Source organism: Hypanus sabinus, chromosome 14, assembly GCF_030144855.1.
Source record: "Hypanus sabinus isolate sHypSab1 chromosome 14, sHypSab1.hap1, whole genome shotgun sequence".
NCBI lineage: Eukaryota > Metazoa > Chordata > Chondrichthyes > Myliobatiformes > Dasyatidae > Hypanus > Hypanus sabinus.
The window spans coordinates 69,459,949-69,665,803 of NC_082719.1; the positions used below are offsets into that span (position 1 = coordinate 69,459,949).

At 40.3% G+C, this 205,855-nt stretch overlaps 6 protein-coding genes across 6 annotated transcripts; 2 read left to right on the forward strand and 4 right to left on the reverse strand.

Moving 5' to 3' along the window:
* Positions 1 to 24,478: 24,478 nt before the first annotated feature.
* Positions 24,479 to 35,574, reverse strand: gpx8 (glutathione peroxidase 8 (putative)). Its single transcript, XM_059989415.1, has 3 exons — positions 35,256 to 35,574; positions 34,660 to 34,921; positions 24,479 to 29,090 (listed from the first exon to the last, which is right to left on the reverse strand). Exons 1-3 carry the CDS (start codon positions 35,457 to 35,459, stop codon positions 28,927 to 28,929), a joined length of 630 nt encoding a protein of 209 aa, XP_059845398.1. The 5' UTR covers positions 35,460 to 35,574; the 3' UTR covers positions 24,479 to 28,926.
* A 964-nt stretch (positions 35,575 to 36,538) lies between these two features.
* Positions 36,539 to 73,690, forward strand: LOC132404489 (cell division cycle protein 20 homolog). The gene is made up of 7 exons (XM_059988645.1): positions 36,539 to 37,046; positions 54,781 to 54,903; positions 57,491 to 57,678; positions 59,963 to 60,057; positions 62,195 to 62,426; positions 66,942 to 67,059; positions 73,539 to 73,690. Exons 1-7 carry the CDS (start codon positions 36,539 to 36,541, stop codon positions 73,688 to 73,690), a joined length of 1,416 nt encoding a protein of 471 aa, XP_059844628.1.
* Positions 73,691 to 91,783: 18,093 nt separating this feature from the next.
* Positions 91,784 to 108,731, reverse strand: LOC132404490 (granzyme K-like). The gene is made up of 5 exons (XM_059988646.1): positions 108,471 to 108,731; positions 98,781 to 98,937; positions 97,265 to 97,412; positions 92,631 to 92,906; positions 91,784 to 91,970 (listed from the first exon to the last, which is right to left on the reverse strand). The coding sequence occupies exons 2-5, from the start codon at positions 98,927 to 98,929 to the stop codon at positions 91,788 to 91,790; spliced, it is 756 nt and encodes a 251-aa protein (XP_059844629.1). The 5' UTR covers positions 98,930 to 98,937; positions 108,471 to 108,731; the 3' UTR covers positions 91,784 to 91,787.
* Positions 108,732 to 110,241: 1,510 nt separating this feature from the next.
* LOC132404491 (kallikrein-11-like) lies at positions 110,242 to 143,090 on the reverse strand. Its single transcript, XM_059988647.1, has 9 exons — positions 143,009 to 143,090; positions 135,501 to 135,645; positions 130,482 to 130,632; positions 126,940 to 127,212; positions 124,039 to 124,183; positions 118,169 to 118,313; positions 115,039 to 115,189; positions 111,097 to 111,369; positions 110,242 to 110,612 (listed from the first exon to the last, which is right to left on the reverse strand). Exons 1-9 carry the CDS (start codon positions 143,067 to 143,069, stop codon positions 110,460 to 110,462), a joined length of 1,497 nt encoding a protein of 498 aa, XP_059844630.1. The 5' UTR covers positions 143,070 to 143,090; the 3' UTR covers positions 110,242 to 110,459.
* Positions 143,091 to 147,231: 4,141 nt separating this feature from the next.
* On the reverse strand, positions 147,232 to 160,547 carry LOC132404856 (granzyme K-like). The gene is made up of 5 exons (XM_059989416.1): positions 160,417 to 160,547; positions 156,120 to 156,279; positions 154,326 to 154,488; positions 151,777 to 152,043; positions 147,232 to 150,348 (listed from the first exon to the last, which is right to left on the reverse strand). Exons 1-5 carry the CDS (start codon positions 160,478 to 160,480, stop codon positions 150,199 to 150,201), a joined length of 804 nt encoding a protein of 267 aa, XP_059845399.1. The 5' UTR covers positions 160,481 to 160,547; the 3' UTR covers positions 147,232 to 150,198.
* An 18,123-nt stretch (positions 160,548 to 178,670) lies between these two features.
* LOC132404492 (granzyme K-like) lies at positions 178,671 to 184,862 on the forward strand. Its single transcript, XM_059988648.1, has 5 exons — positions 178,671 to 178,722; positions 180,722 to 180,881; positions 181,918 to 182,071; positions 183,083 to 183,352; positions 184,716 to 184,862. Exons 1-5 carry the CDS (start codon positions 178,671 to 178,673, stop codon positions 184,860 to 184,862), a joined length of 783 nt encoding a protein of 260 aa, XP_059844631.1.
* Positions 184,863 to 205,855: the final 20,993 nt, after the last annotated feature.

The window sequence follows — 205,855 nt, forward strand, 5'->3', positions numbered from 1 at the left end:
GATACCATAATGGCGGTATCATCTGCAAATTTAGGTGGAATTAGAACAGAATCTGACCGCTTAGTCGCGAATGATCAGGAATAGAGGTCTGAGGATGCAGTCTTGTGAGGCACCACTGCTGAGGATAATCATGGTGGAAGTGTTCCTTAATACAGCCTGTTGGTCAATGATCCCGTTACAAATTCTCCAGGTTTTGTTCCAGGTGTAGGAGTCTTGAGGTGGGTTAGTTTGGAATTATAGTACAGTATTGAATACAGAGCTGTAGTCAAATGTAGGTGTCTTAACTATTTGGTGTTCTTACTGTCCAAATGCGCCAGAACCAGGAAAATGTTGCCAGCTGAGGACCTGTTTTAGCTGGATTTTGCCATGACCAGCCTCACTAAGCACTTCATGCATCCCAGTATTAAAAACAAAGTAGTGTGTAAAAACTATATATTCTGATATTTGGCCTGTAGCAGAGATGGTTGTAAACACTAATCCATTTAGTTATTTCAAATGTCCTTGTTGTTTGTTCCTGGTTTTGAAGCAAAGGCTTCAATTATACCTCCACGGGCCAACTATTAATAACAATGGACAGGACAACTGAAGAGTTCAGTTTCTTTCCTCATACCTGAAATAAATACAAGGCAATTCTCCAAAATTAAATTTACCTCTGGAAAAAGAATGCATTTTGGAAAATAAGAAAAGCCGTTGGAAGTAATACAATATGATTACGTTTAAAGTGTGCGTTTAACGGCAATTCAATTACCAGTCCAGGAAGTTGTGTGACACCACTGATAAACCCGAGAGGAGTGTTAAATCGATTGTTCAGGTTGGCATCGGGTATTGTGAACTCCCAGTTTCTTGTTACTGGATCATGGTAATGAGATTGTTAGGCTCCCTATTCATTGTTGTGTGTGTGTGTGTGTGTGTGGTTGGCTCGGCGAAGCACTGGCATTTTCGGCTTTCCCAGCCGGCAGTCAGATTCTGCGAGCGGCGCGCAGCGCGCGGCGTCCCGGCGGCGGTCTCCAGGGAAACGGCACGCGCCAAGTCCAGCTCGCGTCTCGGCTGCAGGCGCGAAAAGCGCTGAAGGAAGGCGGACAGCAGGCGGGGCCGGGGCCGGGGCCGACTCATCAAATTTCAATAGAAAAGGTTGAGCTCCTTTCGTAACGTAACCGTTTGTGGTTGCAGGCAACAAATGGTCACTTGTGCCGTTGCAAATACCAGTTAAATGCAGCCCAATTCTCAACCAACATGCATTATTCTTCCAAAAATATTCCTCGTCTATTCAGATTCACTGGTGTGTCTCTAGAAACAATTTCTTATTACACTTACTCTAAATAATTCAAACGCGGTGTGAATGAGTTTGTACTTGCAACCCACAATGAATTACAATTGCTCATTCAAAGTTAAATATATGATTTATTGTTCGGAATTCTGAACCGATTGCTGTGCACGAAATTATAATTTTTTCCTGCTTCCCCTCGACTAAGCAAACAACTGAACTTATAAGTTTTATGTGTAATCAATCTATCGATCTATACTACATTTCATTTTTAATTATGTTCTTATTAAAATTTGAGATTGACATCATGGTCGGCAGTCATCTTTGACAGAAATGGCCTGTTCCCGTGCTCTTCTATATTAAAATCATTCTGGCTATATTGGGATAAATGGCTTTTGAGAGAAAACGTTATTTTATAAATCTCCTATAAATGTATTGCAAAATTCTGCGTCTCACCTCAAATCTCTTTTGTCCTGGATGTTGTTACATTTCTTGAGTACTGTTTCACTTAAAAGCAAAAGCAGGAAGTCTGTGAAAATAGGAGCACAAGTAGACATAGGTATTAAATTTTTAAGTTGTTTTGTTGAATACAGGACTAAAGATGTAATGTTGATTTCATGCAACTCATCCGTGCCCTCTTTATGTCCCATTACTCAAAAGTTATTGAATGCAGAGTAGATATACTAGAGATATGAGAATTAAGCTATAAAGAAAGAATTAGCATATTAGTGTCTGTTTCTGCTGTAACAGAGACAACTGAGGAAACATAGTCATAGAGTCATAGATCATAGAAACAGGACAAAAACAAGCCCTTCAGCCCATCTAGTCCATACCAAACCATAGTCCTCTGTACCCCTCGCATTCATGCAGCTATCCAAATTTCTCCAAAATGTTGAAATCAACTTCACATCCACCATTTGCATTGGCAGCTCATTCCACTCTCACCACCATATGAATGAAGTTATTGAATTGACTTACATTATTCATATACATGAGGAGTAAAAATCTTTATGCTACATTTTAGTCTAACTGTGCAATGTGCAATTTATAGTAATTTATAATATATAGTATATACAACAGGATAGTCCATATAACATAGAAATACAGTTGTGTCAGCATGAGTTAATCAGTCTGATGGCCTGGTGGAAGAAGCTGTCCTGGAGCCTGTTGGTTCTGACATTTAGCTGTGGTAATGTTTCCCAGATGGTAGCAGTTGGAACAGTTTGTGGTTGGGGTGACTCAGTCCCTAATGACCCTTCGGGCCCTTTTTACACATCTGTCTTTGTAAATGTCCTGAATAGTGCGGAGTTCACATCTACAGATACACTGGGCTGTCCATACCACTCTCTGCTGAGTCCTGTGATTGAGTGGAGTACAATTCCTATACCAGGCAGTGATGCAGCCAGAAAGGATGCTCTCAGTTGTGCCCCTATAGAAAATTCTTGGGTTTTGGGGGCCCACACCAAGTTTCTTCAACCATCTGAGGTGAAGAGGAGCTGATGTGCCTTTTTCACCACACAAAAGGTGTGCACAGACCACGTGAGATCTTCGGTGATGATTATGCCGAGGAACTTAAAGCTGTTCACCCTCTCAACCCCAGATCCATTGATGTCAGTATGGTCTAGCCTGTCTCCATTTTCCTGTAGTCCACAACCAGTTCCTTTGTTTTCGCCACATTGAAGACGAGGTTGTTTTCTTGACACCACTGTGTCAGGGTGATGACTTCTCTGTAGGCTGCCTCATTCTTATTTGAGATTAGGCCAATCAGTGTAGTATCATCAGCAAATTTAATTAGCAGGTTGGAACTGTGGGTGGTAACACAGTCATGGGTATACAGAGAATAAAAGAGGGGACTTAGTACACAGCCCTGAGGGGCACTTGTGTTGAGGGTCATAGGGGCAGAGGTGAGGGAGCCCACTCTTACCACCTGCTGGTGATCTGACAGGAAGTCCAGGATCCAGCTACACAAGGCAGGGTGAAGGCTGAGGTCTCTGAGCTTCTTATCAGGTTTGGAGGGAATTATGGTGTTGAATACTGAACTGCAGTCCAAGAACAGCATTCTCATATAAGCATCCCTCTTCTCCAGATATGTAAGGAAGGTGTGTAGAGCTGTGGCTATTCCCTCACCTGTCGATCGGTTGTGTCGGTAGGCGAATTGTAGTGGGTCCAGTGTGGACGGTAGCATGCTGCAGTCCTTGACCAGCCTCTCAAAGCATTTGCTTATTATTGAGTTGTGTGTGACAGGATGCCAGTCGTACAGACATGTTACCTTGGTCTTTTTAGCTACCGGAACAATGGTGGATGTTTTGAAGCAGAAGGGCACTCCACATTGGGAGAGGGAGAGATTAAAAATCCCCCTCATGTTCCCTTTAAACATTTCACCTTTAACCCATGGTTTCCAGTTCTATACCTCTATCAAATGTCCCCTCAGTCCTCCAAGGAATAAAATTCAACCTTTCCCTATAACTGTCCTGGCAAAATCCTTGTAAATTTTTTCTGCACTCTTTCAATCTTATGTACATATTTCCTGAAGGTAAATAACCAAAACTGGACACAATGCTCCAAATTGGGCCTCTCCTATGTCCTATATAATTTCAACATTACATCCCAACTCCTGTACTTAGTACTTTTATTTATGAAAGCCATTTTCCAAAAGCTTTCTTTACAATCCTATCTACCCATGATGCCACTTTCAAGGAATTATCTTCCCATGTTGGACCTTGTCAAAGGCCTTGCTAAAGTCTATGTAGGCAACATCCACTGCCCTGCCTTCATCAACTTTCCTGATAACTTCTTCAAAAAACTCTGTAAAATTGGTTAGACAGGACTTACCATGCACAAAGCCATGTTGACTATTCCTAATCAATCCCTGATTTTGATTTAAGAGAATAAAGAATTTTTTTATACATCAAAAAGAAACTTGTCAGAGTGGAAAAGAACATTTTCTTTCAGCTAGGATTACGTAAATGGCAAGGTTTCAATATTTCTTTTTACTTTGTATGGATAGTTGGACTGCTTTGGATTTTTTGAGATAGTCGTACAGCAATGCAGCATGTATAAAGGCCTTTCAGCCCAACAAGTCCATGCCAAACCTGTGCCCACTTATTTAGTCCCATTTTTCTATGTTCTGCCCATATCCCTCTAAGCCCAAGTGCTTCTTAAATGATGGTATTGTACCTGTTCAAACACTTCCTCTGGCAGCTCATTTCATAATCTCCCCTCTCTCTATGTGGGAAAGTTGCCCCTCAGATCCCTTTCAAACTTTTCTTTCTCACCCTAAATCTCTGCCCCCTAGGTTTAGACTCTGCTACCAGGGGAAAAAGACTGCTACCATCTACCTTATCTATACCCTCATGATTTTATATACCTCTAATACTTATTCTCCTATGTTCCAATGAATAAAGTATGAAAACACCAGTGTCCAGGAATGGAGAAGACTACACAAAGTGATGGATGTAGCCCAGTCCATCACAGGCAAAATCCTCTCCAGTTTTGAATATATTTACATGGAGCACTGCCACAAGAAAGCAGAATCCATGATCAATGACTTTCATTCAGGCTATGTTCTGTTCTCGTTATCACAGTCAGGCAGGAGGTACTGAAGAATCAGGTCTCACACCACCAGGGTCAAGAAAAGTTATTACCCTACAACTATCAGGTTCCTGAACCATTCTGGATAACTTCAATAATCATTACTCCAAACTGATTCTATGACCTACAGACTCATGTTCAAGAACTCTTTGTAACTCTTGTTCTCAGTATTATTTTTGTTTGCACTTTGACTTTGTTTGTAAGTCTTGCTTATGTATAGTTTTTTTGTAAAATTCTGTTGTTCTTTTTATTGTAAATGCCTGAATCTCAGGGTAATATACAGTAATATATACATTGATACTTCGATAATCTATTTACTCTGACCTTTGAACTTTGATAAAGACCTAGTCTGGCCAACCTTTCCCCTAGGCCCTCTAGTTCTGGGAATATCATTATAAATCTTTTCTCTGCTCTTTCTAGTTCATCCACATCTTTCCTCTAACAGGGTGATCAAAACTGTACATAGTACCTCAAGTGTGGCCTCACCAATAACTTATACAATTACAACATAATGTTCCAACTCCTATACTCAGTGCCTTGACTGATGAAGGCCTGCATGCTAAATACCTATTTCACCACCTTGTCTACCTGTGACGCTGCCTTCAATAAACTATGAACTATTGTAACCCCTATGTCTCTTTGTCCCATTACATTCCTTATCGCCCTACCATACAGTCCACTACTGGTTTGACTTTCCAAAATGCATCACCTCAAACATTATCTTTACTCTTGAAGAAGGCTTTAGGACTGAAATATCGCCTGTTTATTCATTTCCATAGAGGTTGCCTCACCTGCTGAGTTCCCCTAGCATTTTGTGTGTGTTGCTTTGAAATTCATTTGCCACTGCTTGGCCCACTTCGCTAACTGATCAGGATCCCCCCTGTACTCTACAGTGACTTTCTTCACCATCAACAAAAATAATAATCGCCAACAACAAAAAAAAACAAACACCAAGCTAATTTTGTGTCATCTGCAACCTTACTGATCAAGCCTTGTGCATTCTGCATCTAAATAACTTATAAATAACGAATAACTAATGAGTAACATCACCGATCTCTGTGGAACACACCAGTGACTGGCCTCCATTTGGAATAACACCACACTGTGCTTCCTACTTCTGAGTCAATTTTTAATCCACCTAAATTGCTCTCCCTGGTTTCCATGGGATCAAACCTTCTAGACCAGCCGTCTGGCCATTATTAAAGTCCAAATATTCAACATCCTCTGACCTACCTTCATCTACCTTTCTAGTTACCTCATAAAAAACTCTAAAAGTTTCATCAAGCATGATTTTAGTTTGACTTGGTCTATCCAAATGATGGTAGATCTTGTGATTTAGGGTAGATTTAGAGTGGAGAGGCAGGTAGTGTTGAGGAAGCAGGGAGTCTGCAGAAGGTCTTAGACAGCTTGGGAAAATGGACAGAGATCTGGCAGATGGAATATAGTGTAGAGAAGTGTATGGTCATGAACTTTAGTAGAAGGAATAAAATCATAGACTATTTCCTAAATGAGGAGAAAATTCAAAAATCAGAGGTGCAAAGGGACATGCAAGATTCCCTAAAGTTTAACTTTAAGAAAGGCAAATGCAATCTTAGCATTCATTTTGAGAGGATTAGAATATAAAAGCAGAGGCCTTATAAGGCATTAGTCAGACTGAATCTGTAGAATTGTGAGCAGTTCTGGGTCCCTCATCTATGAAAAGATGTGCTGGCATTGGACTGAATAGTCTAATTCTGATTCTGTGTATTATAGTCTTATGGATTATGTGAGTTTAGATTTTCACTACAACATAAAATCAATGGAACAGTCCACCTACACTACAAAGTCTGTATTATGTGCTGTTTAAGAAGAAGAGATATTTTTATCATATCGTCAATGAAGTGGAGAATCACTGGGCTGGTTTCAAGGATAATGAGATTGTCATGTGAGGAGAGACTGAGTAACTGTGATTACATATTCTCTAGATTCAAAGATTAAGTGATCTCATTGAAACTTACAAAAATTATTATAGGGCTTTGTTAAAACAATATTCCATAATGTGTTTTAAAATATCAGATTTTAAAATAAGATTTATTATCACTAACATACAGTATGTTGTTTACTAACATACTGAAGTTGTTTTGCACCAGCAGTACAGTGCAAGACATAAAAATTACTATAAGTTACAAAAATACATAGTCAAAAGACGAATGAAGTAGTGTTCATTGGTTCATGGATGGTTCAAAAATCTGATGGTAGAGGGAAAGAGGGTGTTCCTAAAAAATTGAGAATGCGTTGTCAGGCTCTTGTATCCCCTCCCTAATGGTAGTAATGAGAAGAGGGCATGTCCTGGATAGTGAGGGTCCTAAATGATGGATGACACCTTCTTGTGGTACCACCTTTTGAAGATGTCCTTGATGGTTGGAAGGGTGTTCCCGTGATGGAGCAGGCTGCATCTACAACCTTCTGCAGCCTCTTTCAATCCTGCATATTGGAGACTCTATATGAGGTAGTAATGCAACCAGTCAGAATACTCTCCACTATACTTATATCTCTAGAAAGAGCAAGCAAGAGCCTTGTTAAACTCCTAAGGAAGTAAAGCAGTTGGTGTACCTCCTTTGTGATGATGTCAATATGTTGGGCCTACAATGGATTTTGATGCCAGGAACTTCAAACTGCTTACATTTTCCACTGCTGACCCTTCAAAGAGTATTGGTTTGTGTTTTACCGACTTCCCCTTCCTGAAGTCCACAATCAATTCTGTGGTCTTGCTGACGTTGAGTGCGAGGTTGTTGTGACACGTACTTAACCAACTGATCTTCCTCACTGTTTGTGATCTGAGATGCTGCCAACAACAGTGGTGTCATTGGCAAATTTATAGATGGCATTTGAAATGTGTCACCACACAGTCATGAGTACAGAAAGGGTAGAACAGTGGGCTTGTGTTGATTGTCAACAAGGTGAAGTTGTTATTACCAATCTGCACTGATTGTGGTTTCTCAATAAAGAAGTTGAGGACCATTTGCAGAAAGAGGTACAGAGACCAGGTAAGAAGTTTATTGATTAGTACTGAGGGGATAATGGTTTTGAACACTGAGGTGTAATCAACAAACAACAGCCTGAAGTATGCTGTCTGGGTGCTTCAAGGTCAGGTGGAGAGCTGTCTGCTGTAGACCTGTTGTGGCAGTAGGCAATTTAAACTGATAATTAGTATTTTATTGTTCGAAAAATATGTTTAAACTACTGATTGTAACATTGAATTACATTCAATAACTACAGTTATTTGTTGCCTTTATGGTTTTCAGCTATTCAATTTTGTTTGATATTCCATGATTCTGATTTGAATGACTAAAACTGTTTTCCAATGTTAGTTTAACAGCCTTTTCAAATGATATTATTTTATTTAAGAAACATCTGTCTGGAAGGGAAATGGAATAGTTAATTGCCATGTTAAGTAGACAGTGTAATTACTAAATGATAAGGCTGTACTAGATATTATACCATATGGCAGTGGCATCTGCTGTATAAAATAAGGAAAGCACCAATGGGGTTTTATGATACACTCTTTATATCAGTTACTGGAAGTGAATGGTTTTGTCTTTAATTTTCAACAATAACATTTGAACTCTATATAATCAGAATATTCAGTAATTTTCAAATATTACAGAAAGCTTATGGAGTACTGTATACTGAGCAAGCACTTCATTGAATAGATAGAAGATCTTAAACTGTGTTCTAGGGAAAAATAATTGGCATTGAATGGAACAGTTTTAAATTACAGCTCCCTGACATATAAACTTAAGCATGGGATTTGCATTTAAAGGCCTTATTAAACTTACATAAAATCTGGAGCTTAATTATATGGAGGATCATTTGCTTGATGGCTTCTTTAGGGTCATTTAGAAAACTTTTGAATAGGATTAAAATCCATGGTATTAAATTTTATAAAAAGGCATTACATTATTTACACACCATCCCCTATACACTAATACACATGGATTACAAACCATTTAAAATGATATATTTTTAAAAATTTTGGCCAATGAAGAGCTAAGGGTAGACATTTATTATGAGTGTATATATTAATTAATGGCTGAACACACCCGCTAATTTGAGTTTTGGGTCTGATTTTAACAAGAATATTGTTAATATTGTAATATTGTTAATCCTGTGTATATCGTGCTTCCAATATAGCTAGATGATGTAACTATTAATTGTATCATAGTCATCATTCCTAACATAAACTTCAAAAAATAAAAACCCTAGGGGTCATCATGGGCAGGCAGAAATTTTAAAATTCTAGTACTGTGAACAACACTCTTTCTATCAGCACTCATTATTTGAAAATTGTGTTATCCCTTTTGGATGCCTGAAGATTACCTGCGGCTAATAAAACATTAGCCATCCTTTTTTTAAATTTTCACCTAGAAAGTATTTCATGAAGAACTAACTTTCATCCATGATGGTGATAGTTGTAAAATCATGAGATTTGATGGAAAAAAAGCTTTCTGTCCTACATTACTAATAAACAGGTTACAAGAAAGGCTAATATCTTAAATATCGCCCTTTCAAAGATTCAAAAGATTTAAACATTCAAATATTTAAAGTGCATTTATTATCAAAATACATGCAGTATATAACCATGAGATTCATCTTCCCACTGACAGCCATTAAACAAAGAAATCCCTAAAACCCGTTCAAAGAAAAACATAAACCCCCAACGTGCAAAAAAAATCAAATCACGCAAAAGGCAAAAAAGAAAAAAAATTAGTGAAAAACCTAGAACATAAAACGTAAAATCAAAAGAGTCCAGATATATTCAGTTCAGCTTAGCTCAGTTAAATCTAGCGCTGTGTTGATAGTTATCTGCATGCTACTTCAATCAAAATTGCCCAAGGTAGCAACAAAACTGTGGATATAGTATATTTAGCCTTTGACAAGGTGCCACACATAAGGCTGCTTACCAAGTTAACAGCCTATGGCATTACAGGAAAGTTACTGACATGCTTAGAGCATTGGCTGATTGGTAGGAGGCAGTGAGTGGGAATAAAAAGATCCTTTTCTGATTGGATTCCAGTGACTAGCGGTTTTCCGCAGGGGTCGGTGCTGGGGCAGCTTCTTTTTATGCTGTATAGCAATGACTTAGATGATGGGATTGATGGCTATGTTGCCAAGTTTGCAGATAATACGAAGGTTGGTGGAGGAGCAGGTAGTGTTGAGGAAACAGGTAGGCTGCAGAAGGACTTAGATTATGAGAATGGGCAAGAGAGCGGCAAATGAAATACAGTGTTGGAAAATGCATGATCATGCACTCTGGTGGTAGAAATAAATGTGCGGACTATTTTCTAAATAGGCAGAAAATCCAAAAATCTGAGATGCAGAGGGACTTGGGAGTCCTTGTGCAGAACACACTACAGGTTAACTTGCAGTTAAGAGTCAGTGGATGAAGAAAGCAAGTGCAATGTTAGCATTCATTTCAAGAGGTCTACAATGCAAGAGCAAGGATGTGATGCAGAGGCTTATTAAGGCACTGGTGAGGCCTCACCTTGAGTATTGTGAACAGTTTTGGGCTCCTCATCTAAGGAAATATGTGCTGTCATTGGAGAGGGTTCAGAAAGGGTTATCATATGAGAAACATTTGATAGCTCTGGGTCTGTACTTGCTGGAATTTAGAAGGATGAGGGGGATCTCATTGAAACCTTTTGAATCTTGAAAGGCCTAGACAGAGTAGATGTGGAAAGGATGTTTCTTTCCCATAGTGGGGGAGTCTAGGGCAAGAGGACACAGCTTCAGGATAGAGAAGTGTTCATTTAAAACAGAGATATGGAAATTTTTTTTTGCCAGAGGGTGGTGGATTTGTGGAATTTATTTCCACATGCAGCTGTGGAGGCTAGGTCATTGAGTCTATTTAAGGCAGAGTTTGATCAGTTCTTGATTGGACATGGTAGCAAAGGTTATGGGGAGAAGGCTGGGGAGTGGGGCTGAGGAGGGGAAAAAAGGATCAGCCATGATTGAATGGCAGAGCAGACTTGATGGGCCAAATAGTCTAATTTTGGTCCTATGTCTTATGGTTTTGTGATCTAAAAGAAAGAATGACCAGAAACCAGAAACACATCATAACATGTACTATAGTCTAATCCACAAACTGCATCAATTGAACTTTGCCCAAGACCCAATACTCCAGCATAATCCTCCAGCAACATTGAATGAGAAGGAGACAGAGAGACCAAATACAGGGAACTTCTTCCAGGAGCAGTGAGGATGAGGGAGTGAGAGACCATCACACACAGATACCTTCCTCCAGCAGCAGTGAGTGAGATGCTGGTCGATAATGCTAAATATCCACTCGTCTTCTGCTCTTGCCTAGATGATTTCAATCTTCCTTGATGCTTTAATCAGTGGGATTGGTGAGAAACTGAGTTGATCAAAGGCTCACACCCCCTATCAAGGCTTCTTGGCCTTGAGACCACATGTTCAAAACCTCACCAAACACCCTTGGAGACAGCAAAGTGCTAGATTGCTCAATTGGCCTGAAACCACACTATCAAAATATACGTTTGTAAATCACAGGCTCCATCAGCAGTAGAACCACATTTGAAAGAAAAAGAAAATGTAAAAGAAGTAAAAGAAGAAGTTTCTTGAGCCGTCTGGAGGATGTTGCCCTTGGTCGTGTTGTTTGCTGGTGCCATTTTCTTCCATTTTCCAAAGCAGATAGTTCAGCATTCCATTGGATAAAGGAAAAATACTTAAGTATATGACTTACTAATACAAACATGTCAGATTGAAATTTAGACTATGATTGGAGCTTTTTATATTTTGATTATTGTATTACAGGAAATTTACCATATTATTGAACTGAATTCAGATTTGGACACAAAGACAATCCCTTGGCTTAATGATCTGAACAGAAATTCTTTAAACTATTTCTTTCTTGGGATGGGAGCTTCCTGCCCTAAGGTATATTTGTCTTGAGATTAATTTTATTCTAAGGCTTCATTTTATTCTTTCAAGTAATAATCTAATCCTTTATTTAGTGTAACTATTGTATCTGCTTCCACCACTCTATCAAGCAGTGCATTCCAAGTCCAAACAACTCCATTAGAAATGTTTTTTCTTACATCGCATTTGCTTCTTTTTCTCATCATGATATGGACTTTGTGATTTCCTGTAATTGCTTCCAGGACAGTATTTCTGCCTGGAGTGTGATTCAAGGTTTAAAAGTTTAAATTATGAAGGAAATATATTATTAAAGTATGTTTATGTCACCATATATGCCATTATCTTGCAGGTATTCACAGTATAACAAAGAAATACAACATAATAATTGAAAAACTGCACATATAGACTAACACATTGACAATCAATGTGCAGAAGAAGAGAAACTGCAAATAAAAAAACCCCAAAATAATAATTAATAAGCACATAATAAATAAATAGATAAACATATTGATAGTATGAGTCATAAAGTCCTTGAAAGTGAACCCATGGGTTGTGGACTCAGTTGAGGTGAGCGAAGTTATCCACCCTGGCTCAGAAGATCAATGGTTGAAGGGGATTAATTGTTCCTGAACCTGGTTGTGTGGTGCCTAAGGATCCTTACCTCATTCCCAATGGCAGCATTGGTGCCATCAGTGGCAGCATAGGTGTGATTCAAAATTAGCAGTATGATTCAGGATTAGTTGTGCTAAAATAATGCAGGCAATTAAATAATTCAGGAAATAATTTTAGAAAATTCATAATGAAATTATGAAAAGAAAATACCAGTCAGGTTGGAGCAACAGGAAAATAGTGATACAGCACAAGAGTGGCACAGTAGCGTAGAAGTTAACACAATGCTTTACAGTACTAGTGACCCTGGTTCAATTCCTGCTGCTGTTTGTAAGGAGTTTGTACGTACTCTTCATGACCACGTGTGTTTTCTCCAGTTGCTGCAGTTTCCTCCCATAGTCCAGCCGGTTGGTAAGTTAATTGGGCATTGTAAATTGTCCAGTAACTAGGCTAGGGTTAAATCAGGGGTTGCTAGGCATTATGGCTTGAAGGGTCAAAAGGGTCTACTTCGTGCTGTACTTCAATAAATAAATAAAAATAATAAATAAATGGAGAAATGGGACTGGTGGAATTGCTCAGAGAGCTGTCATAGATTTAATGAATTGACTGGCATCAGTCTATGTCATAAGATTCATATATACAGTGAATTATAAAGCCAAAACATTAGAAGGTTAGAGAATGTTATAGGTCAATCTTCTCTGGTCAGATTACAATTTGAGGGTTTTGTCCAATTTTGTTGATTAGACCAGCATTTACATCAGAGTCTTTGATTCAGGAGATCAACCAAGTTTAGTCACCGAAATTTTGACTACCTTGTGTTTTTAAAAAAAATCCAAATCATTGATGAGCAGCAATACTATTTGCTATACAGAGTTCTAAAGAACATGAAGTTCTTTCACCTATTCACACAAAATTTCATTCATAATTCCTCTTTTTTTTAGCTAAGTAATTTGCTGTTTACTTCTAGAGTTTAACTTAAAATGGTATAGATATGAACTGATCAGGAAAAGACCCTGAAGGCTGCTTTGATACTTTTCACATAGTTCAAGTCATAAAAAATCTGCTTTAGGATAAACAAGACAATGCCATTGTTCATATTCAACAACAAAGACTTGAATTATTAGGAAGGATAGGAGAAAGCATGCGTTTTCATTCCTGAAAAAAGCATCTGAAGAGTAATGTTGCAGGGATAAACAAGTTGGTTAAATGAGTGGATACCGTAGTTTAAATTAAATGCAAGTTAACTTCTAGTTGCAGGAGAGAGAATATATGTTCAAGTCAATCAAAAATATAGTTGCAATTAGAATATTCTTATTACATAAACAGTGATCAACGAACGGAATAAACTTTCAGAGTAACGATGAGTTTTGCATAAACAATTAATTGAATGAAATTGGAAATATCCAAAATTTCACTGGATGCTCCATTTGATAGCATCGATATCGGACTTTCTTGGTTTTTAACTATCTTGTGGAACAAAGGCAAAAGGATTTAATCTCTTGAAATACCACAGCGCCATCAAGCGATACCAACCTGTTCATGGGCCAGACTTGGCGGAATTCCTGCTGTTATATTTAACGGCAACAGACTTTTGATAGTCCACGTCTTGTAAACAGTAACTAAGAATTTATGTCAATTGCTTTCTAAAATTACGACTTCATTCCACAAGAATGACACTTGGTAACGTATGATAAAAACATATCATTTATCTTAATCGTTTATTAAATAACATAAAAACTTTTAAAACTATTTTACTTAATTGTGAGATAAACTCATGCCAGATTAGATGTTTAAGAATACATGACAATGGTAAACAGCCGATCTAGTATACAAGGAAGGAAGATTTCCACAAAAAACATGATTTCCCATTCCGGCTGTTCACTCTAAAAATTTGTCCGCAATAATCTATTCGGCGGAAATGGAAAAAAAATATACTTAGCAATTGTTTTACATTGAATTATTCTCTAGCCTAACTCTTGCACTTGGTGTTGCGATGTTAATATCAATTTAATTCATATATTATTATTGCGACATTAATTATTATATATCATTAATATATATATCGCAGTTAATTGTGTACGTATTGTTTCCTGTATTTCATGATTATCCGTGTGAGGTTTTCGTGTGCTGTTATGTTCAGTTGGTGTCCACTAAAATGCAGACCTGTATTTTAAAGAAATAAAACCTTGAGCAGAACAGATGCACTCACTCGGTTTTTTGAGTTGTGTAAAAACGGATGGCACTCCTGCACAGTCTAAAATAATTATGCTATGATTGTTGAAAAAACGTATTATTATAGCCCAATAATCAATGCTTCATTTAGGCGATCGGTAGGTCAATAAGTGCAGAATGTAGCCAAGGTGGCAGAGAAAAATAATGACCGCGAGCCACTCCTTGTCATTGAGTTGGGATCGGAGGACCTTGACCGAGCGCAGCAAAGAAAATGACCAACAAGGCAATTTAAGTACTTCATTTTAAAACAATGATATTGATGTAATTAACGAAGTACAGAAATCACAGAAACATCAGAATTGGAGAAGGGGGACTGGAATATATTCCAGAGAGAATAACACTCCACTAGAAGAACTTAGCAGGTCAAGCAGCAACTGTGAGAGAAAAAGATCTGTTGACATTTCGGGTCGAAACTTTGCATCGGGACTACAGTCCCGATGATGCAGATTGACCCGCCGAGTTCTCCCCAATGCATTATTCATTGATCCAGATTCAAGCATCTGCAATCTCTGTATCTACATTCCAGAGTTATTATCGATATTTTATTGATTTGCTCAAAATCCTGTAAGTTTTGAGTATCTCTATAGGGTCAGCTTCTATTCGTCTATAGCCAAAAGAGAGATAAAAAAAAATCAACATCTTTTGTATCTTAAAGTAAGAGAACGTTTCTTCATTCGTTCGAGGTCTTGCTATTTTTTATTAAATGTTGTGCGCAGCAATCAAGCTGAGGGACTCGCTAATGAATTTCAATTGACTTTCTTGTTTTTTGTATTCAGCACCGTTGTTTAGAAATTGAAGTATGACATGCACCTCCTCAAATATCTTAAGCAGGCTGCTGCAGGTAGATATTAATCGAGTGAAACTCCTCTCTACTTGCTTTAAAGAACGTTTCGAAAATAAGCCTTACTGAGTAAGTTAGGGGAGAAATACAATATGTACACCTTTAAAATGGCGATAGGGATAGATGGAGTTAAAAAACAGGAAGTTTTGACTGTTACATTTTGTTTAATTACACGTCCAGAAGCCTTCTGAAGACTATACTGCAGTCGTCTCATACACAACACATTTCCACAACTTCGATAAATTATTAACCTTTGTTCCAACTGTTATTCTTTAAGAAGAAACGTTACCATACCGATAGAACACAGATAGGAGCCGTGCACTACATATTTGTACTTGGTATGTTTGTATATATCCTCGCATGAAGAGTTCAAAATATTACCTGGACATTTTAGACAGGCAAAAATACTCCTGCCACCGCCCTTTATAGCATTGTTCTTCAACAGATACAATCGCTTGTAACTTTTTATATATTGTCCAGAATTTGCATTTGTCTGTTTTAGTTATCATTGTCCTAATATCTTTTAAATAGTATTATCGGAGTACTATATTAGGCTACTTCGGAGATCGGTTTTCCGGAAATTAATAATAGTTGCAGTAGAGTTTTATTTGCAACTATTAAGAAATGGAGTGTGAAAGAAGTGAGTCGATATTTTCTAAACAAAGAACGAAAAAGCGCTGCGTCTTTGCGCTTTAGTAGATTGTAAATAGTACAGTCCAGTTTGTCATGAACAGCATTATAACGTTAGCGAGTCACCACAAACAACTCTGGCTATATACTAACGTTGGCAGCTTGTGTACGGGGAAAAATCTACCGCCTATGAAACTCAGCTTCGCGCTCATTCCCAACTCCATTGGAGCAATCCTATAGTAATTCAAACTGCATTATATATCTAAAATTGCTGTGAACGCATACACTAAGAAACTGCAGCGCAGTATATAAACGTATCGAGCATTAATAGGAAAGCGGCAAAACATCGCAATACTTTTATTAATACGACTAAAATATGTTGTTGATATTCAGTGTGTTATAACATCGGAATATTACGCATTATTTGAATTATTTAAACAATATTCGTTACCTTGAAAAAAGTAACAAAAACGTTTTATTAATATATTTGTTCTTTCCCCACGTTTTAAGCATACTTTATGAGCACTATAAACCAAAAATGCAATCCAACATTAATTCATCAAGCATTTATCCTTTCCGGTCCTGAGGAATGTTTCCCTGGCTTTCATCTTAGCTATTACAGCTAAGAAGACAGGCGACTTTGAATGGAAAGTACTGTCAAGTTTTAGTTTTACAGTGTTCGGCTGTTATAACAGTTCACCTGTGGCCCGTGCTTTAGGAAGCACGCTAAAGCTAATAACAAGCGCACATTTTCATTCTAAAGCTATAATATTATCGTGATTATTTGCGCAGGGAATATCCAATGTTTCTCTTTGTGTGTGTATTAAGATTTAGTTATCGCATAAGTTTAGACTTGAACGAGTTTGAGTGACTATTTTGAGGTTTGTCTCCGTTTCAATCACTATTTCCTCGAGTCTGATTATTGATTATTTAATCAAAATCGCCTTATGTGTGTAAGTTTTCTTTTACTTATTTTCCTCTCATTCCATCTATCTTCCCGCCTTACACTGCCCCCTGTTCCTATCAATTTATTTCTTTTCCCCGCGATTTCAGTTTCGTGTGGCGGACCCGCAACTTTTCGCTGGTTCAGACAGCGCGCATTTTCTCGCCGGATCCCGCGGGTTTCAGCCGGGGAATCCCTCTGGCTGACGTCACGGGATAGAGGGCGGTCTCTATTTCCACCTATCAGTGAGAGGCGAGGTGTTTCCCGCTCACTCCGGCGCTCGAAATAGCTTTAAAAGCAATTGAAGGTAGGGAGATTCAGAGAAGAAAGAACTACAGTAGTTTGTAGTTCAGTGTAGAACAGTTAATTTGATGAAAGCATGGTACTGGGTTTCACTGGAAATTTAAGTACATAGAAAGGGATAAATTTGAGATAAATTTAGTGGAAAGCTTTTCGTTGATCAGTTGCAAAAATTAATTTAATATTATAGAATGGAGTGGAAGTTAGAACGATTTTCTTCCCGTAAAACTAAGACGGGAGAGCAGATGCAATGGGTAAGTGCCATTTAGCTTAACCTATCTTGACACATGGCTATCAGTAGAGAGCCTACTCTGAAGTAAGCAATTATAGCAACAAAATTGAGGTAGGTGCCAACGAAATTACAGGCTGGCGTTAATATATCTATCGTCAGATTTACTTTCTAATTATAGGTCAGAACGCAGAATCGTATTTACTATTTGAAGAAAAATTTGACGTAAACCTGCATACATAATCAGGCAATTGTGCGTTTATGCTGCACAATTATAGCACAAATAGTTCTTGTGAAAATTATTACGATTTTATTTTGCAGGAGAGGGTAATGAAGCAACTTGCCAGTGAAACAAAATGGAGTTCACAGCAATATGTACACCGACTTTTTGAGGTATCTCTTTTTTTAATATCATACATCTCCAGATTTTCTAAACCCGTGCTGAAACGGTTGACAGTAACAAATGCGGCAGCTTCGCTCAGTATAAGTCAGACCGTGAATGACATTCTGACTTGTTGTCTTTCCTTATCATGGTCATTTTCTATTAAGAAGACAACAGGATGCGAATGAACTGACAATTTAAAATTGAATTCTGGAAGGAGAATGGTGAAAAGTACAGACATTGGCGAGAGTTCAAACCCATTCAAAAGAACAAGTAAAAGTATACAATGGTAAATTTGTAAGGGAAGTAATAGAAGGTTGTGGCGGTTAGGCAGTGTACTGCTAGCTGGCTGTTGTGTCTGACAGGTCAACAGCTGCTACCTACACTCCACACTGCTGCATCTGAGAGCACTTCATCAACAGTAATCTTCAAGGGCACATTAGCTGCTGGATCTTTGTGTTAAAACATTTAGATAATTATTCAGAGATAGGGTAGCTTTTTGACTGTGGCACAATTGAAAATAGTCCTTTGTATGATTTGTCATACAAGATGCCAGTTACTGGTCACTGCAGTATGATAGAATTTCTGAAATCAAATCATCATCTGGATTTGATTATAAGTAGGTTGTTCTGGTGTGCACCTGTTGAATAAAAATAATTACATAAATTTGAATAAGTGAATATCATGCCAGTCACTACATCTGAGGCAGTTGACAAAAGAGATTAAAACGTATACCTGTAATTATTTTACTTCTAACCAAGAATTCAATTTATGTTGAATATAATTCTATCAACCTAAGTACTGTAACATAAATCAAAAGGAAAGGAGCAATTTTGCTCAATCAGTTGATGTTGAAAAAAGGTGAGGTTGTATGCAGAGGGTTATTTATACTCCTGTCATTTATAAATTGTTTCCTAAAACTACATTTTAGTAGAACACCTCTGGTTTAATTGATCAATTCACTATCTCAGTCACTGATATGGTGAATTCAAAGCTTAGTTAGTTCATCATCATGGATAGTTTTAAACCCTAGAGTTTAATTGAGATTTCTGTGCCCCATTTCCTTTGAAGTAACATTACATTATATTACCACGTTTTTTTTTGCTTTAACTTAGTGGCTCAAACAAAATGTAACCTTAAGTGATGGCATTGAGACCATGTATTCCAGATTATTTCATCTATAAGGCATTTATTTGCACTTTACCTTGTAAGAACTGACAGTTGTAGCCAATAGTCTTTACATAAAATGACAGAGCTCCTGTTGTTAACACAAAAAAGTAAGAAAACTACAGATTTTGTGGATGTAGAGTTAAGATTAAATCCTTTAGCAGTGAATATATGTAATAATAAACACCCAAGTCAGTTTTGTCATGCAGAAAAAACACATTTTTGATCACTTGGCTACTCTGTGTTAACATTTCCATTAAAAATCAGAACAAAATATTATTTAATTTGTGTAAAGCCAGAAATTACTGATGAAGTATGATGGATCAGTTGCAATCAATATGGTGTCCATGGACTTGTAGAAGACTTTTGATCAGATGCCACACACTAGACTTATGAGCAAAATTGAACACATGACATAAATATGAATTTGGCTGTAATAAATAACAAAATCATTGGATTTTTTGACTTTTGGGTTGGAGCAGGCAAATAGTAGTTCTCCCCAGATTTGATAACAGTGCCTTTTTTTTTGGATTTATGTTAATTACCTGGAATTAGAGATGCAAGCCACAGTTTCTAAATTTGGAGATGACTCAAACCTGGCAAAATTGTGAACCATGAAGAGAAAAATGATAGATTGCAGCAGGTCATAAACAAATGTTAGGCATATGAAGTTTCAGGGATAATTCTGAGGTGTCACATTTTGGTAGGAGAAAATGAGAGGCAAAAGAAAATAAAAGACACTGGCCCATACAGGAGGAGAGGGACCAAGGGATATTGGTACACAAGTTATTGAAAATAGCAGGGCAGGTGGTGAAATCAGTTTTAAAAACAGCTGTACACAATTTTGGACAATCAGTGGAGGCACAGATATAAAAGTAGGGAAGTCTTGCTGAATCTTTATGAAACACTGGACCAGCATCAACTGGAGTATTGTGCTCAATCCTGGTCATTAGTAGGAAGAATGGGACGGCATTAGAGAAGGTCCAGAAAAGATCTACCAGTACTTCTAAGTTACGAGAGAGGAAGGGACTGTCTTTTTTTTGGAGAAAGCTGGGAGGAACTTTGCTTAAATTATGTACAATAATGGGAGGTCTGGACAAAGTGGATAGCAGAAAGCTATTTTGTTTTGGTGGAGGGTTGAAGACTAGAGAGATGGTGAGAAATAGAAGTGACATAGAAAAACTTACTTGCAGAAGTATAAAATATACTGCCTTCAGATATGGTGGAGGCAGGTTTCATTTTGTCTTCAAGAGGGAATTGTTTGGATATAATAGAACATGAGTTGCAAGGCTACAGAGAAAGGGATAGTGGTGGGAATGAATGAGTTGCTCTGCTACAGAGCCAGTTAAATTTGATAGGCCAAAAAGACCCCTTCTGTATTGTAGCTATTCTTAGAACATAGCTCTAAAGTTTCCTGCAATGCTTCAGGGAGAAAAGCCAAGTTCACTCAAGCTTTTCTCATGGGGCATGCTCTCCAATCCAGGCGACATCCTTGTAAATCTTCTTTGCACTCTCTCTATAGTCACCACATCCTTCCTGTAGTGAAGTGACCAGAACTGAATACAGTGCTCCAAGTGAGGTGTAACTAAGGTCTTATATAGTTTTAACATTACCTCACTGCTCTTGAACTCAATCCCGCGGTTCATGAAGACCATCACACCATACCCCTTCTTAACAACACCGTCAACCTGTGCAGCAGCTTTGGATTATCCCATAGACACGGACCCCAAGACCTCACTGATCCTCCAAACTGCCAAGAGTCTTACCATTGATTGATAATATTTGATTTGATAGTATTTGATAAAACTTCATTGTTCTATTTAAATTACTTCAAAGTTACATTTGTTTATAATCAGATTTTAATGTTTGCCCGTCAAAGATCAACAAACATCTCAAAGTTATATCAGGAATAAAAAAAATCAATGTTTCATGTCAAGTATTTTTTTTTACAAGTTTAAGTTAACCATCCTCTCTCAAGTTATTTTCCATGAACCCATCCTGTATTCACTGGAAGGTAGAATCCCATTAGTAAATATCTGCACAGATACAATGAAATCCCATCCTTGGGCTTTCTAAGTACCGTAAAAGTCCCATTTGGATTTCGGGTGATTTTCTTCCCCAAGGTGCACTAATGCTACAAATCATGTACCTAGTGCAACCCCTTTCAAATACTTGTTGAGGCTAGTGTTTCCCTAAAGTAGATTGGTATAAATCATTTACCCAATGCATTGTAAATTTGCTTTTATTTGTAACTGCAGAAGATTCAAAAGAAGCATATTTGTTTCAAATAATTTGGGAGTTAGGTAAGTACAACACATTGTATTTCAGCCCTACTGTTGGAAAATTAATGTTGTCCAGCATTGGTCTCTGTACTACTTAGAAGATGTTGATGCAACATTTTTCTTGCAAATCTCTCAATTACAGTACTGTATAATCGAAGGTGGTGCATGAGTCAAGTAGGCAGTGTACTGTTAGCTGGCTGCATGCTGTTTTGATAGCAGCTGCTAAGTACCCTGCCACTTGCCCTTTTGCCAGAGCTTCTTTTGTTTCAGGATAAGACTAAAACAAAGATATCACTGGATGATCAAATGGTGTTTTAATGTTTTTGTGCATGGTGGTAAGGCAGTGTAATGTTAGCTGGTTGTATATATCTGTGACACCAGTTAACTTGCTACTGCCCTCCTTCCGTGCATACTTAATCTATTGTCATTCCTGGGAGACATCGATAATTTATGGAATGAAAATCTTCAGGTTAGTATGAATGAAAAAGATTTGTATGAAATTCTACTATTAGCTAATAAAGAACTAATCCATTTATCTTAAATGAGTTGGTAGCTTCATTAACACAATAAATGAAATAGTTCATAGCATGCCTCAATATCACAATTCAATTTCAACTCAAATTATATTTTGGGTTAAAATCTTTATTTATGGTAAGACACATTAAGAACAAAAATAATTGCCTGATAGTTTAATTAAAATGTTCAGTCAAGAATCTTCCAATGATTTCGGAATAACCATTTCCCTCTTTATTCTTTGTTTTTGTGTAAAGTTCTTGTGCTGCTTGTTACTGGTTGTCTGCAAATGACAGATATCCAACCGAAGAGCAAACCTTTTGCAATACTGAACAAGTGTGTGCTTGAGCTTTACCAGAAATAATGAATGAAAGTTAATTAGGAGTATGTGTGTTGATTAGGCAGTGTAATGTTAGCTGGCTGTCAAACAGGAATCAACAGCTACATGCACTACCACATCAGCTCATGACCTCACAGCAACCAGAACAATTATTCTTTGTAGCACCTGTCACATTGTAAAAATAGACCAAGGTACTGAATAAGTTGCTGTTGTGTTACTCTTTGGCACCATGAATGAATCATTCTCCTATTCATGAAGGTGTTTGAGCAATTTGCTAGCAGCAGGCACAATATTCAAGACATGTACTTCCGGTGACCAGTGGCGTCCCACAGGGGTTGGTATTGAGTCGGCTACTTTTCATGTTATGTATGAATAATATGTTTGATGGAATTAATGGCTTTGTAGCCAAGTTTGTGCATGATACAAAGATAGGTGGAGGGGCAGGTAGTATTGAGTAAGAGGGAACTCTGCAGAAGGACTTGGGCAGAGTAGGAAAATGGGCAAGGAAGTGATAGATGGAGTACAGTGTAGGGAAGTGTATGGTCATACATTTTGGTAGAAGGAATAAAGGTGTAAACTATTTTGTAGCCAGGGAATCCAGAAATCAGAGGTGTAAAGGGACTTGTGTGTCTTTGTGCAGGGTTCCCTAAAGGTTAACTTGCAGGTTGAGTTGGTAATAGGAAGGCAAATGCAATGTTAGAACTCATTCCCAGTGGACTAGAATACACAAGCAAGGATGTAATGCTGAGGCATTGTAAAGCATTGGTTAGAATACATTTGGAGTATTGAGAGCAGTTTTTGGCCCCATATCTAAAAAAAGTATGTGCTGGCACTGGAAGGGGTCCAACAATCTGAAGTGTTAATATATGAGGAATGGTTGATGGGTCTGAACCTATACTCACTGGAGTTAAGAAGTATGAGGAGAATTCTCAATGAAACCTATCAAACAGTGAAAAGCCTGGATAAAGTGGAGATGGAGATGTTTCTATCAGCAGTAAAGTCTGTCCAGATGGCACATTCTCAAAATACAAAGTCATCCCTTTAGAACAGATGAGGAAGGATTTCTTAAAGAAGAGGGTGGTGGATCTATGGAATTTATTGTCCCAGATGGCTGCAGAGGCTAAGTCATTGAATATATTTAAGGCAAAGGCTGATAGGTTCTTAAGGGTGTCAAAGATTATGGGGAGAAGGCAAGAGAATGAGGTTGAGAGAGAATGTACATCAGCTATGATTGAATAGCCTAATTTTGCTCCCCTATCTGATGGTCTTGTACGCATAAGGATGGACGTCAGATTTTCCTGTAGGCCATGTGTATAACTCTGGGAAAACTATTTTGTGTCTTGATCTCACCACAATGACTGAATTTTGTTTCAGTGATAGGATCATTGCCAAATCCTTTGTTGTTTTGCATCATCATATTCCGTGGGTTCAGCAAGGGAATGCCAGCCAAAGAGGGCAAATGTATTATGACACTGTTCTGAACTGGCTAGTTTACTGTATGTTGATATGGCTTAACGCTGCAGGAGACCTGAAGGACAAATGATCAGCAAGACCTAAATAAGAGAAGAAGGGGCAGGTGACAGAAAAGGATTAAAACACATTTAGTAGAGTGCAGTATGGCAAAATAGGAATGCACCCAATGAGGGAGATGGTTAGCATGTTGGCAGAGACGGCAGAAATCTGTTGAACACGGTTAAAGGGACAATGATATTTTTGAACAGGAAATTATTCAGGCAGTGGCAAGGTTCCCAATCTTTTTAAATGCCATGGACCAATACCATTAAGCAAAGGGTCCAAAAACCCCTGTACTAAATGAAATCCAAGTAGCCATTGTTGTGGATAAGTGCTTCAGTGAGAGCTGGATTGAGAAAAGTGGAAGAATGGGTTGCATTTTTCTGGTAGAACCAATTTTGATGATGGACTAAATTGTAACCCAAGGAAGACTAGGTTACAATTTAGGTAAAAGTTGAACTGAATGCTAAGTTTACAAGATTATGTGAACTAAACATTGAGTTTCAGCTGCAGTCATTGCCCTTGCTAGAGGTTATTATGAAAGTCTGACTCATCCAGAAGTTGATGACAATTAGACAATCTGACTGCACAACAACATTTGTGGATTAACTTTTTTTGTGGAAAAGTAACAAATAGAAAAAACATCCCATTACTGTTTAGTAATGTAAACAGGAACATAGCAAATGAAAGAAATTAATTTATAACTTAAAGCATAAAAACCCATCCAAAATAAAGTATGTTTATTGATGTTTTGAAGAGATTATACAAAAAAGATGAAGGAATGTAATCACTTTGATATACATTGAAATATACCAAATCTCTATAAACAAAATTATACATAGTGGGGCTGCCCAAGTTTTTCTCAGATCAAACATTTAAATCTTTCATTTACTTATGATTTTCTCTTCTCTTGAATCCTGTTGTTTTTTGTATCGTTGGTTATTATAATGCAAACATATGGAAGAGTGAAATGCCATTCAAATCTATTGACAGTGAACAGAGCAGTGAAAAGTCCCAGCACATCCAGATTTCTTATATTTCAAAAACTTTTTAATAAATTGCTCAAACTTCAATATGGTAAAGCATACACAGCATAACTATGTTAATTTCTGAAGTGACTAAATCAGAGAACAGTTTTTAATAATATAGTACCTTTAACATATGGAAAGTTCCCAAGATGTTTTACAAATACTTAAAAATATTAGGCATTATGACTGAAAAAACATTTAAGGAGGTAGATTTTAAGAATTGTCTCAAAAGAGGAAAGAGAGTATGGTGATAAGAAGGCCAGAGCCACAGAACTCAATGCATAGTTGTCACTGATGCTTTGGCTTTGAGAGAAGATTAGCTGCAACTACAAATTCTGTGTAGTAGTTACTCAAAAATTTACACACCCAAAGAATTCACTCCAGACACTAACAGACAGAAATGCCGCACAAAACTGTAATAACCTTGAATAAAAATATTGCATTCTTATCTAGGACTTCCTAGGAAAGTGGGACTTCATCTTGGAAAAGTGAGCTTGTACCTCTGCAATCCAAAATTAACATGAACAATACAAGTGCAACAGATAAATGGCCAGCATGTAACCTTTGTCTCCATAGTTAACAGTAATCTGATGTTAGTTCACATATTGACATACCTATTGTATAAAAGAGAATAAGTAGACTGTGTTTGAGCTTAGAAGAATGTTAGTTGACAAAATTCTTACAAACACAAGAGATTGTGCAGATGCAGGAAATTGTGCAAAGCATACAAAATGTTGGAGGAACCCAGCAAGTCAGGCAGCATCTATGGACTGGAATAAATAGCTGATGTTTTGGGCTGAACCTTTGGAACCTTCAGGAACCTTCCTTGATGAAGGGTCTCAGCCCGAAATATCATCTGCTTATTCTCTTCCATAGATGCTGCTTGATCTACTGAGTTCTTCCAGATTTTTGTGTGTGTTGTTCTAAAATTCGCAAAGGGTCAATGCAGAGTTGTGTTTCCCCTGACCTCAGTGTCTGGAAACCAGGGTCATAATTTCAAATGAAAGAGTCAGCCATTCAAGATAGAGGTGACAAGAAATTTCTTCACCTAGACATTAATGAACCTTTGGACTTCCCTAATCAAGATGGGTGTGGTATTCCAGTCATTAAGTCTATTCAAGGTAGAGTCTGATTGATTTTTAGACATTCAAGCAATCAAAGGCTTGGGTGAGATCAGCTATTGAGCAGGCCTCAAAGACTGAATAGATGACTTCTTCTATTTCTAATGGTAAAACTCTGTCTATTTGGAGATTTTCCTGCTTTCATTGTTCTGGTTTTGTAATAGAGTCCAATACAAGAGAAAGCACAGAGACAAAATGCATTAAACAATGAAAATAATCACAGTGGTGGATTAATAGAAAAAGTATAAAGAAAAAAACATAAAGTGAATTATGGAAGAAATGGTTGAAGTAAGAGGAGTGTTATATATCCGAGCAGCTCCTGCAGTAATGCATGTGAGGGAGACATGAAAACCTTTTTATAGCTCAAGCTGAACACGTGATATCTTGGCCTTTGCACGCCCACATATATTCGCTGTTCAGCTAATTCAAAAAGCATCATAGCAACCAAAAGACATCATCATGTCAGATATAGACAATAGACAATAGGTGCAGAAGTAGACCATTCGGCCCCTCGAGTCTGCACCGCCATTCTGAGATCATTCACTATCAATACCCAGTCCCTGCCTTGTCCCCATATCCCTTGATTCCCCTATCCATCAGATATCTATCCAGCTCCTTCTTGAAAGCATCCAGAGAATTGGCCTCCACCGTCTTCCGAGGCAGTGCATTCCACACCTCCACAACTCTCTGGGAGAAGAAGCTCTTCCTCAACTCTGTTTTAAATAACTGACCTCTTATTCTCAATCCATGCCCTCTGGTACTGGACTCTCCCAACATCTGGAACATATTTCCTGCCTCAATCCTATCAAATCCTTTAATTATCTTAAACGTTTCAATCAGATCCCCTCTCAATCTCCTCAATTCCAGGGTGTACAAGCCCAATCTCTCCAATCTCTCTGCGTAAGACAGCCCTGCCATCCCAGAAATCAACGTAGTGAATCTACGCTGCACTTCCTCAATTGCCAGAATGTCCTTCCTTAAACCTGGAGACCAAAACTGTACACAATATTCCAGGTGTGGTCTCACCAGGGCCCTATACAAATGCAAAAGAACATCCTTGCTCTTGTATTCAATTCCCCTTGTAACAAAGGCCAACATTCCATTTGCCCTCTTCACTGCCTGTTGCACTTGCTCATTCACCTTCATTGACTGGTGAACTAGGACTCCTAGGTCTCTTTGCATTTCTCCCTTACCTAACTCGACACCGTTCAGACAATACTCTGCCCTCTTGTTCCAGCTTCCAAAGTGGATAACTTCACATTTATTCACATTGAATGACATCTGCCAAGTATCTGCCCACTCACTCAGACTATCCAAGTCTCCCTGTATTCTCCTAACGCCCTCTTCGCATGTCACACTGCCACCCAGTTTAGTATCGTCAGCAAACTTGCTGATATAGTTTTCAATGCCCTCATCTAAATCATTGACATAAATCGTAAAGATTTATGCTGTTCTATCATGAGTACAGGTGATCCCTGCATTATAGCCATTAGTTTATGGAGATTTGTCCTTACAGAATTTTCAAATCTCTACTCAAAAAGTTGGATGAGGAATAACATTTGCTCCCAGAGAATTAATGTGTAAAGCAATTAATACATTTCCACAAAATTTATTATTTTCAATTTGCATTCTTGATATACACATACAGATAATGTGGCTTGGCATTATGGAATATGGCCTGTTTTTTTTTCAAGCAACATGTGGGGTTCACCTCTAATATGGTCCAGTTACAAATTGAGTATTGTTCTTAGGCCACATTAAAGAAACACCTGCAAAACAGTAATATTTTGTTCATGGCAGAGTGCTACTGATAACTCGTTTGGCAGTCACAGATTAAGGCTTTGTTATTATAAATTACAAAAGTAACATGAATAGTTTATGAGAATTAAAAGAACTTTAAGAATATGTATTAATCTTGTCAAATATACTTGACCAGCAGCTATTCTTTGTGATGGGAAACACAACTAAATTATTTTTTGGCTGACTGCATCCATGGGAGAAAGTATGTTGTATACATAACAACCAAAATATAGGTAACATTGAAAGAGACTCTTTGTACAAGGAAAGCATTATATAGATTTGTTTCATTGAATCAAATTTTCACTATCCAATATATATTTGTTTGAATGCTGCAGGCAATCCTATCTAAAAATATAGATTTTCTACAGGCTTATATAATGTTAGTTTAAGAACTGAAATTAAAAAGCAAATAAGAAACAAGAAATAGGAATTTAACTGGTTATAGTGCAAAAAAAATGAATGAACCAGATCTCTGGGATTAAAATTTTAAATATGACATAAAAGTTAATGTTGTAATTGTACAGATATGAACATCAACAAGAATAAGGTCAAACAAGAACTTCAGGCTAATCTCCTTGTAGTTAGTACAATCTTTTATCCTGGTGAAACTATATCCAATAGGTAATGGTATCTTGAAATCTATTCTATGACATTGAGTTGGTCTGATCCATGATACGAACAAAACATGTCAATCATGTTTTAAATTTAAAAAAACTGAGACCAGAAAAAATAGATCCCAATTTATATTAGGAATACTTAAATCAATGGCAATTGGAAAAGATAATCTGTTCATTCTTAGTGGTTGCTTTAATTTGCATCTATAAATATTGTGAATTGATTTCAGGATTACCTCCCAAGTGTATAGAAATTTGCTGTTGCAGTCTGCAATGCACTGTAATGTAATTTTCAAAATATCATGTGTTGTGTACCCTTTTAACAAAATAGCTCATGTAAACATCAATAGAGGTTTGTCTACCACAAAAAAATAATAATTCTGTTGTAACAATACTGCAAAAGAATTTTGCAATTGTATGACATGGTAATCACATATCACAATAGATTTAGATTTTAGCATCAGGACTCAAAACACTTCCATGTGGCTGGAAATTTCAGATGCAAGGAAATTCACCATCTAGTGAAACTGCAACAGCTTGTATAAGCTTCAGGTGTGCAGACTATTTTCAGAATTCAAAGAAGAAAACTGTCTGACACAGCTGCTCTACTTTAAAACTCTTCTCGTCTTTTCAGTATAATTTTTGCCACTAATTCTGACACTTCTTTCTTGATAGCAGCCATAGAGTCTTCAGTTCGCCAGACCTTTACTACTTGACCCTTGGGGTTGACCAGATATTTCCAAAAATTCCATCGGGGTTCCATCTTGGTTGTGTCTAAAGTTTTAAAATCAGATAAGAAAGTAAATAAAGTTAATGCATAGACTTACAGTATTTTTTAAGGTTGCAAATGGACTGAATAGGAGATAAACTTCTGAAGACCAATTATATTTGCCAAATGACAAACACTAAAGATTCCTGTTCAAAAGCCAAAGGTCATTAACAGAGCACAAGTCCACAATCCCTTATCCAAGATGTTTGGGGCCAGTTGTATTTCGGAATTCAGAATTTTTCAGATTTCAGAATTCCTCCTTATTGGTTCTGGGGACCCCCCCCCCCCCCCCCCCCCGTGGATAACAAAAAACACGTATGCTCAAGTCCCTTATTTAACCTTCTCAGTGCTGGTGGACTTCAGGACCCTGCGGAGCACCAGACCTATGCACATCCTCCTGTATACTTTGAATCATCTCTAGATTACTTATAATACCTAATACAATGTAAATGCTATGTAAGTAGTTGTTTTACTGTATTGTTTAAGGAATAATAAACAAGAAAAAAATTTATTTCTAACAAAAACATTCAATAAAACATAAAAATATACAGCAAACGAACTGAATCAAACACATGGTAAATGACTTATTGGAATAAATGTAGAACGTCACTGTCAATATAAAAAACTTAAGGAACGTCTTTCTTTTAAAAAAAATCATATACAGTGGTAGTTCTGACACCATATTCTTCAGTAAGACACCCCACAATCAAGCTTCTGCAATAACTCCACTTTCTGCATTATTGATCATGATAGATGCTTCCTTCTCTTTTTCTCATTGTTACCCATAGGGGTATCTGCAGCTCTTTTTGACATTTTCACAGTGAAATTAAACACAAAGTCAACAGTGAACACAAAATATCAGCGAACAGCAAATGCACGTGTAACCAGTACGAGTGCTGAACCATAACTGACGTCTGGCGGTCTCTGCTAGTGCTGCCATGTCACACCTGAGTGACGTCAGCTGTTGGTGAAAAAACTTTGGTTTTCAGAGCTTTTTGGATTTCAGAATTTTGGATAAGGGATTGCGGACCTGTACCTCTGAGACCAATACTGTAATTAGTTTGCTTGCACTATAACCAAATCATCAGAAGCCGGCCTTTTCTAGTTGGCTGCCGGTGACCAGTGGTGTCCAGCAGGGGCCTTCTTTTCATGTTATATGCCAATAATGTAGATGATGGAATTGACACCTTTTGTGGCCAAGTATGAGGACAATGAGGTGGAGGGACAGGTAATGATGAGGAACCAGGAAGTCTGCAGAAGTGTATAGATAGATTAGGGGAATGAGCAAGAAAGTGGCAGATGCAATACAGTGTGGGGAAGTGTATGGTCATGCACTTTAGTAGAAGGAATAAAGGAGCAGACCATTTTCAAATGGGGAACTAATTCAGAAATCGGAGGTGCAAAGATTCTTGGGCATCTTATTGCAGGATTTAAAAAAGATTAGTTTGCAGATTACATCAGTAGTAAGGAAGACAAATGCAAGTTAGCATTCATTTCGAGAGGTCTAGAATATAAAAGCAAGGATGTGATGCTGAGGCTTTGTAAGGCTTTGGTCAGACCATACTTGGGAGTATTTTGAGCAGTTTTGAGCCCAATATCTGAGAAAGGGTATTATGGCATTGGAAAGGGTCGAGAGAAGGTTCATGAGAATGATGTCGGGAATGAAAGGGCTGACGTTTGAGGAGCATTTGAAGGCCCTGAACCTGTACTCACTGGAGTTTCAAAGAATGAGGGAGGATCTTATTGAAAACTACTGAGTACTGAAAAGCCTAGATAGAGTGGACATGGAGTGGATGTTTCCAATAGTGGTGTAATTTAGGACCAGGGCACAGCCTCAAAATATAAGGACACCCCTTCAGAATGGAGATGATGATGAATTTCTTTAGCCAGAAGGTGGTGAATCTGTGGAATTCATTGTCACAGATGGCTGTGCCGGCCAAGTCATTGTGCATATTTAAAGTGGAAATTGCTAGGTTCTTAATTAGTAAGGGTATCAAAGGTTACAGGGAGAAGGCAGGGGAATGAAGTTGAGAGGAAACATAAATTGGTGATGATTGAACGGCACAGTAGACATAATGGGCTGAATAGCCTAATTCTGTTCCTAAGTCTTATGGTCTTAAGGTCCCCAAATCACAATCAGGTTTAATATCACCGGCATATATCATGAAATTTGTGAGCAATATTGCCCCATGGGGATGGTGGAGGAGTGCTTGGTAGCAAAAGGGGAAGCTAGGGGATTGCAGGCTTAATTCAAGAAATGAATTACTTATTATAACCATTTTCACCTCAGTGCCTCATAATTGATCACAATGATCATGTAATTACCTCATCTCTTGTGAACTCACCGTTCTCTTATACTTTACTCAAAGTGCAAATTTGTTGTTAAAAAGCAGTGTGACACTCCTGTATTTGGCACATAATGTAAAATCTGGACTGAAGAAACTGTATGATTTCCAGGCCCAGCCCGTGCATTATTGCCATTCACTACTGTAGTACAATATTAGCTAGTATGACTCCAGTACACAGTGATGCAGTTCCTGTGAATTAGGGGATGGTGTTCAATAGGTTAATGTTCAGAATTTTCCCTTTTCAATGATTTTGACTGCATTTCTCCAGTCCACAGCCCAATTGAGATATCGCTGCCCCACTTACAGCATGTATCTTCAGGCAGAGAGCAGATTTTGCCCGAGTTATGATGACATCATAACTTTCCCTTTTATTGATTGCAGCACTTGAGATTGAAACAATAGGCGATTGACCATGGTCATTAATCCTTAATGATAATGGCGGAAGCAGATAAAAAAGTGTACATAGTATAGTGCGTAGTGCTGACAGTACAGTATATCTGAAATATGGATTTATACCAGCACCAAGTAACCAACAGCAGCCAACGTGTCTGTTGTGTGAAGTAGTGTTTTTCAAAGGAGGCAATGAAGCTGTCCAGGCTCCTTGAGCATTTGAAGAGAATACACTCTGATAAAGCAAATATTGGCTTATTTTCATTTTGTGAAAACTTTCAGAAACAGAAAGGTCTTCAAAACATTTTTGCCAGCACCTCACAACAAGAAAGTGATGGATTGTGTGCTTCATACAATATTTTATTGCTCATGACTAAATCTGGAAAGCCCCATACAATTGGAGAAGAACTGATTCTGCCATTAGTGGGGTGTTGGGGGAAAATCTAAGTACAGTTTTGCAAAAATCAACTAAAGCAATAAAATTGTACCTTTAAATTGATTGTGACTAATTTTTGCAATTATTTGTCACTGCTTTAAATTTGCAGTTCCTATTTTCTTTCACTGTACATCATAAATCAAAATTCTTTGTAGCCTTTATGTAATGGCTCAAAAGGAAGTGGGGTCACTGGGGATGTGGTCTGGCAGCCCAAAAGAAGTTTGTAAAGTACTGGTCCAAATTTAAAATTAAAATTGAGAAGTTAATTTAGGATAATAGAGGAAGTAAAGAAAAGTAAACAAATTGTGTGCAGTTTTGTGTTCAAGCCTTTGTATTAGGATCCTCAGTTGAGTACAATTTTCCTGCATTACTGGACTCGATGGCAAATCCATCAGTGGTGTGGGACCATAGCTGTGCTTACAGTTGACCTGCTTGTCTCATTTCCACATCACAGGCAGAGGGGTCAGAGCCATGCTGCACATTAGATGCAGGCACTGAATGGTGAGTGGCAGTTAAAACAAATACAGTCAGCTAATTTTTGAAGAGACAAACCAAATACATGAGATGAGAGTCAGTCAAAAACCAAATTTATAAATATCAAGTGAATAGAATTTTGGAAAATGGATGAATCAAAGTTATGGAGATAGGAAAACAAAGTAGGGATACAGGGAAATGACAATAGCCATGATTTTATTTACTGGTAAACAGGCATGAAGTGCCTTATAATTTATACCTGCTTCAGTTTCTTATTTTCTTTTGATAGTTATTATTCATAAAGAGTGAGGCGATGGAAGAGAATTAAGTATTGCAATTTTGATCTAAATGGTTCTATGATATAAAACACAATATAGTAGCAAAATCTGTGAGTATCCATGAAAATATTATTTAAATAATAATGTGCCAGTTGTCTAATTTTCTGCTGTCAGAGAAGCAAAGGTCATAGCATCATGTGGCATGGAAACAGGTCAACTAAATCTATGCCAAACAGTGGGTACCCATCTGTATCAATCCCATATTCCAGCATTTGGTCCATGGCCTTCTTTTCCTACGGATTTCAAGTGCTCGTCTAGACACATTTTAATACTATCAGAGGGCACCACTCAGGCCATGCTCTTTTTTTCACTGCTGCCATCAGGACAGTTAACATTCACTGAGGCTCTTGAACCAGAGGGGATGGCTTCACTAAACTTCAAATACCCCATCAGTAAACTGATTCCTCAACCTATGGACTCACTTTCAAGGACTTTTCATGTTCTAAATAACCTTGCATGCCCAATCCCAGTTGATTAGTCAAGCAGAATTTTCTTTCCATACTTCTATGCTGACTCTTGTCAAGGTGGTCTGCAAATAAATCAATACATAGAAAACAGCACTTCCACACTTAAAAATACACAGCTGCATAAATATTGGAAATACCAGGCAGTATCTACTGAGGAAGAAATTATGTTTCAGGTTGTTAATCTCTCACCAGAACTACTGAGGAAAGTTCTGAGACTAGAGTCTTGACTAGAAGGAATCATTTACTTTCTCACTCCACCCCTCACCTCGCACAGAACAGTTTCATTTACAGTCCAACTCATTTCCCTTTCTTCTCCTCCAGCGCAATAGATTCAGCAAAGGCACAAGGGTCTACACAGCTGTCACCTGGAGTAGAAAGTAATCTGTTGGAGGAACTCAACAGTCAGGCAGTAACTGAGGAGTCAGCATTTGCTTCTGCGGGGCCTTGACCTAACAACTCAACTATCCCTTTGCATCTAAAGGGGCTGTCTGATCCACTGAGTTTCTCCAGTATTTTCTTTTGCAACAGAATCAGCTACAGCTTCTCAACTGAAATCTTGGACCCTAACCATGTGCAGGCAGGTCAGGAACACTGGTTGGGTTTTCAGATTTGTTTGATATTGAAGGAATGAGAGACAAGTTACATATGTGGGCAGATGAACAGTTTGTTATGTAGCCCTGTCTATTTATGCTGGATCTCAGAGTGCTCTCCAAGCCTGACTTGCAAGTTTTCAATACAATCCTAATAGTTTCTTCCCCACTCGAAATGGAGAAGAATAGCAAGAGGAAAGTTCAGAGCAAAATATGGTGGGGATTTTGGTTGGGGAGTGAATTATGATGGCTGTGGAAATTTTATCTTGAGTGGTGGTTGGGGTGTTATGTAAAAGAACCAGGAACAGGATTTGCACTGGCTCCCCAGAAAAGATACCCAAGTGAGAATGGTTGAACTTCTGATTAAAATTATAAAAAACTATTAATTAATTGAACCATTTATTTCACATTATTGATGAAGAAAATGTATAATTAAAGAACGGCTTTCTTTAAATCTGTCGTAGGCAACATAGTTATAGGTTAAGACAAGTTTTATTAACAGTAAATAAGAGCGGCAATGATCTTACTTACCCATGAGATACTGGAAAGCAGGCTCAGTCTCGTTCCCTAACACTTTGATCTTGCCGAAAATGGGGAAAGTGGCTCCGTAAGTTGTTCTGGAGAATCTATCGATTTGGGAGTTGGTGCCGGGCTCGGATTTTCCGAACTGGTTACAAGGGAACGCAAGGACGTTGAAGTGCATGGGCCCGAGTTCTCTCTGTAACTCCTGCAGGCCCTGGTAATTCTTCTCCGTGTGTTCGCAGTTACTCGCCACGTTTACAACCAGGGATGCCTGCAGCGACAGAGCACGAGAATCACCTTTCACTGCTGATGCAAAAATCAACCCGGCTAATTCGTACACACCAAGACTTGCTGCCAAGCCACGGCAATTAATACTGAGGGAGAGTGGGAGCATCTTACTTTTCTAACAACAAAAAGTTGTTTTTGGGCGGGTATAAAATGGACTGTTAGACATTAATACGGACTGGTTATAATAACCGAACAAACACAACAATGAAATATATGCAAGAATCTGCAGATTACATATTGTCACATGAAAGAAAAACGATTAATGTCTGTTATTATGCTCAAAAATGCAAAACAGCCAAGATTTTAATGTAACTCACTTTGCCTCTATATTTCTCTAGCGAGACCAGCTTCCCCTTGGAATTCAGAACTTCAAAAGAATAGAAGTCTTTGTTTTTACGATTAATCCTTTTGAACTGCAGGACCCATAATCCAGCCAAGCAAACGAGCATGCAGGCAAAAACGGCGAATATACGGGCTTTAGGCGTCCACGATTTCAGTAGGAAAGCAGGCAGTGGCTCCATTGTGCTGGGAGAGGAGAAAGGGATGTGAGATGTACTGTAAATGGAATTGTCGTACTGGCAGGAGAGGGGAGGGGAAGGGAGAGGAAGGAATAGCTGAAATGGAACGTTGGGATATTGAATCCAGTCCTCTCTCAGCTCTCCGATGTTGTCCACCGCTGCAGAAACTCCGAATAACGCTGGCTGTTCGAGTTAAGGAAAATTCAGGCGAAATATATATCCGGAATTGGTCATAACATAGTCGTCAAATACGATAAAATTTATTGCATTTGTTGAAAATGCCAACTTTTATGGAAGTAAAAATTAGTCAACAACTTTCTGGATATATTTAGTCAGTTCTGTTCAAATACCGGATGGGAAAAGGGAGAACAAATCTGGTATGACAGAAGAGTACGGGGGGGGGGGGGGGGGGGGGGGGCTACAGATTACCTGGAATTGGACAATTCACTGTGGATACTATTGAGCTGTAAGCTGCCCAAGCAAAACATAAGATGCTATTCTTCCAATTTTAATTTGGCCCTTCAGTGCCAATAGAGAAGGCCAAGGACGACAGGTTGATGTAGTTTTGAGGACATGCAACTAGAAGAATGAGATGGCCATTATGGACTGTATGCAGGTGCTCCACTAAATGGTTATCTAGTCTAGCCCTGGTTTACCAGTGTAGAGGAGGCCCCATCACAAGCATCAAATGCATTAGAGCAGGAAGAAAGAGGTGCAAGTGAAGCCCCTTCTTACGTGAAGGGCTATTTAGGTTCCTGAGTGGTGGTGAGGGGTAACTGAAGGGATGGGAATTACACCTCCAAAAGTTGCATGGGGCATTTAGGGGTTCTTCACTGCACTCTCAGTTCCAGCTATTTTAAAGTAACACTTACAGGGGTTCTGCTTATTAGATTACTAATATATTACTGGTATATTACTGCCAGAATATTTCTTGAACCCTCTTGCTGTTGTAGTCTTTCACTTTACTAAGGAATGTTTGTATTCATGTTTGATGCACAGTTGCTCTTTCTGCTGGTTTACAGGTAGCAGAAAGGGGAGAGCAGATAACTTCTCGATTCAAAACCAGAACCACTGGCAGTAGAATGAAATGGGAGCTGCCGAGTCCCATTGCCAGCAGCAGCCCAGTTGTTGCACGGTGGCACCATTTGTGTAGAAGAGAAGGCAGAAGTACAGACACTTTAACTGGAGCTCCATTAGTGACTGTAATAGAAGCAGGAGAGCAAACCTGGACTGAGACACTGCTGGGGGCTGGCCCATCACCATTAACTAAAGAACTGGGAGGAGCAGAAACACCACCAAGAAATGACCAATGGGCTAGAGTGGAAATGGTGACAATGAAGCAGGCAGAAGAAGAGACATCGTTAATGGTGGAGGGTGGAACCCGAGCAGGGACGGAGAATGAAACTAGATCTGTAACCTTTGTCGGGAATGTGGTCAGGCCAATAACTTGGCCAGGAACAAATAGTGGACCAGCAACAGAGGCTGCAACAGACACAAACATGGGTTCTCGAGGCTTAGCCAATGTGGAACTCCCTACATCTGGGAAAGCAGACTCTCAGCCAGTTTGTGCAGGGCACTCTACAACTTCAGGTGTGTGTGCTTTCTAATACTCTAAATAAAATTAACAAAGATTTAAGTCTCACTGATAGAGATGGATGAAAAGTGCTTGTCATTTGCCTGAAGGATAGTTGTGCACAGAACATTTGTGGACATCTTAGCAAAGATTTTACCTAATCAAAGACCTCCTTTAGCACATAACCTCAACCAGTGAATTTCTGTCATGTATAAATAGGAAATTACAGTGTGATAATCAAGCAAAAATGTACTGCATCATCCTTACTGAGATGTGCAGTAACTACATACATTTCATATTTTCTTGTGTCAGAGTTGGAAGTCTTTCAGCTCTTCAAACCTATTCTTGTTCTCAAAGCATTCCCTTCAGTCCCATTCCTTCATTTATTTACCTGTAACATATTCCCTCCCATATACCCATCAACTCTTTCTAGTATCATTCACCCTATACTAGGTGTCATTTATTGTGCGTAATTAATTACTTGGAACATCCTTGGGACATGGAAGGGAACTGGATAACAGATTCAGAGGGAGAAAGTTCAAATTCCACTCTAATTTACTAATGGGTTGTAAACTCGGCATATTTAGGTTCAGTGTTATTTCTAATTCATCAGGCCATCAGAATTACTCCATTTTGGAACAATTTAATCTACAGAGTTTCTCTCTCGATTGCTTTCTCTTTCACATTATCAGGAAGTTTAGAACCAAAATTTTAGTGAAATCCTCGTAGACCAAAAGAAAGGAAGTTTAATAGTTTCACTTAATACAGAGAAATGTGTGCAATATACATCTTGAAGTTCTTGTTCTTCACAGACATCCACAAAAACAGAAGAGTGCCCCAAAGAGTGAGTGACAGTTAAAATGTTAGAACATCTGAGTCCCCCTCCCCCCTCCCACGCACAAGCAGCAGCAGAGCAACGACCCCCCTGCACCCTCCCCCACTTCCGCAAAAATGCGTCAAAATCCACCCGCCAGGCAAACACTAGCAAAGACCCCAAGAAAGACCATGATCTGTAGTACAACAGTAACTAATCGTTCACCTGACGATTCAACATATTTAGGATTTAGGGGTCTAAGAATTTGCACTGAATTGTGATTTTAGACAATATCACCCACTGTTTATGAGAATAACAGGTACTTGAAAGTGTTACAGGTTGAATGCCCAAAGAATTGTATTTACCCAGGATGTAAAGAGATCAGGAAAGAATGCAAGAAAATGAGAAATAAGAGAGTCAGGAGGCAGAGTAGCAGTGTGAAGCTTTAAAAGAGGGCCGTTACACTGCTCATTTTGAGGTCCCGAGAGGCAGTAGTTGGAGTAGCAGCAGGAGGCTTAAAAAAGAGCCTTTCTGATCACCTAACAGAGCTTTTCAGAAAAGCATTGTAAGTCACACCAGCCAATAAAAGTAAAGTGGGCTCTAGCAGAGTGGCCATTGAGAGAGCGGGCCAGTGTCTGAGTGGTAAGGTAAAAGGCTTTGGTGAACAGAGGGGCAGGTAAAGTTCCTTGGATTTTCTTTTCAGTTTTAGAGCATTCAGATGGCAGTTAGGTCAGTGGCATGCTTGTCCGGTGAGATGTGGGAGATCTGGAAGAATTCCAGAATGTCTGAAGACCTCACAAATGAGAGGTATATCTAGCTGCAGCTCCTGACTGAGCTCACCAAGGAGCTAGAGTTGGATCTGAATGGACTTGGGGTCATCTGGGGTGCTGACAGTTTGATAGATATGGGTTTTAGTGAGATGGTTTAGGAGTTGGTTGACCAGCAGGAAAGGAAAAGTGAGTAGGCAGGTAGTGCAATATTCCCCTGTGGCCATTCCCCTCAGAAACAATTGTATCAGTTTGGATCGAGTTAGGGTGAGGGTGGTTGTTCAGGTGAAAGCAGCCCTAGTGACACCAGGACGGCTCTGAGGCTCAGCAGACAAGGGTGAAGACGGAAAGAACAATCGTGATAGGGCTCTCAGTAGCTAGGGGCCACCCTGGAGATTGCTGGCTGCAAAAGGTACCGTGGAGTGTTGTTTTGCCTCCACGTGCTAGGATCCAGGATTTTACAGAGTGGCTGCAGAATATTCTCAAAGGGTAGGGTGAACAGGTAGAAGTTGTGTATATTGGCACAAATAGCATAGATAGATAAATGGATTCAGTACTGCGGACTGAGTTTAGGGAGACAGGAAACATATTTTAAAAAGCAGGATTTCAAGGCTGATGATCTCTGGATTATATCCAGTGCCATGTGGTAGTGAGGGTAAGAACAGAAGAAAATGGCAAATGAATGCATAGCTGAAAAATTGGTATAGGGGGCAGGGATTCAGCTTTTTGAACTATTGAGATCTCTCCTAAGGTAGAGGTGACCTATATATTATCTCCTTCATTCCCAGGATCATTTTCATAAGTCTCCTCTGGACCCTCTCCATGCAGATTACATGGACCCTTGAACGTACAGGTGGAGCATAAGGTGAATAAAGGACATTTGTGACAAGTGTAATCAGCATCCCAGAGAGAATGGAGGAGTATTGAATGCACAGTGAATTAGAAAGGCAAAGGGGGTGGATAAAATAAAGGGAAATCCTGATATTTTATATGAAAACACAAAGGGAAGATGGAAAATAAAGGAACAAGTGAGGATGTACTAGAGATAAAAAAAATACAGTTCTAAATCAGCACTGAGCACTAGAATAGGGGGAAGATACAGCATGCATATTAATTTTACCGGGGAGAATAAGAAAGCTTGAATATTATGATCAGATGGGGAGCCAGTGTTAAGGGGCCTGGCTTCTTTAAAAAATGGATACATTACCAGGCCCTTAGAAGTAAGAGAGTGAATAGGACAGACATGGATCATTATTTTCTAAAGATCTTTTGCTGTAAGTGTTGTGTTGTAAGATGGAGGAGGTTTACAAATGGAAAAAAAATGAATAGGCCAACCATAGCTTAGTCTGCTTAACCTTGGTAGCAGGTAAATTCTTATAAAAAATCTCTTTTTTCTATATACATAATAGACATATATCTGTATACATCAAGGTTAATCATAGGCAGAGAGCATGGAATTCCTAAGGAAAGGTTGAATCTGAATCATTTGATTGAATTGTTAGATGGAATGTCTCATTTAAGGCAGTGAATTATGAAAACTCTTAGAGAGATACAGCATGGAAACAGGCTCTTTGCCCCACTGAGTTCATGTCAACCATCGAACACTCATTGTTATTTTATCCATTCATCTATTTTATCCTCTCCATATTTCCATCAATTCCCACCTTTGGTACAGCCTAGATGTTTAACAGTTATTTGACAAAGTTCCATATGCTGACAATATGATGTCATCTGCCATCCTCATAACAGACTTCAGCAGCAAAGATCAGTTAGTTTCTATTTCCAGCCCCCAGTAGACTGATATAGTAACTGCAGTCATGATAATTGAGAGACTCATTCCACTTACTATGTTGTTAACTGTTTTAAGATTACAGTTTAAACTAATAGGTACAGTAAGCTATAACTTTGCTTAAAGTTGCCTTACAATTAAAGAAATTGTACATGTAGGCAAGCATATGCTGTTTGAAAGCTTGCTTTGAAATTCATTATTATGCCATATAATTTTAAAGACAAGTGGTATGCACAATTGATTTAAAAGTTCCAGTATTTCTGGTCTGTAGTATTTACTTAAAACATCTAATCAAAAACATACAATAAAGTTTATGAGGCACATTAATGGTGCACATTTATATGTCAGGTAGTTAGACTCAGCATCATGCTCTTTTATTTTTAAGTAATTTTCTTTAACTCATTATTAACCTGCATTTTACAGTGAATACATAAATTCCTAAATCGAGCTTTTAACCCATCTTCACCAAGAGCAATTAAGAGATTAGCTTTATTTGTTTCATGTGTATCAAAACATTGAAAGATTTAGTGAAATGCCTCATTTATGTCAAATCAAATCTGTGAGGATTCTGCCGAGTAAGTGTCACCACTCTTTTTCTGCCAACATAGCGTATGCACAACTCACTAACCCTAACCATATATGTTTGGAAATGTGGGAGGGAACTGGAGCACTCAGAGTGAATCCATGTGGTCACAGGTAGGATGTACAAACTTCTTACAGTGGTGGGAATTGAACCCCAATTGGTGATTGGTGGCATTGTAATATGATGCACTAACCACTACGCTGCTGTGTCACCCCATTTAGAACTGGTAGCATTCTACTGATGGACTTTCACCCCTTTTATGCCACCTGGATTTAGTTGAATTCCCAGAGATAATTGCGCGATTCACTGTGGTGTTTTGGCTTTGCTAAGCTTAATTTTCAGATAATTTTTATGTTAAAAAATGACACATGGAACATTAGGCGACATTTTAAAATTAATTAATGCAAGAAATTCAGTCACCAGATATCAAATCCTGCTTTATTTATGTGTAAATTATCAAAACTATGCTTGTTAATATTTTGCTTTTTTTAAAATCAAAATAACAGAGAATGCAAATCGGGACAGAATATCTGCAAAAGCTTTCAGTGGTTACTGCTTCCCTAATCATAAGCTATCACATCGAAACAATACCTACCACTTCTTAAACCATTTTAAAGAAAGATATTTTATAACAAAACAGGTAGGCAAAATGGCTGTTACAAAAAGTAGTATTGCTTGATTAATAGTGACATATTTTAGCAAATGCCTATATTCTGCTTTTATTATACAATGTGTTTTGCTTTGGGACTACATTTAATGACATAACATTGGAACACAAGCGGGACGGAGTGAGAGTTCTGATGCTGAAGTTGGTGCTTTTAAATCAGTACAGAATGAAACTTTAAGTAGAATTTGAAATAGGGGAAATCTTTTATGCTGGCATAATGTTTCTATTGCTCTGGTCTAAAACTTTCATGGCTATTGTGCATGCACTAGAGCTTTTTATTGCTAAATATGGTACTTGCTGTCATTGTTAAACATATTTTTAAATAGAAATCTCAGAGAGTGATACCTTCCTGCCTGAACAAAACCAGAATTGTGACTATCAATGGAAAATGCAGTCAGACTTATGAAGGTAAAGTGATGACACTATCCTTTCACTTTCACAGTGCTAATTTTGTACTTTAACATATTGTTCAGGTGTGATCATCAGTCCACAGGTATTTAGTGCAACTTATTGGTGTGGCAGAAAATAATATTAGGCAATTATTATATGTAAAGTGTATCACCATGAATATGCAGCTAGCAGATTATTAATTTTTTAAATCTTTTTATGTTTTATTACTTAACGCAGGAATGTTTCAGATGTGAAAGAGAGGGATGTAAAAGAGGTAGGGGAGTTGCGTTGTTGATTAGGGAAAGTGTCACAGCTGCTCCTTGAGAGGACATCTTTGAGCACTCACCCAGTGAGGCCATTTTAAACTCTGGAATAAGAGAAGTACAAACAATATGACGGGGTTAAAATATAGGCCTCCCAATAGTCAGTGCAAGCAAGGCAGATGTCAAAGCAACAGGGTTGTTGTAGTAGGTGATGTTAACTTGCCATATATTGACTGAAAATCCTTTAGTGCTGGAGGCTTCGATGGTGCAGGATTTATTTGGTGCATCTAGGAGGTTAATGTGAAACAATATTGAGATACTCCACAAGGACACATACAAAGCTGCAGATGCTGAAACACATTCAAAATTCTGGAAGAACTCAGTGGTCAGGCAGTATCTATGGAAGAATGTGAACAGTCAATGTTCCTGGTTGAGACTCGTAATCAGAATTGGAAAGGAAGAAGGAAGAGTGAGGGCAGGGGCGGTGTGTGATAGGCAAGAAATGTTGACAGAGTCCATGGAGAGGAGGCTGGTTTCAGTAATGTGCTGAGCTGTGCCCACATCTCTCTGCAGCTTCTTGTAGTTATGGGCAGAACATTTGCCATACCAAGCTGCAATACATTCAAGTGAGGTGCTTCCTGTGGTGAATCAATAAAAATTAGTGAATGTTGAATATCAATCCATCATCAATTTCTTCTAACCTTAAACCTATGCTTTTCTATTTCCTTTTCCCTAGAAAAAGAGTGTGTGTATTTATCTTGTCTATGCCCCATATGGCCTAATACACCTCTAGTCCACCACAATCCAAGAAATGATTTCCTAGCCTACCCAACTTCTATCTCAAGCCCTTGAGTCCTGGCATCATTTTCATAAATCTTGCCTTTGACCTCCCAAGATGCAACGCCTCACGCTTTCTGCATTAAACTCCATCTACTATTTCTCAGCCCAAATTTCAAACTGGGGTCTACATTTAGTGGACAATAGACCCAACCAGTTCCCCTCCAGCACCGCTCTATTCACTCTAGCAGAACTGGTCCTCAACCTCAATAATTTCTCTTTTGGCTGCTCCTCTTCCTTCAAACCAAAGGCGTAGCCATGGGCACTTGCATGGGTCCCAGCTATGCCTGTCTTTTTATCAGCTACATAGAACAGTCCGTGTTCCAAGCCTACACCAGCATTGCTCCACAACTTTTCCTATGCTACATTGACAACTGTATTGATGCTGCTTCCTGCACCCATACTGAGCTCATCGACTTCATCAGCTTTGCCTCCAGTTTCCACCCTGCCCTCAGATTTACTTGGTCCATTTCTGACACCTCCCTCCCCTTTCTCATTCTCGCTGCCTCCATCTCTGGAGACAGATACCTACTGACATCTTTTATAAACCAAATCACTCTCACAGCTATATGACTGATACCTCTTCCTACCCTGTCACTTGTAAAAATGCCATCCCTTCTCTAAGTTCCTCTGTCCCCACTGCATCTACTCTCAGGATGAAGCTTTTCATTCCAAACTTCTGAGATGTTCTCCTTCTTCAAAGACCTGATGTAGTTTGGGAGACTGCTTCGCTGAGTACCTTTCCACTGTCCATCACAAAAAAGAGGGATCTCGCGGTGGCCACCCACTGTGACTTCCCATTCCCATTCCAATATATTAATCCATGGCCCCCTCTACAAGGCCATGCTCGGGTTGGAGGAGCATTCCATCTGTATTCCATGATATTCCTTTTATTCCATCTGGGAACCCTCCAACCTGGTGGCATGGACATCAATTTCGCCAGCTTCCGGTAATTGCCCACCCCTTCTTCTCCTTCACCATTCCCTATTCCTATTTTCCTTTCTCTCTTATCTCCTCAATTGCCCATCACCTCCCTCTGGAGTTCCTCCCTCTTCCCTTCCTTCCATAGTCTTCTGTCCTCTCCTATCAGCTGTCTATAGCTTTCACCAGTCGACTTCCCAGCACTTTACTTCGCTCATTCCAGCATTTGCAGATTTTCTCGTGTTTGAGTTACATCTAGTGGTACTTTTTGACCATTCCCCACTATCCACAGCACCATTTTGGTGTTGTCTGAATGCTTGCTAATCAGACTACTACCTACATTTTCATTAATAGCATTTGTATACTGTACTGGAACACCCGGCCTTATTTATGGCCAGGAGCCACTTAAAAGAGATATGATGTAGTGAAGGATCTTAGGCTGGTGAAAAAGTCATGTTGTAGCTGTGTAAATTTTTATTGAAACCACATATGGGGTATTGTGGGCATTTCTGGATTCTACACTATAGGAGGGATGTGGAAACATTTGAGAATGTGCAGAAGAGGTTCACCAGGATGTTGCTTGGATTAGAATGCATTAGGCATAAGGAAAGGTTGGACAAGCTGATTGTTTTCAAGAGGTTCAGAGATCAAGTGCAACCTGATAGACTATAAAATTATGAGAGGGATAGATAGGGTAGATAGTAGGATCTTTTACCAGGGGTGGAACTGCCAAGGACTGGAGGGCATAGATACAATGTGAGTGGGGGAAAGTTCAAAGGAGATGTGCTATGCATGCTCTTTACACAAGTGCCTGGAATGCACTGAAGGGGAGGTGGTAGTAACAGATACCTAAGCAGTTTTCAAGAGGCAGCTTGACAGACAAATGAACAGACAGTGAATAGAGGGTTATAAACCATATTGAGGCACATGGATTAGAGTCAGTGTTGGTGTAGACATGGTGGTCTGAAGGGCCTGTTCCTGTTCTGTACTGTTCTATTGGCAGAAATGATCTGTGCAATAAGGAAGATGGTGGTGTGGGAGATGAGAACATGAGAACATTATCCTCATTTTTGCTGGGAAGAAGGTAAGTGTGAGAAGAAGGGTGAGATATGAAGGAGGCCTGTTCAGCTGTGCTAAAGGGGACGCCACGGTTAAGGAAAAACAAGTTCACCTCCGAAGGATTGATATGGATGGTCTTAACATCTGAAGAGAGATGGAGAAGCTGCCAGAGTAAAATGGAGTCCTTTCAGGAAGTAAGCTAGGAGGAGTAGTAATTGAAGTGTATGTCTCATATCTTCCTTTGTTCTCAGCCAACGCAATTATTCATGAGGAAGCAAGCAGGCAGCTGAAACAAGCTGATGCACAAAAGTGTAATCAAAATTACATTAGATTGGGGAGAATGCTTTTTAAAATCCCTATCCCAGTTGAGCTTACAAATTGGCAATGATGGCTATCCCATACTCAGAAATCTGATTTATTCAAGTTACAGGGGCAACCAGCTTCAATGGTGAGCAGGAGTTCTGTTGAGTCACCTGCTGCATAAAAAGTGTGTATGGAAAGAAGAGCAATAATAATACTAAATTCCATTTGAAATATTTCAGTGTTCAACTGCCATTCACATATTTAATATACTATCGTTAAGTCATCATGTCTTTGACACAGAAGGAGGACATTGGGCTATCACATATATGCTGGTTGGAAAAGAAAAAAAATCTTAGCCTAAATGTACTTCACAGACCTTAGTCTGTTGCTTTGTTGTTATGGCATATCAAGTATTTATTGAAGAACATTAAGGATAATAAGGGTTCTAAATCTCTCGCACATCCTTTAAGTGAAATAAAAATCATTGGTGCCCTTTAAACCTACTGGTAATTACCTCAAATTTATTTAGGTAGTTTACAAAAAAATCTAGATGAACTCAGTAGGTCCAAAAGACCAGAAGACACAGGAGCAGAATTTGCCTATCGAGTTTGCTTCCCCCATTCAATCATGGCTGATCCTTTTTTCCCCTCCTCAGCCCCACTCCCTAGCCTTCTCCCTTTAACCTTTGATGCCATGTCCAATCACATAGACAGTGATGAAATGCTTTGAGAGGTTTTTCATGACTGGACTGAACTCCTGCCTCAGCAAGGGCCTGGACCCATTGCAATTTGCTTATCTCCACAATAGGTCAACGGCAGATGCAATCTCAATGGCTCTCCACCTGGCTTTAGACCACCTGGACAACACAAACACCTACGTCAGGATGCCGTTCACTGACTATAGCTCAGCATCTAATACAATCATTCCCACAATCCTGATTGAGAAGTTACAGAACCTGGGCCTCTGTACATCCCTCTGCAATTGGATCCTCACCTTCCTAACTGGAAGATCGCAATCTGTGTGGTTTGGTGATAATATCTCCTCAACACTGACAATCAACACTAGTGCACCTCAGGGGTGTGTGCTTAGCCCACAGCTCTACTCTCTGTAGACACAGGACTGTGTGGCTAGGTATAACTCAAATACCATCTATAAATTTGCTGATGATACAACCATTGTTGGTAGAATCTCAGATGGTGATGGGAGGGCGTACAGGAGTGAGATATGCCAACTAGTGGAGTGGTGTTGCAGCAACAACCTGGCACTCAGTGTCAGTAAGACGAAAGAGCTGATTGTGGACTTAAGGAATGGTAAGATGAATGAACTCATACAAATCCGAATTGGATAGAGGGAGTAGTTTCAAGTTCCTGGGTGTCAAGATCTCTGAGGATCTAACCTGGTCCCAACATATCGATGCAGTTATAAAGGCAAGACAGTGACTATACTTCATTAGGAGTTCGAAGAAATTTGCTATGTCAACAAATACACTCTAAAACTTCTATAGATATACTGTGGAGAGCATTCTGACAGGCTGCATCACTGTCTGGTATGGGGGGTGGGCTATTACACAGGACTGAAAGTAACTGCAGAGGGTCATAACTTTAGTTGGCTCCATCTTGGGTACTAGCCTACAAAGTACCCAGGACATCTTCAAGGAGTGGTATTTCAGAAAAGCAGCATTCATTATTGAGGACCTCCAGCACCCTGGGCATGCCCTTTTCTCTCTGTTACCATCAGGTAGGAAGTACAGAAGCCTGAAGGTAAACACTCAGCAATTCATGAACAGTTTCTTCCCCTCTGCCATCTGATTCATAAATGGACATTGAACCCATAAACACTTTTAAAATATTTATTAATTGTTTTATGTGCAATTTTTAATCTATTCACTATACATGTACTGTAATTTACTTAATAATTATTATTATTATTATTTTCTTCTAGATTATGTTTTGCATTGAACTGCTGCTGCTAAGTTAACAAATTTCATGACACATGCCGGTGATAATAAGCCTGATTCTCATTCTGAACCTATCAAGCTCTGCCTTAATACACCCAACAAGCTGGCCTCCACAGCTGCCTGTGGTAATAAATTACACAAATTCCCCAACCTCTGGTGAAACAAATTTCTCCACATCTCCGTTTTAAGTGGATGCCTCTTTATTGTGAAGCTGTGCCCTCTTGTCTTAGACTCCCCCACCATGGGGAAACATCTTTTCCACATCTATTCTGTCTAGGCCTTTCAACATTCGAAAGGTTTCAATGAGATCCTCCCTCATCCTTCTAAGTTCCAGCAAGTACATAGAGCTATCAAATGTTCCTCATATGGTAACTTTTTTATTTCTGGAATTATCTCTGTGAACTCCCTCTGAATCCTCTCCAATGACAGCACATATTTTCTTAGATGAGAAGCCCAAGACTGTTCACAATACTCAAGGTGAGGTCTCACCAGTGCCTTAATAAGCCTCTGCATCACATCCCTGCTCTTGTATTCTAGACCTCCTGAAATGAATGCTAATTTGTCTTCCTCACCACTGACTCTACCTGCTAGTTAACCTTTACAGTTTTCTTCACAAGGACTTCTAGGTCTCTTTGCTTCTCAGATTTTTGGATTTTCTCCCTGTTTAGAAAATAGTTTGCACATTTATTTCTACTACCAAAGTGCATGATCATGCATTTTCCAACACTGTATTTCATTTGCCACTCTCTTGCCCATTCTCCTCATCTATCTAAGTCTTTCTGCAGCTTTCCTGTTTCATCAACACTACCTGCCCCTCCATCAATCATCATATCATCTGCAAACTTGGCAACAAAGCCATCTATTCTATCATCTAAATCATTGCTATACAGCATAAGAAGAAGTCCCAACACCAACCCCTGCTAGTTACTGAAGGATCCTTTTATTCCCACTTGCTGCCTCCTACCAATCATCCAATGTTCTAATCATGTTAGTAACTTTCCTGTGATATGGACTCATAACTTGGTAAGCAGCCTCATGTGTGGCACCTTGTCAAAGACCTTTTGTAAGTCCAAATATACAGCATCCACTGCATCCCCTTTATCTATCATACACGTAATCTCCTCTAAGAATTCCAACAGATTCATCAAGCAAGATTTTCCCTTAAGTACACTATGCTGACTTTGTCCTATCTTGTCCTGTGTCTCCAAGTAGTCCATAACCTCATCCTTAACAATTGACTCTAATATCTTCCCAACCACTGAGGTCAGGTTAACTGGTCTATAATTTTCTTTCTGCTGTCTTCCTCCTTTCTCAAAGAGTGGAGTGGCATTCGCGATTTTCCAGTCCTCTGACATGATTCCAGAGTACAATGTTTTTTTAAAGATCGTTACTACTTCCTCCACAAATGCTGTTTCTGCCGCTTTCTGAACCCTAGTGTGCAGTTCATGTGGTCTGGGTGATTTATGTACGCTTAGGTCTTTCAACTTTTTGAGCACCTTTTCCCTTGAAGTAGTAGCTGCACTCACTTCTCTTCCCTCACACCCTTCAATGTCTGGCACACTGCTAGTGTCTTCCACAGTGAAGAATGATGCAGGCAACATCTGAATAAAGAAATGGACAGTTGACCTCTTGGGTCAAGACCATTCATCTGGACTGAAGCAGAGGGGAGAAGGATAAAGAATTGAGGGGAAGAGACGAGGTAAAAGCTAGCAAGCAATGTGTGGATCCAGGTGAGGTGGAGTGTTTAGCAGATTGAGGAGTGAAGGGTGGAAACCAACAGAAATTGGGAAGTGATAGATAGAGGCACCAAAGGGCTTCATTTAATATAATTTGATAGGAGAGGAAGGTGGAGCATAGAACTAGATAAGAGAAGTGGTTTTGGCAGATGTCAACTGTGGTGGCAGGAGATTAAGTGTTGGGTGATGGGCAGATAGAGTAAATGGAGGACAGTAGAGAAATGGGTGATAGAGTGCCTAGAGGAGCGGGTCAAATGTGTGTAGGTGAATGGGGTAAATCAGGAGGAGGGAGAAAGGGACGTGTAGTTATTGATGATCTTTTTTGAGGGAAAAGGGTTCTTGCTATCCACTTTATTCAGACCTCTTATTTATCTCAGTTAAATATTCCCTCACACTTCCCGTGTTTCAGTTTGGCACTTATACCTAAATTCACAAGATGTAATTTCTTCTATGTGTATTAGGGATGTATCTTACGAGTTATGCAGGTGCTTTGGAAACAAACTTTCTTTTTTCAATCTTTTTATTGATTTAAAAATAGTGCGTATACAAACAAGAGGAGAATATCGCTGGTATATATGTCAATAATAGTACATACAGAAGGTAAAATAAACAATATCAGAATTACACATAGTGTTAATCTACGAAGTATGAATTTGATATAGAATGTATAATTCTCCTCTTATCAATTTATGAAGAACGGAAGGACTATTAGAAATTTTTATATAGAAGAAAAAAGAAAAAAAACACTATTCTAAACAGAAAAAAAGGACTAGGCAGTCCATCCTGAGAGAAAAACCAAAAGAAGAGAGACTCTCTGACCAAATCCAATGTTCTGAAAAAATAGCTGAAAGGGAATCAGTACAAAAATCAGGTCATATGAAAGTATTGAATAAAAGGTCACCAGATTTCTTCAAATTTAAAGGATATAGCCAATGTCCGACTTCTTATTTTCTCTGAACTTAAACAGGAGGAAACAAACTATGATTCCCTGAGCAGGGCCAAGGGGAAGCAGAAGGAAAGTTGCAGTTCTTCCACTAGAGGGCAGGGCTAAAGCATAAATGCCTGAAGTGAGAGTCAACTATTCAAACTCTGAGAAAAATACGTTCAAATTTGATCTAATTGCCACTAGGTGGCAAAATCATATAATGACAGTCTGATGAGTTTGTGCAAACACATAACATATTAAATGTAGATATAAGAAATATAATTGAGAAAAATAATTGGCACAAAAGTTGGAACATTAAAATTTCAATTGATCTACAAGGTTTCATTGTCTTTTTGAAATCAGCAGATATAAAATTGTTTTTGTGTCAAATACTAGGCTATAGGGCAGTTCAAAATGTGAAAAATGTATCTAGGTGTTAAAAATTCTTGGGGAAGCATGTTCGGAATTTTTTAGGACCTACATTTAGCATCAATGTGATCCTTTTTTGGTCAAGTGTCATCAGTGAAGCCTTTGTTTTCCAGCTTCCATTGAAAAGGTATTTTAACAAGTACATGGGTGGGAAAGACTTGGAGGGGCATGGGCCAAATACAGGCAAATGAATGATATTAGCTTTGATGGGAACCTAGTTTGGGATAGATCGGTTGCGACAAAGAGCCTGTTTCCATACTGTGTCACTCTATGACTCTGAAAAACAGCTTGGTTATCCTGCAGCATTAACTAAAACACCTTAATTACAGCTTATTGAAAAATATTTAAACTACTAATTTTCTGCTATAGTGCCATAGAGTGTTTGGCAATAAAGGAACCGTACATCCTAGTATAGCAGCACACACAAAATGCTGGAGGAACTCAGCAGGTCAGGCAGCATCTATGGAAAAGGGTAAACAGCTGACATTTTGGGCTGGGACCCTTCATCAAAGCTTTATTAAACTGCAGAACAATATTGGCTATCCTCCAATCCTCTACATCACCTGTCACTAAGGATGATTTAAATATCTCTGCTAAGGCCATGGCAATTTCTGCACTTCCCTCCTACTTGGCATGAGAAGACACCTTGTTAGGCCCTGGGGATTTACCTAGCTTAATTTGCCTCAAGACACAAACACCTCCTACTCTGTAACCTGTATAAGATCCATGACCTCACTGTCACTTTGTGTCACTTCTATAGACTCTGTGTCTGTTTCCTAAGTAAATAGAGATACAAAAAAAAAATCCATTTAAGATCTTCTCCATCTCCTTAACCAGGACCTCAAAGTCTCTTGAAAACCAAGGTTCCCTAAACCTGCCATCTTTACCTTTTATTCTGACAGGCACATACAAGATTTGTACTTTCAAAATTTCACTTTTCAAGGCCTCCCATTTACCAACTGCACTTTTGCCAGAAAACAGTCTGACCCAGTCAACATTTGCCAGATCCAATTTGATATCATCAAAATCGGTCTTTCTCTAATTTAGAATCCCAACTCACAGACCAGAGCTGCCATCTTCCATATTCACTTTGAAACTAATGGCATTATGATCACTAGATGCAAACTGTTCCCCGGCCTACACAAACTTAAGAATGCTGAAGACTTGATCTGAGATGTCCTGCCCTGTCTCATTCCCTAATAGCAGATCAAATATCACATATTCTCTCGTTGGGACTTCTCCATACTGATTAAGGAAACTCCTGAACATATTTGACAAACTCTAACCCATTTTGACCTTTTACATTATGGGAGTCCCAGTCAATATGTGGATAGTTAACATCAACATTTATAACAACCTTATGTTTCTTGCAATAGTCTGTGTTCTCTCTACAAATGTGTTCCTGTAAATCCCTCAGACTATTCAGTGGCCTGTAATATAGCTCCATTAACACGGTCACACCTTTCTTATTCCTCAATTCCACACATGACACTTTACGAGATGAGTTCTGCAGTCTGTCCTGATGGAGCACTGTCATGACATTTTCCCTGACTAGTAACACCACCCCTCCTCCTTTCATCCCTCCTGCTCCCTCACATCTAAAACAATGGAACCCTGGAATATTGAACTGCCAGTCCTGCCCCTCTGCAACCAAGTATCTCTAATGGCTACAATATCTTAATTCCAGGTGTTGAGCTATGTTCTGAGCTCTTTTACCTTTCCTACAATACTTCTTGCATTGAAATATATATATCTCAGAACACTAGTAGCACCATGCTCAACCTTTTGATTCCTAACTTTGTCGGAGATCTTAACAACCTCTCCACTATCTGTTCCAGCAGTCTGGTTCTCATACCCCTGCAACACTTGTTTAAACTCGTCCCCCTGTGTAGCACCAGCAAACCTTTCTAGTAGGATATTAGACTCTCTCCAGTTCAAGTGCAAACTGTCTTTTCCTTACAGGTCCCACCTTCGGTGGTAGAGAGTCCAATGATCCAAAACTCTAATACCCTTCCTCCTACTTCAACCCCCTAGCCATGTATTAAACTGTATAATCCTGTTTCTGGTCTTACAAGCATGTGGCACATCCTGAGATCACAATCCTGGAGGTCCTGCTTTTTTACTTAGTGCCTTACTCCCTGAACTCACTTTGCAGAACCTCATCGCTCTTCCTACCTAACTCATTGGCACCTATATGGACCACAACCTCTGGCTATTCACCCTCCCATTTAAGAATGCTGAATACTCAATCCGAGATGTCCCAGATCCTGGCATCCGAGAGGCAACATACCATCTGGGAATCTCATTTTCTTGTACAGAACCACCTTTCTGTTTTCCTAACTAGCAAATCCTCTATCACCACAGCTCACCTCTTCTTCCCCTTTCCTTCTGAGACTCAGTGCCAGAGACTTGACCCCTGTGACATTCCTCTTCTAGGTAATCCCCACCAAGGGCATCCCAGAGTGGTGTACCTGTTGTTGAGGGGATTGTCCACAGGGGTACTCTGCACTGGTTGTTTAACCGCTTTCCCCTTCGTGACTGCCCCCCCCCCCCGTTTTCTGTGTCCTGCACCTTGTGGGTAACTACCCCTCTTTATGTCCTATCTATTGTCCTCTCAGCCTGAATGATCCGGTGTTCATCCAGTTCCAGCTCCAACTCCTTACCACAGAGTGTTAGAAACTGCAGCTGGATGCACTTCTTGCAGTTGTAGTCATCAGGGAGAATGGAGCTTCCTCTGCCTTCCCACAATCCGCAAGAGGAGCATTCAACTATCCTGCCTGGCAGCCATATTGTTCTAACTGAGCAAATATAAAGAAAGAAAAACCAATAAATAAATTGTAGGAAAATAACGCACCAATAGCTTTTTCGCTTTCTCTCACTCAAGCCACTCCTCACTGAATCCTTGAAGATCTAAAGTTTCAAAATCCCCACTCTGTTATTGTCTACTCCAGTAAAGGCAGCTCTAACAATGGCCGCTCTGCTTGTCCTTACCTTATTTTCATTTGTTCTGGCCAATCAATCCCATTTGCTGATTGGCCACTGAGTGAGCTATGTCTTCTCGTGCTTCTGATCTCTGACTGGCCGCGGCTCAAAAAACCAAACTGCCATGTATCAATGCCATATGTACTGAACTGACGAACCTGAGTAAGCTACGTCTTCTCACGCTTTTGATCTCTGATTGGCCGTTGTTGAAAAACATTTTTATTATTTTATTAAGACAGTTCATGAATTGAAAAAATCAGAATATTTCACTTATTCATACATACACACGTTTTGTGGTTTTCCTTTTCTTGCACATGCTCCTCTTTTGACATAATTATCTATATCACATGCACTTATCTACCCCGGAACTCATCTGTTTTTCTTAAACCCTGTCATAGTCATTTGCAGCCTGTGCCAATTCTCAGAAAAAAATGAGATGCTAGCTGATAGTTGAGATGATATTTGGATCCATGGTATATAAGAGTTATGGGATTAAGAGTAGTGATTCAGATATGACAAGTGCACAAGTACATATGTGTGGCATGAATCCTTTGTAGACAAGTTATTAGCAATATCTTTACGGGTTATTGCTGTCTAGTGAGGGAAGGGCTGTTGCATAGAAGAATCAAAGCATAATAGAATGGAAAGTGTTCTCTGTATGGTCTTATGCATGATGTTTAACATGATCGTTAAGGCTACTAAACAAAAAATGTTTCTGTTCTTGTTAAGTATTTATGTGCTTGATTTATATCTGCTTTGTGGTTATTTCTGCTCTTTTCTATAAATACTTACTGAGTCAAAGCGATTCTATTCGTCACATGATTAAAAACCCTTTTTTATATCAGGTTAATAAAATAATCCTAGAAATATTTTCAACTTTAAAAAGTTTATGGAAAGTTAAACTTTATTGATCAGATTGTTCTATTTTTATTTCTTTGTTGAAATGCACAACACCTGCATTTGCTAAATCATATGTTAAAAAGCAAATTCTCAATATTTATATGCTTCAAGTATTGAAATTACTTGAAGTTTCATGTATTTGTTTGTTAGTGCAAACACATATGAAATTATTGTCCACTAGTTGTATGCACATTTTGAAATTTAGTTCTGTGAATCTAAGACCTTAGTGCCCAAAAATCTATTAATCTGAGTCTTTGATGTACATAATTACTGTGTTCACAGGACTTTGCTTCAAAATTTAGACAGCATATGTACTGTTGTGATTTTTTGGACAATTATTGATCAATAATTATGACTAGACTAGTTCTCTGTTTAGAATAGATTTGCAGGCTTGTCTAACAATGTTGAAGCACCTGTTCTTTGTTTTAGCACGCAAGAACTATCTAGCTGATGTTTCTTTGCATGTAAAACAGGATCACACAATAAAAAATCGGTGCATATCTTTAATTCCTTTGAAAGTCTTAGATGCTCCAGGATTGAAGGATGATTACTGTAAGTATCATTTTCCATTGCAGGATTGTATAATCTGTTTTATTTAACTTGTATTTAAACATAGAGTGCCTTCCTGAGCTTGCCCCATTCGCCTGTATTAGGCCCGTTTCCTTATAAACCAGTCCTATCCATGAACCGGTTCAAATGTTATTTATACATCCTGGCTGTACCACTTCATCTGGCAACTTGGTCCATATGCCCATCACCCTCTATTTGAGAAACCTGTCCCTCCGTTTCCCTTTAAATCTTTCCCTCCTTATCTTAAAGCTATGCTTAAAGCTTATCTTAAAACTAAAGCTAGTTATAGATTTCCGTACCTTGAAAAGGGATTGACTATCCATCTGACTATGCCCTTCATGATTTTATGTCCCTCTCTAAACTGAGCCTTGAGCCTCCTTTGCTTCAGGGAAAAAAAGCCGCTGCCTATCTAGCGTCTCCTTATAATTCAAGCCCTCCAGTCTCAGCAATATCCTTGTGTGTTGTATTTCTGCACCCTCTCTACCCTAATCACATTCTCACTATGGCATGATAACCAGAACTTCACCCAATGTTCCAAGAGTAGCCTCACCATATACTGTACAGCTGTTATATAATGTGATATATACTCAGTGATATACATATATAAACGTGTTACAGACTCAATGCTCCATCCGATGAAGGCAAGAATGCCATATGATTTCTTCATCACCCTGTGTTGCCATTTTCAGGGAACTACTTATTTGTAATGCTAGGTTTCTTTTTTTTTACAATATTCCCCAGGACCCTATCATTCATTGTGTATGTTATACACTGTATCAATTAAATGCATAATTTCAGACTTGCCTATATTAAATTCTATCTGCCAGTCCTTTGCCCACTTTCCAAGTTGATCAGGACCCTGTTGTATCTTAGACAACCTTCTTTACTGTACACCATGCTACAAATTTGGTGTTTTCTTCAAACTTAATGATCACTTCATCTATATTCTTACTAAAATCATTGATATACAATATGTATGACAAACACCAGGGATTCAGCACCGGTCCCTATGTTCACCAATCTGAAAATTGACCTTCCACTCCACCCTCTAACTGATTTCAACAAACCAATTTTGTATCCAATTGGCTAGCTCACCTTAGATCCCATGTGATCTTACCTTACAGGCCTTGTCAAACACTATAGACAACATCTACCGTCCTGATCTCTTAGTCACCTCTTAATCAATTTCATGGGACTTAATTTCTCATGCACAAAGCTATGTTGGCTATCTCTAATCACACCTTGCTTTTCCAAATGCCAAATGATCTTAGAAACATAGAAAACCTACAGCACAATACAGGCCCTTTGGCCCACAAAGTTGTGCTGAACATGTCCCTACCTATCTGAAAATTAATTTTGATTATTAATCTTTATTTTTTGGTTAGTTGACTCCAGGTTTAAAATTTAACTTTAATTATTTAATTGATTTCTGGTACCAATGTCATTTCTAGTACCAGTATTCAAATTAACTTTTCTTTGGGTCACGCAAGTGTAAGCTGATTAGTTTTCTTGCTTCTGATTTCTGTTTAAGCATCGTTGTAGCAGAATATGAGTTCAAACCAGCAGGGAAACACCATTCTACCACATATTATTGTAAAACTTGTGGCTCTGGTTTGACAACCCTGAATTTGAGTTGAAAATCGGAATCATTGAAGTGGAAGCCACAGTGTAATAAATGTCTAATTCTGGTCACTGATGAGGAAGCACCTCTGTAATGAGTGAAATGGGCTGCATTGCTCTGCCAAGTTGCTATTATAAGCAAGTATAAGCCCTACAGCAGTTCAGAGGATTTAGACACAACTGTTGGACTGAAGGAATAACTGAGAGGAAGTTTTATTTAATACTCTGTGTTTGTACATGGTAATAGAAAGCATTACTTTGGATTTTATGAACAAGCGTTGTTGGATGTCATTTATGGTGTGTTAACTGACACCACTTCCAATGGATTTCCAATGTAGTTCTCCAAATTTCTTTAAAAAATCTTAGCGAGGACCTTATCCACGTGGGTTGAATCTGACTCTTCCTTATTTCTATGGAAATTCTGCTTGTCTCCCGCAGTAGGAATTCCTTGTACAACTTTGGGGGCTATTGATCGCAGATGCATCAGCTCTAGGCACGTTCATGTTAATTCAGGAAGTGTCATACTTAAGTACTTCTTACACTCAAAATATGTTCATTGCTCACCTTTATTTTGTAAAAAAAATTGTGTTTCTCTCAGCATCTGAAATTTTAAAGTTTCTATTCTTGAGTTCAATTCCTTCTATGTCTTACTTTCCTTCTCCACCTAATTGTCAAAGTCCCATCCTGCCACCCCCCAATTCCCAATCCCTATTATTGAGAGTTGGAACTTGTAGTACCTGTCTTTCATTTTCTAGAATTCCCTACTAAAGTCATTCCACTTCCCTATCTCAGAGACATTGCTAAAGTACAATTTTGCAATTTCTCTCAATTTCTCTTCGTTTGGCTCTGTGTTTTTTTTTATCAGACCTCTGTAAAGTATCTCATAGTATTTAGCTATGTAAAACTGCACTACAAAAATGCAGCTTGTTATTGTTACAATATTTTCTAGATCTTAATTTGGTCGACTGGAATGCTGCAAATATAGTAGCTATTGCCCTTTCCAATGCAGCTTATCTTTGGCACCCAGAGAAGGGAGTCCATAAGGCCTTAAATGTGGAATCTGGATACATTTCGTCTCTGGCCTGGATTAAGGATAGAAACAGCCTCGCAATTGGAACTAGTGCTTCCCAGGTACAGGTAGGTGGATATTGATAATTGTTTTTCACATTTGATTTTATTGATGGGAAAGATAGGAAAGGAGTTTTGTTTATTTTCTTTAAAATTCAAAAATCTTCAAGTGTCAAAAATTATGATTACCAATAATTTGGAAGATGTGTAGTGAAGGTGGTTGATGGTTGGGTTGATTTATTCTCCAATCTTGGCAATTTACTTGCAAACAATTGTGGAATCAACAGCGCATTGACGATGTCTCCTTGCTCGGTGACAAAACGTTTGTAAGTAAATTGCCAAGATTGGAGAACAGCTCAGTCCAATCATTATTTTTATGTTTGTTCTTGATAAAAGAAAAACTTTGCATGGTTTTCAGCACATTTATTAACATTCAGGGCTTCAGCTCCATGCTTTAGCGTGCGCTGTCTAGTTCACCAATGTCACTTCCGGTTCCTGGTGAACCACTGCATTGCACACTGGGAACTGAAGTTCTTCATTATGTACACACGTAACACAATTATGATTACCAGTTGAAGAGATAAACTTCAGATATTAACAATGACTGTATACAAAATTCTGGATACATGTGCCAGAGTTGCCAGGGTGCGTGGGGAGGGGGCCAGATCTTGTCCTCAGGTCTGGATCCTTATGCCAGTTTCACTTCTGTTGGTTGAGGGACTATCTTACATTAATTACTCCTGTCATAGTGGAAACAATCAAACATTAGATAGTTACATTCAGACATTCTTGAGAGCAGGCTCTTTAGCTTTCATTCTGGTGTGAAGATCATTAGGTTACATGACCAAAAGTGCCATTACAAAGAAGGCAGGCAGTGTTTCTACTTTGCTAGAAGCTTGTGAAGATTTGGCGTTACAAACTTTTATAGATGCGTGGTGGAGTTGCATCACAGCCTGGTATGGAAACACCAATGTCCTTGAATAGAAAAGCCTTTAAAAAGTAGTGGATGCAGCCCAATTCATCACAGTTAAAGCCCTCACCACCCCTGAGTACACCTACAAGGAGTGATGTTGCTGGAAAGCAGCAACCATCCTCAAGCAAATCCACCATCCTGTCAGTTTGTTTGGATATGGCCCAAGTGTGGATTGAGAGATGCTGAAGTGAGCCGATAGTTCACAGACTTTAATGTGAACAGTATTTTAAGGGAAAAGAAAACAATCAACACTAGGCCAAACAGGGCCATTAACTAAAACTCTCAAATGGAAAATTAGATGCCAACACCGCAGCTGAAAGGACTATCTAATTATAAAACAAATACTGCTAGTCCTCAGCATCTGCCGACTCAACAGTCCAGTGTTCTCAGGCAAGGCTGAATGCAAGCATACAGCGTAACTTTGCTGTGCTTTGCTCATGTCTTGACAGGTGCTACAATGAAAAGAAAGAAGTTAAGTACAGTCATAATGAAAGAATAATTATCTGACCTGTGCATATTCACAAGCGCAATTGCTGAGTCTGCTGGGCAGCCGTGTCTGTGGTTGTGACACATCCAGACCATGCTTTCTTCTCACTCCTGCCATTAGGAAGGAGGTGCAAGAGTCTCAGGTCCCACACCACCAGGTTCAGGAACAGTTAATACCCCTCAACCATCAGGCTCTTGAACAGGAGAGGATAACTTCACTCACTCCATGGACTCACTTTCAAGTACTCTACAACTCATATTTACACAATGTTATTTTTTGCATGTTGGTTATTTGTCCATCTTTGTTGTCTGCAGTTTTTCATTGATTCTCTTGTGTTTCTTCATATTTACTGTGAATGCCCTATTGAAAATGAATCTTAAGGTAGTATATGGTGACATATATCTACTTTGATAATATATTTACTTTAAACTTTGAACATGTTCAATCCTCACTCCTGAAGTTTATTCACAAAAATTTGAAGTGGCACTGTTGGACATAGTCTTTTGGATGAAAAGATACACAGATGTGACAATTTTTTTATTCTGTGAATGCAAACAAATCCACACCACTATCCTGAAGAGCAGTGGAGTTACCCTAGAGTCACAGCCAATAGTTATCTATGATAATATCACTAAGATACTGATAATCTGGACGTAATTACAGCCCTTTGTTTTTGTGGAATTGTGACAGCCACTAAATGGCTGCTTCATTTGAGAGGTGTAGGAATGTTTTTTATACTGTATATGCATAGAAGATAGTACAGGTAAAAGCCAACAGCTATAGAAAATGCAGAAAGAAAATTTCTATAGATTGCATGTAAATACTTCAAAGCATTATAGAAAGAAAAATACTTTTGCAAGTTTCTCTTATAATAATTTTATTTACAATCCAAGCTGTGGGATGTTGAGACGAAGAAGAAATTGCGAAATATGCAAAGTCATTGCTCAATGGTTGGAGCTCTTAGTTGGAATGACCACATTCTTACCAGGTACGTCTGTAGTAAGCAGGTTGAATGTTTACATTATATAATCATTTTAAAACTGATTGGGTTTTTACTCATTGTATATGATTAAGACATATGACTGCTTGAACGCTATTGGTAAGTAAAATAGACCAAAGTATCTGCTGGGTCAAATAGCCAGTAACCTAAGTAATGGTAGGAAAATTGTCTACAATTTATACTCATATTACATAAGTGCTGACAATACACATTTTGACTATTTACCATCTTCTGCAGCTCCTCCACTGCCTTTGTGTTGACTGAGCATGTCTAACATTAGCCAATGGATAAGCCTTTTGCTATTGGAAAAGGTGTTACTTTCATTTAGTTCCCAAAAAATTTCTTTTTCCAAAACTTATATTACTAGTCTTGTATTCTCCATATGTTTTCCATCACTAATATTCAGTATATTATCTGCTGTATTTCACATAGCTGTATTCTTATCTAAAATCCATGGTGAGTAACTTTATGGTCCAAGACACACTAATGATCCAAGGGGAACAAATGGCAGACTCCAGGCTGTTCAGATTTATTTATCTAGCACTAAGCACAGAAGTATGGAGTGAATGGAAGGTCCGATGTGGACACATCAACACCACATCCAGGGTTAGTACTGAATTGTGTTAGACTGAGAGATAAATTACATTTCATGAAGTAATTTACTTTTTCCCTTTTGTTTCATTTACTTCTTCTCCTTTTAGTTAACTTACATAAGTTGAAAGTTTTAAAAATTTGGTTTTGTTTAATAAGTTCTATCTTATCTTTTTTAACCGTTTCTGAATGTCAAAAGGCCCTTTAGGTGGCCCAGCAGTGATTAGGCCTCAGGGACTACTGCTTGAGGTCTGGTCATTACTTGTAGAATGGAAGTGGTACTTACCACCTCCAGGATAATGGAAGCATGCAATTCTCATAGGATTGTGCAACTGCAGGACTAATACAGGCTGGATTAAGGGGTTGGGTGATGATCAGTTGCATTGTCAAGTCATGGGCTATGTCAAGTACTGTTTAGACTGTCAGGCATTCCACAGTTATTTGAATATTTTGCCTGACCAGTGGTTTTCTTCCAGGTCTTTGGCATTCCACCCTAAATCGACTAGAGCAGACTGCACGGGGCTACATCCTATTGTTCATTGGATCTTGCTTGCTGGCCTTGTTGACTTCTGTCTACTTATCTACAACGATGACATCTTATTTTCTTATAACTTTCCTGTCAATCAGCCTTACCTGGGTATCTGTTGAGCATCCACTCTCCATTTCCTCTTTTATAACTTCAGTGCCTAAGTGTGCTTCCTAAATTTTCCTACTATGCTACTTCTCTAACCCTTACCATAGCACAGTTGTTTGGCTCAGTAGTGCTATTTAACGTTAGTTTTTCTCAACTGATTCCAGGAAACTAGGAATTAAAGTTATAGCCTCTTTCGTATTTTGTAGCTAAGGATTTCACAGAAACTTCTACTTGCTTGATTGTAGTGTTATTACATAACACAATCAGTTAGCATTGATATGTTGGCAAGTACTTTAAGGAATTACTTTAAACTTTAAATCCCTAAATTAAAAAGTAACTCCATAGGGATAATTTTAGTCAAACCTTCTCCATTGACTTCTAGCAGGAGAGTGACGCTAGTGTGTTCCAATTAAGGGCCAACTGAAATTCATACTCTATCTATTAACCATTTAAAGTATATTACCAAAGCCAGAGAAGATTATTATCAGCTATATTAATGACTCTGGGTTGAATGTAGAGCATTAGCATTGGCTTTAATTAACTAGGTTGAATTGCCTTTAGATGTGCTGTAATCACCATGTATTTTGACATAATATGCTGAGCTACTGATCAAATTCATAGTTATTTCAAATGGAACAAAAATAGTGATTTTAAACCTGAAGATTAAGATGTGTTGCCAAATGTAATTCTAAAAATTGCCATCGAAACTAAAGGATATAGAGTGACCTATTATGAACAAAGTTAATTTATACACTTACATTATGTTCTTTATTTGGAACATGGAAGAATTTTTGGGATATTATTCATGGAACTTCATATATTAAATAGCTACTGGGTTCTGCTGAAGTGGGTATGAATATGTTGGTGTTCCTTTCTTACATATATTTTTATCTGTTGTAGTGGTTCTCGGTTTGGATCCATTCATCATCACGATGTACGAATTGCACGACACCATGTTGGCACTCTCTGTGGTCATGATTCACAAGTATGTAGCCTTAAATGGTCACTGGATGGTGCATTCCTTGCTAGTGGTGGAAATGATGGTCTGCTGAATATCTGGCACAATGATCCTGGAGTCAACACCAGTAGTAAACCGGATCTGACCATTAATAATCTAGAGTCAGCTGTAAAGGTGAATCCTGATGAATTAAGTGTAGTATTGTAGCATATGTTTCCTTTCTATTGCTAACAGATTGGTTCAAAATATTGATTAGCATTGTAGTGTTACAGACATATCATCATACAACACAGCTTGCTAACCGTCCCATTTGCCAACAATAGGTCTGTAGCCTTCCATACTCAGTAATTCAAAAGTTCAAAGTATGTGTGCTCTATAAATCTTGAGATTCATCTCCTTATAGGCAGTCACACAACAAAGAAACCCAATAGGTTTCATTAAAAAAAGACCGTCAAACACTCAATGTGCAGAAAAAAAAACGAAACTTGCAAACAATAAAAGTAAGCAAATAACATTCAGAACTGAAGTTCACAAAAGTGAGTCATCTATGAAGCCAGTCATCACTGTAGCCGATCCAGGAGCCCGTTAGTTGAAGGCCACGGCCTCAGTTCAGTGAAGCAAACCTCGCAGAGCAGCGAGCTGTAATCGTCCTGTGGTTTGCCTCCAGCCTGACCTTTCAATCTGGCTTAAATTGGCAAACCTTAGATCGTTCCTCGCTGTCTGACCTGGGCCAAAGCCCAGCCCCACTGCCTTGCCTCTGCTTGCCTCACCTCAGTCCTGCAGTATTGAATTATTTCCAAGTCTACTGCAGCAATGTCCATACTTTGGCTTATTCCCCCTCTCTGGCCCAGACCCTGCCATGCGGCAACAGTCCTGCACCTTTCAGACTTCAGTTCACACATGCAAAAACGCCAGGTCATATAGGCAGTTCAAAAGCTCAACTCCAAAAGTGAAGTTATAGACTTTTGATTGCAGTGATCATATCCAAGAAAATGTGTGCTTAATTTGCTGCTGTGCTTCACCAGTGTCACCAGTCACACATTTCAGCTGTGTGTTTTGACGATTCTTAAATGATGAGAGAATACTTGCCTTCAATACCCCTTTAGACAGATTCCAGCTATCCTTTGGGTCCAAAAAAATCTTTAACAGATTCTCTTTGAACCTCTTTTCCCTTACCTTCTAGTTTTAGGTACTTCTGTTTTGAGGAAAAATTCCCTTCAGGAATACACCTATAAGTTTCCTTCTCAGTTTTCTGTGTTCCCTGAAAAACACTGTCTTTGCAGTCTATGCAGAATCCAAGTAATTTATCCTGAGCAAGATCCTGGTGAATCTCCTCTGTACTTATTCCAGTTCAATGGTATCCTTTCTGTACTGTATTGACTAGAAGTGCACATAGTGTTCTAGCTGTGGCCTTACCAATGTCTTAGAAATTTGTGCAGTAACCTCCAATTATTGTATTCTATGTCTGGTAAGATGTTATCTATCTACGCCCCCCCACTTCAGGATTCCCAAGATTTGTACAGGAGTGTTCCTCTGTTCCTCAACATCAGCCATTCATAGCTCTCATTTGTCCTCACAAAGTACATCAACTTGCACTTTCAGGATTAACATCCATCAGCCATTGCTTAGCTCAACTTATCTCCTACACTTATATCCATATCATAATTATTTAACAAACAACAGTGGTCCCAGCACCAGATCCCAATGGTATAACACTTGTTGTAGTCTTCAAATCACAAAAATAATCTGGTGCCATCACTCTCTGCTTACTATAACCAAGCTTTGTACTTAGCTTCAAGGAGGCAGTTGTGGTTGAGAAAATGAGTCAAATTGCACTTCACTTAGCTGCGGTTCAGTAAGCATTGCCGATTAGCATTACTCTGCTTATCAATGTGTTCCAGACTTCAGATGACTGTATAGAACAGAGTAAGCCAGACACACAGAATGCTGGAGCAACTCAGCAGGCCAGGCAGCATCTATGGAAATGAGTAAACGGTTGACGTTTTGGCCTGAGATGATGTCTGTTTACTACTTTCCATAGAGGTTGCCTGGCCTGCTGAGTTCCTCCAGTATTTTGTGCGTGTTGCTTGGATTTCCAACATCTGCAGATTTTCTTGTCTAGAGTAAGCCACTTTACCATCATAACTTGAGGGGCCACTTGGCTTTATGGCAGCCTTTAATGTTAAAATAACATTTTTGCACTTTATTTTAATTAATGTTTATGCGATTATTAATTAATTATTTACAGTATTGTGCAAAAGTCTCTCACACATGAGACACCAGGCATTTAATTCCAAACAAGTGGTTTATTGATCATTATAGAATGTCTGTTAGGTGCTTCCTGCTCCCTCCTCCTCCCTTCCCTTTCTCACTCTCAATCCACAATAGAGACCTGTATCAGAATCAGGTTTATCATCACTCAAATATTTCATGAAATTTGGTTTTTTTGAGGCAGCAGTACAATGCAGTACATAAAATTATTGTAGTACTGTACAAAAGTTTTAGACACCCTAGCTATATATATGTGCCTTAGACTTCTGCACGGAACTGTAAGATTCCTACTTATGCCTTGTTAGTGGGGAATCAGAAGATGAATAACTTCCTGTGGCTGACACACCTCCTTGCTTTGAGGATATGTACAAGATAACTATCATCCTAGAATTGCAGTAGTTAGTGAGCTGGTTCTCTTAAGCTCCTGGTTAACAGTGGTACCAAGCGTGTTAAACTCTGGTTTGCAATGATATAGATGAATTTCAAAGGCAGGTTGTTAGACTTGCAGCTTATTAGTCTATATTTAAAAGTTGTCTATTTTCAGATGTTTGCTAAGTAACAAAGCAGAACACAATAGACACAGTCAAACAGTTCTACAACAATCAAATTAAATTCTTTCAATCAAATTATTTTCCAGTACTGATATATTCAGTTGTGAATGGTCAATTGTTCCTGTCCTACTCTTTACAGAACTGAAGATTGCCTATTCCACCCATTCACACAGAACATTATAAAAAGATTCATTACCTGTTGAATGTCACAGTTAATGTATTGCAAAATGACATGGTTCAAATGAACTATTGATATTAAGGACACAATTTGAAAATTTAAATCTGTATTTGCACTTTCTGCAATAATAGAATGAAACAATAGAGGTGGCAAGAAAATAAATCTAAAATTTAACAATAATTGAGTACACTTTTCAACAGGCCATGAACTGGTGCCCATGGCAATCTCAAATTCTTGCTGTTGGGGGAGGAATGAAAGATGGACATTTGCGTATATGGGACACAAAAAGTGGGACCTGCATTCAAGATATAGATACAAGTTCACAAGTAAGAAAGGATTGAAATTTATAATATGAAGTTGGCATTACTGCATTTAACTTTGCAGTTAGGTTTTGTTGTTAGGAGAATTTTATATATTGATTTTGATCCAATGGTGAAATAGCTTGAATATACTGTATTGTGGCATTTACAATTATTTATGGGCAAAGTAGAGGCCATGGTTTCTTTATGCTTTTCTTTAGTGGCATCCATGCTTTCTGAGGTATGTTATGATCAGAAAAGTTTTGGCTTCTATTAGGTCACAACCATGAAATGCTCATGCCTGGTGTTTTTAAACAGTGATTTAATGTGTTCGTCAAATGTGTAAAATGCACCTTTTCTTTAATTTCCATGCATATCAATAATATTACCCCACTTAACACAGAATTTATTGCAATCGTTCTCCCAGGTAATATGGAGCACTTCTTTTATAAGGGGTGCCATGGTAGTGTGGTGGTTAGGGTGACACTACTACAGCTTGGGGCATCGGAGCTTGGAGTTCAATTCCAGCGCCGTCTGTAAGGAGTTTGTACGTTCTTCCTGTGAACATGTGGGTTTCCTCCGGGTGCTCTGGTTTTCTCCCACAGTCTGGAGAAATACCAGTTAGTAGGTTAATTGGTCATTGTAAATTGTCCTGTGATTGGGCTAGGATTAACTCGGAGGATTGTAGGGTGGGGCAGCTTGGTGGGCCTGAAGGGCCTAATCAAAATGTATCTCTACATAAATTAAAGAAATAAATACTCTCTGACTTCTTCTGCACACCAGTTTTGTTGCACTGAAGTAAGAGCAGCTGCCCAATGAATTTCCTGTTTGTTTTCAAATTCCACAGGAAAATGTGCAGGTCTGGTTCTGAATTTGAGAACCATTGAAATATTTTGACGGGTGATAAAGGCTGTCAAAGGCTTCCAGAGGGCTTTTGGGGGGCAGGGCTTGTTCAGACTTGATTATGTGACGTGATTATGGAAGCACTGTTGCTAACAAGCACTTCACTGCTTGGATTGTTTAAGCCAATGGAATCACTTTTCCAGATCAGAAGCATCAAGAAGGTGGACAGCGAGTTTGGGCAATGGACCCCAACCCAGGATAAATAAAGCTTTCTTTTCAACAGATTTGAATCTCAATTTGTGTAATGCCCATCCACCAGTAGAAACTATGCAGTTTTCAAATGAACTGTACATTAGTAATACAAGCAGAATGCGTGAAAATTATTCCTCCCACCTCTCTGCCAAACACCATCTACTTGGAAGTGTGATCCCATGATGAAGTTACTTTAACGCTATAAAATCCCATGACAAAAGGTTGAAACGATCAATTTCTCGTATGAAATAAATGACATATTGTGGTAATAAAAATCATTTGTTTTCCTTTCCAGATTTGTTCATTGCTCTGGTTACCAAAGTACAAAGAGCTAGTAACTGGTCATGGTTTTCCCAAACATCAGGTCTCAGTCTGGAACTACCCATCCCTTACAAAATCAGCTGATCTCAAAGGTATGATATGGGCACCTTACGGACTGAGTGAAAATGTAAATATACCAAGAACTGTTCTAAGAGTTGTGAGTGGTGGGACTAGATTTATCATATCTTGCTTCTCTAGGAGTACATTTCGAAATGCCATAAGTGATTCATTGAAATATGATATGATCACTAAATGAAATATTGAAGTTGGATTCTTCTTTGCTGTGAATTGATTTAAAATTCTTAAAATGTACTAAATAATTTTTATTTTACCATAAATATAGGTATGTGCTTTAATGATTTGAAATACTTTGTGCTGAAAACACATGGGTTTTCCCAATCTTCATTGCAGTAATCTGGGCCCTATCTCTAGTGTGAATTAATAGAAATCCAAGGACGTCATCTAGAGCCCACGCTTATATATATTGCAAGTGCAACCTTCACCCCTTCTGCGTTTTTTCCGTCATACTGTTGTCTAGAATACTTACTTTGGTGCTTACAACATTTGCCTTGTACCACTGGCCGGTGAGATGCAGTACCTGCCATAGAGATTTAATGAAACGTGTCAGTGTTGCATGATTATTAATTAATATTTCTAAACACTTTATCAATGTTATTTACTTTGACAACTACCTGAAAGTTGGCCTTTGGACTTCATAAAAGAGGATAGGAAGAGTTCAATTATCTAAAAGTCAGTCATAGAATTTTAGATCAATACAGCATGGATATAGTCTCATTGGTCCAATGTGTCCATGCCAACCATTTTGTTTACCTAGCTGGTCTCACTTTTACCCATATCCCTCCAGGCCCCTCATATTCACGTACCTATTAGAAACGCTTCTTAATGATCCTATTGTACCGCCTCATACACTTCCTCAGGCAGCTCATTCCATATACTCACCATCCTTTGTTAAGAAAGTTACCCCCCAGCTCTCAGTTGCAGTCCTTGTTCACCCATTGAACCAGCCAGCCTCAACCAGTGGCTCCTAGCCTTCAGTTACCTTGTCATATAAGTATCTGCTCTATCTTGTTCTGAAGCTCATTATTTTGTAGTTTATTATTAAAGTGATTGCTCCTGCTAAATTGTTTTTGCTGCTCTGTGTTTGGAGCATATCTCCTTTCCATTTCCTGACTCCAAAGTATATGCCTCCCAGTTGTGGACCCTGCTTCCCTGGGGAAAAGGCTATTATTGTCCCTCTTATCTACACTGGAAAAAAACTATTATCTTCCATTTTGCCTATGCCTCTCACAATATTAATCACCTTTTTAAGTGTGCCTCTCATTCTCTTATGTTCTAAGGAATAAAGACCTGGCCTGACCACCCTCTCCCTATAAACTCATGCTCACTAGTCCGGGCATATCATTGCAAACCTTTTCTGTGTCCTTTGTAATTTAAACATGTATTTCCTGTAACAGGGTCCCAAAATTATACATAGTACTATACGTGTGCCCTTACCAACAATTTAAGCAACTGCAATATAATGTCCCTACTCCTATGCACAATGCCCTGACTGATGCATGCTACCTGTCTTTTTTCACCACCCTGTCTGCTTGTGACACCACTTACAAAGAACCATGCATTTGTCCTCCTAGATTCTTTTGTTCCTTACACTCACTAGTACGCTATCATTCATAGTATAAATTGTATGTTGGTTTGACTTTCCAAAATGCATAATCTCATACTTAACTGGATTGTAATCCATTTGCTAACCCTTGATTCACTTCCCTAACTGATCAAGATTCCCCTGTAATCCATGATAACCTTCACTATCAACAACACTTAATTTAGTGTCATCTACAAACTTGCTGATTAGCCCTTTTGCATTCACATCCAAATCATTTATATGAATAATGAACATCAAGGGTCCTTACACTGACCCCTGTGGCACACCACTAATCACCATTCTCCATTCCAAGAACAGCCTTCAACCACCACCCTCTGTTTCCTTCCTCCGACAATTTTGAATCTGCTGAACTAGCTCTCTCTGGATTCTGTGGGACTAATCTTCCAGGCTACCACATGAGGCCTTGTCTATGCTCTTGCTGAAGTTCAAATAGATAAGATCTATTGCCCTATCCTCAAAGAGCTTTTTGTTTATCTCTTCAAAGAACTCTGAAAGGTTTATCAAACACAGCTTCTCCTGCACAAACCCATGTTGACTGCTCCTAATCAGACTCCATCTATTCAAATGCTGGAGGATCTTCTCCCTCAGAATGCCATCCAGTGAAGGCCAATTTATACTTCTGCATCAAATCTATGCCGTAGGTACGATGTAGCCGTGCATACCCTGCACTGTAGCCTGACACGCACCTCCCCAAAAATGTAACTACGCGTCGCGGTGACGCAGACTGCAACAACTGTGATTGGTCCACTTTTCCTCCTACGCATTTCCGGTTGCTGCTTCTTCTTTGCCAATATTTGAAATGCACTTCCTTGTCCATGTCTCTCAGAGGCCGGACAAGCACAGAAAATTCACCCTCCTTCTGCCTCAATCCATTCAATGGTCGTACATACCATCTCCTCCGACGTCTCCTCTCTTTTCTGCATTGCAGTAATTTCAATAAAGGTAACTCTTGTTATTAGCTCCAACTCCAACATGATGCGCTCAGTTTAAAGTTGCCATTGTTTGAAGTACACAAAGGAACTCAACACAGTGGCATAGAAACCCCACCGCCAACTAGCGTTTTGGCGGTGAATTGCAGAGTGACACAGACGCACCAATGCACAAGTATAAATGCTCACAAAGGCGTAGGCTACAGCATAGAGCCTACTCAGAAGTATAAATCAGCCTTAAAAATTCCTCCCATGATGTCAGGCTGATCAATCTGTAGTTCCCTGGCTTGTCCTTGCTACCCTTCTTAAACAATGGAATAGCATTAGCCAGCGTCCATGAAAGGTGGAGCTTGTGATTCATAGCGATTCATGAGGTAGCTGAAGTGAATAACAAGTGTCGACAAAGGAACATTGCCATAAGAAATGTTTTTAAAGAAATACGTGATTGAAATTTTGACAAATATTTCTGCAAGATTTATAGATAAAAAAGTTAGCAATCCATGCAAGGTTTTTTGTATGTTGATAACTTCCCTAGTTTACACCCATTTGAGGTGCATAATTTATTCATTTGGGGTTAGAACTCCATATTTCATTTTTTTGTGTTGATATTTCATGGAAAGTGAGGGCAGTGTCTTTTGATCTGCATGCCTGTGTGTGTGGATTAAGCTCATTATCTGGTTTGTTGCTGCAGTACAGTATCAAAGACGTTGCAACATTTCCAAATTTTCAGTAAAATTGAAAATGCAGAAATGATTCAGCCGGTTGGAAAGTATCTATAGAAAGAAGCTAAAATCTCAACTATGTTTATCTCTCCATATGTGCTATCTAATCACTTGAGTATTTTCATTATTTTCTGTTTTATTTTAGGTTTCCTTGTAGCTACAGTTTTTTTTTTGCATTTAGACCAGGGGTTCCCAATTTGGGATCCACTGTCCCCTTGGTCAATGTTAGGGGTCCATGGCATAGAAAAGGTTGGGAACCCCTGATTTAGATTGTCATTGGAAGTAGAATATTTTGGGATGAGTTATTAAAGTGAGAACAGTTTCTGGATCAAGTGTTGACCACAAATTTCATGCTATCAGTTGAAAGCAACAGTTTTCTAAAAATTTCAATTCTGCAGATGCTAGAAATCTTCAGTAACATATACAAAATGCTGGAGGAACTCAGCAGGTCAGGCAGCATCTATGGAGAGGAATAAACAGTCAACATTTCTGTTTGAGACCCTTCATCAGGACTGGAATGGAAGGAGACAGAAACCAGAATATGAGTTTGGGGGGTGGGGTGGAGAGGAAGGATTACAAGCTGGCTGGTCATAGATGAGACAAGGTAAGGGGAAGGTGGGTAGATGAGGGAGATGAATGAAGTAAGTGGGTGGTAGGACTTAGGTGGAAGTGGTAAAGGGCTGAAGAAGAAGGAATCTAATAGCAAAGGACAGTGGATCATGGAATTAGGAGGGGAACTAGAGGGAGGAGATGGGTAGCAGAGGAGATGAGAAAGGGTGAAAGTATGGAAAAATAGAGAAGGAAGAGGGGGAGAAATTACCTGAAGTTGGAGAAATTAATGTTATCAGGTTGGAGGCTACACAGGCGGAATATGAGTTGTTGCTTCTCCAACCTGAGTTTGACCTCATGGCAGTAGAGGAGGCCAGGGGCAGCCAGATCAAAATGGGATTGAGAAGTCAAATTGAAATGGGTGGCACTGGGAGGTTCTGCCTTTTGTGGCAGACAGAACAAAGATGCTTGACAAAGCTGCCCTCATGTGTATTGGGTCTCACTGATCTGGTGGAAGCCACAGATGGGGCACCAGATATAATAGATGACCCCGACAGACTCACAGGTGAAGTGTTGCTTCACCTGGAAGGACTGTTTAGAGGCATGAATGGAGGTGAAGGGACAGGTGTAGTATTTGTCACACTTGCAGGGATAAGTGGGCTTCTCAGTCTTGTGATTTGTGTTAACTTGTTTGATGTGCAGTTGATAACCATCTTGGAACTTGTTTTTGTTTTCTTCACCAATAAATCTTAATTTGTTGATCAGTGAACTTGTCTAACATAATGGACTTCAACAATTTCTCTTCCTCTTTTGGAGGATTGGTTTACAGGTGATCCAAGGAAAGGCACAGGAGGTAATCCTTGTAGAGAGAGTCAAAATAAATTTTAATGCCCCAGAAGCATTGTCCCTTGCATAACCATATTTCTCAGAACATGAAGCGATATCAGCTGAGAATGCAATACATTTCAGGATTTACTTCATATGGATTAAATATATGACCCTTTGTTGATGTAAATAGTCAGAACACAAGAACTCAGAGCAGACTGAGAGACTGGTTGGCACAAAAGATGCATGGAACCTGTGTGAAAATCAAATAGAAAACTCATTAAGGAAATCAAAATTATTTAAAACAAGGTGATTTGTTCAATGTGTGATTGAATTCCTGAGAAATACTCAAAACACAAGATCATTATGGAATAAGTACAGAAGAGAATCCCTTGGCTCTTCCCCATTTTTTCTGTTGGGCTATATTTTGCCTTTACACCCCTTATCTAATGTCTTGGCAATTTGCAGCTGCTAATAGCCAGCCTTCTACACTATTCATGCAACACTCTTAATATACACCACATTAATATTTCATGGGTTATCATCAGGACTGACAGGGGTAAATTTATTTGGTATAATATTACTTATTATTAACACAGCTAAGACAATTAATGCTTCTACTAGATAGAAAGTGGACATTTAAAAAAAAGCTCAAAGATCCTGACTATTGCTTTATTGCCAAGGAGTGATCTAAGAAAAATAATATGTCACTGGATAAAAGTCAAATGAGTAATAAAAAAAAGAACATTTGAAGGTTTTAGGAAACCCACAGCACATACTTTAATCGCTCTTTCTGCTTTCAAGTCTGTGGTCTTTTATCTGTAGTAAATATTGTGGTGCTAAGCCTGTGCAGCGGTGTCAATAGCCTCTATTGTATCTCAGCTATCGGAAAGATCAATGTGTGGGTAAGAAGAAGTAAACTAAAGGTGAAAGATTTGTTCTATTTGCTATGTGTACACCAAAAATTATTGTGAAATGCATCTTCTCGTCAACTCATAACAGGGAGGATTGCGCTAGGTAGCCTATATGCAACATAGTGTGCCCAGAACCCACTAACCCTAACCATATGTCTTTTTTTGAGCAGACTGGAGCACTTGGAGAAAGCATACATAGTCATGGAGAGGATGTACAAACTGCTTAAAGACAGCAAAATAAATTGAACCCCAGTCTTACAGCTGACATTATAAAGCTTTGCATGAATCATTACTCTACCATGGTACCTTCTACACTACCATGCAGGCAATGGAAAGAAATGCAGAAAACAGCACACAACAAGCTGGAGCAACTCAGTGTATCAGGCAGCATGTACGCAGGGAAGCAGGCAGCTGACATTTTGGGTTGAGACCTTTAATCTGGGCTCAGATGCAGTTAACAAGATTTTACCATCCCCTTGTAGCCGGCACCATTATCACTGTGTTACTTTGTCCATATTAGAAACATTTCCTTGGTTCTCTCCACTTCATTGCTTTCTTGCAACTTACAAAATGCTTGATTTCTAATTTCTTTTATGTCTGATGAACGGCTCAACATGCTGTATGTACTGTTTATATCACCACAGATGACCTGAGTATTTCCAGTATTTTCTGCTTTTATTTTAGATTTCCAGTAGTTTTAGTTTCTTTTGCTTTTTAGTATTTGTCTAATATATGATCTTCCATTCAGATATATCCTGAAATACCAGTGTTTTTAGCGTAACTCTAGAACTTATTGTTGTTTGTTCTTAAGAATGCTAGTAAATGGAGGCTAATATGCACATCATATGAGTAACTGTGGTAAAACTGGTTGTCTGTGCCATATCCTGCTTGATCTCTCACACTCGTCCTCAAATAAAGATCTTTTAATGTCATGTTCTTCCTTTGCAGGTCACAGAGGGAGAGTTCTGCACATGGCATCGAGTCCTGATTGCAATGTGGTGTTTTCAGCAGCAGCCGATGAAACGGTCTGTTTGTGGAATTGCCTGACTGTCAAAGAACAGACAGCAGATAGTTTCATGGAAGGGACAGTGACTTTTTAATGTACATTATCTGATTTGTGGGCTCATAATATTTATTGTAGAAGATCAAGCAGTTAGTGAATATGATAATAGAAAACATATTATTGTTAAAAAATATAATAGAATATTATGTAAACCACCATTCGTGACAGTGAGATTCCACCCATCAGGTGGAACATTTATATAAGCAGATTATGTGGTCAATTAGAATTGAATTTTGCATCATGGTGCACAAGATGAAAGAACACACACCAACAAAACAGCAAAGGTTTGAATCTATATGCTGTAGTACATTCAGTATAGTAAGGCGCTTCACAGAAAATTAGTAAACAACACTGAGCTCTGTGCAACTTCTGGGGGACGTTAGGGTAAATAATCAAAACTTTATTATCGTCTCAGGTTTAGGAGTAAATGATTAGGGTAAAGACAAGGAGGCGTTCCTTTATACAGGATGCTGTGTAGACTCAGTCATTACTTAAATTCAAGACAGAGACTACAAGGCTTACATTAAATTGAAGAATAAAACAATAGCAAGGTTGAGATTCAGGCTCAGCTATGGTCTTATTGAATGAGTGTATAAGCTAAAAGCCCATGCATCTAACACCTGTTCCGTTTTCTAATGTCTTTATGATCAAGGTGATGGCTGTTAAGAAGAATGTCAATACATAATTCATTGCATCATTAGAAAGATGCAGCGTGGCCCTACAGCCCACTGAGTCAGTGTTGACACTCCAGAATGTGATTTTGCACTAATCCTACTTTAACACATTATATTTCCCCCCCTCCCCCCACCTTCCTATTTACTTCCTAAAGATTCCACCACCACACTAGGGACAATTTTTAGTAGCCAATTAACCTATCAGCTTGTACACCATTGAGATGTGGGATGAAACTGGAGGAGTCACAGGAATCCCATGCCATCTAAGGAAGAACGTGCAGACTCCACATGGACAGCGCCGGAAATCAGGATCAAAGCTGGGTCACTGAAACTGTGAAGTAACAATTCTAATAGATGTGCCGCTGTGCCATCTAAAACTGAGAAAGAAGGGTACAGAAATGGAGAGGCTTAGGGAGTGAATTGCAGAACCATGGCCTTGGCAGCTGAAGCTCAGCTGTCAGTAGCAGACTGAAACAACTATGGATAAAGATCCCAGGACTGATTGAGTGGGAAGATGTCAAAAGATTTGGCATTAGAGAGGGTCCAGAGGAGTTTTATGAGAATGATCCCAGGAATGAAAGGGTTAATGTATAAAGAGCGTTCTATGGCTCTGATCCTATACTTACTGGAGTTTAGAAAAATGAAGGAGAATCTCATTGAAACCCATCAAATATTGAAAGACCTAGAGGATGTGGAGAGGATGTTTCCTATATTGGGAGAGACCAGGCCCAGAGGGCTCAGCCTTCGATTAGAAGGATGTCCCTTTAGAACAGGGGTTCCCATCCTGGGGTCCATGGACACCTTGTTTAATGGTATGAGTCCATGGCATAAAAAAGGTTGGGAACCTTTGTTTTAGAACAAAGATAAGGAAGAATTTTTTCAGTCAGAGGGTGGTAAATCTGTGAAATTCATTGCCACAGACTGCTATGGAGGCCAGTTCATTGAATATATTTCAAGTGGAAGTTGATAGGTTCTTTGAGTTAGAACATCAATGGTTACAGGGAGAAGGCAGGAGAATGGGGCTGAGCAATTTCATAAATCAGCCAATGGTGGAGCAGACTTGATGGGCCAAATGGCCCACCTCTGCTCCTATGTGTTATAGTCTTATGGTTTTAGTGCTGAAGGAAATTATGAAAATAGGAAAGGACAGAATGATTAAAATACGGATCCTTAAATCTAATATCCAGTAAATAAAGGTCTTTACATTTTTTTACACTAGATCAGGGATTCCCAACCTTTTTTATGCCATGGACCAATACCATTAAGCAATGGTCTGTGGACCGTTGGTTGGGAACCCCTGATCTAGATCAACTTGCTGCTGGCAATGCAGCTGGTTCAGGATTTCAGACTCTGTGTCTCTCTGTCTGTCTCTCCCTTGACTGTTTTAGTGTTTTCCCAGGTTGTGTCTATCTCGCCCACAATTCCATATTGGAATCTCTTCAGTCAGGTTTTCCAGCTGCTACTGCTCTGAATTGTCTCTGAACAAAACCAACGTCTACCCACCCTCCATATGCCTTACATACCTGCTCACATCTGATCTATGGTCTCTTCCAGTTCAATATTATAAAGAATTAAGCCATTTCCTTTATTCTGACAACAGCCTCTGCTTTGCTTACAGCTCCCTCCATTACATCATTTCAATGTGAACCAGACAGCTTGGATCCTGGGATTATATCTGTCCTCAAATTAAGCTTTTCAGTTGGATAGTGCTGAGATAGGGCTCGGGGATGGAGTTAGATGAAGACAATGTTTTTGATAAAGACAATAGATTCTGCTCAACTGAGGAATGTTTGATTTATCCAAATTGGGATATTTGACCACAGGGTGAGTTTAGGGTTGAGGGAGATAATGGAGAAGTAAAGCTAAATTCACCACTGTACATTAGATATTTGTGAATCCTGACCCAGTTACAGGTAGTACCAAGAATGCACCTATCAGAAGCTTGTCACCCCAGAGTGTAGATGTCCAGAATTTGAATGGCTTGGAGTAAGAAAAGTTGGCAGTCCCTGATTTGGTTCGAAGTTAATTTAGAATACATTATCTTAGCAAAACAAGACTTTGGTCATGATCCATGATGGTGGGTCTGGTATTGTACTGGTGTCAGATTCACGTTTAATGTAGCCATGCTTTAACAATTGCTTAAATGCACCCTTGCCAATATTAACTGAAGATCAAAGCTCCAAAATATGATAATCTTGGAATAGGTCCACTCTGGTGTAAGTTTATGGCTTTTCTAATTTAATCATTCATTGTCACATCACTGTACTCATTGAATGAAGCTTTGTTATAGACATGATTGGCCACTTAGTGTGTATCATGGATATTGAGGCAGTAGGCAAAGACCTTTCATCTGTAATGTACTAGTCTCAGTTTACAGGAGCACCTTAACCTACCTGCATCTCTCTAATGAACAATATATTTTCAGGCTCAAAATTTCCAAGGCAGTATTCATTAAGATATGTAGCTATATGCCCACCACAGAAGCTGGTGAGTATATGGAGCATGCTTTCAGAGGAGTAGCAGAGGCATGATAATACTATGTAAGAAGCATGTGCATAGGTGCCTAGATGGGTTTCGCTTAGACTCTAGGATATGGGCCAATGGGTGACTATGAACTGGCAACTTGGTCAGCATAGAAGACTTGAGCTGAAGTTTCCTTTTTCCATGCCATGTAACACGTTGAGTGATTGTGAAATACTACGGGAAAATCTTTGGCAACATTATTTATATACTTATTTTGAGATACAGCATGGAACAGGCCCTTTCCAGCCCAAAGAGCCATGCTGCCCAGTAACCAACTTATTTATCCCAGGTCTAATCACAGGACAATTTACAATGACCAATTAACCTAGTAACTTGTCCATCTTTGGACTTTGGGAGGAGACTGGAGCGGCTGGAGGAAACCCAGACAGTCACGGAAGAATGCCATGTTTCTAAGAAGAATACATAACTTGTTCACCCCAATGGACTCCACACAAATTTGGTATTGTCCAGAGCACAGATTCGGGGGGGGGGGGAGGAATACTTAATTCTGACTCTGTGGCTCCTCACAGCAACATACTTTCCACCTATGCAATTGAAAGGGAACACAATGAAAGCCGTAGAATACTAGAACAGTAGTGAAAATTAGCAAAGTTCTCTCAAGACTCCTTGCATGTATTGGCCTGGAGGTACACACCATGCAGATGTGAAGACTTCATTGTCATGCAGTGCAGGTATCCCCTGGTACCAGAAGCTGATCTGCAAGGAGATGCAGAGGCTGAGGACCATGTGGCGGGGTCTGAAGAGCAGTGGGAAATTTTCATGATTGAGCAGTGATATTAATGGGGAAAAGCTCAGTTTTTGATCTGAACATCTTTATTCATTTAATTGGGCAGAACATCATGAGCAGACATAACTTAAAAGTAATCAGACTTAAATGTATGCTACATTTTGAAGGGTTTGTGAAATTCATCACCATTTAGTGCATAACTGGAATGTGCCTGGGATGATTCAGTTCCTCTTTGTTTTCCACCCAGATTTCCCTGCATTTTGGCAATAATTGGCTCATGAGCAATCAAACCAAATCCTGTTTAATCTGAATTGAAACAACATGCTAACTCAAGTTAATGATAGACTTTGTTCAGCAGGCAGCGACTACTCAGTGAATGCAACATACTTTTAGTGACTACTTTTAAAAGAAACAAAAAGAAAACCACTAAGTATACTGCAGGTCTGTTTCCAGATGAACAAGAAAGATGAGTCATCCTTCTAGATGTAAAACCTCAACAGATCAATTTGCAGAGTTTTTTATCGTGTGAAATATACTTTGGTTAAATTGTCACACGTTCCTTAATAGCAAGTGGTTTGTGAATTCATCTATAGATATATGTATCTTTAATGATGAAAACCCACGAGTACCACCAAACTGGTCTACACATCTGAGCCTTATAACGTCTGGCTAAAGATCCGGCTTCCCACAACGTTCTTCACAAGTGTAATGACGTTCTAGTATTTCCATCATAGTACGAAACTTTTCGTAACTACATGCTCATATTTCCTGTGCAGTAATCTCCTCCAAGCCTAAACAAAACCCATAAACCATAAGCTATTCACAAGAAAATGTATTCATGTTTCATATGCAGTATGAAATGCAGTAATCTAAGCACGAATGAAGTTAATCTAATAATAGAAGTATTTGTTGTAGATGCGGAAGTGGATCATTTGAACTTTTGAACCCACTGCACCATTCACTGAATCATAGTTGTTCTTCCACCCCACTCTCCCCATTTTTCTTAAACTCCTGCACTATCCCTTCAACCCCTTTCTGTTCAGAAACTGTCAATTTCTGCTTTGAATATGCTCAAGTTCATTGAATGTCTTGGGCTAGAGAATTCTGGAGATACATTACCTTCTGATTGCAAATTGTTTCCAATTAGCTGGTCACATTCAGAAATGGTGACTCTTGTGTAGATTACATGTGGGAATCACCCTAATTTGTTTATTCTACCAACACGCTGAAGATCGCCTTATTTAAGACTAAGCAGTAGAGTTCAGATTTTGTTACATTGAAACCTGATTTGCATATTTCCAGTTTTAATGATAAATAGTGTAGTTCGTTAAACATTGGATTTTCCACTTGCAACACCCACACAAATAGAAATCTGCCCTTGATTTAACTGATTTTCACCTGTGAAATAATATGCAGAGATGGAACAATATCAAAGAGAATTAGATGGTTTACAGGGCATCTTTCTACCATCACTTGTGCATACTGGATGTGATGAATGCAAAACCAATGCCAGGAGTTTGAGGAGATTAGGTTTGTTACCTAAAACACTCAAACGTCTACAGATGTACTGTGGGGAGCATTCTGACTGGCAGCATCGTCTAGTTTCAGTGTGTGGGGGAGGGGTGTATACAGCACAGCATTGTAGTAAGCTGCGAAGAGTTATAAAATTACTCAGCACCATCATGAGTACTAGGCTCCACAGTATCAAAGACATCTTCAAGGAGCGGTGCCTCAGAAAATGGCTTCCATCATCAAGGATCCCCAACTCCCAGGACATGCCCTCTTTGCATCAGGAAGGAGGTATATAAGCCTGTAGGCACACACTCAGCAATTCAGGAATGGCTTCTTCCACTCTGCCATCCAATTTCTAAATGGATATTGAACCCATGAACACTACCTCACTACTTTTTTAAAATTTCTGTTTTTGCACTGATTATCTTAAGTTAACTATTTAACATGTGTACATTTATATACTTACCTGTAATTCAGTTTTTTCCATATTTATCATGTAATGCATTGTACTGCTGCAGCAAAGTTAACAAATTTCATGACATACGCTGGTGATATTAAACCTGGTTCTGATTCCGATTCTCAACTGAGTCAGCAAATTTGTGGATAATACCAAGATTGGGGAGTATAGTGGACAGTGAGGAAGGCTATCAATACTTGCAGCATTATTTTAATTGGCTGGGAAAATGGGCTGGAAAAAAAAACAGATGGAATTCAATGCAGTTAAGTGTGAGGAGTTGTACTTTGGAAGGGCAAACCAGGGTAAGACTTGCACAGTGAATTGTAGGGCTCTGAGGTGTATGGTAGAACAAAGGGACCTGAGAATACTGCTGTTGGGATGTTATGTTGTTAAGATGTTGATGAGGCTGCATTTGGAGTATTGTGTGCAATTCCAGTCACCTAGCTACAGGAAAGATAACAAAAAGAATCAGAAGCGCAAAGAAAATTTACATGTTGGTGGGACATGAGGATCTGAGTTAGAGAGAATGGGTCTTGCAGTGCAGGAGAACAATGGTAGATCAAATAGAGCAGTGTTTCCCAACCTGGGGTCCACAGACCCCTTGGTTAATGGTAGGGGTCCATGGCATAGAAAAGGTTGAGATCCACTGATAAATAGGTGCAGTATACAAAATGATGAGGAGTAAAGACAGAGTTAATGCCTACAGGTGATCGTTGTGATGCATCTTGTGTGGTAGCGTAATGGGTAGTGCTTGTTGTTTTCACTTTTAGCTTCCACTGCTGGCTAGCAGTCTTGCAAAAAAGGAGAGCTGAATGTGTAACTCTCTCTCTGCCAGTACACAGCCTCACCAACAGCAAACCTCATGTAGTGCGTCTTCGCTGACGACACATGGAAACTGAACTCATTTTGGACTCAGGCTGAACTACAGAAGACGGAGAGGAGGTCTGGCCCCTGCACACATAGCACACAGGCCCACTGGTGTGTGGACATGACCCGGTGCTCATGAACCAAATGCCCAGCTATGGGTAAATAGCCCCACTGCTTTGTGAGCAGCTTCGGGAGAGACAAAGTTTACAGGAGTAAACACAGACAGCCTAAGGCAGCTGAACATCATTGAACATCCTTTTGGCAGACAAATACGTTTGTAATACGTTTGGCATCCTGCAGCCAAACTGGTGCCAAACGTATTGCTTCACAAGCTTTCCTTTGAACTACACTGGTGAGGCTGAGAGGGGGATCTTGACATTTCGGCATCTCAGGAGCTCCAGACCTTCTGCTCAGGCTTGTGATGATGGTCATCATCATCCATTGTCCTTTGAGACAGACAGATGCCAACCAAACAATGCATACAGGCTTTTTCCTTTTTCCTTTGAGGATGGGTGAGACTAGAACTAGAGGTCAAAGGTTTAATAAACAGAAATACTAAAGGGGAATCTGAGGGGGAAATTTTTTACTCAGAGGTTGGTATGAGTATAGAATGAATGCAAGTGGTAGATGTGCATTCAAGTGTAATATTTAAGCGAAGTTTGGATAGATGCATGGATGGAAGTTGTATAGAGTGCTATGGTCCATGTGCATGTAGATGGGACTGGCACAGCTTGGATTAAATGGGCCAAAAGGCTACTTATGTGCTGGAGTACCCTGTGCTTCTATCCATCTAGAGTTGCCATAGGCCAGAGCTTCTTTGGAATAATAAGGAATATTGCATTTTGTCAAGGAATTTTGAAGCTCATTCTTGAGTCTTTCCATATTGTAATTTCTTCCATGACAGAATGTGGAAAAGAAATGAATAAATAGTTGATATTTCAAGCTGAAACTCTTCTTCAGGACATGAAAGGAAAGGTGGGGGAGAGAGGAAGGAGGACTAGCTAAAAGGTGATAGGTGAAGCCAGGTGTGTGGGAAAGGTAAAGGATAGAGAAGAGAAGGAATCTGATAGGAGAGGAGCTATGGGAGAAAGGGAAGAAGGAGTGACACCAGTGGGAGGTGATAGGCAGATGAGGAGAATAGGTAAGAGATTAGAGGGGGAATAGAGGAAGAGAGACGGGGGAAAGGACAAAAAGTTACCGGAAGGAGAAATTGATGTTTATGCCATCAGTTGGAGGCAACCTGCTCGTCCACCCTGAGAGTGGCCTCATTGTGGACTGACATATTGGAAAGGGAATGGGGATTCTGCTACCACCCTATGAGCCTCTGCATCCAACACATCATTCTCTGCAAACTCCACCATCTTCAGTGGGATTCTGCCACTTGTTTACCTCCTCTCCACCCTCTGATTTCCACAGGAATTCCTCCTTCATGGTTCCCTTGTTCATTTGGTCCCCACTAATCTCCCACCTGGTACATATCTCTGCAAGCAACAGAAATTCTACACTTGCTCTTTTACCTCCTCCCTCACCTCCACAGTCCTTCGAGGTAAGGGTTGCCAATTGTATCCATTTTTCCTAATGTGGCCTCGTCTACACTGGTGAGACCTGACGTAAAGTGGGGGGCCACTTTCTTGATTACCTCTGCTCCGTCTGCCACAAGCGGAATTTCCCAGTGAGTTTGATTCAACATTGGGTTTAGCAAAAGAAGAATGATTCACATATTTAAAATTTTTGGCATTAACATTTCAGAGGATCTGCCCTGGGTCCAGCATGGAACTGCCATTACAAAGAAGGTCTGGCAGCGCCTCTACTTTCTTAGAAGTTTGCAAAGATTTGGCATGTCATCTAAAACCTTGACAAACCTTGATAGATGCGTGGTTGAGAGTGTACCTGTCTGGTTGAATCATAAATGCAAACATCAATGCCCCTGGATTGAAAGACCTACAAAAGGTAATGGATAGAGCCTAGTCCATCACAGGTAAAGCACCCCACCACCACTTAGACCATACTCAAGGAACACTGTTGCACAAAATTTCAACAATCATCATAGACCCCCACCATCCAGGCCATGCTCACTTCTTGCTGCTGCCATCAGGAAGGAGCTACAGGAGCCTCTGAGCCCACACCACCAGGTTCAAGAGCAATTATTTACCCTCAACCATCAGGCTCTTGAACTAGAGGGAATAACTTCACTCACACCACCCCCCCCCAAACTCTGGAATGATTCCATAAGCTATGCACTCACTTTTGAGACTCTACAACTCATGTTCTTGGTATTTATTTATTATTGTTATTTTATTGTTCTTTTTGTATTTGTACAAAGTGTTGTCTTTTGCACATTGGTTGTTTGCCCATCTTTGTTGTATACTTTTTTTTCATTGATTCTATTAGTGTTTCTTTGATTGCCAGCACAAAAATTTCAGAGTAGTACATAGTGACATACATGTAGTTTGATAATAAATTTGAACTTTGTACTTTGAAAAAAATTTCTAAATTAAGGTTAAGCAGACTTTAAAGAGATGAGTCAGAAATCGAAACAAACTCTTAACGGAGAAACCACAGATGATTAATTCAAAGAAGCCCTTGTACAATATGAGGCAGGAGCCCACCCTAAAGGGTAAGGATCTCCCTGTATAAAAGAGATCTCCCTCTTCTTAAATAGTGATAGTAAATACGCTATTTTTGAAACAACTGGGGATAACTCTAGAACCCAGGAAATTTTGGAAGATGATGAACAGAGATTTCACCACCAGGTTCAAGAACAGTTACTACCCCTCAACCATCAGGCCACTGCATTCCTTCTGTTTCTGGTGTTCCCACAACTGATGGTCTCATTTTAAGGACCTTCTATCACGTCATTTCATGCTCTCATTATTTATTGCTATTTATTTATATTTGTATTTGCAGGTTGTTGTTCATTGATCCTGTTCTATAGATTTACTAAGTATGCCTACAGGAAACAGAATCTCAAGGTTGTATATGGTAACATGTATGTACTCTGATAATAAATTTTACTTTGAACTTTATAATAATCAAAAGAGAATTCCTCAGTACAATTTGGGTTTGTTAAAGACATTCAGAGATGATATTGTAATTGAAATTAAGGAATTATTGTATATCCACAGTAGAGAGAAGAAATAAAATGCGAAGGAAAGGTAAGGAATTTATTACATAGTAATGGAGAAATTAATAACAATTATTAATTTCTATAACTTATATATTGTATTGAGGCAGCAGAAAGTTTAAAAAGAGTCTGAAGCCCCTTGGTGAGTTGCATTGAGCTTCTCAGAGACCGTGTTGTGTTATGCCTGTGCCCCAACACTGAGGGGCTGAAGGGTACAAAGTAGCCCTCTCCTTTTTGAGAATCGCAAGATCGCTATTAATTCAGGTCAGGAGACCCAGGAAATGAGGGAAAGACACGCAGAATCCACAAGGGGTTTGGAATGTCCTGGCCCCTCAGCAATACAAAGCCATGGGAAACAGCCATTGTCTCTTGGAGACAGAATTGTGTATTGAGTACTGTCCCATTTATTTGAAGCCCTCAGGGAATGACCAAAGTGGGCTGGGTTGAGGGATGGCACCATCCCAACCTGATTGACATCTGAGACCCCGTGAGTAAGGATAAAAGAGGGATCTGGGGAACAACCCCTTTAGATGCACCAGGAGAAACGCAAGAAATCCCGTGACAGCATTTAGTAGTGACAGCCGGTGGGGCCCGCGTGCGTCCTTTCCCGTTGCCTGGGATTGGCGGAAGAAGTCTGCTGGGTTGGCAGATGAGGTTGTTTCAGCCCGCGGGGTTGAGTTTACTCCGGAAGGGAGTTGCCCAAAGAGTAGCTGGGAGGATCAGGGGAATTTAGAATTTGAACAGGGTATGGGTGTTGAAAGCCTGGAAGAGGCAAATGTCCCGTTTGAGTGTGTCCAAGATGTGGATGCACATGGTACTGAACCTAGTAATGGAGCTCAGAAAAAGTCTGAGGTATTTTATTCAGTTGAAAAGGAATGCAGTCCTTGTGGGTCAGATGGACTTGGTTCAGTGAAGAAAGGGTTAACCTTGGTAATAGTGGGAAGTGAGAGTTCCCAGGTGTTTGTGCTCGAAGGTGTGTTAAAAGTTAGTGAGGAGATAACAGGTGGTGAGGTGAATATTATTATTGAAGGAAAAGGGAAAAGTGTAGTTTCCAAATCGAATGAAGAAAATTTAAAGTCTGGATTGATATCAGACGCAGCAACCAGGCTACAGAGACAATGGCTTGGTACCACAAAGCCTGTGAATCAATTACAGGTTGAGTTGGAAGGTAAAAGGGCCCCACACGCTATTGTTATTCCAGAGTGTGGTGTGAAACCGCAGAATTCGAAATGCTGTTTGAACAAAGAGGGATCGCTGGCATTGAAAACTATTCGGCTGAAGGGTCCTGAAGAGAAGACTAGCAACTTGCGTAAAATTAAAGAATGTGTGGAAATTCAGAAAATGGTCTAAGTTTGGAACACATTGTTGATAAAATAGCTCCTATGAAAGGAGCTCCTATTTAGCTCCTAAAATAGCTCCTATTTCGCCAGGGTGCACAAGCTCACCACATGGGAATTAACTGGAAAAGATGGGTGGGTTAATGGGACGCCATTTTTAAATAGCAGAAGCCGGTCTTAAGGGATTTCAACAAAGCGTGTGAATAATAAAGACAACGCCCCCATGGAAGCTTGACTGTTAAGTTTGAAAGTAACATAAAGATTAGTATTTTGCATGAACTTTTGTAGTATACATGTAAGCTAAGGTCACAACTCTTTAGTTTTTGTTTGCTGAAGGAAAGAAAATAAAAAAAAATAGGTGGTTATTAAATTGGAGTCTGATGCTACAAGACTTTAGTAAAGTACAAGATGTTAAGATATTGAAGGAAGTGACAATGTAATCGTTAACTGTTTAGATGCTGAATTGAATGTATAACTGTATTGCTCTGTAGTGAAAAAAAACTTTTGTATTGTGTTAGATTCTAAAATCTTGTAAGACTCTGTATTACTTCGTTTTTACCAATGGTAAAAACGCGTTGAAGAAAGGGGGTGTTACACCTGTGCCCCAACTCTGAGGGGCCGAAGGGTACAAAGTAGCCCCCTCCTTTTTGAGAATCGCAAGATCGCTATTAATTCAGGTCAGGAGATCCAGGAAATGAGAGAAAGACACGCAGAATCCACAAGGGGTTTGGAATGTCCTGGCCCCTCAGCGATACAAAGCCAGGGGAAACGGCCATTGTCTCTTGGAGACGGAATTGTGTATTGAGTACTGTCCCATTTATTTGAAGCCCTCAGGGAATGACCAAAGTGGGCTGGGTTGAGGGATGGCACCATCCCAAATTGATTGACATCTGAGACCCCGTGAGTAAGGATAAAAGAGGAACTGGGGAACAACCCCTTTAGACGCACCAGGAGAAATGCTAGAAATCCCGTGACAGCATTTAGTAGTGACAGCCGGTGGGGCCCGTGTGCATCCTTTCCCGTTGCCCGGGATTGGCGGGACTGACCACGGAAGAACGGCTTAGCTAAAAGGAAAAGGACACCAACGATATTTCGAAGGATCGACATCATAAAAAAGGAAACTCTGGCAAGTTCCAAAATCTCTCTCTCTTGACTCCAACCAAAGGCTGCAGCCTGAATGAACTTGAGTGACTTTTATATTTCCATCGGACAATACATTATCCCCGTGACAACGATAGAGCTTATTTCTTATTGATTATTATTATAGCCGCACTTTTAGATTTAGTATTGAGGACGTATATTATCTGTATGTTTGCATTGATATTTTTGTGTATTTTTATCAATAAATACTGTTAAAAATAGTATCATCAGACTTCAATGGCCCTCTCTATCTTTGCTGGTAAGTTACCCAGTTATGGGGTACGTAACATAAGGAACTGGAACTGCAGTTTGATGTCCATCAACTGATACGGGAGAATGAAGAGGTGATAGATAGGAGCTATACGGAGGTAGGCATCGCTAAGTTGCAGGAGGCAGGTAGCTAAGTGACTATTAGGAGAGCGAAAGGAAACAGGCAACCAGTACAGAATACTTATGTGGCCATTCTCCTGAATAATAAGTATACAACTTTGGATACTGTTATGGGGGGGAGACCTACTGGGGGAAGCTGCAGCGACCTGGTCTGGCACTGAGTCTGGCTCTGTAGCTCAGAAGAGAAGGGGGGAGAAGAAGAGTGCAGTAGTGATACGGGATTCTGTAGTAAGAGGAGCAGACAGCAGATTCTGTGGATACGAAAGAGACACCCACATGGCATGATGTCCCCCAGGTGCCAGGGTCAGGGACATCTCAGATTGGATCCTCAGCATTCCAGACAGGGGAGGGTGAACTGCCAGAAGTCATGATACATAATGCTACCAACAACACAGGTATGAAAAGGATGAGGTCCTGAAGAGAGAATATAGGAAGTCAGGTAGAAAGCTGAAAAGCAGGATCTCAAGGGTAGTAATTTCTGGCTTGCTGCCTGATCCTCCAGCTAGTGAGGCTAAGAATAGGATGATTTGGCAGATGAATACATTGGTGCAGGGGCAGGGTTTCAGGTTTCTGGATCATTGGGGTTTCTTCTGGAGAAGGTATCACCTATACAAAAATGATGGGTTACACCTAAACTTGATGGGGACCAATATCCTAGCAGGCAGTTTTGCTAGGGCTGATGGGGAGGGTGTAAATGAATTTGGCAAGAGGGTAGGAACTCAAGTGATAGCGCTGTGGATGGGGCAGTTGGTATGCAAGTTGACACAGTGTGTAGTGAGATTGTGAGGAAGGACAGGCAGATGATTGGGCATCATTGCAGCCAGTGGGATGAATTGAAGTATAACATGAAATTGAAAAGAGTGATGTGTACAGGACTGAAGTTGTTATATTTAAATGCTCACAGTATACAGGATGAGGCATAGTTAGAGCTTAGCAGGTATGATATGGTGGGCATCACTGAGTTGTGGCTGAAAGAAAATCATAACTGGGTGTTTAACATCCAAGGATGCACATTGTATTGAAAAGACAGGCAGGTAGGCAGAGGGGGTAGGATGGCTCTGTTCTTAATAAAATGAGATGAAATCCTTAGAAAGTGGTGACATAGGATCAGAAGGTGTAGAATCCTTGTGAGTAGACTTAAGAAACAACAAGATTAAAAGGACCCTGATGGGAGTTACATACAGGACTCCGAACAGTAGCCAGATGAGAGGTACAAATTACAACGGGCGATAGAAAAGGTATATAAAAATGGCAATGTTATGATAGTCATGGGGATTTCAATATGCAGGTACAATGGGAAAACTGGGTTGTTGCTGGATCACAAGAGATGAAATTTGTAGGATGCCAGTGAGGTGGGTTTTTAGAGCAGCCTCTGGTTGAGCCCACTAGGGAAGAGGTGATTCTGGATTGGGTGTTGTGTAATGAACTGGATTTGATTAGGGAACTTGTGGTAAAGGAACTCTTAGGAGGCAGTGATCGTAATATGATAGAATTCACCCTACAGTTTGAGAAGGAGAAGCTAAAATTAGATGTAGCAGTATTACAGTGTAATAAAGGGAATTACATAGGCCTGAGAGAGGAGCTTGCCAAAGTAGATTGAAAGAGGAAAATAGCAAGGATGACGGCAGAACAGTAATGGTTGGCATTTCTGAGAGCAATTCGGAAGGTACAGGATAGATAAATGTCAAAGATGAAGAAATATTCTAAAGGGAGGATGAGGCAACCATGGCTGGCAAGGAATGCCAGAGGCAGCATAAAAGCAAAGGAGAGGGCATATAATAGAGCAAAAATTAGTGGGAAGTTAGAGAACTGGGCATGCTTTGAAAAAACAGTAGAAGGCAACTAAAAAAGCAATAAAGAAAAAAAAGACGAAATATGAAGGTAAGAATATAAAAGAGGATACCAAATGTTTTTCCAGACATATAAAGAGTGAAAGAGTGGATAATGAACCAATTAAATATGATACATGAGAGGAGGTAATGGAGAGGGGAGTGGTCAAAGAAATGGTGGATAAACTCAACATGTATTTTGTGTCAGTCTTCACTATGGAAGACACCGGCTGTATGCCAGATATTCAGGAGTTTCAGGGGTCAGAAGTGAGTGTAGTTACTATTAGTAAGGAGAAGATGCTTGGGAAGCAAAAGGTGTGAAGATAGATAAGGCCCCGTATCTACCACTAGATACCACTAGTGGTAGATAAGGCCCCAAATTGAGCCCCTCATCTCAGAAAGGATGTGTTGTCATTGGAGAGAGTCTAGAGGAAGTTCACAAGGATGATGCTGGGAATGAAGGAATTAACATATGAGGAGTGTTTGGCAGCTTTGGGCCTGTACTCAGTGGAATTTAGAAGAATGCATGGGGACCTACCAAATGTTGAAAGGACTAGGTAGGGTGGATGTGGAGAGGATGTTCCCTATGGTGGGGATATCCAGAATGAGAAGGCACTGCCTCAGAATTTATTCTTTGGGGCGCTCTTCTGTTTTTGTGGATGTTTGCGAAGAATAAGATTTTCAGGATGTATATTGTATACGTTGGTGTGTGGCCTAGTGGATAAGGCATCGGACTAGTAACCTGAAGTTCACTGGTTCAAGCCTCAGCTGAGGCAGCATGTTTGTGTCCTTGAGCAAGGCACTTAACAACACATTGCTCTGCGATGACACTGGTGCCAAACTGCTTGGGTCCTAATGCCCTTCCCTTGTCAACATCGGTGGCGTGGAGAGGGGAAGGCTTGCAGCTTGGGCAGCTGCTAGTCTCCCATACAACCCTGCCCAGGCCTGCACCCTGGAAAAACCTCGCAAGGCACAAATCCACGGTCTCATGAGACTAATGGATGCCTACTATAAAACCTACTATATTGTATACAATTCTCTGACATTAAAAGCACCTTTGAAAGCTTTGAAGGGGGTTGAGGGGGGTAATAAATCAGTCATGTTGGAATGGCAGAGCAGACTTGATGGGGTGAATATCCTAATTCTGCTTCTATGTCAGGGGTGGACAAACTTTTTGACTTGTGGGCCACAAAGGGTTCTAAAATTTGATAGGGGGGCCTGACCAGGAGCAGATGGACGGAGTGTTTTAGTAATACACCTCATAAGAGAAAATAAAATATCATGGGATATGTAGAAAACATGTGCTTTAATTTCAATTGAAAATGGTGCATTACAACAAAATATCTGTCTTTGAAGTCCCATGGTATTTAGCTATTTATTGAAATGACTTTTAAAACACTGAAAATTAAATGAATAAAATACAGCTTTTTTTAATAGTAACAGTTATTATTTTAAAGCACTGAAAATTCTGTTATCCTTCAAGATATTATCATCATCACTCTCCTCCTGACTGTCTTTATTTCAAAAACGGTAGGAGATGCAGGTCTACTTGTCCTGCTCTTTCTTATTCAATTGACCCCTGTGCCAAAACTCAACAACGACCAGCACAAAGACAGAACAATGACAGCGCGCCAGTATGTGGAGCGCGTTATTTGATCTGGAGCGCATTTTTTATTTTGAGAACGTATGTGCACCTGCGCACTACTCATGTCCATCACTTAACAGAAATGACATGTAACATGTAAGGCTTATTGAAAAAAATATTTTCAAATGCATTTTTTACATAACACAATGAAGAAACTTATTTTTAATTTCAGTGGGAACAGTGTTGTTGGTCTCCCTTTTTAGCCAGCGCATCAAAGTCTGGATTTAGTTTTGATGTGGCGATTCTCAGGATGGATCTGAGGTGTTGGTCAGTTAACTTGGATCTGTGGCTGGCTTTGTTGATGTTCATGACGCTGAATGCCTGTTCACACAAATAGGTCGAGCCGAACAAAGAGTAAAGCGTAAATGTGGAGTAATACGCTGCACCTCAACAAAGGTCAATGTATATAGAGTGCGTCATCTATTGGGAAAACGCCAGAATTACAGGGAAAAAACGTTAACAAGGTTTATTAATATAATTTCATCAAGTTCTGTGGGCCGGATTAAAAAGCTTAACGGGCCGCATATGGCCTGCGGGCTGTAGTTTTCCCATGCCTGTTCTATGTCTTATGCTCTTATAAGTAAATTTCCTGACAAATAGACTCATCCACACAATACCTTTTTTAAAAATCTTTTTATTGATACATAATCTTGTACAGCCATAAAATGATACAAGACTTCAACCAGTTGATATATATAAAATTTATAAAGCTGAAGAAAAAACTTGTCAAAGAAGAATAATATGATAATGAAAAAATATACTTTTTATTAAGAAAAGAAGGAAAAAAGAGAACCCAACAAACCCAACTAACTAAAAAAAAGAAACCTCAATAACTACAAGAGAAGGAAAAAGAAAAAAGAATAAAAAAGAAAAAAACCCATTAGAATATCAAGGAAAACAAGTGAAGCACAAATGGATACTTTTGTCACAGATATTCCAAGATTCACCTGATCATGGAATTGTCCACTTGGACTGAAAAAAATTTGGCGGAGAGGAAACAAGAAATCTTAATTCATTTGGATTCAAATCTTGCTGTAAAGATCTCAAACTTGATTTGACCCTTAGTTGAATGCAGTCTGCATTAGCATTCAGTCTATACAGAATTGTTTCTTAGAAGTGCATTTTGTGTGCTATCAAATAGCAGAAGTTGGATGGAGATGAATATCTGAAGGCAGGGGAAATTTGAGAAGGATGTTTGCTTTTGGTTGACAGAACCAAATAAATAAATATGGTTAGTATGTCTGGTGCCATTGCTTGCACTTTTCTTTGTGTTATCATGTGGTGAAGATCATGTTATGATGTGTGAAATGTAATTGCTATTTGAGGAGCAGCACTTTGTTGTTGGGAGAATATAATTGAGGAGGACCTTGTAATTGTTTGCAGTGATAGACACTAGGGAGCTGTTTCTGCAGTGGATATCTTTTATAAGCCTACTGGCTCTCACAGTTATCTTGACTACACCTCTTCCCACCCCGTCTCCTGTAAAAATACCATTCCCTTTTCTCAGTTTCTTCATCTCCTCTGCATCTGCAATCTTGTGTCCCTCTTACCTGATTTCTAAGTTTTGAACCTTCAGTTCACCAGTTAAAAGTTTGCTTGATATTTTGACCTAGATTCTAAATGTCTCTACTACCTACATCTCCAGACTTAAGTTCCATAAAGCTAGTCTATCCTCTTCCTGAAATTAAAGAAGTCACTTTCCCATTTCATAAATCAGAGAACAGTGAATTTCTCAAGTCAGGATTTTTTCAATGACAGTTTTTTTATTGTAAAATGTTATAAAATGCACTAAAAATTGGATGGAAGCAAGCTAGTCCTCCTAGCCAATTAATTTAGCATCACTGTAAGTAAAGCAGAATGAAGCAGGATGAAGCAGCATGCTGATTACTCAATACAGATCTTCAGCGGTTACATTATAAACTTGCACACCAATCGTTTTCTGAATCCAGTCAAGGTATTTCTTTGTCAGTAAAGTGTAAATCCCAGGTTTCTTGGGATCTGCACATTCCTTTCCATAGGACACAATCCCTCTAAACATCTTGTTGCATATCAAAGGGCCGCCTGAATCACCCTGGAAGTGTAAAAAAATTGAAGATCACAATAATTAACTAACACATACTGTACACTTTTAGTGACATCACGTCACAAAGCTTATTCATAGTCTAAGGAGGTGTGAACTTGTACATGGAGCAGATGGAAGTGGCCTAGAAGTTTAAAGTATTCTTCCCATTTTGACATGAGAAAAACTGGTTGAATTCCAGTGCTTTTATCAGAGGTAAATTTATTGGTAACCAAATCTTAGAGGGCCGTGCTACCATGATAAGAAGTCAACTAGATTCATGGCATGGATATGAGATTCTAGAAAATGCAACAACTACAGTATATGGCGAATGATTCCTCCTTAGCCAGCATGTCTCCATTTACCTATCATTTTTTTCTTAGCATGTGGGCAACATGTAACCTGAAAGGGGCAACATTTATTGGATATTTTTAGCTTCCAGAGAGGGTGATAATGTTGGATCACTTCTTTTAAAGCATTTTTTATGTAAGTGAGTGACCAGTTCAGAAAGCAGTTAACAGTTAGCCACAATGATGCCGGAGTGAGGAAGAATGGATTACAATCCAAAAAATTCAATCTATAGAGACCACCAGTGAACCACTGGGGCTTTCACGTACAATCTGGTGGCTTTATATTGATTTTACTAATAACACAGCTACACAGCTTACTCACCTGACATGAATCTCCTCTGCCCTTGCTGTCACCAACACAGATCATGTCCTGGGTTACTTCAGGACTGTGATTTAAATAATCTTCCCTGTTACATTTTTTGCGATCTATAACTTCTAGTTTCACCTCCTGAAGTGTGTCGGATGCATTTTCGGAGCATGAACTTGTTTTTCCCCATCCTGCCACCGTGCATTTTGTTCCAGGTTTCACATCGGTGATCTTAACTTTCGGAAGTTTAAGTACCTTCACATATTTGTTGATCACTGCACTTTTCTGCAACTGTAGTAAAAATAACAATTAATTCATATTTTTCCTTTTCTGACAATGGAAGACATTTTAGACTCATGATGTCATAGGAAGATACAACAGGGAAGCATGCCTTTCAGCCCACCATGTCATTCCAGCTATCAATGACGCATTTCACATTAATTCTACACAAGTACTATTTATCCTTGCCACAAACTCATGAATTCCCCCCACCCTTATCCCTCTTCCCATCCTATCACTCAACTACACTAAAGGCAATTTGCAAGGTCAATTAACCAACCAACTTACAGATCTTTGGGATGTGGAGGGATCGCTGGGAAATCAAGGGGATATCCCTGTAGTCAGAGGAAGAACATATAGATTCCATACAGAAAACACCAATGGTCAACTTTTGTCCCATCTAAGGTAATTAACTTACTTTTGGATTTCATCTATACAAGTGATGCTTTTATCCTTTTATGCCTTGTGCAGTGGACATATGTATGAAACAGTATAACCCCAGCAGTGGTGTTCTTTTGGCCTTGTTTGTGTAGTTAGCAGAATATATTTTTTTTCTAATTCTTTTGAGAGGATCAATGATATAGGAATCAGGGTAAATGTGACCAATAAAAGTCAATGCTGATTATAGTTAAATTATACAATTGACAGTTTGTCATAGCGTTAAGGTGAGGATGATAATCACAAAGCATTGATTCTTTATCAGTCCGGTCAGTTAATTTCAGAAATATTATACCTGAGTTGAAAATACTCAGATATTGCTAGAACAAAGGAAAAGACAACCAGATTTCATAATCTCGATGCTTTTTACAAACTCAACAATATGTAAAAATGAATGTACTTTGAATGCCAAAAATAAACAAATGGGAGTAGTGACAATAAACATAATGGTAATGGCAGTACACTGCAGCCCACAATGTTGTGTCAACCTAATTTAATTTGTAATCAAATACGCAACTAATCTAATCCTTTCTGCCAACACAATTCTCAAATCCTTTGATTTTCCATTGTCCTGTCTAAAAGCCTCTTGAATGCTTCTGCCATACTTCCCTCCACCATTACCCTGGCAGTGCCTTTCATGTACCCACCAATCTTCATGTAAAAAACCTGCCCTGCATGTCTTTGAATTTACCCTTTCTTATCTTCTCTAATACTAGACATTTCAATCTGGGAAAGAGATATCAACTGTCTACTCTATCAATGCCTCTCATAATCTTATAAACCTCTATCAGATCTCCACTCAGCCTCCACAACCCCAAGAAAATCCAAGTTTGTCTAACCTCTCTTTATATCACATGCCCTTCAATCCAGGCAACATCCTTGTAAAACTCTCCTACAACCTCTCCAAAGCATCAGCTTTGGGATGACCGGAACTTAACGCAATATTCCAGATGAGGCCTTACAAGAGTTTTATGAAACCCATCTTCTTGACTCTTGAACTCAGTTCCTTGATGTTTAAGACCAATATTATATACTTCCTTTACCATCCTATCAAACTGTGCAGCCATTTCAGGAAACTATGGATTTGGACTCAAAGATCACTCTGCTCATCAATACTGTTAAAGCCCTTGCCATTAACAGTATACGGCCCTTTTACATTTGATCTCCCAAAGTTGAATTCTTCATATTTGGCTGGATTAAGCTTCACCTGCATTTTACTGCCAATATCTGCATTTGATCTTTATCCTGCTGTATACTTCGGCAGTCTTCTATGCTGTCCACAACATCACAACACCTTCAGGCAGACGCAGCATGGATTCAGCAAAGGGAGGTCCTATTTGACAATCCTATTGGAGTGCTTTTGAGGATATAATGAGCACAGTGGATAGAGGAGAACAGATGGATGTTATTTACTTGGATTTCCAGAAGGAGTTCTATAAGGTGCTGCATAAAAGACTTATCCATAAGATAAGGATGCATAGAAGTGGGGGTGATATATTAGCATGGATAGAGGATTGGTTAACCAATAGAAAGCAGAGAGTTGGGATACATGGGTGTTACTCTGGTTGGCAATCAGTGGTGAGCGGTGTGTCGCAGGGGTCGGTGCTGGGCCCACAACTGTTCATGTTCACATTAACAATCTGGAAGAGGGGACTGACTGTAATGTATCTATTTTCTGATGACACTAAATTGAGTGGAAAATCAAATTGTGCAGAGGACACAGAGTCTGCAGAGAGATATAGATAGGTTAAGTGAGTGGGCAAGGTTCTGGCAGATGGAAAACAATGCTGGTAAACGCAAGGTCATCGACTTTGAAAGTAAAAATGAAAGAGCAGATTATTAATTAAATGGTAAAAAATTGCAGCATGCTGCTGTGCAGAGGGATTTGGGAGTGCTTGTGCATGAATCGCAAAAGGCTGGTTTGCAAGTTATCAAGAAGGCAAATGGAATGTTGGCCCTTATTGCTAGAGGGATTGAATTTAAGAGCAAGGAGATTATGTTGCAATGATACAGGGCACTGGTGAGGCCGCACCTACAGTACTGTGTGCAGTTCTGGTCTCCATACCTGGGGAAGGATATACTGGCTTTGGAGTCAGTGCAGAGGAGGTTCACCAGGTTGATTCCAGAGATGGGGGGTTAGACTATGAGGAGAGATTGAATCACCTGGGACTGTACTTGCTGGAATTTGGAAGAACGAGAGGAAATCTTATAGAAACATATAAAATTATGAAAGGGATAGATAAGACAGAGGCAGGAAATGTATTTCCACTGGTGGGTGAGACAAGAACTAAAGCACATAGCCTCGAGATTCGGGGGAGTAGATTTAGGATGGAGTTGAGGAGGAACTGCTTTTCCCAGAGAGTGGTGCATCTGTGGAATTCTCTGCCCAATGAAGCAGTGGGGGCTACCTCAGTAAATATACTTAAGACAAGGTTGGATAGATTTTTGCAAAGATGGGGAATTAAGGGTTATGGGGAAAAGGCAGGTAGGTGGAGATGAGTCCATGGCCAGATCAGCCATGATCTTATTGAATGATGGAGCAGGCTCAGCTGGGCAGGCGGCCTACTCCTGCTCCTATTTCTTATGTTCTTATCTAAATCCCTTGCACTAAGGAGGTCCCAGTCTAGAGTAGGGAAGATGAAGTCACTCACTGCAATAGCCCTGTTGCTTTTACACCTTTCCCTATCCTGCCTGCAAAACTGTTTCTCAATATCCTAGTGGTCATGGGGGTTGTGGGAGGGGGGTGTCTGTAGTATAATCCCATCAGAGTGACTGCTGTTTTCCTTAGTTTTGTGTTCTACCCATATAGACCTTTGACTGCTCACCCCCACCACCCCCTCCAAGACATTCTGCAGCAGCTTTCAGACGTCCTCGACCCTGACAACATACCATTCTGATGTCTCTTTCCCAACCACAGAATATCCTGCCTGCTCCCCTAACTACTAAGCCTCCTATCATTATTACTCTGCCTGACTTTACCAGCCACAGTGCCACTGGCCCAGCAGCTGCTGCACTGTCCTGATTGGCCATCTCTACCAGCCAATCTAAAGATGTATTACTGCTGGGATCCTGCACTGTCTGTCTCTTCCCATTATCTCATTTTATCTCACAACATTTTAAAAATGTATTTTCAAGCAACATGTGGAACTGGAGATCGGAGGAAAAATGACAGAACGTAGCTTGATCCCTTTTGAAGATCAGAAAGTGCTTATCAACAGTTTATCTTCAGAGAATGTTATCAAACTTTTAATGCAAAATTTTATGTTCCACTAATTAAAAAAGGTAAATTTTCTCACAGTTTCGGTGGGTAGATGATTAAGAAGACCCAGGTTGGCACAGAGACAGTTGGTGTCACTGGGGAGAATTATAATTGGCTCAGTCACTGTGGGCTCAAGTCATGAAAGAAAATATCATCAGATCATTCTTAAATGATCTTTGCTGAAATTTATTTATGTGCCTACTGGGTAATGTCAAGTTTCACTGTGGTGTCCTCCAGAGTCCACTAGAATCAAGCAGCTTTCTAGATATCACCATAACTATTTTCCACATGGTAGCATAGTGGTTAGCACATGCTTTACAGTACCAGTGACCCAGGTTCACTTCCCACCATTGCCTGTAATGAGTTTGTACGTTCTCCCCATGATCAGATGGGTTTCCTCTGGGTGTTCCAGTTTCCTCCCACAGTCCAAAGATGTACTGGCTGGTAGGTTAACTGGTCATTGTAAGTTGCCCCATGATTAGGGTTAAATTGGGGTTGCTGAGGGGTTTGGCTTGAAGGGCCAAGAGGGCCTATTCCACACAGTATCACAATAGAATAAAAAAATAAAACTTTTGTCCAAGAGACCGACGGGGTGCAATATCTGTAAATTAAACATAGCTGTAATATTACATTAAGGATCTTATACACTTCAAATGAGAAAGGAAATTCATACTTTCAATAGCATGATATCATTTTCCGGAGTTTTACCATTGAAGTCAGGATGAGCTTCTTTGTCTTGAACAGTAATATTCTGTTGATGTTTTCCATTCCGTGAAAGGGAAAGCGTCCCGAGAACAACTCGAGGTTGATTTCCTAGTGATCTGTGCATCAAAAGAAGTGCTAATTACATTTTATTCTGTTTTTAATCAAAACTATCATTGGACATACATCAAGCAAAGAACAATAAAATATTCAGTAGTGTGTCATATCAGTGAACAAATTCCAAGAGATGATGAGATCCCAAGAAAGAGATAGGACTTCCTGTATCTTCTGGATGTTACCACTGAAGTGCTGATCGGCCACCTTCCAAAAGGAATTGATCTTAAATAACTAACTAAATAGTATTATCTTCTGTGATATACAATATGTGATAATTATTACATTGATCTTATCTTAGGAAATGAAGGAGGCAGGAAGTGTTGATGGGGGATCATTTTGGCCATTATTCTTAAAGCTTCAAGGTAAGTAAGGAAAGAGGAAAGGTTGGCCCCCAGGTTAAGATCTTCATTTGAGGGAAGGCTGATTTCATTAAACCAGGACCTGGTGAAATTAGATTGCAAATTGATGATTGTAAGTAAAATGACAGCTGACAAGTGGGATCTTTTAACAGAAAGTTAAAAAGAATTGAGAGGCAGCATGTTTCTGATAAGATCAAAAGGCAAAGGCAGAAAGATTTGGGAACTTTATAATGACAAAGAAAACCGAAGGTTTGATCAGAAAACTAAAGCACACATATGGCAGATATAGGCAACTGCTACTGAAGGAGTCTCTCAAGGAACATAGAGAGAATTTAAAAAAAGAAACAAGGGAGGCAGAAATATTCTTGGCAAGTAAGATTAAGGAGAATCCCAAAACATTCTGTCAACATATCAGGGGCAAGAGAATAACCAAGGAAAGAAAATGCCTCCATAGAGACCGTAAGGGTGATCTGTGTGGATCGTGGGGATGTGCATGAGGTCCTAGGTGAATAATTCTTAGATGTACAGGATATTGGAGATAATGAGTTCAGGAAGGGGTAAATGGAGAATTTGGAGCAAGTCAATGTGAAGAAGGAAGAGGTATTAGATGTTGTAGGATGAATACGATTTGATAAATTCTCAGGGCCAGAAGAGATCTACCTCAGGAAAGTCAGGAATGAGATAGCCAGGGTGCTGGTAGAGATTCTTTCCAGCTTATTTTAATTTTCCTGCAAAAATGAACAATTTTTCACTTCCCACGATACATTCCAATGGTAAATTTGTTTTTTTATTTGCCTACCAGGAAAAAGAAATGTGGATACTGAGATTACACTTAGGTTGTTGAAACAAAGATCTTTTTCACAAAGGTAAACATGAATAATGAGATTATCTCCATTTTTGAATGGCATGGCCATAATGCTTAAAACAATCATTTAATCTGGGTCAGCAACATGAACCAGTTTATATTTTAATCATCAAAATAACATTTCATTTAAGTATAGCATAACTTACTTTTTACAGTGGGCTGCAGTCAGTACCCAGTTTTTATTGATCAGAGTACCTCCACAGACATGTTGATACCCTTTGCCTTTAGCTTTTTGGATTGATACCATATAAGGTTTAGAATTGTGTTTCACTTCACGACCTCCAATAATTTCCATGCCATAATCTGTAATATATAGGTTTTGAAAAATGTTTCATATGTACTATAGTGTCATTCATTAATGGACTTTGGCTGTATTTAGGTGGTACATGACAAATAATCACTGAACTATTATAGTCAGGTATTACACGTGGAATTATATGATTAAAGTTAATAGATAATTTTGTTTAAACTAGGTTATAAGTAAATTATTCCAATATTTTGAAATAAATGTAATACCCTTGATGTTAAAGCATTATTTTACCAAATTAGATTGTCCATTCATGATTAAGCAAAGTTCCATTTCCTTAGGTAATGAAGCAAACTGTAGTCACTGTCTGCTAGATTTGGATAATACAGGTCATCATTGGATTAAGAATCCCCAACCTACAGACATTTGTACGTATGTAAAAGCTTATGAATTTAGTAATAATAATATTATTAAATCCAGAAGTCTGATGTAGTGCATATGTTTGGACCTATGAATGTCAAAACTAGTTTCTTCTCTTTCTCTACTTTTAGTAATTTTTCTTTCTTATCAGTCTTATATGAATTTGATTCGATTTATGCCAATACCGAGGAAGTGTGTTTACCATTTTTATGTATTTTCAGACTTATGGGGAAAATCAACATAAGGACGTGAGTAACAATGGAAATTGTTCATTGCGTAGGGACTTACGCTGCCATGAGCCAAGTCACTTTTCCCCATATAAGAGCCAATCAATGGTGATTTCCAATAAGTGGGAGTACAAATTTTGAATTTTCTTTTGAATGTCAGTAACATTACCAGATGTATAACGAGATGGTAAATTCTGTGGTTATAAGATTAGGAGTCATAGGCTGATACGTTGTATTTAATAGTTTAGCTCATGATTCCCAAGGCCTTTTCACCATCTACAAGTCAGGGTGGAATGGATTACCCTCAACTTGTTTGGAAGACAAAGCTAAAACACTTAAGAAGTGCAAAGAACCAAGTAAAGAGACTTGAAGTATACCTACTCTGACATCCCAGACATCATTCACCTCAGTGTGTCTGCAGTGTGTAGCATCTATAAATTACATTGATTTTAATCTTAATGATTACCAATAGGATCACTTCTGAAAGTTACAATCTCAAACACCAAACAAGATAAGGGGAAGAGGCTTATGAAAGTCTGCAGATTCTTTTCTAACTCATACAACATCCTGACTTGGAAATATTTTGCCGCTTCTTTTTCCTTACTGGGTCTAAATTCTGCAAATGACTGCCCTTTGGAGTGCCATTGACAAGAGAGGAACAAATACAAGACTGTTTAATGTCATTTCCAATACACAAGTGTAGAGGAGAATGATATAATTTTCTCCCGACCTGATGCAGCACAATAAGATAAAGAATACAACAATAATAAACAAACACAATAAATAAAAATACATATTACAGCTTATATATCTAGATTATCCTAAAGTGACACTAGACTGTCTGAGAAGAAATGATAAAGTGGTAGTGGCTGGGAGTATGGAGAAGTAGGTTAGTGGGTAGAGGTGTTGTTCAGCCTTAGTGCTTGGGAAGGTGACTGTTTTTGAATCTGGTGGTTCTGGTGTGGATGCTACATAGCCTCCTCCCTGATGGGTGAGAGGGATCCTTCATGATGTTACTTGCCCTTTCTGTATATATGTCCTTGATGGTGGGTAGGGAGGTGCCCGTGATGCATTGGGCAGTTTTGCCTACTCCTTGTGGAGCCTTCCAGTTTACCACTGTGTAGTTTCTATACCAACCAGTGATTCAGCAAGTTAAGATGCTTTGTACTATGTATCTGCCGAAGGATGTGAGTTTTGATGTGCATACATGCACAAAAGGAAAATCTCCAAGGTTCTTTTGCCTGCATGTTCTAAGCCTGCAATCCAGGAATCATAGAAGGAAAAAGACAACAGCCTGCTAAGAACATAGTTGCTTGCAATTTTTTTCCAAGTGACAATTTATCCTGGCAATTAAACATGGGCAAAACCATACCCATGCATGTGCACAAAACAGTAAGTCCTTTCAAGGACGACAACTTTTTTCCCCTCACCACTAGGGATCATAATTAATTAGTTACATTTCAAGATGAGAATCAAGCTTGTGATATACTGATGAAGAATGGCTGGGAACATTAGCTGTGTGTTTGGCTGGAAGCTGCTTGATGCTGACCTTATCTTCTCCCTACTTCCACTTACAATTGCCATTCCTACAGGTTGCTATTACCTGCACCTCCCTCTAACCTCAATGCCGGCTGTGAAAGGGTATAATGGGCAGCCTTTATTACTGACATGGCCCCTGAGATCATATAGAGGGTCTGGAGGGAGAATGGTGATAGAGGTGAAGGTTAATGGCTTATGGAAAATTACTTTGAGGTTAGTAGTTCCCCTTCTTCTTGGCACCAATGGGAGCCAGATACCAGCATTTCCCAGCCTGAGCCTTTCCTGTCCCGAAGTCACTTTCCACAGATAGTCTCATGGAGAACATATCCGTTCCCAGGCTTCAGTCCAATGTTCCAGGTAGACACTGATGACAATCAGTGAAAATGTGGAATCAGAAAAATTATATAATGGGCAGCAAATTCAATATTGCTTGTTTAATACCTTCTCCAAATTTCAAATTATAACCATTAATCCTCAAGGAAATAAAACTATTATTGCATCTTAGCAAGTAGATTTACAGGAATTTTAACACTAAGTCACATTTACCTCATAAATTCCATTATGTTTGTTACTTGTGCTAAAAACATATATTTAAACGAGAAATAAAAATGCAAGGAAATAAATATTGGCATAAATATGACTGAAAAATATGTATCAGACTTTAAAAATAAAAGGCTAATTATTGCAAACAATGCTCAATATATACATCAGCAATTAAACATCAATAACATAAATCCTAATATAAAGTTTAATTATTCCTTAATTTACTTACTGGCTGGGATGAAGGAGACGGCAATCAAAACAAACAGACTGAGCTGCAAAAAGTTCATTATGGCTGTTCTCGAACTCGTTGACAAATTTTCAGGTGATTTATATTAAACTCAAAGGGATGTGGTTTCTTCACTTTGATGTCACTACTATAAACTTCAAACCATGTGAACACTTATAATGATACCTGTTCCGTTATGAAAAGCCACACAGCAGGATCGATGCAAACCAGAAAGCAACAACTAATAGAGACTGAGGCTAGTATACAATTTGGACTTTGTCACTAAATATGTTGTTTGAAATGCCATAGTTATAGTTCTCATTTATTTCATCAATTAGTCTGCATTGAGTATTGGTGGCAAATAAATAGTTGTGCATGTCATCTGGCATTATGAAAGGAATTATGAAAGGAAGCTGGCGATTAATATCAAAGAAGATATTAAAAGCTTTTTTAAGTTTATAAAGGGTAAAAGAGAGTTGAAGGTAGATATAGGACCAATAGAAAATGAAGTTGGAGATATTGTAATGAGAGACATAGGGATGGCAGAGGATCCGAATGTATATTTTCCATCAGTCTTCACAGTGGAAGACATCTGCAGTTTACTGGACATTCAAGAGTGTCAGGGAAGTGAAGTATGTGCAGTGAAAATTATGACTGAGAAGGTGGTCAGGAAGCTTAATGGTCTGAGCGTGGATAAATCTCCTGGACCTGATGGAATGCACCTTCGGGTTCTGAAGGAAGTAGCTGGAGAGATTGCGGAGGTACAAACAATGACAGATCCTGGCATTATACCGGATGACTGGAAAATTGAAAATGTTACTCCGCTATTTAAGAAGGTTGGGAGGCAAGAAAGGGAAATGTAGACCTGTTAGCCTGACATCAGTGGTTGAGAAGTTGTTGGAATCAATTGTTAGGGAGGAGATTATGGAATACCTGGAGGCACATGACAAGATAGGCCAAAGCCAGCATGGTTTCCTGAAAGGAAAATCCTGCCTACTGCAATTTTTTGAGGGAATTACAAGCTGGGTAGACAAAGGAGATGCAGTAGATGTGGTGTTCTTGGATATTCATGAGGGCCTTTGACAATGTGCTGCACATGAGGCTGTTTAGCAAGATAAGAGCCTATGGAATTACAAGGGAGTTACTATTGGATGGAACATTGGCTGATCGGCAGAAAACAGAGAGTGGGAATAAAAGGATCCTATTCTGGCTGGCTGCCGGTTATCAGTGGAGTTCCACAGGGGTCAGTGTTGGGAACGCTGCTTTTTACAATGTATCTTATGATTTGGACTTCAGTATTAATGGATTTGTGGCTAAATTTGCCGATGATACAAAGATAGGTGGAGGAGTGGGTAGTGTTGAGAAAACAGAGAGCCTGCAGAGAGACGTAGATAGTTTAGGGGTATGGGCAAAGAAGTGGTAAATGAAATACATTGTTGGGAAGTGTATGGTCATGCACTTTGGTGGAAGAAATAAATGGGCAGACTATTAGTTAGATGGGGAGAGAATTCAATTTGCAGAGATGTAAAGGGACTTGGGTGTCCTTGTGCAGAATACCCTAAAGTTTAACCTCCAGGTTGAGTTGGTGGTGAAGAAGGTGAATGCAATATTGGCATTCATTTCTAGAGGTATAGAATATAAGAGCATGGATGCGATGTTGAGGCTCTATAAGACACTCATGAGACTTGGAATATTCCGTGCAGTTTTGTGCTCCTTATTTTTGAAAGTGTATACTGACATTGGAGAGGGTTCAGAGAAGATTCACGAGAATGATTCCAGGAATGGAAGTGTAACCTTATGAGGAACGTCTGGCAGCTCTTGGGCTGTATTCTCTGGAGTTCAGGAGATGAGGGGGGATCTCATAGAAACATTCTGAATGTGAAAAGGCCTGAACAGATTAGATATGGCAAAGTTATTTCCCATTGTTGTGCAGTCTAGGACAAGAGAGCACGACTTCAGGATTGAAGGACATCCATTTAGAACTGAGATGTGGAGAAATTACTTTAGTCAGAGGGTGGAAAATCTGTGGAATTTGTTGCCACGAGTGGCTGTGGAGGCCAAGTCATTGGGTGTATTTAAGGCAGAGATAGACAGGTCCTTGATTATTCAGGGCATCAAAGGGTAAGGGGAGAAGGCAGGGGTGTGGGGATGACTGGAAGAATTGAATCAGCCCATGATTGAATGGCTGAGCAGACTCGAAGGGCCAAATAGCCTACATCTGCTCCTATATATTATGGGCATAATCTAAGGTTTTCCAACATGCAGGATCTGCTCCAAATCACACAACATCTTGATTTGGAAATATATCACTGCTACTTTTTCCTTCCTGGATCTGAATCCTAGAAAATGTAGACTGTAGGATGCACAAAACCAAATCTCCAATGTTTCTGCCTGTGTTGTCTAAGCCTGCAACCGAGGAAACATGGACTGGATAGGACATCATCAGTTGCAATTTAGTGAAGTATCTGCAGTGAAATGTAATAGTGAAACTGTCTTATGTGCTCTTGTGAGAGGAAGTCTAGAGTCTCTCCACAGCTTCAGCAAGCTACAACTTGGGTCTTTAGGTGAATGGGTGTCACAGTAAGAAAAAAAAATGTCCTGATACCGTGGGTATCACGGTAGCTATTTCAACTTGAGACATTGGATTTCAATTCAGGTGTCCACTGTAAGGAGTCTCTGTATGACCTCCTTGTGGAATGAATTAGTTTTCCTGGGTGCTCTGATTTCTTCACAGAGTCCAAAGATGTACTGGGCAGGTTAATTGGTCATGTAAATTGTTCTGTAATTAGGTTAGGGTTAAATCAGGGTTCTAGGGTTTCGCTGAATTGGCATGGCTCAGAGGTGACAGATGGGCCTTCTCCATGCTGTATCTCTAAATAAATAAGTTTAAAAAGTGGAGTTTATTCTCATTCTTATTTATTTCCATTCTGTGCAGGGTCAAGAATTTAATGACTTTGTTAATGAGTCAGTTGCCCATTCAGTTCTACCCACCTCAGCTGAGATTGTATAGAATATATTCAGAGCGACCTGCAACTGTCAAACCATAAATTGACCAACATTGGCCGGTGCTATCATGTTTGCTGTTGTGTGCTGGGGCAGCAGGCTGAGGGTAGCAGACACCAACAGAATCAACAAACTCATTCGTAAGGCCAGTGATGTTGTGGGGGTGGGACTGGACTCTCTGACGGTGGTGTCTGAAAAGAGGATGCTGTCCAAGTTGCATGCCATCTTGGACAATGACTCCCATCCACTCCATAATATACTGGTTAGGCACAGGAGTACATTCAGCCAGAAACTCATTCCACCGAGATGTAACACTGAGCGTCATAGGAAGTCAATCCTGTCTGTGGCCATCAAACTTTACAACTCCTCCCTCGGAGTGTCAGACACCCTGAGCCAATAGGCTGGTCCTGGACTTATTTCCACTTGGCTTGATGAACTTATTTTTATTTAATTATTTATGGTTTTATATTGCTATATTTCTACACTATTCTTGGTTGGTGCGGCTGTAACGAAACCTAATTTCCCTCGGGATCAATAAAGTATGTCTGTCTGTCTATCTTAAAACAACCACTCATTATATCTAATATAAAAATGTTAAGCCAAAATATTCACAAAATGTGTTTGAGGCTAAAGGCAAAAAGCCAGTTGTGATGAAACTCCTTAGTTATAAACTCAAGTCTTCCTGTGCCTCTGAGAACTGAATTTGTTTTCTTTTAGAAGGATTAATGGATTTATCATTCACATCCTACATTACAAGAGCTGTGGTAAGCGACTGCCCTTCTTCCATTTTCTAGCTGCATGGCATCTGGCACCATTCTTGTAAATATTCCCAGGCAGAAAGTTGCAGGAAATGGCACATTTTCCTTCTGCATTGAACAAACACTGAAATCTCCAAAATAATATCTCTTCAGGTGTTCTTAACTCTCATCTACATTCCACCCCTTGGTGACATCAATGACAACACACAGGTTCCACGATACCTTGCCCTCTCCTCTACCACCCCAACCTAACCCTTTGCGTCTCTATTTTGAAAGGATGTCAGGAAAAGCAGAAATATCCTTTATTAAATATGGGATACTGATGCCATTGTTTTCAATCCTGTTGCTGAGGTAGAAGATTAACCATAATGTACTGAAAGGTAGAGCAGGCAAGAGGGGATTCAAAATTCAGTTCAAAGTAAAGTTATTATCAAAGTATACAAATATCACTGTACACTACCGTGAGATTCATCTTCTTGCAGCATTCACAGTAGAACAAGGAAATACAATAGATCAATGAAAAATTACACAGAAACAAAGACTGACAAATAACCAAAATACAAAACAAGAAAACTCTGAAAATACAAGAAAAACTAATAATAATAATAATAATAATAATAAATAAGTTAAAAAGATACTGAGAACGTGGGTTGTAGAGTACATGAAAGTGTGGCCATAGGTTGTAGAATCAGTTCAGTGTTGAGGTGAGTGAAATGATTTTCATTGGTTCCGGAGCCTGACGGTTGAAGAGTAATAACTGTTCCCGAACATGGGGGGATTAGTAAGAGAGCATGGCCTGGATGGAGGTGGTCTTGTGGATGGAAGTTGCTCTGCTTTCTTATGGCAGAGCTACTTGTAGATGTGTTTAGTGATGGGGGTGGCCTTTCCTGCAATGGACTGAGCTGTATCCACCACATTCTATTGGATTTTCCATTCTTGGACATTGGTGTTTTCATAACAAGCAATGATGCAACCGGTCAGGATACTCTCTACTGTGCATCTGTTGAAGTTTGCCCAAGTTTTAGACAACATGGCAAATCTGCACAAACCTCTGAGAAAGTAGAGCCACGGCCATGCTTTCTTTGTAATGGCACGTACATGCTGGTCCTGGGATAGGGATAAACGTATGATGATCCTTTGCCACTGTCATGAACCATGCAGCTCACACGAGAAACGGAAACTCAACACCCAACAGATCAACTGGCAATGTGCATGAGAGGCCAGTGCTCAATGTGACAGATTTAATTGGCCAATGGGGCCTTTCAGGGTATAGAAAATGTGGATGTTTGGTTTACATAATTTTGAAGGAGTAGGCCATACAGTCATTAATAAGGTCACAGCTGAATGTTTAGAGTGCTGACACTTCCTTACACAATCCCCATATTTTTCAACTCCCTAATATCCAAAAGCCTAGCAACTTATTATTATCACTATCTAGTGTGAAATGAAATACGTTGTTTTGCATCAGCACTGCACTGCAAAAATATAACATCACAATTAATTACATAATAAATATAGAGTGCGATTGGTTATGGCACACATCAACCATAGCCTACTGGTCAACCCTGACGCTTTGCAATTCACCTACTGGAGCAACAGGTCAATGGCAGATGCCATCTCTCTGGCACTACACTCTTCCTTAGAACACCTGGAGAATAAAGATGTATCTGTAAGGCTCTTTTTCATTGACTACAGCTCTGCCTTTAATACCATCATTCCAAATAAACTGATTCCTAAGCTCTGGAACCTGGGTCTTAGCACTCAGATCTGCAGCTGGATCTTCAACTTCCTCACAGACAGGACCCAGGCTGTAAAAATAGGGGACAAGCTCTCCTCTACAATCACTCTGAGCACTGGTGCCCACAAGGCTGTGTACTTAGCCCCCTGCTGTACTCACTGTACACCGATGATTGTGTGGCCATGATTGTGATTCAATCGAACTCAATATATAAGTTTGCTGCTGACACCACAATTGTAGGCTGTATCTTGGGTAATGATGAGTCTGAGTACAGAGAGGAAATTAAGAACCTGGTGGCATGGTATGAAGACAATAACCTATCCCTCAACATCAGCAAGACGAAGGAATTGGTTGTTGACTTCAGAAAGAGTAGCGGACCGCACGACCCCATCTACATCGGTGGTGCACAGGTGGAACAGGTCAAAAGCTTTAACTTCCTCGGGGTGAGTATCGCAAATGACCTGACTTGGTCTAACCAAGCAGAGTCCACTGCCAAGAAGGCCCACCAGCGCCTTTACTTCCTGAGAAAGCTGAAGGAATTTGGCCTGTTCCCTAAAACCCTCACTAATTTTTATAGCTGCACCATAGAAAGCATTCTTCTAGGGTGCATCACAACCTGGTATGGAAGTTGTCCTGTCCAAGACTGGAAGAAGCTGCAGAAAATTGTGAACCTAGCCCAGTACATCACACAAATCAATTTTCCATCCTTGGACTCACTTTACACCACACGCTGTCAGAGCAGTGCTGCCAGGATAATCAAGGACACCACCCACCCAGCCAACACACTTTTTGTCCCTCTTCCCTCTGGGAGAAGATTCAGGAGCATGAAGATTCGTACAGCCAGATTTGGGAACAGCTTCTTTCCAACTGTGATAAGACTGCTGAATGGACTCTGCCCTGGATCTGGGCCGTACCTTCCAAATATCCGGACCAGACTTGCACTACCTTACTTTCCCTTTTCTATTTTCTAATTATGATTTATAATTTAAATTTTTATTCTATTTACTTCAATTTGTACTCCAGGGAGCGCAAAGTGCAGAATCAAATATCGCTGTGATGATTGTATGCTCTAGTATCAATTGTTTGGTGACAAAAAAGTAAAGTGTAAAGTATAAGTATAATCTAAAAAACTTACTGCATCAGAGCCTGGTGTGGAAGCTTCAGTGCACAGGTACAAGGCTGCAAAGGGTTGCAGATACAGCCAGCTCCTTCACAGGCACAGCCCTCCCCACCATCTAGGAGATCTTCAAAAGGCAGCATTTGCCACTAAGCACTCTGAGCATCCAGGACATGCCCTCTTCTCATTACTGCCATCACTGAGGAGGTACAAGAGCCTGTAGACCCACTCTCAACAATTTAGTAACAGCTTCTTCCCCTCTGCTATCAGATTTCTGAACATTCCATGAACCCATCCACAAGACCTCGTCATTTTATTTTTACACACTCTATATTTATTTTGTAATTAATTGTAATGTTATGTTTTTACAGTGCAGTGTTGATGCAAAACAACGTATTTCATGTCACAAAAGATAGTGATAATAAACCTGATTCTCATTTGTTTTGAATGTACTGAACCTTTGGGCGCCATCATTCCTCTTGGCCAGAGAATTCCAGAAACGTGCTATTCTCTGGTGAAGAAATTTCTCACTGTCACTGTCTTGAATAATATGACACTAATTTTGAGACTGAGGACTTGTTTTGCAATTCTCAGCCAAGGGAAGCATAAGTCCTTATGTATATCCTCTCAAGCCTGGTAAAAGTTTTGCATATTTCAATGTTTTATAATTTAATTTTCAAGAGAGTGAAAGTCCAATATGCTTAACCTCTCCATGTTTAACAAACTCACCATTTCAGAATCAATCCAGCGAATCTTTGCTTTATCTGCTGTTCTTTCCTTCCACCTCAGTGATGTCCTTTTATCTTCCACATTGTATTCCATCTGCCATGTCATTCTACATTCAATTAGCCTGAAGCTCCCTGGTCTCCTCTGCACAGCCCATAGTGCTACCTAAGCCTTTATTATAATCAAATTTGGATATGTTGTTCCTGCTCCCCTCATCCAAATCACTGATATATTTTATTGAAAGATACAAAGACTCACTAAGATACTAATGATGATTTACAATGACTAACTAAGCTACTAACTGGTACATCTTTGGACTGTGGGAGGAAACTGGAGCAAGTGATGAAAACCCATGAGTACTCAGGAAGGAAAGTACAAACTTGCTTACAGAGGATGTGGGAATTGAAATATGAACACCAATGACCCAAGATGCAATGACAAGATGCAATTTCTATCTGTTAATCAATTCATCTCAAGATCCAACAACATAAGGAAATAGGAAGAGGGGTATGCCACAATCTTACCTTGGCTGAGAATTGCAGAACAAGTACTCAGTCTCAAAATTAATGTCATATATGATTCAATATAATCATAGCAGGCCTGTCACTGTCCTCATTCCCCTTCTGCAGCAATTCTCCAGTTGACCCTCTGTTCCCTGATGATTCAAATAATAATGCACACTGCCTCTTTAAATACTCCCAATGATCCTGGCTCTACAACTCATCAGAATATCAGTGTTACACACACAAAGTACTGGAGGAGCTCAGAAGGCCAGGCAGTAACTATGGAAAAGGGTATTGTCAACCCTAATGTGTGTCCTGCCGAAGGGGCTCAGCCTGAAATGCCAACAAACTCTTCCATAGATGCTGCCTGGCCTGCTGAGTTCCTCCATCACTGTGATATGGTGTTCTTTTTGGGTTTATTTTGAGTATGCTCTCTTGTGATCTATTTTCCCTATCAGTGTAAACCTCACACTGATAACAGTTTCAAACATTGAAGTGTGATTCCACAAAATTCACATTCAGAGATATGTAGGTGAATCAGCCAACTTGATGCCTTCATCTAATAAAGCACATAAGGTTTATTTGTTATTTGCAAAATTATTACAGCAAAAAAAAATCATTTTCCTGCTTGAAAATATGCACAATTTTTCCATAGAGACAAGGGCTTTGAACCACAATGTCTGTAAAATTGAAACGTAAAGATTATTTTTAATTCCAGAATAGCAGTGAGCTACAGAAGACATAATCATGAAGAAAACACAAGTATTTTTTGTAAGATTTAATCTGTTAGTTTCTGAATCCACTGAATATATTCTTCTGTGATCCTTGTATAGACACCAGGCTTTTTGGGAAGTCCACAAGTTTTTTTATATCCAAAGGATACAATTCCTCTGAGTTGCTTGTTACAAACCAGTGGTCCACCTGAATCTCCCTAAAATAACAAGAAAGATAGATTACTGGAAGATTGTTGGAATCTCTTATCCTCTTAGCTCCACTCTGCCATCTTCTCCCCATAACCCCTGACGCCCACACTGATCAAGAATCTATGAACCTCCTCCATAAATATACTCGATGACATAGCTTCCACATCTGTCTGAGACAGTCAATTCCACAGACTAACCATCCACTGGCTAAAGAAAATTCCTCAACATCTGTGTTTGAAAGGGACTTCCTTGTATTCTGAGGCTGCACCCAGACTCCCCCACTATAGGAAACATCCTCTACAAGTCCAAACTATCTAAGCTGTTCAGTATTCAATAGGTTTCAATGAGATCCTCATTCTTCTGATAGATTCAGTTTGATAAAATCTATTAAGCAGCCTCATAGTGCCAGAACAGATTGAATCTGAGCTTGCATAGAAGACAATTCTAATTATGTTCAGTTATTGCTACCATACTTTTTTCAATCCAACTTACAAAGCATGCATCTCTCCCTTCCTTTTTGTCGCCAGCACAAAGCATATTCTCAGTTATTAAGGGCTGGTGGTCGTAATACTTCCGACTGTTGCACTTTTTTCTGTCTATGATGGTTACGTTTGCTTCTCTGAGGCAATCAGATGCTTTGTCTGAGTTTGATTTTGTTGCTCCCCATCCCGCAACCGTGCAGACCGTTTGGTCTTTCAAATCCGAAGCCTCTCGTGGCAGTGGTAGAAGGCCCACATACTCATTAAGTTTTGCCTCAGACTCCAGCTGTAGTAAACAAAAGCATTGGTTTTCTCTTATTTCTGCACATAAAATCTCTAGCATGTTAATTTATTTATTTTAATTTAACGACACAATGTGGAGTAGGCCCTTTTGACCCTTTGAACCATGACAACCCACCAAACCCTAAAACGTATTCTTAAATATTCTGCGAAGAATATGTTGGTGCATGCAACAGGACAGTTATTTGCTCTGGGGAGATCACACAGTATTAAGTATGCCTCCTTCTAATGATCAAGAAACCAGTTGAAAATGGTCAGAAATCCAAGCAAACATTAAAATAAATGTAGAACATGTGTATTTTTCGTTCTGTCCACTTTCACAGCTCATCTGTAATATCCACCTGTCCTTCCCAGAGGTGCCCTCAGGCCTAGTAAGTGCCTGCAGCATTCTCCTACTTTTCTTTCAGAAAAATGAGAAAGTCTGCAGATACTGGAAATACAAAGCAACACACACAAAATGCTGGAGGAACTCCAGAGGTCAGGCAGCATGCATGGCAATGAATAAACAGTTGATGTTTCATGCTGAGACCCTTCATCAGGGCTGAAAAGGAAGGGGGAAGATGCCAGAATAAAAAGGCGGGGGGAGGGGAGGAAAGCTAGCTGGCAGGTGATAGATGAAGCCATGTGGGGGGGGACGGGCTGGCCCAGGAATCTGATAGAAGAGGAGAGTAGACCACAGGAGAAAGGGAAGGAGGAGGGGACCCAGGGGGAAGTAATGGGCAAGTGTGAAGAAGTGGGATAGAAAAAGACGGGAGTGGGAAGGGAATGGCTTACTTGAAGGAGAAATGGAAAAGGAGTGGGTATCAGAATTAAGATGTTTGGCTGCTGGGAAGTATTGCTTTTGGTGGATGGAGCAGAGATGCTCGACAAAGCAGGTCTCCAATTTATGATGGGTCTCACCAATGTAGAGAAGGCCGCATTGAGAGCAATTGAGAGCACCAGGTACAATAGGCAGCCCCAGCAGATTCACTGGTGAAGTGTTGCCTCACCTGGAAGGACTGTTTGGCACCGAATGGAGGTGAGGAAGGAGATGAATGGCGGATGTAGCACTTAGGTCACTTGCAGGGATAAGTGCCGGGAGGGACAGATGGACAAGGGAATTGTGGAGGGAGCAATCCCTAAAGAAAGTGGACGGGGGAGAGGGATCTCTTTGGGAAGGCAGAAGCTGAGGAGGATTCCATGTTGGATGTACAAGCTGATGGGTTGGTAAGCAAGGACAAGGGGAATTCTACTACTGTTAATGTGGCAGGAAGATGGGATGAGTGCTAATGTTCAGGAAATGGAGATGCATGTGACGGCAGCATCATAGTGGAGAGAGTGAAACACCACTCTTTGAAGAAGGAGGACGTGAAAGCGAAGCCATATCCTGGATACAGATGCAGCAGAGGTGGAGGAACTGAGAAAATGTTTTTACAAGAGACTGGGTTGGAAGAGGTATAGTCAAGTTAACCATGGGACTTGGTAGGTTTATAAAAGATGTCAGTTGACAGTTTGTCTCCAGAGATGGAGACAGAGAGATTGAGAAAGAGGAGGGAGGTGTCAGAAATGGACCAAGTGAATTTAAAGACACGGTGGAAGCTAGCAGCAAAGTTGATGAAATTGACAAGCTCATCATGGGTGCAAGAATCAGCAACATCACAGTCGTAAATGTAGCAGAGGAAGAGTTGGGGAGAATTGCTAGGGAATGCTTTGGAATATGAACTGTTCTATTAACCAATGAGGAGGCAAACATAGCTGCGGATTCATGCGGGTGCCCATGGCTACCCCTGAGTCTGGAGAAAGTGGGAGGAGCTGAAGAAAAAAAATCTGAGGGTGTGGACCAGTTCTGTCAAACGGGGAACTTTGAATTTTGTTTAGCTTCTTGAATAATTTTATTTCTTCATGAATTGAATAATCTGCAGAGCATAATTTTCTGCTTCCAATTCAGACTTTGCATCTTATGAATATTAAAATGACTTATTGATTTGTTACTTTACCCTCAGAGTAACATCTTTTTCCCTTTAAGTGAAAACCCTTTCTTTTCCTGTGATGCGACAGCTTTGTGTGATCAGTTCGTAGGTTAGTACATCAGCTCTTACTCGTAGAAGGGATTTAAGTCATCGGTGAAAGGCTCGTGGGGGATGGGGGTGTGGCACACAGAAAACTGAATGTGTGGAGTCTGCACCCAGTTTACAACGTCAGATTTTAGTGATCGTCTTGGAGGCAGAAATGTACAAAGGACACAAGCGGGTGGGTCAAAGCTGATCAGATGGCGGCAGCTACATCACACCCACTGCTGATGAGAACATGCGCCTTGAACAGCAATGGCATCCACTTGGGACTGAGAACACCAGGAGCAAGCGTGCCTCCCACACAGAATTACTGGGGGCGCTCTGCTGAACATTTGCCTCTCGCAGCTGTAGCATTAAAGTGTGCAAACAAAGGAGCATGAAGTGGTGATTACACAGTTTTAAGTTAACCACTATTAATCTCGGGAGGTTAAAAGATTTTGATTGGGTAAATCAAAATAACATGGCGAAGGAATGAATGAAACAGGACTTGTGGATTGATTTGAAAATTTCAATAAATAACGGGATTTTACTGGGTTGGGAGCTCCTTATACAACTGGCCAGTGTCTGGAAAATAAATAAACTTCAGCCTCTTAAGTAAACAGGAACAGTAAAAAATAAAATAATTCATTTTTTTGATAGAGAGCAAATACAGAGGTAATGAAAATTACTCCTGAACACTTGGGACTTCAGCATTGCCAGATTAACAGACATTGACAAGTTGTTTTTGTTATTCCCTCGCTGCCCCCCCAACACACATTTTAATTTCTTTGCTTTAGTAGTTACATAGAATCATAACACATTTTCCAGTGAACCAGGTAACGAAGAGAACATGTGGACTGGGACCCAGGTAAGTAGGAAGTGTGGATACCTTTAAACTTTTAGGAATTTGTTTTAATAACAGACTCACATGGTCAACACATATTAAGGAAATAATAACCAAAAGTAAGAAAGTTCTAAATGTTATGAGTTGTTTAATAGGAAAGGAATGGGATTCTGATTGGAAATCCTTGTAAGCAATATATATAGGATTAATAAGATCAGTACTGGACTATGAAAGTATGGTGTATCATCAGCTCAAGAAAGTTCAAGGTCAAACACTAAGGTTAATCAGTGGGGCAGTAACCACACCAATGGTGGCAATGCAGTTGAAGTGGGGAGACACACCTCTGGAACTGAGGAGAACGCAGCTTGCATTAACCTATCGGACAAACCTACAAGGGCACAGAGAAACTCATCCAACTAAACAGTTTTTACATCCATGCTGGAGAAAGGAATGAAAGAAAATCAGGAGCTTTGCATGGACTATTGCAGAAAAAGCAGAAAGAGCAAGAATAAGGCTGTGAGTGCTACGCTGCCTTTCCCTGGGGTGCCTCCACGGCTGTGTGAAGCACTGGGGTGGACTTCCACAAGGAGACAGAAAAATAGAGAAGTGGTTTTAAATGAAGAGAGGTTGAATTTGGTGAGCCAGTTCTTGAAGCATGGGGATATCTGAATGGTCAGAAAGCAGTTTATTATGGTCTAACATTTCGGGACCTGAACTTAGATAGATTGCTCCCTTTGTGTTATAATACAACATGGATTACTATAAATAATCAGTCACTTACTTGGAGTAGCATGATGTCATTTTCTTTGCTTTTAATGTCAAAACACTCATGTGGAATTTTATACTTCACATTCAATACTTGCTTCGAGGTTTCATTACTTCCCAATGAATCAATTCCAAGAACCACACGGACTTGATTTCGTTTAAAGCCACTAAATAAAACATTTTTAAAATGTGGAGAGGATGGATTATGTTGCAAGCAGTTTATTATATCATCTGCTTTAAAATGTGTGAGAATTTGGAGACTTTTGAGAGAATTCGAAGTGATTATAGTTATAAACACATAATGCTTGTTAAAGCTCAATTGACCCTTGTTTGTGATTGAGGAATGCAATGCTAAAGTTTACGTGACTAGGAATTCGAGTCTACTGTAAGGTGGCCACAGGAATGCTGAAAGTGTGTTGGGGCAGCACGCACTTTGCGTGCAGTTCCAGTGTGAAAAGGTTAAAAAGTGACGGAGTTTGGAGACCTTGGCCTCACATTATGAGCAGTTGTAAATTCATGCACGTTACAGTGTGACCCTTAGATTCCCCCTGCTATATTCTTTCCCAACCACTTGAGTAATTTATTGCAGAAAAGGAAAACACAAATATTGCATAGTGTGTCTAATGGAGCCTTCTGTTTGAGCCTGTTAAGTTCATTTTGATAGGGTCAGGGATTCTATTTCTTGTATTATTTAAGCGGATGCCTGATTAGTGCTAATAGCAGGGTCCTAGTTTAGAGAATGTAACTTCTTGAGACGTCACTCGGCCAGGCCACTGATGATCTTTGGGAATTGTTATGAATAAAACTCTCATCGCCATTTCTACATCAGAGTACTGTCTTCCCACTGCATTTGGGTTCCAATATTGCCAGCACACATCATGATGGAAGGATCCTGCCAAATACTAGACCCAGCGAAGATTGAACAGCGACTTTTTGATATCGGTGGCTGGAGATGGAGGGTGCCTTCTATTCCCAGGACGTATCCTGAGTTTATATTCCGAGTGTCCCATGTCTACGTACGAAGCTTCTCTAGTCTATATTTCTGACTTTCTCCAGTCTCCGTTCTGAGCTTCTCAAGTCGTGAGTGTCCAGTTTCCCAACTTCGGGGACCCTTGACTCCCGTAGGCATTGCAGTTGAGCACTTTAAGCAGGCTTTGCAATAAAATTTGTTTGATTCAACAAACCAACATTCAATTTAACAGTATAAATTTTGGAAATGTAAAACATTATGATCAACCTCCTTCCAAGATCCTTCCCTAGGTTTTGATTTCACGTTTCCTGGGTCCTGACAGTTCTTTCTGGGTCTAAGTATCTCAGCCAAAGTGTTCAAGGTTCTCAAGGACTTTTCAAGGTCGTCAAGGATCTCAAGGTTGTAAGTGCTCCCCGAAGACTTCTAAGATTTTCCAGTGTTTTTCAGTGTTTTTAAGGTTTTTTCACATCCAGAAGTACTGGAGGAACTCCACAGGTCAGTCCGCATCTGTGGCAGGAAATGGTCAGTTGATGGCTAGGGTCGAGACCCCTCATCTGGACTCACTCTAGTCTAGTCCAGATGAAGGGATTTGACCAGAAATGTTGACTGTCAATTTCCCTCAGCTGCAGATGCTCCCTGACCTGTAAGGTTCCTCCAGCATTTTGTGTGTCGCTCCATTTTCCAGCTTCTGCAACCTCTTGTGTTGTGATTGCTTGTGATGAAGTAAGACAGATTTTCAAAGGAACTGACCACAATGTTCCAGGGAAAGACAGCCCCTGCCCAATGGTCAGTGAGTGTGGTTTTGGTTTGCATGAAGTCTAAGATACTAACAATAATTTTCTGGAAGAGGCAAGAAGACTGTAGAAAAATGAAATATAGGTGTCGGTGATCCAAAGGTGTGATAGAAGAATTAAGAATAAATTCCTCACTACTTGGATTCAGAAACCAGTTAGTGAAATTGGTACAACACACACAAAATGCTGGTGGAACGTAACAGGCCAGGCAGGATCTATAAGGAGAAGCACTGTCGGCGTTTCAGGCCGAGACCCTTCATCAGGACTAACTGAAAGGAAAGATAATACGAGATCTGAAATTAGTGGGGGGAGGGGGAAATGCAAAATGATAGGAGAAGACTGGCGGGGATGGGATGAAGCCGAGAGCTGGAAAGGTGATTGGCGAAAGTGATACAGAGCTGGAGAAGGGAAAGGATCATGGGACGCGAGGCCTCGGGAGAAAGAAAGGGGAGTGGGGGGCACCAGAGGGAGATGGAGAACAGGCAGAGTGATGGGCAGAGAGAGAGAGAGAGAAAAAACAAATAACTAAATATGTCAGGGATGGGGTAAGAAGGGGAGGAGGGGCAATAACGGAAGTTAGAGATGTCAATGTTCATGCCATCAGGTTGGAGGCTACCTAGCCGGTATATAAGGTGTTGTTCCTCCAACCTGAGTGTGGCTTCATCTTGATAGTAGAGGAAGCAATGGATAGACATATCAGAATGGGAATGGGACGTGGAATTAAAATGTGTGGCCACTGGGAGATCCTGCTTTCTCTGGCGGACTGAGCGTAGGTGTTCAGTGAAACGGCCTCTCAGTCTGCGTCGGATCTCACCAATATATAAAAGGCCACACCGGGAGCACCGGACACAGTATACCACACCAGCCAACTCACAGGTGAAGTGTCGCCTCACCTGGAAGGACTGTCTGGGGCCCTGAATGGTGGTGAGGGAGGAAGTGTAAGGGCAGGTGTAGCACTTGTTCCGTTTACAAGGATAAGTGCCAGGAGGGAGATCGGTGGGAAGGGATGGGGGGGACGAGTGGACAAGGGAGTCGCGTAGGGAGCGATCCCTGCGGAAAGCAGAAGGGGGGTGAGGGAGGGAAAAATGTACTTGGTAGTGGGATCCCGTTGGAAATTGGTGTTTCCTCAGCATGCTAGCTCCTCTTATTGTAGTGTGTCAGAAGAGATGTTAGCTGCTCTAATTATATAAGAGATGTAGATTAACTATGTAAATGCTGGAGCCGATTAGAAAACTGAGAAATGCCAAGAAAGGATGGTCTGATAGAAGATGGTACACACCCACACATCATCAAAGACCGTGGGAAACTAACAAATTACATTGAGTGAAAAAGGAAATGTAAATTATTAAGATATATTGTCGTATACTATAATTATAACTTACAGATTGCAGTGTGCTGCAGTCAGAATCCAAGATGGCTTTATTAACACTCCTCCACACATATGCTGTCCTTTCATCTGGATTGATGCCATGTATGGTTTGGAATGATTTCTCACTTTTTTGCCCCCAATGATTTCTGAGCAATCACCTTTTAAAGCAAACAGAGGTTAATGCCTGTGAGGAAAGGCTCAAAGACAGAGAGGATAGTAACAGAGACGACATGCTTGATGCTGAGTCTAACAGCTCCCTACAGTTGCTATCAGAACATGTTGCTATTACCTGCACCTCCCTCTAGCCTCAATGTCGGCTGTGAGAGGGTGTAAAGGAGCAGTTAATTAATCACTGACATGGCCCCCAGGGAGGGAGAAATATGATAGTGGTGAAGGTTAATGACTTGAGGAAAATTATTTTGAGGTTAGTAGTTCCCCCTCCTCTTGGCACCAATGGGAGACAGATACCAGCATTTCCCAGCCTGAGCCTTTCCTGTCCTGAAGTCACTTTCCACAGATAGTCTCATGGAGAACTTGTCTGTTCCCAGGCTTCAGTCCAATGTTCCAGGTAGACACTGATGACAATCAGTGAAAATGTGGAATCAGAGAAATTATATAATGGGTAGCAAATTCAATATTGCTTGTTTAATACCTTCTCCAAATTTCAAATTATACCCAAGAGAATTACATCTGTCTGTCAGTTGTTCATTACTCCTCAAGGAAATAAAACTCTCTTGTTGCATCTTAGCAAGTAGATTTACAGGAACTTTAACACTGAGTCACATTTACCTCATAAATTCCATTAAGTTTGTTATTTGTGCTAAAACATGTGTTTAAACGAGAAACAAAACTGCAAGGAAATAAATATTGGCATAAATATGACTGAAAAATATGTATCAGACATTGAAAATATGAGGCTAATTATTGTAAACAATATTCAATATATACATCAGCAACTAAACATCAATAACATAAATCCTAATATAAAGTTTAATTATTCCTTAATTTACTTACTGGCTGGGCTGAAGGAGACGGCAATCAAAACAAACAGACTGAGCTGCAAAAAGTTCATTATGGCTGTTCTCGAGCTCATTGTCAAATTTTCAGGTAATTTATATTAAACTCAAAGGGATGTGGTTTCTTCACTTTGATGTCATTGTTACAAAGATCAAAACATGTTAACACCTATAATGTGACACTAAAAACCAGAACAAACAGACTGAGGAACCCAGAGCTGTGGCCTCCATCACACCACTCCCACAGAACAATGACAAACTGTGAGCACACACAGGGACTCAAATACTTGCACTAACGGCACTTTGTGCATTACTGTGATATTCTGGTGCTGCTGCAACTTATTTTTTGCTACTTATCTATTTAATACTTTTTTTTTATTACTGTCTTGTTTTTATCTACTGCTTTATTTAATTGCCTGAGAGGAAGCTAAACAGAGTTTCATTGTACCTATGTATAATGACAATAAAGATCATTCAAGATGCTGCCTGGCCTGCTGAGGTCCTCCAGCATTTTGTGGGTGTGGGGATACCTATTCCGTTATGAAAAGCCACACAACAGGGTCAATACTAACCAGAAAACTATAACTATTAGCTTGAGACTTGTTTAAAACTTTGAACTCTATCACTTAATATGTTGTTTGAAGTGGCATAGTTATATTTCTCACATTGCATCAGTTATTCCACATTGAGTATTGGTGGCAAATAAATAGTGTGTAGGTCATCAGGTATTCCGACATACAGGATCTGCTCCAAATCACACAACATCTTGATTTGGAAATACGAGGAAATCTGCAGATGCTGGAAATTCAAACACACACAAAATGCTGGTGGAACACAGCAGGCCAGGCAGCATCTATAAGGAGAAGCACTGTCGATGTTTTGGGTCTCGGCCCGAAACGCCGACAGTGCTTCTCCTTATAGATGCTGCCTGGCCTGCTGTGTTCCACCAGCATTTTGTGTGTGTTGTTTGATTTGGAAGTATATCACTTCTACTTTTTCTTTCCTTGATCTGAATCCTAGAAATTACTCCTGCTTGAAATGCAGACTGCAGGATGCACAAAACCAAATCTTCAGTGTTCCTCCCTGTGTTTGCTAAGCCTGCAGCCAAGGAAAGACGGATTGAATGATAATGTCCTGCTAAAACATCATCAGCTGCAATTTAGTGAAAAACCTGCAGCGCAACATAGAAGTGAAACTGTCTTAAGTTTCTTAACTGTCTTAAGTTGACGATGTGAGAATTCCTCCACATCTTCAACAAGCTGCAACTTCGGACTTCGGGTGACTGGACCCCCGAGTAGGAACTAGACAATGAGAAAAAATGGCCTGATCACACTTGGGTATCACGGTAGCTATTTCAGCTTGGGGCATTGGATTTCAGTTCAGGTGTCCTCTGTAAGGCGTCTCTGTATGTGCTCCCTGTGGAACGCACTGGTTTTCCAGGGGTGCTCCAGTTTCTTTCCATAGTTTACAGTTCTGGTCACCGAATTATAGGAAAGATATCAGCAAAATAGAGAGAGTACAGAGAAGATTTACTCGAATGTTAACTCGGTTTCAGCACCTAAGTTACAGGGAAAGGTTGAACAAGTTAGGTCATTATTCTTTGGAGCGTAGAAGGTTGAGGGGGGACTTGATAGAGGTATTTAAAATTATGAAGGGGATAGATAGAGTTGATGCGGATAGGCTTTTTCCATTGAGAGTAGGGGAGATTCGAACAAGAGGACATGATTTGAAAGTTAGGGGGCAAAAGTTTAAGGGTAACACGAGGGGGAATTTCTTTACTTAGAGAGTGATAGCTGTGTGGAATTAGCTTCCAGTAGAAGGGGTAGAGGCAGGTTTGGTTTTGTCATTTAAAGTAAAATTGGATAGGTATATGGACAGGAAAGGAATGGAGGGTTATGGGCTGAGTGCGGGCCAGAGGGACTAGGTGAGAGTAAGCATTCGGCATAGACTAGAAGGGCCGAGATGGCCTGTTTCCGTGCTGTAATTGTTATATGGCTATACATGGTTCAAAGATGTATTGAGTAGGTTAGTAGCTCGGTGATTAGGTTAGGGTTAAATCGGGGTTGTCGGGACCTGCTGGATAGGTATGGTTTGAAGTGCCAGATGGGCCTTCTCCATGCTGTATCTCTAAATAAATAAATACATTTAAAAAATGGAGTTTATTCTCATTCTCATTTATTTCCATTCTGTGCGGGGCCAAGAATTTAATGACTTTGTTAATGAGTCAGTTGCCCATTCAGTTCTACCCACCTCAGCTGAGATTGTATAGAATATATTCAGAGTGACCTGCAACCGTCAGACCATAAATCAAAAACAACCCACAATTATATCTGATATAGAAATGTTAAGCCAAAGTATGCACAAAATGCATTTGAGGCTAGAGACGTAAAGCCAGTAAAAGACAAAAAGAGAAATAACGAAAATGCAAAAGAAGACAAACTGTGAAAATCCAAGAAAAACTAATAATAATAAAAAAATAAGCAAATAAATAATACGGAGAACATGGTTATAGAGTACTTAAAAGTGAGACTAGTGGTTGTAGTTCAGTATTGAAGTGAGTGAAGTTTTGAGCTTCATTGGTCCAGGCAATGATGCAACCAGTCGGGATACTCTCCATTGCGCATCTATTGAAGTTCGTCAAAGTTTTAGACGACATGCGGAATCTGCACAAACTTCTGAGAAAGTAGAGGCACGGCCATGTTTTCTTCGTAATGGCATGTATGTGCTGGTCCCTGAACAGATCCTTTAACATCACATACCTGCTGGTCCTGGGATAGGGATAAACGTATGATGATCCTTTGCCACTGTCATGAACCATGCAGCTCACACGAGAAACGGAAACTCAACACCCAACAGATCAACTGGCAATGTGTACCTGAGGCCAGTGCTCAATGTGACAGATTTAATTGGCCAATGGGGCCTTTCAGGGCATAGAAAATGTGGATGTTTGGATTACATAATTTTGAAGGAGTAGGCCATTCAGTCATTAATAAGGTCACAGCTGAATGTTTAGAGGGCTGACACTTCCTTACACAATCCCCATATTTTTCAACTCCCTAATATCCAAAAGCCTAGTACCTTACTGCATCAGAGCCTGGTGTGGAGGCACAGCCCTCCACACCATCTAGGAGATCTTCAAAAGGCAGTTCCTCAAAAAGGCAGCATCTGCTACGAAGCACTCTGATCATCCAGGACATGCCCTCTTCTCGTTACTGCAATCATCAAGGAGGTACAAGAGCCCGTAGACCCACTCCCAACAATTTAGTAACAGATTCTTCCCCTCTGCTATCAGATTTCTGAACATTCCATGAACCCATCAACAATGCCTTGTCATTTTTTATGCACTCTATATTTATATTATAATTCATTGTAATGTTATGTCTTTGCTGTGCAGTGTTAATGCAAAACAACGTATTTCATGTCACACAAGATAGTGATAATAAACCTGATACTCATTTGTTTTGAATGTACTGAACCTTTGGGCGCCAACATTCCCCTTGGGTGGAAAATTCTAGAAAGTTGCAGTTCTCTGGTGAAAAACTTTCTCCTTGCAACTCTGTTGAGTAACATGATATTCACAGAACTAAACCAGTGATTCTTTCCTGTATTCTTTTTACTTCAAGGATAACCTTGGTAGAGAGAACAGACCTACACACAATATTCCCAAAGCTGTTTCTTGCACTCAATCCTTTTGCAATAAAGACCAATTGCTAACTTTGTCAGTGATCTTTTTAAACACCTTCTTTCAATTGAAAATTATCTGCTGTTCTTTCCTTCTAAGCCATGTCCTTTCATCTTCCATATTATATTCCATCTGCCATATCCTTCTACATTCAATTAGCCTGAAGCGCACCAGCAACGCACAGATTTAACCCTATCTTAATCACGGGACAATTTACAATGACCAATTCAACTACTAACTGGTACATCTTTGGACTGTGGGAGGAAACCCACGTGCACACAGAAAGAACATATAAACTTTTGTACGGAAGGATGCTGGAATTGAACTCTGAACTACAATCATATTGTCCTAACCACCATTCTGCAGTGACACCCCACTAATATACAGCATCACACACAAAATGCTGGAGGAACTCAGCAGGCCAGGCAGCATCTATGGAAAAGAGTACAGTTGACGTTTTGAGCCTCCAGCATTGTGTGTGTGTTGCTTGCGTCAGCAGTTTTTCTCCTGTTTGTGATTGCATGCAGCGTCAATTCATGAGACACCCCACTAGTTATGATCTGTATCAGAAAAGGACCCCTTTATTCTCACTCTTATATTTTTATCTGTTAATTAATTCATCTCAATATATAAGAACATAAGAAAATAGGAACAGGGGAATGCCACAAGCCTACAATCAATATAATCATAATGGACGTGTCACAGGCCTCATTCACCTTCTGCATCAACTCTCCAGTTGACCCTCTATCCCCTGATGATTCAAATAATAGTGCACACTGCCTCCTTAAATACTCCCAGTGATCCTGGCTCTACAACTCATCAGGATATCAGTGTTTTTTTTTGCTTTATTGTGCTCGCCAGCTCTTGTGATCTATCAATGTAAATCTCACACAGGTAACACTTACAAATCCCACAGAATTCTGATTCAGAGACATGCAAGTAAGTCAGCCAGTTTGATACGTTCATCCAATAGAGCACATAAGGTTTATTCATTTATTGTAAGATTAATATAGCAAAAACATCATTTTCTGTCTTAAAAGTATGCACAATTTTTCCACATAGAGTAAAGTTATAGACTACGATGTCTATAAACTTAAAATGTAAAGACTATTTCTAATTGGCAGAATAGCAGTGATCCACAAAAGACATCATCATGATTAAAGTTCAAGTTTTTTTGTAAGAATTAGTCTATTAATCGCCGAATCCACTGAATATATTTATTTGTGATCCTTGTATAGACACCAGGCTTTTTGGGAAGTCCACAACCTTTTCCATACGATACAATTCCTCTGAGTTGCTTCTTACAAACCAGTGGTCCACCTGAATCTCCCTAAAATACAAAGGAAGATAGGTTAATGAAAGGTTTCTGGAATGGTATGAGTGATGGTGCTTTGATCATCTTGAGATGTTTTAAATTAAGCTACTATGGTCTGAGTTTTCCTTGGAAAGTCTTTAAACACTAGAAGAGTGACTTTGAAACATCTAATGTGTTGTGCCAGAAATACGTTATGACGTTACTTCCAGAAGCTGGAAATAGATAACTACATAATCTACAAGCCAAAGCATGACCAATGGTTATAGCCACTAGATCCTGGCATTGGAGTCACTTACAAAGACGTGTCAGAAATGCTTCAGTCTGTACAAAATGCAGAGACCTATTCAGCTCTTGTCAGTTTGGTATCAAATGTCAAGGCCTTGACAAGATGTAGTAGGAGAGCCCTTCATAAGCAAACTTCTGCAAAGAATCTTTTCCCTGATAACTCCTTGGCATTGTGGTGACAAAAGATAAAGATGGCGGGGAAAAAAATGGAGTGTCAGTGAGCATCTTGTAAATGGTCAGTGCAGCCGTATTTTATATTCACAGTGAACAGCACTTTAATGCTGGTTAATCATTTAAGGGGACTTCTGAAGAGTACGTGGTTTCATGAAAAGTGAAACAGGCTTGACAAACTTGCTTAAGTTCTCTCAGCTAACAGGCAGAGTAGTAAAGAGGAACCTGCGGATGTGGTATATTTGGATTTCCCAAAGGCACTTAATCAGATGTTCCATAAGCCGCTGGTGCATAAATTAATAGCATTGAAGATAGAGTGCTATCATGGATTCAAAACTGGCTGTCATGTGAGAAAACAAAGAGTTGGAACAAATGAGACTTTTTCATGCTGGAAAGCTATAACTAGCAGAATAGCTGAGGGATCAATGATTACCTCCATTATTTACCATTTATGTTAATGACTTGGAGAAGGAGAAAGAACTTAGAGTATCCAATTTAAAAAAAAAATTTGTCTAAGTGAATTTACTGAGGATATTAGGCCTTCAAACTGGGATGCGGATTGAGTGAGTGACTTGGCGAATGGAGTTTAATATACTAGTTTAGTAAATGAGGGGTGGTCTTATTGAAAGATACAAGATCATTAGGAGTGTAACAGGGTATATATTGACATTTTTCATTACTGGGAGAGTCTGAAATTGGGTAGAAATGGAAGTATAGTTTCAAGATAAGGACCTGGTCAATTAAAGCTGAGTGTGTAGAAAATTTTTCTTGAGGATAATGGATCTCTGGAACTCTCTAACACAAATGAGCAGGCGGACCAGGTCTTTAGAAGTATTTGAAATAGAGGTAAATGAATTTTTGAGAGAGTGTGGAATTGAAGGCTAGGGCATTTGGCAGAAGAGTCTGGACCAGATCAGTCATCATCATGTTGAATGGAGGAATGAGCTGGAGGGGCCTTGTGACCTGCTTCTATTTCTTGTATTCTCTGACCTTCCTGACCTCCTGGTTCACCTCACTAGAATAGATCCTAAATATTCCTAGGCACCCATTTCAAAGGAAAACGAGCTACCGTAATGCCCATAATTTTCAATGGCTCCTGCTTGTTGTCAAAAAACGATACAAAGATGCATGTATATTGAGTCCCTACAAGGTTAAAGAGCAACACCATGCAATTTTCTGACATGCAATTATCTGAGGGGCCCTGTAGAGTGCAGACTGCTGATAATCTCCTCAATTGCCCTACAAAATAGAAATGTAACTCAGATTAACCATAGGAATTTAAGGTCTGATCAATTAAAGATGTGAAGTTGGTACAGATCCTGGTTCTGCAGCCCATGAATATTCCAGTTTACAAATGAGCATAAAACCTGGGGTCAACGATTTTGCAGGACTGGGCTTCTATGCATGGCTATGACGTTCCTCTAGATTCCTCAGCCGGACCATCACCCATCCCTGCTAAGCTTCCCATTCACACAGAAGCTAATGTTCACAGTGGCCAGCGCCAAATTCCTGGGAGCAGTGTGGATTGACCAATGATATCACACCAAGAGAAATAATTGGGAATTAAAAGGACAGAAGATCTGTAATTTGTACTTTTGATTTCTTCAGTGCTTCGTTCCCCAAATCCCCATAAATATTTTTGCCCCAACCGTGCCTCTTTCCATGGCCCAAGTATCCCCCTCAAACATTCCCCAGTTCCCATGCCTAACCAGCGATGCCCATACCTCGACCAAATAGAGTGCATTGAAATGTTTAAATTCTACTTATTTATGATGCACTGAGAATTTCAGTAATGAAAGGATGTACTTAGATGATAGGACATAGGAGCAGAATTAGACTGGCCCATCAAGTCTGCTCTGCCAATCCGTTATGGCTGATCTCATCCTTTCAGCTCCACTCTCCTGCCTTCTCCCCATAAACTCTGCCGCCCGCACTATTCAAGAACCTATCAACCTCTACCTTAAATATACCCAATGACTTGGCCTCCACAGCAACCCATGGCAACAAATTCCACAGATTCACCACCTTCCGGTTAAAGACATCCCTTCTAATCTCTGTTGGAAAGGGACGTCCTTGTATTCTGAGGCTGTGCCTGGACTCCCACACTATAGGAAACATCCCCTACACCCCCAATCTATCTAAGCTGTTCAATATTCGATAGGTTTCAGTGAGATCCTCATTCTTCTGATAGATTATGATAAAATCTATTAAACTGCCTCATAGCTTAGAGTACCAGAAGAGACTGAATCTAAATAGAAGACAATTCTAATTATGTTCAGTTATTGCTACCGTATTTTTGTTTCAATCCAACTTACGCTGCATGCATCTCTCTTTCCCTTTTTGTCGCCAGCACAAAGCATATTCTCAGTTATTAAGGGCTGGCGGTTGTAATACTTCCGACTGTTGCACGTTTTCCTGTCTATGATGGTTACGTCTGCTTCTCTGAGCCAATCAGATGCTTTCTTTGAGTTTGCCTTTGTTGTTCCCCATCCCGCAACCGTGCAGACCGTTCCCTCTTTCAAATCCGAAACCTCTTGTGGCAGTGGTAGAAGGCCCACAAACTTGTTAAGTTTTGCCTCAGTCTCCAGCTGTAGCAAATAAAAACAATGGTTTTGTCTTATTCCTGCACATCAAATCTCTAGCATGTTTATTTATATTTTATTTATTTGAATTTAGCGATACGGAGTAGGTCCTTCCGGCACTTCGAGCCATGCCACCCCAGCAACTCCAAGCAGATATCCTTAAACCTTCCGTGATAAACATTGCGGCACGCAGCAATTGGTGCACAGCTCCAGAGAGATCAAAGACCAGAAAGTCAGCAGATGTGGGAAAACCAAGCTAGAGGAGCTCAGCAGGCCAGGCAGCATCTGTGGAAGAGTACAGTCGACATTCTGGGCCAAGAACTCGGCCAAAAACGTCGACTGTTGACTCTTTTCCATAGATGGCGTCTGACCTGCTGAGTTCCTCTAGCACTTTGTGTCTGGAGAGATTGCACCGTCTTTAAATGTGCCTCCTTCTGAAGATCAGGAAACTGCCCAAATAGTTTAAAATGATCAGAAATCCGATCACAGGTTAACAAAATATAGAAATACAGAACGTGTCCAATTTTAGTATGTTTGTTGATACTGTAATATTCATCTGTCTTCTGAGGTCCGCCAACAGACATGGTGAGCACTTCCAGCATCCTCCCACTTTAGATTCAGATTTCTGTTTTCTTTTGGGCTTTAATTTTTGTTTACCTTCTTGAATAATTCGATCTTTGTCATGAATTGAATAATATGTAGAGCATAGTTTTCCGCTTCCGATTCAGACATTAAAATGACTTTCTGATTTGTTACTTTACCTTAAAGGCTGATTTGTACTTGTGTGTATGGGCTATGCCGCAGCCTATGCCGTAACCCTGATTTTCACTTCTGCTTTGCTCTACGCCGTACTGAGCATGCGTTGGTGTGAGCCAAAATGCTCGTTGGCGGTGGGGTTTCTATGCCACTGTGTTGAGTTTCTTTGTGAGAGACATGGACGAGGAAATGCATTTCAAACACTTTCGCATGTCGGCAGGTAGAGTTGACAATTTGGTTCATCTATTTTGCATCAGTGTACGCACAGCCTACAGACATGGTGGAGAAGAAGCAACCGGAAATGTGATGCTACCAAGCTGACCAATCTCAGTTGTCACGTTCTGCATCACTGCGACGTGTGAGTAACTTTTCTGGAGAGGTGCATGACACCCTACGGCGTAGGGTATGGTGTAGGTATGGCGTAGGGAACATGTTACCTACGGCGTTGATGCGACGCACAAGTATAAATCAGCCTTTAGTGTAGGAATCATTTACCTCTTGAGTGTTAACCCTTTCTTTCCCTGTGATGAGACAGCTTTGTGTGATCGATTCATAGGTTAGTACATCAGTATAATTTACAGTGGATCATCTTCTCTCTAGGCTGAGAAGGGATTTAAGTCGTCGGTGAAAGGCTCGTGGGGGATGGGGGTGTGGCGCACAGAAAACTGAATGTGTGGAGTCTGCACCCAGTTTACAACGTCAGATTTTAGTGATCGTCTTGGAGGCAGAAAAGTAGAAAGGGCACGAGCGGGTGGGTCAAAGCTGATCAGATGGCGGTAGCTACATCACACCCACTGCTGATGAGAACGCCACTTTAAACAGCAATGGCATCCACTTGGGACTGAGAGCTTTTAGATCCATGCTGGGGAAAGGAAAGAAAGAAAATCAAAAGTTTTGTATGGATTATTGAAGAAAAAGCAGAAAGGGCAGGAATTAGTAAGGCAGTGAGCGCTACAGTGCCTTTTCCTGGGGTGCCTGCATGGCTGTGTGAAGCCCTGGGGTGGATTTTGAAAGGAGACAGAAAAATAGAAGTGATTTTAAATCAAGATAGAGTTGAATCTTATGTACATAATAATTATTTTGGATATTTACAAATATAAACACAGATGCTTCACAACTGTAATAGGAGATTAGGGGTAGGATTTGTCATGACTGATCTTAACATTTAAAAAGAAGAGTGAGGAAACATGGCGATTTCTCAATGCATACAGGTGAAATGACAGCCGGACTATTCACTGTGCACTGGGTGGAGGAAGGGAGATCGAAGACATTTGTAATATTGTCTGATTCAAGCACAACACTCAGGAGCTGAAAAATTTTACATTCAGAGGCAAGACCAGAGATAATATCAACCTTACTTAGAGTTAAAATGGCGGGACCCTGTATACGCTTGATGTGGATTCCAGCACACATTGGTATTAAAAGGAACAAGCAATCGGATAAATTAACAAAGTAGGCAACTAGATGAACAGGTGCACATTCAAATAAATTACAATAAAGGAGAACTGAAAAACATTATTAAAATTAAATCTAATATATGCAGAAAACAATAGGATGAAGAGAGAACTGGAAGACATAATTGTAATATCATGAAAGAAGTGGAAAGATAATAATGAGAGATGTGAATTTTGTAATCTACAAGAAATGGTTGAGCATGTACCGGTGAAGTGTCCAAGATATAATCAAGAGATGGAATCGTTGATTTTAAAGTTATTACAGAATAAAATACAATTTAACATTAACAATAGTTTGCCAAAAGGATCACATGATTTTTTGTTTTAAATATATAGTGCAGTTCCTTAAGAATACAGGTCTTTTTCATATAAATATATATAAATAACAGAAAATCTACAGATGCTGGAAATCCAGAGCAACGCACAAAATGCTGGAGGAACTCAGCAGGCCAGGCAACATCTATGGAACAGAGTAAACAGTCAACGTTACAGGCCGAGACCCTTAATATTTAGGATTGAGATATCCTGAGTCACACTCCTGTTCAGAAGGTGTCATTTATGCGCCTTAAAGCTGTTTGCCTCTGAAGGAGAAGGAAAAGAAAAAGAAGCAGAGGAAAGAAAGCAGAAAAATAAGAAGAAGAGGAAGATGAAAGAAAAGGAGAAGAAAAAGATAAAGAAGAAAAGAAGAGGAAGGGGAAGAGGAAGAAAAAGAAGAAAAGAAGAAAAGCAGAAGAAAAGGTAGAAGAAGAAGAAAAAAGAACAAAACCCAGGGTCATGGTGAGTTGGGGGAGATCATGGGACAAGGCCTTAGTTAGATGGTAGGATGTGTAGGAACTGGAGCTCCAAGGAGTCAGTCAGAAGAGAGTGCAGCAAACCAGGGCTCATCTGAATGGATATGGGGAAACAGCAAACATTATCTGGTGAGCCAGTTCTTCAACCATGGGGATTTCTCTGTGGTCGGACAGCAGATTATTAGGGTTTAACATTTTGGCACCTGAGTTTAGATAGTTTGCTCCCTTTGATGTGTAGTGCAACGTGCATTACTATAAATAATCAATCACTTACTTGGAGTAGCATGATGTCATTTTCTTTGCTTTCAACTTCAAAACACTCATGTGGAATTTTACGCTTCACATTCAATACTTGCTGCGAGATTTCATTACTACTCAGTGAATCAATTCCAAGAACCACATGGACTTGCCTCTGTTTAAAAAAACTAAATAAAACACTTTTTAAAATGTGGAGAGTATGAATTAACATGCAAGCAGTTTATTATACCATCCACTTTAAAATGTGTGAACATCTGGAGGCATTCAAGAGAATTCCAAGTGATTAAAATTATAAATGCATAAAGCTTGTTTCCAAAGTAAAACACAATTGATTTTTGTTTATGACCATGGATTGCGATACTAAACTTCATGTGACTCGGAATTCCAGTCTTCTGTAAAATGGACACAGGAATAGTGAGGGTGTACTGGGACAGTGTGCATTTTGATTGCCCTTCCAGCATGAACAACTTAACGAGTGACTGAGGTTGGAAACCTTGGCTTCATGTTGTGAGCAGTTGTAAATTCATTCACATGACAGCATGACCCCTAGATTCTCTCTGCTATATTCATTCCCAACCATTTGAGTAATTTACTGAAGAAAAGAATGAACAGATATTGCATAGGGTGTCTAGTTCTTTCCTAATTTTCTTCCTTTTCCTTCATTTACCGGAAGTGTTAAGAGCGTGGGAGAAATTACCTATTTTATAGACATTTAATTGAGTTTATTGCCATGCAGACAAGTGCAATGAGGTACAGGTACAATGAAAAAGCTTGCTTGTGACAATGTCATAGGCAAGTAAAAGAGCCCCATAACTACATTAATATATTTGAACACAGCTACGTTATGGGCTCAGCAGAAGTTAAACAGTGGTATTTTGACATTTTGGCTGGAGACGAAGCTGCCTTCCATTCTCAGGGCATATTGCAAGTCTGTGTTCTGACTGAACCGCTTCTACCTTCCGAGCATACACACTGACCCTCTCCGATTTACCTTCCCAGCGTACACACTGACCCTCTCCGATTTACCTTCCCAGTGTACGCTCTGACCCTCTCCGATCTACCTTCTGAGCATACGCCCCGACCCTCTCCGATCTACCTTCCCAGCGTACGCCCTGACCCTCTCCGATCTACCTTCCAAGCGTACACTCTGACCCTCTCCGATCTACCTTCCGAGCGTACGCCCCGACCCTCTCCGATCTACCTTCCCAGCGTACGCCCTGACCCTCTCCGATCTACCTTCCGAGCATATGCCCCGACCCTCTCCGATCTACATTCGCAGCGTACGCCCCGACCCTCTCCGATCTACATTCCCAGCGTACGCCCTGACCCTCTCCGATCTACCTTCCGAGCATACGCTCTGATACTCTCTGATCTACCTTCCCAGTGTACGCCCCGACCCTCTCCGATCTACCTTCCCAGCATACGCCCCGACCCTCTCCGATCTACCTTCCCAGCGTACGCCCTGACCCTCTCCGATCTACCTTCCGAGCATACGCTCTGATACTCTCTGATCTACCTTCCCAGTGTACGCCCCGACCCTCTCCGATCTACCTTCCCAGCGTACGCCCCGACCCTCTCCAATCTACCTTCCCAGCGTATGCCCCGACCCTCTCCGATCTACCTTCCCAGCGTACGCCCTGACCCTCTCCAATCTACCTTCCGAGCATACGCCCCGACCCTCTCCGATCTACCTTCCGAGCATACGCCCCGACCCTCTCCGATCTACCTTCCGAGCATACGCCCCGACCCTCTCCAATCTACCTTCCCAGCGTACGCCCTGACCCTCTCCGATCTACCTTCCCAGCGTACTCCCTGACCCTCTCCGATCTACCTTCCAAGCGTACACTCTGACCCTCTCCGATCTACCTTCCGAGCGTACGCCCCGACCCTCTCCGATCTACCTTCCCAGCGTACGCCCCGACCCTCTCCGATCTACCTTCCCAGCGTACGCCCTGACCCTCTCCGATCTACCTTCCGAGCATACGCCCCGACCCTCTCTGATCTACCTTCCCAGCGTACGCCCTGACCCTCTCCGATCTACCTTCCTAGCGTACACTCTGACCCTCTCCGATCTACCTTCCGAGCGTACGCCCCGACCCTCTCCGATCTACCTTCCCAGCGTACGCCCTGACCCTCTCCGATCTACCTTCCGAGCGTACGCCCCGACCCTCTCCGATCTACCTTCCCAGTGTACGCCCTGACCCTCTCCGATCTACCTTCCCAGTGTACACCCTAACCCTCTCCGATCTACCTTCCCAGTGTACGCCCTGACCCTCTCCGATCTACCTTCCCAGCGTACGCTCTGACCCTCTCCGATCTACCTTCCCAGTGTGCGCCCCGACCCTCTCTGATCTACCTTCCCAGTGTACGCCCCGACCCTCTCCGATCTACCTTCCCAGCATACGCCCCGACCCTCTCCGATCTACCTTCCCAGCGTACGCCCCGACCCTCTCCGATCTACCTTCCGAGCATACGCCCCGACCCTCTCCGATCTACCTTCCCAGCGTACGCCCTGACCCTCTCCGATCTACCTTCCAAGCGTACACTCTGACCCTCTCCGATCTACCTTCCGAGCGTACGCCCCGACCCTCTCCGATCTACCTTCCCAGCGTACGCCCCGACCCTCTCCGATCTACCTTCCCAGCGTACGCCCTGACCCTCTCCGATCTACCTTCCGAGCATACGCCCCGACCCTCTCCGATCTACCTTCCCAGCGTACGCCCTGACCCTCTCCGATCTACCTTCCAAGCGTACACTCTGACCCTCTCCGATCTACCTTCCGAGCGTACGCCCCGACCCTCTCCGATCTACCTTCCCAGCGTACGCCCTGACCCTCTCCGATCTACCTTCCGAGCATATGCCCCGACCCTCTCCGATCTACATTCGCAGCGTACGCCCCGACCCTCTCCGATCTACATTCCCAGCGTACGCCCTGACCCTCTCCGATCTACCTTCCGAGCATACGCTCTGATACTCTCTGATCTACCTTCCCAGTGTACGCCCCGACCCTCTCCGATCTACCTTCCCAGCATACGCCCCGACCCTCTCCGATCTACCTTCCCAGCGTACGCCCTGACCCTCTCCGATCTACCTTCCGAGCATACGCTCTGATACTCTCTGATCTACCTTCCCAGTGTACGCCCCGACCCTCTCCGATCTACCTTCCCAGCGTACGCCCCGACCCTCTCCAATCTACCTTCCCAGCGTATGCCCCGACCCTCTCCGATCTACCTTCCCAGCGTACGCCCTGACCCTCTCCAATCTACCTTCCGAGCATACGCCCCGACCCTCTCCGATCTACCTTCCGAGCATACGCCCCGACCCTCTCCGATCTACCTTCCGAGCATACGCCCCGACCCTCTCCAATCTACCTTCCCAGCGTACGCCCTGACCCTCTCCGATCTACCTTCCCAGCGTACGCCCTGACCCTCTCCGATCTACCTTCCAAGCGTACACTCTGACCCTCTCCGATCTACCTTCCGAGCGTACGCCCCGACCCTCTCCGATCTACCTTCCCAGCGTACGCCCCGACCCTCTCCGATCTACCTTCCCAGCGTACGCCCTGACCCTCTCCGATCTACCTTCCGAGCATACGCCCCGACCCTCTCTGATCTACCTTCCCAGCGTACGCCCTGACCCTCTCCGATCTACCTTCCAAGCGTACACTCTGACCCTCTCCGATCTACCTTCCGAGCGTACGCCCCGACCCTCTCCGATCTACCTTCCCAGCGTACGCCCTGACCCTCTCCGATCTACCTTCCGAGCGTACGCCCCGACCCTCTCCGATCTACCTTCCCAGTGTACGCCCTGACCCTCTCCGATCTACCTTCCCAGTGTACACCCTAACCCTCTCCGATCTACCTTCCCAGTGTACGCCCTGACCCTCTCCGATCTACCTTCCCAGCGTACGCTCTGACCCTCTCCGATCTACCTTCCCAGTGTGCGCCCCGACCCTCTCTGATCTACCTTCCCAGTGTACGCCCCGACCCTCTCCGATCTACCTTCCCAGCGTACGCCCTGACCCTCTCCGATCTACCTTCCCAGCGTACGCCCCGACCCTCTCTGATCTACCTTCCGAGTGTTCTGAGACTACGCTCTGAGCTTCTCTACGCTATGTTTCTTAGTTTCTTCATGCTGAGCTTTTCAAATCATAAATACCAACTTTGTGATCCCATGACTCAGGTCTGCATTGCAATTCAAGCAAGCTTTTCAATAAAAATTGTTTGATTCAACAAATCAGCATTCAATTTAATAGTGTAAATTTTGGAAAAATAAAAAGAACTGTAGTCAACCTCCTTCCAAGATCCTTCCCTAGGTTTCGAGTTTCATGTTTTCTAGGTCTCAACTTTTCCGGTTCTCAAGTTTTTGAGTCTAAGCGTCCTGGCCCAAGCATTCAAGGTTCTCAAGCTTGTAAAGGTTCCCTAAGGACTTTTTAAGGTTTACCAAGGACATTTCAATGTTTCCCAAGGTGTTTTCAATATTTCCAAGGTTTTCTCAATGTTCTCCCCAATCTCGAGGACTCCTCAGTCTCTCTCTCAGGGATCCACTTGAGAGTTCCTTGTCTCTTAGTCTTTCAGAGTTCCTAGATCTCTCTGTCTCTCTAGCTTCCCAAGGGTGAGTGAGTGTGGTTTTGGTTTGCATGAAGTCTACGATACTAACAATAATTTTCTGGAAGAGGGGAGAACACTGTAGTAAAATGAAATATAGGCATCAGTGATTCAAAGGTGTGATGGAAGAATTAAGAATAAATTCCTCACTACTTGGATTCAGAAACCAGTTGGTGAAATTGGTGTTTCCTCAGCATGCTAGCTCCTCTTGCTGTAGTGTGTCAGGAGGGACGTTAGCTGCTCTAATTATATAGGAGATGTAGGTTAACTATGTAAATGCTGGAGCTGATTAGAAAACTGAGAAATGCCAAGAAAGGATTGACTGAGAGAAGATAATAAAGACCTACACATCATCAAAGACTGTGGGAACTTAAATTACATCAGTAAATTATTAAGATATATTGTTATATACAATAGTTAAAACTTACAGATTGCAGTGTGCTGCAGTCAGAATCCAAGATGGCTTTATTAACACTCCTCCACACATATGCTGTCCTTTCATCTGGATTGATGCCATGTATGGTTTGGAATGATTTCTCACTTCTTTGCCCCCAATGATTTCTGAGCAATCACCTTTTAAAGCAAACAGAGGTTAATGCCTGTGAGGAAAGGCTCAAAGTCAGAGAGGATAGTAACAGAGATGAAATGTACTTTGATTAAAATCATATAAAGGTGGAAAAGTTTGGTGGGCTCCGAAGTCCAGAAGTTGAATCTATGGCTTTGATTTGGAACCAGACCACATCTCTGTGGAACTGCTGAGTTAGAAATGGAAATCAGCTCTCATGCGCCAGTTTCAGATGTCTGGCAGTAATTGCAATGCGGGCAGCACCACACTCAACATTTCAGGAACATTGTCTTCCCCTCTGCCATCAGATTTCTGAATGCTGCATGAACCCATGAAACTACCTTGCCATTCCTCCTTTGCACCATTTATTTATATATTTTTGATTGTAACTGATAGTAATTTTTTTTGTCTGCTGCGGGTGGTGGGGTGGTGAGATGCGTGTACCGAAGGAGGTGTAAGGTGCTTTTCCCCTCTGCTAGCCTGCATGTCATCCTTGGGCAAGGTGTAGCACCTGCTTAGCCCCATGATTCGGGCCATGGGTGGGGGTTTCTGTATGAACAACTGGTGCATATCAGAAGTTCTGGTTATGCGACCACTAATGCCAGGCAGACAATGGCTGGTGTCACCTGTCCTGTAAAGACACTGCCTGAAAGAAGGCAATAGCAAGCACTTCTGTTGAAAAATTTGTCAAAAGCAAACATAGTCGATGACCATGATCGCCAATGTCATCCCAGGGAGAGTACTCAGGATGTACGTGACACAACTGGCAGGTGTGTTTACTGACATTTTTAATCTCCCCCTCTCCCAGAGTAGAGTGCCTTCCTGCTTCAAAACATCCACCATTGTCCCTGTACCTAAAAAGGGACCCTGTCGCACTCATCTCAATAAAAGCAAATGCTTTGAGAGGCTGAACATCTGCAGCTTGCTGCCACCCACACTGGACCCACTACAATTCGCCTACTGACACAACCGTTCAACAGATGATGCAATAGCCATCTACACACCACCCTTACACATCTGGAGAAGAGGGACGCTTATGTGAGAAAGCTGTACTTGGACTGTAGTTCCGTATTCAACACCATAATTCCCTCCCGGCTTGTCAAGAAGCTCAGAGACCTCGGCCTAAACCCTGCCTTGTGTAGCTGGATCCTGGACTTGCTGTCAGATCATTGACAGGTGATAAGTGTGGGCTCCCTCACCTCTGCCCCTATGACCTTCAACACAGGTGCCCCTTAGGGCTGTGTACTAAGCCCCCTCTTTTATTCTCTGTATACCCATGACTGTGTCACCACCCACAGCTCCAATCTGCTAATTAAATTTGCTGATGATACTACACTGATTGGCCTAATCTCAAATAAGAATGAGGCAGCCTCCAGAGAAGTCATCACCCTGACACAGTGGTGTCAAGAAAACAACCTCTCGCTCAGTGTCGCCAAAACAAAGGAGCTGGTTGTGGATTACAGGAGGAATGGAGACAGACTAACCCCTATTGACATCAATGGATCTGGGGTTGAGAGGGTGAACAGCTTCAAGTTCCTCGGCATAATCATCACCGAGGATCTCACGTGGTCTGCGTACACCAGCTGTGTGGTGAAAAAGGCACATCAGCATCTCTTCACCTCAGATGGTTGAGGAAGTTTGGTATGGGCCCTCAAAATTCTTTTTGTTTTCAAACCAAAAGCAGTTATATTTAATATAAAGGCATCTAGTGTTTACACTTTATAGAAAATAATGTAAAAAAAACACAAGCCAAAATGGACAACCTACAGATAGAGCATCCCAGTTCAAGTCGGCAATCATACAAAGCTAACTAGAATCCCTCTCAATCTCAATGTGATAAACCCAATCTCAATCCCAACGACCTACCCTACCCCCTTCCCAAACCCACGTGAGACTTTAGGCCAAAATTCTAAGAACTTTCTATAGGGGCACAATTGGGAGCATCCTTACTGGCTGCATCAGTGCCTGGTGAGGGGACTGTATTTCCCTCAATCGCAGGACTCTGCAGAGAGTGGTGCAGACAGCCCAGCGCATCTGTAGATGTGATCTTCCCACTACTCAGGACATTTACAAAGGCATGTGTGTAAAATGGGCCCAAAGGATCATTGGGAATCTTAGTCACGCCAACCACAAACTATTCCAGCTGCAACCATCCGGGAAACGGTACCGCAGCATAAAACCAGGACCAAAAGGCTCCGGGACAGCTTCTTCCACCAGGCCATCAGACTGATTAATTCATGGTGATACATCTGTATTTCTATGTTATATTGACTATCCTGTTGTACATATTATTTATAAATTACTATGACTGCACATTGCACATTTCGAGGAAGACATAACGTAAGGATTTTCACTCATGTATATGAAGGATGTAAGTAATAAGGTCAATTCAATTCAACACAGAGGGTAACAAAGATGGTGACTGTACTGTTGCCGCAAACAACAAATTTCATGATTTATCAACACGTACAAACATGCTGGAGGAACTCAGCAGGTCAGGCAGCATCCATGGAAACAAACAGTCAACGTTTCGGGCCGAGACCCCCCTTCTGTTCGTTTCCATGGATGCTGCCCGACCTGCTGAGTTCCTCCAGCGTGTTTGTACATGTTGATTTGACCACAGCATCTGCAGTGTATTTTGTGTTTAAATTTCATGATTTACTAGTGATAATGAACATCATTCTGATTCTGATTATCTAGAGAGCGATCTTGCTCTAATTTGACACTGACCTTTAGAATGAACCACTGCGGTATTTGGGTGAGAGACAAACCATTGCAAGTGAAGGCAAATCCTGGGTGAACGAAGATAATTCTTTTAACAGTCTCTTGTTTTGCCCTTAAAATGAAGGCATTCTCAAAGTTTCGGGCTGCTTCAACGGTGTGTTTATGAATGTGGTATATTTGGGTGGCTGATGTGCAGCACAATCTCTGTCCTTGTGCGGAAAGGCAGAAGTGTAACAGAATTGCAGTGATCAAACATATATGTATTATGGTGCTGGTTCTTGGATTATTTGATTTGCACCAAAACTGATCTGCTTCTGTTTTTCCTTTATCTCCTTAAGGTCACAACTCCCACTGGAGTCCAGTTTTCAGCGACAAGGGGCAATGTGGTTCCTAATCACAGCCTATGCTTCGAGGGGCAGATGCAGATATGGCCTGCCCAAAGTCGCTCCGCCACTTCCAGTGCTCAATTCAGGACTGTGGTGGAATACCTACCACGCCTGTGAATAGTTGTAATTGCTTCTATACTCTTAAAGCCTGACACCAGCCAGAATGAAACAGCCTGGTTGATCAGCGTTGTTGCCTCCTGACTTGTATTGTTGGTGTATTGTGGCTGCAGTGTGGACTGATTATCACTTGCTGCTCAACAGATTTCCTAATTATCCTATTTATTTATTCATTGAGATATGGCTTGGGAATGGGCCCCTCTAGTTTGTTGACCAGACTGCCCAGCAATCCTTGGATTTAATTCTAGCCTAGTACCTGGACAATTTACGATGACTGATTAACCAACCAACCAGTATGTCTTTGGACTGTGGGAGGAAACCGGAGCACCCAAAGGAAACCCATGCAGTCATGGGGAGAAGGTACAAACTCCTTACAGGCCGCAGTGGGAAATAGAATTTAATTACAATTCCAAGAGTAATAATGAGGCAGTAATTTCCTTTGGTAAAATATTTAATACCTTCATGGAAGTTCATGTGAATAACATCCATAGAAATTTCTTCATGCATTACACATGGAAAAATTCAGTCAACCTTCAGGCATGGCTTAATCTTTACAACATACAGTATTTCTTCAGGATCTGATGAACTTTTTTGGTCAATCGCAAAGTTCAAAGTAAATTTATTATCCGAGTATGTATAAATCACCATATATTATCTGGAGATTCATTTTCTTGTGGGCATTCACAGTAGAACAGAGACATAAGATACAGGAGTAGAATTAGGCCATCTGGCACATCGAGTCTGCTCTGCCATTCAATCATAGGCCGATCCAATTTCCTTCTCAGCCCCAATCTCCTGCCTTCTCCCTGTATCTCTTAATGCCCTGACTAATCAAAAATCTCTCAACTTCTTCCTTAAATACACCGAATGATTTGGCCTCCACAACCACCTGTGGCAGTGAATTCCACAGATTCATCACACCTTGGTTAAAGAAATTCCTCCTCATTTCTGTTCAAAAAGGACACCCCTCTATTTTGAGGCTGTCCCCCCTGGTCATACATTTCCCCACCACAGGAAGCATCCTCTCCACATCCACTCCACTGGGGCCTTTCAGGTCACCCCACATTCTTCTGAATTCCAGTGAGTTGAAGCCCAGAGCCATCAAATGCTCCTCATATGACAAGCCTTTCAATCCCAGAAGCATTATTGTGAACTTCCTTTGAGGTCTTTCTGATAAAGGGCCTCAGTACTCCAATTTTGTATCTTCTTTAATACCTTAGCTTTGGATTTCACCTTTTCCTTCCTTATGACAGTTTTAATTGCCTTCTGTTGGTTTTTAAAAGCTTCCTAATGCTCTAACTTCCCATTTATTTTTGCCCTCTTTTTCTCTTTGGCTGCTTTTGTCAGCCACAGTTGTGTCATCCTGCCTTTAGAATATTTTTCACGAACAAGAGAAAATCTGCAGATGCTTGAAATCAAAGCAACACACACAAAATGCTAGAGGAAGTCAGCAGGCCAGGCAGCATCTATGGAAAAAAGCACAGTCCATGTTTCAGGTCGAGATCCTTCAGCAGGAATATTTTTTCCTCTTTGGGATCTATATATCCTGTGCCTTCTGAATTGCTCCCAGAAATTCCAGTCATTGATGCTCTGCTGTTGTCTCTAACATTTGAATCAATTTAGCAGGATCCTCTCTCATGACTCTGTAACTGCCCTTTCTCCCGTAATACTGGTACATCTGACTTTAACTTCTCCTCCTCAAATTGCAGAGTGAATTCTATCATACTATGGTCACTTCTCCCTAAGGGTTCTTTAAGATCGCTAATCAATTCTGGTTCATTGCACAACACCCAATCCTAGAGGGCTCAACTAAAAGCTTCTCTAAAATTCCATCTTGTAGGCATTCCAGAAATTCCTCCTCTTGAGATCCGGCACCAAACTTGATTTTCCCAATCATATCCCTGCATATTGAATCCCATGACTATCACAACATTGCCCTTTGACATGCAGTTTCTATCTCCTGTTCAGGAATGAAAGGGTTACTGTATGAGGAATGTCTGGCAGCTCTTGGACTGTATTCCCTGGAGTTCAGGAGAATGAGGGAGGATCTCTTAGGAACATTCCGAATGTTAAAAGGCCTGAACAGATTAGATATGGCAAAGTTATTTCCCATGGTAGGGGAGTCTAGGACAACAGGGCATGACTTCAGGATTGAAGGACGTCCATTTAGAACAGAGGTGCAGAGAAATTACTTTAGTCAGAGGGTGGTAAATCTGTGGAATTTGTTGCCATGAGTGGCTGTGGAGGTCAAGTCAATGGGTGCATTTAAAACAGAGATAGATAGGTTCTTGATTAGCCAGAGCATCAAAGGGTATGGGTGAAGGCAGGGGAGTGGAGATGACTGGAAGAATTGGATCAGCCCATGATTGAATGGTGGAGCAGACTCGATGATGATTCAGTGTGTCATATTAAAGGGGAATGAATACTTATGTAATCAATTATTTTGTGTTTTATATTTGTAATTAATTTAGATCACTTTGCAGAGATCTGTTTTCACATTGCCATGAAAGAGTCTTTTTCTGTTGATTAGTATCAAAAAGCCAAATTAAATCTACTGTTATTCAGTGTTGTAAAACAATAAAACATGAGAACTTCCAAAGCAGTGAGTACTTTTTATAGGCACTGCACATACAATAGAATCAATGAAAAATTACACTAAAAGACATAATAACTGATGTGAAAAATCTCATGAGTCACTCTTGCTACATTTTCATTAATTTCTATATTAAATATTCTAACAATTTACAGCTACCATTAGGGTGATATACACAATTTCTATGTCTGAAAGTCCTTTCATATTCCTTCATTACACTTATAAAATCACTTCAATCTGGTAAACTCATTATACATTCTTCTATTTTTGATGTAATTTCAATCCTCTAAGTTGATATAATTCTTGCAGTTCATAGAATCATAAATTCATAGAGCAATATAGAATGGATATTGGCCCCTCCAACCAGCCAGCCCATGCCGACCACGTTGCCTCCATCTCCCTCTCCCCTTTTCCCCCCACCCACAAGCTAATCCCAATTTCCTACGTTTGGTCTATATCCCTCTAAGCCCCATCCCTCCACATATCTATATGTGTGTCTTATCTGATGACATTTTATCTGCTTTAGTCATTTCCCTTGCAGCTTATTCTATGTACTCACCAGCCTCTGCATGAGCAAACTGCCCTGCTCTGAGTTTATCCCTATACCGGCTTATGACCTGAAGATTTAGGTTTTGATATATTTATTCTAATTCAATTCCTACCTTTGAGTATTTTCAAAAACTTGAAATACTTTTTCTTGCCTGTTCTTTCTTACTGCTTGTCTTGAAATTGATTCCCTGCCCAATTCTTGATTGTTTTCCAAATTCTTGATTGTTTTCCAATATATTTTGGACCAAGTTTATGACATTCTCAACACCAGGTAGCAAAATATCATGTGGATTTAAGACTGGTTTCAGTTTGAGTAATGTCATTTTCAATCCTTGCATTATATAATGTCTTATATTACTCACTCCTCTTTTAGCTATTATGCTATTAATTAACCCTTTCCCATAGAATAAAGTTGCCTTTCAATCATTTCTTCCTATTTATTATCTTCTTTAGATAATACCTTACTTCAAGATGTCCTGGTCAACATTCTGTTTACACCCTCACAGGCAATGTTTAGTTGTCGCTTGAATGCAAACATTTTTAATTCGCTTGCTTCTACTAAGCCAAGTTTTCTAGGTAACCTCAGGCTTTTAATGTGGCTGATTACAATTTAGTTCTGTTTCATCTCCTGTTCTTGGGTCTAGGTTGTGGCAGAAAAATCATCACAGAAATGCACCCACATGAAAAACTCCTATTAATATATACCAGCTAAAATTACATGATCTGCATATGTTCAAAGTAAGTTTATTATCGAAATGCATATATGTCACCATATACTATCTCGAGATTCTTTTTCTTGCAGGCATTCACAGTAGTACAAAGAGGTAAAATAGAATAATGAAAAAAACATGCAAAGACTGACAAACAACCACATATAGTAGAAAAGAAGACAAACTGCAAATACAAAAAAGAATAATAAATTAATAAGCAATACTAAGAGCATGAGTTGTAGAATCCTTAGAAATGAGTCTATAGGTTGTGTTCAATGATCAGTATACTTACAACATGCTGCCAGATAGAAAATAATCGTCATGGCGCTGAATACAGCTTGATATTTCATCATTGCAATCAGTTCTGAACAGTAAGCAGATGAAACTGTTATCTATATATAATGAAAGCAACATAATAAGGATGTGGTTATTCAGTTTGCTCATATATCACCTAATAATTCACAAGCGGCCACATGAGTTGTCAGAAAATTCACATGTGGTACATGGGTCCTGAGGAAAGGCGTTGAAAACAGAGAAGCTTTTAAGTGCCATCTAGAGTAGTTCAGGTGAATGGAAAAAGTGTTGTGGCTGAAAAGCTAACTGAAGGAGGAGAATAATGGGGTGGAGGACAGGCACATGAAGTGTTTAAGAGATGTGTTCCACATCATACTCATCTCAGAAACAAGGTGGGGTCAGACTATTTTATATTTAATATTTGTGAGAAGAGTTAATTAATAACCTTATAGCTAGGGGACCTCCCGGGAGAAGGGATATTCTTTTATTTGAAGATTGAAGATGATTTTGATCAGTCTGAAATTAGAGTATTTAAACCAAACGAACTATGATGGTAGCACACACAGACTGCTGGAGGAACTCAGCAGGCCAGGTAGCATCTGTGGAAAAGAGTACAATTGACATTTCAGGCACCTGAAGGGTCTCAGCCCAAAATATCGACTGTACTCTTTTCCATAGATGCTGCCTGGCCTGCAGAGTTTCTCCAGCATTCTGTGTGTGTTGCTTGGATTTCCAGCATCTGCCAATTTTCTCTTGTTTGAAATTAGGATGGTGTGAGATTCTGATAACAGAATGGGAAACTACACTGAAATATTTAGCAGTAAAGAAGCAGTGACTAATATTTAAAAAATTATTGCAACAACAAATACGTATGGTGGAGAGAGTGAGCAGTTTCAAGTTCCTAGGTGTCAAGATCTTCGAGTATCTAACCTGGTCCCAACATATCGATGCAGTTATAAAGAAGGCAAGACAGTGACTATACTTCATTAAGAGTTTGAAGAAATTTGGTATGTCAACAAATATACTGAAAAATTTCTATAGATATACCGTGGAGAGCACTCTGACAGGCTGCATTACTGTCAGGAACGGCAAGGAGTGGGGGTGAGGGCTACAGACAGCCATAAAATTATTCAGCTCCACCTTGGGTACTAGTGTCCATAATGTCCATGGCATCATCAAGGAGAGGTACCTCAGGAAAGTGACATCCATTTTTAAGGACCCCCCATCACCCAGGTTATGCCCTCTTCTCATTGTTACCATCAGGAAGGAAGGAGGAAGGACTAAAGCCTGAAGGCATATACGCGCTGATTCAGGAACAGTCTCTTCCTCTCTGCCATAAGATTCCTAAATGGACATTGAACCCATGAACACTATTTCACTATTTTTAAATATATATTTCTGATCTTGCACTATTTTTTAATCAATTTATGAAAAAAATAGAGAAAGAATTAGCTGAACAATTAGTGTGGAATTAGCAGTTGGGTCAGATGCTTCTTCTCTTCCGGTCCTCATCCAGTCCCGATTAGAGTTTAACATCCAAAGGCAAACAATTGTTGCCCTTCAACCATCAGGCTCCTGAACCTGAGTAGCTAACTTAACTCATCTTAACACTGAACTGACTCCATCATCTATGGACTCACCTTCAGAGACTCTACAACTCATTTACTCAATACTTTTTATTTATTTGTTATTCTTATTTGTTTCATATTTGCAGTTCATCTTTTGCAAATCTTTGCTCTACTCTGAATCTCTGAATGAATCTCAAAATAGTATATGGTCACATATACATACTTAGATAATAAATTTATTTTGAACTTTGAAATTTGAATCAGCTCTCACGCCTTATTCATTTTAACTAGCTATTCAGCCCAAACAGCCTTAAATAGTGATGGGCCTGTACAACCTTCCACCTCAGTCACATACAGGTTTCCCCCGCTATCCGAAAGTAGAGTGTTCCTATGGAACCATTCGTAAGCCAAAATGGCGTAAAGCGAAGAAGCAATTACCATTAATGTATATGGGAAAAATTTTTGAGTGTTCCCAGACCCAAAAAATAACCTACCAAATCATACCAAATAACACATAAAACTTAAAATAACACTAACAAATTATTAAAAGCAGGAATGATATGATAAATACACAGCCTATATAAAGTAGACGTAATGTATGTACAGTGTAGTTTCACTTAACAGAATTGGGAAAATATAGCCAGAAATGATCTGCAGAGAAAAATCAGCACGTCCACACATGCGCACACACCTGCCCGCGCACAGCTTCACAGTCATGGTAGACTTACTCGGGGTAAACACAAGTTTACAGCGGGCACCTTTTCTCGTAAAAGCAAAAATCCTCCGGGTTTCTTTTAGTTAGCAAAAGCAGGTTAGGTCTTTTGTAAAAGCGAAGTGGTGTAAAGACAACTTCTGTAAAGCAGGAGACACCTGTATCTTCACTAAGTGTTCGGAGTGATCCTTGTTTCAAATAAGAGATTACTATTTCATGTCATTTGGAGTTTCATGCAGAGATTTTAATGCAAGTGAGCAAAAACCATTTTCTTATTCCTACAAAAATAAACAGACCTTTTATGCCCAAGGCTGTTCATCCTTTCTCATGCCTTTACCATCAGCATAGCTCGATACCTAACTACAGCTCTATACTAATTGTTCAGTAAATTATGGAGAAGAAGAATTGGTTATATGAGCTCATTGTAAAGCAGTTAATTGGCACTGAAACACTTTAGAAATGTGTTGGCAATTGAAACATTGATGCATGCGGAAAGAAATCAAAGCAAAGTTTTAACAAAATGAATGGTCCAATAATTGGTGCTTACTGACATTATTTGAAGGATGGAGAGAGTTTACATGCTATCGTTGAATAATGCCAAGGATTGACTTACAGGAGGTTTCATCTGGATGACAGTGTCCATGAGAGTTTAATGTTCCCTCTGTTCTGCACTGAATATCAAGTTAGATAGTTATAAATTAGTTAAAAAAAACTTAATCCCTTTAAACATCCAGAATAAGTAAAATCAACTGGATATTTGATAATGCAGTTACTGCTTCAAAGTTAAAAGTTCGAAGCACATTTATTATCAAAGTAGGTATACATTATACAACCTTGAGAGTTGATATTGTACCGGCAGCCACAAAACAAGAAAACCAAAAGGACCCATTAAAAACAATCCAATGAACTCCCAATGTACAGAGGGAAAAAAAATTGCAAACGATGAAGGCAAGCAAACAGCATTCAGAATAAATGTGAGTGCACAGACACGAAGCCTGGAGCAGGCCCACAGCCTCAGCCTCAGTTTATCACACAGAGGAGCAAATTATCGCAGAGCAGGCCCACAGCCTTCGCCTTTTCTTCTCAAAAATAAATTTATTTTACTTTCAACCAAGGATTCATTACTGCAGCTGTAGTGATGCAAAATAAGCAGCTACTAAAATACTGGTTTAAATTATACAGTGAGAAAAATAATTCCAAGTTATAACTCCACGATAATGCTACTGTTTTGTGTTGTAAGGCTACTGCGGTTTAAAGTTTTAAGTCTGACTTTAAGAATTATAGTTTGTATGTGAAACACAGATAGAAAATATATGACAGCTGTCGGATGGAGAAATTCATGTCAATTGTTGGCGGGAAACTGATATTTTTGATATTTTCATTGTCTGTGGTGAGTATCTTAAAATAACTTGAAAGGTTAAGTTGAACTGTTAAAAGCTAAACAGGATGTAATGCTTAGTGGTTTGCTTTGAAATGGAGGTTCAGTTTCAGATTCTGGACTGTCCAAGTCATGCAGGGCAGTTTCAACCGTTTGTCATGGAGAGAGGAGGTGGAGACCCAGATAGCAGCAGGAAAGACTAACTTTATAGAGCGAACACATTTTCCTGTTCAAATTTTGATTATCAATCAAAATCATGATCAACTACAAATAAAGAGGTTCTGCAAATGCTGGAAACTCAAAGTAATACACAGAAAATGCTGCAGAAACTCAGCAGGTCAGGCAGCTCAGTCTACGGAGATGAATAAGCAGCTGAAATTTCATGTTGAGACTCTTCATCAAGACTGTCCAGGATGATTTTATTTTCCTTGATGAAAATTTCCACTGAGTTGATGTTATCACTAAAGTCATTACCCATATTCATTACCATAGATTTGGGTAAAGCAGTGTGTGGCTAGATTTCAATAGGTTATGTGACAGAAAGACAAAAAAGCACCTGAAGTTGCATAAACCTTTTATTTGATGTGAAAGAACACTTAATATGCATAGCATCACTTACATATCTCATTTTACAGCATACTAACGATAGTCACTAAAGCAGGTCAATTCTGTTTAGTGCATGCAAGCTAGAAAGGTTGAATTATGTCACACAGCTTTGGAATTACACAGTGGTAAAGATCTGCAAAATGAAAAGGTAGATAATGGGTGGTACTCCATACAAATGCAGAATGTAACTTGCTCTCCTGTAATAATTACAGGAATAATGGTGGGTAATCATAGTATCATAAGCAACCATTAGTTTCGAGAGACCATGGATTTGTGCCTTGGAAAGTTTCCAGGGTGCAGGCCTGGGCAGGGTTGTATGGGAGACCGGCAGTTGCCCATGCTGCAGGTCTCCACTCTCCACGTCACTGACATTGTCCAGGGGAAGGGCAAGGGCCGATACTGCTTGGCACTGGTGTCGTTGCACAGCAATGCATGGTTAAGTGCTTTGCTCAAGGACACACCACGCTGCCTTAGCTGAGGCTCAAACTAGTGACCTTCAGATCACTAGACCAACGCCTTAATCATTTGGCCATGCGCCAGTGGTGGGTAATAGTTACAGGAATAATGTGGGTAATAGTCACAGGAATAATGGTGGGTGGTCCATGCAGAGGTGGAGCACAGCCTGCTCTCCTGTTTACACTTGCAATTTTCTTTCATTTCAAGTGTTCCAAGTACCAGGAGTGGGGATTTTTAAAATTAGTTTTCTATCAGTTGATGAGAATCATACCAATATGACCAGCTGTTGTTGTATGCAGGAATGGACAACTTCATTTTCTGAAGAGTTGCAAATGGAATTGAACTTTGTGTAATCATCAGAAAACACTCAAATTTCTTGATGAAGTAGCTGGAGATGGTTATGCTTTGGACTCTACCAGATGTGATGTGGAACTTGGATGATGACCCAATACAATCACCATAATCTCTCATTGGGGAAATGGCTCCAACCACTGTGGTGTTTTCTCTTTGACCCTTTTAATTTCAGTGTGTTTAAATAGGTGTCTTGATTCCACTTTTGGGCAAGTGCTGCAGGAGAAACTCAACAGGTCAGTCAGCATCTATGGAGAGGAATAAAAAGTCAACATTTTGGGTTGAGACCGTTCATCAGGACTGAAAAAGAAGTAGGCAGAAGCTGGAATAAAAGGGTGGATGAGGGGAGGAGCACTAACTATTAGATGCAACCCGGTGAGAAGCTGAAGGCAGAAGAATGGTAGAGGGGGGAAAAAAAGACATTTCTTGAAAAGATGGGAGGTGATAGGCAGAAGAGACAAAGGGCTGAAGAAGAAGGAATCAGATGGGAAAGGACAGAAGACTATGGAATAGAGTGAAGGAGGTAGGGAATTAGAAGAGGTTGAGGATGATGGGTAGGTCCTGAGAATGGGGAAAATGATAAAGGGGCCGCAGAGAAAATGGAAGACAAAGTTTTGGGGGGGGGGGTTGTGGAGGAGAGAAAGTAAGAGAAATTGATGTTTATGCCATCAGGTTGGAGACTACCAAAATGGATTATGAGATGTACCTCCTCCAAACTGTGTCTGACCTCAACATGGTAGTAGAGGAAGCCATGGACAGACATGTCAGTGTGGGAATGGGAAGTGGAATCACATTGGCTGGCCAGAGAGAGATGGAGCGAAGTTGCCTCATTAGTATCCAGTCTATACCATGGAGCACATTTGTAGAGTCCCGAGCATGATAGTAGGAGGCTTTGTTGCAGATATGGAACATCTTCACAATGATTTTAAGATGGTTGCTTCTGCCTAAAGCTATCATGGACAAATGCATTTGCTACAGGCAGGTTGCTGAGTATGAGATCAAGAAGGTTCAACTAACAAAATGCTGGAGAACTCAGCATCAGTAGCATCTATAGCAAGAAATGGATGGTCAGTGGTTTGGACTGTCTTAATCTTCTATTATTCCTTGAGATGTTTCACTCAAGCCTTACAGCTTTGCCCTTCAGGTTATGATCATTGGCGATGTCACCAAGCCACACATGGTGATTAACTTTGAAGACCCTTATACAGAGTTTATTCTGAAGCCTTGCTATTTTTAGTGCTTTTTCTAAGTGTTGTTCAGTGAGGAGGAGCACTGATTCACCAACTGAAAAAGATGATCTGTGGTAATTGTGAAGAAGTTTCTTTGCTCATGTATGGCCTATTGCCATGAGACTTCATGAGTCTGTAGTCAATGCTGAGGACTCCTGTTCCTTTCAATCAATCTATCACTGTCCCACCACCTCTGCTGGACCTATGTTATGTCTGGACAAGATGTGCCCAAAGGTAGTGATACATTGCTTGTAAGGTTTGATTCAGTAAGTGTAATTACATCAGGCTGAAAGTTGTCTAGTCTGTGAATTTCAAAATTTAGACACCAGTCCCTAGTTGTTTATGAGCAGGACTTCACGAATTCAATGGCAGTTGAACCAATTCTGTTGTGTTTGAATTCAATGGCTGGGTCAATGCCATAGGATCTGTCTCCAGATTTACTTATTTGCTTGAATACAAGGGCAACGGAACAAATGAAAGAAGTGTTGAGTCATTTCAACGGGTACTTAAAAGCCAATTACATGCCAGGAGCTACGTTAGTCAAAACGAGTAAGAGAAGGGTGGATCTGCTCTCGCAAAAGGGCAGCAGATGGGTTTCAGTGACAATCCAGTGATAAGAGATCATCAGCACTCAAATTAACCAGTATGTTTTCTTTAACCTCTCCTACCGTTAACTGAATTTAAATTCCACTGTTGTTCTCAAGGGATTCAAACTTGGGTCTCTGGGTTGTTAGCGTAGGGGTGTCTGTTTTACTAACTCTGGTGACTTAACTTCTTCAGCACCACTATATTCACTACCAAATAACATTTCTGCAGGAAAAAAACACATGACTAGACTCTAAGACATTATAGCAAGCATTATAACAGTTTAGAACATCACTGAAAACTTCATTTTGAAATGATCTTCTTAATCCAGGAGAGGTACTTTTCTGAGAGTCGTGTATAAATGCCTGGTTTGTGGGGTACCCCACAACTGCATCCAAAGGAAACAATTCCACTGAATTTTCCCTTGCATACCAGTGGACCCCCTGAATCACCCTGAAATGAGAGTAAGAGAAGGTTCTCATCAGCTGTGTTGGTGTCACTGTGGAAACAAATGCCTCACTTAACAAGGTAAATTGGGAAAAAGAGAAGATGATGGATAAAAATATCCTTCACTCATTGAGTGCAAATAATGGCCATGTTAATTATTGGGTTGTCACTCATATAGTTAAGGCAGAAAGACTGATTAGCAGAGAAGTATCTCAGCTGCCAGTAGCACATTCATTCATCCTGGTCCCTGTAATCAACCAGATAGGAAAGGCTGTTAAATATCTAAACAACTCATCTGTCGCTAATGGGAGAATTGATCACCAGACCTATGTTCTGTCCTAGTCTTTAGATCAAAGTGGCCGGGTACAGTTCCCATTCCTCCATATGATACCTCACTTAGTGTTTGTTATGCATTCCTAGCCACAAGAGTGCAAGAGGAACCTGCTGTAAAAGGGGTCATTATGGAATTTTGTAAATGGTGCTGCAGGACTGTGAAGCCAGCATGAACCGCTTGACTCCTCACTGCTGTGTGCCAATGTGCTGAAAAACTGGCATAAATCCCCACCCTCTGCTGGTGCCTCCACAGCAATGCAGAGGTTGTTTTTAAGAACTGCTGTGAGGCAGGCAGGAGGAAGCAGTACAGATACTTAGCACTGAGGTGTGGGGCTCAAGGTGAACAGTAGTGCGCCAAGCACACAGACCTCTGGGACACAGTATGACGGAGCTTGAGATGTTGCTGCCAACTCGAACTGACTGAGGTCCTTCTGTCAAGAAGACCCAGATCCGGTTACAAAGAGACTGTGCATACTGTCTTGTCTAAGAATGGCTACTTTGTGCTGAATATACCTTACTGAATACTTCTGAGGTGCTTATAACATTATAACTGTACCCAACATGGCTTGCTGTGGTCACAAACAAGTTTTGTGAATTAGTTTAAATCCTGAAGGAAATGCAAAATTAAAAATTGGCAAATCTTGTCGTACAAATCCTGTTGTGGCGTACATATGGTGACGGTGAGGAATGATTACTTCTCTTCTAATATTAATTTGTTTCAACAGCAGTTAAAACCAGTCATATACTGTACATGGGATGTCCCAAATGATGAGGGTGAATAAATATTTTATTTCTTGCTTTCCTGAATGTTGTTTTTGACTCCTTTGGGAATGTAGCGTCGAAACCTGGTTGGTAGAAGGATCACGGGTTGGCTTCTATCCAACAGACATGACAAATCTGTTCCAGGAGGAACAGCCAGAGTATATCTTGTGGCCATATCTTCCTAGAAGTGGAAGTGCTGGAAAAACCATTTGCTGTATTGCTTTTACCCCAAGGTTATGTTGAACACAACAATATTTGTAAGAGGGATTTCTCAGTTTGTCTCCTGTTACCTAGAAATCTAGAATTTTAGAATTATTTTTAGCTCATGCATATACTTACCTGGCAGGAATCTTTACCTCCTTTTTCATCACCAGCACAGAGCACATCTGCAGTTATTGCAGGATGGTAGGCGTAATATTTAGAACACAGGTTCCTGTCTACAATAGTTACATTTACTTCTTGCAGCACCTTTGGTGGCTGAGGTTTCCCAACAATAGTAGTCCCCCAACCTGCAACACTACAACTATCTCCAGCTTTTGCATCCTTTTCCGAGTTCGGCAGGTTCAGGAAATCCACAAACTTGTTCAGGGTCACTGCTTTCTCAAGCTGAAATGGGAATTTAAGATATATATCATTTACTCATGGGCATGTTGCGACATAGAGTTTGTTATATGCATACATGCCTCTCATTAAAACTTTTTACAAAATCAGAATCAGGTTTAATATCACTGGCATTGGTCATGAAATTTGTTGTTTTGCGGTAGCAGTGCTTTGCAATACATAATAATAAAATTATAAATTGCAATATATAGAAAAATTAAATTAAATGTATAGTGTGGAAAGAGATGGAAAGAAGTACTGAGTTAGTGTTCATGGGTTCATTATCCATTCAGAAATCTGATAACAGACGGAAAGGTGTTGTTCCTGAAACGTTGAGTGTGTCTTAAGGCTCCTGTATATCTTCCTTGATGGTAGCAATGAGAAGAGGGCATGTCCAGGGCGATGGGGGTTTTACTTACAAACCAAAGACCAGGTTTTCTGAAATGATGGCAACTAACATTGATCTTTAAAAAAAACATTGTAGACAATGGTAGTTGTGGCATGGAATTTTCCTTCCTCATCATTTATTCCTATAAGGTAATATGCTTCAGGAACTTTGCTATCAGCAATAGTAATATTAGGAACTGAGAAGAGCAGCCAATTACATTAGTGAATGTATAAACACAGCAAACCAAGGCCAGTGAAAGCACATGATATTCCATGTAACAGGACAATAACAAATTTGGTAAATGTACAAAACCTTAGCTTGACTGCGGAGCAAGACCTCAGTTGCAACTGACTGTCATTGCACATTTATAGAGGTTAAAAGGAGGGTTTGTTATCATTTTTATTATTTTATACATTTACTTTAAAATGTAGTTATGAGTTTTTTGTTTTCCTCTTGCTTGCTTCTACCAACATTTTTTTTAAAGCTATCATCAAAATATTTATTACCTCCTGTCAACTTTTTCTAAGTCAACGGGTGGAAAACTTGGTTTGAATTGACTGCCTGCTTTATTTGATTTAATTCTTCAGAGTATTCTTTGGAGAATAAAATAAGGCATCAGGTAAAAATGGGTGAGCAACCCAAGGTGCTTGGTTTCCTCCTGAGGGCCCTGCTTAAAACAAACCCTTCTCAGCTCTGCTGGGTTGAGCTCAAGTTGCTCTTGGGTGCTAAGTGTAGGTTTAGTGCATAGAATTGGATATTATTGGTTAATTATTTTGTTGATCGACTCTGTACAAAGCATGCTAGAGATTTGTGACTTGAAACAGTAGAAAGAGTCTTTGTAAGGGTGATGTCAAAGTGGGTGAAAGGATAAATGATTTAGAATATTGGTTGATCTTTTGGAAGATCATGAAAACTTGATTCAGAATTTCCATTTGGGAAATGCTCTTACATTTTAGCCTTTAGTTAGCAATGTCATTAATAAACGGTTTGATGAGATATTTGCAACTAAGATTATTAGTGGATGAAGATTTATTTTTCATTCTAAGTATTTCCATCTTTAATATCTCTATTTTTCCCTTTTGGGGTTCTTTTGAAGACCCTGACCTGGAGTTACATGCTGACTTCGGTTCTTTGCGGGAATGGGACCCGCTCTCGGGGTTTCACAGTATCTGTTGTTCTGCACCCCAAGGGCTCGGCCTTAAGAGTTAGGCTCGGATTTGGAAGCCTAGGATCTCGGGGCTCCGGAGACAGGTGGATCGAGGGTTGGTATCACGGTAGGATACCCGTGTGTTGTCGGGGACGCTGGGGTAACTGCTGCAGTGTGCCCAGTTTTTTACGTATAGAGCATGAAAAAAAGTAATGTAATGGACTTTTAGCATCATAAACCAGCAAATTATTTGTTATGTCTCACCGCTTGCTGTGAAAATGGAGACACCCCCTTCTCCCTTATTAGGGAGAGAGAGCCTGTGGCATGTCGCAAACTGGGTGAAAGGCAAAGTCTTTGGGGTAACTGCACGTCTGTGTCTTTGCTATTGCTTTGTTCACGTTTGAGTGCTCAGTGGCGGGTGCCGATGTTTTTTTTTGCCAGTGGGGGGAGGGAGGATTGTTGCTCGCTGCTGCTTATGCGCGGTTGGAAGGGGAGCTGGGGGGGACTTTGGGGTTCTACAGTTAACTGTTGTTCATTCTTTGGGGGACACCTTTGTTTTCGTTGATAGTTGCGAAAAAAAGCATTTCAGGATGTATATTCTATACATTTCTCTGATATTATTTTTCAAGTATTTAATTCGTGGGATTGAAGACCCACAGCAGCTACTTGTTGCTCAAATTGAAACATGGCTATCACTTAAATGAAATATTCTAAACTCAGCAAGTGATAATGAAAGAAAAAGAAGATCCGTACTTGCAGCAGCATGATGTCATTTTCAAGAGTTTGATTTCTGTATTGTGGATGTGGAAACTGCTTGCGAATATAACGTATTTGTTGACTCTGCTCATTTGCTGAAAGAATATGTGCTCCAAGAACCACTCGAGGAGGCTGGTTTACACTCATGTACTTAGGTGGTCTATTAATAAAAAAGGATAGAAAAATAATATTTTACTGCCATTAAAGATTGCTTTGCAGAAGTCAACAGGTTGACAGCAATTAGAATCAAATCAATATGGAAATACAAGGTTAAGCAAAATAATTAACAATTATGCAAATAGTAAATTAACTCCTATTTTATGTAATACACATGATTTAGGATTGGCCACCTGCTCTGCCAGTGATGGTTATACTGATGCCTTTGGAAGAGTATAGCATATGAAAAAGCCCTTCACCCCACACTGCACTGAACACACTGCTGAAGTAAACTAAAACTCTTCTGCCTATACATGATCCACTTAACACCAATATCTTGCATATTCGTGTGACTATCTAACAGCTTCTTAGATGCTACTATTCTATCTTCTACCATGACTCCTGGCAGCCAGTCTAGGCACCTAACACTGCCTGTATGTAAAAGCCTTCCCTGTTCATCTCCTTTAAGTTCTCCACTCCCACCTTAAAAGCATGTCCTTTCCTATGATGTTTCTACTCTGGGGGAGAAGATTCTGCCTACTCTGTCTATGTCTTGCATAGCTTTCAAACTTGTGTTTGGGTGTCCCCACCCCCCAGCTGCCATTGCTCCAGAGAAAACAATGCAAGTTTGTCCAACCACTCTCGATAGCTCAGATCCTTTAATCCAAGCAGCACCCCAGTAAACCACTTCCGCAGCCTTTCCAGAGCCCCACATCCTTTCTGCTATGGGCTGATGTTTGGGATGTCAATGCCCCAAACGCTACCTAACTGAATATAGGTACATCCTCCTTACTCATTTTCCCTGAATTAAGACAGGTGTGCCATATGCATTCTTAATAGAGTCATAGAAAAATAAACTACGGAAACAGACCCTTTGGCCCATCTGTTCTGTGCCAAACCATTTAAATTGCATACTCCTATTGACCTGCACTAGGACCACAGCCCTCCATACCCCTGCCATCCATGTACTTAACTAAACTTCTCTTAAAGATTGAAATTCACCTACGGCTTGTTGCTCACTCTCACGGCCCTCTGAGTGAAGAGGTTTTCCCTTATGTTCCTCTTAAAGAGACCCCAGCACCAGTCCCTGCGGAACGCCACTGGCCACGGCCCTCCAGCCAGAAGAGCAATCCTCCACCACTACAACATGTCTCTTACGGGCAAGTCAATTTTGAATCCAAACTACAATATTATTGTAGATCCTATGCATGTTAATTCATCTGGGTCAGCCTATCATGAAGGACCTTGTCAAAATGCTTTAGTAAAATCCATACAGACAACATTCACTGCCCTACCCTTGTCAGACATGTTCATCACCTCCTCAAAAAACCCAATCAATTTTGTAAGACATGCCCTGCTCCATGCAAAGCCATGCTGGCTGTCATTAAACAGGTCGTGTTTTTCCCAAATGCATATAAGTCCCCTCCCCAAGAATCCTCTCCGATAACTTCCCTACCATGATGCCTGAAGTTTCTGAACTATTAAATTTATTAAAATGTTAAGGTAAGCTTGTAAAATAATCCTACTCCAAACACTATGTAGGAGTCCATGGCTGGATCTATTTGATGGAGCAACAGAACCAGGCCCATTATAGAAGTTAGCATCTATTTTATAATCAAACACAATGTTGCTTACATTTCACAGTGTGCTGCAGTTAATACCCAGTTATGTCCGATCAAAGCTCCTCCGCAAGAGTGACGATACCCCCTTGGTTTTCTAAATATTTGAAGGGATGCCATGTAAGGTTTTGAATGTGGTTTAACGTCATGACCTCCAATAATTTCCTCTCCATGATCTGTAATAAATAGTAGGCAATAAAATTTATTTCTCATGCTTTTTCTTTATTCAGAATTAAGCTGCGACAGTCACTAACATATTGAATGTTTATTAGCCACCCCTAATTGTCCTCAACAAAAGCAGCTCAACTATAAAATAAAAACGGAAAATACCGGAAACATTCAACAGGTCAGATAGCATCTCTGGAAAGGGGAACAATTAATGTTCAGGTCCAGGGACACTCCACTAGAACCAGAAGGTAACATAAGGAGTAATTTTTCAGTAGCAGAGAAGATGGGGAAGGATGGGTAGAGCAGAAAAAGGATGAGATCAAATAAGTAAATGCAGGAGTAAGAGCAACTGTTAGGATTAGGTCAAACATGAGGAAATCTGCAGATGCTGGAAATTCAAGCAACACACACAAAATGCTGGTAGAACACAGCAGGCCAGGCAGCATCTATAGGGAGAAGCGCTGTCGACCCTTCGTCAGGACTTCTACCAGCATTTTGTGTGTGTTGTTGTTAGGATTAGGTTATGCCTTTCTGTCTGTATAATGTGGCATCGCTGTCAAGGCTGTCAGACATGACCAGCAGACCAAACTACACCAAAAAAAATGAAAAAAAAATAACTGCCAAAATGATGGCAGGCAGAAATGACTAGTTCTGATTCAGACAGAAAGAAAGAATGAGTTGATAGAGGAATGATTAGATATTTCCAAGTCAGCTTGCTGAGTGATTGTAATGCCATTTGCCCTCATCCCACATAATAACAGAACCATTGACTCTGCATCAGCCTGTTTCAGGGATTTGAAGTGCTGGTTTGGTGTCAGGATCTTTAAGGCACTTAAAGCTGGGCAATAAATGGAGGTCTTACCTCTCTACAACTGGAGTAACATGGCTCCATTCTGTGCCTTGTACATGATGCATGACAGTGACCTTGCAAAGCTTCTTCGACAGTGCATTAGAAGTCTGTAGCTTTGACCACCCAGGAGAAGGACAGCACCACTTACAAGTCCCCCTCCAGGTCACATAACAGCTGACATGGAAGAAACGTTACTCTGGGAGCATTCACAACATGGACAGCGGCTCTTCAAGAAGTCAGCTCAGCCTTCTTTAGGGCAAATGAGCAGTAAATGCAGATGTTGCCATTGAATACCAAATCTTGTGAACACACTAAAAATGATAATTATATTTAAAATATAGTTCCTGCCAGAGTTTGAGGTCAGGTGAATTTGATGATGAAAATGTTTCCTAATTTTGATAGTCCGGGTGACAAGATGTAAAACTGAGACAGCCACATTGGCATGTGTTTTGGTCATGTTCTGTATTGAAGCATTTTTGGAAGTCTATTTTCTCTACAATTTCAAAAGCTTTAAAAATTAATTTACAACCTAATAAACTGACAGTTTTATTTGGTATAATTCCTCAGTATGTTCATGGTATTTCTCCATCAGACCAACATGTAATTGCATTTGTTACATTATTGGCCAGAAGGGCTTTTTTGTTGAAATGGAAAGATGCTTCTGCCCCTATTTTGATACAATGGCTCTCTCAGGTGATGCTATGTCTTAGTTTGAAGAAAATCAGAAGTTGAACTTTTGATCCTCGACTTGATTTTGAGAAAGGAGGGGGGGTTTATTTGCCCGCTACTATCATCTGATTCGAGTTAATTAATATGGTTTCCTTCTGATTTTTCTTTAAGTGGATTTGAACTGGCGGGTTGATGTTTTTTTTGGAAGCTTGTATGATGTATAGCTCTGGGGTTGTGCTCCCAATGCGGACTTTTTTTTGTTTTTGTTTTTTTTTTCAGTTAGGGGTTTTTTTTTAGTTATCAGGGGTTCTTTTTTTTCTTTCAAAAAATATTCTTAACACTTTATTTTCTCTTATTATTATTGATATATTGCTTAGCTTTATTAATCGATTATTTGCTAATTTAATTCTTTATTGTACATAATGACATATTGACTTAATGTATCTTTTTTTGTTAATCTTCAATAACAATTAATAAAAAAGATTTAAAAATGAAGATGAATTTGATGATGAGAATCAGGCTGCGATACTCTCTAGAGTAACACATACAAAGTGTTGGCAGGTCTCAGCCCAAACTGTCGACTCTTCGTTCCTCCAGTATACGTTGCTCTGGATTTCCAGTATTCCCAGAATATTCTGTGTTTATGATAATCCCTATGAAGAATGACCAGGAAAATTGGTTCAGGCTGTGTTTTTGGATGAAAGCCACCCATTTCAGAGTGTCACATTTCTTCAGCTCCCTTAGCAGTCTCCATCCCTACACACTGCTGCTTGTAGTCTTTGATTTCTGTCTAATAGAGTCTCAAAGCCAACCAGTGGTGGTATAGTGCAGTGTGTTGATAGTGATGGGGTGAGGCAGAAAACAACCACAAGGAGCTCACATCTTATCAAACAAAATATCTCTATAAAAGAAAGAACTGGCCAGGCAGCGATTGTGACAGATAAACAAAGTTAATGTTTCAAGGAGGTGGGTTTTCATCAAAACTAGTAAAAACTGAAAATCAGTTGAAAAGAAAGGGGAGAAGAATAAAGAGAATGCGTTTGACCCACAGAGGCTGAATGAGGTCAATGGTGATGCAGGCGAAGAGAAGATGGCAAAGGTCTGTGAATCTGTTTGGAAGAGGTGGAGATAGAAAGAAATATATGAGGACAAAGGAGTTAGGGATTCAAATATGCTGGAACTGTGCAATGCATTATCTGCTGGAAATCTAGAAGAGAATGCTGGAGATACCAATGAGATATGTCAGCAACTATGGATAGGAAAGAACGGATCTTCTGGGTTAATAATTCTTTATCTGAAGTGGCCAGATCATAAACAAGCTGGAAAAGCCTTGTAATCTGAAATTCAATAGTAAATCCTAACAGCTGTGAAGAGCCTAGTCTGATGATGACATGTGGTTTGTTTAGCTTGGCAGGCGCTTTGTTAGAACAGAGTAAAAGTACAAGGGGTCTGTTTGAAAGTGGGATGGAGATTTGAAAGCACCTTTGAGGACTGAACAGAGATTTTGCTTGAAATTATCATCCAGTCCATGCTTCCTTTCTCCAGTGTAGAGGAGACAACAGTGTGAGGACTGAATGAAGTACACCAAACTGGATCATTGCATTTGGTGGTTATGATATTGCTTGACTCACGCATCTGCCCAATGTAACATTTACACTGTGATAAGGAAAATTGTTAGTTTTTTCTTTCTTTTCTTTTTCAATTTTTTCATTAAATTTTCAAAGTCGAATACATAGCAGTCATAATAGTACAAGGGAGTGTGAGTACGTTGTCGGCAATTAACACATGTGAGTAGAAACTATAGGTAACACCAATATAATTGACCTCCCAAACTCTTAATATAGACAAGATACAAAAAAAATAAAAAACGGAAAAAAACCCCAAATGAAAAATGAAAAACAAAGTGAACTAAACTAAACGAAGCTGGGCTATTCTATTATATCAGCTAAAGTAACTAATGTCATCAACTCCGCTCCTCTACTCAAATTAATAAATAATATAAAGGAATCAGAAAAGGTCAGATTACATTCTATGAAAGTATTGAATAAATGGCCTCCAAGTTTCTTCAAATTTAACCGAAGGATCAAAGGTACCACTTCTAATTTTTTCTAAGTTTAAACAAGATATGGTCTGGGAAAATTGAGGTGTAGTTGGGGGATTCATCTCTTTCCAATTCATTAAAATAGATCTTCTAGCCATTAAAGTAGCAAATACAATCATCCACCGAGCGGAAGAGGGCAGATCAATCATTCGTAAACCGAAAATTGTGGTGATAGGGCGAGGTTGTAAATTGTTAGCTTTTCCAATGACAAAAAAAAAGTAATAAAACTTCTTCATCATGTTCAATATTATAATTTAGACCTACAAGAAAATTGACAAGCAAAATATATATCCTTCTAAGAAATTTTCTTGAATTTGCTACTTGGTGCACTCTAAACAAGGAAGTAAACATGAAAGGTTAAAAGATGTAGTCATAACTATAGGAAATGTTAATTCATCGAACATTAAAAATGTAGGTTAATAATCTTAAAGTATGTTAAGGAACAGATTATACCACTTAAACAGCGTTTTAATAAATTCCAAAACAAATATGATATTTTGAAGTTGTGCTTATTTTGTTACTTACAGGCTGGAGTTAAGAGAAAAGAAATCAATGGAACATTTAGAGCATACTTCAATAGTAACTTCATTGTCTCTTCCTTTTGATCACTGCAAGGATACTTGTAATTTAGTACACACTCAGAAGGATGTGGTTTGTTCAGTTTATTGCCACCTCAGTGAATCTGAACTTAATAATCTCTCACTTAAGAAACAATTCTAATTATGAGAAGTCACATGACACATTCAAAACTAATGTGTGAAGTCCAACAAATTTCAGTGACAGGTAATTAGGTTTTCATAGAAATCTTCTTAAAATTATGGAACCTGCCTCTTTATTGTTGATTCCATTGAAATATTCTAATAATGTCAAGGATTTGCAGGATTGGGATCCTGCACTTAAAACTGTCTAAATGATATCAAAGATGAATGTTAAGTTTAAGGATACATTGAGAGAATATGTACTTTAAAGAGGATTACATTAAAATGGGGTCAGTCTACATTAAATTAGAGGAAAATAATTGAATGTAAGTTTATTCTAATGGCTCAGATTATCTAATTGAATACCTGCCATTTACTAGATGCCTGCTCATTAGTATTGATGTATCTGATGAACTCCTGTCTGAGCTTAACAAATTGACCCCATGGCAGCTACTGCACAAATCAATACTCTACTTACTACTAGCCGGGATTGTCACTTGACTATTCTCCAGCTTACTTCAATCCTGCTGGTAAAATTTTCCATCAATCTGCTGCAAGCAACAAATACGACTGGAATACATAGTTGTTATTAATCATATCAAAATGTAGATTGCATATTGTGATTAAAGATTAAAGAAGTGTGAACTGATTCTTGTCCATGGATTTTATTGTTTGGTTCCACCACTATTTCAATGACAATTGATAATTTCACTCAGCACTTTAAGGGGAGGTTTACAATGTGATCTTAATTTTAATAATAATTTGTCACCAGCTTAATATTAGCTGATCGTTGCAACTAACTTTTTTTTTTGAAAATTGAATTAATGTATTAGCCAAAGCTATTTGAAGCACTTCACACAAAGATTTCTATACACTCTGTGGCCACTTTATTAGGTACACCCAAGCACCTGCTCATTAATGCAATACCTAATCAGCCAATCATGTGGAAAAATGGAAACATAGAAAACCGACAGCACAGTACAGGCCCTTCAGCCCACAAAGCTGTACCGAACATGTCTTTACCTTAGAAATTACCTAGGGTTACCCATAGCCCTCTATTTTTCTGAGCTCCATGTACCTGTCCAGGAGTCTCTTAAAAGACCCTATTGTAATTGCCTCCACCACTGTTGCCAGCAGCCCATTCCACACACTCACCACTCTCTGAGTAAAAAACCTAACCTTGACATCTCCTCTATACCTGCTTCCAAGCACCTTAAAACTGCCCACTCGTGCTAGCCATTTCAGCCCTGGGAAAAAGCCTCTGACTATCCACACGATCAATGCCTCTCATCATCTTATAAGCAACTCAGTGCTTAAAAGCATGTAGATATGGTCAAGAGGTTCAGTTGTCCAGACCAAACCTCAGAATGTGATTCAGGGAAGAAATGTGATTGAAGTGACTTTCACAATGGGATAATTTTTGGTGCCATACAGGGTGGTATGAGTATTTCAGAAACTCCCGATCTCCTGGGTTTTCATGCAGAGTATTCTCTGGAGTTTACAGAGAATGGTATAAGCCAGTGAGTGGCAGTTCTGTGGATGAAAACACCTTGCGGATGAGAGAGATCAGAGGAGAATGACCAGACTGGTTCATGCTGACAGGCTAAGAGGCAAAATACCTCAAATACCCACACATTACAATAGTAGTGTGCAGAAGAACGAAGTGCTCAACACATTGAATCTTGAAGTGGAAGTACCTAATAAAGTGGCCACTGCAATATGATATCAACATTAAAATATATAAAATATACAAGTAATACATGAATTTAGATAGTCCACGCAGATCAATATAGATACATAATCTTCTTTTTCTCTCAAATGGTTTAATACTGTATTCTATTGACCTCACACACACACACAGTGCCACTACCATTTCTCCTACCATCAATACTCTCTGTACCAATAACGTCTCATAACCAGGCATCACTATTTCACTACCACAGTCCTCAAGAAATGAACACTTCTCTTCCACCATCTTACATCCTCATTGCCATAGGAGCCCCAGAATGTGCCTGAAATTTGGTCCTTCCAGGTGACCCACTAACACCTCTTACAGGAGTGATGGAAAACCTTAGCAGGGGTTGGATCATTCCAAGAGGAGGCTTCTCACTTAGTGGATAGTCTGGAGTTTCTGGTGGCACGGTGATGGACTTGTAAGGGTTCTGAGCCACTGGAGGGAGGACGGTCGACAAGTTAGTGTTTCAGCAACCGCCCAGTACTCCATTATTCCAGGCCAGATAAGATTTGGCATTTACTTAGACTGACCGTTGCATGGGTGAACTACCCATTCAGTATCTTCTGCATCACCATGTAAAACACATGTTTCTGAGTTATTAACAGTGCAAGTTATGTGAAGACAAAACTAACATAATGAATGAAAAGTTAATAGCTAACTGGTAGTGGTTGGTGGTAAACCAATTGGAATAGATGGATAGGGATTGTGACTGAGTGAAGCAATGGATAAGGATAGGTGAAATAATTTTACAGGCCATCCCTGCGTTATGAATAAGCCCTGTCTCTAAAGACGTCCTTATGCTGAATTTTTCCTGAAGTCAGAAAATACAGACAAATCACTCAATATAGTAACTATACCCCCACAATATTGTAGTGGATGGCATCAAAAACACTTAAGACTCTTAAGAACACTTACTAAAAGTGGAGAGGAGGAGAAAACTACTTCTGCCTTTCAAAGGAACAAGCGTTTTGTATATTCATTGAGCTCTGAAATTACTAATATTGGGGGAGCTTGCTCACAACAGGGAGATTCCTGTGTCAGGCATACATAATCCAGGGTCATTCTAACTACTGTCTAGCAATATCTCTGGAAGGTTGTGAATTTGCAAACAGGACCTGTGTGGGTCTGATTACTGTTTACATCAGTGGTGCAGAGGTGGAGATAGAACACAAAACATAGAAGTACAGCACAGGCCAGGCTGCCCGGCCCACAATGGTTTGGCCGAACCAGCTGAAAAGCAAGTCAGAAACACCCAAGCATTAATCCCTCCTTCCTACACAATGTCTGTATCCCTTTATCTTCCTCACTTTCATATGCCTATCTAAACATCTCCTCAAATCTTCTAATGTATTGGCCTCAGCCGGGCAGCACATTCCAGGCATCCACCACTCTCTGAGAAATTGCTAACCCCGAGATCCTCTTGGAATCTAGCCCTCTCATCTTCAATTTTAACCGTTTCAACAGTGGAAACAGATGTTCCCTGTCTGCTCTATCTATGCCTCTTATCATCTTATAAACCTCTATCAGAATTCCTCTCAGTCTCACTGCTTGACAGCACCTGTCCTCTAAACCAGGCAGCATTGTAGTAAACCTCTCCTGCACCCTCTCTCATGACAGGCTAATCAAGAAGATTGAGATACGATAGAACATAGAATAGTACAGCACAGTACGGGCCCTTCAGCCCACAATGTTGTGCTGACACTTAAACCCTGCCCCCCATATAACCTGCCACCTTGAATTCCTCCATATACCTGTCTAGTAGTCTCTTAAACCTCACTAGTGTGTTGCCTCCATCACTGACTCAGGCAGTGCATTCCACGCACCAACCACTGAGTGAAAAACCTTCCTCTAATATCCCCCTTGAACTTCCCACCCCTTACCTTAAAGCCATGTCCTCTTGTATTGAGCAGTGGTACCCTGGGGAAGAGGCGCTGGCTGTCCACTCTGTCTATTCCTCTTAATATCTTGTACACCTCTATCATGTCTCCTCTCATCCTTCTTCTCTCCAAAGAGTAAAGCCTTAGCTCCCTTAATCTCTGATCATAATCCATACTCTAAACCAGGCAGCATCCTGGTAAATCTCCTATGTACCCTTTCCAATGCTTCCACATCCTTCCTATAGTGAGGCAACCAGAAATGGACACAGCACTCCGTGTGGCCTAACCAGAGTTTTATAGAGCTGCATCATTACCTCGCGACTCTTAAACTCTATCCCTTGACTTATGAAAGCTAACACTCCATAAGCTTTCTTAACTACCCTATCTACCTGTGAGGCAACTTTCAGGGATCTGTGGACATCTACCCCCAATCCCTCTGCCCCTTCACACTACTAAGTATCCTGTTATTTACTTTGTACTCTGCCTTGGAGTTTGTCCTTCCGAAGTGTACCACCTCACACTTCTCCGGGTTGAACTCCATCTGCCACTTCTCAGCCCACTTCTGCATCCTATCAATGTCTCTCTGCAATCTTCAACAATCCTCTGCACTATCTACAACACCACCAACCTTTGTATCGTCTGCAAACTTGCCAACCCACCCTTCTATCCCCACATCCAGGACATTAATAAAAATCACGAAAAACAGAGATCCTAGAACTGATCCTTGTGGGACTCCACTAGTCACAACTCTCCAATCTGAAATTACTTCCTCCACCATGACCCTCTGCTTTCTGTAGGCAAGCCAATTCTGAATCCACCTGGCCAAACTTCCCTGGATCCCATGCCTTCTGACTTTCTGAATAAGCCTACTGTGTGGAACCTTGTCAAATTTCTTACTGAAATCCATGTAGATCACATCCACTGCACTACCCTCATCTATATGCCTGGTCACCTCCTCAATGAACTCTATCAGATTTGTTAGACATGATCTGCCCTTCACAAAGCCATGCTGACTGTCCCTGATCAGACCATGATTCTCTAAATGCCGATAGATCCTATCTCTAAGAATCTTTTCCAAAACCTTTCCCACCACAGATGTAAGGCTCACTGGTCTATAATTACCCGGACTATCCCTACTACCTTTTTTGAACAAGGGGACAACATTTGCCTCCCTTTAATCCTTCAGTACCATTCCTGTGGACAACAAGGACATAAAGATCCTAGCCAGAGACACAGCAATCTCTTCCCTTGCCTTGTGGAGCAGCCTGGGGAATATTCCGTCAGGCCCTGGGAACTTATCCGTCCTAATGTACAAAGTATTTTAACAACTCCAACACCTCCTCTCCCTTAATATCAAAATGCTCCAGAACATCAGCCTCACTCATATTGTCCTCACCACCATCAAACTCCCTCTCATTGGTGAATACCGAAGAGAAGTATTCACTGAGGACCTCGCTCACTTCCACAGCTTCCAGGCACTTCTTCCCACCTTTATCTCTAATCGGTCCTACCATCACTCCTGTCTTTCTTTTGTTCTTCACATAATTGAAGAATGCCTTGGCATTTTCCTTTACCCTACTCGCCAAGGCCTTCTCATGCCCTCTTCTTGCTCTCCTCAGCCCCTTCTTAAGCTCCTTTCTTGCTACCCTATATTCCTCAATAGAACCATCTGATCCTTGCTTCCTAAACATCATGTATGCTGCCTTCTTCCACCTGACTAGATTTTCCACTTCACTTGTCACCCATGGTTCTTTCACCCTACCATTCTTCATCTTCCTCACTGGGACAAATTTATCCGTAACATCCTGCAAGAGATCCCTAAGCATTGACCACATGTCCGTAGTACATTTCCCTGCAAAAACATCATCCCAATTCACACCTGCAAGTTCTAGCCTTATAGACCCATAATTTGCCCTTCCCCAATTCAAAATTTTCCTGTCCTCTCTGATTCTATTCTTTTCCATGATAATGTTAAAGGCCAGGGAGTGGTGATCACTGTCCCCCAGATGCTCACCCACTGACAGATCTGTGACCTGACCCAGTTCGTTACCTAATACTAGATCTAGTATGGCATTCCCGCTAGTCGGCCTGTCAACATACTGTGACAGGAATCCGTCCTGGACACACTTAACAAACTCTGCCCCGTATAAACCATTGGAACTAATCAGATGCCAATCAATATTAGGGAAGTTAAAATCATCCCTGTTATTTTTGCGCCTTTCCAAAATCTACCTCCCAATCTGCTCCTTGGTATCCCTGCTCCTACCAGGGGGGCTATAGAATACCCCCAGTAGAGTAACTGCTCCTTTCCTGTTCCTGACTTCCACCCATACTGACTCAAAAGAGGAAGATGCATGGGTCCATGGCAAATTGGCTATTTGGCTTATGCATAGAAAGCACAGGGTAATGTTTGGAGAGGTCTGTAATTAGTGGTGTCCCACAGGGATCTGTGTGGGACCTCTGCTGTTTGTGACGTGTATAAATGACCTGGATGAAATTGGCGATGGGTGAGTTAGTAAGTTTGCAGATGATACCAAGATTGGTGGAGGTGTGTAAAGTGTTGAAGACTGGCAAAGAATACAGCGTGACGTAGACCAGTTGCAGATATGCGTGGAAAAATGGAAGATGGAGCTTACCCCAGATAAATATGAAGAATGGCACAGTACAAATGCAACGAGACAGTACAACGTTAAGGGCGAGATCATAGGAACAGGCTCCATGGTGCACAATGTTGTGCTGAGTCTGCTAAAAAGCATAATTGGCTTTCACCATATTTCACCATCGTACACAATCGCATTTCCTTTTCTGGTTTCTGATGTGGACAGTGTTGACAAAGCAGAGTTTGTGATGATTTGTCTGCAGATTTTGGAACTGGCTTATTTATACTGTTTTTATTGAAGAAATTAGTCAGTGTGGACACAGCACAAGATTTTTGTGGACACTTGTTATTACAAATTAGAGGGATCATTGCTGGGCAGTTTAGGAGTGAATGTATAAAGGACTGTTCTTACATCAAATACAATGAAAATTTTTATTGGCCGTGTATATTAAGGGACACAACATAGGTATGTAATGATGTGAGGAAAGTTAGCTATAATTCAATTCAACAGTGGAAAAGACTCAAATCTGATGTCTGTGTCTAAATTTCTGAACTTAATTTTAAGAGGACAATTGTTTCTAATATGCACCTGCATTTGCAAAGCATACAGGAATGGTGAAGGCAAAAACTTTTGTGTATAGACATTTTTTTGTACTATCAAGTCAAGTCAAATCACTTTTATTGTCATTTCGATCATAACTGCTGGGAGAGTACACAGTAAAAATGAGACAACTGTGTTTCAGAACCATGGTGTTACATGACACAGTACAAAAACTAGACTGAACTACGTAAAAACAACACAGAACAAAACTACACTAGACTACAGACCTACTCAGGACTGCATAAAGTGCACAAAACAGTCACCCAAACACAACACTTATTGTGGAGAGCTTTTATCAATTCTTTTATTTTTTTCCATGCTGTGGCTGTCACTAGAAAGATTGGAATTGTCCATTCTTAGATACCTCGGATATGATCTCTGAGCGATAAAGTTTTAAGGGAATTGGGGAATCTCAGATTCCTGTAAATAATCATTAAAGTTGAGTTTGTGTGTTCATGTGAGAATGGCTGCAGTTTGAGCAGCTGTTGTCTCCTTTCTTTTCACACCTTTTGATTTCGTGTTTAAATTTCAACTTTGGGTTAAGTACCAACTATGTCTGTAACTGCAGTATGTTTGAATAACGTCTCACAACTACTTCTTTGAGTGGAAATGAGGTTACGTCCACACTAGTAACTAGTAGAGTGGATAGGGGAGAGCCAGTAGATGTGGTATATTTAGATTTTCAAAAGGCTTCCGACAAGGTCCCACACAGGAGATTAGAGTGCAAACTTAAAGCACACGGTATTGGGGGTATGGTATTGATGTGGATAGAGAATTGGTTGGCAGACAGAAAGCAAAGATTGGGAGTAAATGGGACCTTTTCAGAATGGCAGGCAGTGACCAGTGGGGTACCGCAAGGCTCAGTGCTAGGACCCCAGTTGTTTACAATATATATTAATGATTTAGTCGAGGGAATTAAATGCAGCATCTCCAAGTTTATGGATGACACGAAGCTGGGCGGTGGTGTTAGCTGTGAGGAGGAGGCTAAGAGGATGCAGGGTGACTTGGATAGGTTAGGTGAGTGGGCAAATTCATGGCAGATGCAATTTAATGTGGATAAATGTGAGGTTATCCACTTTGGTTGCAAGAACAGGAAAACAGATTATTATCTGAATGGTGGCCGATTAGGAAAGGGGCGGTGCAACAAGACCTGGGTGTCATTTACACCAGTCATTGAAGGTGGGCATGCAGGTACAGCAGGTGGTGAAAAAGGCAAATGGTATGTTGGCATTCATAGCAAAAGGATTTGAGTGCAGGAGCAGGGATGTTCTACTGCAGTCATACAAGGCCTTGGTGAGACTGCACCTAGAATATTGTGTGCAGTTTTGGTCCCCTAATCTGAGGAAAGACATTCTTGCCATAGAGGGAGTACAGAGAAGGTTCACCAGATTGATTCCTGGGATGGCAGGACTTTCATATGAAGAAAGACTGGATCGACTAGGCTTATACTCACTGGAATTTAGAAGATTGAGGGGGGATCTTATTGAAAAGTATAAAATTCTAAAGGGATTGGACGGGCTAGATGCAGGAAGATTGTTTCCAATGTTGGGGGGGGGGTCTGGAATGAGGGGTCACAGTTTAAGGATAAAGGGGGAGCCTTTTAGGACCGAGATGGGGAAAATCTTCTTCACACAGAGGGTGGTGGGTCTGTGGAATTCTCTGCCACAGGAAACAGTTGAGGCCGGTTCATTGGCTATATTTAAGAGGAAGTTAGACATGGCCCTTGTGGCTAAAGGGCTCGGGGGTATGGAGAGAAAGCAGGTACAGGGTTCTGAGTTGGATGATCAGCCGTGATCATACTGAATGGCCGTGCAGGCTCCTGCACCTATTTTTTATGTTTCAATGTTTCTATGACAGATTGTTGATAGCCTTTGGAATATCTCTCTCAATTTAAACTCCATATGTACTGTATGTGAGGAGGACATTGCAAGATCGACTGTGCTGTTTATACTATCAGAATATATTATTAAAGACTAGCCTAATTTTCAAGGGTTTAATAATCCAGTTCCATCCCAATTTATTTTTTAAAATTATTTCACGAACTAATATTTTTCCAATATTCACTTTGATAAGCAAGACTTGATTCTTTTAAAGGAATAAATACAAAATAATAAAAGAAGAATGCGAAGCATTCATGTTTTACAGCTTTAGTAGTATTTTACAAAGCCAAAAATAACTTTTCTACAATAAATTTCAGAATCAGAATCAGGTTTAATATCACAGGCACAATATCACAACAAGTATCCATGTTTCTACTATACCAGATAAATTCGTAACCGAAGCTTTTACTCTTCGTTTTTACCCTCCGTCCACACTAAAATGGTGTTTTCATCCCCTGAAACCCGAGCTTTTCAGGAAAGCTTTCCAAGGTGTGTAATTTTGAAGATGCTGCTTGGGCAGATCAGTGTGGACGGAGTAACTGGAGAAATCTGAAAATGCTGTCAGATGGTAGCACGCCGTTTCATTGTTTTCTTGAATGCAACCTAACAATTTCAGAACAAATGTCAATGAGACTGAAGCCAGAAGAGTTAGAAATGTACTCACCAAATAATTTGACCCATAACTTACTGAATAAGTAAGTATACTGTACTCACTTTGCCCTGTTTTCTGTCCTTGCTCATATGAAGGTGGTTTCCCTTTTTATGCAAGTACTTCTCTGACAATAGATGTGTAGCAGCCTAATGTAACATTGTATGGAAATACAGGACAATACTGATGCAGACATGTTTTACACATATAACAAGGCGCTTTATTAATGTAACAGATTTAGTCAGTTTTTCAATGTTCATCGACAGCCGGGTCATACTACCCATGAACTCCCTGTCGGTTGCCTCCGTACGCTTCAGAATTTGTTTTTTCACTTTTAAGTCTTTCTGCACGAGAGCCAACAGCTGTCTGTCGTTTAACTTTTTCTAGTCTGTAACTGAACAAACACGCACCGTCTTTTACGGCGAGATTCGACACCAAACAAGTCGCTTGTTTTCGGTAGATGTGTCCTGTGCATGCGCAATAGGAGGATATTCGCCGAAATCTCTTTTCAATGTGGACAGAGATATTTTTAAAAACGCATAGTGTGGACGCTTATTGTTTTTACGTGAAACCAGCATTTTCAAAATTATCCGGTCTAGTGTGGACATAGCCTAAAGATTATAAACTTACAAAACGCACAAGAAGATGTCTCCTAACTTTTCACACCTTTTGGTTTCGACAAAACGTGGAGATAAGGCAGGACATTCTTTACATTCCTTTCTTAATTTTGGTGACTTCTCTTATCTAAATGATTAAATTCTGCTCCATTTGAGTAGCCGGAATGTCTATGGATCTGACTGTTCTTTTGTATTGAGATGTTAAAGGTCAATTTGTCCTGCTGACTCCTTGTCTCACTTGCAGGATGTAACAATCCTGTTTTCTGATTACCTCTGCCTGATGGGATTAAGTATTCTTTGTCAAGTATGTTTACCTCTGTTTTAGGTGATTAAGTGGCCTTTGTCTCAGACTATTGTTACGTACCCGTAACTGGGTGTCAGACCAGCAGAGAAAGAAATATCCGTTGGAGTCTGGTGGTACCAAAACTAAAGGTGTTTATTAGTAAACTGCACAATACAATATCAAAAATGCTAAAACACATATAACACAGGTTAGCAATAATAAACCTAAAAGTGTAGGAATAATAATAATCAATAATAAACAAGCTCTATCGATGTCTAGGGGTAAATGAATTGTCAGAGAAGAGTATAAAGTTCAGTTCAGTTCATGCGTGCTGAGGTAGTTATGGCTGTTGTGTTGTAATCGTTGGAGAGAGAGAAAGAGCAAGAGATTAGGCAGCTGCAGCAGGCAAACCTTCTGTTGCTTTCTTAATCCGTCGTATCGTTGTGGTCATTCAGTTATGACCCCTCTGTCCTTCAGCTAGACCGTTCTTCTGTGGTGGACTCGTCACTCTGGCATGAGCGGACACACACACACACAAGTCCCCACCGGCCCTGCCATTACACTGAGAGCTTTATTGACCGATCTCCTGGTTCGGTCTCCGAAGCCCCCACCTTCCTGTGGGTTCACAACACTCAGTCAGTGTCTACTGGTGTGTCTGAAGGGTGTCTCCCCAGACCTGTCTTTTATCCCTACTAACGGGGTCTCAGCTATCCATCAACTCTGAATGACCGTGTCCATCAAATCAGGCCACTCCTGTCTCCTGAGGAATGTTAACAAGTAAAGTCTTTGTAGTGAAAAGGTAAGTAATCCAGGAAGAGTCAAAATACAATAAATCAACAGTCTCTCTCTCCTTATCTGTAGCAGATGTTCTTGCCTGTGTTTCATCTCTCTCTCTCATGAGCAGCATAGCAAAGCAATAGTTCATAGTTCTTGGGGGGGGGGGGGATGGTTAACTCTGCACCCATTTCCATCAGGTCTGTTCAGCACTCATAACACTATCACTGTTGATGGCTTTCGTGACAAAGATGGTATAAAAAAGTCTGTATCTCTGTCCTTAGACAGAGAGACTTCAAGTGTCTGACTCTCTGTGGGTGCAGAAGGAATATTCTCTCTCTTAGCTTGCTACTAATAAAGGCAGAAAAGTATCAACTGTGGTACTTATTTCATTACATTGGGTTGATCACCGTTGACATGAGGGTTTTATAAACTTTATTCTCATTCATTTTGACTTTTGAATCATCTAGGACTTAGCTTTTCCCTTGCTTAGAAGTAAAAGCAGCATTCAGAATGTTGTTGACCAGAATGTAGAAGAGGCCAGCATGACGGCCGCTGACTTACTCCTCAGGCGGCCCACTGAGTGACCTGGCTTCTAGACTTTTACTAAGGCTGACAATTTTGTAGCTAAATATTTTATATCATTTTTTCACGTGCACAGCTTATCTTCTTTGGATTTGGAAAAATGAAACAATCTCCTTTGGAAGTAGTACATCAATTGCTAATTGCAAACATTCAGATTGTAAGCTTGGATTTACTCAAGCTAAGTACTGCATTAAAATATTTATAAACTGGAAAATAATGCTAGATTTTTTTGTAACAGGACATTGGTAGGTAAACATCGGGCACAGAGATGAAGAGAGTTGGTTATTATGGTTATTCACACTAACATGAGCTTTGAGCACAGAGAAGTTGCACTGACCACACTCAGTAAAACAACAAAAGGTTTCGCAACTACACGCATCTCACAAACCTGAGCAGGCAACGCGGTGCCCATGGAGTTGCTTTTTACTTTCAAGATTTGAGAATTTTAAGTAGTTTTATTTCATTTTTATCTTGGGCTCTGGTAAATAGAAGACCTAGCCATTGTTCCTGTAGATCTATACAAATAACAGACATGTTCCTGGAACAACTGATGATGTCAGTCATTGACTGAAACACTGATGATTAATTTCAGTTAATACAACCAGTTCATTGCATCAAAGTTGCAGAACATTCATGTGTCAAGTAAACATACAAGTAACCTGCTTTTCTTTCCTTTGATAAAACCACAAAAAGCTTCAGAGGAGACCCACGTAAAATTTTACACAAATCATTAGTCAAAAGTTCACTGTGAATACTTACAGCTAAAGCTCCGCAGCCATTCTAAGAGTGTGATCTATCTGACAGATGTTTCTCTGATCTCTGTTCAACTCCATCCTTGTAAGGGGACCCCTCCTCAGTTCCTGTGCACTGGAGGCATCTGTCGGACACTGAATTCGAACCAGCACTGGCAATTAGTTCTGGTCTCTCTCACTCAAACTGGGTTCAATTCTGCCACTGCCTGTAAGGAGTTCGTACATTCTCTCTGGGGCCACATGTGTTTCCTCCAGGTACTCTGGTATCCTCCCACAGTCCAGAGGTATACTGTTTGATAGGCTAACTGGTCATTGTAAGTTGCCCCTTGATGAGGCTAATGCTGAATTGGGGGCTGCTGGGCAGAGAAGCACGAGGAGTTGAGAGGGCCTATTTTGTGCTGTCCCTCAATAACTCCATAAACAAACAAATAAATGTTTGTTATTGACACAAACTACACACCTCATTGTATGTTTTGCTGTTTCGTTGTACATCTAACAAATAAAGCTAATCTAAAACTTTATCATCAGCTTGGAAAGTCTTAATCTAACTTCACTGTGATTCATTATTAATACCCTAAAAAATAAAGTAAGATTTTAGTTACTTAGGTTACATGTCTAAGAGATTCCTGCTTAGACTGGAAGAAAGACAACTGGATTACTTAGAATGTAAAAAATGCTCTGATCAGAATTGTGAGAGTGAAAATCTAAGAGTTGTGAATTGGGGCCTAGCCAATCCCTCCCAGCTCATACCTGAGTATAGAAAATATAATGTATAATGATAATTGTGATTTGCTTATTAAAAATAACTTTGTATTCTGTCTAAAATAGACATGTTAAACTAAAAGTGTTAACACGCTATATTTGAATTAACGTGATATGGAATGAAAATCTACGGGTCATAATTCTACAGTTTTGCTCGTGAGGATGTGGACTGTGTATCCTGGAGCGGAACCTACATTCTGTTGGAAATATTGGTGACTCTGCCACAATGCCAAACGTCTCCCAGCAGTGTAACAGATGAAACCCTATGTGACAGGAAATGTGGTAAGCCAACCCTCCTCATCTTTCCTGATCTATGTGGAGCTGTTAAAATTCTTGCTGCAGCTTGGTTGTCCCGTTCCTTTCTTCCATTTTCGAGCTGGATAGGCTCCTACTTGTTTCCATTCATTCACTGAGGTCAGAGCATCGGGGAGGATTTAGATAGGAAGTAGATACATTTTTCAAAAGATCAAGGAGTTGAGAGCTATGACCATTTGACCAAAGAGAGGAGGGGAAACCTGTGGAAGATCACTCATAATGACATTAACTGGTAGGGCAGGCAGGTTTGATGGGCCGAATGTCCGGCTCCAGCTTCCATTTGCTTAAATTCTTATGAGCTGTTGTACTGTACAACCTCTGAAGTGCCTGAAGAATATATTTTCGGGCTGTCTTTAATTTTGATCCACACACCACCCTTTGCTTGTAACAATTAAAACAAACGGTTCAGATATATGTATTACCTCACTACCACCCCAGCTGAACCCTCCGATATCCCTAAATTTGTGAAAGAGTCCATATAACAGTCAGTAAAGGGTAAATGGAAATTTCCTCCAATTCAAAATGGATAATTGATGCCATTGTCTTCAGTCCCTGTTGTGATCTCTGTCCCTGATCTTGAATTCCATCCCTCACACTAGCATTTGTTTGAACTGTTTGCTTCCTTGGTGCTGGGTTCAACAGTGATACATTTTTCTGATCAGATATTTCTTTACTAATCTGCTGATTTCCATTCTGAAACATCATCACTTCCATTTTGGAGTTGCTCTGCAGCAGAAAAATGCCAAAATGCTCAGCAGATCAGTCAACATTTGGGGAAATGAAAATTCTACTTATTTCTCTGAGTGTTTCCTCGTACACTATGTGTTTACTCACTCCCTCAATATTGACAATGTGTTCCACCACCAAGCTCTAAAGCTTTTACATATACTCCTTGATTTTTTTTAATCCACCCTTATTTCTTGTTTCAGACTCTGTGTGTGTGTGTGTGTGTGTGTGTGTGTGTGTGTGTGTGTGTGTGTGTGTGTGTGTGTGTGTGTGTGTGTGTGCGTGCGTGTATATGAGAGAGAGAGAGGATGAGAATGAATAATCTAGAGAGATGGAGTGGAGCCAGAGATGAAGAGAGAGTGAGAAAGATAGGAAGAGAATGTATGTGTGAGAGAGGGAGGCAGAGAAAGAAAGAGAGAGATTGGGAGATGAAGAGAGGAAAGGGAGATAGAGAAAGGGAAATAAGGAAAGGAGAAGGAGATGAAGAGAAAGAGAGATGGAGAGACTAAGAGAGAGGGGAGATGAAGAGAGGAAAGGGAGATAGAGAAAGGGAAATAAGGAAAGGAGAAGGAGATGAAGAGAAAGAGAGATGGAGAGACTAAGAGAGAGGGGAGATGAAGAGAGGAAAGGGAGATAGAGAAAGGGAAATAAGGAAAGGAGAAGGAGATGAAGAGAAAGAGAGATGGAGAGACTGAGGGGGGGAGATGGAGAGGAAAGAGAGATAGAGAGAGAAAGGAAATGAAGAAAGGAGATGAAGAGAGACAGAGAGAAAGCTGCAGTTTGTTACCACTGCAACCATTTATTAACAGTTATGACTGATTCTTGCATTCAGAATATAAAAGTCTCCATTGTTCAAGTAAAAGAGAATTTCAATTTGATTTTCCCTAGTCTCCATAGATAAAACAATACATTTTCATAACAGTTTATACATGCAAAGCCAAATTAGGAAAACCTGCAGGTTGGGATAATGACTTGCATTACCAGTGGAGTATGTTTTATTCCATCCTGCTGACCGTCTCCTTTGCTTTGTTCAGAAAGAATATGTATATTACTTTCAGATCAGATAATCAGGAAATCCAAGGCCTGGATGATTTGTGAACCCAATCCAGTGGGATGTAATGCCAACTGGGGGGTATTAAAGGATCTAAAGTTTAAAGGGGAGATTTTAAAGGAGATTTACGAGGCAAGTCTTTTTCAACATCACAGTATGTGCCTGGAACACTCTTCCAGGGAGGTGATGGGAGTAGATATTATAGAAATGTTTCAGAGCCATTTGGACAGACACATGAACAGGCAGACAATGAAGAGATGTGGACCATGTGCAAGCAGATATACAGTGAAAATTGGCACCCTGAACAGCACAGACTCAGTGTCCTGAGGACTTTGCTATTCTGCTCTATATTCTGTGCAAGGGTCATGGTAACGAGAAAATTGTAGAAAGACATTGACTTTTAACAGGGATCTGAGAAAACCATATTAGGTAGTATGAGGATCAGAAAACAGTGAAAAGATATAACGGACTGGCAGATGGTGATGCAGGAACAATCGATATCGTTCAGGCCTGGTGTGAAAAGCATTTGTGCACATTTTATGAGATCATGCAAATTGTACTGGGACTGTGGTAAGGAGATGGCAGCTATCAACAAAATGATAGTCTGGATGAGTAAAATGGCTTCACTGTATTTAAGCAATTTATAATCGGATTTAAAAAATACTTTTCATCCTTTAATAATATAAAGTTTCAAAACTTCTATACCCAGAATTTACCTACCACAGTAGTAAGGATATAGTAGCTAACATTTCAGTTGGTGGACTACAATTCATAGAGTTTATAATTGATTAGAGGCATGAGTCTGAATCCCATTCTGGCACTTCGAGAGTTTACGCTGCTAAATTTATTGTAAAATGACAGTTGCCTTCAGCTCTGTTGACCATAAAGTTGTGAAATTTCCACCACAAACCACTCTAGTTCACTAATATCCTTTAAGCAAAAGTGGTCTGGCATCATTACCTGTTTGGGCCTGCTTGGGAGCCCACACAACTGACAGAGTTGATTTGTAATTGCCTCTTGAGGTGGGCTGGGTAAGAAGGCAGTTAGGAATGGACACAATCCCAGTTTTCCCAATGATAGCCACACTCTGTCCATCTCACTTAATCCATTTATCAGTTTATCCAGCCTTATTACATTATCTCTAATCCTTCTAAACTCACCAGGCTACAGAAATTTTTGGAATGATAGCAAAAAAGAACTTGCTTGTGTCTTTCATATTTCAAATTAAAGACGTTCCAAAGTGTTTCATAGTATTGCTCAGACACCAAATGAATTCTGCTATTCTTCTCTGAATAGGGCCATTGTCATTTTTATGTCAACTTGAGAAGCTTAGTTTAACATCTCTTCCAAAAGTTGACGCCATTAATGAGAGAACCCTTCATTTCTATTGCTCTGGACTGTTGGCCTGGGTTACTGACCCCAGGTTGATTTACCAGTGAGTGAGAATGATTATATGAACTGGATTTTATCAGTTTAGATCCTGATCCTCTCCACAAGGGTACAATTTCCAGGATCTGTTGCTGGACGGTGGTCAGAAACAGGAAATTTGAAGAGATTCCATGTTATAACTATTCATTGGCCTCAGTACAATTACACTGAATCACAATTTGTTTCAAAGGTGTTGTCTCCTCAGAATTTATTTTTGTTTATGATAGGCTACTTGAAGGCGAACACAATATAATTTTAGACTAGCATAATGTAGGAATTTGGAGAAATAAGAAATTAACTTTTATTGAATATAATGCATTTAATTGCATAATGGTGCTGATGCTTTGTAACAGTTAACTAAGCTAAAAATATTTTGTGGATGTGTTTCGTTAAAGTGCCCAACAATATTCATCCAGTTGCCCAGATACCATTTTTCAATGACCTGGTGAAAACTCACTGTGTTTGTCACTGACGGCACCAGGATTTGCAGAGAAGAAGTCTAAATGGGAATGCTGAAAGTGAATCTATAGTGACATGTTACACTTCATGGTTCTGTATGCTTGAAGCACGTTGTCAACCAGCTATTCGTAGCTTGGTGCTCTGTAGTTGCCAACATTCTTGAGTGATTTCCATGTGATGTTCTCTAGTCCCACTAGAAGTTCTTCAAATTGTCTGTCATTGTCGACCTGTTTGATTAGTGGACCAACAAAAATATCTTCCTTAATCTTGGCATCAGTTAATCTGTCTTGAATAATAAATTGAATCAACAAATATAGGCAATTTCCATAAAAATGGTGCATGATAGGGAAATTTCATTATGATTTTCATGATCAGCAGCCCAAAATCCATAAGATGCACCCTGAAGTATTCAGGAACCAAAATATTTGATGTCTGGTGTTATTGTTCCTTTCATTCCAACAGTCCGATCCGCAACCACCACCTCAGTCATGGATATTGCCATTTGCTCTTTACAATCTTCACAAGTCTATGAACAAATGGATGCCATCTATATTAATCCAGTGTAAAAATATCATTTGGATTTGGATTGTCAATATTTGAAAGTAAATGCAATAAAGTGGCATATTCAAATGATGTTTCTCAAATTTAATGTTTTTTTAAGACATTATTTAGTATGCATTCACATAGAACCTAAACAAAGATGTCCTGCATATTATCAGGTTAATCAATGAAATGTAAAGAGATAGACATCAAAATGAAAAGCAAACCCTCAGTGAAACCCTCAATATTTGCTGAAAATTTCTGGTTTGCTTTGACCCTGTCATGTGACTTTCCATAACTGATATGGATCCAGATTAGAAAAATCAGCAAATCTTCTTGTTTCTTGGTGGTTGGGTGGGGGGGGGGGGGTCACTAAAATAAATAAACCACTTCCCTCTAAGTTTATTATAAATTAAGCAAAAACTTTGGTGTGATCACAGAAGAAACAATGATGTACAATCTGCTTGTTTTGTCCATTGTCATCTTCCTAGCTCCGGCGTGTAAGTAGCAAAATAAGGAATATTTAAACACCTTATGTTCATGGAAGATTTACTTTTAATTATGATTAATTTATGATGCACATAATAAACATAATTTGTGATATTCAATGTAAATTTTCAGTGAAAGCTATATTAATATTTATCTTCTATATATATGCCAATAGATTCTATTTCATTGTTTTTCATTGTAATTTTATTTCTTATTTGGAGAGGACAACTATATAAAATGTAGTTACAAAATTTCAATGAGCAACATGTCAAGCAGCATCTATGGAGGGAAGGAAATTGTAGAAGTGTCGGCTTATTGTTTCTCCAGCCTGTGGCATCTGCTGTTTCTTGTTTCCCCTTGCTCACCTACCATTTTTTCTTGCAAATCTACTAGATAGTATTACATTTTTAACTAAGTATTATTATCCTGAGGATTAATGAGAAGTTGTTGGATTTAATTCTGTTGAGTAGAATTCCAAGTGGTAGCCATGGGCCCAAGCTATGCCTGCCTCTTCATAGGCTTTGACGAACAGTTTATGTTGGAATCCTTCCCCGGTTGTAGTCTTCACCTCTTCCTTCACTACATTGATGACTGTATTTGCGCTGCCTCATCACCATTGCACTTATCAACATTATCAACTTTGCCTCTAACTTCCACCCCCCCCCCTTAAATTCACTTGGTTCATTTGACAGCTTCCTCCCTTTTCTTGATTCATCTGTCTCCACTCTGGAGGCAGACTGTCAACCAAAATCTTTTACAAATTTACTGATTTCCATGGTTATCTAGATTATACATCTTCCCACCTTATCTCCTGTAAAAAACAGTTTCTCTTTCTCAGTTTCTTTGCCTTCGATGTATCTATTCCCAGGATATGGCTTTCCATTCCAAGACATCAGATGTATCCTCTTTCTTTAAAGACGGGTTTTTCCTCCCTCTACTATTGATGCTTTCCCCCATTTCCCATACATTTATGCTCACCCCATCTTCCCTCTGCTGTAATAGTGATAGAGTCCCTCTTGTCCTTGCCTACTCGCCCATTCACCTTCGCATCCAACACATTATTCTCCGCAATGTACCCCATCTGTAAAGGAAACCTACCACTAATCATATCTTTACCTAACCCCCATGCCCTGCTTTCTGCTTCCTTATTCGACAAAACAAGGTGCAGCAGGCATCATACGGAGATGCTTTTGGTCGAAAGATCTCCAGGGCTAACATGGGGCTCAATATTTTATGTGCTTAACATCAAAGGACAACTCTATATTTACAATGTATGGACCATACTTTCTGTGAAACTTCACACAAATTTCACACCTCCCGACTTGCATGCACACCACAGACATAAGATTTTAATTAATTTTTATCAATATTGTCTTGTTTGGGATTCACAACTTTTAGGAACTCATTGTTCAGAGATGCACTCTAAATTAAATCCACAATACATATTCAGATATGAAGACTTGTAGCCAAAGTTGTCTACTAAATGCAAATGTACTAATCCCCAAATTCCTTCTAACACCTTCGACACTTCTATTCCCGGGATGCGGTTTTGGGTTTCTCTCCCTCTACTAGTGATGCTCCCCTCACCCGAATCTCCTCCATTTCCTGTACATCTACACTCAGCCCATCTTCCCTCTGCCGTAATAGTGATAGAGTCCCTCTTGTCCTTGCCTACTCGCCCATCAGCCTCTGCATCCAACACATTATCCTCCGCAATGTACCCCATCTGTAAAGGAAACCTACCACTAATCATATCTTTACCTCCCCCCACCCCCCGCTTTCTACAGCGATCGATCCAGTGCCATATTGGGCTGAGTCCATTACTCTCTGCACCTTCTTACACTCTTGTACAATCGAATTGCTGTGCAAGGCCATGGTACAACTACTCCAGGGTTATCCCTGTCAAGGGTAATTAGAGATGGCTAATAATTGTAGTCAGTGATGTTCTCATCCTGTGTGTGAATAGACATGTATGTGAAATAAAATGTCAGTATCTTCTATATATTGCAGATCCCGGAGCTGAAATTATTGGAGGTCATGAAGTCAAACCGCATTCAAGACCTTATATGGCATCTCTCCAACAACTTAGCCGGAACAGTAAATATGTTCCCTATTGCGGAGGTGCTTTGATCAGACCAAACTGGGTACTAACTGCAGCACACTGTAAAAAGTAAGCTATGTGGTGTATAAATAAAAATTTTTTGATTAACATACAAGTGCTTAGCTCCCAATCCTAGCTTTCATAAAATAATTCCTTTTACACTGTTGTCACAACCTTATTAATATGTGTATCACCGTATTATTGGCATTTATTTTTATTAGCAAGTGTCAGTTTGAATGGTCAGATATATACTCAGTGGCCACATTATTAGGTACCTCCTGTAGCTATTAAAGTGGCCACTGAGTGTCTGTTCATGGTCTTCTCCTGCTGTAGCCCGTCTACTTCAAGGTGTGACATACTGTGAGTTCAGAGATGCTCTTCTGAACACCACTGTTGTAACACGTGGTTATTTGAGTTACTGTCGACTTCCTGTCTGCTTGAACCAGTCTGGCCATTCTCATCTTCCCTCTCTCATCTACAAAGCGTTTTTGCCGACAGAACTTCTACTCACTGGATGCTTTTTCTTCTTTATCACACCATTCTCTGTAAAAGCTCGAGGATGTTTTACCCAAAAATCCCAGGAGACCAGCAGATACTCAAACCATCCTGTCTGGCACCAACAACCATTCCACAGTCAAATTCACTTAGATCACATTTCTTACCCATTCTGATATCTAGTCTGAACAACAACTGAATCTCTTGACCATGTCTGCCTGGCTTTTATGGACTGAGTTGCTGCCACACGACTGGCTGATTAGATATTTGCATTGATGGCAGGTGTACAGGTGTACCTAATAAAGAGTTAACTGAATGTGTGATACCGGGTCCACAACTAGACTTTAGCACTCTAGGTAAGCGTAGGAGTGATTTACAATGAGCTTGTCTGATTAACACTTTGAAACAATTTCAATCAGGAGTATAGTCTTGGCCCTTGCTTGGACACTGGTTGGCTTTTGGAATTCGCACAGTAACTGCCAAATATAATGTTGCTGAATTGTATATTTCCATAAAATTTACTATTTATTTGTTGCCTTCCTGATGAATTTCTGTAAACTATTTTTTAAGCAGAGTGTAATTAATTATCTTTATTTTCGATTGGTAACAGAAGAATTGGACCAGGCCAGGTTCTTCAAGCAGTTCTTGGGGATCATTCTCTTTCAAAGCATGAGACAATTCAACAAAGACTGCGCATCATCAGACAGATTCCCAATAAAAATTACAGCAATAGGACCATGAAAGATGATATCATGCTGCTGCAAGTATGAATTTTTTTCTCATTCTTACGCAGTGTTTAAAATCTTTAATTTGCTTATTAGCAATGTTTACTTTACTGAACAACAACTGTTGAATGGCTTTTGTGACTTGGATGAGAATTATTGATTGTGGAGAATATTAGTATTGGCAATGATCCCTCCCATCCGTCCAACAGTCTCCTTGATTCCCTTCCGTCAGGCAGGCGGTTCTATAGAAATACGACAAGAACTGTGAGGATGAGAAACAGCTTCTTCCCCTAGGCTGTAACATGACTGAACTCCCTGCCACCACCCAGGTCTCATCAGTTATGAAGCACCAGTAGCACGTACTCTTTACTTTTTAACTGTGCAACTTATTATTTGTTAATTTAATTGTGGTCATATTACTTCATGTGTTATGGGTATGAGGTACAGTATATGTACTGTGTTGTGACCTTGGTCAGAAGGAAGGTTGTTTCGTTTGGCTGAATACATGTGTACGATTGAATGACAATAAATTGAATTTGAACTTGAGCTGTCTAAGCCTGGGCAATATCACAGTTAACCTTGTCCTTGACATACAAAGGGTTAGTAAGTTAATTGGGCACATGAGTATAATTGGGTTGCTGGAAGAGCCTGTTACTGTGTTGTATCTTTAAACTAAATTAAATATAAACTTTAATTAAAAGTGTGACAGCTGCTAAGTCTGACTTATTGGAGTTTCATCATTAACAAAGAAAGAGTTAGAGTGAAGAACCTTCACAGTAGGATCAGTGCTTTATGACCATCATCCACACCACAATTTTCATGACAAATTATTGATTCCATCATATGAAATGTAATTGATCTTTAATTTTATTGGTCACTTTTAATTGAGTCTCTGTCTCTTTGATCATCTGAAAATAAAGAAAGAATTCTGGAAAACAAGATAATTAAATAGATAAACTAACAAATCTCTTCAGGATTAAAGAGATCATTCAGGATATTCTTCACTTTTAGGATCACAAATACGTGAATTCAATGTTTTTGTGTCAACAGCTCGAGACTGATGCAAAAATCAACCAGTATGTGAATGTGCTCAACCTTCCCAAAGGAGGAATCACCGACATTAAATCTGGAACAAGGTGCACCGTGGCAGGATGGGGAAAAACAAAAATAAACGATTACTCTGACACACTTCAAGAGGTGGAGGTCGAGGTAATTGATCGCCGAACATGCAACAGTAGGTATTATTACAATCAGCATCCTGAAATAACCCAGGACATGATCTGCGTTGGTGACAGCAAGGGCAGAGGAGATTCATGTCAGGTGAGTATGATGTTTAGCCGTGTTATCAGTAACATTTCTATCAAGTTATTGGATTAAGTATAAAAATCCCAGTGATACACTGGGGCCTTCTACAGATTGAAACTTTCTACCCTTCCTCAGTGTTATTGTGACTGACTCTTACCTGCTTTCTGAAGGGCTACTCAGTTGTATTAAAAAGTCTTCAGAATGTGGTCCAGCGTTACCCTAGGGAAGCTAAGGGAAACTAGATTAGGCATAAATGCTACACTTACAGGCAATGTCCACATCCGAAGCTGGATTAAAAAAAATAATAATCAGATAAGTAAATGAGTATGTATTGATTATGGAGGAACCATTTTCTCACATTTTCTAGAATCTCAGATCTAGGCCCTGAATTTAGATGTCAATATAACTTACTATGATTTCTCTACCAATAAACTTTGTCTTCCGTCAGTGTGATGATGAAATGAGCCGATGCAAGATAACAGAAGCAATCCAGAGAAATGTAACGTATTGACATGTCTAAAATGTAAAGAGAATTTATTCTAAATCGTGTCAATTTGAAAATAAGGATCATGCTAGATCTAGTGCTCTGTCTGATCCTAACATCCAGTTGGGACAGAGTGGATCAGTCTGTCTGACACTCTGTACCCATGAGGTGCCCTGTGAGACAGGCCAGGCTCGGGACGCCGAGCAGAATCAGGAATCGGATCCTGAGGATTTGCCTCCATGAATATCCTGACAGCCTTCAACAGCTCACAGTGAAAAATGTCAGAGATGATTAAAAATGACACAAGCATATTTAATAAAAATTGTTTAAAGACAACTGAACATGATAGCAAATAATTAAAAAGATTAAAATAAAGTAAATTTAATAGACCATTTCCCGTTATTTAGTTATTTCACAGACCAGTGACTCCATTCAGTGAAGGAGGTTACTGTTCTTGTGTCAGCTAGTCTTGCTGAAAAGCAGGGGGTCGGGTACAAAGTGAATCTGGCCCGATGCACGAACTGGGTTCAGTGGAGAGTCGAGTGGCAGAGTGGAGGGACAGCTACACCAGCATTTGACATCTGTTTCATTCTGAACTTCCACATTCCACCAGAATTTGAAGTCAAACTGAAGTACAGATTGCAGATGGCTGACGGTTTTCTACACAATGGCTAATTTAGGAATAAACTCAATCCAGGCCATGGGAAACATTTCATGAAAAGACACTTTGTGAGTCCGGTTACCTACATTTGCTCCTAAAGTAAACTCACACCTCCTCAGTACAGCTGGGCACGGATAATGAATTGTGATGTGATGTCAAACTGACAGTTTGCAGTCTGTCACTTTAGCTAATTCTGCTCAATTGTCACCTTCATCTTTTTCTCTCTCTTCCAGGGTGATTCAGGCGGCCCTTTGATATGTGACAAAATGTATACTGGGATTGTGTCCTTTGGTAAAGGATGTGCAATTGCCAAAAAGCCTGGGGTGTACACTTTACTAACAAAGAAATACATTGATTGGATTCGGGATACAATTGGTTGACCGCTGAAGAATGCTGAAGAGCTGTACTGAGTTATCACAATCCTGCTTCACTCTGCTTTACTGACACTGATGCTCAGTTAATTGGTCTAGAGGGCCGGCTTGCCTCTATCCTTACCTTTTCTGTTTTGCATAAAATGCTACAGCAAAGTGCAATAAAAAACAATAATTATCAAATTCCTTGCCTTGTGAAAACCCTGTCCACTGTTGTAAGTTATGAAAGTGAACTGAACCACATGTAGGTCACATTTTGGACTAGCAGCAGTGACTTGCTTTGCACCATAGAGATGTCGATAGTGGAGGCAATTAGATTGTGAGATAATTAGGATTTGCATTAAAATGTCACAGATTGATTGTGAAGTAGCTTTATAGAGGTTGTCGCAACTTCATGGACAGAAGGGGCTGCCCGGTGCTGTGAAGTTCCTTGTTCTATCAAGTAAATATTTAACTTTGGAACTGAATGCTCCTCTTGCACTACCAATGATCGAATGAGATTTACAGGAAGATGTTGTTTCCTGCTTCTCATTGCTAACTGTCACAACTCCAACAGTGACCTCAGGTCAGCTGCAGGGTCATCAGCCGGGACCACCACTCATTGATATTTCTCTCCCTTAGCCCTGGTCCATCTCCTGGTGGCACAGCAGTGACACAGGCCTCGCTGTCACCGCCTGCAGCTTCCAGTGGGGTTAGTTGGTCCCTCAATTATGTCCTTCCTCCTCAGCCACAGCCAAAAGCTGCCCTTTTCTGCCTCTTCAGCCAGCTCTCTGGTGGGCCTCCTGAGCCTCATTCCTGTCACTGCCCTATCACAGGGTAACCTTGTCAGGGTAGATGATTGCCTCATGTCTTACACTCAGCTGCTGGGACTGAGTACTTCAGCCTCATCTGCTCATGGGCAGCCTCCACTCCTTCCTCCCATGGGACGGTTAACTCAATGAGAACCTCTGCACTGTGAGATGGAGCAGCTGCTCTCACTTTATCAATTGTCTCAGCTTAATTTGCCTATATAACAGAAGCCTAATGTCTCCATGATATCCAGATGCCTCATTAGTTGAACGATTATCTCAACAGTCCAAATGTTTCACCGAATGGTATAAAAAGTCTAAGAAACTTTGCAATTCCCAAGCTGCAAACATCGTATTTGTGGAACCTAATTACTGGATTTCACGATCCTATAATGACAAACCAATCCGTGCTGAATTGTACAATGATAATTCAAATTCATTTATTTGGCTCTATTTTTGTCAGGAGGAAATTGCACTCATTTCTTGCTACCTCACCTGTAATATTCATAATCCTGTTAACATCTGACAGTCAGACTGTTCATTTAATTGGATTTGGATTGGTTTATCATTGTCAAATGTACTGAGGTACAGTGAAAAGCTTGTACCGCATACTGTTCATACAGATCAAATCATTACACACGGCATTGCGATTGAACATGGTAAAACAAGAACAGAATGCAGAATAAAGTGAAACAATTACAGGGGAAGGCAGTGTAGGTGAAGTTACAAGGTGGAAGATCGTAACAAAGTAGACTGTGAGGTCAAGAGTCTGTCTCCTTGTAGTGGAGAAACATTTAATATCCTTATAACCTCAGGGTAGAAAATGTCCTTGAGCCTGGTGCTACATGCTATCAGCCTTATTAAACCTCTGCCTGATGGGAACTTTAATTATGCTGGCTGGTTTACTGAGGTAGCGAGAAGTATGGAGAGTCCATGGAGGAGAGTCTAGTTGCTGTGGTAGAGTCATAGAGAAGCACAGCACAGAAACAAGGCCTTCGGCCGATCTAGTCCATGCAGAAACCATTTAAGCTACCTAGTCCCACTGAGCTGAACTGTGACCATAGTCCTCCATACCCCTACCATCCATGTACTTATCCGATCTTTTCTGAAACATTGAACTGGAGCTCTCATGCACCACTGATGCTGACAGCTCATTCCACACAAGTGTTCCCTTGCATTTCCTGTTCTCCATGAGCACCTCATGTGTTCCTACTTGCCTACACCTGCTGTGCACCTCCTTTTTTGCTCAAAACCAGGGCCTCAACATCTCTTGAAAACCAAGGTTCCCTACACTTATTATTCTCCTTACATTTTATTCTGACAGGCACAGACAAGCTTTTTTTTACTCTCAATTTTGTTTTTGAAGGCCTCTCACTTTCCAAGTACACCTTTGCCTGAAAACAGCCTGACCCAATCCACACTCACCACATCATTTCTGATTCCATCAAAATTGGTCTTTTTCTAATTTAGAATCTCAACCTTTGCACTAGACCTATCTTTTATCATATTTACTTAGAAATGTGGTCACTGCACTCAATGTGTTTCCCTACAGAACATTTTGTCACCTGCCCCGTCTCATCCCTGATTGCAGATTCAGCATTGTACACTCTCTCATTGGCACTTCTATGTACTGATGGAGGAAACTTTTCAGAGCACGTTTGACAAACTCTATCCAATCTCGTCATTTTACAGTATGTGATTCCCAGTCACTATCTGGAAAGCTAAACTCACCTACTGTAACAACCTTATGTTTCTTGCAACAGTCTGTGATCTCTTTACAAATTTGTTCCTCTAAATCCCTCAGACTGTTGGGTGATCAGTAATATAGCCATTAATGTGGTCACACCTTTCTTATTTCTCAGTTGCACCCATAGGGGATCACTAGTCGAGTTCTGCGGTCTGTCCTGATGGACCACTGTTGTGACATTTTCCCTGACTAATAACACCACCCCTCCTCCTTTCATCTCTCCTGCTCCCTCACATCTAACACAATGGAACCCCATAATATTGAGATGCCAGACCTGCCTCTCCTACAACCAAGTATCACGAATGGCTACAACAGCATAATTCCATGTGTTGATCCAGGCCCTGAGCTCATCCACCTTTCCTGCGATACTTCTTGCATTGAAATATACACAGCTCAGGACACTAGTCACACCCTGCTCAATCTTTGATTTCTGACTCTGTCTGAGGTCTTACCGATATCTGCATCCACAACCTCTCCACTAACTATTCTGGCATTCTGCTTCCCATCTCTCCATATATCCTATCTATAACCCATTCAGTCTCCCAAATGATCCAGTGTTCCATCTCCAACTCTTTCACGTGGATTGTTCGAATCTGCAGGTGGACATTGGTAGTCTCCCTGTCTTCTGACATCCCACAAGAGGAGCATTCAACTATCCTGTCTGGATGAGCTGAGCTGTCTCCACAACTTTCTGTAGTTCCTTGTGGCCATGAGCAGTGCATCTGCCATAACGCATCAAGACAGAATACTTTCTATGCTGCATCAATAAAAATAGGCAAGGTTGAAAGGGTACCTACCAAATTTCTGTCACCTCCTGAGGAAGTAGAGGTATTCATGAGCTTTTTGGTCATGGTGTATAGCTTTTGGTCCAGAACGGGTGATGTTCACTCCTAGAAACTTGCAGGTCTCAACCTTCTCAACCTCAGCATTGTTGATGAAATAGCAGCTGATCAAAACCCTCCTTCCTGACGTCAATGGCCAGCTCTTTTGTTCTGAGGAAAAGATTGTTGTCATGACAGCATGTTACTAAGCTCTCAGTCTCCTTCCTGTATCCGAGTTCATCATCATTTGAGATAGGGGCCACCATGGTGGAGGTAGAGCAGAACCTGGCCACAGAGTTTGAGTGTACGGGGATCTGAGGACCCTGTGCAAGTAGAGGTTGAGGACACAGTCTTGTGAAATGAGAATAATCATGGTGAAGGTGTTGAGCCGACCCTACTGGTTCCAGTTTGTTGGTCAGGAAGTCAAGGATCCAGATGCAAAGGGAGGTGCTGAGTCCCAGATTGAGGAGTTTGGAGATGAGTTTGCTTGGATTTATAGCATTGAAGATGGAGCTGTAAACAATAAATAATAGTCAAACATCGTTGTATTTACTGTCCAGATTCTCCAGGAGATGGCATTTGCTGAAGACCCTTTTCAGAAGTAATGAATTGCAGCATCAAGTTTGTCTGGGAGGCTGGAGTTAATGTCTAGTATAACTAGCCTCTCAAAGCACTTCCTGACCCTGGATGTTGGAGTCAGCAGGCAATAGTCATTAAGGTATGTTTTATTTATTTAGGCACTTGGATGTTGGTTGCCTTCTTAAAGAAGGTAAGAACATCAGATTGACTCAAAGGCTGGTTAGACATTGTCTATTTTCAAATAGTGCAGTATGTTGGAGGAAATTCGGAATTCCTTGACCAAGAAAGCTGTGTTGGGAAAGAAAGAATTTTAATCAGTAACGGAATTAAGAGATTTTGTGATAGGACAGGAAATTAGAGTTGAGGAAAGTTGGGCCAACTATAACTTCATTGAATGGCAGAGCTGGCTCTGGAGGACAAATGTTTCTTTCTTCCTCATCAGAGTGAGGTACTGATTTTCCATTCATCGCACTCAGTGTAGGTAAGTGTTGCCAGGAAGACAATGCCAAGTAAAGTAATCCATTTAGCTTTTCTTCTGGAAAATGTGGTTCCATTCTTAAAGTATGTTCTGCCTTTGAAAATCAATTTGATTCAGGGCAGATTTCTATTGCTGTGAACATTAGAAATAAACACTTTTTAAAAAAAATAGTTAACATAGTTTTTAACATAGTTATGACTAAAGCTGGTAACATATTAATGATATGCAACTGCTATCACATGAACAATCAAAATGAAAGCAAAAGTTTGAACTTTAGTGCTTGGCTTTAAATGACATAACAAAGAGAGTCAGAATGTACAAGTGATTCCTCAGTCAGTAAGCTGTTGTTGACAGAATTTCTGAAGGAAATATAACTTCAGAAGGCTTATACAAATGAGATAGATTGGCCCCCTGACTGGTGTCACAACAGCCACTTCACACTCAACATCAGCAAGACAGGGAATTGATTGTGGGTGTCAAGGAGGGGAAGTTGGGATGAGACACACCAGTTCTCATTGAGGAGTCAGCAATGGAAAGGATGCGCGGCTTCCAGTTCCCACACATTGATATCTCTGAGGATCTGTCTTGCACCTAAAACACTGATGCAATCATGAAGAAAGCACAGCAGTGGCTTCATTTCATTGAGAGTTGAGAAGATTTGCTATGTCTCCAAAGAACACAGAATAGTACAGCACAGTACAGGCCCTTTGACCAATGATGTTGTGCCCACCTTTTCACCTACTCCAAGATCCATTTAATTCTTCTCTCCCACATAGTCCTCCATTTTCCTTGTTTCCATAAGATTAGCTTAAATATCCCTAATGTAACTGCCTCTACCACCACACCCAGCGGTGCATTCTATGCAGTAACCACCCAACTGTGTAGAAAACCTGTCTCTGACATTTCCCCCTGTACTTTCCTTCAGTCATCCTTTATATACTTTCCTTTATATCCCCTCATATTAAACATTGCCACAATGGCAGTTACTGTCCACTATCTATGTTTCTCATCTTCTTAAACTCCACTGGCAGGTTTCCTCTCATTCTCTATGAAGATTCTCATTCATCCAGGTCAAGCAGTAGCAAATCAAGGCAACTGGACTTGCTGTGTTGTCCAGAGGCCATTTCACCTCTCATCCAAGAGGATTCTTCCATTCTGATCCTTGGAGGTCAGTTTTCTGGCTTATAAACTCTGTGAGCTGTATAAAGGGATAGCGATCACCTGCTATACCGTTAAGAGTTGTTGAGGTAATGAGAGGGTCATCAGTCTTATCTTTGTGGGGAAGAAGGTGTGAACTATTGTGGAGTTGCTGGGGTAGAGACTTAGGGACTGCATTGTAAGTAGCTGATAGGTGGTGTCGTGCCCCACCCCCTCTGTTGAATCATGGCTGTTCCACTTTGACAAAGATGCCTTCCTTAACCCCGCTTTCAAACCACCCGTCCTCCCTGTCCAACATGGGCACATTGCTGTCCCTTGTCCTTTAGGTGCCAATATACAGCTGAGGCTTGACGTGAGGTGTGAGCCTCCTATGTTGGGCCATCCGTTTGTGAGGTGGTTGTCTTGTCTCGCCGATATACAGATCTCTGCAGTTCTGTAAAGGATCGAGGGGACTGATGCAAGAGCCATATTGACACAGGTTCTCAGGCTACTCTGCTGTACAGATCCTTCTACAACGGTATTCACCATTGACGCCACTCAGTGCCCTCGAGCTCTTAGTACTGCTGACTACCCACATCAGGGTTACTTGTCGTTGAAGCTGGAGTTTTCAGAGGCAGATGTGGGAGTAGCTGAGATCCCTGATATGTTAGTGTTGGTCTGTCTGGACCCAGTTGGGAAGGGTGAAGCATCAGTTCTTGTGGGAACAAATACTATTGTGAGGAGGTGAGTGGGGACCTGTGAGGAAAGAATTGGAGAGAGCTTTCTGAAAACCCTGCCCATTCACCTGGTGTTCAGTGCTGTTTTTGAGAATGTACAAGCCCATCCTGGGCCAGATGATGAGCACAGACAAGGAACTGTGTGATACACTCAGTCGAAACCCATCGTGTAATGGCCTGGGAATGTAGCTGGAGTGACAGGAAACACCCAAATTTCACCGAATGCCTGATGCTAAGGCCCTCCTGGTGGATGCTCTGGAAAACCATGAAAAGGAGTCACTCTTACTGCTGGGGTGTTGGTGAGGCCCGAACTGTAGAGACTGTCGGTTTTACAGGTAAACAGGATGACAGTGATTGTCAGGACAGGAACACCTCAGAGAGGGAGTTCACCCTCAGGAGGGGATGCCAATGGCACATCTTTTTCCAGTGACTGTATTCTCTAGTTTTCCTGTGAGAAAAGCAGGCAAGAGAGCATCTCCTGGAGCAGGAAATTTGACGGCCAACTTTGGTGACTCCTGGTGCCTGGAAGCTGGAAAAGGAGACTGACAGAGGAGATGTTGAAGTTCGAAGATGTCTTTTCTTTGGGTGAGTTTGATGTGGGTTGTTCCAAGAGTACTCGCCACAGCATCCGAGTGACAGAGGACACTCATTTCAGAGAAATGTCTTGGCGATTGGCACCTGCAGAGGTGGAGGATATTCAGCAACATCCGTGGAAGCTGAAGGACACTGGGAAGGAAGATTTGACGGAGGCCAAGAGGGGGAATTCAACCAGGTGTCGGAGAGTATGTGATGGTACCGTGTCAGCTTTTGGAAAATTTGAGCGCCACTTGAGGTCATTTAACTGTTTAATTATAGTAGGCCTTTTGGTTTTTTCTTTTCTTTAGTAACTCTTTGGTTAAGTTAATGTTCATAAATGTACTTTCTTTATTGTTGTATGTGTTGTATGGATTGTTATTTCTTGCCAACAGATGATTGCATGGAGCAGTAAATTACACATTATTCACACAAACCGGTGTTCGGGTGGGTGAGACATTCCAACCTCATGGGTTTGGCAGGACACAAGTCACATCTACCCGAGACATACGGAAACCTGGGTGACCTCGTAGTGTTCCGGTCCACACTAGACAAGCGTGAGATGAGGCTGCAGCTGGTGTTAGACCACCTGAAAGCTGAAGAGAAGAGTTAAAACTGTCACGGAGCCAGTGCCAGTTCTGTAAGATGTCAGTCAATGTCTCACAGGATGGAGTGGCTGCAGACCGTCCAGGATAGAGGAGGTGATCACATGTCCAAGGCTCAAGAATGAGCGTGCACTACGTTCATTCCTTGGATTTTGAGGGTACCACTGGAGATTTGTGAAGGACTACTCCAGAGAAAGCCACTCTGTGAATCAGTTTCTGTGTGGTTACTCACCCTCGGGGAAGAAAGGGAGGAGAATGAAAAGAAGGCAAGGTTGATCTTAGCCATTCGGAGCCTTTCAGGGAAAGATGGGATGCAAAATGTGAAGAGGTCTCTGTTTCCATCCCACTGACTCTTGAACAGACCTTCCATACACTAAAACATGAACTCTTGATTTCCCAATTTACTTTGTCAATGACCTTTGCACCTCATTTGTCTACCAGCACTTTCTCTGGAACTGCAATACAATGCATTCTGTTTCTCTTTTTACCTCCTCAATGTACTTATGTATGATACAATGTCTGGACAGCAAGCAAATGCAATCTTTTTATTACATCTCAGTGCATGTGACAATGAACCACATTTGTGCTTGTGTTTTGATGACTTTACAAGACAACATGAACATATCATTGCAAAAAGTTTCAGTAATGTGACAGAAATTTAAAATATCATTACAAATTGTGAAGAAGGTTGTTTTAAAGTTCACTTTTGAAGGTCAGTTTGACGGTACTGGTGGGTTTCATTATTAATGAAACATTCAGCTCTGGAAAGGGTGACGAGCCACTTGCTGCCAAGGAACAAATGACCATTTACCTGAAGTATATTTCACAGGGTGAGAAACACTGCACACCGATCTGCTGAGTCTCCTCCACCCAAAGGATGACTCATCTTTCTCAATCATTTGCAAACCGATCAGCAGTATGTTTACTGCATTTTCTGTTTCTAATTGAAATCTCTTGCATTTAAGTTATAGTTGAATCCTTTAAAATATCTTGAGATCACTAAATAGAGTTTGCTCGCTGAGTGAAGCATATTGTTGAATTCAGTTGGCTTATTGTTTAGACTGATTAAATGGGGTTTGGTTTGGCTGTTCACGAGCCATTTGTTCAGAAATTACAGGGACATCTGGGTAGAAAACCAAAAGAAGCGCTGAATCATCTTTAAGAAGGAATCAATTTACAAACGTTTGTATATACAAAAAGGGGACGGATTGCACAGATGCGATTCCATGCAAAAATGGAATATTAGATGTGGGTAAAATATGCAGCATCTAGTGGTTTTCTGTAGAGAGTAGTGCTACAGCTTCTGTAGTTTGTAATATGTTTCAATGATCTTGATGATGCGCTGGGCTGATTTGTTAGATTAATAACATCCTTTCTTTTTGACTCTTGTTTTTTACTGCTAGATGGCTGGAAAACTCTTTAAACTTGTAGAAATGTAAACACTGATCATAAAATTCTTACTGATAGAACCAGGCTCAAATTTAGTCAGCACCGAAGGGTATTGTCTCTCAAATGCAGACACCCCATCTCAGTCAGTCAGTAAATGAACAGATTATGAAACCAAGGAGGCCAAGAGGTTGCAGAAAAGTGAGAGCTCCCCAAATTCTTCAGAGGAACTCAGAAGTCCGAGGCAACAAGAAGATCCAGTGTACTAGAATACATGGCAGGGGTGACTCCATTTTCCTTCTTCATGGGATACAGGCTGCATTCAATGAAGTATGTTTTCCACAAGATGTCAGGATCAGCTGCAGATGGCTGAAAAAATTGTAGAAAGCTATTTTAGAAATTAGAGCAGGTAATTCTTCTTTGATGTGTTACAGTCGATGCAATTGGACCCTCATTAAAAATGTAAGGAAATTGTCTGTATTATCTAAACTCCCTGCCTGATTATTGGTTGGATTTCTTTTGTTTCTCCAGTAACTGCAGTCTTAAATAAAGAAGGTGCTTCCATTCCAGTGATGTGCGTGGTGAAACCGAATTCACAAGGAGTTTCTCAGAGCTGAAGGAACTTTCGATAGTTCTCCTTTCACATGCTCACCATACATGGATGCAGCGTGGAATTCTGTTACCAAAGCAGTAATCCAGAGTGCTGGACCTGAGTTCAGCACAGTAGCTGCAGAATTTCTAATGTAGTCTTCATATTGATGGCTCTGATCTCTAATGTCTTCTGGAGAAAAAATGTCTGTCATACTTACTTGCCCTACTTGTGAATTCAGACTCAGATCCATTCCACACTGTTTAGCTGACTCATAAATGTCCTCTGTTGTGGCCTAACAAGTGATGTGATCACTATTACTCTTGTCAAAACTCTCTCAAGGCCAGTTAGGGATGGGCAATAAAACTGTCCTCACCAGAAACACCTTTATCCTAAAAACAACCCATTCAATAAGTAAAAATAATCTAACACATTTTAGAAAGTTACTGCCTAGAGCCCATTTTGTAACTGCCCAGTTAGGTGTCATGATGTTGGCAGCGTGTTCCTTTCAGTAGTCGTGCTTAAATCAACCGAGTAGGGTGATGGACTTGTAGTTGCACTGTGACTGTTCAACAACGATCATCGCTTCACCTGAAAGCTCCAACATGCATTGCCATCGGGTTTGTGTAAATAGTGAAATCTGTTGTTGCTCTTCCTCTGATTTGGTACGTGCCTCAAGATGGGGAAAAGCAGGTTCATCAATATGAACAGCACGTGGAAGTAACTGGTTTAATGGAAAAGTATTCCACTGGGGAGTGATTATTTCCTTTACCTTCTCCATTAAATAATTTTTGCCATTAAAAAACTCAAGCTATTTGAAGCCACTTTTTGGCCAGGAAAAATGCTTCAATAAACTCTCCATAAATTATAATTTGTTGATCGAGTGCACTATTCTGCATATTTCATTCAGATTTCCTATCTATTATTCCACATAGCTGAGCATTGTCAAATGAGGTTTATTTGCATTTAACTACATACATGTATACAACATATAAAACCATGTAATGTATAGAGAAACGAGACAAGTTTTCTTTGATAACTTATGTAGGTAAGGATAAAATCTACACATGAATCACACATAAATAACAAACTGAAGTGCATTAATGTAAAATATTGTAAGGTATGGAACCGATTAACCAGTGACACTTTGAATATGAAGTGGCCAGGTATTCAGAACCTTGAAGAATGAAACTGTTTCCCATCTTGACCGTTCTTGTTTTTATGCATCGTAGTTTCCTACCTGATGGTAGAAAGTCAGAGAGGACGCTGGATGGGTGGGTGGGAGCCTTCAAAATACTAAGGGACCACAAATGCAGCGCTCCTGATAAATGACCCAGTTGATAGTAGGGAGATCCCTATGACCCTCTCAGCTGTTCTCACATTCCTTTGTAGGGACTTCCGGTCCGATGCTCAACAGCTCCTATTCCAGATGGAGATGTATCTTGTCAGGAAGCTCTCAATGCTGCTCCTGTAAAATGTAGTTCAGATGTGGATTGGGAGCCTTGCTTACTTCAATCTTCTTAGGAATTCCAGACGTTGCTGAAATGAAACATGTTATGAATTTGTACCAGAAGTTCTTCACTGTCATGTTTTAATTCTTTATTGCAATTTTATCAGCTGTCAATGCCTTCTTTTATCAATGACTGAAAGACCCTTTCATTCTCTGGGCAGCTGGGACATAGCAATAATTTCAACAGATAAGGTTGTTGTGTGATGGATTCAAGAAAGCTTTCAAAGTGCTCCCACAAGTGGCCACCCTCTCAGAATCAGCATTGGTTGAGAAAGTTTTTTGGCTTTAAGGCAACAGTACAAATGAGGAATGGAGGAAAAAACAGTATGAATTACAGTATTACATGAATTGCAGTAAATATGAATTACAGTAAATATAAGTAGTGCAAAAATAAAAATATAACAAGTGATGAGATGTTCTTCACAGGTTCAATGTCCGTTCAGAAATCGGATTGCAGAGGGGATGAAGCTGTTCCTGGATTGTTGAGTGTGTGCCTTCAGGCTCCTGTACCTCCTTCCTGATGGTCACAATGAGAACAGGGCATGTCCTGGGTGATGGATGCCACCTGATGAGGCATCGCTCCTTGAGATGGAGGCTCGTACCCATGATGGAGCTGACTAATTATACAACTCTCTGCAGGTGATTGCGATCCTGTGCAGTCCCATGCAGCCAGTTAGACTGCTCTCCACAGTACATCTGTAGAAATTTGCGAGTGTCTTTGGTGACATACCAAATCTCATCAATCTCCTAATGAAATATAACCACTGTTGTGTTTTCAGGCTTTAGGATTAGTTGTTCCATGCAACACTGCTCTTGGTTCCAGCTTTGACATCGGTGCCTGATTTAGGAAGTTCCAATGTTGACACGTCCTTGTTCAGAACAGCTTCACGGGCCAACTGTTCACATTAACAGACAAAACAGACTGGATTATAAGTATTACCACTGGCTAAATTCTATATGTTTACACTGTTGATTCATATATTATGATGATGTTTTCTACACAACTTTGATCCACAATCAGCTCTGTTAGGTTTCTATTTTTTTACTCAGTGTACACGAAATTTAATTTCCGATCAGTCACTGTGCATCTACCTGCCAATGATGTCTTTGTCATTATGATGATAAATAGCTGGATAGTTTATCAAAAATAGAAATGCAGTGAACTTTAATTCCACTTCTAAAATTACACCAAGACTACCTTTACAATGAATAGACGGAGAGCCTAACAATAAATAAATAAATATAAAACATTACCAGAATTCATGGTTTCCTCTGAGCATTGTGTTGACGACTGATTCTTCCTTGGCAGGCAACAAGGGCAGGGATCTGACTTCTCTTCCTGACTCCACCGAGATCCACGGGCACAAAACATTTGAACTAGACAAGGAGCTCAATGCAGGTGCCTTGTCTGGCATGTGCCAGGACTCTGCAGTAACGATGATGCAGCCACTGCCTGTGTTCATTGCTCAATAAAACCTACAGGAAGTTTATGACTTTAGTGTCTGTGCAGCCAATAACAAACGTTGAGAAACAGCAGTCAATACCCAGTTTAACTTCATCAGCTGCCATCTTGCCCAATGCAATCAAACTGAAGGCACAAGAACCATTGTAAACCTTAAATATTTATGAGGTCGTCACCATAAAATATCCTGAAATTTTACTTACTTTGGTTTGGTATTTGAGGATTTAAAGTTCAAGTTCAGTTTGTTGTTATTCAAACAACAACTGACGCTAGAAGAGCCTTCCTGAAGATAAATCCAAGGAGGGCGACGGGCCCTGTTGGCACAGCAAATATAACTCACACACACAACACATAAAGTAATACTACGACAAATCAATTAACAAATAATAAGTTGCATATCCGATATAAATTGAACAAAACAGTATAACGCAACTGGCACTTCATATGCGATGAGACTTGGTTGGTGACAGAGTTCAGTAGTTTTATGGTCTGGGGGAAGAAGCTGATTCCCATCCTAACAGTTCCTGTCCTAATGAAGATGTTTGTTAGAATCTCATGTGCCTTATGTCTCTGGTGTCACAGAAATGGCTGTGAATTCTCTGAGAATAATCCCATTTTGTCTTCCTGATGGCACGGGAAAGCACAGCTCTTGCTCACCGGAGAGTTGTCTTATTCTCTGACCTGAAGTCAGTATCACAATTTCTCAGCTCTGCCTGGGCCCCCGGCCTCAAATTTGCACTCACATAGATCCGTTTATTAACAGAGACGTCTTCAGTGCACTTCTCTATAGAGCCAGTCACAGATCTTGCATATACATTGATGTTAATGTCATGTTTATAGATAGCCACTCTCTGAGCATATTCCAGTCTGTGGTAACCTGTCTCAATGACTATCGTCCAGTAGCACTTACGTCCACAGTGATGACGCTTTTTGAGAGGTTGCTGATGAAATGCGTTAACTCCTGCCTGAGAAGCAACTTGGATCCACTCCAATTTACCGACCAGCACAAGTCCACAGCAGATGCCATTTCATTGGCTCTTCACTCAACCCTGGAACATCTGGACAGCAAAGGCACACACATCAGAATGCTCCTTATTGACTACAGCTCGGTATTCAATGCTCTCATCCCCTCAAAACTAATCAATAAGTTTCAAGATCTTGGCCTTAATACCTTCCTGTGCAATTGGATCCTCGTTTCCCTCACTTACAAAATCCAGTCAGTTCAGATTGGTAACAATCTCTCCTCCATAATCTCCATATGCACAAGTGCACCACAAAGCTGTGTGCTTTGCTCCGTGCTCTACTCACTTTACACTTATGACTATGGCTAGGTACGTAACATGATGATGTAGGATCAAGATGTGAAAATCCAACTCTCCTGTAAAAACCAATAAAACAAAGTTTAAATGAAGAAGAGTTAATAAATACCTTCTAGAAACTACTTAATAAACATTTCAGGACTATCTTTAGATATGCCTCCTAAACAGAAACAGAAGAGAATTACTAATTTGAAGACAACGCGAGTTGGCGGGGAAAGAGGCCCAGTCGTTTTGGCGGAGCCTCGTACTCAAGTTGGTTCTCTTCCCGGCGATGTACATGTTGCCTCCGATGGTGCAGGGCAGGAGGCTGCAGCAATATAACGGTCTCTAAGAAGAAACAGTGGGAGCTGCGCATGCGTGAAGAAATGCCTATGTACTGTTACTAATGAGGAGCGACTCTGAGGGGCCGAAGGGTGCAAAGTCGCCCCCCCCCTTTTTGAGAATCTACAAAATCGCTACTATTTCGGGTCTGATACCAAGGAAATGAGAGAAATAACAGCAAAAGATAGTTGTTATTGATAAATAGCTCATGTCAGTTAATGAGAGAGAGACAACGCAGAGATACACAAAGTGGAATGTCTCCTCCTAACAAAAGCCGAACGGAACCACTGATTTCTGCTATTGTCTCTTGGAGAAGGATTGTGTATTGAGTACAGATCTATTCATTGAAACCACTCAGGGGGCAACCAGAGGGGGCGGGTTTGATGGGTTGCATCATCCCAACCTGATTGACACTTGAGACCCCGTGGGTGGGGATAAAAATAAGGTCTGGGGAACACCCCTCAGACGCACCAGGAGAGACGCTACAAGACCGGTGGGGGCTTGTGTTTGTGTCCACCCTTGCCTGGGTGATGAGTCCACCACGGAACGGTCTAGCTAAAGGACAGAGGGGTCATACGTGAATGGCCACAACAACAATGCATCGACAGATCAAGATTTTAAAGGAAAGTCGGCAAGTCAATAGCTGTTACTGCTCTCTCTCTCTCTCCAACAATTGCAACACAGCGACCAACAACTACCGCAGCCTACATGAACTGAACTGAACTTTATATTTCCATCGGACAATTCATTATCCCCTGGACAATGATAGAGCTTATTTCTTATTGATTATTATTATACCCTCACTTTTAGGTTTAGTATTGACGACGTATATTATCTGTATATTTGCATTGATATTATTTTTGTGTATTTTTACTAATAAATACTATTAAAAATAGTATCACCAGACTCCAACGGATACTCCTATCTTTGCTGGTAAGACACCCAGTTACGGGGTTCGTAATAGTACAAACAGGTACAAATAGAACTACAAGTTCCAACTGCGACTGGAAGTGAAAATGAAAGTGAATTGGAAGTAGAATCAGACTCTCTGGAAAACACAGATGAAGAAATAGATGAAGAAGAACAAGAACAGGAGGAAATTGAAAGTGGAAAACTTTCTGGAGACATAAGAAAAGCCCTGATACAAACAATGCATGAATTAAAAGTAATAAAAACAGATATTAGAAATGTGAAGATTGCGCTTGATAAGGTGGTGGAAAAACAAAAGAAAATGGATAAGAAAGTTAAGAAGTTGGAAGAAAAAATGGGAGACAGCACTGAAAGAATGGACAAGATGGAAGATAATATCCTTGCCTGGACATCAGAAAGAAAATGGTTGTTGGAAAAAGTAGATGTGCTTGAAAATTTTAGCAGACAAAACAATATTAAGACTGTTGGTCTTAAAGAAGGTATAAAGGGAGAAGATTCAATAAAATTCTTTCAAAAATGGATCCCAGAAATCTTGGAAATGGAAGAGCAAAGTCAGTTAATTGAAATTGAAAGGGCTCATAGAGCTTTAAGACCAAAGCCCCAACAAGTTCAAAGTCTTGATAAACTGTTTAAGATATCAAGATAAAGAAAAGATATTGAAGGCAGCTGCTCAAGGTGCCAGAGAGAGAAATGGGCCATTGATGATAGAAGGGAAAAGAGTTCTTTTTTTATCCCGACATAAGTTACGACCTTTTGAAGAGGCGGAAGGCATTTAGTTCAGTGAAAAAATCGTTATGGGAAAAGGGTTATAAATTTATATTGAGCTACCCAGCAACACTGATAATTTTTTTGGATGTCGAAGAAAGAAGATTTTTTACTGATCATCAGAAAGCGGAGGAGCTTGTACAAGAACTTCCTAATATTCGCGAGATGCAGTAAAGAATTATGGAAATGAAATGGATTAAAGATGAAGACTGAGATAGGGATCAGATTTGATGGGCATTTATGAGTAGAAGATATACAATTATACTTTAAGTATATGATAGAAGGGGAAAAGATAAAAAAAATTGAGAAATATTAATTGGGAGTAGAGATATTATATATTTTTTCTTTTTCACCTATGTATATATTTTTTTTGTTATGGGGGAGCTGGAGGAGCTTCTGATCGATTGCTGCAGGATTCACGGGTGTATTCATGGCAATTGCCATGACCCATAAAACGGAGGGGGGTAATGTTGTGTTTCTATTCATTCACTTATGACTATGGCTATGCACAATTCCAGTGTCATGTTTATCTTTGCTGATGACACCACTGTCATAGGAAAATCAAAGATGGTGACATATCAGCATATAGAAGGTGGTATTAAAATCTGGCTGAGTGGTGCCACAACATCAACCTCTTACTCAAGGTCACCAAGACCAAGGAGATGATTATTGACTTCAGGAGAAGGAAATCAGAGGTCCATAAGCCAGTCCTAATTGGGGGATCAGAGGTGGAGAGGGTCAGCAACTTTAAATTCCTTAGTGTTATCATTTCAGTGGATCTGTCCTGGGCTGAAGTGAGTAAGTGTAATTATGAAGAAAGCATGGCAGTGCCTCGACTTCCTTAGGAGATTGCAAAGACTCGGCATGACAACTAAAACTTTGAAAATCTTCTCTAGATGTGTGATACTAGCTGCATCACAGCCTGATATGTAACACCTTGTCTGTTATGGAAAGTCCTAAAAAAGTAGTGGAGATGACCTAGTCCACCATGGGTAAAGCCCTCCCGACCACTGAGCAAATCTGCACGGAGCATTGTTACAGGAAAGCAGCATCCATCATCAGGGACTCCCACCATCCAGGTCATGCTCTCTTCTCATTGCTGCCATCAGGAGGAAGGTACAGGAGCCTCAGGACTCCCACCTCCAGGTCAGGAACATTTATTACCCCTCAAGCATCAGGCTCTTGAGCTAAAGAGGATAACTTCATTCATCTTCACTTGCCCCATCAGTGAACTGTTCCCACAACGGTGGACTCACTTTCATGGACTCTTCATCTATGTTCTTGATATTTATTACTTGCTTGTTTGTTTGTTTATCTACCTACCTATTTATTTATTTATTCATCTAGCCATCTGTTACTTTATATCTTCCATTTTCCTTTTTTCCTAGAAGCAATTTTTATTCAGCTTTCAAAACATAATTTTGCAGACTTCTATATCAAAATTGGAACAGATCAATCACAAGGAAAATCATATTTCAATGAAAAGAGTTCTTACTTTAAAATACATAAATTCCAAAAAAGTACCTAAATCAGCTACAATATAAATTTCATATAGGTTTCTGTGGTCAGACGATTTGCCAAGATTTACTAATGGGTTAGTTTGTCTTTCTCACATTTCAAGATGGTGGCCCATCCAGTCACAGAGGCCACTCCAGCTCTGGCAAATGGTGTCATTGTTCTCCCTTTACATCGTTCTTATGATAACGAGACACTGTTGGATATTACACACGCAATTTTTTATACTGAGGATATTTGAAACTGGACCCCAGACGGTCATCCAAAGGGAAGAGCAGCTGCAGCTTAAAACGAACCAATCACAATGGAGTGAATTTCGACCGTCAGAATACGACACACCCCCATAGGACACATGCTGACTTTGCACCAGAGGGTGGGACACATTAGACGTGGTTTAGACCAACACAGGAAGCTGCTTCCCATTGGATTCTCTGAAGACTTACCCGTGGTGCTAATTCCTGCACACCAACCACTGATTAAATCTGTCAAGCCAGTTTGAAGGGAGATAAAGACATGGACAGAGGACAATCTCAGTGTTACATGTGATGTCCAGGTTAAGATTTTTACTGCTATGCTATAGGTATTTCATTTTAGCAGTTCTGTAAGAGCAGTCTGTTCTGCTTTCAGCTTGTTTGGGTTTAAGCTCAGATAAGAAAGGCTTGTTATTCAATTTAGGAATATGCTGTCAGCCAATCAGGGTAGTGGAATTGGGAGAAGGTTCTAGAGAATGCTGGGTTGAAGGTCTTTGTTGGCAGGAGCTAGGAGAGGCGAGGAGGGAAGATGTCTGAGGCTGCCGTCCCTGTTGTACAAGGTGCTTTGTGCAGGTGAATGGCTTCAAGAAGCTAAAATCAATACCCCCATGGGAGACCCGTTTGTTTGAGGTGAACTTTAAGAGACCTTTGAATGCTGGTGTGTGTTTTCACACAGATGGAGGGTCTAGTGTGTGAGTAACAAACAAGTTCAAGATGAACTCCAACTTAAGTGCACATTTGACTGTTTAAAAGTAATGGGCCCCTTTTGTTTATTTCTTTCTTTCATAATAGCTGTTTGCTTTAATTACCTATCTTAATTATACTTTTTTATAAATTGTATGCAGCGTACGATCTGTTATTTCTAGCTGGGGACGGTATATCACACAGCATTCACACAAACCGGAGTTTGGGTGTGCAAGATGTCCCAACCTCACGGATTTAGTGGGATCAAAGACAGACAGACATATTTTATTGATCCCGAGGGATATTGGGTTTTGTTACAGCCACGCCAACCAAGAATAGTATAGAAATATATCAATATAAAAACATAAATATTTACATAATAATAAGTAAATTATGCCAAGTGGAAATAAGTCCAGGACCAGCCTATTGGCTCAGAGTGTCTGACACTCCGAGGGAGGAGTTGTAAAGTTTGATGGCCACAGGCAGGAATGACTTCCTATGATGCTCAGTGTTGCATCTCGGTGGAATGAGTCTCTGGCTGAATGTACTCCTGTGCCTAACCAGTACATTATGGAGTGGATGGGAGTCATTGTCCAAGATGGCATGCAACATGGACAGCATCCTCTTGTCAGACACCACCGTCAGAGAGTCCAGTTCCACCCCCACAACATCACTGGCCTTATGAATGAGTTTGTTGATTCTGTTGGTGTCTGCTACCCTCAGCCTGCTGCCCCAGCACACAACAGCAAACATGATAGCACTGGCCACCACAGCCTCGTAGAATATCCTCAGCATGGTCCGGTAGATGTTAAATGACCTCAGTCCCCTCAGGAAATAGAGGCGGCTCTGACCCTTCTTGTAGACAGCCTCAGTGTTCTTTGACCAGTCCAGCTTATCGTCCATTTGTATCCCCAGGTATTTGTAATCCTCTACCATGTCCACACTGACCCCTTGGATGGAAACAGGGGTCACCGGTGCCTTAGCCCTCCTCAGGTCCACCACCAGCTCCTTAGTCTTTTTTACATTAAGAGGCAGATGATTCTGCTCGCACCATGTGACACCTAGATGTATGAAGCCAGGGAAAGGTGGAGTTTCTGCCGCGGAATCCAGTGGCTGTTAGTGAGGGGCTAACGAGCTGTTTCTAGAGACACCTAGTAAAAGGGGGTTTCATACAGAATGTCTTGAAGTTAAAAGTTCAAAATTTAATATCAAGTTACATTTATGTCACTGTTTACAATGCTAAGATGTTGTTCTTCAAATTGCCTGTCATTGAATGCCTTTTAACATTGTTGACCAACAAATACAGCTTTCCTAATCTTAACATCAGTTATTCTGTCCTGAATAATGAAGACAGAGAGGAGTGGAGTGATGATGGTGCTAAACGGCAACTCCTTTGCTTGCACCTTCAGGAAAGCTCTTTAATATCATTATTTTTCCCTTTCAGAGTTCTTTTGAAGACCCTGACCTGGAGTTAATGCTGACTACGGTTCTTTGCGGGAATGGGACCCGCTCTCAGAATTTTATAACCGGTCCTTGTTGTTCGGCACGTCAAGAGTTTGGCCTAAGAATCCAGCTCAGTTTTGGAGGCCTAGGATCTCAGGGCTCTGGTGACGGGCGGATCGAAGGTCGGTGTCATGACAGGAGACCCATGTGTCATTGGGGGAGTCAGAATATCTATGGCTGTGTGCCCAGATCTTTGGGCACTGAGCTCTAAAAAAACTGACGTAATGGACTTTTAACAACGTAAACCTGCGAGTTTTTTGATATGTCATCGCACTTGCTTTGAAAACAGAGACACCTCTTTCTCCTTTATTAGGGAGAGGGAGAGACTGTGGTATGTCGAATACCAGATGAAACACAAGTCTTTGGGGTAACTGCAAGCCTGTGTCTTTGCTGTTGCTTTGCTCACACTTGAGTGCTCGGTGGCGGGTGCCGATGCTTTTTTTGCTGGTGGGGGAGTGGTATTTTTGTTTGTTGCTGCTTATGTGCAGGAGGGAGGGGAGTGGGAGGGACTTTGGGTTTCCAACATTTGACTGTCGTTCATTCTTTGGGCATTCCTCTTTTCATGGATGGCTATGAAGTAAGAGCATTTCAGGATGTATATTTTATACATTTCTCTGACATTAAATGTACCTTTGAACAGAAATAACAAATATAGGTGATTTTAAGAAATGCTGTGTGTTAGGCATGTTTTACGGTGATTTTCATGATCTGCAGCCCAAAATCCATAAGATAGTCTTCAGGAAACAAAATCTTTGATGCCTGGTGCTATTGGCCTTTTAATTCTGACAAACATATCCCCATCTACCATCTGGGTGATGGATATTGCCATCAGCTCTTTACAATCTTCATAAATTTGTGAATAAAAGGAAGCCATCTATATTAATCCAGTGTAATAATATCATTTGGATTTGGATTGTCAATATTTTAAAGTAAATGCAATAAAGTGACATATTCAAATGACGTTTCTCAAATTTGATTGATCTTTTAAGATATCATTTAGCATGCGTTCACATAGGATTGGAATAAATATATTTACATGTTCTCTAGTTACAGAATTTCAATGAAATGTAAGGAGATAGACATCAGAATTAAAAGGAATCCCTCCCTGAAACGCAGAATGTTTGCTGAAAATTTCTGGTTTACTTTGTCCCTGTCATGTGAATTTCCATAACTGATGTTGATTCAGAACAGTAGATTTGCAAACTGATGCACCATCAATAACTCACACTGAGACGTAAGGCGAGATATCGGCTTTTATTGACTGGAAGAAGGAACCAGGAGTGAGTGTCCATCATACCATGT

Bases quoted from the DNA above. Each gene is read 5' to 3' on its own strand.
- LOC132404489 (XM_059988645.1), top strand. From the start codon at position 36,539: ATGAAATGGGAGCTGCCGAGTCCCATTGCCAGCAGCAGCCCAGTTGTT. The intron at 60,058-62,194 runs GTACGTCTGTAG...TATCTGTTGTAG, and splicing joins AATGACCACATTCTTACCAG to TGGTTCTCGGTTTGGATCCA. The intron at 62,427-66,941 runs GTGAATCCTGAT...TTTCCTTTCCAG, and splicing joins ATCTAGAGTCAGCTGTAAAG to ATTTGTTCATTGCTCTGGTT.
- LOC132404491 (XM_059988647.1), bottom strand. From the start codon at position 143,069: ATGATGAAATATCAAGCTGTATTCAGCGCCATGACGATTATTTTCTAT. The intron at 115,190-118,168 runs GTAAGTTATAAT...TGTTTTATTTAG, and splicing joins ACTGCAGCACACTGCAATCT to TGGCTTTAAACGAAATCAAG. The intron at 111,370-115,038 runs GTAAGTGACTGA...TGTTTACTACAG, and splicing joins ATGACATCATGCTACTCCAA to CTGGAGTCTGAGGCAAAACT.
- LOC132404490 (XM_059988646.1), bottom strand. From the start codon at position 98,929: ATGGAAATTATTGGAGGTCGTGAAGTGAAACACAATTCTAAACCTTAT. The intron at 92,907-97,264 runs GTATGAATTTCC...TTTTTACTACAG, and splicing joins ATGATATCATGCTATTGAAA to TTGCAGAAAAGTGCAGTGAT. The intron at 91,971-92,630 runs GTGAGTAAGCTG...TTACACTTCCAG, and splicing joins GCAGAGGAGATTCATGTCAG to GGTGATTCAGGCGGCCCTTT.
- LOC132404856 (XM_059989416.1), bottom strand. From the start codon at position 160,480: ATGAAGTTACTATTGAAGTATGCTCTAAATGTTCCATTGATTTCTTTT. The intron at 154,489-156,119 runs GTAAGCAACATT...TTTTATTAATAG, and splicing joins ACTGCAGCACACTGTGAAAT to ACCACCTAAGTACATGAGTG. The intron at 152,044-154,325 runs GTACGGATCTTC...TTCCCATTTCAG, and splicing joins ATGACATCATGCTGCTGCAA to CTTGAGAAAGCAGTGACCCT.
- gpx8 (XM_059989415.1), bottom strand. From the start codon at position 35,459: ATGGAGCCACTGCCTGCTTTCCTACTGAAATCGTGGACGCCTAAAGCC. The intron at 34,922-35,255 runs GTGAGTTACATT...CTGTCGCTGCAG, and splicing joins TAGAGAAATATAGAGGCAAA to GCATCCCTGGTTGTAAACGT. The intron at 29,091-34,659 runs GTAAGTAAGATC...TTAAAACTTTAG, and splicing joins TGCTTTCCAGTATCTCATGG to ACACAACCAAGATGGAACCC.
- LOC132404492 (XM_059988648.1), top strand. From the start codon at position 178,671: ATGATGTACAATCTGCTTGTTTTGTCCATTGTCATCTTCCTAGCTCCG. The intron at 182,072-183,082 runs GTATGAATTTTT...TTGTGTCAACAG, and splicing joins ATGATATCATGCTGCTGCAA to CTCGAGACTGATGCAAAAAT. The intron at 183,353-184,715 runs GTGAGTATGATG...TCTCTCTTCCAG, and splicing joins GCAGAGGAGATTCATGTCAG to GGTGATTCAGGCGGCCCTTT.